General features: G+C 44.9%; 6 protein-coding genes and 2 pseudogenes across 17 annotated transcripts; 5 read left to right on the top strand and 3 right to left on the bottom strand.

Annotated features, from left to right (window-relative positions):
* Positions 1-45,981: 45,981 nt before the first annotated feature.
* On the top strand, positions 45,982-46,839 carry LOC150003360 (hepatitis A virus cellular receptor 1 homolog; annotated as a pseudogene).
* A 14,918-nt stretch (positions 46,840-61,757) lies between these two features.
* Positions 61,758-65,001, bottom strand: LOC150003359 (uncharacterized; annotated as a pseudogene).
* An 18,445-nt stretch (positions 65,002-83,446) lies between these two features.
* PSMF1 (proteasome inhibitor subunit 1) lies at positions 83,447-118,371 on the top strand. Its single transcript, XM_090286165.1, has 7 exons — positions 83,447-83,744; positions 90,008-90,160; positions 91,849-91,931; positions 103,808-104,002; positions 116,096-116,149; positions 117,250-117,408; positions 117,955-118,371. Exons 1-7 carry the CDS (start codon positions 83,616-83,618, stop codon positions 118,004-118,006), a joined length of 825 nt encoding a protein of 274 aa, XP_090142291.1. The 5' UTR covers positions 83,447-83,615; the 3' UTR covers positions 118,007-118,371.
* Positions 118,372-132,633: 14,262 nt separating this feature from the next.
* TMEM74B (transmembrane protein 74B) lies at positions 132,634-137,682 on the bottom strand. 5 transcript variants are annotated; one of them, XM_090286161.1, is made up of 2 exons: positions 137,548-137,682; positions 132,634-133,606 (listed from the first exon to the last, which is right to left on the bottom strand). In XM_090286161.1, the coding sequence occupies exon 2, from the start codon at positions 133,563-133,565 to the stop codon at positions 132,870-132,872; it is 696 nt and encodes a 231-aa protein (XP_090142287.1). In that variant the 5' UTR covers positions 133,566-133,606; positions 137,548-137,682; the 3' UTR covers positions 132,634-132,869. The 5 variants fall into 5 exon arrangements, with proteins under 5 accessions (XP_090142287.1, XP_090142288.1, XP_090142286.1 ...); XM_090286162.1 differs by lacking the exon at positions 137,548-137,682 and adding an exon at positions 137,327-137,424; XM_090286160.1 differs by lacking the exon at positions 137,548-137,682 and adding an exon at positions 137,312-137,372.
* On the top strand, positions 137,408-162,669 carry CUNH20orf202 (chromosome unknown C20orf202 homolog). Of its 4 annotated transcripts, none has more exons than XR_016512762.1 (4): positions 137,408-137,691; positions 137,779-137,980; positions 138,261-138,409; positions 161,767-161,826. XR_016512762.1 is itself a non-coding variant. In XM_090286163.1 (2 exons), exons 1-2 carry the CDS (start codon positions 156,648-156,650, stop codon positions 161,998-162,000), a joined length of 300 nt encoding a protein of 99 aa, XP_090142289.1. In that variant the 5' UTR covers positions 156,574-156,647; the 3' UTR covers positions 162,001-162,669. The 4 variants fall into 4 exon arrangements, 1 of the variants encoding a protein (XP_090142289.1); XR_016512760.1 differs by having other exon boundaries at positions 137,779-138,145; XR_016512761.1 differs by lacking the exon at positions 161,767-161,826 and adding an exon at positions 149,509-150,782 and having other exon boundaries at positions 137,779-138,145.
* Positions 162,670-173,586: 10,917 nt separating this feature from the next.
* On the top strand, positions 173,587-199,897 carry RAD21L1 (RAD21 cohesin complex component like 1). Of its 3 annotated transcripts, none has more exons than XM_090285247.1 (13): positions 173,587-173,730; positions 175,432-175,561; positions 176,890-176,983; positions 178,112-178,215; positions 179,955-180,125; positions 181,216-181,311; positions 182,270-182,377; positions 184,162-184,388; positions 184,623-184,722; positions 185,564-185,688; positions 187,661-187,747; positions 194,423-194,500; positions 199,569-199,897. In XM_090285247.1, exons 1-13 carry the CDS (start codon positions 173,587-173,589, stop codon positions 199,755-199,757), a joined length of 1,653 nt encoding a protein of 550 aa, XP_090141373.1. In that variant the 3' UTR covers positions 199,758-199,897. The 3 variants fall into 3 exon arrangements, with proteins under 3 accessions (XP_090141373.1, XP_090141372.1, XP_090141371.1); XM_090285246.1 differs by having other exon boundaries at positions 182,267-182,377; positions 187,664-187,747; XM_090285245.1 differs by having other exon boundaries at positions 182,267-182,377.
* A 9,635-nt stretch (positions 199,898-209,532) lies between these two features.
* Positions 209,533-247,843, top strand: SNPH (syntaphilin). 3 transcript variants are annotated; one of them, XM_090286155.1, is made up of 7 exons: positions 209,533-209,627; positions 209,883-209,994; positions 237,424-237,451; positions 238,256-238,856; positions 239,555-239,662; positions 242,695-242,844; positions 245,908-247,843. In XM_090286155.1, the coding sequence occupies exons 4-7, from the start codon at positions 238,675-238,677 to the stop codon at positions 247,085-247,087; spliced, it is 1,620 nt and encodes a 539-aa protein (XP_090142281.1). In that variant the 5' UTR covers positions 209,533-209,627; positions 209,883-209,994; positions 237,424-237,451; positions 238,256-238,674; the 3' UTR covers positions 247,088-247,843. The 3 variants fall into 3 exon arrangements, with proteins under 3 accessions (XP_090142281.1, XP_090142283.1, XP_090142282.1); XM_090286157.1 differs by lacking the exon at positions 237,424-237,451 and having other exon boundaries at positions 238,760-238,856; XM_090286156.1 differs by lacking the exons at positions 209,533-209,627; positions 209,883-209,994; positions 237,424-237,451 and having other exon boundaries at positions 238,178-238,856.
* A 2,901-nt stretch (positions 247,844-250,744) lies between these two features.
* On the bottom strand, positions 250,745-259,739 carry SDCBP2 (syndecan binding protein 2). Its single transcript, XM_090285244.1, has 8 exons — positions 259,624-259,739; positions 258,917-258,986; positions 258,145-258,245; positions 254,260-254,418; positions 253,458-253,633; positions 253,208-253,379; positions 251,539-251,630; positions 250,745-251,290 (listed from the first exon to the last, which is right to left on the bottom strand). Exons 1-8 carry the CDS (start codon positions 259,705-259,707, stop codon positions 251,236-251,238), a joined length of 909 nt encoding a protein of 302 aa, XP_090141370.1. The 5' UTR covers positions 259,708-259,739; the 3' UTR covers positions 250,745-251,235.
* Between the last annotated feature and the right edge of the window lie 2,214 nt (positions 259,740-261,953).

The following is a 261,953-nucleotide window of genomic DNA, read 5'->3' as shown; positions in this document are numbered from 1 at the left end:
CACTGAAACTTGACCCTGATCTGGGACCAAATCACAATCCTGGTCCCAGGTGGGTCTCTGACCCCATTCTTAACTGTAGACTGAGCCTCAGACAAAGCCACCATCTTGGTTTTGATCAGAACCCTGAATGTTTTTTCATACCAGGCCCTGACTCCAATCTCAGACTGAGCCCTGACCCTGACCTTAGACTCAACCCTGACCCTGTGGCAGATTGAACCCTGATCCTTGTTATAGAGTCTGAATCCTAGTCCCATACTGACTCATGATTCTGGTTTGACTTTAAGCCTTAGCTCTGGCCTCAGATAGAGCCTGCAATGGGGCCTCTAACCTGTAACTTCACCTGTAGACCCATTGGGGATCTGCTGTATGAACCCAATTGCCCATCTTCCCCAGGCTTCAGTCTATCACCCAGGAAACAGTGGAAAAGAAAACTTCTCTCAGTGCCCTTTGAAGAAAGCCCAGGCATCAGAGGAGGATTTACAACCCCTTATAGGGACAAAGACCCCACCTCCTCCCCTGTGCTTGTGTACCTCCCAGCCCCACCCCGGGGCAGCCTCAAAGATCCAAGTCCTCTTGATGCCAGAGCTCTGAGGAATTCTGTTGTTTGGGTGCTTTTCAGTTCTGATTATCTCATAGAATTGTTTCTGGTTTTACATTTGCAGCCCTGGTCAGCTGGGGTAGGGTTTTTCTTCCCTCTGTGGTTGAAGTTATAACACTCTTTCAAACAAAGGAAATTTTTTTTAAAGAAGCAGTAAAAAGCCCTGGCTGGTGTGGCTCAGTGGCTTGAGTGCCAGCCTGTGAACCAAAGGGTGGCAAGTTTGAATCCCAGTCAGGGCACATGCCAGGGTTGCAGGCGAGGTCCCCAGCTGGGGGCATGCAAAAGGCAACCACACACTGATATTTCATTCCCTCTCTTTCTCCCTCCCTTCCCCTCTCTCTAAAGATAAATAAATAAAATCTTTAAAGAATAAAAATAAAAATAAAGCAGTAACATATTTCCAAAATATGTTCATAATCCCATTGATGCCTGTAATTGGCTGGAAGAGAGAAGGCAAGGACAAAGAGAGGTTTCCACAGTGAGGGGATGGCAGGTCTCTGGTGGGCTGGGGGGAGTGTGGGGGCCAGCCTGGGCTCTGGGTCTACACCAGGGAGGGCCATGGAGGTGGGAAGATGGAGGGAATTAAGGGCAGGAAGGTGGAGAAGAGAAGCCCAGGTTCAGGTCTCTGCAGGGTTCCACTCTGGAAGGAGCTGAGACCAGGAGCCTCTTACCTGCTGCGTGTCCTTAACTCTGAGCTTCGCTTTTCTCATCTATCAAACGGAGACAATTATACCTGTCTAAGGAGGACTCTGTTGATCAAAAAGACAAGGGGGCTGCAAAGCACCCAGCACAAGGCCTGACACTGAGCAGGTGCACGGAGTAGCAGCTGCTGCCGTTGTTATTACCTGCATCCGTGTTTGTCAGCTGAGAGGCAGTGGAGTTGCTGGCGTATGGAGGCCACTGTCAGACTGCCTGGGTTCATCCCTGGTTCTACCACTTACAACCTTTGTGACCTCAGGCAAGTCGCTAACCCCTCTGAGCCTCAGTTTTCTCATCTGTAAAATAGGAATGATAATTGAGTTATTGTGAAGATTGAATGAATTAATACATGTAAAGCATTTAGAACTGTGCCTGACACATAGTAAGTGCCTAGTAATCTTAGCTATTATTATTTATTAAAAAAATGCTTTTTTGCATCCCAGCTATGTGCAGGTTGCGGATAGGAAAAGCACTAGACATGAAGTGCAGTTAAGGAATTTGAGGCCCCCAAATTTTCTTGCGTCATATCCCTCATCCTGATTCTTCAGTTAATTAACTAATTGATTCATTGATTCATTCACTACCAATCACCAGCTGTGTGCTGGGGCGTGGTGAGAGTTAAAGAAACAAGGCCCTCGTGGCCCAGTGAGGAGACAGAAGGAAAGCAGGAGGTCACAACAAAGTCGGATAAATTCTACAACTCAGGCTCATAGGTGGGTTTGTGGGAGCCAAGGGGAGGTGCTGGAGAGAGGCCTGCAGGAGCTGATGTCTGAGCTGAGTCCTGAAGGGCTCACAGGAGTTGAACATTCATTCATTCAATAGATATTTACTGAGCACCGGTCCACACGTGGAAGACTCAACCAACAACACAACAGGCTCAGTTCTGGTCCTCCTGAAGCTTACGGTCCAGCGGGGACACAAGGAACTACAGAGAAACACGTACACGTAGGATATGGTGTTCCTGAGGTGAGCGCTATGAAGAAAGCTAGAGTTGGGTGAGGGGACAGGGAACGATGAGGGTGGTCAGTGAAGGCTTCTGCGAAAGCTACCTGAGCAGAGACCTGAGGGAGTGAGTGATGTGGAGATTAGGGAAGGGCATGTAAGGCCGAGGGAACAACAGATGCATAGGCATGACAATAGTAATGAACTTGGGATCACGGCAAGGGAGGTAGAGTGGCTAGAGTGGAGGGAGTGAGGAGGGTTATGGGAAGGGGGGGCAGAGCAGTACCAGGGGTCATGAGGTTGGGGCGCACATGGCATTCATTGTCTGAGTGTATTCCCCAGTAGGTTGGAAGGAGTCAGAGGCAAGTGTTTGGAGGGATACCGGGCTAATTAATGCCTGAGAGCTGGGCCAGAACAGATGAGTAGGACACCTGCTTGCTTGAGGGAAGGTGGGAGGTGTCCCAGACTGTCCCCATCACACCCATACTCTAGCCAGTGGGATTGGTCAGCAAGGGAGGCTGAGAAACGAAATATAGTATTTGGCGGGGCAGCCATGCATTCAGCTAAAAGTCAGGGGAAATAGTATCCAAGAGAAAAAGAGATTGGATATGGGGGGTTCCCGGTGGTCCTTGCCTTAGGTGCCAGCATAAACTATTGGCCCTCCTTTTCCTGTTTTCTGCATGTTCGTTTTTGGTCCTTCTTTGTGTCAGGTGGAGGGATGACTGCTCACAGTCCTGAGTGAGACTAAATGCCACCTCTGGGGTCCCACACCCACTGTTGTGCCCTCCTTCCCTCTGTCCCTTCTCAGGTGTCCAGCCAGATCTTCCCTGTCTCCTCCCTTCATCTGCCTAGTCTTTCTCCCTCTCATTTCTCCTTTGCTCCCATCCTCAGTCCATGTCTCCCTCTCATCGTAAAACATCTTAGGAGTTCTGCCTACATGTATGGCTGCTTTCTCACTCCCTTCTCTTTCTTCTCCCTTAGAGACCTGGTCTCCCCATTCCCTGCTCTTAGTGTAGTTTACTCAGCAGGGGCAAGTCCCTCTCTGTCATGAGACCCACTTTTTCTCTGCAACCTCCCTGTGGCCCTCTGCCCTGCTGGACATCCCTCCTGACATTCTGTGTGACACTTCACCACCCACTGGAAACAGAGAATATGGGCTTTGCAGTCAGGCTAAATGGGAGCGAGGTTGCTTCACCGCTCTGAGCCTCAGTGACCTCATCTGTAAAATGAGCTTAAAAACATCCATTAACTTATTAAATACATTTTTATTTGTAGTAACAATATATTGGATATTTAAATAAACCCGTATAAGTGCATTTGAAAGGCTGATAACAAAGGCCGCAGTGTCTTCATTGTCTCTCGGTCACAGAATTTTATGAAAGTCACAACCTCTCTCTTGAGAGCTCATCTGTGAAGCCCCTTTGCCTCTCTTTGAGAAGCTCTTGTTTCCAAGATGATGTCTAAGCCCCTTACCTGGCATTCAAGTGCCTCAACACATTGACTCCATCACCACGTAGCTGTCCTTCCACACTTTGCTCATTGCTGTTCCCTCTGGTCTGATGATTGTCCTTTTGCTTAATGCTCATCTGAATTACACTTACCTTTCAAGATTCAGCTCAAGTTCATTTGCTCCAGGAAGCTTTTCAGGCCACATTAATCCTTAGAGTGTTCTCACAGGCCTAAGAATATGCTCCCCACTGGGGGCACAAATAGTATCTTGAGTTTTCCTTGGTTTATTCCTCTGGCACATAGTTAGGTTAGCATTTTCTCTGTGCATGGCTCTGAGAGCTGGGAGGGCTAAGGCATGGAGGTGCAAACACAGACCCTACCTTAGTTTTGAGCAATTCAATGGGGAAGATGCACAAGAGATGAGGTTAGCATTCCAGGCAAGACCATCAACTCCATGAAGAAAAAGATAATTTTTGTATACTTTAAGAAATGCATAAATCATTTATTTTAGTGACTTAAAACAGGGTTGGCAAACTATGGGCCAGAGACCAAATCAGGCCTGTCATTTGCTTTTATACATAAAAGTTTCACTGGAACATGGCCACCCTTCTTATGTATTGTCTTTGGCCAATTTGCACTACAATGGCAGAACAATTGTGACAAAGACCATGTGACCTGCAAGGACTATAATGTTTACTACCTGAACTTTTACAGAAAAGGTTCACTGACCTCAGGCTAAAAACACCAATAATTATTTATCATTTCTCACAGTTTCTGAGGGCCAGGTATTTGGGAACGACATAGTTAGGTGATTCTGACTTACACATGAGGCTTGGGGTCTCTCAGGACATTGCAGTACAGATGTCAGCTGTCAGGGACTGTACCCAGCCAAAGGTTTGCTGAGACTGGAGGATATACCTCCAAGGTTGCTCACTCACATGGCCAGCAAGTTGGTGCTGGCTGAGGGCTGGGGATCTCAGTTCCTTTCCACATGGGCCTTTCCACTGGGCTGCTTGAGTCTCCTCACAACATGGCAGCTGGTTTCCTCTGTAAGAGTACCATGCTAATCACATTATACAGAGCCTCATGTAATCCTTACAACACCGTTAAGTGACAGAAATGATTATTATAATAACTACACTCCTTAGCTGAGGAAACCAGAATTCAGAGAGAGATGAAGCAACATGACCAAGTCAGGGACAGTGCTAGGGCTTGACCTCTGGTCCATCTGGAAAAAACCTAGGTCTGTCTGATTCTAAATCCAGTGCTCTTTCTACTCTTCCCATTGACCTATCAACCCATTGGACACATCCTCCCATCTGTCCATTGACTCATTAACCCATCCTCCCACCCAACCACCATCTTCCCATCCATCATCTTTCCATCTACCATCCATCCATCAAGCCATTGACCCATCCTCCCATCCAACTATCCATTCATCCACTGACCTATCTATTTATTCAATAGTTACTGAGAGCCTAACATCTACCAATTACTCTTCCGGGGACTGAGATGTGACTTTGAGTTGGACGAAGTTCTGCCCTCACAGAGCTCATATTCTGGTTGTAGGAAACAGGCAAAAGACAAGTAAATATACACTGTACATGAGGTGTAAATGCTGCAAAGAAAAATAAAGCAGGAGAGTAATGCCAGAAGTAACTAAGGCAAGGTAATAGGGAAGTCCTTTTTGACAAGGTTACACTTGAGCAGAACCCTAAAGGAAGGAAGGAAGCCCTGTGACAGTGTGGGAAAAGAGTATTCCATGCAGAGGAAACAGCTATGCAAAGGCCCAGAGAATCAGCAAGAAGGCTGGTGTGGATGAAGCAGAATGAGGGAAGGAGCAATAGAAGATAAAGAGGCCAGCTAGGGCTAGATGGGATCAGGTCTTGTTGGTCACTGTAACTGGATTTTATTTCAAGTCAGCCGGTTGAACAGTCTCCTGAATAGTAGAGTGATCTCTCATCTGCCAGGGAAGGAGCCACCGAGCTCTGGGCATCAGAACTTCCTGATCTCTCCCTTTTCAGCCACTCAGCCCAGTGGCTTTCACAATTGCAATTGAAGCTGATGCCAGAGATGGGGGCTTTGGACGCTGAGATCTATCCATTGGTTTCCATGGGAAATGAGTCTGTCATTTGCTAGGTAAAGAAGGGGAGGGACCAGCCATTACCAAGCACTGTTCACATACCTTAGCCCATTCCATCTTCACCATGTTCTAAAGCTGGCATCATCAGCTCCATTTTGCAGAAAAGGAAGTTGACGCTTAGAAAGATCATGAGGTGGCACCAATTCCGCCCATATTCTATCTTTTCACTCTACTCAATTAAATCTCTCAAAAAATTGTTTTGTTTTATTTTTGTTTGTTTTGTTTTTTTTCCTACTGGGTGCTTGACTCAGCATGAGAGACACACAGAGACTCATGGCCAATTCTGGAGAGACCTTTGAAATCACATCGCACAATCCATCATTCTACTGGTGGGTAAACAGAGACTCGGAGAAGTTTGTCGTCAGGTCACACAGCTTGGAGGGTATCCAGCTGGGATATTCAGGCCCAGCTTCTTTTATTCCAACTCTACATGGTCGGAGAGGGAAAGAGCCCATATTTTTCTTCACAATTTTAGTGGCTTGACTTAGAGCTCAACAACAGATGTGTTCTCAGGCTGTTGGCTGTAAAACAAACCAACTTTCTCCACTGATTGTCACTGTATTTTGGGGGAGGGAGCCTAAGACTTCACTGAGTCCACTTTGGGTCAGTAACTGCCCCAAAGAAGCATATCTGGTAAAAGTGGAAATTTATTAATTCATCAATAGGTTTTTTACTTTATCAATTGATTTCTATGACCATATTGTACCAAGGGTTTGAGGCAGCCTAGGAAAGAAGTGAAGGGTAGAAACTTGTCTTTGCTTCTTACATTCTGCTCATCAGGAACATCAAAAAATGAAAGAAAAAAAACAAACCAAAACACCAAACAAACAAATAAACAAACAAAACCCCAGCTGCTACATAGCTGGGGAACAAATTCTTGGTATGGAAGTAATTCTTCTAAGGCTAGTCTCCCCAGAGTTCATTCCAAATGCTTTTCTTATTTTCAAATTTAATTAGGAGACCATTTTGTGGTATGAGTCATCATTTAATAATTGGGGGCATTTATTAGGGAATGAGTAGAGGGAACAGGACAGGACAGTTGGGCAATTCGCATCTGAGTTCAAGTCATTCCCTGGCTGCATGATCTTGGGTGAGGCACCTTACCTCTGAGCACCCGTTTCCTTGTCTGTAAGTTCACATTTACCTGGCAGAGATCTGGGGAGATCTAAACTAGATCATGTACGTAAAAAAATCACATAGTCACTGCCTTCTCCCCCCATTTCTCTTCTTACTTAGTCTCCTAAACAACCTCAGGGACCATGGTAGGAGTGTTGTTTGCTTTCTCCAGCATGAACGATGGCTTTCCAGAGACCAGCCACCCCTCTGAAATGGCATTTCAGGTCAAATCTGAGGCACTTTCTTACCCTCGCCTCTCTTTGTCTCTCCCCGACTGAACTAAGTATAGGATCATTGCTGTAAAAAATGTCTTTGGATGGGGTGGGAAGTTCAGAGGAGGAAGCTGTCTCCTGGGCTGGGGTCTTCAAGGCAGGATCCCTAGAAAAGAAGCACTAGGATTTGGTTAGGTGGTAAAAAGGGGGCACTCAGGAGGTGGAAACAGCAAAAGCCAGTGTGTGCAGTGAGGACTGACCTGGAAGATGCTGTGCTTGGGGGTAATGGTGGTAGATCAGCCCCCAAAGCCACAAGGGCTCAAGAGCAAGAGGGGGAGAATGAGTTTCCATTAAAGAAGAACAAAGTCACTCATTGGATAATTTGTTCTTGGGGTGAGCATCTCTTCCCCTCCCCCCCGCCCTACTGGGGAGATCTCTGTTTCCCTGGGCAATTGGCATTGGTCAGTACAGAGTTTGTTTGCCCACCACACTTTCTTTTTCCCTTTCCTCTGTCTTTGGAGAACTCCACCCTGATTCCAGGAGCCCAGACGGAGCTGTAGGCAAGACGCCTGTTACTCCCACTACAAGAGGTAGGCTTTCTAGGTGGGGCCTCTCTTTCCTTTCTATTGGGGCTGTGGAGGAGGGTCTCCCTCTTCAGGCTATCAGGATGTAGTCTCGGAACTGCTGGTGCCATATTTATGCCACATGGAGTGAAGTTGTCTAAAGCAGGAAAAAATGATGCTACCAAGCAGAGAGACGAAGAGAAACAAAGCTGAGTGTGGAGAGAAGCCTGGATCCAGCCATACTGTCAGCCCATTGGGTTTGCCCTTTATGTGAATCAATAAATTCCCTTTGCTTGTTTAACAGGATTTTTGTCATAGGCAACTGAAAGAATTATGATTAATATAGTCAGCAAATTAGAGACAGCTTCCTTTTTAGAAACAGACAGAGCAGAAAAGGAGCACAGCAGACATGAACTGGCTGAGTATGAGTCTGGTCTTCTCTGCTGACTCACTCACTGCAGCCCTGGCTCAGATTATTTCCCCTCTGTGGGCCTCAGTTTCATCATCTGTGAAATGGGCTGCTATGAGCAGGAAATAAAGTCATTTATGCAGCCCACATTATTGCAAAAATATGGTTTTAGGCAGGTTACAGATGTTATAAAACCAGAGAATAAGAAAAGAAATGGACAATGAAATTGTGAAAAAGGAAAAGGATGTGAACTCAAGGATGAGGATCAAGTTACTAGATGACTTCTTGGAGGTTCTGGACCATTGCTAGAAGTGAATAGAAAAGTTTGTTCTGAGCTTCCTTACAGCCAAAGCAAGAAAAGAGAATACATTACATGCATTCATAGGCGGTAAAAACCCCGAACTAGTTTCTGAGAAGAAGCCCAACTTTTTCTGGAATAAGAGTCTGAAATAAATCTCCTGTGGTTCTCCATCACCGGACCTTGTGAAATACCATGAGTAAAGAGAGTAGACAAGTTAACGGGCTCGAGAAAATAGTTGCAACATATGTAAGTCAGAGGATTAAAATCCATAATAAATCAAGAGCCCATACTAGTCAACAAGGGAAAAACACTCCATGAGAAAATGGACAATGGGGAATAAAGATAGAATGCACACTAGAATTCACAACAGAAGAAATGGCTATAATATCAGAAAGAAAAAAAGAAAGAATGGGTAATACCAGTGATGGTGAAGCTATAGAGACTAAGCATGCTCAGACCCCTTTATTCTTTTTTGGCACTTCTCATCACCTGACATAGTATATCTACGTGGGTTTATTTGGGGGGGGGGGGCTGTTCTTATGCCCAGACTGTGAGTTCCATGAGGATAAGGACTATCTGCTGCCCACTGTTGAATCCCCAGCACCTAAAACAGTGCTCTCAGCACAGAGTAGGTGCTTGATAAATATTCATGAAGTGCCTGAGTGAGTGCATGAATGAATGGGCAGCATGGAAATCGGTGGAGCATTTTCTGGTAGGTGATTTGGCAACATCCATTAGCATTTTAAATGCACATTCGCTGATTCAGAAATTCCTCCTTTAGCTATCTGCTCAATAGGACCAAATTCTCAAAGAAATGGGTAGAAGAATATTCCTTGCGCCTTGTTTAAATGGCAGAGGTTGGAAATAACCTAAAAGCCCAACAGCACTGCACCGATTAAGTAAGTTATGGTATATCTTTGCTATGGAATACTGCCTGCATACTTCTTGAAAAGAACAAGAACAGACCTATGATACTGATGTGGTTCCATCTGTAAAACATATTGTAAAAGAAGATAGCCAGTCGTAGAGCAACAGTATGTATTTAAAATGCACACAGAGAGGTGTCAAAATGGATACATTTATACAAACTGTACGTACTCCTGTAACTGGTATTCGGGTGGAGAAAGAGAATGTCAGCAGGCTCATTAGCGCCTCAAGGGTACTTCACGCTGTCCTCCTCCCACTTTTATCAGCTAAGATTCGTTTTGCCAGTTTTCAAACTTTATGTAAATGGAATCGTAAGATGGATATGAATTTCGTGTTTGGCTGTTTTTGTGCAACATTCTGTTTATGTCTCATTATTTTTACTTTTTAATTGATGCATGCCTGAACATTTCAACTACCTTAGAAGAGAAGGTGTTACTTCTATTCCGCATATGTGACTTGGATATTTACAATTTATTAAAACAAATGAACACAGTGCGTGTGGACCAATCATTTGCCTTCACAAGGTAAGAGGAGAGAATGGGGATTGCTGAGCAGGTTGCAGGCTGCTGTTTCACACCCCTCATCCCGGAGCAGGCGGCTGGAGTCCTGGGACCTCTTTTATGGGGTTTCTTCGCTCTTTGGCTGAGTCTTTTATGAGAGTTGGGGGTTTGGCACTCGGTGCTCATTTTCCATGATAACACAGCTTCTATGGTGTGAGTCCCCCTTGCCAAGCATTTGCAGGCATCAGCTTAGGCTTGTACAACCCAGAGAGGAGACGTGATTTGGTGCAGGGGTTGCTGATCTCAGGTCTGTCTGGCTTCGGAATCTGAAACAGTGTTTTACAGTTTGGTGATGAAATGGGCAGCCAAGAAGATGATGAACAGGCGCTAACCAACACACACGTGGCTGCACAAAAATCCACACCCAGAAGGCAAGAGTGGGTGTGATGTGGGAGAGAATAAGATGGCGGGGTAGTGGTGACTCTGGTGGGTGGCAGAGTGTCAAAAGGTGCTCCTCTCAAACCTTCCGGGCCTTCTCTGCATCCTCTTCTAGGGGGGAAGGGGCTCAGTCTCCACCTTTGGTCAGTAGAAGACATATTGAACAGCCCCCTTTCATCTGACATCTATGATTCTTTTTATGCATTCCCAACAGTGTGCCGGGACAGCAGGTATAAGCCAACAATAATTTTAAAATATTTTTGGAAGAATTATTTTTTTCTACCTCCCTCTATCTTTCCCTCCCTCTCTTCCTCTTTCTTTTTCTCTCTCCCTCCCTCTCTCTCTTCCTTCTCCTCTTCCTCCCCTTCTTACTTCTTCCTCCTTTTCCTCCTCCTCCTCTTTCTCTTTTCTTTCTTCTTCTTGGAATAGGTAATAAATATGAGTTGTACAAACACAAACAGTAGAGACATGTGTACTGGGGAAAGTCATTCTCTCTTCCACTTGTCCCCCAGCCACCCACTTTCCCTTCCAGGAAGCAGCAACTGGGTTTGGTTTCTTGCCCATGTTCTCACTCAGAAGGGTTTATGCATTTATAAGCATATGCACATGCTTTCTTTCTTCCTCTGTTTTCTTTACCAAATGATAGCTCAGCACACCATGTTCTGCTCTCCACTTTTGCAACACAACTTGCATGTCCTCCTTCACCGGTACTTGGGAGCTGCCTCTTTTTTTTTTTTTTTTTTTTTTTACAGCTACAGACATTCCATGATTTAGGTGTGCCTGGCTTACCTAATCGGTGCCCTATCGAGGGATGTTTAGGTTGTTTCCTGCCTTCTGCTATCACTGCGAGGCTGCAATGCCTGTCCTCACGCAGATGTTATTTTGCAAATATGTGTATGTACAGAATAAACTCCTGGAAGTGGGAACAGCAGGCAGAGGGGATGGGTGTTTGTAACCTGGTGGATGTTGCCAAGTGGTCTGTCACTCTGACCGCTGCAACAGAATGCCACTCAGGACTTGTCATCTAATGCAGTCTGTATTCCAGTTTTTCAACTCTTCCCGTAATGTCCTTTATAGAATTATTTTTCCAGTGCAGGATGCAGTCCAGGATCACGTTGCACTAGGTGTTGTGTCTCTTTAGTCTCCTTTAATCTGGAACAGTTCCTGACCTTTCTTTTTCTTTCACGACACTGGCATTGTTTAAGAGCATAAATATGTTGTTGTATAAAATGTGAGGTCCTTCAGCCTGGGTCTGTGCAATGTCCCTCGTGATTAGACTCAGGTTATACCTTTTTGGCAAGATGTCTTAGAGCGATGCTGTGTCCTTTCCAATGATGCCAGTTTGTCCCTTTACTAGTATTAACTTTGGTCACTTGGTTAAAGTGGTGTCCAGTTTCTCCACTATAAAGTTACCACTTTTCCTGTTGTATTTAATTTTTAAGCATATACTTTAATATATGTATCTGTTAATTATTGTCCTTGACAAACTCATTGTACATCTAAAATTTCTTGGTTGGGCGTAATGGGAAGTGTTTACTCCCGTGTTTAAGGGCCATTGTGTTTTTTTTTTAACTGAATTTTGATTATTTTCTTTTCTTAAGTTTGGAAGTTTATTTTTTAAAACAACTGAATGATTTAAGCTTAGCCCTATAGCTCTTAATCCATGGTGATAAAAATGATATTTTAAAAATTCTCATTTCTCAATAAAAATAAAGAAAAAAGCCAAAAACAATTCTCATTTCTCTAGCACCTCCAAGTAGGATTGCTTTCCAAAGCTCGTCTGGGTCTTGAGCTCAGGGATGCACCTGGTCTGCAGTACCTGATGGCGGCCGGAGGCCTCCCCCCACCCCCACTCTGCTGCAGGAGAGGGCAGAGAAATGCCTCCTGCTGCTCCTAGGGAACTGTAGCTGTTGTCATAAGCTGCAGGAGGTGGCCCAGGTCAAGATTGCAGCTGCCTTGGGAGCTGGTCCTCATCCTACAGCTATCACCTCTGAACTATCCCTGCATCCCCAGCCCAGAGCAGCCCCCTTGGCCCATTGCAACTGCTGGATTCTAAAGCTTGCTCCAGAACCAGGTACCATCCCCCCAGAAATGTTGGCCTCAGGCTCCCATTGCGTCCTCTGTCACTCTAGACTGTCCCATACCATTTCCACCGCCCCCAACCCTACAATCTTGATGCATGGGGTGACCCCGGGAGAGGGAAGGTTACAAAGTGTTTTAGCCACAGATCTCTGCTCAAAGAAAATCCTACTCAGAACTGCAGCCCATTCAGCAGCCCACGGTGGAGTTGAAAACCCTTCTTGGGGTCTATATTATTTACTTTGCAAGCATTCCTAGGGATGTGTGCCAGTTATCTAAATGTCTTGACAACTGTTACTTAAATAAACTACTCATAGTCAATACTTACAAAAGGTTAAAATTCTGAACTCTTTCAAATAATTTTATAACTAAAATATATTTATTGTGGGTACATTTAAAAATATTTGATATAGCCCTGGCTGGTGTGGCTCAATGGATTGAGTCTCGACCTCCAAACCAAAGGTCACTGGTTCAATTCCCAGTCAGGGCACATGCCTGGGTGGTGGGCCAGGTGCCCAGTTTGGGGTGTGCAAGAGGCAACCACACACTGATATTTCTCTCTCTCTCTTTCACCCTCCCTTCCCCTTTCTCTAAAAATAAACAAATAATTTTTTTTCAATGAAAATATTTGATATAATTTTACTTTTAAAAAGGGTGTCAGCGGCCCATAGTGAGACACCCTCTCCAACCTCCCCAAATAAATCAGGATCACCTCGTTTTGTCCGTCTCTACACTGTTCCTTTTCGTGTCCTCACAATCAATTGCATATTACCGATGGGATTAATTATTTAAGTTCTCTCCCTCTTGACCATCAGCTCTGTGGGGCGGCCTGGTCTACGTTGTTTCCTCAGCTCTGAGAACAGGGTGCTGTCATAAAAGATTGATACACTGGGCTACAGTAAAATTAAGAGACTCCTTGAGATGAGGTGCTCAAAAAATAGCTGTTGGATAGATGAAGGAATGAATGAATGAATGAGTGAATGAATGGGTGAAGCCATGCCAGTTCCTTGTGATGTCTGAGGGTGATGCCCCCACATCTGCGTGGTGATTGCAGAGGGCTGTCAGGGTTTGGATTTTGCGGGGGTGGGGTAGGGGGTTGCTGGCCTCTGCCCCTACTTCACAGACCCTGGGACTTCCATGAGACTGTGGGCCCCCTGAAGCTACCTCAGTTCTCCCTGGGGGATGATTATTTTGATGCTTTCTGGCAAAATGACTGGTCACTTCAACCCCTCTGCTGGGCCCTAAGGGACTTCCCTACTAGCATGTGTGCTCTCTGTCTCTTTCCGGAAACTTCAAACCTGCCATGTTTCTGAGAGGGGGAGGAGGAGTTCCTGTTTCCAAGGTGGTTAAATTGGTCTCTGGGATGGGGATGGGGCAGGGCCACTCTGTGGCCAGCCAGTGTTTAATGGGAAGGTCCTGGGTTGACATCTGGACATCAGCCCCTATGTCCTCTAATGTGCTCCTGCTGGGGGACGCTGCAGAGCTCTTGGAGGTATTTGCCATGAGGAAACCTGACCTCTTCTTCCAAGCTCTAGAGCGACCTTGGCCCTGGCTGGAGGCGAGCAACTGGAGGGAAGCAGAGCTGAGATGAAATGCTCCACTGGTACTTAGTAGCCATGTGATCTTAATCAGGTGACTCATCATCTCTGGATGGGTCTCAGTTTCTTCCTTGATAAAACAATCACCCTTGCTACCCTGCACCCACATAATGCCATTGTGAAGGTCAAAAAAGAGTGGGTGTGAGCCCTGGCTGGTGTGTCTCAGTGAATTGAGCGTCAGCCTGCGAACCAAAGGGTCACGGGCTCCATTCCCAGCACATGCCTGGGTTATGGGCCAGGTCCTCAGTTGGGGACACATGAGAGGCAACCACACATTGATGTTTCTCTCCCTCTCTTTCACCATCCCTTCTCCTCCCTCTAAAAATATATAAATAAAATCTTCAAAATAAAAGAGTGGGTGTGAAAGAGCTTTGCAGGAAGCCCCGCACACATGGTGTGGCTGTTCTTTCTAAGGGGGAAATAAATTTTTATTAAGGGGAAAATAAAATTCACAGGAAGGAACTGCCCAGCATCGTTAAGAGGACCAGAGTGAGGACAGCCCGCATGCCTGGGATGGCCTCTCCATTCCTCTGCTACCCGGCAGGATCCTGTGCACCCTGAGGGGGCAGTGCCTCCCCCAGAAAACCCTGCCAGACTCTGCTGTCCTCCCGTCATGCCTCCATCAACACAGCCCCAATTTGTGACTTTATTTGATAGTCCCTCCCACTGGCTTGGCAGTTACTCTGGGCAGAAACTCTGTCTGATCCATCTCAAAATTGCCAGCACTTAGCACAGAGCCTGGAGTATCATAGGCACTCAGAAACGTTCTTAGCCAGAGTGACTGGCTAGAGTGGAATGTCAGGGCCTAGAGACTAAGGTTGGGGGAAATTTAAAGCGGGCAAGCTTCAGACCCTTCCTAGCACCTCATCTGAATGCCTCTCTCCATCCCAGTTTGAGAAAAGGTCTAGTCTACCTCTGACTTCAGGCAGGGTGACCAATGTGTCCCAGCCTGCCCAGGACTTTCTTGGTTTTAGCTCTAGAAGTCCCATTTCCAGGACAAACCAGGGCAACTGGTCACCCTACTTTGAGTGAAAAATCTGCATTGTTTGCCACTGATTCTCTGTGGCAGATATTGTAATGGCTCATCAGTCAGACCTTATTCTTCTCCTCTCTCCCCTTTTTCCATGTGGGCAGAGCTTATCCTTCATGATAGAGGCACACACTTTCTAGCCTCCTTGTGGTAAGGAATGGTCATGTGACCCAGTTTGGGCCAATGAGACAGAAGGACGAGTCAAGCTGAGAAGGTTCTCTCCTCTATCTACTCCTATCTCCCTCACTCCCCTTCTTCCTACTTTTGGATATTGTCATATGAGGATGTGATGCTTGGAGCTATGGCAGCCATATTGTGACCACAAGAGAACATCCTCACCACACACCGAGGGTGATAAAGTGAAGGATTAAGGAACTGAGACCTCAGTGATAATATTGACCCTCTGAGCTAACCCTGGGACCACAGGTTTCTTATTATGTGCAGTAATAATAAATCTTAGGGCTAATGAACCTTTTGTAGAAGAAAATATTTTAATAATTGTGGAAACTGTGATATATCTTACACAGAACACAAAAAGCACAATCATGAAAGAAAAATTGATAGATTAGATTACATTAAAATGAAGAATTCTGTTTCTCAAAGGACATCGTTAAAGGAACAAAAATGCAAATCATGTGCTGGGAGAAGGTATTGGAAATAGCCCTCTGATGAAGAACTCATAAATAAAATATATCAGTGATAGATGAAAAACCCAAATTTAAAAAATTGGGGCAAAACTTGAACAAGAACCCTCAAAATAATTAGTAACTTTTAAAATATCATCTTAATAATTTTAAAATTTTGTGTATATGATATAATATAATGATATGTTGGCACAGTGATCTACATTTTTACTTTATTAATATATAAAATATATTGGGGGTGAATGTTCACCGATAAGATTAAGAGACCAAGACCTTCGAAGATCTACTGAGTCACCTGATCACATGATCCCATTTAAACCTCACAATAACACAAAGAGGTTAGGCATTCCAAGGCCACACAACCAAATAAGTAGCAAAGCAGGTACTAGAACTCAAGAGTGATGGGCCCAGTAGTCCTCTTGGCCAGCTGTTCCCGACCAGGGCCTCACTGTCTCTTTGATCAAATCCCTTCTCAGAGCTTCAGTCCCTTGTGTAGAATTGAGGGGTAGACTAGATTCAACTCAGCTTAGGTGGATCTCAAACTATAGTGATGAAGATGTAATTGTCCTTCAGAAAACCCACGTGGCAGGCATTGGGAACCAAAGGGATATTCCTAACCCTGTGGGTTTGGGGAGGTCAGAGAAGTTCCTCTCAGCACATGCCCTTCTGCACAAGGTGACACAGTCAGGAGTCTGGCATCTTTAGTGCCTTTGAGTGATGTTGTGAAATTCTAAGTTTACCTCCCTATTTGGGGGGAATGTAACCATTACTTCACCTGATCCAAAATGTATTTTAATATTATTTAGCTGTGTATTTTGGTATTGACCTCCATATTTCTAAATCTTACAGCTGTCTCTTGATGTATCCCTTTTAGACATTATATGTTAGCTGCTTGTTATAAAAGAGGAGGAGTTTTAGCTTAATTAAACCCATTTCTCCTCTCTCCTCCTCCCACAATAATATCCATTTTTGTTAATCTCATGTCAGTGTTTTCATTATTATGACTATTGTTCCTTTCTGAGTACTACTGTATTGTAATGACAGTTCTTTCCTCTTAAACTCCCAGCACTTTTGCTTTGAATTAATAATTGCCTATTTTTAAGTGTTTACTTTTTTTTGAGCATTTGACCCAAGCCTTTGCATATCCTGAAAATAGCTCTGTAAAATGCCTCTCAATGTTATTTCTGCACTGACAAAGCTCTTGGACAATGTAATGCTGCCATCTTTTTTTCTGGTCTCTCTGACCTTTGGTGTCCACCAAAACTTGTTTTGTTCTGGGCCTGGGGTGCAGGTACCACGAGGAATTCATTTGCCTCTCTCCACTATCTCCTAAGAGATTTATCAAATACTAAAGCCCACAGTGTCCTCCTGTTCTGAGACTTTGTCCAAGCCCCTCCCACACTGATGCTGGGCACAGTCATGTGACTTGCTTTGACCAATAGGATTATAGCAAGTATGACACAGGCAGAAGATTGCAAAACACTTGTGCATTTGGGGCTTTGCTCTCTGCAGCTCTGGAGAACCTTGCAAGCAGCACCAGCTGGTGGTGGACTCAGACTGGTTTACTGGAGTTAAGAGACTTGTGGCCAAATCATCTCCATTACCCAAGGAGATGACAGCTGATTTTAACCACCAGACACATGAGTACAGACACATGAGGGGACCCAGCATGTACTGCTGAACCATGGGTTGACAGGCAAATCAATAGTGGCTGTTTTAAGCCACTAAGTTTTGAGGCAGTTTGTTACTCAGGAAGAGCTAATTGATATGCATTTTCCTCTTTTTTGGTTGAATGCCGCACCCCCCCCTTTTTTTTGATGGAGCATATCCTCTAGCAACATGGCAGTTTTATAACAAATTCTTTGACAGTTATACCATCAGGATATGGGGTTTGTGATATAGACTCCTGCCCCTACTTGAGTCTAGACCAGCCTTAGTAATGCCACCAAAGTGATGCCATATAACCTTTGATGTAGGTCAGAAAAGGGCATGTAGTCTCCACCTGGTTCTGTTGGGATGTTCACTCTGGGAGAAGCCAGCCATCACAAGAGGTCTGACTACCTCAGACCGAATGCTGGAAAGGCCATATGTAGTCAGTCAACAGTGCCAGCTGAGCTCAGCCCTCCAGCCATCCCTGCCAAAGATACCAGAGGTGAGTGCCACCATCTTGCCCATCACCAGCTGAAAACCACTGAGTGACCTCCATCAACACCAGATGGAGCAGAATAATCACCCAGCCCAACTCTCCCTGAGTTTTTAACCCACAAAATTAGCCCACTAACATTGGGGATAGTTTGTTACACAGCAATAGATAAGCAGACTCCATCTCCTAAGGGACAAATGGGTAGGTGCTCTGGGATGGAAGGAACTTGGGCCATTTGTGCAACCTACCACATATATTTCTAATTCTACTTTCTTATTCTCTACTCCTTTTTAGTAGCTTCCAGTTCCTATTGTATGGGTGCAATATCTTGATTTCTCAAAGGATATTAATTGTTAAGATTTATTTTTAAGTTTTCTCCTCTGCATCCTCTCCTTCTCTTTTTTCTCCACCCCTGACATTTGATCTCTCTTTCACATTGGAAATTCTTTTAAATGTATGGTAATCCTTGGCTGTCCATTTATACTAAAAATCTGATTGGAAGCTTTGGGTGGGGATGATGGACTGGTGGTCTTCTGTGTGGGTTGGGTCATCAAGTGACTGCAAGTGGTTGCTAGTTAGCTTATTCTGTGGAGCAGTCTCCCTCTCCCCTAAATGGTCCTATCTGTAGGCCTTTGTCTTAGAAGTGGTTCTCTAGATAATTTTCTGCCTTGGGGTGTGGGGAGGGCATAAGCTTACCCAGTGACATTCTGGAACTAGATAGATAAATGAACTGAGGATCTCATTTTCTCTTGGCCAGGTTCTGCTTTTAGAGCACTTCGGTTTCCTTTCTCTGTCTCTTAGATTTTATTTTATTTTTTTTAAAAGGGGGAAGAAAGAGAAAAAGAGAGGAATAGAAATATTGATGTGGGAGAGAAATATCAATTGATTGCTTCTCACATGCCCCCAACTGGGTACCTGGCCCGAAACGCAGGCATATGCACTGACTGGGAATCGACCTGGCAACCTTTCAGTTTGTGGAATGATGCCCAACCCATTGAGCCACACCAATCAATTCCCCTCCTCCAAATAATAATCACCCTTTGTTGGCCTGGATAGGATAGGGGCTATTGGTTGGCTGAGAAGGGTTGGGGTCAGAGACCCAGGGGTTCAGTACTCCTTGTACAGACTTACAAACCATCCTTTGGCTTTCAATCAGTGTCTCTCTGGCACCTTCTGTGATACCTGGCATCTCCAATTTTTGTGCCTTTAAGGAAAATCAACTTGTTTCTTTTTGCAGCAATCCACCCACATAGAGACCACACACTCCAAGCATTTAGGTTTGACTTTATTCCTCTCTACTAAGTCACTGGCCATTTTTTTACTCAGTTCTCATCCTTGTATATTATGGTTCAGGGTTTCAACATCTCTCAAGTTTACTCAAAGACAGAGTTTGTGTTTCTGTTTCTTGTTTGTGGAGATTTTTTAATAAGAGAAGGGGAGTAGAAATGTCTGTAGTCTGCCATCCTAAAAATACCATTTGTTAGAGTTTTAAGTGGTAAAAGCACCATTATATTGAGCAGAAGTGAGTTGGCAATGTGGGTTTCATATCTCATCAGACAGCCTGTATTCTAACCCAGACGGCTTTGTGTTCTGCTTTTACAAATGCAGTTGGCACAGTCAATAACATAGCAAATTATATATTAAGGAAAATCCTGATCAGTCATTGCTTTCCAGGAAGAACAGAGAGAAGGGCAGTCTAGGAAGCACTGGCAGAAGCCCAGAGGTGGAAAAGAGAGGAGGAGGTTTGGGGCCAGTCTGTCCTTACTATGGCAGAAGTGCCACTGTCTTCACAGCTCGACCCTCCTTACCTGTAGGTTTCTGCTCAGATGCCACCTCCTCAGAGAAAACTCCTGCCCACCCACCACTTCCTACCTACTACCTATGCTTCATTTACCTTCACCTGACTGCCTGGCAATGGGTCACATATTGACTTATTCATCTTTAGTGTCTGTCTACCCACTAGAATGTGATGGGAGGGAGTTATTTCTTTTTCACTTCTGTATGCCCAGTGCTTAGCACAATGCCTGGTCTAGTAGATGCTCTATGAACAGGTGTCAAAGGAACAAGTGAAGGAATGAATGATAGCATGAACCCAATGGTTTCTATGAGAAAGCAGAAGCTCTGAGGACACAGATAGAGGCCAGAGGGCAGTAAGAGAATCTTGCTGATCCAGGTAGTGGGTCTTGAGCTGCCTATTATGGCTGTCCCTTCTTTTGGGGAACCGCAGCTCTTTCCCCTCTAATAACTACCTCCTTGGAGGCTATGGAGCTATGAGAAAAGGAGAGAACACAAAGTCCCTTTATTTGGGGGAGTGGATTCCATCTCAGGACAAATTGTTACCTTTGAGGCCACCAGCCACCCAATCACCATGGCCTCCCTCTAAAGGATGTGGGCACAGGCCCGGCTGGAGCTGAAAATGCCCTGGAAACCAGTCTCCCCTTTAATTAACAGGGAGAGTGACCAAGCCTGTTAACAGGATGGGGTATGGAGTGGGGGTAGGGTAAATTTCATAAAGTCCCAAAACGATCAAGGCCTCCTTGTTTATTTTCCCGAAAATGTTCCCCTTTACCCAGAATAGGGTGGGGACCCAGTGGGCCGCAGGCAGGGAAAAAGCTTTAACCTTCAGTCTTCTCAATTCAGCATGTCACAATTTAACTTGCATTTTTTAAATAATTGCAAACTTAATGAAAAAATAACCTAACCCCAAGAAACAGCAGGGACTCATGGACAGCAGCTGGCAGGAGGCTCTGGCAGCTATGAGGACAAGGCACAGAGGGCATAGAGACAGAGGAGCCACTGGGAGACAGAGGATGCTCTTCATCCAGAGAGTCCCTCTCTCCAGAGCCAGCCTTGGCTCCCTATTGCCTTTTGTATCCTTTCTAAAGGTCTCAGCTCATGTTTTAGAGCTGATTTTCCTCGGGTCCCACGGGGTGGTCACTGAGACCCAGAGGGGAAAGGAACTTGTCAGATTGTGCGCCATGTGGGAACTGGTGTAGGCAGTGAGGTTGGTTAGGACGAGTTCTCAGAGAGAGCTGGTGGGAAGTGAGAATATGTTCTTGTTACAATCTGAGCCCAGCAGGGTATGACCAACATGCCAGGCAGCTAGCCCTGGGAAGCAGGCCTGTCTGGCTTCTCACCCACACATTAAGTGCTCCGAAGGCAGCTGGAGGTAGAAATCAAGTTACAACAACAATAACAATAGCGGCTCGCATGGATTGCAGACTTGCTCTGTGCCAGGCGCTATGCTGAGTTCTTCACCATCACTCCCTCTTTTAATCTTCACAGTAACCCTATATGGTAGGTGTGTTATTGGCCCATTTTACAAATGAGGCACAGAGCATTGGTCCGAAGTTCCCCAGTCAGGAAACGGCGTGTGCTCCGACCCTCTGAGCATATGCTTTCCAGGGAGTGGGGCCTGAAATGAGTTTTGTGAGCTCTCAAGAGCAGAGACCTTGTCTGCCTGATTCACTTTTGTGTCCCTGGAGCCTAGGACAGAACTTAGCATATAGCAGATGTTTAATAAATATCTGTGGAGTAAAGAAATGGACAAAGGTATGTGGACCTACAAGTAACTTTCAAAGGAACCATCCCAATTCTCCCCTCCCAATTCCAGATGACCTCAACTTTTCTTGAAGTGGACAAGGTATAAAGGGGATACCAAAGCCAGGCTGAGAAATAAGACTTAATTTTAAGGACAGTAGGGGGCCACAGGAGGATCTTGAGAAAGGGGTAACTGTCTTCCTGTGTCTCCATGGGTTCCAGGAATTAGTCAAAATTAGTAACTTTTGGCCAGAAAGTCAAATTATCTCCTGGTGCACGTGTATGTTGAGGGCAGAGAAGGGCACGTTTCAGAGGCTGGGAGTTCCAACCTTGTCATGCTCTTTGGGTTGGTGGTTGAGAGTGCCAGGCTACTCAGCTTGCCCTGGCAAGTTCCCTTCATCCTTGGACAGGTACACCAAAACACATATGTCCACAGCTAGTTTCCAAAATCAGTGCATCATGGAATCTCTGAACAATGGATTTTTTGAAATTTTTAACCCTGGAGTCTTGGAGGTCTAGAAACACCCATCACAGGCTCTGAGGCTATAGGAAGTTTTCAATCTAAAATAAAGGCAGGAGCAAAACAGCTGAGTACTTACAATGCTCCAGGCATTGTTTACAAATATTAATTTATATAGTCCTCACAGCCATTCCATGAGATAGCAACTGTCACGCTTCTTAATTTACAGAAGTGGAAATCGAGGCACCAGAAGGCCATATAATTCGCTCAAGGTCACCCAGTTAGTGGGGATGGGGCTGGATGGAGGTAGATGAACCCGGGCCATCTGGCTTTAGGGCACAACGCACTGTCTGTGACACTTAAAAATAATTGAGACTCAGAATTTCAGAATCATAGAAAGTTTCATGGCAGACTCCTAGAGCCACTGAATCTTAAAATCAAGCACTTTAGAGCTCACCATCATTGACTTGTCAAATTCTGCAGTCATAAAATCTGGGCATTTTACAGTCCTGGAATTCTAGGCTCGTGGAAGCTTCAAACCAGAGAAGTTTGTATTCTGGGGTAGTAGACCAAGAGAAAGGACCTTAGGGAGCAGGCCCTTGTTCAGTCTTCTCATATGGCAGTCAGGGAAACTGAGGCCCACAGAGGGGAAAGGAGGTGTCCAAAAAAGGCAGAGCCTGGAAGATTATGGTGTTGGTGTTGGTGAGAGAGATTCTGGTGAACAAAGAAAGGCAGGAATCTGTTTGTGATTAGTGGCGGGTTTTAATGCTGCCTGGGAATGTGGCCACGCTACTGTTACCCCTGCAGGTTGCTGCCTCCTTTCTTCCCCTCAGATGCTCTCCTCTGAGCCTGCCCTTGCAAGCTCGATATCCTGTTTATATTGCCAACAAATTGAATTTTCAGGAGTTGGCCTCCTAGAAGCCAGCTTAATACATTGGAGGTTTTCTGTGCCTGCAGGCTCTTTCTTGGTGAGAAGCTGGTTCTCCCGTACCCCAGAGGAAGCCCAGAGAGGTTCTGAACACTCCAATCAGCAGCCTAGGAGGGAGGAGGGCAGGACCTGTGGGGCATGTGGCAGAGGCATAGAACAGAGATGGAGTGACCCAAGGGGGGAGGTGATAAGCCCACAGGGGCTTCATGCTGCTCATGCTACCTGGGAATGCAGGTCCTATCTGGGGGCTCTTAACCTTTCAGAGACATCAACCAAGTGGGTCTTGTCCAGAGGAGAAATAGGATAGAGGTGGATGGGAATCCTGGGCACTGTGAGGTCTTTAACCTGGAGCAGATGGTAAGGAAGGATGAATTCTGAATCTTAGCATCTTAGGTGCTCAGCTCCTTGAAGGCAGCAGGAAGACAGGTGGAGTCCTTAGGGGCAGACCTAAGACAGAAGGGTGAAATCTCCCTGGAGAAGATTTTGGTCCCATTAGAAGCAATGCTCCTCTCATAGATAGATAACAATATGGTGATTACCAGAGGGGAATGGGGAGAAAGGGAGGTAGAAGACGATGTTGGGGGGATAAATGGTGATGGAAGGAGACTTGACCTAGGGTGGTGAACACACAATACAATATACAGATGATGTATTATAGAATTGTACACCGAAACCTATGTAATTTTATTAAGCGTTAAGTATTGCATTAAAAGCAATGGTTCTCAAGGTACAGTCTGAAATCCCTGGGGATGTGGGTTCACATGGTCAAAACTACTTTCATAATAACACTAGGACATCATTTATTTGCCCTTTGCAAAGTTGATATATGTGGTTGCACCATTGCTCTAAAACAATGAAAAAATAATAATGCAAAAAATGACATAATGAACAAAATAACAAAAATTTAAAATAAAGACAAGATCAACGTTGTTGACTTTTCCTTTTGCCTCAGGTTCCAATATGGATTTGCAAAATATCACATTAAAATGTTTATGTTGATTACTGAGATTTTGGGCACCCCTTAAATTTTATGTTCTTTTACCTCATCCCAGTCCTGGCTTTGGAGATAATCCACATGAACAAAAACTCTTTGGGGTCCTCAGTAATTTTTAAGAGTGTAAAGAGGTCCTGAGACCAAAATGTTTGGGAATCACTGACCAAAGGGATCATGTTCCTTCTGCTCAAACTACCCGACAATGGAAGGGATTATATTCCAAGGTAGAGTCCCCATCACAAGGCGTGTGCAAACAGAGGAATGAAAGAAATCACGACTGGGGAAAGGGGACAAATGTTCAGCATCTCTTGTCCAGATGCCTACAGCAACTGCCCCTCTGACCTCCTGTTGCCCCACTGCTCCTATCAGCTGAGGGATCTTCCCATTTTCCCACTTGAAACTTCTCAATGGTTTCCCATCACCGAGCTCTTTTCCATGGTCTACAAGGCCCTGAGTGCTGAGCCCTGTCTTCTGTTTCTAGCCACTACCTTGCTTCACTCTTACCCTGCCGGCTGCTTTCCAGTTACTCCAATGCTGAATTATTTCCCACCCCAGGGCTTTTGCACGTCATGTTCCTTCAGCCTGGACTATCCTTTTCTTCACTCTTTTGATGGTTGTTCCTTTCATTCTCTTCCACTTGACTGTTATCTCTTCTGAGGACCTTGCCTACCCACCCCATAGAAAGCAAGATTTCTCTGACCTCATCTCTGAACCTCTTGTTTGCTTCCTTCGCAGACTTCATCACCATCTATTTTATCTTTATTTGTTGGCCAGATGGTTCTCATCCGTTCTCCCCATGACAGCATGAGCTCCTCCAGGACAGGTAGCCTGACTGTCTTGATGTTGGGTCCTAGCATCTTATAGAGCACCTGGCATGGAAGAGGGCCTTGAGAAATGTTTGTTGAGCAAATTAACAAATTCATTATGAGTGAATGAGTAAGTAAATGAATAAATGATTAAACCAGTTATGTACTGATGTTCAGGCACTCATCAGGAAGCCCAAGGCAACATATTGCTGGAAGTGTCAGTAAGCAACCCTGGATGGTGTGTGAAGACATATTAAGCATTAAATGTTTGCCCCACTACCTATTAGTATTAATCAAGTGGCCTGAGAAATCAGCTAGTACTTGGATGAGTTAGGGGCTTGAATACAAACCTCTAGGACTTTGCTAAGGCAGTTGCCCCTGCCTGGAATGCCTTTCTACCTTTCTTTGACAATTCATATTTTACTCACTGTGAGGGCTCAGCTCAAATAGCCCTGCCTCCTAGAGCCCTTCCCGGACTCTCCTTGGGTCAAAATGAATCACTTCTTGCTCTGTGTGTTCTTTTATTAGGACAAAAACCGTTGTCTGCTACCTAATTTGAAGACATTAGCTTATAGAAATGTCTCAAGGGCCTAGATGTCATCATCCCATTTTAGAGATAAAAAAAGTAAAGGGCTGAGAAGAGCTTACATTCTAGTGAAAGAAACCCATCATAGGTAATATAAACATCTATATTATATCAGAGATGATAGAACTATGGTGAAAAATATTGCAGGGGAAGGGAATAGGAGAGCCCTCTCTGAGGGATCAAACAGATGTGAGTTGCAATTCCAGCTAGTACTATCAGCTGCAATTCAGTTAACTGTCATTCTAACGTTTAGTTAGCCATTAATTCCAGAACGTGTGGCCCATGGAGTCAGGGTCTGTACTGTTTGCTCACTGCTCTTCCCCCAACACCAGGAACAGTACCCAGAACATAGTAGGTGCTCAGTGTATGGAATAGTGTGAGTAAAGGGCTGTCTGTACACCAGACATCATACATGTATTATTTTATTTAATCTCAATAATCAGTGGTCAGTGAGGTAGGGGTTATTATCATCTCCACTTTATAGAAAAGAAATGGGCACAGCAAAGATGAACTTATCCAAGAAACACAGCTAGTAAGTGGTAGGGCCAGAATGGATTCTAATCCAGTCCAGTCTGTCTTGCATCTCAGCCTCTACTGCACACAGCCTTATCCCTTGTTGTGTGATCAGGGCACATTACCTGGCCTCTCTGGACTTCGGTTTATTTTTAAAATATAGTCCCCTTGTTACATGGTTACTGTAAAAGTTCAATTCCTGCAGAGCTCTTTGACCCCTGCCTGGCACACAGTAATACCTCAGTTCAGGTGGCTCATTCTTGGTTGATATTCTGTCAGCTGTCATGAAACAAAAGGGCAAAGAATAAAACTTTCCAAACCAACAAACCTCCTCTGATTTCTGGAAAGTCTTGGGAAACTTGGTAAGTTAAGGTTGCAGAGAAGATAGCCTTAGGAGTAAATGTAAATATGGTGTCCCTCTAGGATGATTTGTAAATTGCCTTCCTCATCCCTTAGGAGGGACACATATATGGGTTATCCCAGGGACCTCGGGCTCTATGGTAAGAGCTCTTCAGCACCCCTATTTGGTTCTTCCAAGCCCCATTATACAGCTGGCACCATGAAGGCCTGTAGAGGTGAAGGGACTTGCAGAAGGCCCCATAGTGGATTAGAAACAGAGTTGGGACTTGAACTCATAAGCGGGCCCCACAGCCAATGCCCCAATTTGTGACCAATCACCAAGGAATGAGGGTAGTCATGAAAACCAGGGCAGGAAGAAAGCTGGAATGTTTCAGAGACCTAGACTGGGCTGCACAGCTTTGCCCAGGCCTGTGTCCCACCCCTCCTGTTCTGGCCTTCCTTTCCCTCTTCCACCTCCCAGATTCCTGCACCATTTTCCCTGTGTAGGAGCACTAGCATTTCTGCCACGACTGTTATCTTCCATTGGTTCCTAATGTGGAGATCGGTGTACAGGGGTTCATCAGGGAGAGCTGTCAGGATGACACCTGTGAGTGAGTGCAGAAGACAGGCCTGGAAGCACAGAAAAGCTGAAACACAGTGGGGCTGCAACGAAACTCTCAGCTGATCCCAGAAGGAGCTCTGGAGCTGAGGCAGCCCTTCACAATGCCCCCAACGGAGGGGTGGAGTGAGTATTTGTATTGCACATCAACTAGGGGCTGCTCCCAGGAAAGGATGTGTCCTTGGGCAGGGAAATTCCATCAGCAGCTGATATTTTCATCAGCTGAAATGGGTGGCTGGCGGTAGGGTATCCAAGAAGAGCCCCCAGAATCTGCTCTACCTAGCAATTATGATCATGACTACAGTGGCTCCCCTGTCTATCCCTCAGGTACCTCCCTATAAGTATTATATGGATTCCCTCACTTCATTCTTGTGACAACCAGGGGAGATCATGTTATCCCCACTTTACAGATAGGTAAACTGAGACTCAGTGAGATGAAGAGCTTGCTCAGCGTTACATGGCTGGAGAATGCCACAGCTGGGATTCTAACCCAAGTAGTGGGACCTCAGAATCCTACCTCTGTTCCTGATAAGAATTTCTTTCTTTAATCCAACTCAGCACTAGGTCCCTGGATTCAAAGTTCCCATCCTCATGAACCTTAAAGTACAGTAGGGAAGTCAAGATGGCTAATGTCTTATAGTAAATGTGATGAGATGTGACCTTGAGTTGGAGGTGTGGGCATCCTGCCCAGGAAGCCAGGGAAGGGAGGCCAGGTGGGCCAGGGGGAGGGGCCCCAGACATAGGGCTCTACAGACTCAGCCCCTGCCCCTCCAGGCATATTTGCTAAGTAAATAAATGTATGCACAAATGAGTGGCTGGATGGATGGATGAATGGATGGCTGCAGGTAGAGGGTGGATTGGAAGATCCAAACAGGAGGCAGGGAGGCCAGTGAGGAGTCTAGAGCAACATTCCAGGTGAGAGAGTGATGTCTAGTTTTGCAGGAAACATGGGATTGGAGTAATAAGAGAGAGACAGAAAATGAACCCCCCAGGGTTGGGTGACCTAGACCCTCTATGGGCACCATTACTCAAAATCCCACTGATGTTGCCACCTTCATGCCCTGCACTGTGCTGTCTCCCCTTCCTTCCCCCTCAGCATCTCCAAGTCTTGCCCATTCTCAGTGGCTGCCCCAGCTCTGTTTCCTCTGGGAATTCTTACTGACACTGTAGCTCTGACTTACTATGTGCTGTCACTTCCTGTTTGCCTCACAATCGAACCTTCCATTTGGAGACCTCGAATGTTCAAATCCTCGCTCGGCAACTCTTAAGTGCCAGGCCAATCAAATGCCTCTGAGCAGAGGTATGATGGGATGAACATGGGACGCAAATCCAGCACAGGTGGGAGCCCTCTGAAGGCAGCATCTGGTAGAAATCAGGGCTTGGAGTCAGATAACTGGAATCAGGAATGTCTTCTCTGGGAATGGTCCCTAAATTCTCATGGAGCAGATGGTGCAAGTCTTCACAGAGGGACTTGCAAAGCCTCTAATTATAGGTGTCATCAAAACAAAAAATCTCTGCAGCAAAAGAGTTTGGACCCCATCGGAGCCCTGAATCCAAGGAACAGGCATGCCCCCAAACCGATGAGACTTGAAGAGGAAAAGACCCTGTTCTCAGCACACTGTCCACGTATAAGGAGCAGGCACACCATCCTTACCTCTAACATTCACTGCGTTTGTATCAGCTGACTTTTGGTTTCAGGAAAACTACTCGTGAGAAAGGGGATTTAGTGGACTGAGAAGCCTAGGATGGAGCTTCAGATGTGGCAGGGTCTAAGGGCTCAGATGTAGTCATTGGGGTGGGTTTTTCTCCGTGTTTCTGCTCAGCATCCTTCAGAGTTAGCTTCATGTCTAGGATCTCTGTGGAGGCAAGATGGCTGCCTCAGCAGCATCGGTCTGGACCACTCACTGTGGCCAAGAGGTGCAACATCCTGATTGGCTGGGACCTGATTAGACTGACCAAAGAGCAGGAAGGAAGTTGAAACAAGGGGAAATTGGAAGAAAGGGGAATGGATTCTGGGGAGGTAAGCAACCAACGTTTACCATCAGAGCCTGCTTTATGCTGGGTAACTATTGTTCACTTTGCTAATTTATAGATGAGAAAACAGCCTCAGAGATGCAAAGTCACACTCACAGTTTTGGAGGGGCAAAGGCAGGCTTTGAACTCATTTCTGTCTGGCAGCAGAGTACTTTCCAGCGACATCTGCTAGAACTCAGGCTTGGTGCCACATAGTTAAGACAAGGATGGCATTTCCAGGAGGCCTTCCCGGACACCCTCTCAGACAGCCTGACAGCTAACACTTGGGGCATTGGCCTTAAGTAAAACCACCCACACTCGGAGCAAACTTGTCTGGGATGATCTGGAGAGACAGGAGAATGGGGAGGCGGCAGCCTTGGCCGGCATGTCTGACCTCAAACTAGATAGGCCTGGAGAAAGAAAAGACTCCATGCTCACAGGGCTTTGTGGGGTTATTCTGGATAATGGTAAGTAACATTTATTGAGCATTTTATTCATGGCAGGCACAGTTCTAGGCCCTTAGCATGTCTTAACTCCCTTAATCCTTTCAGCAACCCTGTAAGGTTGGAGCTGTAATTAATTCACATTGTTGGGTTGCGGAAACTGGGGCACCATGTGGCCTGGGCTCAGAGGACGTGCTCAGAGTACGTCCTGCTGTTTATCATCATCGTCATCAGAGGAGCTTTAAGCCTTGGATTCTGTTGGTCTCTCTAGCACTCAGTAGTCCCATACACAGCTCTTGCCACCTCTCAAAGACTCAGTTTCTAGCGCACCATGAAACCAACATGTTTTATTCCATTTCTTCTCTTCTCCCCTTAATCCAATTGAAGAAACAAAGGCTAGAGTTTGGAAAAAGAGCATTCTGTACTTAAACTCATGGGCTCACACTCAAGTTACCAAAAGTCCACTTTGGTGTCAAGGGATAGCAGCATAGATCTAATTCCAATTCTGGCACTGCTACTGTGGATTATGATGTGAAAGATGCCTTCAAGAATTGTGCCGTGTGCAATTTTCACAACCTTAGGCAACAAAATGTCCACATCTGTAAAATGAGACGCAATGGAGGCTATCTCAAAGAGCTGCTGAAAGAACCGAAGAGTCAACATTTATAACGTGTTTAGCACGAGACCTGCATAGAGTAGGTGCTCAAAAATTAAGATAATATTGGCATGAAATTGACGAAGGTTACAAAGTTAATGAAGGCAGAGCTCAGATTCAAACCAAGTCTCAGAGCCAACAAAGCAATACTTTTCATTATTTCTTTTCATCCTATAACATAACAAAAGTGAAGGGAATGAAATGAATGATTTATTCGTGTCTATTTTAGTCCAAGGTACGAAACTGGTGCCTGACAGATCTTGGGTAACCCTGTATCGGAAGGACAGGTAGATGGGTGTGTGGGTGTGGGGGAAAGTGAACGTAAGAGTCAGTGAAGGGGTGAAGTGAGTAGGCAAGGGAGTGACTGGATGGTGACTGGATGGATGGGTAGGAGGAAATATGGAAGGATAGGTGGGGGGTTGTTGGATGGATGATGGATTATTAGCTGGGTGAAAGAGCGAATTGGTAGATGGTTATGTAGAAGAATGAATATATGGATAGGTGGGCAGATGCTTGAATGCTTGGGTGGGTAAGTGAATGAATAAGTGAAAGGGTAGATGGGAAGACAGACAGAATACTGTTGACAGAAGCACAGGCAAGTGTCTCTGGCCTCCTGGCTACCTCCTCCCAGCTGCCTTTTCCAGTGGAAAATTGAAAATCATGGGCCCTGGGAAGACATTTCCCTGTGTGGTCTGTTAATAGAGGCCCAGAAAGGCCAGCTGAGGCTGTCAGCTCACCCCCCACCAGGACCCTGTTATTAGCCATGCCGCCCCCCACCCCGCCCTTGGGTGGAAGTATGAGCTGATGACCACTGAGGAGCTGGGCCCATCCAGGCCCCCTCATTAAGCCTTATTAACCCACAGAGGGGGAGAAAGAAAGGGAGGGGAACTTTCTCCCAAAGGTCAGCAGTTGGAAGAAGAAGGTACAGATATACTCGGAGGTGGTCGCCTATTCTCGGGCCATGAGGAATGTGGAAGTTTGTCTGGCCCAACCTGCTCTACCCCTATCTTGCAGACTGGGAAACTGAGGCTCACACCAGAGAGACAGGGGTCACACACAGAAGTCAGGACAGAGCCAGACTGAAACCTAGGCCCCCCAACTCACACACCACAGCCTTGCCTTTCCCTGAAATCTACAACCTCCTGATTGACAACGGAGAGGGAAAAGGATTCGCGTGAATAGGATTCCTACTGTGTGCCAAGCCATTGACCAAGCATGTTCTGTTCATGAAATCACTGGTCTTCCCTGTGTCCCCACAGTCAAAGTGGAAATTATTTGTCCTTTCATTGATTCCACATTTATTTGTTAACAATCTATTAAAGGCTAAACACTGATCTAGGTGCTAGGAATATGGCACTAACTAGTTAACCAAGGTTTCCACCCTCACAGAGCTTACCTTTTAGACAGGAAAAGAGACAATTAACAAGTGGATAAATAAAATGTACTCTGAATAAAATCAAATTGGGATCCTAGATGAACAAGGATGGAAGGAACAGCCTTTGGATGAGATGGTTGAGGAGGACGTTTCTGAGAAGGTGATCATGGCCATGGCATGTCCATCAAATCCATGCTCCCCTTACATGTATGTGTTTGGAGGTGACAAGTGGCTGCCCAGGAAGTAATGAGTGTCACTTCTGAACCTAGGCTTTTAGAAGCGGGTGAACTTCCTCCATGTTCTCTTTCCTGTTCCCCTGGCTGAATGCAAGTGACAGCAAGGCCCCAGAATGGAAGAGACTGGATCCCTGCATCACCACATGGAACACAGCCACCCATTGCACTGGCACATCCATTACATAAGTGAGAAATAAACAAGTGTGCTCAAGCCATCACACATTCCAGGGCCCTTTTATTGAAGCACTTTAGCTTGACCTAAGGCATACTGTGATGTTTGAACTGAGACCTGAAAGACATACGACAAACTGGGTTTATGCATGGCAAGCAAATGAAATGGCAAGTGCAAAAGTCTCATTGTCAGACTGAGCTTGGTATGTGGGAGGAACACAAAGGATACCAGTGTGGCCAGAATGAATGGCACAAGAGGTAAGACACTCAGGCAGTGGCCTCAGTCAGGAGACCAGATTTTAGGGAAGCCACTGTGAGTGGGGCCACAAGCAGGGAGAAATTCCATCTGGTTCACATTTTGAAATGATCCCTCTTTCTGCTGTGCAGAGATGAGCTGGAGGGAGGCAAGAGTGGACATGGGACCAGAGAGAGCGGGTGTAGTATCCTGGCAAGTGACCATGGTGGCCTGGATGAGGCTGGGGACAGTAAAGAGGAAGTGAAGTAAATTAATTCAGGGTATATTTTGAAGGGCTTGATGATGGGTTGGTTGTGGAGGTCAAGGGGAACAAAATGATCCCCAAACCACTAAACAAAATCCAATGCAGTAGTCAACTGATGTTAGTAGATACTTCGGAGGTGTCTTTTTAGGTCAGAACTTTCCTTCCCTAAAAACCTTCCACCCATGCTAACTCTGTGTAGCTCACAACCTGATCCCTCCCCTGTGGCTAATTGGACCAGAGATGTACCCCCAATTGGGGCTCATCCAATCAGATCATCCTGGCTGTCAGAGGCGTGGCTGAGGTAGAAATGGAGCTAGCTCCAGCCCACCCCCCCAACCCCTGCCTTAATAATGACTTAGAGGGGAGATATGAGCCTAGAAGCTAAGAAAGAATGAGCTCTCCCAGGGCCATCCACCCACTCATCTCAAAGGAGAAGCAGCATGTAGCTGGAAATAGAGTTAACTCCCGTCCACCATAGCTACAATCACCACCAGCTGAGGCTGGAGAGGGCTCACTTTTGCAGAGCCCTGGCCTGACGGGGCAGGAGTGGGTTTCCCAGGGCAAAGGATGGGAGAGAATAGGCCAGACTTCTGGGTCCCAGGCAGGAAGCATGACCACTGGGTTCATTCATGGGAAGGAAGATGGAGCTCCATTTTCCCTACCTGTCAGGTGGCTGAGTCTGGCAGATCATATTTTCCAAAAATGGCCACAACAGTATTTCTATTCCCACATGTATTTCATGTCCCCTGGACGCTGACTGATGGTAAATAGAATGCAGCAGATGTGATACTGTGTGGCTTCCAAGGCTGGGTTAGAAAAGATTATACAACTTCTCCTTGGCTCTTTGTCTTGGGACACACCATGGGAACCCAGTTGCCATGTTATGAGGAAGCCCAGGCCCCATGGAGAAACCAGATATAGATGTTCCAGCCAACAAGCTAACTGAGGTTAAGTGTGCAGGTCTTAGAGCCTGCCTGAGTTAAAATCCATGACCCTCGATGAGTTCTTCATCTGTAAAATGAGGATGACAATAATAATAATAATACCTCCTTCCTTGTTTTGTCAGGATCACATGACTTCATCCATTTAAGCACATAGAACAGTGCCAGGCATGTAAGAGATGAGTAAGTCTGATCTAGTATTGAAGTAGGAGCAATAGCTACAGAGTCCTCGACCAACGCATGGCTTGGCACACAAGAGATGCTCAGTAAATGGCTGGGAACCTCCTTCCCTTTCTCTTACTTGTATCACCACTCCCTCAACATGGTATTTATCTCCTTGTCTAGCCATTGTCTCTGTCCTCCACCAGAAGGTGAGCAGGCATTATGTCTGTTTTATTCCCTGCTTTATCTCCAGAGTCTAGAACAGTGCCTCACACATAGTAGGTGCTCAAGGGATATTTGTTGAATGAATCCATTTCTATTCTAATTTTTAGTTCCATGCACACAGCAAGTCCTCAATCAATGTTGGTCCTCTTCACCCCTATCGGCCTCTTTATCCTGCCAGCCAGCCCCATTTCTACCTGCTCTAGGAAGCCCTCTGGGCCTCACCACATCCACTGATGGCCCTGTGGTCCCAGGGTCTAAGTCACCCAAGGCCAAGTTCTCCACTGACCTCCTCAGCCCTCCACTCACCCTGCCTGGCATGTGTGTCGTGCCAGGACTTGAGGACTAGAACCAGCTCAGAGAGGAACACAGTTCCCTGCCCACCCCCAGTCCCAGGCAAGACACACTCTTGCCTCTGGACAGACAATGGAGATTTCCCACATTGTTGAAGGCCACACAGTCAGATGCCACCAGCTCCCACCCCGCACCCCCAGCTGCAAGGGCTGCAGTCCCACCGGGACCAGAGCCATTCCCATGCGTGATTCCAACATCTGCAATGCTTTCCCCTCTCCTTGTAGACCTCCTCCTCCAAATTCCTCCTGCTTCATTATTAGTATATATAAAAAATAAGAAAATTAAGCTGTCTTAATCATTTTCCACATTAGCTGACAGCCGGCTCCCATATGCTTGGGAGTGAGACCATTTCTCCTATGCCCCCCTCCACTTTTCCAAAATAACTAACACCAAATAAGGCCCAGTTGTCAAAAACCCTCAGTCTTTGAGCTTCCACAGTCCTGTCTCCTTGGGGTCCTGTCTGGCTGCTGCAGCCTGAGTCATAAGCAAAGGATGGAGGTTCTCTTACATACCCAATAAGCACAGACATCAGGGCTGGGCTGATTAATTTCCGCATCATCACACACAAACTAGAAGTCTCCATTTTCACTTTGTTTTGCCCAGCCTATAAAGGGAAAGGGCACAAATTTTGGAGCAGACAGATATGAGTTCAAACTCCAGTTCTGCCGTTTACCAACTGTGTAACTTGGAGTAGCCTACTTAACCTCTCTGAACCTCTGATTCCTCATCTGTAAAATGGCGGAAACAATAGCAATGAATTGTCAGTGTTGTACTGAGGAGCAAAAAGACCATGATAATAACAGTAACATCCGGTGGACCTCGCTGTATGCCAGGCACTGAGCCAGGCCCCTACCTGCATACACTCATTTACTCTACACAACAACCTGCTTAACAGAGAGGGAATGGGGAGGCGGAGAGATTGGGAATCTCTCTCAAGGATGAGCAGCAGAGAGGTGGAGCATCTGGGATTTTAACCCAGGCATCCTGATCCCAGCCCTTCCATCTTCAGGACCCATCCTCGTGCTGGCCTGCTGCAGGTGCTCCACTTCTGCCCACATCCTCCCACACAGCTTCACGTTGTGGGTCTTTCCCTTTCTCTTGGCCTTGAACCTGGGGCCCAAGGATCGGCAACCTTGCTGTGTCCTGCCTCACCCAGCTACCCATCCCCACAGCTAGGCTGTGGGCATCAGGGGGTTAGGTAAGGGTCAATGGTCCATGCATGCGTGACTCAGTTGGGCCCAACTCCACCCTGGCTGTCTATCAGAATTGCCTGGGAGGTCTAAAAAGTGTAGACCTGTATCCCATTCCTTGCATTGAAGAAAGAAATCCTGTGTTGAACTTGAACTAAACATGTGAAATCCCAAGCCAGAAGAGATAAACCATTTTTTCCAGACCTCAAAGTTGGAAACTATTTTTGTTTTTCCTTAATTGTAAACTAAACTGATATCTTTACAAAAAAATGTAAGTCAGTTAATAATAGAAACCCCCAATATATCACCTAGAATTTAATCAAAGCATCCCAAATAGCATTTGCCTAGAATAGTCACCTCTTCTTAGAATATTTTTATTGACATTGACCTGTCAGAAAGACTTCTGATATTTCCTCTACACCCTTGCTCCAATCCCCGGCAGTCCTAGTTTCTCTACATTAAGTAGTCTTTCTGACCTAGGCACTTTGCATATCTAATTTCTCATCCTTTTGATACCCCTTTGAGGGAGGCATCATTTATCTCCATTTTACAGATGAGGAAGTTGAGGCCCAGGATGTTTAAATGATCTGTAAGAACCAGGACTGGATTTGAATCCAAGTCCCAGCTGCAAAGCCATGTTTTGCTAACACTGCCTCCACATGATTCTCCAGGAGGTCCCTGCCCCATAGTCCTGCCCCATAATCCATGAACCCTCCCTCACTGGGCCAGACTGGCCTCTGCCCAGAGAGGCAGCATCATGTCCAGCTGCCTGGGGTCAAATCCCAGCTCAGCCATTCTCTAACCATGACCTTTGGACAAATCCTTCACACCCTCAGCTTCTGTTTCCTCCCATGTTCAGTAGAAACACTATCCCCCGTCTTTTAGGGCTGTTCCATGGAATGAAGCAGTCATGTGCCTAAAGTGCCAGCACAGGGTGTTAGTCCACGCAGACCCAGGGAAAAGACTGAAATTCCACCTTCGTAAGGAGAGGGCAGAGAGAGACCCAAGCAAAAAGCAGGCCACTCCAGTCTGGTGACTGACATAGTTTATTAAAGGAACCTTACATATGAGATGTGTCTTGGGCAGCTGCAAGACAAAATGATTTCCACATAAAGGGGGGAATAGTCACGGGTGCTAGTACGTGAATGCTACCAGGTATGCAGATTGCTTGACATGCTTGACCAGGTCAGGACAACAACCTGTTCCAGGAACCAGCACATAGCAGGAGGCAAGGGAGGGGCGCTGAGTGACGTCAGAATGAACATCAATTACGATTAGTCTCTAAGAGGGGTTTGCAGAAAGCAGTCTCCATTCTGGCCCAGGTCACATCATGGAGTCGTCTCTCCTCCACACAGAATGGCTAGAATTCTTATTGTACTTCTAAGTCCTTAAGTGGTGGGTATACAACAGATGCTCAAGAATTCTTCATTTGTGGTAAAAGAAAAACTTGGAACAACAAAAACAAGAGACTAGAAAGAAATGTTACAAAATGTTGGCAATAGTCCCTCTGTGAATGAGATTGTGGATGACTTTGTTGTCTTGTGATTCCCCCCTACCCCGCAAACTCTCAGCTTAGAAGAATATTATGCCATGTTTCTCTAATTCTATGACACTATGAACTACGAGATGCACTGTCAGCTGCACAGCATTGTTTTAGAGGAAAGAAGGAAATCCTACCATAGGGAATTGTAGGACTTCTCCAGATTTTCTGTGGGAGAAGGTATCTTAGAAGCAATCAAATACATTTGTAATCAAGTCTGCAGAGGAAGAGGAGGATAAAATTTATTTTTAAAAGGAAAAAGAGGATACAATAAAAATTTTATAACTTTTCAGAACCCTGGAAAGTCAGCTTATTCTTGATGGCACACACCTGACTGGCCTGGGGTTCTAGGTCCTAATGCCCCAGCATCTCTGTGCTGAGACCTGGGGGGGTGTAAGCTGACAGGGCAGATCCCACTTTTTGTCTCATCTTGCAGATGAGAAATTTGAGTCCACGGAGAGGGTTCATTAAGACCCCCCCACTTGAGTGGTATGAACAGTCAATTGTTTCCTTCACCCCAAAGAGTCTTCCTCATCTGCTGCCCCAGCCCTTCTCTCCATCTTCCTCTGTCTGCCTGGAGCAGTTTCTCCCTTCTCTCCCTAAGGCAGTGTCCCCTGTTCCTCATTAAGGAGACTGTTGGCAAGTAACTTCTACTGTCGGCAAGTAACTTTAAATAGAAAAACTATACCCCAAATTAAACTGGAAAACAGAAAATAAATGGGAAAGGGGTGGGGTGAGTGTCAGCCTGCTGCTGCAGTGAAGGGGGTGGGTGCTGAGCCTCCTTTCCCACATCTCATAAATGGCGACCAGAGCCTCAGCTCCTGGGTGCCGTGAGGACTGGATGAGAAATGCATGCAACACACCCTGCACAGAGCATCTAACGGGTCATCACCGGCTGGAGTTCCTAGGCATTCGTGCTGCTTTGGATTTTGAGACAATCATGTGGAGAAAGTGTCAAGGGATCCAAAATCCTCCAGTTGACATTTCCTCACCAAAGAGCCATTTTGAAGCATGCCGTCAGGTGTCATTTTTTTAATAGGTACAACTTTAAGAGCATTCCTCCACTGCCTTCTACCCTGATCCAGCCTTCGCAGCTGAGAGTGACCTTCCCAAAGCCTCACTCGGATCTCAGGACTCTCCAGCTCCAAAACTGTGCAAATATCCTCATTGACCACAAAACAGCTCAACACAGTCACCTTCAGAGATAGAAGCTATGAATGTTTCCAATTTCAATTTCATCTTCCTCAACCTTCCTCCCACCCTCTGCCCTCTCCAGCCACACAGAGCTGCCCCCTGGACCCCCAAAGGGACATCCACGTTCTTTTCCCTCTAGATGGGAGTCACGTGCAGAGAGCCTTAGCTCCAGCCACACTTATGTTACTGGTCAGAGCGAAACCTCGCCCTTGTTTTATTATTTGTCCCTTTCATGCCCCATCCCTACTCCCATCCTTCTCCACCTCAGGACCCCCTTGGACACCTGTGGTATATGTCTTTAAACACGCACATGTCCTCGAGACTATGCAATGTTGCTTTCTCTGTGTGTGCTGTTAATAACATTGTTTCTTGTCCTTTCACTCAACACTGTTTTCAGATTTGCCTCCATGTGTGTGCAACCATTGCTCCTAACTCTTGAACAGTCTGCCACAGCGGGCGTCCTCTGCTTTACCTGCCTATTCCCCTGGCCAGGGGTCTTGGTTATCTGGAGGGCCAGGTAACCTGGAGGCCAAGGTTACTTCTAACTCCTCACAATAAACCTCTGCATCACTGGTCCTACAAGAGAACTTACCAAAAGTTTCTACTTATTGCATAAAAGCCATTTATCAATTAGTGACAAATAGCAGATGCCTAACTCAACCCAGGACAAAATGTAGATCTATGGGCCAGAAGGAAGCTTTGAAAGGAACAGTGGCATTTATGAACTCTTGTCACGTGTCTGTCTCTTTTATCAGGACACAAAATATCTTTTCCAGAACCCTCCAAGCAGCTTCAGGGGAAGATATCCCACTGGGCAGACATGAGCCACATGGCTGCTCTAGTAGGTCAGGAAAACGGGAACGCCAGTATTAGGTTTTTACTTTCAGCCTCCCTGGTGAGGGTGAGCAAAGGAGAAGGGGGTGGATTTGGCTCCTGAGTGATAAACCCAGTGTTACCTTTCTATCCCGCAGAGTTTTGGTAAAAACTTGAGTTTGCTAGTAGCACTCCTAAGGCCACAAGCATATCATGCAACCATCTTTATTGCTACTCATGACCTATTAACACGTTGCGTACTGGGGTATTTAAATGCCTCTTAATCCTCTGTTCCGGCAGGTTTTTAAGATTTAAATATGGTTATATGGCTAATATTAATGAAATGACTTCATGAAATTAACAATTAAGCTACTACTATCTTTAATAAAAAAAGCAAATGAAAAATTACTACTGGATGTCTAAATAACCTTATTGAATTGTTTAAAATTATGCGATCAAATGACGAGAATTCTCGCCAACCGAACGCAACGTATTAAGATAAAAAATATTGGAAGAGGACAATGATACTTTGCATTTGTTTAACAACAGACTTCTGAAAGACAGAGAGAAAAGGAAATACTGACGGGGCCCAGCCCAGCTCCCAACCATAGGAGCACCACCTTCTCTGGTGACTGCTCAGTCAGACTGAGAAGCCTCTGCCAGGCCACTCAGGACCACTACACTCATTTCCCTCAGCATTCATGTCATTCTATTTGACCAGGGGACTGCTCCCACCTTGCTACATGATCCTGTTTCAGCTTCCAAAATTTTGCAGCCCTGGCTGCTCCTCCTCCACCTGGTTTCTAAATGCAGACTGACTTGGGACTCACAGCTGAGCTCTTCTCCTCTCCTCCCCCCACCATGAAGCCCAGGGCTTCCCAAATCTTAGCATGTAGCAGCATCACCTTGAGGACTTGTTAATACATAGATAGTTGGGGGGGGTTTCATCCCCATAGTGTCTGATTCCATAAATCTGGGATGAATCCTGAACAGCTGTAGTTCTAACACGTTGCAGGTGGTGGTGATGATGCTGGTCCTGAGACCACACCTGCAGAGCCACTCACTGTCTCAGCCAGTGCTCAGAGCTTTGGTTCTCAACCTTGACTGCATATTGGAATCACCAGGGGAGCCTTAAAATACGGATGCCTGAGTCCCATCCCCCAGAAAGTCTGATTTTAATGATTTGCATTACTGTATATCTTGGGCACCTGGAGTTGATAAACCTCTCCAGATGATTCCACTGTGCACCCAAAGTTAAGAGCCGCTGGTTTGGCTCTCCCAACTACCTAAATGCTCATGACTCCTAGATTTATTTTCCTTTCCTAGACTGTCTCCTGAGTTTCTGCCGAGGGTGCCCAGTTATGCCCAATTATTCACTTGCTTGGATGATTTGCAAGCCCCTCAGCATTATCACATCTGAAGGGGAACATACTACTTCCAAACATGCTACTTCTTTGTCTTCCCCATCTCAGTAGGCAGAAACTACAGTATAAGTCTCACTTACCACCTGGATAGGTTTAGTGACTTTAAGGAAAACAACGTGTAACGAAACCAATTTTATCATAGGCTAATGGGTAGAAACAAGAATTAGGTTCCTATGACAACTCATCAACATTATAACAAAATGACGTTTAATGAAATGATGTTATTCAAAGACCTGCTATACATCCCTCCAGTTGTCCAGATGAAAAACCTTAATGTTATCCTTGATTTGTCTCTCCCCTTCAGATCCCACGTGCCATCCTTCATTATATCCTGTCAGTCCACCTCCAGAACATGTGCCCCAGTTCTGTTGTTCTCTCCACCTGCACTGCTAACACCTGGGGCAGGGTACCATCAGCTCTTCCCTGGGTGGTCTCTGCAGCATCCCGACCTTGTCTACTCCCACACGAATGTACCCTACAGATAGCAGCCAGAACGATCTCTGAACATCATAAACCAAACCATGGCACACTCCTGATTAAAGTTCTGTGAAACTTCTCCTCGCCCTTGGCATAAAATCTCAGCTCCTCTACCCTTCCCAGGCTGATCTATTTCACTCTCCCCCCAGCTTATGGGCTCCAACCATACCAGTCCTCCTGTCCCTTAAATACATCAGTTATTTCTTGCCTCTGCTGTTCCATTCTCTGGCTCATCTATTTCCCTGGGTCTGCGCTTGGACAGCAATGTCTCATCCTTTAGGTCTGTTTTTATGTCATCTCTTCAGAAAGAATAACCCTGACGTACCTGCTATTCTTTTTCACCACAATCTATATCCTTTTCAACACCTATGAGCCTGTGATTCTTTGATTTGTATGTTTATTGATTCATTGGCTTTCCCACTGGACTGTGAGCCCCCTGAGAACAGAAACTGTGGCTGTCTTATTCCCAGCGAGTCTGTACCTGGAGGAGTAAATGAGACAAAGTGGTGCTCAAAAGATATTTGGGGGAGGAGGAGGGGAGGGGAGAAAGAGGAGGGAAGAGAGAGAAATAGGGGAGGAAGGAGAAAGTTCTAAACTACCCACCACACCTTCTGTGCTTTCACCTAAGCAATAGTTCAGATCAGATATCAGGTCTTAAGTCTCCAGCTTGGTAGTGCAGAACTGCTGCTACTAGAGAAATGGGGATATGTCAGCTGCAGAGTCAAAATGTGAAGATGCCTGTAAGTTCTTGGAGAGCAGCAACCATGGCTTAGTTACTCTTTTAAGTCTGGTGTGTGCACAGACTTGGCCCTGAGTGGGTGCTCAATATGCTTCATGAAAGCTTTGAATAGCATTTACGTTAAGGAATGCTAAGATTGTCTTGTCTCGGTGTCCCCATTAAATGTGACAAGTTGTTCTGATATCCCCCACCACACAGCTGCTGCCAACCTAAGGAATCCATGCTGGAAGGAAGGACTGGTGGCCACATTCACTTGATGGAGATTGCTCAGCTGCTCTCACCATCTCTGCAGCCCTAAACTTCCCAGGTGACCCCCGTGGACCAGCCTGTCCTAGCAGCGGGAGCATATCCCCAGTTACGAGCACTCTGCAGCAGGATGTCTCACTGCCTTTGCTGGCACATAGTTAATCCCCCAGGGGGCTTCCTCTAATTAAACCCAAAACCACAATTATGGTTGTATCAAAGCATATGCACATGGTGCTGCTTATAAGGGACAGATTTACAAGGTGTTAACAACTCCAGAGGCAGTCCTGCCCCAGCACCAAGTGCTACAAATCACCAAAATTGGAACCAAATGAATCACTGGGGCTCCAGATATAATATCCGGGGAGGCCTGCTGGGTGGTTCTAAGAAACGTATTTGAAACACACTACATATGCTCCTGCCACAGGGCCTTTGCACTTATGATTTATACTTAAATTGCCCCATCTTTGACCAGTAGTAGCCTCTTCAAGTTGGCTCCTGAGTCCTTTTAACATGTGTCCATTAGTCTCTGATTTGAGTAAAACCATTATGTAGTGTGACAAAGTATTCCAGGCTTTCCTCCTAGGCCTTCATTTCCTGCCTCAGACCCAGAAAAGCCATTTCTCCAAGGTGTCCTTGTTCCTTTCAAATGATATTTCAGGATCCCAATCTGAATGCTAGAGATGCTCTTTGCTACTGGTCAGGTCATTATTTCTAGTCCTTGTCAGTGGACAGAGAGCTACAATATATATGCATAAAATAACTCCTGAGTTCAAACTGGTATTTTTAATTCTAACTAAGAATTTAGGTTGTTTATTAAACTTTTTTTCAATATATTTGCATTTTTTTCTTACCCATTGAGAAATCTAGTTCTTAATGGCACAGGGGTGGTAGCAATAGTCCATAATTAGTTATTTGCTTGATCCCGTGCTATGTATACAAAGTCTTAAATTAATAATACTATCACCATTAATTGTAACTACTGAGTACTGGCTAAACATTTTTTGCATAAGTTTTTAAGTCCCCATTTTTAAGTTCACACGATCAGCTAATAAAGCCTTTAATACTACACGCTCTTCCTTTGAACCATCACCTAGTCTTAGTTCTACAAGGGAGTGTATATTAATGCTCACTGCCAGCCTTTATTTTGACATCTCTTTATTCACTTTTGTCGCCTGAAGCTCATTTCAAATAGATTTTTCAGAGAAGGCTAATGAAAACAATTTCCCCTGAATTTTTGTATGTTGTTAACAGTTGGTGCCCTTTTTATTTGAAAGTCAGTTTTGATGGATACGAAATCCTTGGTTATCGTTTTCTTTCCTTGACTGTCTTAAAGATGTGGCTCTACTTTCTTCTACCATAAAGTGTTGCTTAAAAAAAAAAATCTGATGCCAACCTAATGTTCTTTCTTTATGAGAGGACATTTTTGGCCTCGTTACCCAACTTTTGTTTATTATTTTTTTAATGTAGTTATTTTACTGGAATATGTCTTGGTCAGTCAAGGTTAATATTGTCAGGTATGTAGTGTTCTCTTTCAGTATATGATTTCAGTTTTGTCTTTTTGACTCAAGAAAGCTTCCTTGAATGGTAGTGTTTAGTATTCATTCTGTTTGTTTTTTCCTTTGATTTTTCCTGTTAGGGACTCCTATTATCCACATGATGTATCTTGTTTGCCTAACAATGGGATAATTTGTCCTGAAATTTTAAATGTTTTTAAAATTTCTTTTTATTTAGAAACGTCCTCCTTTTCACCTTCTCTTTCTCATAAGTTATTATTTGTTGTGTTGATTCACTCTGTTCCTTATAGTCTAGACTTAATTTTTTTAATGGTGTTCCTTTTATTTTTAAATGTAGTTTCTGAATTTTCCCTAATATATTTTAGCTCAATTGGAAAGAGTACATTGCAGTTCTAGCTCTGGAGTGCTTTTATTATCTGTAGGGAAATTACTCTGTAGATACTTAAAAAAAATTTTTTTTGTATGGGATTTGACCTTGATACTTTTCTGAGGCTCATTTTTATGTTAAATTCATTTACCTGGACATTTTAGGTAAGCTTTTCAAAATTCTTAGAGCTCCCTTTTTTGTTGTTTTTGTATACTGTCCAAAAAATATGACGGCTTCCTTTCTGAGACATTCTGGTTCTGTTCCCCTCCCCTACTTTAATCAGGATCTCCTTTTCCCTTCATCCATATCATCTGTATCCTCTCAGTTTTGAGTACCTGTTAACATTGGGCTTCACTTTATTTTCAACATCTGTCAGACATACGCTGCTTACCTTGGCTCCTTCTGGTACAGACTTAACAGCCCACAAATTTTGATGGTTTCCCCACAGTGCGCTTATACTTAGAGTTAAAGGAAACACTTTGTTACTTGGTTTTGCTGTAATTGTTGTCCATGGGTTTTGGTTTGCTATCTGTCTGCTATGCCTGTTCTTATGTGAGGGTTTAGGAAGATCCCAAAATGGTGCTGCCATCTTCCCAGGATTTCTCAAATATTAAAAAAAAATATTTGTATTGAATCAAATTCAAATCTGAGTCTTTCACTTAAGACTATAACATAGCTCTGGCCAGGTGGTTCAATTGGCTGAAGCATTGTTTCATGTACCAAAAGGCTGTGGGTTCAATCCCCAGTCAGGGCACATACCTAGGTTGCAAGTTTGATCCCTAGTTGGGGCAAGTGCAGGAGGCTTGATGTTTCTCTCTGGAATCAATGTTTTTCTCTCTCTCTCAAATCAATAAACATATCCTCAGGTGAGGATTTAAAAAAAGGAGTATCATGTAGAAATAAAAGCAGGCCGTGGTGGTGGTAGTGGTAGTTACTGCTGCTGTTGCTGCTATTGTTTTTGAAAAGAGAATATTAAATGTTTTCAAATAGTTGTCAACATTTAACAATAGCAAGATTGCAAATATAAGTTCATATCTCTGAATCCTCTGGAAAAATGGCAAGTGCTGCTTCCACTAGGCTTACACTTCGACATGGCAATAGGGGGCTGGACTGTACAGTGTTGACTTCATACAGAGGGATGTGTGCACTCCAACTGGCCGCAGCCTCGTTCCAGCTGGCTTCACTTAATCATCTACCTGCTCGACCCTATAGGCTTTTGAGTTTATCATCCCTGAACTACGCTGTATTGATTTCCTACAACTGCTATAACAGTACCACAAACTAGGTGGGTTGAAACAAGTGAAATTTATCATGAATTGGACCATACTCCCTTCAAAGGCAGTAGGGAAAGATCTGTTCCAGCCTGTCCTAGATTCTGGTAGTCCCTTGGATTGTGGTGGCAAAGTCCAGCCTTCACATGGTGTTCTACCCGTGAGCATGTCTGTGTCCAAATTGCCCTCTCTTTATAAAGACAACAGATACTTAGATTAAGCACCCACCCCTACTCCTGTATGACCTCATTTTAACTAATTACACCTGCAATGACCCTATTTCCAAATAAGGTCACATTCTGAAGTACTTAGGGTTAGGACTTCAACACGTCAATTTGGTGGTGGTAGGGGGTAAATTAACCCTCAACACTGAATTTCTTCAGTTTCTCTTTGGGAGAGAATTCATAGGTCTCAAGGTCCCTTGAGACCCCAGAAAAATTCAAAACCAAGCCTATATCTCTCCAAGCATTTGGAGGGGAAACACGTTCCTATTGAGAGTGGTAACATATTATCTGTGTTTCTCCAAGGCAATTTTGAGGGTCCTTGATCAGCCTGTCGCTAAACCAGATGGGGACAAATCTCCAGATGAAACCGGTGAGGAAGGAAGAGTGGGCAGACCTGAGAAGCTTTCTTTTCTAATAAAGTTGGAGTCCACACAAGCTTATGCTACAAATTACTCTCACTTCCCTTACTTTTCTTAGCTACAGAGAATGGCCCATTGAGTCAAATCCAGAAAAGGCAAGAGATCCAGCCAAGGTCACACAGAAAGATGGGAAGAGCTGGACCTTCTTGGTTCCAAATCACAGTCCAAAGTCATCACATAAGATGTATCAGCCTTGAAGTGTGAATTCTACAAGGGAACTTTGGCAGGTCCATTCTAGGAAGACCCATAACCTTGGGGATGTTTATTTGAAACAATCCTCACTACCCTGAGCTCAGCACCCAGCTGAACTGCCCAGCTGTGCCCTCCCAATCCTGAGGTATTGTATCACCGTGGTATGGTTTGGCCAGATCCACCAACATCTGGTCTTTTATTGACTCCATATTTTTCTTTGGACTTTTTCTTTATGTAAATAATTATCTTAAAATATATTTACATTAAGTCCTTACTTAACATTGCTGATAGCTTCTGTGACTTTAAGTGAAATAGTATATAACAAAACCAGTTTTACCACAAGCTAATTGATAGAAACAAGAGTTGTTACTATGGCATCTCATCAATGTTATAACAAAACAGCATTGAACAAAATGACATTATTCGAAGATGTGTTATATTTAAATAGATATATTTTTAACATTTAGAAATCATGTCACAACTATAAATAAAAAAGCAATATTTCTCCTTTGTTATGACTAGAAAGTATCTATAAGAGTAAATATGCTAAAAAATAAGTGAGGTCATTAAATTCTTGCTAGATGCCCTTGCTTACTTGAAACATTTGAACCTGAGACATGATTCTTTGTTTAAAAAAAAAGTTACCTATACAACCTTTGTGGGAAGGATCAGTGACGGCGACCAGAGGAGATGGAGCCTCCTAACTCACCGACTGATACCATCATGCATCCTTGGGTAGCCTTCACAGGCCTCACGCTACTTTGGACAGATGCTGTAGTTTCTCAGGCCCGTGTTAAGGGAGTGGTGGGTCAGTCTGTCATGCTGCCCTGCACCTATTCAACAGCTCGTGAAACCACAACCGTGTGCTGGGGCCGAGGGGCATGTCCTTCATTTCAGTGCTCAGATCAGCTCATCTTGATAAATGGACATTGAGTCAGCTTTCAGAAGACAAGCGTTATAACCTAAACAGAATGATTTCAAAACGGAATGTGTCTTTAACCATAGAGAATGCATCCCAGTCTGATAGCGGCACGTATTGTTGCCATGTTGAGCACACAGGGTGGTTTAATGATTTGAAAATCAACATTATTGGATGTAAAGCCAGTTCCACCTAAGGACACCAGTGCCCCAACAACACCTAGAGTCTTCGCTTCTGTTCCTACAATGTCAGCACCCACGCAGAACCTCAAGACAGCCCTCCTCTGTCAGGGAAGCAAAGAAACTGGTGAGATAGAGGACTAGAGACAGATGCGAAGAGGCAGCACGTGAAGAAGAGATGGTGATTACAACATTGTTGGAGCTGTGACATTCCTTCTCCTGGCTGACTAGAACCAGGACTGGAACTCGGAGTTCAGGGGAGATCAGTGCCTAATTCTGCCTGGGACAGCCTCTCATTGGTTATGCACAGGCCCAGCACAAAGCTCTTGTTTCCTGCTGCTTCGTTAATCCTTGCTTTCATGTTGGTTTCTAGCTCCTCCTCAGGTCACCAAGGTTGGAACATCACCTAGGGTCTCTACCTCTGTTCCTACAACTCCAGCATCCACGCAGAAACTCAAGACAGGCAAACTGCTGTGTTCCTGAGGCCAGAGGCCTCTTCATGAGAGGATGTAGATTACCCAAGGCATTGTGGTCAGACAGAAGTCAAACTGAGGGTAAGGTTTTTTAGATGGCTTCCAAAAGAGACCTTTATCGTGTCTGTGAACCCCCATCCCACATTATGTGCACCTTTTGTATAAATATTTTCAGAATGAGGAAACGCCTTAGTTTTTCAGTCAGTTCTCAGCAGGCTACATTATTAGCCAAAGCGCTCCGGACCAATGACCTTTGGCATAGAATGAAAATGGTGTAGATTTGGCCTTGTTGAACAGAAGTTTATGAGGAAAATACAGGGTTATACAAAAGAAGAAGGATCAAGTAAATGAGATTCAGTCCTCACAAGCATCTGTGGGTTGAGATCCTTTAGTCCACTCTGAAGTTGGATCCTACCCTTGAGGATAAGATTTTAGTGAAGTGAATGTTTATTTTGTCTCTTATGTCAGGAAGTTCTGTGGAAGTGTTACATTACTTAATTTCTTAGGACAACCCCATGTACTATAGGTGTGATTAAATCCTACTTTTTAATTGTGGGTACTGTCAAATGAATACATAACCAGGTTTAATGATTGTCCATTCAATCTTTTGGAATATACGTTGTGTAAATGTATATAGTTCCACACCTACCCTTTGCCCTACCTTTGATTTTTGAAGTATATCTCTTATCATATTATAGCATAGCTTATTGAAAAATGAAAATGACCTTATTGCAATATGAAAATATTAGCATCCCAGTAACTCTTCATCCACAGGTTTTAGGAATTTCATGAAATCCAAATATCTGCGAAGTTTACATGTTTTCCTTTTTGAGGGGGACATACTAACAGCCTTATCATTTGATGAAAAAAGTAGGGGGTGATACTTCAGGATTTCCTAGTTTATGCTCTCCTTCTTAATAAATCTCCATCCACTTAAAAAAAAAAAAGATTAACAAGTGTCGGAGAGGTATTAAAGACATATCAGCATCCTTGTCAAGTTATCAGCAGGACTAATGAAGAACTGGAGGTGGACTAACACTCCCCCTGTGTGATTTAGGGCTTTTCAGAGCTCTGAGTCCTGCACAGGCGCCCTTGGGTACATCCATCGTACACCATCCTCACTTGAAGAAATATTGACACAATGGAAAGAGAACTGGAGGAAAAAATTTATTAGTGCTGCTAAGTCACTGCGCTATATAAGTCAGAAGCTGGTGTGTAACAACCACCCCAAAGCTCAGTGGCTTAAACCAACATTTATTACTGTAGCTCATGCAACTTTGGATCAGCCAGAACTCTGTTGATCTTGGCTGGGCTCCACCATGTGACTGTGGGTTGGGCGGGACTTGGCTGAAGCCTGGGCTTGGCCAGGGCACATGGACTGCGGCAGCTCTGGTCCCCATTTCTCACTTCCCTCCTGTCAAGCTCAGACACATTCTTCTCATGGTAACAGAGTAACTCAGGACAGCAGATGGAAACATGAAAAGGCTTCATAATGTGTAGGCATGCTGTCATTTCTGCCTCATTTTATTGGCCAAAACAAATCACATGGCTAAGTGCAGTCACCTCTTTTGTGGGCGAAGATTACAAAGAGTATAGATACCGGAAGAGGTGAAGAATTGAGACCAATCATCTAATCTCCCACAGTAATGCAATCTCTTGCATTTTACATAATTCCCCATTTGCAAACTAATGACTTGGGACTACATCAGAGCTTTCCAGCCCTTTCGCCTTGAGGGACTCTATTTCTCTTCTACAAGTTCCAAATTCTGAAAGGTTTTTATGTCTTAGGTAAAGACATAAAAGGTACAATAATACCTAGGTACATAATAAGGTAAAGACATTATTAAGGTACAATTTCTTTTAGGAAATAGTACTGCCTTCTGGGACTTCAATTTAGAAAGCACCAGATTAGATATCCTTTAGGTATCTAACATTCCATATTTCCAATATTCTAGAAATCTATTAAGCAGTTATTCCAACATTAGATGCTTTTAAAATACCTGTATTCAGGGACTTATGGCCAAGATGGAGGTGTAGACAGACAAGCTGCATCTCCCTCCACAACTAAGAAGAAATACAACTACCTCAAAACTAGAAAAAATACAACTACCTCAAAACTAGAAACAACCAGAAGTTCCAGAAAATAAAACTGTATGGAAGTCCAGCAAACAAAGATATAAAGAAGAAATACTCATCCAGAGAGGTAGGAGGGGCGGAGTCAGGGCGGAGAGGATGCGGTGTGGTGGCAGCAGCGGCAGGCCAGTGGAAAGCGCAGTCACACATTTTAAAGTTAGGAGGGACACCTGGGGAGCATTCCCAGCTCTTCACTGGCCCTGGCAGCTTGTAGTCCCAGCACCAGGGAAGGTCAGGCCTCATTGCTTCTGACTGCGCAGACCAGTAGGGGTTGGGGTGGAGGCAGAAACTGCTGGTCTCTCAGCAGAGTCTGCTTGTTTAAAGGGCCCTCATGGTCCTAGAGCATCTTCAGACACAGTCACTCTGGGAACGACGGCCAGGGAAGCAGCTGGAAGGGTGCCAGTTCAGTGCAAAAGTGGGAGAGGTGCCTGGAAAAGGGGCGAGTGCTGGGCAGGCGGCATTGTTCCCTCTCGGACCCCTTCCACACATACAGTACCACAACATGGTGAAATAGGTCGCCCTGTACTGACGAATCCTTAAGGCTCCACTCCTTACAGCATAACAGGAGCAACAGCTCTACCTGGGACGTGGAGGCAAACAAACACGGGAGCCTGTCAAGATGAGGAGACAGAGAAGTATGGCCCAAAAGGGGAAATGGATCAAGGTTCCAGTGGGAGAACTAAGCGACGAGGAGATAGCCAACCTAACAGATGAGAAGATAAACAACCTAACAGATACAGAATTCAAAACACTGGTGATGAAGATGCTCACGGACTTGACAGATATGCTTGAGTATGGCAAACGCATAAGAGAAGAAGTGAAGGCTATGCTAAGTGAAACGAAGGAAAACCCACAGAAAACCAGTGGTGAAGGGAAGAAAACCGGGGTTCAAATCAATGATTTGGAACATAAGGAAGAAAAAAACAGTCAACCAGTGCAGAATGAGGAAGCAAGAATTGAAAAAAAATGATGAAAAGTTCCCAAATTTTGTGAAGGAGATGGACATACAGGTCTGGAAACACGGAGGGTCCCAGGTGAGCTAGACCCAGAGGGGACCACATGAGGATGCATCATAATTGAGACACCAAAAGTGAAAGATAAAGAGAGAGTTCTGGGGGCAGCAAGAGAGATGTGGAGAGTTGCCTACATGGGGGTGCCTATAGGACTATCAGCTGATTTCTCAGAGGACACTTTGCAGGCAGGAAGGGACTGGCAAGCAGTATTCACTGTGATGAAAGGCAACCTGCAACTAGGATTACTATCCAGCAAGGCTATCATTTGGAATGGAAGGGACGATGAAGTGCTTCCCAAACAAGGTAAAGCTAAAGGAGCTCATCATCACCAACCCATTATTATATGAAATGTCAAAGGAACTTACTTAAGAAAAAGAAGATCAAAACTATGAACACTAAAATGACAACAAACTCACAACTATCAACAACTGAATCTAAAAATTAAAAACAAAATCCAACTAAGCAAACAAGAATAGGAACAGAATTATAGGGATGGGGATCATTTGGAGGGTTATCAGCTGGGAGGCGGGAGGGGAAGAAATGTGGATATGGTGCAGGGATTAAGAAGCATAATCGATTGGTACAAAATAGGCAGGGGGAAGTTAAGAATAATATAGGAAAAGGTGAAGCCAAAGAACTTATATGCACGACCCATGGACATGAAATAAGGGGGGGTGGGATTGCTGGAGGAAGGGAGGTACTGGGCAGAGGGGAGCAAAGGGAAAAAAATTGGGACTACTGTAACAATATAATCAATAAAGTATACTTTTAAAAAGTTTCTATAAAAATAAAAAATAAGGGGGCTGGGTGAAAAAAAATTAAAAAAATAAAAAATAAAAAATAAAATACCTGTATTCAGGATTCTAGTATTTTTTGTTGTATACTTTTAGAACTCAACAACTAGTCGATGTAACTACATTTCCAAAAAAAAATCTGTGTTTATAGTTCTATGATTCTCTGAATTTGTTTCCAATATTCAAAGACTGTATGTGCTAGCACATCTTGCAATACTAACAAAGGACTTTTCACTTTAGTTTTTAAACCCTTTGTCCTATTTCCTCATGCAGGATAAAGTCTGTTTTAGTGAAAGTTCTATGTGCACTTGAAAAAATGTGCATTGTACTCTTGCTAGGTAGAGTATTCTAAATATGTCAATAAGATAGTTGTTTGATGTTGTTGTTCAGTTTTATAGCCTTGCTGATTTTATGTCTACTAATTCTATTGATTACTGAGAGGGCATTAAAGACTTCAGCAATAATTGTGGATTTTTCTATTTCACCTTTCAGTTCTTTCAGTTTGCTTCCTATATTTTAAAGTTCTTTTGTTAAGGTGTACACACCAAGCTGTATTGACTCCGTCTTTCCCTTGGACCCTTCAGCTGCGAAGAGAGGGGGGGTCTGCTGCATGGGCAACAGCAGACCCTCCATATCACCCTGCCCAGGCTCTGTAGCTTCAGCGTCATTGCAAGATGTCGATTCAACATGGGAGGAGACAGATACCATGTCACTCCCGAGTCGGACTGCACAGCCATTCTCGGCGGTGCAGATAGACTCTTAAGAAGCTACACCATCGTCTCTCGAGACGGACGGCTGCCGACGACTACGACGACACACCTTAGGACCATTTTGGTTTTGTCTTCTTAGTGAATAGACCTACTTATTATTTAATGTTTCTCTTTATCCATAGCAAATTTCTTGGCCCTGAAATTCATCTTGGTATTAATATAGTCACTGATAAATGTGGCTTCCTTATGATTAGTAGTTGTGTGGTACATCATTTTTCATCCTTTCAATTTTTGAAAAAGATTTTATTTATTTTTTAGAGAGAGGGGAAGGGAGGGAGAGAGGGGAAGGGAGGGAGAAAGAGAGGGAAAGAAACTTTGATCAGCTGCCTTTCGCAAGCCCCCAGGCTAGGACCTGGCCTGCAGCCCAGGCATGTGCCCTGACCGGGAATCAAACTGGCAACCTTTAAGTTTGCAGGATGACATTCAACCCACTGAGCCACACCAGTCAGGGATCATCCTTTCAATTTTAACCTGCCTATCTCATTATATTTAAAATGAGTTTTCTGTTGACAGCATACAGTTATTTTTTTTAATTCTCTTTGGCTATTTCTGACTTTTGATCAGTATGTTTAGACCATTTACATGTAATATACATATTGATATGTTTGGATTTAAGTCTACAATTTTATTCTTTGTTTTATTTTTCTTCCCTCTATTTTTTTATTACACTGTTCTTCCTTTCCTGACTTTTTAAAAAATTTATTTGGACATGTTTCAGTGACCCATTTTAATTTATCTAGTGTGTTTTTTACTATATCTTTCTGTATAGTTATGTTTAGAAGCTGCTCTATTGATTACAGTATACATATGTGAGTCCTGAGTCAGCATGAAATCAGGAGAGAGCAGCGAGCTTGAAGCAAAGTCATTGATTTATTAGGGGACTCTCCAGCAAGAGGGAGAATTAGTCTGATCAGGACCAATTACCATCAAGCTGAGAGAGGGGGAACTAGCCAGATCAAGACCAATTCCCACACAAAAGGGGTTCAGATACTGATTTTTAAAGCAACAAACCGCACTGGGGGAAGTAAATGTTGGTTACTTTCTATATTTCAGTGAGTTGTTGTTCCCTTATTGGCTAGGGGCTTTCTCTTTGGGCACTGTAATCCCTCTCCACTTGCAGGCCTTGGGATGAATACATAGTCTCAAGGTTTTTCTTTCCCAGCTAGTGGAGATGACAACCACAGACTTTCAAGGGCTACCCCGTTCCTGCACTATCATAGTTCACTTGTGTTGTTCAGAATGCCTGCTGACCAGGCTCAGGATTATTGGGTTAGCAGGTGAGAAACGTCTTCCTTTGCATCAATCATGAGGGTCCTGCCTTTCTTTTGGGTTGTTAATTCTGTTCTTTTCTGTCCCTTCCTGTTTTTCTCTTCTGGGTTGTTGATTCTGTTACCTATCAACATACCTAACTTGTTAGAGTCCATTTAGAACCAACATTTTGCCACTGCAAGTGGAATTCAGTAACCTTACCATCGTACATGTATGTCCACCCTCCTCCTTTAAGTTACAGTTGTCTTATATATTAAATTTACATACATTAAAATTTTCAGCAGATGGTGTTCAAAGTTTCACTTTTAGTTGTCAAAATATTTTAAAGTACCCAAAAGAAAAGAAGGGTCCTTTATTTTTACGAAGATATTTACCATTTTATGATCCTTTATCACGATTGATGTTGCTCTTCTTTTATCCCTGATCTTCCAAGTTCCCTACCATTCCCTTCTGTTTGAAGAACTTCCTTTAGCAATTCTCTTAAAGCACGTTTACTGGCTATGAATTCTCTTAGTGTTCTTTCACCAAAAAATATCTTTATTTCCTGAATGTCATTTCTGCTAGGTATAGAATTCTGACTTGAAAGTCCTTTTCCCCCCCAGCACCTTAAATATGTTGTTTCACTTCCTTATTATCTCCATGGATTCTGGTGTAAAATCTCCAGCCAAAATGTAGTGGGAAAGTGTTATAAGTGATGTCATACAGTTAATAAAAAGTGTGTTATTTTCTGGATTTTATATTTTTATGGTATTTGTTAGCCTTTTAAGATTTGTGATTTATTTTCATTTTCTTCTCTCATTTTAAATAAATATTTACATTCAGACCTAAACGTATATTCACATGTTTTGTTTTTCTTCAAGAGGGTCACTCAAAATGGTGTAAGGTTTAGACCTCACACAAACTAGGTCAGCCCCTGGTTCCACTCTCCGGCTTAGCCCTTCATCCCTTCAAAGAGAAGTCAAGGTGAAGAAAAAAATATTTTGGCTGAGTCCCAGACAGATCCCTCCTTCTTGGCACAGTACATAGCTAAAAAAATTCTGTAGGAGGTGCCTGGGCAGGCAGGTAGCCTCTCATAGAATCCTGCAGGTCGGAGAATTGACGTGAGCCAGGCACCTGAAGGGGGCACAGGTAGGGCATCAAAAGCCAACAGTCCTAACTGGAAATAAGAGTCAAGTGGGCACATCAGGAGCAGCCAGCATGGCTGCAGGACTAGATGTACAACATGGAGGACTAGATGCTCCCTTCCACCCTGGGATCATGTGAGTCCTGCAGGATTTAGACATAACCCAGTAGGAAAGAAGAATATTAAACTGACTGAGATGTCAACCTTGATCTCTACCCCTCCTCCCCTCTCCCACTTCTGCCTAGCCATCCAGGTCTTTCTGCTGTTTCTCCCACAATAGGCAAAGCACACTACAGCCTGGCCTCAGGACCTTTGCACTTTCTGTTCTTTCACCCAGATGGACCCTTCTTTTCTGGGTCTTCATGGGCCTCATTCCCTCACATTTTCCAAGTATCTGCATAGAAGTTGCCTCGTGGGGCACATTCTCTGACCACCCTAGATTAAAGAACACTCCTCCTTCACTACGTATTTCTTCCCCACTGCTTGCTTTTTCTTCAGAACTCTTATAGCCACTTAAACATTCTATCATATATTTATTTATTTGTTTTAATCTGTCTCTTCCACTGGAATGCAAATTATACTCCATATTCACAAAGATTTTTATCTCACATGCCAAGGTTATGCTTCTACTCCTTAAAAAGAAAACACCTGGTACCAAAAGGCCCTTGATAAACATTTGTTGAATGAATTAACTAATTAATCAAGCTTCAGCTACCTGTATAAATGGAAGCTAATAAATAAGCTTATATAAGGAAAATTAAAGTTATATTTTCACCTGGCTCATCCATGCTTGGTGCTTAGATTGATTTTTAAGAGTCTTACTGAGTGTAAAATTCTATAATCTACCCAGTACTGGTTTCAAAGTTTCTATAATATTGTGATTTTCTGTGTCTGTGTCAAAGATCATAGACATCCCAGCTTTTGTGGCTCTGGACAGCTCACCCTGACACAGAAAGCTGGATCTTAATGACTCCAAGATGTACAGGATAAGCCGAGGGCACCCAGCTTGATTTCACACGGCAGTTCCAGCTTGGAGGGATAATTGGAAAGATTATCACCAGGAAATTGTTTACAGGAGAAGCAAGCTCCAGACACAGTCATCACCACCCCCAGCCTTGCCTGGTTTTTATTTCATATAAGCGGTTTTCTGAGCAGAGAAAATGAAAGAGCCCTGCTTAGTTTGGTGGACTTACGTAGCTTCAGGGACAACAAAGGGGGGCACCCACAGAAGGTGAGGATGTGTAGCCCATCATGAGGCATTGGGTGCTCATGAGGCTGTAGGATGGTTCTAGCTCAGCGCCAGCACACCCACATGCCCAAGGGGACCAGACAGATGACCTAAACAAGCAAAGATGGACCGATGGAGGAGAAGGCAGACAGAACATTCATATCCTTTCTCAAGTGGGCAGCTCTGACCAATTTTTGACAAACAGGGATGCCATTGTGGCCAGACTTTCTGATCTCTCATTAAAAACCAGAAATCCAAATTCGTATGCAAAATTTGCCAATTTTAAATGTTGGCAACAGAATCAAAAATTTTAAAGCACTATTTTCTCATTAATATTTCCATGTAACAAACCACTCCAAATGTAGTGACGTAAAGCAACTGTTTATTAAGCCCCCGGATTCTCTGTGTCAGAAGTCTGGATCGGGCACAGTGTGGACAGCTTGACTCTGCTCCACAGAGTCTGGGGCTTCAGCTGGGAAGACTCAAATGACTGGGGCTAGGATCATCTGGAGGCTTCTTTGCTCACACATCTGGTGCCCGGGCTGGGATGACTCAAAGGCTGGGCTCAGCTGGGACCATCCACTGGAGTGCCTACATGTGGTGTGGGCTTCTCACACCATGCGGCTGGGTTTCGAGACAGAGCACCCAGAGAGCCAGCACTGCACATCCGGAGAGGGAGCGTTGAACATCCCAAGAGGGAACACTCACGGATGGCCTTTTATGATTTGTCGTTTAATCTCGTAGTGGCACATCCACCATACTCTACTGATCAAAGAGGCCACAGACCCACCCAGAGTTAAGGGAAGGGGTACATAGACCCCACCTCTTGATGGGAGGAGAGTTAAAGAATTTACAACCTTTTATAAAAACACTCTCCACTCAGTGGCCCTGCTAAATGGGTCTGCAGTCTAGTTTTCGCCAGAATGTGACTGGCAGCCTCTCTGCAGGCCAGAAGTGAATGATGACCCAGCTCACACAGTGAAGTGAGGACTAGCACTGACATCCCCAGAGCAGAGATATGGGTGTGGAGCCAAGTGCAGCGGGGTGTATGCCTAGGAGGACTTCCTTAGAGCACACAGCCAAGTAGGACCTCTGGTCCAGATCTCAATTCACACACCATCATGGTGCCTGCTCACTGCCATCCTTTCCCCTGTCCACAGACTTACATCTATCCGAAGCCATGGCCTGACCCCAGAATACATCCTCAGTGTGACAGAGGCATCCACTTCCTCATGGACCCAGAACCCCAATCATGTTCTCTTCTTCTTCCTCTCTAGGAGAATCTTTCTTAAGTCCTTGAACATAGAAGGCTGGTCACATTCTTATTCTGCACCTTGACATAAGTGCTTCTGGTGGGCCCAAGTGCTCCTGAGAGGGAAATACCTTCCTTACTGATCACCCTCTTGAAGGCAATCCCAAGAGGACTGCACAGAAAAGGGGTGCAAGGGAGCAGCGAACACCAACCATGTGAAGGACTGTGCTCTTGGCCTCTTCATATCTGCTCTTCTATGTAACACTCACAATGACCTTGTGAAGTAATGTTTTCCATGTAAAAGTTCCATTTAAGAGTAAACTGAGTTTCACAGAAAGAACATAACTTGCCTAGGGTCGCTCAGGCAAGTGGGTGGGTTCATACCAGGGGAAACCATGGAATTGGCTCTGACCAACACACCTCTGTGGGGCAAGAGATCAGCCTGCTTAGAGTGGAGGAGGTGGGTTAGGGAGGAATGAGGTGGGCCAGTGGGGGACAGACTATGAAGAGCCTGGCAAGGCCCACAAAGAATCCTCAACTTGATGAGTCAGGCAATAGGGAGCCATTCAAGGTTCTTGAGCTGAGGGGTGACTACTAATTAAGGCCAGTGATGATGCAAGCAATTCCTTACACAATGTCTTATTTTGCAGATCTTCTTTTCCATGCATTTCCTCATTTAATTCCCACTCAATGTGATTAGTCTCTCCGTTTGCCATATAAACAAAATAAGAGTCCCAGAAATTACAATTTTCCAGAATTACTAGTGGCAAAGCCAAATAGCAATGCAGGCCTCCTGTCTCCCCCTCTCATTCAGCAGTGAAGGGCAGTGGGGACTGCCTGATACTTGACATCCCCCATTCTGGACACCTAGCATCACTGCCCCCAACCACCAATCTTTTCCTTTGAAGATCTCTCTCTCGCACCTCTAACTCCACTGTGATTCTAGTGGGGCTGTCAGCCAAGTGGTCCCAAAAGGGGTGGGCACAAGGCTAGGCTGACCAATCAGAGTCCTTCTCAGGGATTAACATGGATGCTAGAGGAGAGACAGTTCTATGTTTTTTCTAGGGCTGCCAACTGTGAGAATCATATAAACTAGGGGCTTCTGGAAACCATCTTTACTGTCATATGAGGAATGCCTGCTTGAGAATGAAGCCAGCTGAGAATAGCTGAGCTGAGAAATGGAGGAGATTTCCCCAAAGGCACCAGTGAGAGCCCCCACATTCAGCCATGTCTTGCCTCTAAATTATGAGGCCCACTCTGACTTACTTTTCTCTCACTTGCACCTGAAGCAGCCCTGACACACAGATTTAGGAGTTATTGATGCACTTCAAGTTTTAGAACCACTGGGCTAAGAGACCACATCGGTTCCTTTCCCCTTGACCAGCTATTAGCTTAGAAAGACATTGGAAAAAATTCTGGAGAGAGATGTGAAGGGAATATGTAGGGAGGGGGCTTCTGGGAAATGTCTACATTCTTAATCAGAGATGTAGGGTGAAAGGCTGTACCCATTAAGATGTTTTTGGTTACAAGCAAAAGAAAATCCAGTTAAATAAATAGCAGTTTTATTCTTCTTAAATGAATAGAAGTTTTATTCTTCTCACTTTCAAAAATTCTAGAGGTAGGCAGTGGCTAGCATTGCTTTGATGGCTCAGCAGTCTGTGACTCTCTTGGTCTTTCTTTCCCTCCAAATACAGGATGGTTAAAAGAGATCATGTGTTACAGCATATTCCAGACAGGAGGAAGAAGTGGGAAAACTGCGGCAAGCAATCTGTGTCCCTCTTACTGGAAGCTTCCACATAGGTCTCATTGGCCAGCATTGGCTACATGGGCACCTCTGGCAGCAAGGGAGGCTGCGAAAGTGGGTATTTTGTTTTCCCAACCTTTATATTGGGAGGCAGGCAAAGAAGGTTGGGGATGATGTTGGGGGAACAAATCTATAGTGTCTTCTTGCTGAATTGAGTTCTAGCTACTCACAGCTGAAAAGCTTCCTGACAGGAAGTGTTACCTGCTTCTTCCTCAGGAGTTGGAGGATTAATAAAATGGTTCAGGAGTAAGGCCCAGGGTCAGTATGCAAATCAAATGAGATTCCACCACAGCTGGTATGGATTTCTGTCCATTTCTTTTATCTTACCATCTGTTTTTCACAGAATCACTCCTCCTGGAATATCAGAAGGATGAACCCTCAGAATTTACCCCAAGATGTGAATAGGGTAGAGCAGTTAGGGTTTTGAAGTGAGAAAGACCCGGGGCTAACTGCTGGCCTGTTGCATCCATGCTGTGTGACCTTGGGCAAGTGGCTCCACCTCTCTGAGCCTCAGTTTCTTTATTTATGATATGGAGCTAATGAAAGCCCTTATCTCCCCCCCAGAGAGGTTATGAAGATGAAATGAAGTCAATCATATAAAGCAATGAGCTCAGCGCCTAATATTAAGGTAGGTGCTCAGTGAACTGGTCCTTATTAATGTCATTATTATCAACTATTTTAGCAAAAGTCTACTGTTGCGGAGTTGAGGAGGTTGCTGTTCAGATGCCAGGGCATGAAAAGTTAGTGGGCAGGGTTCTTATTACACCTGACTTAACAAAATGCAAAACTAAATTGTCATTAGCTACCACATTTGTCATTTCCATGGAAGTGAGTGGAGCCCCATCATAAGCATGAACGTGGCACCCTTGAGTTTAGGGGAAGATGCCTTTCCGCTTAGCTCCTGTATCAAAAGCTCAAGCCTAGTGGAGGAGGGTAAGTCGGTGACTGTTCCCCCTCCCAAGATGGATGGAGGTGGGAGCATTTTGAGCTGCTCTCCACACTTCCTGACATTTGTGGTTTAATCAAGTCCCATTAATCCCTCCCAGTTTCAAAGCCCGACACAGGAACCACAGACTCCCACGGCCTCTGACGGGAATCGTGTGGCTAAAGCCAAGGGGAACTCTTTGAAAGGTAATTAGTGTCCTTTGAATCTAGGGCTCTTTGATTTTGCTTCCTGGCTTTAAATGGTCACAGGAGATTTTGCGGCAGGGGAAAACATAAAGGCAGCAGCAAGAGTCCCTTACTGGGCTGTCTGCTGCCTCTCAAGTCATGCCTAAGAGAGAGCACTTGTGGATGTGCTCAAGGGTGCATGAATTGTTGAGTTGAACTGGGGGCCATTCATTCCAGGCATCAAGGCTAAGCACTGGATGTTCAGTTTTCATTGACCATTCATTCATTCAATCATTCATTCAACTCTGTGCCAGACACCGAACTAGGCCTCAGGGCTGTAAAATTATTGTTTAGTGGAAGAAGCAGGCAAAAAAAAAAAACAAAACCAAGTAAACAAATAAAAATGATTGCTGTTGAAAATAAAGCATTAACAACTAATTAAACTGGGTGTTCATCAAAGAAGAGTGGAGGGAATGTCTTTACAATGCGTAGTTAGGGAAGGCCACTCTGAGGAAAGAACAGTACCAGTGGCCACCACAATACATACAAGCCAAGTTATTTAATATAGAGTTTTTACTGTTTTCCATGGCAACCCATAGATCGTTATCAGCTCTGTTTGAGGAAACTTAAGGAAGCTTTCTTAAAGAAAAAAGTCAATAAAGGCTATGTAATGCTGTCATAACAACTCTGGTTTAAACCAAAGGTGGACTTTTGCCAACACATCTAACATATCTAACATGGCTTAGCCGGGACTCTGCTCATACCATTATCCTCACTCCAGGACTTAGATACTGTGGCAGAGGGGAGAGAGAATTCCAGAGAGCCTGAACCAGCTGTTAAATGCTCCGGCCTGAAAGAGACACGTATTGCTTATACCCACAAATCATTGACCAGATCTTGTCACATAGCCCCAACCCAAACACAAGGAGAACAGGAAGTACCATCACACGTTTTATGCCCAGGAAAACCAGATGTGTTTGGTGAACAGTGTTAAGGAAGACCTCAGTGGGTAACTGTAATAAGTCTTGCAGCAGGAAGCAGGACATGTGAATTGTAGATAGAAGAAGCAGAATGTGCAAAGGCACAGAAGACAAAAATAGTCTGGGGTGTTCAGGCAGGTAGGGTGCTAGCAGAGCTGGAAACAGAGCTGGAAAGGTAGTCACAAAACCTTCTGATAGATCCTATTATTATCTCTATCTTTAAGATGAGAAAATTGAATTCACAACTGGTATTTGAATCCATGTGGTCTGATTCCAGTGTCTACATTCTTCACCTCTGTGCCATAATGTCTTTAAGGTAGGGAAGGGCCAGATTACAAAAGATCTTCAATGTCAAACTAGGGAGGTTGGTCTCCTCTGGCCAGGCAGCAACATTTACAAGATGTGGTGGTTGCAGTTATTGAAAATATGAATACTTTATGTGCATATTAAATATACAGAAACAGTCTTCTCTCCTTGATTCTTCTTAAAATGGGAGGCCTTCTTAGTGTATCTCTTTTTTGCCCTTTTTAAATATAGATGAGGTTGTAAAGACATAGTTCTCTCCAGTAAGGAAAAAGCCCAAGGATAATAATTAATGATCAGTAAAATTCAGTTTCCCTGTCAGGGATCAATTAAAAACGGTGGGAAATGTGGTAAACTAGAAAGAATCATGTCCATGAAAAGTGGGGTGTTCACCACCATCCTGTTGTAATGAAAATGTGGGAATCATGTAAATATTTTAGGTACATTGTGAAATCTCCCAATTTGAAAACATTGACTTAAAACATGGCACAAGACTAAGAAAATACATCTATAGATCAAGATGCTCATGGGAGCATGAGTTTGCATCTTCCATATGTTAGTCAGCCTCTGAGATGGCCTCAATGAGCCCACCTCCTGATATTCTCTGTGTCATACTTTCATATATATGCTACAAAATACCTTTTATTTTTAACTTAACTTGTTAAAGGGGCAGAGACAATGACTTTGAAAATTTGGTTAGCAGCACAAAATAATGTTATCTAAATTGCATAATTTATTGCTGGTCTGAGGCTTGCCTTGTTTTACATTTAGTAGAATTTACTTTGTTTTCACAAACAGCAGAAATCAATATTTAAAGGGAATAGTAGTGGCCTAGTCAATAAGGCAATCATTTTGGTAGTAAACTTATACTGAAAACTTATAAAACTCAATCTTTATAAAATGCCAACATAATTGAAAGTGGGTTCTTCCTCGAAAGCCTGAAGTACCCAAAGCTTGAAACAGTTCATTTAAAAGTAGGCAAACGACAAAACTCCTGCAGCGGATCCTGCTGAAATACTTTAAAAAATCTAAATGAGCTTACTCTTTACAAAAGTTATTTTAGCTCAAAGCTATAAAATTAGTCATCTTAACTCCACAAAGAAGGGACATCTTCATGCCAGCACCTCTTTGGAACCTCATATTTTGTCATCATATTTGGTCACAAACCAAATTTCTGTGGGCCTTTGTTTTCAGGAGATTCCTCTTGCAGAAGAAGCCAAGTACAAATGTGGAAAGGTAACTGCCTAAGCAAGTAGGACAGTGTTGTGCAATAGCATGCAAAGAATGTAGAGTTCTGGAGTAATCTCTGCAACTCCATCTGGACTGTAACCTTGCCTTTGAACAGGATCTAGAACAGGATCTTGACATTCTTTTCAGGGGAGGGGGTACAGAATAAGCCTTTGAGGGCGGAGCAGGTAGGGGAGAATTGGGAAAGACTGGCTCCTCCATCTAGATTTTGTCTTTTATTCCCTTTTGCGTTTTCTTTAGGGGGATGGGATTGAGAATGAGACCCGCTTTGAGATTTCTCACACTCATCCTTAGACCTGTTTCCAGAATGCAAATGCAAGCCTTGATCAGGCTGGGGCTTTGGTTTGCTCTTTCACCTAGGTTTCCGGCCTTCTGACCAAGAACGTGAACGATGTGTGCTCTGAGACCCAGATCAAGGGTGACTTTCTGAGATCCTTGCCGATCTACAGACTGTGACCTTGATCTGCTTCTAAAGTAAGACCGTCTATGGCTAGTTCATGCTTTATCTTCAACGAATCTAATATGTCCGCCATTTATTTCTGTGCCACCCAGTTTATCCAAAGCATATTTCATGTCAGATTAGGCACGAAACTCAATTTTACCCCTTCGTTTGTCAGTTCTTTGTGAACATCCGCCTAAGTTACTTCACTCGTTCATCTCATGAGATTTTTTAAAGCTTGCCAACTACAATGACTAGAAAGATTTTCTACCATAAGCCTGAATTCTGTATGAACAGGTGGCCCATGTTTGTCTCTTCCAGAAGTTCTCTGATTGCTGTACCCACCTCCACGACCGTGGCTTCGGGAGATGATCATGGGCTCGCCTGCAGAGGTCCTTGCTGTTCAGCTCATATAGGGTGTCATCAGTGTCTCAGGAGTCCTTGAACTCCAAGAAACAGTACCCATTTTTGAGGTCTATCTCAAGGAGGCAGCCAAGCCACTGAAGAAGCACTGGATATCTCCCTCCTGGATGTGGTAGCTAAGGTGTCCTACGGCGACGCTGTCAAACCGTGACCGGACAGACCTACAGGACTGCAAGAGCCAGAGCACACACCTCACATGGCAGCAGCGACCAGTTCCAGGCACACAGTGGCTCCACCCTTTCCTACATTGAATCAGGGCTGGCTTGTGACATCAGTTGAATGTGGCCTAAGTGTCAGTGTATGGCTTCTGAATCTAAGTTATAAGGGCACTGAGATTCTACTTTGTTCTCTTGAGTCATTCAGTCTGGGGACAGCAGCCACCATGACATGAGGGCACTTAAGCTATCCTGTGTTGAGGTCCGTGTAAAGAGCAACTGAAGCCCCCAGCTTATAGCCAGCCTGACTGGCCAGCCATGTGAGTGAGCCTTTTTGAATGAGAATCCTTCTGCCCCAAGTCAAGCCGTCAGATGAGTGCAGTCCCAGCCAGTACCTAACTGGAACCTCATGAAAGACCCTGAGTCAGAACCACCTGGCTGGGCTGCTCTCAAATTCCTCACCCATAGAGACCATGAGCGATAATAAATCATTACTATTGTGTTAATCCAGGGGTTGACAAACATTTTATATAAAGGGCCAGATAGTAAAAATAGTTTAGTCTTTGAGGACCACATAGTCTCTGTTATGACTATTTAATGCTGCAAAAGTAGCCGTAGATCATACATAAATAGGCATGGCTGTGTTCCAATAAAACGTTATTTACAAAAACAAGCAATGGGTTAGATTTAGCCTGAGGACTATAGTTAACAAACCTCTGAGGACAATAGTTTGCAAAGCCACTTCAGTTTGTGGTTTGTTATGCAGCAAAATATAACTAATCCACTTCCTGAATTTGTGAAGTGACATAAATGAACACTTTACATTTCAGACAAAGCACACTGTTGGTGATTCGAAGGCCAGATTAGAAGCTACTGGTAGGGCAAACATCAACAGACAATGGTCCCCAGGGTGGATGAAACTGGAGAATATTATGCTAAGTGAAATAAGCCAGGCAGCAAACGACAAATAACATATGTTCTCACCTGTAAGTGGAAACTAATGAACAAAACAAACAAACGGGCAGAGTAAAACCAGAGGCATGTAAACAAGGGTCAGACTGACAGTGATGGGGAGGGAGGGTGAAGTGGGGAAAGAAGGGGAAGGGTCTAGTCAAGGAACTAGTACAAATGACCCATGGGGATAAACAATAGGGTGGGAATTCACTGTGGGAGAAAGGGTGGGAAGAATGGGGAGGGGGAGAAGCAATGAAGAAAAAAGTGGAACAACTATAATAGAAAAAACAATAAATTAAAAAAAAAAAAAAAAAAAAAAAAGGCAAGGGTCCCGGGAAGAAAAGATGAGCCAGGCTTGGATTAGGAGCTGTATGGACCCAGGTGATGGCATAGATGTCTCTTGTGCTTCCTGCCAATTAACATTACAAGAATGATATTAAAGTCATAGAATAGAAATAGAAACCTCTCCCTTGAATTCTCCCTGCACTGTTTAGTGCTGACCTTAAACTATCCCAATAATGAGCAAATGGGAGAAATAAAGAGTAATATTTTCCCTTCCCCCAGTGCTGTGCAGAGCTGGCATGGGGCAAGCTCTTAAGCCATTAACAAAGCTGCTAACACCAACTGAGCCATGAGCCTAGGCCCAACAAACACCCTGCGGAGGATTCTAGGAACACTGCCTGTCACCCAGTCTCTGCCCTTTCCGTGTGTCCTCTGCCCTTCCCATGCGTTCTCTGCAGCCTGTTCCTCACAACCACTCTGAGGACCCAGCTCCCACCCCTGCTAGGATCAAGATTGCAGCTGGGTCAGTGCCCAACCAGGGACAGACCTGAGCCTGAAATAGCTGCACATGTGGTGGGCAGAGCAGCAGAGGGAGCAAGATGCTCAGGACTGGGGGTGTTGGGGAGACAGGCAGAAGATGGAGAAATAAAGGAGAGAAGTAAGAAAACGAGGGAAGAGGGGGAAGAGAGAATCAAATAGGCTAGATACAGAGTTTAAATAATGTCATCAGAATCTGGCCTCTCTTTTGGTCTCTCTGTGGATCCCATTCTCCAGCAACCTAGGTAGCTCCAGTCTTTGATCCCAGAGCTACACGAAGTGGGGATAGTCTTCCAGAAAGATTGGCAACAGTTTGGGGATTCACTCTAATTGGCCTCAGTGCCTGCATGCCCATGCCGATCACTGTGATGAGGGAATACCTAAAACAATTGCTCCATCTCCAGCCCTCCTGAACTGAAGGAAGGAAACTAGGGCATTTTCCAGAATAAAAGGCAATGGATGCTGGGAGGATGGAATCACAAACCATAAATGTCCCCTTTAGAATTTACTGGCTGATTGAGGATTTCCTTTGCAATTCCTTGTACAAAAGGAGAGATCAGACTCAGAGAGAGGAAGGATATGCCTCTTGTCATATAGCTTGTCAGTGGTGTTATGGGCTGAATGTTTGTGTCCCTCCAAAATTGATATGTTAAAGCTCTACCTCTAGCATAATAGTATTGGGAGGTGGGGCCTTTGGGAGATGATTAAGTTTAGATGAGGTCATGAGTGTGGAGCCCCATGGTGGGATTAGTATCCTTGTAAGGAAAGGAAGAAACCAGGGTCCTCTCTCTTTTTGCCATGTGAGGACATAACAAGAAGGTAGCCATCTGCAAATCAAGAAGAGGGCCCTCACCAGACACTGAATCTGCCAGCACCTTGATCTTGGACTTCCCAGGTTCTAGAACTGTAAGACATAAATGTTTGTTGTTTAAGCCCCCAATTTATAATATATTATTATAGCAGCCCAAGGGGACTGAGACAGTGACAAAGCCCAGGGATGACTCTAGGCCCTACTCTCTGACAAATGTCTCCTCAGGGCCAAGGCCAAATGAGCCAGGTCCCTAGGGAGCCAATGGGTTCTGAGGCCACCAGGTAAGATTTCCAGGGTGGGGGCTGTGAAATCTTTGTACAAGGGCTTGAAGTATGGACAGAGTTTATATATGTGGAGAGCAGGGAGGAAGACAGGAGTTTCATTAAAGGGAGTTCTTTCTCCCTGGCTCTCTCTCCTTTGAGAACCTCTCAATCCAGTGGGAAAATAATACAGGTAGACAGCAGTTGTCAGAGTGTGACCAAGGTATTATAGGAAAAGCATTTAGAGGTGGAGTGAGGCTCTTGCCCAGCTTGGGGAGATCAAGGAGGCTTCCTGGTGGCAGTGATGTTTGAGCTGCATTTTGAAAGATGAGCACCAGTTAGTTAGGAAGAGAGAAAAGGCCTTTCCAGTAATGGGAACATCATGTACAAAGGCACAGAAGCACAGAAGCTCATGATGTGGCCGGATGTGCCAGAGAAAGGTGGGCAATGAGACTGGGGATGTCAGCAGGCCCTGATGGTACGACCTGTGCCTGAAGCTGCCCAGAGCCCTAACCCCTAGCTCTGGGTAGACAGGGAAGGGCAGATTGTAAGATGGGCAGTGACCACTTGTAAATATGCAAGTGGCTTTGATCTTGGGAGGGCTGGTAGTGGCACTGGTGTGTAAACTGGGACTCCTGGTTGTAGGAGGCAGAAGCTGGCTGACTTAAATCACTTTGGCCCATAGCACAGTTTGGGAAGGATCTTGGAATGACTTGTGTTATCAATCCAAGTTGTGTGAAACGTATGAGAGAAGGAGACTGTATAACTTGATGTTTTCTTTCTGGAAGACAGTCGGGCAGCAATGCTAAAGCCTAAAACATACATATTCTTCAACCTTCAGATTCTACTTCTAGGAATTTATCTTAAGAAAATCTGTAAAGATGAGGACAAAGATTTAGCTTCAAGGATCTTCACTGCAATGCTATAAAGGAAATAGCTGGAAACAATCTGCATGCCTAACAGCAGGAGTCTAGTCTATCTAATGCCTGGAGCTCTGACAATGAACTATCCTATACTCATTCGATCTGCTGCTGTGGTTAAGATGGACAGTTCTCAGATGTTTGTCTGTGGGCTAAGGCTGCTCAGTGAAAAGTTTTTGCTAGTCAATGGCAAAATCAGAAAAATAGAGGCAACAGCAAGATGTTCATAAAATTTTTTCTGTAATGTTATCTCTATTTTACTTCTTTGGCTTGATGATGATAACGGTTAACATTTTACTTCTTTCTAAGTTCCACCTAACAAAAAATTATTAATGCTGGCATAAGCAAATAGGGGCTTATTTTTTCACATTAAAAGAAGTTTGGAGACAGGGACCATTGCGAAAGTTTCAGTGCTCACCAATGATAGGCAGGTAGGAGTCTCTGTGATTCTTTTGCCTTTTCCCTCATGGTCCCAAGAAGATTTCCATTGCTCTTGGCATTATATTCATGTTCAAGGTAAGAAGAGGGGGAATGAGATGGTATCAATGACGTTTTTCCTTTTACAGAAAGGCAAAATTTTTCTCAGAAGTCTCCAGCAGACTTCCTCTATGTCACATTAGCTGAATTAGGTCACAGGGCCACTGTTACTGCGAGGGAGTCTAGGAAGTCAACAATCTGGAAAAAGGAAATGAGATGACCATGTTGGGCTTACTCATGATGATTAATTGCCTGGGATAGAGTGCATGGCCCCTCAAATAAAACCAAGAAAGAAAGGGGTAGAGTGATAGGAAATAGGTATTGAGAGGGCAGCTAGCCATGCCTGCCACACTCGATGAAAAGAAAATTGGCAACCCTAGATCAGTAGCCCCTAATTTTTGGAAGGTAGAATTTACTGGCCCACAAAATGCTAAAGACTAGGGACAAGTGAAATAGATGACTGGTTTTCAAACCAGATTCCTGTGTTACCCAGTTATGTAGAGGCTGTTGTTGGATGAGAAGGTGGCAAGAAGAGGTGGAGGAGCTAGCCCCCAACCTTCCTTCATCTCAAGTACGTCCACATTTATCTGAATATCATATTGAGTATCCACATAAAATTTCACTTGATGTATGTGTATATATGTGTGTTTATCTCTATACATGTGTGTATATGTGTGTTTATGTATCTTTATAGTATACATATTTATACATGTACATATATGTGTATTTTAGATACACAGACAGATAAGTACATAAGTAGATAGCTCTAGAAAGATACACAGCAGGTGTTTCGAATTGGTGACCCTTGGAGCCTAAGTCATTACTTAAAATATCTTTGACTTTTAAATGTCTATACTGGCTAACTATTACTCCACAGATTCAGTCATTTCTGCTATTTTTTAATATCACAATTCACATATTTCCATTAATTAATTCACCCTACTCACACATTTATATTAATTTTTATACCATCCAATTCATATTTACAATAACTGCCTGGATCCTGTGCATTTAGTTTATGACTTCTGAATATACCAGGCTTTAACAGTGGCTCTCTCTGGGTCATGGGTCATTTTAAATTTTTTCTTTGTCCTGGTCTGGCCTGTCTAGTTTTGCTAAAATAAACAGACGTGGCTTTTGTAATAAGGGGAAAAGACGCCATTTTAATTAAAAAGTAATAACAATGTGGCCTGTGATCCTGTAGGCTATTTGGACCACGCTCTATCGGCCCCTACTGAGCCTGGCTTTTCTGGCTGCTGCCTCCCCATCCCGCCTCAAGTGTGTCACCAAGTGAGTGACTGGGGTCTGGCCTTGCCCTATGAGTGAGGCTCTCCCCAGTGGTGTGAATGGGAGATGGGGGCTAGACAACATATGAAGAACAGGCCTTGCCTGGAAGAATCTGTAAACCCAGTTGGAGTCTGAGGCCCTTACAAACACCAAACTCAAACGTGGGGGACACGGTTCCTGCAAATGCCAACTGCTTTGCTCTGATGACTAGGACTGTTGATAGATATATTGTTTTCAGCTAATGTGGTATTATCACACCACAGTTCCACTCTCAGCTACTGCAGGTCACCAGGACAACATCTGGTTTGAATTCCTTCTCGTTAAGATCTAAAAAAAAAAAAGAAACACTGAAATCTAAGCCATCCCTTCAACACTCTGTATCTCTTCCTCCTTTCCCTTTCTCTCTCTGTCTTTCTTTCTCTCTCTCCAGAGACTTCACACCAAGCCCAGGGAAGGACAGTGATGATATCACAAATCTTCTTACTGACCTGCTAAGTAACCCGTGGCAAGCAAGGCAGGATGATGCAGACAACCCTCTCACCTCATCTCTTCTTAGGACCCCCTGCAAACAGCAGATAGGATAGTGGGCTTGAAGAGCCTGGTGATCAGTAAGGCTATTGTCACTGTCACTCAAGGGCTTCTAGTTCATTGGTGGCAGAATTAAGCCTTTCTAGTATTCAAGAATCCCCTGATTTCTAATTGTAGCATTCTCTACAATTTATTTGGGAGGAAGGACTGAGAAGACAATAATAATAATATTTTCTACCCTACAATGTGCTACATTCAATGCTTTATAAAAAGGGCAGCTTCACAGATAAAAGCAACGTTCTGCACTCAAGCTATGTCCTCGAGCAGACCCATCACTCTACTTCCGTTTCCACAGGTGAAAAATGAGGCTAATAATAGTGCCTACCTAATAAGCTTGTTATGAGGATGGACTGAGAGCCTGTGTGCATGAGTTTACAATTTTTCATGGTGAGCAGATGTGCACAAACAAGGCAGAGTCTTTGCTTTCTCCAACTGCTCTCTTTGCCTCTCTGGGTATTTGATAGCAGCCCTCCTTGCAGTACAACATGGTGTGTGTGTGTGTGTGTGTGTGTGTGTGTGTGTGTGTGTGTGTGTAAGAAGCTCCTGGGAGTCTTGCTTCCTCTTTCTACCTCTTTTCCCCTGACTTATCTCTTTTCCCTGATCTTCCTTCCTAGGTAGATGGGAAAAAAAAAGAAAAGAAAGGAACACCATATCCATTAACAGTCACTCTGCAGTCCCTCTATTCCCAGCCCCTGACAACCACTTATCTACTTTCTATTTCTAAGGATTTGACTATTCTGGACATTTCATATAAATAGAATAATACAATATATGACTTTTTCAGTATGGCTTCTTTTACATAGCATCATATTTTCAAGGTTCATTCATGTTGTAGCATCCATCAGTACGTCATTCCTTTTGATGGCTGAATCATGTTCTATTGTATGGGTATAACACATTTCACTTATCCATTTATCAGTTGTTAGACACTTGGGTTGTTCCCACTTTTTGTTTGTTATGAAAAATACTGCTATAGACATTCATGTACAAATTTATGTGAGAATATGCTTTCAGTTTTTTTGAGTATATATCTAGGATGGGAATTTTTGAGTTATATGATAATTCTACATTTAACTTTTTGAAGAATTGCCAAATCATGTTCCCATGGTGCTGTATACATTTCAACCAGCATTATATGAGAGTTCCAATTTCTTCACATTCTTACCAACAATTTTTATTGTTCATCTTTTAAAAAAAATTTTATCCATCCTAGTGAGTGTGAAGCACTATCTCACTGTGGTTTTGATTTGCATTATCCTAATGACTAATGATGTTCAGCATATTTTCATGTATTTTTTTCTTTGGAAAAAATACTTTGTGTATTTTTAAATTGGGCTATTTGTTTTATAGTTATTATTATTTAGTTGTAAAAGTCCTATATATGTTCTGGATACTGTGATTTGCAAATATTTTCTCCCATTTTGTGTGTTGTTTCTCCACTTTGTTGATAGTGTTCTTTGAATTACAAAATTGTTTAATTTTTTCTTTGTGTTTTAGGTGTTATTATCTATGAAATTTTTGCATGATTCAACTTATTATTCCTGTTTAATTCTAAGAGTTTTATAGTGCTATGTGAACGCTTAGATTTAAGTCTTTGATCCATTTTTAATGATTTATGTATATGGACTGAGATAGAAATCCACTTTAATTCTTTTGCATATGAATATTCAGCTGTCCCAATACCATCTGCTAAAAAGACTATTCTTTCCCCTATTGAGCTATCTTGGCACTTTTGTCAAAAACCAATTGTCCATAAATATATGGATTTCTGGACTCTCAATTTTGTTTCTGTGATCTATATATCTGATGCCAGTAACATACAGTTTTGATTGCTGCAATATTGTAGCAGATTTTGAAATATGGGAGAGTGGGTCCTCCAATATTGTCCTTATTTTAAGATTTTTTTAAAAACTATTTTGGGCCCCTTGCATTTCTATATGAATTTTAGGATTAGTTTATTAATATTTTCAAAATTATCGGCTAGGATTTTAATAGGGATTGCAATGAATTTATAGATCAAGTTGGGGAGTATTGGCAATATTACATCTTCCAATCCATGAAGAAAGGATGTCTTTCCACTTATTTAGATCTTTTAGAATTTCAATGATGTTTTATATTATAGTTTTCAGTGTGTTTTTTAAAGTAAAGGTTTACTACAACAAATTCAGTTTTTATTTACCTGGGAATGTATTAATTCTCTTTCATTTTTTAAAAAAATTATTTTACTGGGTCATGTAGAATTCTTGATTGACAGTCTCTTCATTTCAGTGCTTTGCATATGTCATTCCACTTCCTTCTGGCCTTTATAATTTCAAATGAGAAATCAGCTGTTAATCTTATTGAGGCACTCTGGTACCTGATGAGTAACTTCTTTCTTGCTATCACAAGATTCTTTCATTGTCTTTGACTTTCAACAGTTTGATTATGATATATCTAGGTTTGGATCTCTGAGCTTATATCCTAATCAGAGTTTGTTGAGCTGCTTGGATGTGTAGATTATTGTTTTGGTATCAAATTATTTCTTCAATATTCTGACTCTCCTTTCTTTCTTGTACTCTCACTATGCATACATGGTTATGTTTATAATATCCCACAAGGCTTTGAGGCTCTGTTCACATTTCTTTACCCTTTTATTTCTTTCTATTATTTAGACTGGGTAATATCAATTGACCTAATTTTGAGCTTGCTGGTTCTCTTCCTTCCTGCTACAATTTGCTAAGCTCCTGTCATGAATTTTTAAAAAATTTATTGTACTTTTCAACTCCTAAGTTTCTATTTGGTTCTTTTTATATAATTTCTATTTCTATTGTAATTCTCTATTTGGTGAGACATTATTTCCACTTTCCTTAACTTCTTTTAGACATGATTTCTTTTAGTTTTTTAAATGTATTTAAAATAGTATATTTAAAGTCTTTGTTTAAACAAACTGAACAAACAAGCAAAAGAGAGACAGACTCGTAGATAGAAAGCAGGATGACAGCTAAGGGAGGGAGGTTAGGGGTGAAGGGGTTGAACAAAGAAAGGAAAAAGGACTCACGGACATGGACAACAGTGTGATGATTGTGGGGGAGGGGAGCATAAGGGGACTAAATGGTAATAAAAAAATTAAAAAGATAAATAAAAACTATTAAAAAAATAAAATAAAATCTTTGTCTAGTAAGTCCAATGTCTGAGCTTCCTCAGGTATAGTTTCTATTGATTGCCTTTCTCCTGTGCAGGGACCATAATTTCTTATTTTTTTTCATGTCTCATTTTTTTGTTGTTCTTGAAAATGGACATTTTGCATAACATAATGTGGTGACTCTGGGAATCAGATTCTCCTCCATCCCCAGGGCTTGTTGTTGCTGCTGTTTATTGTTGTTATTTAATCTAATTTTTTATGAACTAATTTTGTAAAGTCGTGTGTGTGGCACTGAAATCTCTGTTCTGTTACTTCAGTGGTCAGCTAATTGTTAGAAAGATGTTTCCTTAAATGCCTCAAACTTGTAAGTTTCCCAGTCTTTGCTGAGCAGCTCTCTATGTTGGTTGGGGCACAGTCTGAATACTCAGCCAAGCAGCTGATAACTTTGCCTTAGCCTTCACTTCCTGCTTGTGCAGAGCCTGAAAGTTAGTCATAGGAGAGAACTTAGGACCTTCGCAGGTCTTTCCTGTGCATTTGCACAGCCCTAGCCATGTACACAGCCATGAACAGGCACATGGCCTTCTAGATTCCCAGAACTATTCAAAACCCCCCTGGACAGTTCATTGTCCACCTTTTCCTTTAAAACTTTTTGATTAGTCTATTGTTTTTCCCAAATGCTATCCACCACCTCAGGCAACCTCAAAGTTAAACAATTGCCTCTAAATGTTTTTAACAAGTGTCCCCAGGAATAAGTGTTTCTTTTGCATTGGGTGAGCTCCTAGCCAGGTCAGATAAAGACAGTCTTGCAAGCGGGATCTTCTAGGGAACCACCAGGCATACCAAAAATGACAGTTCTCTGGGAATGAGACTTTGAAGGGGATTTAATCCTTCCTGTCTTCTCTGGGCTGCTGGATGTCAAGTCTATGATAGAGTTGTGGGATGGACAACGGGAATAGGGCAAGTTAAAATGGCACAGGGTTGCAATTATTACCAAGATTAGCCCTTTTTCTTAAATAATTGCTCCCTTGATTGCTGCAGACTTGTAATTTCAAGAATTCTGAAAAGTTTATATTCTGAAATTTTTTGCCCATTTTGTCATAATTTTTATGGAAGGAAGAATTTTTGAAACTTCTACTTCATCACTTTTACTTTTCTAAACCTTTGACGGATATAACCTTATTTAATTTTTATCACAACCTTATGAGACAGGTATTTTTATTATATTCCCTCTATTTTATAGATGGGGAACCTGAGGCACAGAGAGGTGAAGTGACTTACTCAAGTCACATGGCCATCAACTGATGAAGAGTTTAACTCTAATTCTTGCATGTTCACTGGGCTCTTTTGTATCCATAGGATTGAGAAAGGAGAACTGGCTTTGGAGTCAGGAAATCTAATTCAAGTCCTAGCTTTGCTGCTGTTCCATCGTGTAACCCTAAGTGCTCTCATTCTTCTGCCTCAGTTTCCCCATATGTAAAATGAAGGAGTTGGCTATCTCCTATTCTCTCCCAGATGTTAGGCTCCCCCAGAGTTTAGAGTACCCACTTGACACTTTCTCTTGAAGGTATGATCCCTAAATGGGGGCCAGGCCTGAGTGCTCCTGCTACAGAGCTCATCCTTGGTGGGCAGAAGCTGTCACAGACTTCTCTGGCCCAGCCCAGTTGCCTGGGGGCTTTAGGTGACTCCAGAGGAAGCTTTTGTCTTCTGGAAATATCACTGATGACAGAATCCCTTATCAACTGTGCCATGGACCCCAGGCCATTAATTCCCCTTCTGGCTCCCAGTTTGGGCCTTCTAAGCCAAAGAAGGCCAGGCTTGGAAGGCATGATCCTTGATTTATTCTCTTCTCTCATCACTTATTCTCCCCACCTCAATCCCCTTCCCCACTGAAGCCTACAGGAACCTGACCCTTCTGTTAGGCCATGAGGTAAAGAACTTTCCCTAACATTTTTTTCCAATTCTTTTCCTAATATTTGGCTTTAAGTGAATCCTCTGACCTCCTCTCCCACATCTCTCCTCCCTCCCTGAGCTCCAGACACATGTGTCAGGCACACTCTTGCCTCAGGGCATTTGTACTTGTTCTAACTGTCTGGGGTGTCCACCTGAATCACGTTCTCATGTCCTTCAGGTCTTTGCTCAAATGTCCCTTGCCAGTGAGACCTTCCCAGGCCTCCCCAGTTAAAATATGCCTGCCTCACTTCTACTTCCTCCCCTCGTCCCCATTTCACTATTTTTCATAGGATAGACTAAACCAATAAATTGCTTCTTATGCCCAAACCAGTCAGTTGAATTTTCCTTCCTTTGCAAACCAAGAATTCCTAAACATTACAGCCCTTGATGAAGACTCGACAGCTGAACCTTTTGAAGACAAGGGCTCCTCCGTTGTCCCCACCAAAGAACTTGGCAAGAGTTGGCTGCATTAGAAGGCCTGACTCCAAGTGGGACAAACTGCCTTCCTGCTGCAGTGGGCACAGGGATGTTCTAAGATGACATCTGTGTTTAGGATGACAGCTGGGTCATAGATAAGACAAAGGAAAAACCATGAATCAGATGGAGCTGGCCTCTGCTCCATCCTTTCCATCCTCACCAACCTGGGGATTGGGAAATGTCTTTTCTTTTTTCCTTACTATAGTCCAGCCAGAGCCGGCCCTTTCTGAACAAGATGGACAACTATGAGGTTTGTGTGCCAGATGCTGGACCTGATCAAAAGTTATAACAGTTTCTCCTGTATCAGGTTGTGAGGAGGATGAAATGAGGCAACACACACTAAAACACGCCCCCCTCAGCATGTGCTGGCTCCTCCTCTAACAACAGTCTGAATCCTAAAAAGAGAGAACAGCTTGCTATATGCGAGGCTTCATTCTAAGCACTCCACAGCTCATTTCACCTTCACAGCAACCCTGGAGGCAATACAGCTAGTAACCCCATTTTACAGATGAGGAAATCAAAACCCAGAAAAGCTGAGAAGTACTGCATTTCCACAGGATGAGAAGTCTGGAAGCTCCAGGCCAGAACAGCTATAGAGAAAATTAAAGTACATCTTTCTGCTGATTCTAGCCCTGCGCATTGTCTTTGAGCTGTATTGTCCCTTTGGAAACTGCAGGTAACAGATATAGATGTGGGAACTCTGTCTTGTCTTGTCTGATACAATTGACTTCCCCTCCCTTGTGGAAAAACTAACTGCCTCCATTTAGATTCAATTCCCCTACTCCATATACATTTGTACTTTTCTTTTTTTTTCTTTTGTTTTTTGTTTCACTTTTCCTTTGAACCACCTGTCAGTTTCTTTCACTGTTTAACAAATAAAATAAAATCTTTAACACGATTATTTTTACATCAGTAAGGGAGTCATGATTTTACCTTTTAATGAAAGTTATCTTTTAATGGGAACTTAGAAATCAATGCCTGATTCTTATGTCAATAGTCCTGGAAATCAATCCTTCCATTGCCCCTTACTCATCTCTAGGGCTTAGGACTCAGCCCTTCTGTGTATATGTTCTCAATAATCCTCATACAGGTAGGAAATTAGGGCCCAAAGAGGCAAAGCAATTTTGTCAAGGTTATACAGCTAAAGCCAATGTTTTCTCTTTCTGGAGGTGTATGCGTGTGTGTGTGTGTGTGTGTGTGTGTGTGTGTGTGTGTGTGTGTGTGTTCTGCCTCCTTGACTAGATTTTAAATCTAGACTATGGTGGAGTCCAAAGAATGCATTTAGAAATGTCTGGTGTGTGATGGGAAAGCCAGGTGATGCTGTGGTTAAAGAGCAGGTTCCAGGTGCCTTGGCAGGTCACTCAATCCCAAGGGAATGAGGCCGCAGTATTATAGTTGGTGGTGTCCTTCATTCCTCCAAATCCTAAAGAACAGTCCGGGGCTATGGGGTGGCTCACCTTTTTTCTTCCTAGATATCCTCACTGAGAAACTTGCCCAAGGTCATACTATTTGTAAGTGATGGAGTCGGAACTTGAACACAGACAGTCTGACCTTGCATGCTTCAGTCTCCAAGACCTGGATTTAAACCCAAGTTTGTTCTTCCCCACTCTGTGACCTTGGCCAAGTTGCTTAACCCCTCTGAGCTACTTAATCTCTCATGAAGTAAAGAAAATTGAGTTAGATAATGAAAGCCAAGTGCCAGATGGTAAATCCTTAACAGCAGCTTCTTTCTAAGGTCTCATTATCTCAAATAATGAGCCACCACTTAGGAGACCCTGGCATGTGTTAGTCACTATGGGAGACACTTTAGTGGCATCATCTCCAGTAATCCTTCCATTAACCCCTGGGGAAATGCTATTATAATCCCTATTTGACAATTTAAGTGATTTGCCCAAAGTTGCACAGAGGGTAAGCAATGAGGCTGAGATGTAAGCCCAGATTGCCTGACTCTAAGACCTAGACACTTTTCTACTCTGTACATTAGCTACTTTACTCATTAATTCAACAAATATTTATTGGGCACCTACTATGTATGCCAGGCACTGTTCAAGGACCTAGAGGTATGTCAGTGACTCAAACAGACACAAATCTCTATGCTCACAAAGCTTGTGTTCTTGTTAGGGGAGCACCAGGCAAAACTTCTGGCCTTTAACGTAAGACTGGTTGCACATCCCACCTGCCTGACCAAGGTGGGGCAAGTACCTGATGGGGCTTAGGGGCTGGAGCTGGACATGGCTGGTGTTGGGGGGAAAGGATCAGAATCAAGTCTCTGAAAGGATGGATACAAAGCTGTTTGCTGAGGGATGTGGGGGATGTGGGAAGGAAAATTGAGCTGAGCTGATTATCTGTGCCCCCTGGGACTTGGGGTCAACAATGTCCAGAGCTAAAAGCAGGTATTTCCATGCATGAAGACTGACTGCACTGAAGACAGAGCCTGCTGTGGAGCCCCCAGTCCAGGGCTCCCTGAACCTCCTTGTAGTCAGGATAAAAGGAATGATGTACCTTACCCTGCATGGCTGTCCCCGGTGGGCATTTGGGTGGGCCTGAGCGCCCTCTTGTGGTTTCCCTTGTCTGTATGGACCCTCCATGTGTCCCTGTGGTTGGAGGGGCTTCCCTTGCTTAGATCATTTCTCTCTCCCCAGCCTGGACCCTTCTCCCTATTCCTAGCCTTTCTTGCCTCCAGCCCAAGCCTGAAAAACTCAGTCACATCTCTCTCACCTTTTCCTGAGTAGACCTAGGAACACAAAGCTTGTGCGCCTGCAAGCCCTTGGGATGCTGCCGCAGGCATGGCCACGTGGCTCTATAGTTATAGGCGCACCATCTGGTTCAAATGCTAACCGCGTCACTTAGCAGCAATTGTGCAACCTTGCTGTGCCTTACGTTTTTTATTTTTAAAATGGGGGTCTTAATTTATTTTTCTTTCAAATCTTTAATGAAACATATTGCCAAGGTGAAAGGGCAGGGCTTTGTGCAAGCTGGTTGTAGATCCATGTCCTAAATTATTTGCTGATGAACTATGATTCGCAGTTTACATTGACCCTTCTTCTGTGTTATCTTAAATCCCAGATCGTGACGCATACTCAAAGTCTGTTTTAAACACGGAATCCAATGTAGATATTAAATATTTTTAATTTTGAAGAACCTTAGTGAAAATAATACACAAAATGTTTTTTTATTTGCTTTTATATTATGTGTTATACAAGCACCTGCTTTAAAGAGTAAAATGGTTTTGTGAAAGTTTATAATAGTTTCTACCTTAAAGAGTTGTGGGAATTAAATGAGATAATACTCACTGTCCAATTTGTCTGTTAAAACCTCAGAACAGTCCCTGTCCCCCACCTGCTCACACACGTGTCTTCTATGCCTCTCCCCTGTATGACAGGACCCTGGAGCCTGACATTTTCTAGAATGACTTGTCCACAGGGTTCTGGTTAAATTCAGCCAAGAGGAGGCAGCAGAGGCACATTATTGCTTCTCCAATAGCAGTGGCAAAGTCCAGAGTTTCAGGTTTCAGTTTTGCAGCTACCTCTGCAGGGTTTGAACTCTGCCACCAGACAAGAGGGCAGCGGTGATCATTGCTGGAGCTTTCCTGCAGTCCCTGCAACTTCTAGCCTCTGAAAGCTGCCTCCAGCCTGATCTTTACATTCCAACCCACCCAATGCTTTTGTAAGCACCAAATGTTTTACATTAAATCCCTTCCCACTGGATGTGGAGCAGCCAGGGCTCTCATTCATTGCTTACAGGAGTATAAAACAGTACAACCACTTTGTAAATCCACTTGGCAATTTCTTATAAACATATGCTACCAGCAGTCCCACTATAAGAATTTACCCAAGGCGAATGAAAACATATGTCCACACCAAGACATGCACATGAATGCTTATAGCAGCATTATTCATAATCACCTCAAACTGGAAACAACCCAAATATCCATCAACAAGGGAATGGGTAAACTGGTACATCATACAGTGGAATATTACTCAGGAATAAAGAGGACGGAACTGACACAACAGCATAGATGAATCTCAGACGTAATGATGAGAGGAAAAAAGGGAACACCTGTGCAGTCTTGGTGGGGATGTAAATGGTACAGCCGCTGTGGAAAACAGTATGGAGGTTCCTCAGAAAATTAAAAACAGAATTACAATTGGTTCAGTTATTCTACTTCTGGGTATACACCTGAAAGAACTGAAATCAGGGTCTTGAACAGATATTTGTACACATATGTTCATAGCAGCATTATTCATAAACAACCAAAAGGTAGAAGCAACCCAACTGTCCATCAACAGATGATAAGTTAAGCAAAATGTGATATTCCATTGTGTATAGGTTGATGTGAATAGATATAGATACAGACAATGAAATATTATTAAGGTTTAGAAAGGAAGAAATTCTGACACATGCTACAACATAGATGAACCTTGAACACATTACTGTACATGAAACAAGTCAGTCACAAAAAAGACATATCCAGTGTGCTTCCACTTACATAAGGTACCTAGAGTAGTCAAATCCTGAGAGACAGAAAGTAAAAAGGACTGGGAGGAGGGAGGAAGGGGGAGTTGATGTTTAATGGGTACAGAGATTCAGTTTTACAAGACGAAAAGAGTTCTGAGATGGATAGTGGTGGTGACTGCATAACAGTGTGAATGTACTTAATGCTACTGAACTGTACACTTTGAAATGGTTAAGAAAGTTAAATTTCAATTATGTGTACTTTACACCAATAAAAATCTTAAAAAAACAAATAGTGATATTAAAGTTATAATGTATTTTTAAAAAATAGAGTTTTCTTCTCCAGGTGTCAGATATGCTGGGGGAATGAGAAGTCTTGGGTTCCAGTTAGTATTGAACAGTACTAATCATGGAGAGCTTCCTGGAGGAAGTGAGGTGGTGAACTGATGTGAGGCAAAAGGCACAGAAGAATTTTAGCAGTGAGTGATTCTACCTCGGTGCCCATCTGGGCCCTGCCCCTTAGCTCACCTCTCTACAGTTTCCAGGGAGACAGTTTCTAAGGAGCTTGGAACATTCACATTGCTCTCACTTGACAACCAGAAACTGGTGGCTAACCATCTGCCACACTCTTTCCATCATCCTGGGCCCATGGGCTCTGCATTGCCCAGGCAGCAGGTGCCCAGCCAGGTAGGCATCTTCCATCTGTTCCCCTTCTGAGCCACACACAGGCCTCACAGCTGAAACTCTCTTATTGATGGAGGTAAGTCCATAGAAAGTGCTGGATGGATTGGGGGCAGACATGGACAACTCCAGCCCCACAAGAACCTCCCATATGTTCACATCCAAGGAGAACCCAGGAGACCCTGGGGTCCAGGGTGGACAGGACATAGTCCTGGCCCTTGAGGGACTCACAGCCCAATGCAGTATACAGAGCTTACCTTATTCTTTCTGTGGATAGATGCTAGTGCCTACTCCATGATGGCTGCTGGGCCAGAGGCTTTCAAAGACATGGCTCCCCCTTAATGCAGGGGGTGGGGGGTATATCAAATGCCACAGTGCCCTACTCACTCCTCAGCACTCACTGCTAAGCACCAAAGGCTACTTTCTCTAAACTCTGCAATTCTCTGCCTGAGGGTTTTCTGTGTCCCCAGAAGCAGCCCTCAACATGTGACAGACAGGGAGTGAGTGAGAAAACACCCCAGTTCCTTTGTTCTCAATTGGGACAACTCATGTCCCACACTGCCTCCTAGAGGTGCGCAGCAGAACCAGAATGCAGCTCCAGGTGCCCAGAGTCAACACCTTGGCTTGATCATATAACATCTACGTCTGCCTTCCCTTCCCTGTCTCACTTCAATTATCACTATTTTCTGCGATCAGCTCCAAAATAAACCATTCAAATCCTCGTCTCATGTTGACTTCTGAGGGAACCCAAACTAACAGGCATGATGATGTCTAACAGGGAACCAAAGTTCTATGAGATTTGAGCTGTAAGTAATTATATACAAAGCAGTGGACAGACCAAGGGGAGAAGGGGAGCTGTCTACCCAAGTGCAGACAATGGGGTTGGGAACACATTGTCTTAAAAAAAACAAATCTTAAAACAATAATTAAACTGACCAACAGCCAGTCTGCTTTTTATTACCACCATGAACCAGCCATTCTAATAAACTTCGATAATAAAATTCTTCTCCTCACTGAGGCTGCTAGCTCTCTCTGTCCCATGCCCACCCTTTGGCACCCCCACTGACCAATGGCACTATGGAGAGCTTAATTAATTTGGGGCAGAGGAGATGAGGCAAAGCTTCACTCAAGAGGCAGCATCAACCCTCTAATCACACAGTACTGGCTGTATTACACACTTCAAAGTCTTTGCATATGCTGTTCCCTATTTCTGGAACACCCTTTGTTCCTCAATTCACTCCCAATCTTCCACTAAGGTTCAGGGCAGTTGGGTATCTCTTCCTTCAAGAAGCCCTCCCTGACTCCTAGCCTGAATTAGTTGCCTCCTCTGGGCTTGCACAGATCTCCAAATGCCCCTTTGTCACAACAGTTTTCCCACTGGGTTACCTTTGTCTGTAACTTTTTTTTTCTTTTCTTTTTTTAAATCACTAGACAGTAAGCTCCCTAGTGGCAGGAACTATGGCTTGTCCACCTGGGCCTGGATTACAAAGTAGACACTTAGGGATGCGGCTGCCACTGGGTGGGCACCTTTGTGCAGTGCACAGCCTGCATAACCATCCATGGCAACCCAGCCGATGGAGATTTAGTGAATGATTTAATGAAGGAATAGGTGGAATTTTACATAACTTGGGAAAAACATTGCAAACAGAAGAGACTGAGCAAGCAAAATCAGGAATACCTGAAAGTGCTGAGCTTCTTGGTGGAAAGAGCAAACAGCTTTATGCCACAGGCAGTATATCTCAGGGGTTCCACAGACCCAGCTGTAGCATCACCCAGAGTGTGGTCAACATGCCTGCGTTCCATCTCAGACCTGCTCACCTAGAATCTCTGCAGATGGGGTTCAAGAATCTGGGCATCCCAAGGGAACCTCAGGAACACAAAAGTTGGAGAGATATGGGGCTAGCTAACAAAGTGAGTGGCGGACTGCAAAGGGGTGAGTGAGACTAGCCGGGCTGGGTTGAGCCCTGGCCAACAATTCATTAATTCACTCATTCGTGCATACATTCATTCAATAAGTATATATTGAGCTGGGAAGGTACTCAGGCATACCTGTACATAAGACAAACATGACCCTTCTACCTTTCTAATAGGAAGAGAGTAATTAAGTAAACAAGCAAACAGATACCTAATATAGCATCAGGTTATGATTAATGTTTTGCAGGGAAAAAAAAGCAGGGTAAGGGGTTAAAGAGTGGAGGAGGTTGTTTTGGATGGGTGTCAGGGAAGCCCTCCACTGAGGCTAGCAGGAGGAGTCACTTAAAAGAGAGGAATGAACCACGCAGATGTTTGGGGAAAGAACAGTCCAGGCAGTGACAGAAGTACATGCAAAGGCCTGGAGAACAGAACATGTGAAGGGGAGAGACTGGGTAGGAGGCTACTGCAGTAGTTCAAGTATGAGATGCTAGGAGATGAGCCCAGGGTGAAAGCAGTGAAACTCAGAATATATTTTAAGGGTAAAGATGACTAGCTTTGCTGTTGGATTAGATGTGGGCATGAGAGAAGATGGGCGTCAAGGTTATTGCAGGCAAGAATGCAGATGATGAGGGGAGAGTTAGAGGAAATGAGTCAGAGGGAGGTAAGGGGTAAGGGTAGGGTGGGGCTTGCAGACCACATGGAGGTTCCTGCAGAACATGGGAAGGACTTCACTTTTCCTTTGAGTGTGATGGGAGCCCTGGGAGGGTTTGAGCAGAGGAGGGATACAATTGGGCATGTATTTTAAAAGAATCTATAGTTGCAGAATATAGAACAAACTTTAGGGAGGCAGAGACGGAGTAGGGCAGGTCAGAGCCTGGTGTAGGCATCAAAATGAGAGATAATGATGGATTGCAGCAGAGTGCTGATTGGGATGGGAAACTGGATTTCAAGAAACCTGTTGAGGAAATACTAGGTGGTAAAAATCATGAAGGAGACAGGCAAGTAAGCTACTGAAATTTGGTAGTGGATCAAGAACTCCAGCTCAGCAGCAGGCAGCTGTGTCTATCTGGGGGAACTGGCCTCAATTCTCTGAGCTGGTTATGTCATCTGCAAAATGAAGGTGATCATGAAACGTACCTCATAGAATTGTTGTTAAGGTGATGTCAAGATTTTGGCACAGGATCTAGCACACAATAAATATTTAATAAATGCTATCCTAGGAGCCAGACAGCCAAGTTCCAATGCCGTCTCTGCCATTCACTGTCTAGCTGTGTCGCCCGGGTCAAATTTAATACTCTGTGGTTCCTCTGTTTACCCATCTGTAAAATGGTTCCTCTGTTTACCCATCTGTAAAATGGGGCTATCATTAATAGCAACCTTATAAGGTTAGGTCATGAGGATTAAATAAATGAATACAAGTAGAAAAACATTTTGAATAATGTGGCACGGAGCAAGAAATGAGTAAGAGCCAATTATTATGAAGATATTTTAGCTATATTTCATTACATCTTCCCCCACTAGCATACGGCCACCCCATTCTTGGGATGGTAAGTCTGTGGTTCAGAACAAGGCGCCTTCTCGAAGTCGCAACACCCTCCCTGCCTACAGTGGCCCTGCCAGCAACCAGGGAAGATCGGGATTCTCTTTTGAAGGGCCGCGTCCCCAGGGGCCCCGCCCCGCCCCTCCCCTCCTGGCCCGGCCCCGCCCCTCCCCTCCCCTCCTGGCCCGGCCCCGCCCCTCCCCTCCTGGCCCGGTCCCGCCCCGCCCCACCCGCACGCTGCCTGGCGGAACCTTAACGTGTTGCGCTCTGGTTTCCAGCCCGGTCGTGCTCGCGCAACTGCTCCGCTCTTCAGAGCTACTTCCGGTGGCCGCGCCCCCTTCCCCCCGGGTGTCTCCATTTTGGCCGTGGGTGCAGAAGCTGCCAGGAGGAGCGGGTCATCGGTGCGGCGTCATCAGTGCTCGGAGGGCCGAGTGGGTTCACCGCGCTTTCTCATTTCCTTCCTTTGCCCGCAGGAGCCGGGTGCGCACATGGCGGGCTTGGAGGTACTGTTCGCGTCGGCGGCGCCGGCGATCACCTGTGCGCAGGACGCGCTGGTCTGCTTCCTGCACTGGGAGGTGGTGACGCACGGCTACTGCGGCTTGGGTGCCGGAGACCAGGTACGCCACGGAGCCGACTCGGAGCTAGGGTGGAGGGGCTAAGGTGTCATCTTCCCAAACCTATAGGACCTAACCTTCCCCCTTCCCAACTCTGGGACCTGGGGTTCATGACACCATTGATACAGTCTGCGGATTGGAGAGGTGCTCTACTGTCCCAGCTGAGCCCAAAGCCCCTCACAACACAGCTGGCACACAATTGAAAACCCACCGTCAGAAACTTGCCTTCAGCACAGCCTGTCGGCCTCCGAGGTCAGGATTCTGTGGACCTGGCACTGAGACGGGGGTAGCTCCCCCGCGCACCCCTCGCCTACCCGAAGTACCCTGTGACCTCTGTCCCGCAAAGTATTGCCCTCATACTGTCCAGGGGCCTCCACCAGATAACTGGATCCAAGCACTGAGCTCTGACCTGCTCAGCCCCAGGCACGGGCCGTTTCCTCCCTCCTCAGCGAGGGCCCAGAGAACTCCAACACCCCTCATGCTTTGCAGACCACTCCCCGCTGTCATCCCCAGTTCAGGCTCTGGAAAACAAGCACCTTGCACATGTACACACATACACCCTGGGTGTGAGGGCCAGGTAAGGTTTCCTCCCCACATCTGTCCCTATGGGACCAACCTCTCCTGCTCTCCCATCCTCAGGCTCTGACCCTGGGGGCCTGTTGTCGTCACACAGAGCCCCAGAACCTCTGGACCCAACCTGCCTCACTAATTCTTTGCTGTAGCATTCTCCCGTCTTCCCCACTGCGCTCCTGTGACTCATGCTACACCTCAGCTTCCTGTGAGAACTGGGCCTGACCCCCTTAACGGCCCCTTTATTTGCCTTCTACTCCACCAGAGGAAATACCCCCCCCCCCACGCTTCCCACATACACACACTCAGAACCCCAAGCCTGCTCCTCACTCTTACTCTCTTCTCCCTCTCAGAACCTAGACCAGCTTGGGGGTACGGGGCGCCTCACCCCCTGTGTCTAGCAGGGAGATTTTGAACCTTAGTCTCATTTCTCACTGCTTCAGATCTTAAGCTGGCTAATCCTTCTTTAGTTGCTCAGATATACATCCAGAGTCTTAAACTTTCCCTCATCTACACAGAGCTTTAGGGATCCTACCTCAAAGATGGTTTATACCTCCTGAGCACCTAGAGCCAGGTCCCTCCCCACATCCCTGTCTGCCCCATTCCTCTCTTAGAACTAGTGACCAAGACCACCACATCCCTCTCACAATTGACTCCCACCAGTAGGAATTAGAAGCACAAGAACTGTCATGGGTATCAGGGTCTTCCTTCCCATCCCCTGACTTCAAGTTTCTCACTGAGACTCCTGATAAACACTTAGCATCCTTTGTCCCCACCTCTAGGATCACACACACATCATCCTTCATGTGGACTACAGGACTCTAAAGGCTGGGAAAGAAGAGCCAGTCTTACACATGCTAAGCAGGAACCATTTCTCCCTCCCAAATGCGTCTTCCTGGCCTGTCTGTCCACTCTGCACTTCATTCCACTTACCTTGCCTTTTATCATTTTGGGCCTTGGGATAAGGTAGAGAGAGTCCCCCCTCGTGCCCAGCAGAAACCTTATGTCGCTCCACCTGCCCCACTCTGATTTTCTGATCTTTAACAACTTGCCCCAGTCATTTCATGTCAGTCTTTCCTGAGAGGTTCTCCCAGGAAGCAGGTGTGTAGGATGTGCAGGCGGACAGTGTGTGGGGGAGGGGAGTTAAGACTTGGGCCTGACCTTGGAGCTCCCCAATTGGCCCTCAGCTCCACCCACCCCTTCCTTGTCTTTCAGACCTAATGCCTGCCCTGTTCTCTTCCCCTCCTTGTCTCTCTGGCTCTCCTAATTTCCTCCTAGCTAGCTACTGCTACTCTGACACTGTCAGAACCTCTCCCCAGGAACAGGGTTTTGTTACCGAGGGCCTGTGTGACTCCCTTCTCTTCTCCCCACTCCAAAGATAATATCAACACTGCAGATCTGCTTCCACCACTGATCCCCCCTCACATCCTGTCGGCCACTTTGAGCCACTTTGACTGCTTAGGGACATTAGTTCACATAGGTTATTATTGCCTCATTCCAACCAGCATCATTGCCTTGCCTTATACTCTGGGCCCCAAAATTTCCAGGTGAAATGTGCAGAAAGAATATGATCTCATTTTAATACTGCTTTAAAGAATAGAGATCCTTAACTAATTGTCAAAGATCCATCTAATTCCACTCTGGTCGTGGTGCCATGTGTTGAGTTCATGCAGAAAACGGTGCTGGCTCCACACATCATAGGGGAGGCCAGGGAAGGTGGAAAGCATTGCCCACTGTTTGTATGGCTACCCCCATGCTAAGTTCTGCATGCCCTTTGAGGGGATGGGTATTTGTATTGCACACTAGAGTGTATTTTTGTTGCTCTTTGCCCTTTTATTTTAAGTGCCATTGGAGCTCAAGTTGCACTTGTCCTCCTGTCACTTCTGCTGAGTCTGCTTTCATTCAGAGTTGAAGCTTTTTGGAGAAGCATCTTTCCTTTTAATTTATTTAAGAGACGGTTTAATTTTCTGGCCTGGGACCAGAAGACTCAGCAGAGACCGGCAGTGTCTGCCAAGCTCAGAGGATGTGTATGTTGCCTCTCCAGCCACCTCCTGCTCCCCACCTTTCTGGAGTGATAAAAGAGAGAGCAAGGTTCCAAAAGTGTGTGTGTACTTGATTATATAATATATTGACAGTTACATAAAAAGCTGAATTGTCTGCTTTTCTCTTTGGTTTTGTCCCCTTTGGTGCCGGGGAATTGTGTACATAAAACTTGGTTAGGAAAGCAGTGCATTCATTGGCTGCAATAAAAAGCCAGTGTCTGAATTTGGATAGCTGTCTTCATGTCCGCAGAATGCCTCATAAGAGCTTTACATCTCTGTCGAGTGGTCTGGGTGGCAGGGATATAGAGATGGCCGTAGACTTAAGTGAGAGAACTTTGTTTTTTGTTGTGGGAATCTCAGGATTATGATGAAGGAGAGAAAATGTCTGAATGATCTGTTGGAGTTTCTTTGGGTGCACTCTAGCCAGAGGCACTGGAATGAACTCAAGATCACTAAGTAATGCTTCCAGCCCCAGGACTTTGCCTAAGGGGGCAACTCTGTTTACTTTCTCAGGGCCAGTCTGGTGGACCTGGCTGGGAAAAAATCTTCTCCACCCACAGCCCAGGGAACCAGAAGCTCTGAATGCTAAATCCAGCTCTGTGCCTGACTTGTGGTGACTTTGGGCAATTCTCAGTCCCTGCCAGCCCCCTTATTTAGATTTTTTTATTGGAGGGAGTTAAAATACGCAACTGCACTTTGGCTGCTTCCCAGTTGTAGCTTTCTGGGAGGCCTGATATTTGGTGTCAGGGCCTAGAGGGCAGTTCAATGCCACGTTTGCCTGATATCACCAGGGCCAGTTGCTCTCTGTCCCACCTGTTTTCCCCATATCAGGGCAGCCCTTGGGCTGGGGAACATCGGTTCCACTGCAGTGAGAGGCATCAACCTCACTTGCCCCCACGATTCTTGCTTTAGAAGCCAGAGGTTATGGGGTAGTGAGCAGACTGAATTATCTATATTCCAAGAAAAAATTCTGATGGGTTGCTGTAGATGGAGGATATAAATTCAAAGACCCCTAACAGAACAAAGAGAGGCATATTATCTAACTATTGGCTCCCAAAGTAAAGCTTAAATCCACAACACTAAACATGTTCCAGGAAATTTACCCAGTCGGGATGAAGGGAGTTTCTCTTTCTCCCTCAGCAGAGTGGTTTGATTAGTTTCACTTTTGTTTTGTGCCACTCATTTCTCTGCTTCAGGCACTGTAAGCTTCCTTGTCATTCAGCCAGGTTTCAAACCGTGCCAGCTGCAACATCTTGAATTTTATTTGGGACCTCTTCCCCCATTGGATTCCTGAATACCAGTGGTGACCAAAATTGGAGACACCCCCCTCCATCCCCCCCAGTTCTCCACTCTTGGCCTCCAGCTGTCCTTGGAGTGTTTAAGGCCTACATTGCTGGACCTTTGTCTTTTGTCCTTGTTCTTCATCTTTGGTCCCACTGTCTTCCACTCTATTCTCATGAATACAGATTCTCCCAGTCCACTTTCTCCATGTTTAGCTACATAAATATGCATCCACAAAAAAAATATAAGGTTTTTTGTGCACTTTAACAAATTTTGCATAAATTTCCCCCAGCTATAAATTTCATTTTTTTCTTAACTTTTCTTTGCCATAGATATTTTTAAACTTTTATCTGCAACGCCACAATTAGATCTAGTTTGTTCCTTCTCACTGCTGTATCATATTCCTCTGTGAGCATATTTTTCATTTCACCTCCACTCTGGTGATGAAGATTCTTGGTCACGTCGTCTGTGCCTCTGTGCACGGCTTTCTTCCAGGAGTGGAGGTTTTGGGTCACAGTGTGTCAGCTCACCCCATTACACTAAATACTGCCAGGTTGCCCTCCAAAGTGGTTGTAGGAGTTTAGGCAGCCATCAGCAAGGAGTGTCTGATTCTTCCCACACCTACACAAATACCTGGTTAAAAAAAAAAAAGGAATCTGGATAATAACCAGTTTGATGAGTGTAACCTGGTATCTCGTTATTTTAACCTGTGCTTCTCTGAGTGCTGCTAAGTTGAACAACCCCTTATACATCAGTAGCTGCTCTTGTCTTTTGCTTGTTCATATCTTTGCCAGTTTTTCAAGTGGTTCCACACTATTTTTCAAGCATTCCCTTTATGTGCTAATTATTAATTCTTCTCATTTGTAGCTATGGCAAATATCTCATCCTGGCCCATCGCTGCCTATTACTTTGTAGTGCCTGTTGTTGAAGAGAAGCTTTAAATTATGAATAATCTCAAAGACAGCGCCTTTTTTCTTTTTTCTTTTTGTCAGTCTTGTTTAAGAAATCTTTCCCCACCTGGAAATCACTATCAGTTCTTTCTATAAAAAGAGTTTGAGAACTATTTTTCAGACTTCATTGTATAAAAGGAAAGTCATAGCATTACTAAAAAAGAAAAGAAAGGAAGACATCACAATTTAGGGATGCATTCGTACACCCACCAGGTTGGCAGAAAGTTTTAAATTTTTCAATAGCAGTGTTGCCGACTGCGCGGGAAAATAGGAACTTTATTACGTTGCTTATGGAAGTGTAATTCCACACCTCTTTGGAAGACAATTTCAAAACTTTATCTTATAAATTAAAGGTTCTTCCCCCAGACATACTGTACAGAAATTTATCCACATGTGTACTAGGAAATGTACACAAGAATGTTCATAGCTGGCTTTATAGTAGCTAAACAGATAAACTGTACCCACTCCAAATATCTGCCAACAAGTGAAAGTGTAACTGCAGCACATTCATACCATGGGATGCTGTATCGCTGTGCGCGGTAGAGCAGTAGGATGCTACCTAGTGAATCAACTGTAGTTAAATGCATTGATACGGATGACTGTCAAAAAACTATCGAATGAAAAAGGCAAGTGATCAGAGTAATGCAACTTATATAAAAGTCAAAAACATTTTAAAGAGTTTACTTTTAGGTAAGGAAAAGTAAAGAAATTTTTTGAAATACAGAGTAGTACTTACCCGTGAGGGGGAGGGTAGGAGTTTCTTTGGGGCTGTACTCAAGGAGTTAGAAGTATTGGGGATATTCTGTTTCTTAAACTGGTGGTAGATACGTAGGTGCCCATTTTATAATTCTTTTTTATCTTATACCTAGGCTGCATTCCATGTGTATGTGAAAATTGTTCATAACTTTTGTTAAACCACTGTGACATTTTGGAGGCTGATGATAATCGGAACCTGTACTTTTAGTCAGCACTCTGGTGACCCTGGTGTAGATGGCCCAAGTTCCAAACTTTGAGAAACACTACCTCAGAATTTCACAGTATCCCTGGAGGGGATAGGTCTTATTCTTGGTAAGGGGATGGCGAGGAGATTACTATTGAAGGAAGGCTGTGGGTTCTTGACAGGTTCAGGGCTGTGTGACAGAGGCCGTGAGAGATGAGAGAGGAGCAGGAGCAGGAGTCCACAGACCTGGGTCCCAGACCTCTGACTTGCTGTAGGGCCTTGGACATTTTTTTTTTTTAAGTATATTTTATTGATTATATTGTTACAATAGTTCCAATTTAGGGCCTTGGACATTTTATTTCTCCTGACCTCCATGTCCTCATCTGTGAATTGAGGGATGGGATTAGATCGTCTATAAGGTCCTTTATAGCTCTGTGTTCTGAGGTTGTGACCTTCCTCCTCTCAACCCTGGTGTCTTCTCAGCCAGGTCCCAGTGACAAGAAATCAGAGCTGCTGCCTGCTGGGTGGAACAGCAACAAGGACCTGTACGTTCTCCGGTATGAGTCTAAGGATGGGACCAGAAAGCTCCTTGTGAAGGCTGTCACCGTGGAGAACAGCATGATCATCAATGTGCTGGTGAGTCTCTGAGACATGGAGGCATCCGCTGATGGGAGTGGATGTTGGGATCATGTTTTTGAAATGGGAGCAGATCTTGGGATCATGTTTGAAAACCCATTTAGCTGTGTGGGTGTAGAGCCCTGATTGTTGTGAGTGCCGCCTTTACCCAGAGACGGACTTCTAGAACTTAATCCTGAGGCAGGAACCCTAAATATAGAAAAGCTTTGTACTTGGATAGTTTCACCACCTGGTATTGTAAAGGAGGGGCTTTCCATCACAGGGGAGTGGTTAAGTAAATTAAGATAAATCCATTCAGTGTCAACATGGGAGGAAGAAACTCACCATAGCCCCAGGGGGCTACTTTTAGTTCTTTATTATTATTTTTTTTAGATTTTTATCCTTACCCAAGGACATGCTTAATGATTTTAATACGAGGGGAAGGGAGGGAGAAAGAGAGGAAGAGAAACATTAGTCCAGTTGCCTCTCATATGTTGCCTCTGGTACGTACCCTGACCAGGGACCAAACCTGGAACCCACGCATGTGCCCTGACTGGGAATCGAACCCACGACCTTTTGGTTTACCAGACACTCTCCAACCAAGTGAGCCACACCAGCCAGGGCTACTTGTAGTTCTTTAGCTATCTGCTGCCTTGGCTTGGAGTGTGCACACACACACACACTCTCTCTCTGTCTCTCTCTGTCTCTCTGTCTCTCTGTCTCTCTCTCTCTCTCTGTCTCTCTCTCCCCCTTCCTTCATCCTTCTTTAACCAGAACTGCTCCCTCATTCTTCACTTCCTCAAAAAGCTCAGTCCTGACTACCTATTCTCACCTGTCAGAAAAACCTAAATTGTTCCTGTCTCCTTCATCGTTTTATTTTCCTGCCTGGTACCACAATGTGTAATCATGTACTTGTTTATGCTTTGGGTTAACATTTGTATTCTGTCACTGGACACGCAGCACCATGAGGGCAGTGATTCTCTTTTCGTTAGGATGTGATCTGATTGCCTTTATTGCACTGCGCATGGCTGTTCTCACTCAGTATATTTTGGAAGTCTTTATGTAGAAATGCATATTGGTATACCTTATTCATTTACTATGTAGTATTCCATAATGCCGTGACTTAATTATCCCTTTCCTTTTGGAAGAACACTTAGATCTTGTATCAGACAAGGTTCTTTGTTGCAAATGACAAAATCCCCTCAGATTAGTCTAAACAGATTGGCTTTATTAAAGAGTTGGGGTAGCTGATTGAATTGTTGGAAGGGCTGGAAAACAGGTTCACATCTGGGCTCCAGGACAGTGCCCCAAACCGTGCCATGGACACCGCTGCTGGTGCCACCGCGCTGGGCTGTTAGGTACTGGCCAGTACCGCCAGCCCTGGTGCTCGTGCACGGGCCACCGGAGCTGTGAGCCCGGATTAGCACGCTGCCTGTCTCTCGTTCAGCATGCTTCCCCATGGTACCCACTCAGCGGCAGTTGTGCATACATTTGGCACCTCAGTTACATGCCTGTAGCTGAGCCTAGCAAGTAGATTTCCCAGGCCCTGTCTCAGAAAAACGATAGTCCTAAGTCAGAGAAGTCTCCAAGCATTAGAAGGGTATTTTCTATATTAGAGATAGTCCTTATATTTGTCTCTTTGTGCACATATGTATTTCTTTAGCCCAGAAATAGTCCCAGTCTCTCACTTTTTATTTTTATTTTTCTAGGAATATGGCTCAGAGCAAGTGTCAGACTTGACCATCAACTTGGATGATTATATCGATTCAGAACACCTGACTGACTTCCACAGGTACTTCTAAGTGATAGTTTTCCCTGGGAAAAAGAGAGAACCAGTGGACAGATATAAGGAACGGAGTGGAGGTAGCTAGAGAATTAAGGAAGGTTAACAGAAGGATCTTTCCCTCCTGGGCACACTCACTTCTCAGTCCTCTTTTCCTATTTGTAATTTACCTGAAGAGAAGACTCATATGGGAAATGCCACATGGAATAAAATCATGCAGCCAGGAGTCCACAAGTGCTGTAGTGGCTGTGGAGGAGATACGAGGCTGGGCAGGCAGACGACAGTCACAGTAGGCTCCTGGAAGAAAAGTGTCCCCAATCAGGTCTCCACTCTACTCCCAACTTTTTTTTTAATAGACTACTTTTTAGACCAGTTTTGGGTTGCGCAGCAAGTGTAGAATTCCCATGTACCTCCTGCCTCCCGCCCCCCACAACAGCCTCCTTCACTGTCAGCATCCCTCACTAAAATGGTGCACTTCTAGCAGTGGATGAATCTGTACTATACTGATGCACATTATCACCCAAGTTCCATGGTTTGCTTTAGGGTTCACTCTTGGTGTTGGAGCGTGTTTAGGTTTGTAAGAAACCGCCAAACTGTTTTCCAAGGTGGCTGCACGATTTTACATTCCCACCAGCAGTGAGTGCACGTTTCTGTTGCTCCACGTGCTCGTCAGCATTTGCTAGTGTTAGCCATTCAGATCTCAGCTGGCCGTTCTAACAGGTGTGTGGTGATATCTTTTGTTATTTTGATTTGCAGTTACCTAGTGGCATGTGATGCTGAGCATCTTCTCATATGCTTATTTGCCATCTGTATCTAAGAATTATTTCCAGACTTTATGAACCTTAACCCCTAAATATTTTAGCATTTATCTCCTTACAAGGACATTTTCCTTTATAATCTTAATACAGTTATCACACTCAGAAATGTAACATTGAAACATTGGTATCATTTAATGTAGCAGTGTCCTTTTTAGCTAGCTAGTCTTTTGGCTTTTGGTTTGAGGGTTTTTTTCTTTTCCAACCAAGATCACACATTGCGTTTATTTTCATGTCTCTTCAACTACCTTTCACCTAGAACAGTTTTGTAGATTTTTTTTTTAGTGGCATTGATATTTCTGAAGACTTGAGGTCAGTTGTTGTGTAGAATTATTACCAAGCAAAGGGGGGTTCTTTCACGTGGCACCTTAGTGTAAAACCCAACGATTAGTGTTGAGCAAAACAGGTCTTTATTTATAATATTCCAACCTGAGGAGGGCTGTGAGCACTCCTGCTCAGACCCTTGTTCTCCCACGGGACCCAGCACTTCCTATGTTCTATTAAAGGCCATAATCCAGAACCAAGCCCAATAGTTCCCCATCCCTCATCTGTCAGTTCTCTTCTCCAGGGCCTGGGGTCTGATGTCATCAGCCTCCGTATAATAGTCCAGGAAAGCGTGTTGCACTGGATCATGATGAAGTCCAGGTTTTAACAAAGACTTTTCTGCATGTAAAAGTTTAGAAAGTCCAAAGTCCAGGGGTGCAAGGCGGAGTCCTTGGTGGCTTGGAGTCCATGGAAGCCAGCATGATCAAAGCAGTGGCATGCGTGCTTTCTTACTAGGCCAGGCCGCATGGCCTCCCTTCCCTTCTTTCAGACTGTGTGACTCCGCGCCCTTTGAAAACCTCATGGTTTTCTCTACCTCTTTGCAAACCATGTGGCTTTCTCTCTCTTTACAAACTGCATGGCATTCCCTCTCTCTCTACCTTCTTGCAAACCACATGGCTTTTCCCTCTTTACAAACTGCATGGCGTTCCCCTCTTTCAAAACCTCATGGTTTCCCCTTCTGCTTAATGGCTGCCACCTTACTTTTAAATCCCCGACAGCCTGTGCCTCAGTGGGCAGGGCGACCAATCGTGGCCACCAGTGGAATCTCACACAGGCCGGTTAAGCTCATAAGTCACCATTCTATGGTCAAAACCCCTCCCATCTCCTTGGTGCCTTGTAAGGCCATGTGTATTTGCATAACTAAGACACTAGCTACCCGCTATGGATGTGCAAAGGCATCTCTTAAAGAAAAATGGCTGTGTTCCACTGAGCCCCATCCCCCAAATTTTGAGGATGGCCTTTTTCTTCACCCTGTAACAGAATGTTCAGATTTTTTTCTTCAAGATTGGATTTGTCAGATTGTTTCCTTATCATTTGATGTAAGTTGAACATTTTCAACAGGAATACTACATAGGTGAGGCCATGTTCTTAGTGTTTTATATCAGGCATGTGATGTCTGCCTCACAGATGATTTTGTTCAGTTTGATCACTTGGTTATGACAGTATCTGCCAGCTTTTTCTGTAGTAAAGGCATTTGCTTTCCATTGTGTTTAATAAGTGCTGTGTGGGATTATACTAGCAGATGAATAATTCCTTCCTAATGGTCTTTCACCTAGTAGTTTTAATATCTATTGATGATTCTTGCCTGAATCAATTATTATTGTGATGATTATAAAATAGTAATTTGCTATATTTATTATTATTTCTGCATTTATTAGCATTTTTAAAGAAAGATCTCCTATTCTTGTCCCCTTTATTTTTAATTTTTAAAATATCGGTATAGATTCTTAGATTCTTTTTTTATTCAGCGTTATAGTCTGCTTCTGTCATTCCTTGATGGCTCAGGTTGTTCCAGAGTTGACCATTAGGCACCCCTTTCAGCTGCCCACTTTGTCCTTTTGACATGTCCTCATCCTCTGAGACTTTTCATACTTTCTGGCACAAGAAGAGTCTAGCCTCACTCTGCATTTTCCTTGGCCCTGCCTTGAAATTAGCTATTTTTCTAAGGAAGCTAATGGTTCATAAAAAATATTTCAAAAGTAAAATCTGCCCCCTGAGTGTGTTCAGTAAGGCTAAGGATGTCACTGCTTCCAGGCCTTGTCAGGGAATAGAGCTGGGAAGCTTTTTCCTTTAAGTTTGTTTTTCTTAAATTTCAAACTGATACTTTTATTTTTTTTATCTAACCCCATAGGATTATTATTCTCTTATTCCATCCTTTTGTCTCCCTTCTGTGGTGAGAACTCTGATGTCCAACGGCATCAATATATTTACTTAGTTGTTTGATCCTAAAATACACATTAATAGTTTATAAACTGCTTCATCAGTACCTATCAAGAACAAATCTAAGTTTTAAATACTATTTCTTCCCAGGTCTTTCTGTCCTTTGAGTGTGTCCCACTGAGGATATATATAGTCAAGAGTATTGTGTTTAAAAGGTACTTAGATTAATGCTTGTTTTCCCAGTGTAATAAAATTTTCTGTGTGGTACGTAATTTGTCCCATTTATTTCCACTGTATTCCATTTTAGAGACTTTTCCCCCATCCTTGTTGATCTCCTCAGGGTTTTGCAGGAAGCCTGGCCTCACTGTAAATCTACAGTCATCGGAACTGCCTAGAAATGCTTGTTACATTTAGTTGTATCCAATCAGCAATAACCATTTTGAACCCACTACCCTCTTGTCAGATTTCCAGAGCACCAACCTCCATCTTTCCGGCCACCCCTCCGTGTCTCCTCCCCTCTTCCATGCAACCTCCATGTGAGGAGATCCCAACATCCACTGCTGCTTACCACCGGCCAGTTGATTTCCCGCACAGCAGTGAGACCAGCTTTTTTAAAACATGGATCAGATCATGGTTGGAAAACCTTTGCTTGAAATCATTTGGTGAAATCTTCCACATGTTAGCATGGCTACTATCGAAAAAAGTTTGTTTTTTTTTCAGACAGTAAATATTGGAGAGAAAGTGGAGAATTTGGAACCCTTGTACACTATTGGTGGAAATGTAAAATGATGCAGCCACTATAGTAAGTGGTTCCTCAGAAAATTAAATTATCATATGATCCCCCAGTAATTGAAGGCAGGGTGTTGAAGAGATATTTGTACATGGGCGTTCATAGAAACGTTATTCACAATAGCCAAGAGGTGGAGGCAGCATAGGCGTGCATGAACAGCTAGGAGCAGTGAATGGATGAAAAAATGTGGCATATACACGCAATGGAATATTATTCAGCTTTACAAAGGAAGGAAGGGCTTCAACATGAATCTTGCGGACTTTATGCCAAGTGAAATAAGGCAGGCACAAGCAAACAAACAGTGTGATTCCACTTACCGAGGTACCTAGAATAGTCAAAAGTCACAGAGACAGAAGATACAATGATCATTGCCAGGGGGCTGGAGAGGGGAGCAGAAGGAGTTGGTGTTTAGCGGGTACAGAGATTCGGGTTTGCAAGATGAGAAGAGTTCTGAGGTGGATGGTCGTGAAGACCGCTCAGTAATGCGAATGCATTGAATGCTACTGAACTGTATGCTTAAAGTCTTTTGTTGATACAATTTTAAACATTTTTTAAATTAAAAAATAAAACCAAATCCTTTCAGTGAATTTTCATTTCTCTGAAGATAAAGAACAAAATCCTTGATGAGGCCTCAAACCTAGAACCCAAGCCCTCTGGCCTCATCCTGGGCTGCTCAGCGGGTCTCGGCCGTGGTGCCCCCCCACCTGAGCGCTCTCCCCTCTGCCTGCCTTGCTCTCCCTGCTACCTCTCTAGCTGGCTCCTGTTCTTCCTTCAGTTTTTGTTTGAATGTTGGCTCCTCAGAGAAGCCTTCCTGTCCCCTCCATGTTTGGTGTTTTGAAACAACCTTAAGAATTTAATAAGTGGGTATTTTATGACTCACTTCTTAGAGGTGATCTCCCCTCCTAGCGTGAGGTCTCCTTGAGGGCAGGCGCTGGGTCTTTGGCACGTGGCAGACAAAGGAATCAAGGAGTGGGGTGAGGCCAGGAGTGGCCTTGGCAGAACTGCTCTTCTGGGTGCTGCCCACACCATGACCCCACCATACCCCTTAAGAAGGTAGGGGAAGGACCTTTGGAGTGTGGTTCCTCTCTTGACTTCTTCACTGTGGAATTCCACCGGGAGAGAAATCGACAAAGCTTGTGGAAGAACCCAGGCCTGAATTATGCTGTTCATGCACCTTAGAGCATTTGGGTGCCTCAGCAATACTGAGAGGGGAATGGTGGTAATGTTTCCATTTATTTTTAAAAAAAATACATTTGTTGCTGGGGTTTTGTGTGTAGGTGTTTTGTTTTGTTGATTACTGTGAAATGAGGGACACCGTAGTACTATTTCAGAGTGCTGTTCTGAGGGAAATGAGATGTCAGCACAGAATGCTTAGTGCTGCGCCCAAGCTCTTAGCAAATAGGCACAGGGAGAAAATCCAATCACCAGGAATCATCTCTATGGCAACAGGGGCTTTGAGAGCTAGGGTACGATCTGCCTCCTGATCATACCTCCCTCTTCTGCCTCAGCAGCACTGAGCTGCCTGCTTCTAGCCCCTCCCCCACGTGGCCCTCCCTATTGTCGTCATGGCCTGTCTTGTCTGTTTTAGGTAGTTACTTGTGCCCCTTGGTGAGCAGACTGCAGTTTGCCAAGGAGTGCAAACGTGTTTTCTTCTGCCATGCCCTTTCTACGTTAGACAGGACGACAAGCTGTCTTTTGCTTCTACCAAATTGCAGTTCTGCTGAGACTTAGAAATTGTGTGAGAACTTCACTCAGTAGTTTTTAAATCAGACCTGAGTTCTGCAGGTAAACATCTTACATAGGGAGATCAGAGGTCTTCCAAGTGCATCACACACAGTTTAACTGATTGGAAAAGAAAGAGGAGTTAGATTTATTTATCCCCTCCAACCAACTTGGTCAGGGAAGCAGTGAAGTCCCCAGACTTCTGTGTTCTAAGTAGAAACCTGTTCTTTGCAGGAATGAATGGACCACAGGCCCTTAGCACCTTCAAGGCATTGCAGGTATTATTACTTTCTAACCATGGGACTATTTTCTTCAAGCGCCGTATTCTCAGGATTGATACTAAACTGGTTAAAGTGGAGTTGCTCTGGTGGAAAAATTGGGAGCAGGAAATGAGAGCTCCCTGTGCCCCATCCACATGGCTTTCTCCCTTGCCCTCCTGGGCCCCCTTCTAGCTAGAGAAGAACTGAAACCACAGATCCAGTCTAGCCTCAGTTTACTTTATGGTTATATAATAAATGTATTTTTAATTAAACTTTTATTTTTAATTGTAGACTTACATGCAGTTGTAAGGAATAATACAGAGAGACTCTTTGTATCCTTTATACAGTTTACCTCAATGATAACATTGTAAAAACTATACTGGCTGTTACAGCCAGGATTTGACATAGGTACGATGATACAAAGCATTTCTGTCACCACCAGGATCCCTCGTGATGCCTTTTTATAGCCACACTCACTCTCCCTGGCAGCCATTATTTATTCATTTCTAAAATTTTGTCATTTCAAGAATGTATAAATAGAATTATACAGTATGTAAGCTTTTGGGATTGGCCTTTCTTGCTCAGCATAATATCATCTGAGTTGTTGCATGCATCTGTTCCTGTGTTGTTGAGTATTTCATGGTGTGGATGTACCAAATTTGTTTAATCATTCCTTAGTTAAAGGACATCTGAGTTATTCTCAGTTTTTTGCTAGTATGAATAAAGGTGCTATGAACATTCATGTGTAGGCTTTTGTGTGGACACAATTTTCATTTCTCTGCAATAAATGCCCGAGTACAGTGGTAATTGGCATGTTTAGTTCTTTTTAAGAAATTGCCAAACACTTTTCCAGAGTGCCATTTTACACATCCACCACCAGTGTATGAGTGATACAATGTTTCTGTATCATCATCATCATCGATATTTGGTGTTGTCACTGTTTTTCGTTTTAGTTATTCTGGTAGATGCGTAGTGATAGCTCATTGTGTTTTTAATTTGCACTTCCCTAATGGCTAATGATGCTGAGCATCTTTTCATGTGTATGTTTACCATCTTTATATCTTCTTTGGCAGTGTCTTTTCATGTCTTTTGCCCATTTTCTAATTGGCTTTTTAATTTTTTTTACTGTTGTAACTTTGGGAGTTCTTTATGTATGTTTCAGTTGTAAGGCCTTTGATAGGTGGTGGTTTAAAAATACTTTCTTTTGGCCTGTATTTTGAATTTTGATGTCTATTTAATCAATTTTTGCTTTTCGTGTCAAGCATAAGAACTCTTTGCTTAGCCCTAGATTCCCAAATATTTTCTCCTATGTTTTTTCTAAACATTTTACAGTTTATAGTTTTGTTTTACATTAAAGTCTGTGATTTGCCCTGGCTGGTGTGGCTCAGTTGCTTGGAATATTGTCTCGTGAACCAAAGGTCTTGGGTTTGATTCCTGGTCTGGGCAGGTTCAGTTTCTCTGTCACATCTATGTTTCTCTCCCTCTCTTTCCCCCTCCCGTCCCCTCTCTGTAAAAGCAGTGAAAAGGTGTCCTTGGGTGAGGATAAAAAAATAAAGTCTGTGATTTATTTTAAGTTAATTTTTATGTAAGATGTGAGGTGTAGGTAGAGGTTCATTTTCTTGCCTGTGGATGTCTAATTACTCCAACACCTTTTGTTCTTTCATTGAATTGCTTTTGCAACTTTGTCAGAAATCAGTCATTGGTACTTGTGTGGGTCTGTTTCTGGGTTCTCTGTTTTTTCCATTGATCTTTGTGTCTATACCTCTGCCACTATCATACAATATTGATTATTGCAGATATGTTGTAGACCTTAATATTGAGTAGAATGACTCCTCCCATTCACTTCTTTGTCAAAGTAGTTTTAACTATTCTAGGGACTGTGCCTTTCTGTATAAACTTTAGAATTAAAGTTTGTGTCTTAAAAAACCTGCTGAATTTTGATAGGAATTGCATTAAACCAATAGATCATTAAACTTATAATGGGGAAACTTGACACTTATATGAACATGGTATATTTTCATTTACTTAGGTCTTAATTTGGTTTCTTTCATCATCATTTTGTAATTTGAAACATAGAATCTGAGCATGTTTTTGTTATTTCTTTTGGCTGTTTAGAGGTGATTATAAATGGTGTTCTCTTCAAATGTTCATTGTTAGTATATAGAAATGCTATTTATTTTTGTGTGTTGATATCATATCCTGTCTTGTATATTGAACACTTAGTGAAATCAGTGTTGGAGTTTTCTATAGGTTCCTTGAGAATTTCAAGGTAGGTAGACTCATGTCATCTGCAAATGAGGAAGTTTTATTCCTTATCTTCTAATCTGTATGCTCTTTCTTTCCTATTCCAAGTGGCTAGAACTGCCAGTATTATGTTCAGTGAGAGAGGTGAGAGACAACGCTCTTGCCTTGTTCCCAGTCAACCTATTCGGTCTTTCATTACGAAGTAAATTGTTTGCTATAGGTTTTTTTTGTAGATGCTCTTTATCAAATTGAAGAAGTTCCCCTCTGTTCCTAGTTTGAGAGTTTTTATCATGAATGGATTTATTATGGTGGATTTTATCAAATTCTTTTTTTTTTTTTTTTGCCTCAACTTATTTATTTTTCTTAGCTTATTGATATGGTAAACATTTATGAATATTGAACCAGCCTTGCATACTTACAGTAAAACCTGTGGTGCATAATTCTTTTTATATATTTTTAATTCAATGTGTTAGTATTTTGTTGAACATTTTTGCACCCAAGTTCATAGGAAATACTGGTCTGTAGCTTTCTTTTTTTGTACTCATTATCTGGTTTTGATATCAGGATAATACTGGCCTCATAAAATGAGTTGGAAAATGAGTCCTCCTCTTGTATTTTCTGGAAGTGACTATAAATTGATGTTATTTCTATGTTAATTTTTTTGAATGTTTGGTAGGCTTCTCCATGGAAATAATCTGGACCTAGAGATTTCATTTTTGGAGTGCTTAAGTGTGAGTTTACTTACTATAATAGATCTATTAAGATTATTTCGTTTTATCTGACTTGTTACAGTTTTTGGTTTTTGAAGAATTGGTCTAAGTTGTTGGATTAAGTTGTTCATACTAGTTTCTTACTATCCTTTTATTGGCAACAGCGCTGTTGTACTACCCTGTTTCATTCTTGATATGGGTGATTCGTGTCTTCTCTCTTTTTATGTTTGCCAGTCTTACTATAAGCTTATCAATTTTATTCTCTTTTTTGGGAGAACCAGCTTTTTAATTAATTTTTTCTATTATTTTCTTGTTTTATTGATTTCTGTTCTTTATAATTTCTTCAACCTGCTTTGGGTTTAATTTGCTCTTCTTTTTCTAGTTTTTTTTTTTTTTTTATGTATTTCCTATAGTAAACTTTTATTGTTATTTTATTTTATTTTTTAATATGCTTTATTGTTTATACTATTATAGTTGTCCCAATTTCTTTTCCCTTTCTTCCCCTCCACCCAGTGACCCCCCCCCTCCAGTTGTCCCCCGCCTTAGTCCATGCCCATTGGTTGTGCATATAGTTCTTCTCAACATCTTCCTGTCTACTCCACTCCCTCCTACTATGCTTCTTAATTCCTGTACCATCTCCCTCCTTTTCCCCCCTCCTCCCTCCCCACTGACCTCCCCTCAGAATGTTCCCCATACCTATAATTCTTTTCCCACTCTCGTTGCCTACTTAGTTTGCCTTTGTTTTAATTCCCTAACTTCTGTTGTTGGTTGTTGTGATACAGTTTCCATTTTAATGTTCATGGTTTTGATCCTCTTTCTCTTAAACAAGTCCCTTTAACATCTCATATAACAGTGGTTTGGATCTGATGGACTCCTTCAGTTTTACGTGGTCCTGGAAGCACTTTCTCTGCCCTTCTATTCTGAATGACAGCTTCGCTGGATAGAGTAATCGTGGTTGTAGGTTTTTGATTTTCATTACTTTGAATATTTTTTGCCAGTCCCTTCTTGCCTGCAGTTTCTTTTGAGAAATCAGCTGACAGTCTTATTAGGACCCCTTTGTATATAATTCTCTTCTTCTCTTTTGCTGCTTTTAAGTTTCTCTCTTTATCCTTAATTTTTGACATTTTGATTATAATGTGTCTTGGTGTGGTTCTCCCTGGGTCCAGTTTATCTGGAACTCTTTGTGCTTCCTGGACATGTAAGTCTATTTCCTTCCCCAAATTTGGGAAGTTCTGCTTCATTATTTTTTCACATACTTTCTCAATTCTAGTTCTTCTTCTTCACCTTCTGGCAGCCCTATGATTCAGACTTTGGTCTGCTTATAGCTGTCTGATAAGTTTCTGAGCCTCTCCTCATTTTCCTCACTTCTCGTTTCCTCTTTCTAGACTGGTTGGCTGTTTGTTTTTTTCCTGTGTTACGATTTGTTGATTTGATCCCTGATTTTCTTGCCCTCACCACTAGTTTCTTATGTGTTTTCGTTCATTTCAGCAAGCCTAGCCTTCATTCCTTCCCTGTCTTGTTTAAGATCTGCTGTTAGGTCTGTAAGCATTTTTATAACCAAAGCTCTGAACTGAGCCTGAGAAAGATTTCCTATTTGCTGCTTTGTTAGATTAGATATTTGCTGTCTGGTCAGCTGCGTCACCGGGATCTCTATCATGATCTGTGCCATCCTGACCGTTTTGTGTTTACCTTTGCCTGGGCAGGGCTGTCACACCTCTTATGCTATAGGGGGTGGAGCCCTGTGCACTCGTCATAACCGGGCGACCCTTCTCACCCTGCTGTGGCGTTTTGTGTGGGGGTGGGGTCCAAGATGGATTCCTGCCGTTCACTCTCCACTGAGAGACTGGGAGCCTCCTCCTCCGTCCCCACCCCCTCCGGTACTCACAGTCCAAGGCAATGGAGGTCTGCCTTCCCCGGCTTTGGAATTGCGAGTTGACGGGTCTGGTCTGCAGCCAAGGGTGCCCCAGGCACTTCTCACATCTCCTAAATACAGGTATCTGTGCTTACCGCTGTCCTGCCTCCGTCGCTGCTGCCGCCGCGGACTACACAGCTTGAACTCTCCTCCCCAGCTTCGCCTCTCCTACCTGTCTGGACGAGCACCACTTCTTTATAACTTCATACGTTGGACTTCCATTTATTTTCTGGAACTTCTGGTTATTACTGGTTTTGTGTTAGTTGTATTCCTTCTCAGTTGTGGAGAGAGAAGGACCGTGTCAGTCTCGGCCTCCATCTTGGCCGGACGTCTCCTGTGTGTGTTCTCTTCTTTTTCTAGGTTCTTATGTCAGAATTTTTATTATTATTTTTTCTCTTTTCCAGTTTAAACATTTAATGCTCTGAAGTTTCCTCTCAACACTGCTTTAGGTATATCCCACATATTTTAATTTGTTGCATTTTTATTTTTATTCAGTGTTTTATATTTTGTTCAAGACTTCCTCTTTGATTCATGGATTACTTAGACTTATGTTGCTTAATTTCTGCATATTTAGAGACTTCCTTTCTGTATTTAGTATGATTCTATATGGTCATAGAACATAGATGATTTCAGTTTTTACATTTGTGAGGTTTTCCTTTTGACCCAGGATGTTGCTCACTCACTGTTACCTCAGTCTTCCTCAGTGCTTCATCTCAAGCTCACATTGCTTGTCTCTCACAGGCAGAGAAGAGAGGCCCAGAGCAGCCTTCCAAGGGCCCCTGAGTTAATGACAGGGCTACACCTTGAGCCCCCAGAGCGCTGCCTACCTGGACAGGAACCTAGTTCATTCTCCCCATGGAGCCTTTGCCTTCCATGACTCTTCCCATGACACATGATGAACACACAATTGAGGGTGGGGTGGGACAGGGTATATACAGAGGAGCAGCCAGTCCAGGCCCTGCTGTGCCCTTACTCTCTCACCTCTTTCTAATGGGGTGGTAAATGAGGAGGGGCAACTCAGATGCCTAAGAAGCTCAAGCCCAAATCTCAGACACAACGCCGGGCTGTTGCCCCCCTCACGCAGGCCCGCTGGACGGCCCGTTCCCACTCTTGCAAACGGTCTAAGCGTAAGGCCAAGAACTGTCAAGGCCACCACAGCCACCAAAATACTATATGCAGGGTTGCCAGGCAGCGGCAAGCAGTTGACACCTCATCTGCTTCCTTTAGGGCCTACAAGAACAGTGAGGAGCTTCGCTCTCGTATTGCGTCTGGAATCATCACACCTATCCATGAGCACCGGGACAAGGCTACTGTAAGCAGTCCCCGCCAGGAGTTTCCCCCTGCCACTGCCGGAGAGGTGGACCCACTCCGGATTTACCCACAGCACCCACAGCACCCACAAACTAGCCGGCAGCCTTCTTGGTGAGTACAGATCCCCCAGTGGGCAGCCTGTGCTTCTGCTGAAGGATTCTAGCCATGTCCATCCTGCTGCTTGACCCCGTCACTGGCTCCTTATGTGTCTTCAACAGAATTGTCAGTCTTGGTGTATGGAGATAGAAAACAGAGACATAAGTAGAGCAGTGAGTTCCTGCACTGCTACTGGTCACCCTAACTACCCAGCATCTTAAGGCTGTCTGCCGCCTTTCTAAGTTCACAAGGAGGCTCTGAGTGAGCCCAAGGGTTAGTGCCCATAGGGACTGTGTTCAGTACTCCTACGTGGCTGCCCAGGTGACTCAGTTATTTATTCCAGAGTTTTTTGTGTGCAGGGTCCTGCACAGGCTTTTTGGGAATGTGCAAAGACGCCGAAGTACTTTCCCAGGGAGGATGTGGTCCCGGTGTCTTGCCTATTTCATTTTATTATAGTCCCCTGACCTCTTTTGACAACTTCAGAACTTTTCCAAAATAGCATTGGGTATGAACAAATCATGCCCAAGATCTTTGCAGATGAGGATAGTAGCATTTAGGACTGGAGACTTCTGCTCTGAGGGAGGAGAGGAGGGCCAGGGAGACTTTAGTCTGGCTGAGATGACACTCCCTGATTTGGAGTTCACAACGTGGTAGTAATGGTGGGCGGGACTGGCAGAGTTGCAGGGAGGGTTCTCTTTGGGGCCATTGTAAGCTCTCAGTAAGTGTCTACTGCCACTGTTATTTTATCCTATTTGGCAATTATATACCTTTGGTTAGTTTTTAAAAGGGAAGTTGATTTAATTATTACAATAAGTAATAATTGGCGATCTCTTTGGCAGTCTTTAGAAATGTTGGGTCCTATGGGAGAGTAGAAAATAATAAAAAGTGGCTGAAAGTCTGCAACAACTTGTCTGGTCTAACATTCTTATTTTAGACAGGAACAAAAAGTCATGAGTCACCAATTAAGGGACAGAGCCAGGGCTGGGGTCCAGGTGTTCTTATACCCAGCACAATGCTCTGCTGTGATATAACCAGAATATGGGCATCAAGATTTAAGAAAAGGCCTGGACAGCAGTCAAATTAGAGAAGATGTTTAGACCTTAAGTAGATAATAACTCTCAGCTCTCTTAGACTTACTGCCCAGCTCAAAATAAATAGTCTGTGAAATGTCCTTTACTCTCTCAAAATGAAATTCATAGACTCTCACTTACTGAACGTACAGTTTCAAAAGGAGTTAGTATAAAGTCCTAACTATAATATAAATGAGAAATAAAAAGAGAGTAATTAATAATAAGATAATATGTATTCCGTTGTGTAGATATTTGAGCAAGAATTCAGTGGAAATGTAGTCATATATTTGCAGTTGTATGTGGAATTATCTTGAATTTGACAGTAGCGAAACCTGGCCATGTGCAGGTGTGTCGTATCAGCAACTAGAGCATACAAACTGTGTTGCTGTGACTAACGTGACTTTTCTGAAATAGTGAACAGCCTTTAGGAGAATGGCAAACAAAATAGTGAATGGACAGTGTTCCTTAATTACGTATAAAAATTACTATGTTCGTATATAAAATAGTCTTGAACTCAGTAATTTATATAGACTTTACATCTCTGTTAATGGCTAATAAGACTTCTGAAAGTTGTATGGAATACAGGGCATTCTTTGTTATGTGGAATTCGACCGTGAATTGTAGAGCAGGCAGCATCTGCCTGTTAATGCCAAGACGACTCTCCAGACACAGTGGCACCTGGAGGCTTTGCCATCCTAATTTTGGAATCATAGACCTGGAGTCTAGAATTGTGAAGGTAAAAACAAAAAAACCCTAGCTTTAGAGGAAGTTGACAGAATTAGAAAATCACCATGTTGTTAACTTCTACTGAAATCATATACCTGGGCACAAATTGTCAGTGGTTGCTAAACTCTTAGACAAATGGTTGGTGGGGAACTTTATAATAGGTGGATCAATCTTAACGCTGAAAGTAGGACGGCCAGACATTGTCTTCTATAGGTAAGTTGACAGCAACCTGAATCTAGATTGAACTCCCAGTTCAATCTAGAAGCATGAGGGATGGAAGAACAAGTTAAACAGACACATGAGGATACGTGTGTTCCAGCCAAAAATGGGACATGAGAAATATTTACACACTAAATTGATCTTGTTGTTTTCATCATATAAATGAATGGCATGGGGAGAAAAGGGGGAATGGCAACTGTTTTAACAGTTGCGTACAGGTGGCGAGAATTCTCGTCATTTCTAAAAGGCATTTAAATACCCCATTATGCAACGTGTTAACAAGTCATATCATCTAAATACAGTGTTGGACTTCGTTTGGATTTTGATTCATACTAATTCTAAAAATCATTTTTAAAACATTTGGAGAAATCTGAACATGGACCAGGTATTAGATAACAGGAATTACGGCTAATTTTGTTAAGTGAAGCAATTTTTGATTATGTTGAAAAAAAAAGAAGTCTTTTATCTGTTAGAGTATATATTTACATGTATATAATGAATTCTTTAAGAGTGAAATGATATGTCTGGGATGTGTTATAAAAGTAATTTAACCCAAAAGAATAGGCATTGAAAAGCAGTATAGGTAAAATAAGAATTGTAGAGTATTGATAATTATTGAAACTGAGTTGAAGAATGCAAGGGTTTCATAAATTACACTATCAGTACTATTTTGGTCCATTTGAAAATTTTCTTAATAATTTTATTTTTAAAATTAATACCAGTCTTTCACAAACTCCTTCAAAAAAATAGAAGGGACACTTTCTAACTCATTCTGTGAGGCCAATATTACCCTGATACTAAACCAAAGAATCACAGGAAAGCTATAAACCAGTATCCTTTATGAATATAGATGCAAAAATCCTCAACAAAGTACTAGCAAACAAATTCAGCAATATATATATATACCATGACCAAACACAATTTATTCCAGAATTGGTTAGCCTAACATCTAAAAGTAAGTCAGTGTAATGCACCATGTTAATAGAACAAAGGACAAAAACCACTTCTCCATCTCAATTAGAGAAAAAACATTTGCAAAGTTCAACATTAATTCATGGTAAAAAGCATTCAGCAATAGAAGGAAACTTTCTCAACCCAATAAAGAGCATCTGCAGAAAGCCCACAGCTAACACCCAACTTAATGGAGAAGGATGGGTTGCTTTCCCCCTCAGATCAGGAACAAGCAAGGGCATCTGCTTATGCTACTTTTCTACAACATGGTACTTATCGTATATCAAGTACCAGAGCAATCACTCAAGAAGTGAAAGGTATCCAGATTAGAAAGTAAGAAATAAAACAATTTCTATTGCCAATGACATCGGATCTTGTATGTAGAATATCCTAAGGACTCTTTTAAAAATACTTTTTAGAACTAATATACAAATTCAGCAGTGTGACAGGATACAAGATCAATAAACAAAAATCACTTGTATTTCTATACATTAGCAGTGAACAATCTGGAAATGAAATTAAAGAAATGATCACATTTATAGTAACCCCCAAAAGAATAAAATACTTAAAAATAAACTTAGCAAAAGGAGTATAGGATATGTATACTGAGAACTATAAGAGATTATTGAAAGAGATTAAGATCTAAATAATGGAAAGACATACTGTGTTCATGGATCATGGATAGAAAGATTTAATATTGTCAGCACTCCCCTCACTGATCTGCATATTCTATGTGATACCAATAAAAATCCTAGAGTTTTTTGTTTGTTGGTAGGATTTTGGTTTGTTTAAAAATTGCCAAGCTGATCCTAAAATTCATATGGAAATGCAAGGGAACCACAATAGCTAAAACAATTTGGAAAAAGAAAAAAATTGGAGGACTCATACTTCTCAATTTCAAAACTTACTACGAAGCTACAGTAATCAGAACAGTGTGGAACTGACATTAGGATAGACATATAAAGCATGGGAATAGACTTGAGAGTCCAGAAATAATTCATACATTCATTGGTAATTATTTTAAAATAAAAAGAATTTTAAAAATCCAGATGCTGCGTTGCCACTTAGGTTCTTAAGTCTATGGTATTTGTTGAGCTCACTATGTGAGGGACACTAGATCCAATCCTGGGTGCTTCACTAAGCCAGTGGCACTGTAATAGAACCCACGGGCTGCTCTGATTGAAACAGGACCCACGGGCTGTTTAGTTATTAGGGGCCTGATTGCCTGCCAGAAGCATAACTCTCAATACCAGAGTTTGGTGAAAAGAAAAAGAATTGTTTATTTAATGGTTATATAGCTTTAGATTATTTGCGGATTTTTGCCATTAAGTCTTATTTTCTTTAAAACACCCACAAAAACATAGTTCTACCTCACCCTACCAAACCAGGCTAGTTTTAGAAAAGTCAGAGATAGTTTTAGCTTTACCGGCAGCTCCCAATCATTCGATCCTGATTGGGGAGGTTTTGCCTGTGTTATGGTGCCCTCCAGCTTTTAATGCAGAACTGCGTGGAGTTCACATCTTCCTTGTAAACTGCATGGAGTTCTCCCTTTCTTTCCAAAACCTCAAAGGTGTTCCCCCTTTCCTTTCAAAGCCGCATGGTATTCTCTCCTAGAAATGTCTGCCGCTTGTTTTTAAATCCCTGACGGCGTCCTGTGACGCAGTGGGCATGGTAACCAGTCCTGACCATTCACAGAACCTTACACAGGCTCTCTGTGCTCTTTGTACCATTCCATGGTCCAAAGAAACCCTCCCATTTTCTTGGGGCCTTGGAAGTATCAAAGCCATTTGTGTAACAAAGACACTAGCCACTAGCCACGGACATGTGAAGGCATCTTAAAAGCTGTTTCCTTTTCCCATCCCCCAACTCTCAGGCTCTGGGGACTTTTGGACACCCCCACTCTGTAACTACACCACCTGTCCTTCTGCTCTCATTTGGTCTCATAGGGGACGAACAGCAGGGCACTTGGAGCACATAGGAACAGGAACCTGTTCAGGGAAGGCTTCCCCAAGAAGGAGCTGGCCTCTAAACAGGAACTACTAGCCAGGCAGAGAGAGAGGTTAGAAAGGGTGCTCCAACCTGAAGGCCTGTTCTTTACAGAGCCCTGGAAGAACAGGCCATGTGGTCAGAGCCTCGTGCAGGTGGAGTCAGGTGGTGGTGACGAGTGGGGTCGCTAGCCCAGGGCAGGCTTCCCCACCCAGGGAAGGAACAGGATATAATACTCCCTGTCAAGATGGAGAATTACCAAGTGAGTGGTGTGGGCCTCAGCTTAGGAACCTTTACTAGGAGAAGCCGCTAGGTCTTTGGGCTAAGAAAGGCTTTAGGGGAAATGTGGGCATTGTTCTAGGCCCCCAGTGTGGGAGAGAGGCTGGGAATGGTGTCAGTCAGAGGCCTGCTGCAGGCACAGCCAGCTCTGTGCCCTTCTTTTCTTCCCTTTGTGTTTGTTTCATTAGCCAAAACCCCTGGCCCGCTGGCCCTGAGGTTCACCCTGTCCGTGACAACACTATCACTTAGTTATTTTTGTCTAATCCCAAGATTATTGGCTTTTTCAAGTGCGGGCGTGCTTTGTTCCACTTTTTCACCTCTGTATTTCTATCACCTGGACCTATGCCCTGCACATTTTTGATGAGTTTTCTATTTCACAAATGTTTTCCTGTGGGTTAGGGATCCCTAGGGATGGATCCCTACTCTTGAGGCACATACTGTCCCTCTGGCTTGGGAAACAACTGAGTAAATTTAAGTGATAGCTGCCATTAACAGAGGAAAAGGCTTCTTCAAGGAGGTGCTGCCTGAGCTGTGTCTTCATGGGGGAGAGAAGTATTGTAAGCTTCTTTTGTTTTTTCCTTTTTATATGTCTGAATTATTTCATAACATTTCTTTCAGGGTGTAGGTTGTTCCAGGCTGAGGGAACAGTGGGCCAGATGCGTGGGACTGTCCCTGAAGTTTAGCTATAGAAAAAGAATTCGTGTCTGGAGTCTCAGGATATAACAGCACTGGAGGATGGGACTAGAATTTGAAAGTCTTCCTGATGCAAACGTGAATCTTCCCATGGGCAACTGGAAACCACTGAAGGGTTCTGATGATGGCACTGGTGCCTTTGGCCAAAGAGCCTGGTGGGTTGGAGGGGTAAGGCATACCACTCTTAGCAGGCAGGGCTTTTCCCCTTCTTTCTGCCACCCACCCAACCCCCACGTCAAGGAGGCAGTATTATGTGACAGTTAGGAACACAGGCTTTGGAGGTTAATTGACTAGGTTCAAACCCTGACCTTGTAGCTTTACCCGTCAGCAGATTCAGCCTCTCGGGGCCTTGGTTTTCTCATCTGCACTCTGGGATTGTTAGTCCTGTTTTAGGATCGAATTTGATGATGGATGTCACATGTTGAGCTCATTGCTCAGAATATAGTGAATGTTCAGTAAATACTCGGTGGGTCCCATTCAGGTAGCACCAGAGATGAGAACAAGGCCGAAGGTGTAATGAGTAGAGAGTCTCCCCAGAGAGAACCATGCTTTATGTTTTTAAATACACTGTCCTCCCCCAGAAAAGGATTTGGTGCAGTGGAGCCATAATGGTGTGAGAGTATTGACCCAGGAGGTGTGTTGGGCGACTGTGTTTAGACCCGGGCCCTTGATGGACATTGTCTTCTTATCATTAACAATGGCAGCCACTTATCAGGGATAGGAGTAACTGCCATTTCTTGGCTGTCCAAGTGCTGCCTGCTGAAAGAAGGGCTTTTATTTACGGTTGCTCATCTTTCAGACAGCCCTACAAGAAGATCAGTGGCAACCCTACTTGACAAGGGGAGGATAAAGTGGGTAGGGAAGTAGCATAACTTCCCAGAATTATCTGACTGGGAGGTGGAAGACTGGGGTTTACTCCTGTGTGGGTCCGACTCCGAAGCTTATGCTTTCCCCACTGCACCCTTCAGTTTAGTTCATGTAATCAATTTGTGTACAAGTCCAGTGTAGTGAGCATGCACTGATTATGGAGAAAAATCTGTCTCCTTTCTCCCCCTGCCACCATCAGGTTTTCTCAAGCAAGCCTGTCTCCCGGGACTGGGACACTGAACTGGATGAGAGGGTTGGAGGAGAAGGCAGGATGTTTAGGAGCTTTTTGTCAGCCACCACAGAGCTGACAGCCTGTCAGGTCTTCCTTCTGTAGCCCCCTTCTCCCTCCACCCCCACTCTTCGCCAGCCCCCTCTCTCTGCAGCACAGATGTCTGTAATGACATCGATTCTTTTATTATAGCCCCTCACCACCACCACCACTGTGTTGCTGGGCAACCAGGCACTCACACTTTTACCTTTTTGTTTTTCCCTCAAATGCCTGATTTGGGGGTGGGGCTTTAGGGCAAGAGAAGGGAAAGAAAGAGCAACACAGCAGCAGGCTCCTCTGGTACTGCAGGGTGTCAATTACCCCATCCCTGGACAGCTTGGCATGTGCTCCGGGTAGGAAACAGCAGCCTCTGCCCCTGGGTCTCACCCTATACCTTCCACACCCTCATTGTGCCTGTTCCACACCCAAAACCTCCAAATGCAAACCGACGTTGGGATGTCTGCCCTGGTGCATAAAGTGTATGGTGGGATGTGTCCAGAGCTTGTCAAAGGATACTGGGTCTGCTGGTTTGATGCTGGTAGAGATGGAGAGGGCATTCCACTGTGATGGAGAATTGAGGGTGGAAAAGTAGGTCTATCCCACCCCTGTGCTCTCTAGGGAAGAATTACTGAACACAGCCCATCTGCAAGGGAAGTTCTTTTTTTTTTTTAATATAAGCCTAACTCTTTTTGTTGTTATTAGAATTCTAACCCGTTTCCCTTTGCTCCATCTGTCCTCAGTCTGTCAGGAGACTGTCCCAAATCCTGTTCCCTCTTTTGAAAAAAAAAAAACAATTTTCCTATGCTTAACCAGCTTTGCTAAAAATAAATCCTTAGATTTAAAGCTCTTATGTCATTCAAAATTCATTTTTAATCCCAGTCTAAATCTTTACATATTTTTTGAATGTTCCCAATATTATGTATTCAACATTTGCTTTTTAAAATTTCATGATTCATTGACTAAAGCACTAAAATATGTGTTTTTTTAGTATCTGATATTATATGGTGGGCTAATTTCAAGTATGTTCAATTTTTCATTTTAAATTACACACTATGAACATCTCTGTGTCTGTATTTACTACTTTGAGTTATATTTCCTGTGCTGGCAGATCTCAAACTTTTTGGTCATAGGAGTCCTCTTGCAGTCTCCAAAATGATTGAGGACCCCAGGGAGCTCTTGTTTAAGTTATATCTATCAGTGTTTACCATATTAGAAATTACAGTCAGAATTTTTAAAGTACACATTTATTCATTAATTTTAAAATAATGCCCTGACTGGTGTGGTTCAATGGATTGAGTGCTGGCCTGCAAACCAAAGGGTCACCAGTTTGGTTCCCAGTCAGGGCACGTGCCTGGATTGCAGGCCAGGTCCCCAGCTGGGGGTGTGCAAGAGGCAACCAATCAATGTATCTCTTGCATATCGATGTTTCTCTCCCTTTCTGCAATCTCCTTCTCTTTCCCTTCCCCCTCTCTAAAAATAAATAAATCTTTTAAAAAATAATTAAATCCATTATATGTTAACGTAAATAAGAAATTTTATGAAAATAACTATTTTACAAAGAGAAAATAGTAACATTGTTTTACATTGTTCTAATTGTCTTTAATATTTGGCATAGAAGACAACTAAATTCTCATTTCTGTTTCTGCATTTAGTCTGTAAGTGATAATGTTGTTTTTGTTAGGTTGTTGGAAAAAAGGAGAAATAGTTTCACAACTTTTTCAAATTGTGACTATTCTATGCATTACTCCAAAACTTGAGTGTGATAGTTCTTTAAGGATTAGTTGTAATGTGGAATCTGAATCCGTATCAGCGAACTTTTTATACATTATTACATTAAAATCCACTGGTCTGTCATGCCTTTTGAATGGATCTTTTACCCATGCATGATATTAAAAGATCATGTATCAGTTGTTTGGAAAATATCAGTTCACTAAAATATGCAAATCTGCTGAACATCGACACATTTTATTACACAGTATCAAAAAATCACATTCATTAATATTACTGATCCTCATCAGGATCAGTATTGGGAAGCCCTCCAACTAGCATGTTTGTTCGTTCGTTTGTTTGCTGATTTTCTCCTGAAAGCTTGAATTTTATCATTGGCAACATGTACTGTCTTTTCTTCTCACTCCTCAGAGAGCTGCTGCAAATGTGAAATAAGATAATGCACAGAGGCTGGGCACACTTCTCTGTCTAACAGATAGGGAAGATACATATTTGTTCCTACAGGCAGAGTATCTTTGGAAGGACATACAGAACACTGAAGACCTGGTAGGCTGGTAGCAGTAAGGGTAAAAAGGAGGTTTTTTTACTTTTATGAGTCCACAATCTCCTAACTATAATTCTGAAATCAAGAGAGATCTGAAAACCAAGCTGTTTTCTTTTCCCCCCAAAATAAGATTGGTCCCAAACCTTGTTTGGTAGCAAAACCTGACCAGAAGTGGCATGAAGCTCCTTAAATTTTCATTTATCCCACTTGTGACTACTCATTCACTTTGCAGAAGTATTGGGGTATTGGGTGTAGCATGCTGCCTGGGAATGGCACACAATACATATTAGATGTATTCATCTGACCTTTCTAAAAAACAAACAATTCTGAATTCCAAAACACAGCTAGCCTAAGATTAAAGATCTGTGTATGCCTTTTGACTCTTGAATTTTGAAACTGGTGAATGCATTACCTATTTGGAAAATTAAATTTAAAAGTTTAATCTTTTAAAACCTAAATTTAGTACAGTGCCTGACACAGAGCATGCTCACGGTAAATAGTAGTGGCTGCTGTTGATCTGTTCTTCCAGACCTTTCTGACCTGTCATTGAATCTGTTCATGGCCAGTACTATGTTTCAACATTATAGCAGCCCCTGTGTTACTAAGGTTTACATCTTAGAAGACTGAGATGCAGAGGTTTTGTGGCAAACCCCTGCCAACCAGCTAGATAATTCCCCACCCAGAGTCTAGTGCACATCCCTTAATCCCAGTCCCGAGGCCTTTCCAGTTCACCAGAGCACCTCAGCCATTAGAATGGCGTCGACTGGAGTAGTGTGTCCAAGAGAGGAGTGTTGTTTTTATCTGAGAGGAGGGGGCGCATATAAGGAGGAAACTGTGTGATCAGGCTCACCTCAAATCCCTTAGAGGGGCTCCTTTTGGAGCTGGGATGTACTGTCCAGTGGGCCACCCAAGAAGTTGTGCCTATGGGTTCACGTACAACACTCTTGTCCCTCAGCTGGTTACCAGATGAAGTAGTAGGAGCTTGATTTCAGAGACCATGTGCAAAAATTACCTTCTTTTTTTAAACCCTAGAGTCTCATCCGGGACAGAGACTATTTTAAAATGGGTTCTGCACATGTACATAATGAGCTCACCGAAGTGAGCATGCGTTACAGTGACAGTGTGTTGAGTGTGAGCCTAAAGGCTATGTTGTGACAGTTTCAAGTGTTAGGTTTGGCCTTGCAGCTGCCTTTCTAGCCCTCTTTGTTCTCAGTTTCCTCTCCTCTCCCCTCCCCACAGTGGCCCAGGCGAGAAAAATAGAGATGGCTGCATATTTCAGGAGCCATCAAGGCTCTGCTCTCCCAGGCATTTTTATGCCACTAGAAGCCCCTCTGTGTGCTGCTCTGAAGGGGCACTTGGTGGAGACAGCTAAAATGCTTGCTGCCCATAGTACCGCCTGGTCTGTCTGCTGAGGCAGGAACTTAGGAGGCCACTGGAAACTAACTGACTGCCAGCTCCGTGAACCACGCCTTGGGAATAATAACCTTCCCTTGGAAACCTAGTCCTCCTAAATCACAGTGACCTCTTCCAGCCCATTTGGTAGAACTGACTGCAGAAGTGCCTACTTTTATATTTTTTCCCCTCGCTCTTTAACTAATGGCTTTTTACATGTAAGCTTAGATTGGGGGTGTTTGCAAGGCTCTCCTGAGGTCTGCAAGAACCTGCCATGCCCCACAACTGTCAGGTCTGGATTGCTCACTGGGGCTCCAAGCAGATTCCAAAGACCACTTTTTCAAATACTGAATCTTTTTTATTTTATTATAGCCATATCCTTTATACAAAAACAAAAACAGGAAATAGAAGAAACTCCCCACTATTTATATTTTCAGTATGCGTCTTTCCAGTTTTATTTGTCCACACACCCCACACTTGTCACAGTTGATTTCCCAGTATCAATAATCCCCTTTTCTCCCACAGTTAACACTAGAGCATAAACGTTTTCCCACATCTTTTTACAACATTCTAAGAACATTGTTTCCTTGGTTACATTTAGGGATATGCCATAATGTAAGTAACTGGTCCCAGTTTAGACCAACCCAGCTCTCTTGATTCAAGTTTTTATGGTGATACTTTAATCTGAATAATGTGTTTTTTCTTTAAGATTGATACCTAGACTTAAAATTGTTGGATCAAAGAATATGAAGAGTGCATAAGGCTTTTGAAAGAGATCTGTTTTGTGGGAATATATATTATATGATATGGGATCTCCACGGATGCCCCTAGCTCGTGCATTGCTGGGAGGGCAGTGGGAAGCCGCAGCAGTGTGTGGCCCCCCAGTGGGCGGCAGCACATAAGCAGATGTGGTGCTTGTGGCACGGCAGTTCCACGCAGGGACCAGAGTGAAAGGAAGGCTGAGAAGCGCTGTGCTAGCTGTAGGAGAGCGCCCATCTCTGTCTAGCTTGGAGCCGTTTACAACTGAGCTTCTGGTTTTGGTTTTAGAATAATATTCTGATCTAAATGATCTTGGTTCGTTATCCAAAGTTTAGGAGTATGAGAAAGGCGTGAATAAAATAAAATATATGTGGAGGTTACCATGGTTAATTTTTTTTTTCTATAGAATTGGGTTCCTCCATGTTTTGCAGCTTCGTGTTCAGCCGTTGTTAGTCTGTGCGAGGACCACTTGAAAATATCCCTTGTGTTATGGTCTCATGCAGGGTTTCCCTTGTCCCTAAGCTTGGGGGTGCATTTGTGACCTCTCTGGCGTCAGGTTCAGGCCCCTGGGAGCCCCCGGGCCGGCTGCTCTGGGACTTACAGTAATTGTCCCTTGTTTGTTTCAGGCGGGATCCCCTGGGCCCATTTGCTGTCGGGGGAGATGACCTAGACCCCTTTGGGTGAGTACTGCAGGGGAGGTGGCAGCAACACAACTTGCTCTCCTGGCTTTTCAGCGCCAGCTCATCTAATTTTAGAGCTTTTCATCAGTCTTCCTTTGGGGTGAAGGAGACAGGTTGTTGTCAGGCCTGGAGCCGTGCAGGGGAGCTCTGCGTGTGGGGGAGGGGCTCAGCAGGCCCGGCAGCAGCTCCTCTGTGGCTCCGGCCCCTCGTGTCCTGTGGAGGGCGGCAACCCTCCCTTGGGTGGCAAGGTGCCACGTGGGTTTATCACATGCCGGCTGAAGAGCACGTGGTGGGCTACAGCCCTTAGGGCAGCTCAGGGCTATTCAGTGGTCACCTCGCCTGATAGGGGGAAGTCTCTTATCCCCATGAAGCACTGGTTGGGTCTTGTCCTGCGCCCAATAAAGTCATTACAGCCTCAGCTATGCCCCGTCTTCTCTGAATGATTCAGACTAGATTTTAATATCTGCTGCAAGGGGACCCAACTTGCGCATCTGATTTTTAGGTAGTCATGAAGTCACATAAGTATGCAGCTAAGCTTGAACAGTGACCCCAAAGTTCAGGGGAACAACCGTTCATGTGTCCTAGTTTAAGCACACGAGGTGAGGTCCATGGAACTCCGTGAGAGACAAGTGCTGTCAGGAGCCAGATGGGAGACCCACAAGCAGTCCGTAGATTGCCCTGAGGTTCTTTAAGGACACAGCAGAAAGGCTGGCAGCACAAATGTGCTCAGTGCTGTTACTGGGCCTCAGACCTAAAGTGGCGCCTGCAGAGCCTTGTGATGGTTGTACATTGACCCTGGCGAGTTCCGGCAACGCTCTTGATCAGACTGTCCCTCCTGGGTGTAGGGCGTGGCAGGAATCTCAATTCTGTGGGCTCCGGGAGCCTGGGAAGTGAGAAGTCCAGACCACGCTCGCCAGGGGAGGTGTGCTCTTCGCATTCTTCCCCACTTCCTGCTGGTGCCCAGGCAGTCATCCCTGAGTGTCTGCTTGAACCTCCCAGAAGGAACATCCCAGGCTTTCTTAGTCTGTCCCCGCCTCCATCGCCTCTTCTCCAACAGCCCCCTGCCACACCTGAAGACCCATTTTTCCTTCTTACCTCAGGTGTCGGAGAGGTGGCATGATTGTGGATCCCCTGAGATCCGGCTTTCCAAGAGTATTTATTGACCCATCCGCAGGCCTCCCAAACCAGCTCCCTCCAGGCGCTGTGCCCCCAGGAGCACGCTTTGACCCCTTTGGACCCATTGGGACCAGCCCGCCTGGGTAGGTATTCACTCAGGTATGCTGAGAAGTGGGCCCTGATGACAGGACAGCCCCGCGCTGCAGGAGCAAAGGCGTCTGACACCAGGCGCAGAGCTGCCAGCAGCTCCATCCGCCACTGCCAAGAGTGGAGCCTCCTCCCGCCCCTGTCTGATGCCCCCCTGGAGCTTCCAGGAGCTCCCATTCCTCAGAGCCTTCCTCCCCCCAGCTCTCCTCAGGGAGGGCCCAGAGGAGGGGGAGCCATTCACTTACTGGAAGTTTACTATGTGTCAGGAGCTCACTGGATCCTTACATCAACACTCATGAGTAGATATTACTCTCCACCCTTTGTAGGTACAGAAATTGAATTTCTGAAAGATGAAGACTCTTACCCAAGGTAGAAAAATCAGGATTCAGTCCCAGTCTGTCCGGCTCTAGAGCTCATGCTCCTAAATTCCACGAACCACCACGTCATTCTGGAGGGCAGGCTCCCTCATCTCAGGGCCCTGTCGGCCTGTGTGCTCCTGGCCCTCCGTCGCTCCAACTCACCAGCCCCTCTTTCCGTTCCAGACCTAACCCAGACCATCTCCCCCCACCGGGCTTCGATGACATGTACCTGTGAAGGTCTCAAGAATGTAACATCCCAGCCTTCCCTCTACTCTCCTGGAGCTGCCATCTCTGGCCCCATCAGCGACCGTGTTTTGCGGGCTGGGGGCAAGGGAGTGTGCCCATGTGTTTGCAGGCTGGCTGGGATTGCCTCCCCACCCCCCGTCAGAGCCACAGTACCTGCTGCAGCTCTCCACCTGGCTGCGTGTAGGTCCCAAGGAGAAATCAGTGTGTCTCGCCACCAGGTCCTCCCCTGCTTTCCAAGGGAGACTCCAGCAACATGTACCTTCAGCCCGATGCAGCGCTATAAGAACAGAACACATTTTGGATGCTATTATTAAGAACCAAATGTCAATACAGAAGTCATGTTGCCGTCTCTCACTTTTTTTATTGCACAGTTCCTTTCAGTTATGAGGCTTTTGAGTTTGAATCTTTGTGGGGCTAAATGACTCTCTTCCTGCCCACAGCCCATTCTTACTTCTCAGCCACCTTCCCTTCATAAATTGCTGTTTGCTCCTGACATCACTAAGATGGGTCCCAGTATGGCTGCATGGATGAAAATGAGTGACTGGAAACCCCATAGGCCACAAGAATGGCTTCCACACAGGCACATTGCAGAAAGACTGCCTCCTTCTGTGAAGGGCAGAACCCTCCCATTCTGCCTCTCTGGCCCAGTGCTCCAAGTCTGTCTGTGCTGGGGCAATGGCAGCCTATAAACAGGACAGACCTGAGGGCTAATCTCATTTTTACAATGACCTTACTAAGTGACCGTAAGTCCCTTCCCCTCCCATGGTCTTTGTGCCGACCTATGGAATCTACGGTGCCCTTCCTACTCTAAAGCATTCTTATGTCTGCTTCTGTGTTTGGCGAACCCTGGGAACTGGGGCAGAAGGAAAAGGAAAGTCCAAGGCTATGTGTGGTACTCACCTACAGAGTCTGTACCTCTGCCTCTCATCCCCCGTGGGGCCCAGGTGAGCACAGGAGCATGGGCTCCATCAGAGCATGGTCTTGAACTTCAGGAGGATCAGGAGGCCAGCCTTCAAGCCAGTGGCTGGGGTGGATGGAAGAAGTAGTCAAGCACAAAATGACCCAGGAAGGCATTTCACCCACAGGGAACCCCACCTCTGGAAGCCTGTTCCCTCTGTCCAGGCCCACCTGACCTTTGGTGTTCTCCGGATCCTTTTCAGCCCGAGGCCTGACAGACGTGGTCAGTGATGAAACTTGTGCTGAAGTGGAAAGAGCACCATAGAGCATCAGGCTCAGCAGCAAGAGATCAAAGCACTAGTCACTTTGGCTTCACAACTAGCATTTCAACCATGTTTGGGTCCCCTCACTTCTCCTTGGGTTCCTTTGCCCAAATTAGGACATACTATTTGTTTGTGGACAGGGAGCTACCAGAGCCTTCCTGAGATATCTGCTGATATGCTATATCCTGTCTGCCCTGCTTAGAGTGGGTTAGGGGTAAAATAAACTGGCACATAGGCTCAGGGTCAACCTCAGATGGAGGGTGGAGAGGCTACATGAGTGGGCTCCTGGGCATTTCTGGCAGTCCCTATCTCAAGCACCGACCTAGCAGAAGACCACCTTGAGTCCTGTAGAACATGTTTGCTCTGGACAGAGACCCAGAGGTCAGGCAGAGCTACAAGCGCAATCATCAATCATAGTTTTCTTCCTCAAGGGCAGCAAATGGGTCCAATGTTTCTGTTCTGAAATCTAATCATATCTTCTGCCAAAAGGACTTGGGGCAATTTGCTCATGAAAGCACCCTTTACTATAAAAGGAAGCATTTGAAGGAATGTCAGACCAGATACCATCAGACAAGCAGGGAAGGGATAGATAACTGTTAGGACCCTGATTCAAAGAAAAGACAAGCTTGAAACAATAAAATTGCCACTTAGATTTTCTAGTAGCTAAGGTTGAAAGGCTAGTCCTATACATAATTCTGTTTCCTGAAAACAGAAACTTTAGTGATTCATCTGCAGAATCAGCCATTTTTTACATACGTGGCTCTCCTTGCATCAAGGACATCGGGAACACAGATGATGTCTTAGTTGTTACATGGGGGCTTTTAGGAACTTCCAAGTCAAGCTGTCTGTGCTTGTAATCACCGAGCAGCAAATGGGAATGGTTCGGGTGTATGTTTTTTGGAACCCAAAACCTTAGAGCCTTAATAAATACCAGCACTTAATAACCTAGTCTTTTTTAAAATAATTTTATTGAGATATAATTCACATACCCATAAAGTTCACCCTTTTTAAAGTATGGATTTAAGTGGTTTCTAGTGTATCCACAGTGTTGTGCATCCATTGCTCAATCTAATTCCTGAACATTTTCACCACCCCAAAATGAAGCCCCATATCCATTAACAGTCACTCTCCATTTCCCTCTTTCTAGCTCTAGGCAACCACTAGTCTATTTCCTGTCTCTGAAATTTTCCTCCTCTGGACAGTTCTCATAAGTGGAATCACATGATATGTGGCCTTTTGCATTTGGCTTATTTCACTTGATGTTTTTAAGTTTCATCCATGTTGTAGCATGTATCAGTACATCATTTTTTCTGGCTGAATAATATTCAATTTTATGGATATACCACATTTTCTTTATCCATTTATCAGCTGATGGACAGCTGGATTACTTTTGTGTTTTTGCTATTGTGAAGACTGTTGCTATGAACATTTGTGTACAAAGTTTTGTGTGGACATATGTTTTTAATTCTTTTGGATATATATCTAGGAATGGAATTGCTGGGTCATGGTAACTAACTTGATGTCTAACTTTGTGAGAAACTGCCAGGCTGTTTTCCAAAGTAGCTGTGCCATTTTACCCAACAGCAGGGTATGAGGGTTCCAGTTTCTCTACATCCTTGTTAATACTTGTTAGTCTTCTTGTGTATAGACCTCCTAGTTGGTGTAAAGTGGTATCTTGTGGTTTTGTCCTCTATTTTTTTAATTGTATTTTATTTTTAAAGATTTTATTTATTTATATTTAGAGAGAGGGGAAGAGAGGAAGAGAAACATCAATGTGTGGTTGCCTTTCGCATGTCTCCAACTGGGGATCTCGCCTGCAACCCAGGCATGTGCCCTGACTGGGAATTGAACCAGCGACCCTTTGGTTCACAGGCGGGTGCTCAATCTACTGAGCCATACCAGCCAGGTCTTGTCCTCTGTTCTTTTTTTTTTAAAGAATTCCGACCTAGGCCAAACAAGACAGAGACCAGAGCCAGTCACCCCTGGGGCCAGACCATGATGTTGGGAGTTACAACTTTGGGATGTCCATGGTTGGTGTGCCACAGAGGAGTTGGTTTGAATTTTGGGGGAAGGTTCTGGGCTGGATGTGAGATTGGACGGGTCCTGTCTGCAGGAAAGTTCACGTGACCTTTCCAGGTCTAGTGAATTCATGGCATCACTTTTGCTTGGTTTGAAATTTCTTTGTTTATCCAGTGGCTTGCAAGTAAAATAAAGGTCTGGTTCCAAACCCTGTCTTTTGATTAAGTGCCATAGACCACTTATACTACCATCTCTGGCAGCCCCACATCCCCACCTTCTCTTCCTTGCCTTGTCTCCCTCCCCATTTTTGAGGTGGCTGTCTCTCATTACATTTATCCACTCAGTCATGAGCTTCTGTCAACCTCTATTATGAAGTCATGAGTTTCCTGAGACCCCACCTCCAAGAATGTATTATGCTCAGCTCAGAATGGAAATTTTATATTCCTGTGCTGGATGCTCAGTACCTGTTGACACATAGTTAGAAAATGGGTAGCAAGCTCTACACAGCCTCACTCTGGAATTCACCTTCCCTGATGGCATCCCTTTCTACTGGTGTAATGGCATTCTATTACTTACCCATGCCTCTCGTCACAGAAGGAAAATTGCAGTCTATGGGACAGTCAATATCCTCTGCCACCTTATAATCTTGGCTAATTTGGTGTAGTTCCAATAAGACAGGTTCTGCCACCAAGGAGAAAAGAGTTCCCCCACATGCATATCCTCAGCTTTCTCTCTTATAAAACGTACATGCTTGTGGGCCACTGCCAACTTTTTGCACCATTGGAATACCACAAGTCACACCCGAATGACCAGTTGTGCTTGTCTCTGAATCTGACCTGGAGGGTGGATCAAAAGGCAAGAGTGGCAGGCAGCGAGGATGAGGGACAGTGATGGATGGCAAGATCCAGGTGACTAAGGACATCCTAGATTGCACAAAAAGTTTTGGGTATAAAGATCAGCATGATCATCATTGTCATGTTCTGTGTATCAGAAAACTCCAGCGCATCACAACAACTGCTTAGACCTGCAACAGAAAGTGAATGCACTTTATACTGCCACCTTGACCCCCACTCAGCTCAGTTCAAGTTCAAGGCTCTTCCCTGACCATTGTGGTTCCATTGGGCATTATCCCACAAAGTGAAGGGTTGCTAGTTTGATTCCCAATCAGGAATCATGCTGGGTTGGAGGCTCCGTCCCCAGTTGGGGCATTGTGAGAGCCAACCGGTAGATGCTTCCCTCTCCTTCCCTTCCCCTCTCTAAAAATAAATAAAATCTTTTTAAAAAATCAAGGCTCAATTGAATGCATCTGATAGCACCTACAACACCTCTCTAACCATAGCTGCAAGAGAGCCTGGGAAAACGTAATGTCTTTGTTCCCTTTTCCCACCTCTACATTCAGGAAGGCACATCGGGACAGGTCCATTGAGCTGGCCTCCTGTGTCTGCACCATAGGCCATGGAACAAATGAGTACCAGATTCATGCTTCCCCAGCTCAGCCAAGCCAAGCAGTCTGCTGTGATACTTGCTCAAAATACACTGTACATTCTGGGCAAAGCCCAGACCAGCATCCAGATCTCAAGAAAGGGCCTTGAAATCCATTTCATGAGTTCCTCAGGTGATTCATACTAGGCAAGTTTGAGAACTGAGGAGAGAAGGGAAGACTTTCTACTTTCTTGCTACTCAAACCACCACCAGCAGCAGGGAACTTGTTAGAAATGTGGAATCTCAGGCTACACCTGAGACTTATTAAGTAAGCGTCTGCATTTTAACAAATTCCTCAGATGGCTTGTGTGCATATTAAAGTTTAAGACACTTTAGTGTACAAACTAGATGCATCTTTCTTCTTCACTTGGATATCAAGTGCAAAGAATTAAGTCAGTCTTCTTGGTTCATGACACACTGATTAGTGCATGCAAGAATCCCCACATTTTGTTTTTCTACTTTTAATTCCCTTTATCCACTCAATTTCCTTCCCACTGTGAACTGAAATGTTTCATGTTTTTGAGTATGCATATACCCTTGTAAAGCAGCATTGTATCTTCATATAATAACAACCATAATGAGATACTATCCTCATTTTCTAGACCAGAACAAGACTTTGGGAAGGCCCGGTAACTTTTTCAAAGTCAAGCAGGGGTCTCAGAATCAGGCAGATGTGGGTGTGACTCCCAGTCCTACGTTCGCTGGTGTGTGGCCTTAACTGCAAAATGACCATCACCTCTACCTTCAGGATTGTTGTTGGGCGTGGCCAAATAATGTGTCTCTTTTTTAAAAAAATTATTTATTTATTTTTAGAGAGGGGAAAGGAGAAAGAGAAACATCACTGTGTGGTTGCCTCTCACTTGCGCCCCCAACTGGGACCTGACGTGCAACCTAGTCATGTGCCCTGACTGGGAATCGAACCAGCGACACTTGGCTCGCAAGCCGACACTCAGTCCACTGAGCCACAGCAGCCAGGGCTCAAATACTGTGTCTTGTAAACAGTCGGAGCTCAGTGGCTACCAGCTACTGTTATTGCTGAGGGCACATAAATAGATAAGCCTGGGGGCTTATGGACAAGAGGAAGGGAACCTTAGGCTACCCTTCTGTGCTGGAAACAAGCATTTATCTGGGACTCAGTGTGCTAGGCTTTCCCCCCTTAGTATCTTAGCCACCCCTGATATAACACTGTTAGCAGCATTGGTTGAGGTACTGGACTTGCTCTCTAGAAGTAGCAGAACCGTGATAGGAACCTGTATCAGCCTGGTTCTAAAGCCAGTGCTCTTTTTATAGAACTGCTGTACTCTGTGCAGGTGAGGATTGTGGATCCCTGGGCAAAATCCATTCCTGAAGCTGGAAAACCAAATCAGGACTTGGGTGAGACAAGAACATAACCCCAGGGTGGTAAGACTCCTCTAACTCAGTCCCATTTGTGAAGTGTATCTCATGTATAAGCCCAGGGCACCCAGGTTAGGAGCAGCTGAAACCACCCAGCACAGGACTCATTACACAGAGGAAGAAACAAGCCCATGAAGCCCTTCTGTGAGGGTGGGCTCCTGAGAGGCTTCACTGAGCTCCAGAGATGGGCTTGAGCTCAGTGCAGGGCTCTGTCACCAAATGTTGCTCACCTCTGCCTCCTGAGGTTAGTAGGATAAGAGCTACTCTCCGCATTGAACAGGTGAAAAAGCAGGCCCAGAGCCAGTTAAGTGACCTTCCTAAGGCCATGCAGACCACAGAATTCCTAGCTCCAAGGCTTTCCCACTAAAAACTGCCTGAAACAGCTTGGTCGCTGAGTGACCAAAATATGAGTCCTCTTCCCTTCCACCTCTCTCTCTCCCCTTAGCTAGTCTGAGCATTAAGAGGAAGGCACCTTATAGGTTCAGCACCCTGGCCAGCGCCCACCTTCCTTACAGCTGCCAGAGGCAGCCTTTTTAGACCAGGGTATGTCCGTCTATTGCTGTCTAATGCAGGATGGCCCAACTCCTGGGAGAGACAGGCATCCCTAAGAGAAGGGGACCTGGCTCTAGGTGTTCTCTCCCCTCCTTCAGATTAGAACCACAGGAGCACAGTTTCATCCTGTAGACTTCTTGGTTCCTAGGACATAAGAGAAGCCTGTGAAAAAAGACAGGACTGTGCAGGGGCTCTGAGCCATTGGGACCTTGGGCAAGTCCTATCCCACCCTTTGGCTTTCCCCACCCATAACATGGGGATAAAGTTGGGCCCCACTCACCAAGATCTTGCCCATCTGTGACATTCCGTGATTCTAAGTAGGCCATGAACCTGACCAAGTTTCGTGTTCCCCCACCTGCCTGCCTGCTCTCCTGCACAGAGCTTCCCAAGTAATTAAACCATGGGCATCAAAGGGGTGGTCCACAGCCCAGATCTGCTCACAAATATGCTCTGACTGGCCTGCATGTTATTAAATTTGATAAGATGCATGATGGCATATTGTTAAGTTTGAGTCTTGGACTCTGCTATTTACCAGCTTCGCCTTGTGACCCTGGGCAAGTCACTTGCTCTGCCTGTTCCTCAGCTTCCTCATCCGTAAAATGAAAGTCATGATAGCATCCACTCTACAAGGTGGTTTGAAGGTTTAAATAAGCTAATAGATGTAAAGATTTAAAAGAGTGCCTGGCACAGAGAGGACACCATTTCATTAAAAAATTTGATGATCTCCCTGGCTGCTGTGGCTCAGTGGATTGAGTGTCGGCCTGCGAGCCAAGTGTCGCTGGTTCGATTCCCAGTCAGGGCACATAACTAGGTTGCACATCAGGTCCCCAGTTGGGGGCGCAAGTGAGAAGCAACCACACAGTGATGTTTCTCTCCCTCTCTTTCTCCTTTCCCCGCTCTCTAAAAATAAAATAAATAAACAAACCAATCAATAAATTAAAAAAATATTGATGATCTAATGTGTAATGCATGACTGGTTCATTGAAATGTAGAAACATGAAGTCTTCTTGTTATCCTACTGACCTCTGTCAAATCCCCCTTTCTCATCTCAGCAGCTAGGGCCCAACTTAACTGGTCACTTTCACTTTTAAACTCAATCCAATTTAAAACTTTCCTATTCACATCCATTTCTAAGATGTATTCTCTAACCGCTTGAACCCTTTCCCCACTATGGTGGGGTGGGGAGGAGGAAGGGAGAAAGATAAATTGTCTTTTCACTGGCCATGATGATGGGGGGGGGCAGGGGGTGGAGGTGCTCTTATTCTAATTCATACTGGGTTTGTTGTGTTTTGGGTTTTTTGGTTGGTTGGTTGGTAGGGTTTTGTTTTGATGCTGGGGTCTCAGTAGACAACATCCATAATTTGGGGAAAGGTTAGAGCTTCATCCTAGACTCTCAGGAGTCTGGGTAGTCAGGGACTCTGTCCAGTCCACCAGAGGCCCAAAGTCCATCTGCTTCCGGAGGTGGTGTGCTGGGCTGCGTAGCCACCTGTGCCACCCCACAGCTCCAGCCTCCTCTCACGTCCCCACATCAGCACATGGAGCCCCAGAACCCTGGGGCCCTTCACCTCCCTCCAAGAGCCTCAGAACACTGGAAAGGGATGCAGGACTGCCCTTCTCCCTGATCGTCACACCACCATTCCTTCAAGCTGACACCGCTGTTCCTGGGGACCTCCCATATCAGAAATTCTCCAGGTCAGAAACACCTCATCTGCATCTTCATAGTCACCCCTGAGCTCCAGAAGACACCTCTCAAGCCCTATTGAGAATACTTCCCTTATGTTTTTCATTTCTTCAGGGCTATCCCTCCAAAACCAGCAGAGTTGGCACTCAGATCTTTGTTGAAGGAGTGAATGAAGGATCTTGGATGAACAGTACTCAAGTGGTCTGCTGGCCTTGCCATTCAGCAAGCCTCCAGCTGGGAGGCAGAGGCTAGTCCACTTCTTTAGGGCACCTCATTTCTATGAGTGATTTAGTAAGCCCTGGGCAGGGGGAGAAGAGTGGGTGTCTGGAACCAGCAGGTAACATCTCATCAGACATTCCCTTGCCCTCAGTTTTTGGCCTGTCAGGCAGTGGGACAAGACCCTTTTCATCCTTTTACCCACACAAAAGTCCAGATGTCCAGCTGCTTTTTAAAAAATCAGGAGCTCTGGCAACCCTGAGCCCATCCATCATAGGGCAACAGCCAGCCAGAGCTGAAGCTGGTGCTCCTTTAATCCTGCCTCTGCTTCATTGGTGAATGTCACCTACAGGCATTTGCGCTTGGGCCCCTGCTCTCATTTTCTGTGGGGGACGGTGAAGACTCTCAGGATGACAGAAGGCTATTAGTGAGTCAGCAGTAACAACTCACCTGTGGGTGCCTAACCCCTAGGAGTGGCTTCAGGAAAAGGAGATATGGACAGAGAGAGAGGAATCAGGATAGGGAAAGATTGGAGGAAGAGAAGAACTGGGAGAGGGAGAGGGAGAGGGAGATGGAAAGGGAGAGGCATGGCCTTTTCTGAATGCCCTTGACCCTACATCATTGATGACTCAGATGCCCACCACCTGGAAAGAGGGTGGCATGGCAGCTGCCTTCTTCCTCTGCCATCCCTGCTTCCCTGGGGCCAGCTTTCCTGCCAGAAGATCCTTCCACTCACTCACCTTCCCCCAGGCCCAGGAGAGCAGCTTTGGCAGCCTGGAGGCTGAGAAGGGACAGGCTGCTGAGACAGAGTCCTGGAATTTGGGGTCAGTTCTCTGGCTGCAGCTGGAGAACACAGCCCCATGGACTGGCATCCCTAGTGCCAGGGTCACCCCTACAATACATTTGGCATCAGAAGATTCTTCCTGCCACATACATCTGCAAGCAATCATAATGAATGACTGTGAAGCTCAGCACACACCAGGCCCTGTGCTATGTGCTGTACCGGCATGAACTCGAGTCCTCATAACAACCCCATGAGTTAAGGACCGTCGACCCCGTTCTATAGATGATGAAATGCAACCCCCCGTGATGATCCCCTGGCCTTTTAGCCTGCCTCATCTTACCACTCCAGCACAGAACCTGCAGGCTTCCCTCCTAGTCTGCTTCTCCCCAGTACATACCGGCGGTTTTATGCCTCTGAGCCTCTGCTTATGCTGTTCCTCTGCCTGTAATACCTTTCCTGCACCCCAGTTCCCCACATCAGATACTGCCTCACTGTAAGATTCCTGTTAGACATGAACCCTTCCACAAAAAGCCTCTTCTGATCTCAACACTCGTATTATCTTGTACCTCCTCTGTACCCCCCAACATACACTTAGCCTACCAGGCACTGCCCTGTTTCCCTCGGTGGTCTGTGACCAGCTCAGGCAGCGGCCATGGATCCCACAGTGCCTCGCCCAGGGAAAAATGCAGATTAGGTATGAATGAATGGACAAATGAATGTGAATGGCTAACATTACTGAGCGATTATGAAGTGCCAAGCACTTTACAGGTATTATAATCTCATTTACTGCTCACCACTCCTGAGGAAGGTGCTGTCATTAGCACCCCCATTTTATAGAGGAGGAAACAGAGGCTCAGGTGCATTAAGCATCAACCACGCATCCAGGTAATCAGATTCCGGAGCTGGTACCTCTGCGCTCTTATCCGATGGACGGTCCTCAGTGGACCCCTCTGTAAGGGACCCTGCTCCCGTCACTGAGATTTGAGTAGGGAGAAAGTTCAGAAGTGCCTGGCCTCCTAGGAGAAGGAAGGCGATGGCCCTGCCACCCTCTGCCCTATTCAGCTATTCTGGACCCTCCCATCTGCTTGTGGACAGTGTGACCCAGGAAGAAGGGTAATGTGGGGAAAAGGGTGTTTGGGCCAAAGACAAGAAGATACAGCATGTCCAGGGCTGCTCGGTGCTACTCTCGCTAGCCAGGCTCTGGCCACTGGGACATTGGGTTTTCTCAAAGGAGGGGAATGGAAACTTACTGAGTCTCTTGACTAAATCCTATTTGATCCCACTACACTCTATCTCTGAAGATACCCAATGCCTGACCAGCAAATGCTAACATACTTCTACTGACAAGGAGCTCCGTACCACTCCAACCCAGGCAAGATCTCAGCAAGCTTTTCCTCTCCTTAGCTGAAATTTACATCCTCAGGGACACCAAGGGGCACTCTCTATCTCCCAGAGAAACCAACAAGCTCAGCTGGAGGGCATCCCCTTGACTTTGTCAGTAGCACTGACACCCCACTTTCCTCCCAGACAGAACCCATAGACAGAAATCTACCTCCTGCGGCTGCTTCATAATGCCTCCCTTCCTCCCCCTCCTTGTGCCTCTGCAAAGCTCTCCAGATACAGTATAACATGCTCTGAACTTTGAAAAGCCCCTGCTTGCATTTTCCTGATTCCCTCAGTCCCCAGAGAAGGCAGAGTGGGCAGAACCGGGGAGATGGAATGATTTGCCCGAAGGCCCAAAGGGAATGGGATGACCTGAAGGGCCTTGCTCACCTAGTTCCCAGCCCAGAACCACATAGAATTCTGGGTGGGAAATGCTCCCTGGACATCTCTCCCCTTCCACCCAAGGGAGGGAGCAGGAAAGGGAGAGAGGTACCAGCTCAGCATGGAGAGGGGAAACTTGCTATGAGGTTAGCATCCAGGGAACTGCAAGACCTGTGGCTTCTGGAGAAAGAGAAAGTGTTATCAGTAACCCAGAGGTTGCCTGACTTGGAGCTGCTTCAAGAGTACATGCCCTTGGCTTCTGAGCTAGGTCAGAGAGCTGTGTGTGTATGCACAAGATATGTACATGTGAAGTGTATGCATGCACAGGTGTGTGCGCCTGCATGTCTATGTAGGTGTGTACATGCAAGGAAGAGGACATTTTAAAGGGAATCTCAGAGAAGGTAATGCTTATTCCCAAGGAAGGGAGCAACGGTGGTGGAATCTCAGGCAGCAGGTATTTTCAGCTGGGAGACACACAGGCTGCCCGAGGAGAGCAGATGTGGGGATGGTTCCTGGCGGTGCTAAGGTCCAGGCCTGGGCACTCAAGGGCCTTGAGTGAGGGAGAATCAGGCTGGTCTATCTCACAGGCTCCTAAACCCCCAGCTAATGGCCCCCAAGGCCAGCTGGAACCTGGCTATGTGTTGACAAGGCTGGGGGAAAGGGGGCTTCTGCCATCAGGGAGACAGACCCCTCTACCTCTGCCACATGAAGTGGCACCAAGGCCCTGAAGAAGGAATGCAAGGATGCGAGTGTGGCCGCGTGGAGTGAGCCAAGAGACAAGGGGTGGGGACTAAGGTTAGGGGGGCCCAGGGGCCATATTGCTTAGGGTTTTATAGGCCGCTGTGAGGTATGGGCCCAGGTGTGGGGGGGCCTGAAACGTATAACTTCAGGGTCCATCCATTTTTAAAACATCAAAATTACAAATAGAAACTTGATGCAGGGCCTTGGAAGGGGTCTATGCAAGTGAGAAGCCTTCACAGTAAACCCTCCTCTGGCCAGGGCAAGGAACAGAGGAATGACCTGCCCCAATTAACCTTTTAACAGGATTTGTCTGGCTGCAGAACGGAGGATGAACTGGGGGCAGAGGGCGGGCAGTGGTCAGATTTCAAAGATAGAACCAAGGTCGGATGGGTAGGATGGCAGGTGTGAGAGAAGGAAGGCAGACAGTGCACCCTGAGGCTTTAGGCTTAATCCAGTTATCCCCACCTGAGGTGGGGAAGGAGAGCTCTTGTTTTCACTAGACCTCATTCCAGGCAGGTCTCTATCTTACCTCTTACCACTGCTTTGAGCCTGAGTTTCTACTCCTCTCACTCCACAAAGAAAATGATATACTCAGAGAGGTGGAGTAACTTGCCTAATGTCACACAGCCAGTAAATAGCACACCCTGGATTGAAACCCAGGTTCTCCCAACTCCCAAATTGGTATGTTTTAATATACTAGGAAAAGCAAGATTTGGGGACCCTAGTAGCATGTCTGGTGGGAGGGGCAGTTCCTGGAGGTGAGGCACGTTCCAGTGACCACGGGGTCCTGTGGGCCCACTCCACACCTACCCCCATAGACAACCCGCAAAGAGAGTTCTCAGCACCCTGTGCCACTCTCCTCCCTGACTCCTTCCTAACCCTGTTACTCATCTATTGACTGGGACATCTCAGCTGCAATCTTGGGGAAACGCTTTTGGCATCTCTCAAGTTTTCTTAATTTACTGACAAGGTAATGACCGCCTTGATCCATTATACACATTTGCTAAAGGAGTTTGCATTAGGATGCAAAGTAGGCTTCTCTGACTGAGAGAAAACCTGAGGTTCCTGGGTTTGGTCTTCTGATTTAGCCCCTAAATATACGTAATTCATTGCATTTAAACCATAGGAACTGATGGTCCCAGGTGCATCCACTCAACAGGTTTAGTTTCCAAATGAAGCCCCCACTGTCACAGTAATCTGGATGACTTGGATTGATATTTTTATTATCCGTATGAATTTGAGGGGCCTTAGCTTATCATTTAGGATGTTCAGTTCCACTCCCATTTACCTAGAATGGCTCATGTCACTTTCTGCCTCCATTCCTCGCCTGGAGCCCGGGAGAAGGGGACACAGCAGTGCAAGCCCTGACTTGCGACTCTTCCACCATCTTGAAGCTTTGTTCTTTTCAAACCACATCCCCTTAACGCCAGGAACAGCACCTGGCAGGCCAAGTTGAACAGCCCCTCCAGCCCTCCCCCAGCCCTCTGCTTCTGGCAAAACCTGCCAGCAGGAGCAGATATTTGATCTACTGTAGAAGCTGTGATGTTACACTGCCCAGATGTTTCACTCACCAGACAGATGGCTCAGGTTACAGCTCGAATCAGGGCTGTTCTAGCCTCCAGACCCCATGCCCACCACACCCTCCCAACCCCAAGAGACAGTCAGGACCCATGGCCCACATGGCCAGTTGAGATGGAGTAAGTAGGACCTGCATGGAGTCAGGGGACTCACTGAAATGACCCTTTTAGGGTCTAGAAGGCATGTATTCTCAAAGCCTTCTATGGTCATTCAGACTGGACGATGGCTCCCCCAGTCCTCAGATACCTGTATCTCTTTGCCCCCTAGAACCCACCTCCTTTCCTTATCAGTAGTTTAAAAAGAGTCTGGATGGAGCCTGGAAACACTCCACAAGGGAAACAGAACAAATGGTGACCAATGTGGCTGGAGTTTCCAGGCCACCTGCGTGTGCCTGATTTCTCCCCAGATATTTTGGAAATGCATTTTGCTGCTAAGAAGCAGGGAGAGAGGAAGATTACAAATTCAGAACTAAAAAAAAAAAAGAAAAAAAGTATTTTTCTGCTGTCAGTGTAAAGTCAGGCCCAAGAGACATACTATGGAGGAGGGGAGGTGATGTAGGCCCACATAGTGTCCATAGAAACACAACAAAGCCCTCACCCTTTCTGGTATGAAAGACCCCTCTTATTTAGGGAGTTGGTGAAAACTGTGCACTTGACTTTGTGAAATGTGCGCTAAGATCTAGTCACTGCAGAAAATTTAATCCCAAGACCAAAACCAGGCCATAGAGAATTTTGGATTTAACCCAGCACCGCCGGGAGACTTAGGAAACTCTAGCAAGAGTGAGAGCTGCTGGCTGTCTGACAGTGGTGGCCACGGAGAATGGTCAGCTCCTGCCAAACACCCTCATCCCCCTGAAGGAGTGGCCAGAGGCAGATACTGGGCACCCATTCCTAGGGCAGCCCTGGAGGGGCCCGAGGGATCTGACCCTCACTTTTACAGTCAGGGGGACTGGCCTGGAGAGGGAGGGTCAACACAGTGCTGACTTCTCCCTTCATTGTGAAGCTGTCTCCAAGCTTAGAAGGTCAGAGCTGAAAGGGATCCCTCCAAAGTCACCCAACACCCGTACTTTGCTAATGAGGACTACAGAGATCCTGGAATTCCCCAAGGCATGGAGAAGAGGATGGGCAGCCTTTCAAACTGCTCTCAATTGTCAGAAACGCCAAGAAACCTCATCCTCCAAGGGCAGCAGTTTCCAAACTTCTATATTTTTAGCAGCAGAAATCACCCTCCAAACAAAATCTTATGCAAAACCTCAAGCTACAAAACAGATCAAGGGGCCACCCTCCATGGTGGAGCCTGAGCCAGGCCCCTGACTCCCCTTCCAGCACCCAGGGCCCTGTGTGAAACTCAGTCTAAAACCCAAGGCCTTGGGGGGCTTATAGTCCTGGAGCTGAAGCAGCCAGATCAGGCAGGCTCTTACTTAAGACCCCTGGAGGGTGTGGCTGGTCTCTGAGACCTGGACAACTTCGTTCTCCACCAGGCCCTGACCCCCGTCCCCATAGAGCTGTCTCATGCGCAGGTTAATGGAGCCGTAGGTCTTCCTGGAGCCCCTGCCGGGGACAAAGGTCGGCCGGCGGTAGAGCTCGCCCTTGCACAGGGAGATCATCAACAGCACCGACAAGAGCATGCCGCCCACCGTGAGCAGCCCCAGGCCTGCGATGATGCACTTGTCCAGGTGGGATCCCAGGCGGGCGTAGTACATCTCTAGTCGTTCCATCTCTCGCGCTGTCACTGAGTCTGGGTTGACGCGGGCCTCACGGGGAATGGCATATGCTGTCACCACCAGGAGGATCCCACTCACCAGGAAAACCAGAGCAGAAACAAAGCCATAATCCACCGGGCGGCTCACGGGCTCCAGGCCTGGCCCTTCTTCTGAATGCAGGGATAGATCATCCCGCTGGGATCGGGGCCTTGAGGGGACACCCCCAGGGGGGCTGGGGGAGCTGCCCAGTCTGATGTCCCCAGGGTTCTGGAAATGGGTCTCATGCTCCTCCAAGAAGCAGGCATTCTCCACACCCTCCCTGGATGGGGCCACCAGGCCTAGAGGAGCTGGTCTCCTTGGAGTCTGAGGACCATTGCTCAGTGTCTTCAGTTCCAGCCCAGGGGGAGATGCCATTGGGAAGGAGGGCCCCAGCTCATCCCTTGGCCCCTTGGCAGCTGGAAGACAAAAGAGAAAGTCAGTCAAATTTAGCAAACCTCTACCAAGGTCCTGCTGGTGTTGGACAGCACACTGTGCCTGGAGCGATGAACAGATGAGTCAGGTTTTGTTCCCACCTGGGGGACCCTGCCAGCTAGAGGGGGAGGTGGGAAATAAGACAAAGACAGCAGTGTGATCCAATCTGTGCTAGGATCCTCCTCCACCACCAGCTGGCATGCGGCTTTGGGCAATTCACATATCCTCTCTGGGCCTCAGTTTCCCCATCTATTAAGTAACATTACTATTACCACTCCCTACATAATGGGGCTGATGTAGAGACCAAGATAATCCATATGAAGCACTCATAACAATAAGTGCTAAGTATCAGCGATGAGTTATTATGATGGAGGGAACTTAAAACACGATAGACACCAGGTTTAAATCCCAGCTTCACCACTTGAGCTTGGGCAAGTGACGTGACCTTTCCACGCTATTTTCTTATCTGTTAAATGGGGATAAGCAAAATGCCTTCCCCATCGGGATGATACGAGGATTTCATAAAATAATGCATATCAGGTCCCAGCCAGTTCAATTAATGTGCACTGTTGGGATGAAGTGAGGATGACTATGAGTGGGGGAGGGGTGAGATGACGGAGGTGGTGTGGGAACAAAGAGGAGAAAGTCAGGGAAGATGCTGGGAGTTGGTGGCATTTGAGCCACACCAAAGAGGATGAGTGGGACCTCAGCATTAAGAGTGGATGCGGGCATTCTGGGCAGGGGGACAGGGTACTCTCAGAGGTCACCTGGGACCCACTCTCAAAGGACTTGAGAGCCAGGGAGGTGAGGTGTTGGGGCAGGGAGTGTTAACCTCTGCCTAGTCTTAGAAAGCTCTCCCTGGCTGCTGTGTGGAGGCCGGGAGTCCAGGGAGGAATCTGATGTGATCAGGGGAGACATGGATGGAGACTGAGGGGAAGGAGCATATTTGAGAGCTGTGACTGAAGTCAAAGCCAAATGCCTTCATGTAAGTAGAAGACGGGGCAGTGGGGGGCAGACCTGGATGAAGACTACAGAGGATAGATGGGGAGGGTCAAGGGAGCATTCCGCTCAAAGAGGAGATAGCCCACCCAATACCTGAACACACTTCCACACAGGCAGGCAGGAAGCGCACCTGCATTCCTGGCAAAGGATACTAATCTATAGCCCCCGGGGCACCTTTGGCTCACATTTTGTTTGTTTCTGATCTGTTCGTTTGTTTTTTGCTGAAATATTTGCCAATATATAAAAAGCAAAATATTTTACATTTTAAGCTTTAGATTCCTAACTTCTCTCACAAAATGGAGGAATCTTGCCACCGCAGGTCCCCATTCCTTCACAACAATACTCAACTGAACTTGATGGTGGAGTCCTGCCATGGGCAGGTCCAGTGCTGTCCCCCACAGGTCCCATTCAGCCCCTTTCCCTACCTGGAACGTAAGTTCCTAGTCCCACAGCAGGACTCTTCCGTTCTCTGTACACACCAATGTCCCAGGGGTACAAATAGCCAGGGCCCCAGGCACACAGGCCCAAGGCACCAACCACTCTGTGCAGAGACCCCCACTTGCAGAGTGGCTCACACGCTCTGGTGTGTCTGCACACACACACACACACACACACACACAAAACAATTCTAGATATTTACACTCTCGTGCCTGAGTTTATTTTCCAGTGCATTGTAGTTCTGTGTAGTGTGTGTGTGTGAGAGAGAGAGAGAAAGAGAGAATATGAGTAAATTAATGAAGTGAAAAATGAATGAAATGAATGAATGAGTGAAACTCAAAGAGCCTCGATGCAGGAAGACGTGGTTTTTGATCTCTCTCATCTTTTTTCCAACATGGACTTGCACTGGACACCTCCTCTCGGCACACACTGGGTCTTTCATCTGAGTACAAAGCCTGTTCCCACTTACAACCCATTTCTATCACCACATCCGTCTTTCCTGAGTTCCAATTTAATACATGTTTACTGAGCACCTACACTCCCTGTTGCACCCTAGAGTGGGCACTTCCCTCGGGAGTATCTCACATAACCCTCACCAGCCCAGAGAGCAGGAATTACTATCTCCCCTCGACAACACCACAAAACGTGGCTAAGATCTCATGGCGTGCATGTGGGTACCCGAAGGTGAACGCAAGTTTCCCAAGGATTGTCATCACCCACAAACCTACAAATGCACACACTCCTGCACCAGTGACATCATTCCAGCCTCCCTCCCTGGTTCTTCCAGCCCCCCCTCACTACACTCTATCCCACTATTTAACAGTCACTATGAGCAGCTTGAGGGCAGGGATATGTGTGAATTCCACCTGGGTCCCCAGCCCCCTGCACAGGGCTTAGAAAACCGGCAGCCCCCAGGAATGGCTTGGCAACTTGCTGGGGCAGAAAATCACTCCTACACAAGGGGTGGGGGCAGCTGACTCAAGACCAGGCCCTGCCCAGACTCCTCCCACTCCCAGTAAACCAAAAGGAGAGGTATGTTGTTTGATTTTTCTGCTCCTGGCACCAAAAGCATCTTCCTGAGTGCGCAACCACTAACAGGGACTGGCAGTGACAGCTCCTGCCCAGTGGGTGTCCAGGTTTGCCCACCCCACCCCCAGGTTTTCAGCACTCTCCAGAGAACTCAGCTCCTGAAGTGGCCCAGGAGCCACCTCCCCAGTTCAGCACATTGACCTCGGTATTCCAAAGGAAACCAGGGTACCCAAATTCTGGCAGCAGGGCCCTCTTTCAGCAGCAGGACCCAAAACTTTTTCCTTAGGGTGCCAGAGTAAGGAAGCGGGCAGAGAAAAAAGGAGACTCCCACTCATCCAAGGTTACCATGTCTCACACACAGGTTCAGGGATACGCACAGTTACACAAGGCATGCCCAGTCACTTATCCAAAACATAAGGAGAAACAAAGTGATAAAGATGCTGGAGTCCTCTGCTCAACACCCCCAAACTGTACCAGTGACACTCCTATTTCACCTGCAGTTCAACAGGACCTGAAAGGCACACTCTAGTTCTCCATACACACCCCCAGGGGCCGTTTCCACACGCAGTGCCCACAGACACAGGAAACCACACAGTGTGACCCACAGATTAGCGGCCACACCAGTCCCCACACCTGAAAGGGATAGAGCTGCTTAAACACACACACACACTCTCTCTTAACTAACCCCAGGACTGCTGAGATGTAAGGCAGACCAACCAAGACCCACTAGGTCCAGCACCTCACCCACCCGCGCTCACTAACACGCGGAAAGACAGACGCACAGCAGGCGTGGGTGAAGCCTCACAAAACCCAACCGGTTGATACACGTAAGAGTTGTACACAAAGCCTTGGTGCGCGCACACACTCACACGCAGGTCCACGCTGTTATACCCAAAGTTCCGCGCAGGAAGCGCCAAAACACCCGGCTGCCCGCCGCACCCGCGCGCCAGCCTGCCCCGCTGCTCACACCCCCTGGTTCTGCCCTTGACCACAAACGCGGCCGGGCTGGGTCAGGCTGGACCGGGTCGGGCGACGCCAGTAGCAGGGTGACCAGGCGGCCCTGAGAGGCCAGGCTCTGCGAGGACCGGCGCGCGCCCGGGTCCCCTCGCCGCATGTCCTTCGGCCGGGCCGCGAGGTCAGGCTAGCTCTCCGCCGTAGCCCCTCCCCGCCCCGGGCCTCCGCCTCCCGCCACCCCCGCAGTCCTCCTTCCTCGTGCGTACCTGTGCCCGGCCTACCTCCTGGCCTCCGCACGCGGGCAGCTCCGCGCCGGGAGGCTGGCGGGCGAAGGCGCGTCCTCGCCGGCGCCCACCCGCCTCCCCGCAGCAGGAGCCCGCCCGCCGGTGTCTCAGCTGCAGCGCAACCCGAGAGGGCGCGGGCCCGGCCGCCACCGCCTCTCCCTCCCCAGCTCCCGCCCCCTTCACGGCCGATCGCGGAGCAGCTGCTGAAGCGCACGTACCTGCTCGTGCCGCGCGGGGCTGCACGGCGCCGGCCGCCGCAGCTGGGGGCTCCGGGAAGGAGGGACAAGGGAAGGGGCGGGAGCCGGGGATCGCCGAGCGCAATGGATCGAGCTCCGCCCGCAGCCGGCGAGGGCGCCCGGCGGGTTAGCGTGGGGAGGGACTGGGAGGCGGGTAACAGACTGGGGCAAGGGTGGGGGGACATCGCTCCATCCTTCTCTCCATCCCCTTAGGTTTATCTGCGGGCTAGGGAAACTGAAGCTTCCAGCGCGAGCTGCCCGGGCGCAAGGGCGAGGTGTGGGGAGGGGAGGTTGCTGAAGAAGACGCCCTACCCTGCTGCTTGCTAGTCCCACGGCTGGAGAGCCCCGACTGCGCCAAGCTCTGACGCTGCCTTGCCTTCCCTCCCCTCTCTCGCACAACACACACGGCCCCCAGGTAGGTCCCAGGTCCAAAGGTCCGGACAGTCTTCACACTCTTGAGGCTCCGTGGCTCAAGGGCGCCATCTGAAGGCTGAAAGAAAGCCTTTGACAAACGTCCTCCCAATTCCCGACTCCGCTCCTCCCCACACCGCCTTTCCCCTGCTCTTCTTTCAGTGGGACAGTGAGTACACAACCCCAGAGAGGTGCTCTCTTGGTCACCTGGAGCCCATCGCGGTGGGTGTGGGTGAACAGGTGGTGAGTAGCAGTGACTTTCACTCTGTTTCTTTCCTTTACAGGGCCCAGATTAAGGTGAATCAAGTGAGGTGCCCAGAGCACAAGAGTTAAAGAGACACTCCTTTTGGGGCCCCAGCCACGTCTGAAGAGAAGTTTGATCTGAAGATCATGGGTTCCTGGGAAGTCTCCATGGCCCCTAGAGTGGCCTCAGGTAAGTCCTCTTGCTTCTGTGAGCTTCTGTGAGCCAGTGTGTTTGCCCCTGCTGATGGGCTCATGAAAATGCAGGCTCCTCGGGCTTTGAGAGGGTTAGCAGAGGTCAGCCATCTGGAAGCATAAGCAGAGGAGAGGTCCTGTCCTGCCTCCTCAAACTGCCTTATTGGACCTGTCCTGCTCCAAAGGCCTGTGCAGTCCTCAAAAACCAGGAGAGCTGAGGTCAGTCTGGAAGCCACAGGCTGGTCCTTTGAGGAGCTGAGACCCCAGCAGGACCTCCAGGGTTGGAAAGGCCTCAGTCTCTTCTTGCCTTGCAGAGGCCTGGCCTGTTGTTAGGGACTTCCAAGGGAAGCTAGCTGTGGCACCAGGCTCGGGAGCGAGGCCCAGCTCTACCACTCACAGCTGTGTGGCCATGTGCAAGAGGCTCCCCTCTCAAAGCTCAGTTTCCCCATCTATGAAGTGGACTTAGTAAGGGTTATGGGGATTAGATGAGATCCTCCCTATAAAGCCGTTACAGTTCCCTCAAGCATGCACAGTCGTGCCTCAGAGCCATTGCCTTTGCTGTTCCTTCTGCCTGGGCTGCTCCTCTTCCTGATATCCCCAGAGCTCACGCTTTTTCTCCCTTCAGCTCCTTGCTCAAATGCATCTTTTCAGAGACACCTTCCCAGACCATCCTTTTAAAAATAAGAGTGCCCCAGCACCCTTTACTCCTTAATTCTGAATTTTTCTCCATAGCATCGATCAACTTCTGACATTAGCTAATCTTTGTTTATTGTTACTCCTATTAAAAATAATTGCAGGGAGGCAGAGGCTTTACCTGTGTCCCTCCCTGCTGTATCCCTGGAGTCTAGAAAAGGAGCCAATACATAGGGGGCCCTTGATAACTATTTATGGAATGGAGAATGGAGAAAATAAGCAAATATTTATCAAGCACCTATTTTTTTCCCCTTTAAATCAGAGTCACCCATAGGCTGTTTTCACATACAGCATCAATCAAGGGAATACATAAGAATTATAGGTCCACATTCTTTTATTAGAGATGGTATGGTATGTATACTGCAACTTATAGAACATTCCAATAGGTCTAGGGTAGCACCCCAAAATGAATGGATAGTCACACTAAGTGGGCTAGAGAAAGACTATAACTAGCCTTTTATCAGCTCAGGAAAGGTATTGCCACAAAATGAGCTGGGAAAGAACTTAAAGTTTTCAGAGCTTTGGAGGTTGGGGGTTGTGGATGGGGAGTTGTAGACATGTGGAAGAACAGAGCACCTCAGGCTGCCTGAGGTACCTACCACCAAAGCCTCTCTTGATATGCATTTGACATGTTCGTTATTGACATTATTTTCTCCTAAGAAAAGCTAGTCCAAAATGAATTACTAGTAACAATTTGAGCTTAAAAAGAAGACATTTAAAAAGTAGTTTTTAATTTCAAGTGTGTGTGGGTTGTCTAGTAAACGCCCCTTGGTTGGTCTATCTGAGCAAATGAAAAGTCAGATTTAGGCAAGGCTGCCCACCCATTTCCTCACTCATCATTCCTCTGTTTTTGTTTACCATCATTTCCCCCCTCCTTTGCCCTGCTTGAAAAAATATGCCCCAGAATAAATTATACCTTTCCTAACATCTCAGCTCCAGGTGTCTTCAACCACACTGATCTTCCCTTCCCTGACTGCCTATTTTACCTAAAAATCCTACTGTGCTATGTAACATGTCGATCATTTTTTATGCACATTTATTTAGTAAGCGTTGCTTCCCTAACAAGACTATGTCCTCCTTGAAGGAAAGACAAGAACTACATTGTATACTTCATTGGCATCATCCGCTGTATCTTTCATCCACAGTGTTTCTGTGACTTCCATAAATAGAGAGAAGAACTTTGTGAAACATGAGTTTTGGGGTCAAGTGAATCTGAGAAATGCTGAATAATTTGTTCCCCTGTTGGAGATTTGCAAGGCATATTGATCTTAAAGGTTCTGAGGCATATTCCTATGAAGAAACCTATTTTAGCCTTATCAGCTATGCATTTCCCATTCATAGTTGACCTCAAAACTCTCCTTTGCACTAGGAATATCCTGCCAAACTTTATTTTTTTGCTTTGTTTTGTGTTTCTCAATGTATTTAAACTAAAAAAAAAAAACAAAAAAAAAACCCAAAACAAAACAGTTCACCTCATTTCTGCCCCACCCCCACCTCTGGGAACCACCAATGTGCTCTCTATATCTATGAACTTGGATTTTTATTTATTTATTTATTCATTCGTTGATTCATTCATAGAGTTCACATATAGGAAAGATTATATAGTATTTGTATTTCTCAATCTGACTTATTTTACTTAGCACAGTACTCTTGAAGTCCATACATGTTGTCACATATGAGAAGATTTTATTCTTTTCATGGTTAAATAATAGTCCATTATATACAACATATATAAAATATGTATGTGCCACAATTTCTTTATCCATTCATCCTTTGATGGACACTTAGGTTGTTTGCATGTCTTGGCAATTAAAAATAATGCTCCAATAAACCATAGGGGTGCAGCTCTCTTCCAGTTAGTTTTGTTTTCTTCAGATACATACCCAGAAGTGGAATTGCTGGATCATATGGTAGTTCTATTTTTAATTTTTTGAGAAATATCCATACTGTTTTCCATAGCGTCAGCATCAACTTACATTCCCACAGACAGTGCACAAGAGTTCCCTTTTCTGTACATCCTTACCAACACTTGTTATTTCTTGTCTTTTTTATTATAGCCATTTAAACAGTTATGAGGTGATATCTCAGTGTGCTTTTGATTTATTCCAATCTTCTGCCCATTTTCAAGTCAGAATGTTTTTTGCTATTGAGTTGTATGAGTTTTTTATATGTATATATATTTTGAACATTAGCCTCTTGTCAGATATATAAATTTGCAATTACTTTCTCCCATTCAGTAAGTTTGTTTTTCATTTTATTGATGGTTTCTGTCACTGTGCAGAAGCTGTTTAGCTTTATATAGACCCACTTATTAATTTTTGCTTTTGTTGCTTTTGCTTTTGGTATCAGAGTTTTTAAAAATCATTGCCAAGGCCTATGTCAAGGAGCTTACTGCCTATATTTTCTTACGGGAGTTTTATGGTTTAAGTCTATGTCCAAGTCTTTAATCCATTTTGAGTTAACTTTCATGTGTGATGTAAGAGAGTGGTCCTGTTTCATTACTTTGCATGTGGCTGCCCAATTTTTTTTTAACACCATTCATTGAAGAAACTGCCCTTTCCCCATTGTATATTCTTGGCTCCTTCAATGTAAATTAATTTATCTTATAGGTGTGAGTTTATTTCTGGGCTCTCTATTCTATTTCATTGATCTATGTATCTGTTTTTATACCAATACCATACTCCTTTAAATTATATAACTTTGTAATATAGTTTGAAATCAGAGAGTGTAATGCCACCAGTGTTCTTTCTTAAGAGTCTTTTGGCTACTTGGGATCTCTTATGATTCCATACAAATTTTAGGATTGTTTTTTCTAGTTCTATGAAAAATATCATTGGAATTTGATAGTGATTGCATTAAATCTGTACGTTGTTTTGGGTAGCGGGGACATTATAAAAATATTGATTTTTCCACCCTGACTGGTGTGGCTCAGTTGGTTGGGTGTCATCCTGTGAGAAACGCTCACAATAAAAACTGAGACACGGGACTTGAGCAGTAAAGCGAGGCCTTTATTCACGAGTCTGCAGAGCCGGGCGCACCCTCACAGCCAGGAGAATGTGCGCGCCAAGTAGACAAAGGAAACTGGTTTTATAGTCTTAGCTTCCCTACCCTGAAATTGCCACCCTAAAGTGATTATCTTCTCCACCCTAAAATTGCCACCCTAAAGTGATTATCTTCTCCACCCTAAAGTGATTAGTTTCCCCGCCCTAAAGTGAGAGGGATTAGCTTCCCCTCCCTAACGCAATTAGCTCCCCCTCCCCTCTCCTTCTTCCCCGTTTCCCCATTACTGGTTACTCCGGAGTTACAATCTAACACGGTTATCTAAATGCCCCTTTTGTGATTTGTAGATATGCCAGTGCTGTCAACTCCCTTCTCAGAGATCCTTTAATTACATTTGCCCTTTGTTACTAATGACTTTCTACTGGTTTGGGAGTCACTATGTCCTTGTTTCTTACAATCCTGCAAAGCAAAAGGTCACTGGTTCAATTTCCAGTCAAGGCACATGCCTGAGTTATGGGTTCAGTCCCCAGTCAGGGCACGTACGAGAGGCAACCGATTGATGTTTTTCTCTTACATCGATGTTTCTCTCCCTCTCATTCTCCCTCCCTTCCCCTCTCTCTAAAAACACAAATAAATAAATATAAAATAATTCCAATCCACATTTTAGTTATAATGTGTCTTGGTGTGGGTCTCTTTGGGTTCCTCTGAAATGGAACTCTCTGGGTTTCCTGGTTTGGCACATGTTTAGTGGGCTACAGAGCTCCTTTCAAGGAATGTAGGCTGTGGATGCCCTCTTGGCATTCGCCCTCTGCCTTGCTGCAGCCTGCCAGTATCCCCCAGGAAAGAGCTTATGCACTCATCTTGTTACAGAACGCCTGGGCTGCTCCAGTTGAAAACAAACCCACGGGCTCTTTAGTTAGGGGCCCAATTGCCTGCCGCCAAAATTATAACTCTCAATACCAGAGTTTGGTGAAAAGAAAAAGAATTGTTTATTTAACAGTTATATAGATTTAGTTATTTGTGGATTTCTGTTATTAAGTCTTATGCTCTTTAAAACACCCACAAACACATTTCCTTGCCTCCCCCCCTTCCAAACCAGGCTAGTTTTAGGAAAGTCAGAGAAACCGTTTCCCTACTTTCCAAACACAGTTCAGCTTTACCAGCTGCTGCCAATCATTCAATCTGATTGGGGAGGTCCTTTCTGTGCTGTGGTGCCCTCCAGCTCTCAATGCAGAACCACCTGGATTCTCAGCCTCCTTGCAAACTGCCTTCTTCCTGCAAACCGCGTGGATCTTCTCTCCTTCTCAAAACTGCATGGCGAGAGCCTCTTAAAGCAGCCTGGAGACCCCTTCTTCAAGCCACATGGAGAAGGCCCCTTCACCAAGCCACGTGGAGGGAGCACACGAGAGAGCGAGAGCCCGAGAGCGAGTGCGAGAGCCAGAGCGCCAGTGAGAGCCAGAGCCCGAACGAAAGCTTGAGAGAGTCCGAGCTAAAATGTCCGCAGCTGCTTATATATCCCTGACTGCGTCCTCTGACGCAGTGGGCATTGCAAACAGTTCTGACCATTCACAGAACCTCACGCAGGCTCTGTGTGCTTTCCATACCGTCCCCTGGTTCAAGACTCCTCCCATCTACCTGAGGCTTTGGATGCATTAAAGCCATTTTGCATAAGAAAGACATTGGCCACCAGCCTCAGGGATGTGGAGGCATTCTAAAAGCTGCTTCCTTCTCCCCATCCCCCAGCAGCAAACTCTGGGGATTTTTGGACTCCCCTGTTTCTGTAACAATCTGGATCCCTAATTTTTTAAAAATGATTTTATTTGTAGAGAGAGAGAGAGAGGAAAGGATGGAGAAAGAGAAGGTGAGAAACATCAATGTGAGAAACACTGATTGGTTGCCTCTCGCACACACCTTGACGGGGATAAAGCCGCAACCCAGCCATGTGCCCTGATGGGGAATTGAACTGGCAACCTTTCACTTTGCAGGACAACACCCAACCAACTGAATCAGGGCTGGAGCCCTGATTTTTGCAACTGCCACCTAGTTCGTACCTCCATATCACCTGGCTCTTGTGGCCAGCAGGACTTAATGCTTTCAGTCCCACAGATGGGTTATATTTGCATACTTTTAAAAGCTGATGCCGGAAGATCTGGCATCCATTCAGCCTATATTTAGGTGCTGAGATTCTCCCCTTTAGGACGCTGGCAGGTCTTGGCAAATCCTCAACTACTGGGAGCTATTAAGAATATAAGTGGCTGTTTTTCAGCAAGAACCCTTATCTTCCAGTAATTTGCCAAAATGACTAACACAAAGGAAAAGAGAAGAAGCACCCGCTATATGTTCTCTAGGCCTTTTAAGAATATAATAGGGTGCTTGGACAAGTACAACAGTTTGAGAGAACCAAGAGCTGAAGCAGAGCTGAATAACAAAGGTTCATTTCTTACACAAGACCACTCCTTTAAGACTAGAAGATGTGGCTGTTTCATCCACTGTATAGAAACCAACACAGAGAGTCAAGAAAAATGAAGAAACACAGGAATATGTTCCAAATGAAAGAACAAGATAAAAAACCTCAGGAAAAAAAAAATAAAAACCTTAATGAAACGGAGATAAATAATTTACCTGATAAAGACTTCAAAGTAATGGTCACAGAGATGCTCACTGAACTGGGGAGAAGAATGGATGAACACAGTGAGAATTTTAATAGAATATGAGCACCTATTATATGCTGGTTAACTAGATAGACTTCATTCCTACCCTCAGGAGTCTTGTATTCTAGTGGAAGAAAAGGCAAAGTTAATGTAATACTGCTACTGCAGTAAGTGTTACAAGCAGAGGTGCATAGGCTATGTGAGCCCAAAACAAAGGGCTGACCTAGGCTGAGAGATGGGGATGAAGGTTGAGCTGAGATCGGAAAGATGAATAGGAGGCAGCCAGGTAAAGAGGGCAAGGAAAAGAGGCCCAGCAGAGGGACTGGCGTGGGCAAGGGCCCTAAGAGAGTAGGGAGTATGATGACTGTGAGACTTGAAGGAAACTAGAGTGGTTGCCCTGGGGGGCTCAAAAAGGAACGTGGGAGGAGAAAAGGCTGGACTGTCAGCAGGCCAGGTCACTGCAGAACCTTGCAGGCCAAAGTGTTAGTTCTTTATCCCCAGAGCAGTGAGTAGCCACTGATAGTGAGAGTAAAGGGTTAAAATCTTCTCATCTTTTGCATGAGAATTATACCTTTAGTTAACTGTCTAGCACTGTTTCCTTGGAAACACATAAACATATGTCCACTGTGTTACTAGGCAACATTGCTGTGGTAAAAATGACCCCTGAGGAGAAGGCTACAATGATCCATGTAGTAATGGATTAGAATTGGAGATACTAGTATAAACTCATGCTTAGCTTAATATAGATGCAGATGATTCCGTATAGAAAAACATATAGATATGTACATACACCCAGGTTAGTATACATGCATAGATTTCCTTTCTCTGTCAGCCAGGAGGTCCTAGAAGCAATGATACTGCATAACAATGAGCACACCCAGTGCCCAGATCTTGGTTTCTAATACCATTCTGCAATAAAAGGAACCACAGAGAAATGGCTAAGTCTAGGACTGGGGCAGGAAATATACAGGATGAGCCTGGAGCATCATATAGTGCCAGAAAGTAAGGAAGTGCTCAAATAAACCACACACACACACACACACACACACACACAGGTTGAGGAATGTCAAAGGATATAGGGGCCAACTGAAAGAGCTCCGAATGGCCAAACCTGGAAAAGTTTGATAAAATAAATAAAGGAATATTTGATCATAACCTATAAAGTATGCTAAATGAAAAAATGGGGAGAAAAGATAACTCCCATGCAGAATTCCAAATATGTAGATACTCCATCCTCAAGGAGAGGGAATATAACTCACCAGTTTTTAAGTGTGGGCTGAGTATAGTGCCCTTCAGCGAGTATAGTATGAAAGTGAGTCGGGGGTGGGGGTAGAGTAACTTTACAGGGGAGAAACCTGACAAAACTGTTTACCTTAGGTAGGTGATCAAGGTCAACATCAACAGTCAAATCATGTTGATAGTATATACCCTTGATGTGATGTGATGAGAATAGCACTTTACCCTTGTGGTCTTCCTCCCCAAACCCATATCCCTAGTCTAACCATGAGATAAGCATAAGACAAATTCCAACTGAGGGACATTTTAAAAAAACACCTGAGCAATACTCCTCAAAACTATCAAGGTCATCAAAAACAAGGCAATTCTGAGAAACTGTCAGCTTAGTGGAGCCTGAAGAGACATGATGACTAAATGCAGTATGTTGTCCTCAGTGTAATCCTGGAAAGAAAAAAGACATTAGGTCAACACTAAAGGAATCTGAATAAAGGACTTTAGCCAATAATGTATCGATATTAGTTTATTAATTGTAACACATGTATCATGCTCATGTAAGGTATTAGTAATAGAAGAAATTGAATGTGGGGTATATGGGAACTCTTTGTATTATCTTCCCAACTTTTCTGTAACCTAAAATCGTTCTGAAACATGAAGTTACTCTTTTTAAAAAGACCTCTGATTGGTAAATTACACCTGGGCTGGGAGGAATTATAAACACATGGCAGGAAATCATACTTTGGGCCTCATGAGCATGGTGACTTATATAACTGGGCAGCTCCATAGATACTGGCTCTGTGAGACATGAAGCTTTTAAGCCAGGACAGATCCTGTACCCGCTGGATGGGGATTTCATTGCCTTGCACCTGCTCTGTTCTGCTCTGCTGATGGCAGCAAGGACTGCTGCAGAGAGTGGAGTGCCTGATGGCTCCTGTCCTATGTCCTGCAGAGCAGCTCAATGTGAAGTGTGGCGTAGGATCATCTGTTGAGTGTGAGGGTGTAGGTGAACCTAAGAAGACCCTTTGTGGACATTGTAGTGGATGAGGAGCAGGAGAGATGTGGTGAGGAGAGAGATTTGCATTTTGAAAACATTCTCCCTCTGGCTACTCCCAGGTACAAGGGGACAAGGGCGAAACAGAGACCATTTGGGAAGTTATTGTGGTCATGTTGGCATGTGATAAGTCCTCAGGTGATTCACTACAGTTATGTACCTATGAAACGTGTGGGTCTGTGAGAGAGAGAACGGAGACCTCTTATAGAACATTAGAACATCACTTAATCCACAATTTTCTGAAGGGTAGTGGTATGTAACACGATTTTAGGTGTTATATAGATAAATGTATTTTGGTTATCTATTGCTGCATAACAAATGACCCCTAAAACTTAGCAGCTAAAAAGAAAATAATTATTTATTTGCTCACTTGTTCAGTTTGGGCTGGATCTGGAGGGAGGGGGCGACAGCTTAATTCTGCTCTCCTTGGTGTCAACTGGGGTGGTACAAACACCGAGGAGCTGACTGGAAAAGCTCAGACTTGGCCATGTATCTGGGGACTGTTGTCACTGTCAGCAGGGTTTTTCTCTTCTCTTCCACACCATCTCTCCAAGTGGTTAGCTTGGGCTTCCTCACACAATGGTGGTCTCAAGGTCATCCGAGTTTTGTATGGGACTCAACTTCCCCAAAAATACAAAAGAAGAAGCTATTAGAGCTTCTTAAAGCTAAGGCTGAGAACAGAGACAGGTCACTATTGCTGCTTTCTGTTGGTTTAGTGCAGGTCGGAAGCCAGCCTAGATTCAAGGGAAAGGGTCTACATAAGGGTATGAAGCGTGGGTCATTGGGGGCATAACAGTCTACCACTGTCTACAGTATATCTATATCTCCACACACTCATATGTATATGTGTATCCATTTTAATGGCTAGGCATTTTAATGTGTTTTAGAAAAAGATATAACTAGCTCATGAAACTAAAGCTATCACAGATAATACTACTTAGAGGGAGGGCAGAAAAATAAGTCTACATAAAATTGGGACAACATATAATATGCTGGTTTCCCCCAATATCCACTCTCCCTTTCTTTCACTGGGATATGATCCTTGATCAGTGCTAGCACAGTGCACTCAAAGTAAGAATTCCACTTCCCAGCCCTCCTTGCAGTTAGGTGGGACCAAGTGGACAACAAGCTGTTAGAATATCAGAGAAGGTGGGGTGCGGGAAAAATGTTATTTAGTGTTCTTAAAGGAAGGGATACGCCCTCCCGCTTCCCCTTGAGTCATTCCTGCTGCCAGCATGCAGTCCTGGTGGTGGAAGCTGAAGCAGCTGCATTGGACTATGAGGTGAGAGGATGTTAAATGGGAAGCAACATGGAAACACCACCCCGGGAGAGTTTCCCATACTTCTGTCTGTTAGAGAAATAAACTCCTGTCTTGTGTAAGCTACTATTCAAATTTTCTGTCACTCAGTAAAAAATTATTACTCTCTAACATGGTCAGTTTAAAGACAAATATCAGTAAAGCAAAGCAGGTTTGGTAGGCAAAAAACTGAGGAGGGGGTATGTGAGTAGCTGAAGTTTGAAAAACGTAGATCAAATCTGACCCCTCTGTGTTCCAGGTGAGAAAACTCTGAAGAGAGCCTGCAGTGTGCCCAGGAGGGTGATATAAAAGAATAGCCTTGGCAAGATTGAGATTTCTCTAGGTGAAGGAAGGGGGAGAAAGGAAAAGTATTCCTGGAAGAGGGAACAACACTTAGCAGTCTCAGATGAAACAATAGTAACAAATTACTTGTGTGTTTAGTTGGCAATCGCTTATATAGGCCTCCCTGTATGCCAGGCACTGTTTTAACTGCTTTATAAATATTAACTGAATCATTTAACCACCTTATCATGTAGATGCTGTTATTATCCCCATTTTATAATGAGAAAACAGAGACACAGAGTGGTTAGTAACTTGCCCAAGGTCACACAGCTGTTATACCGCAGATCCAGGATCCAAATCCAGACCCCAGTTCAGTGCCCGTAGCCACTCTGCTGGGTGCCATCATGCTTTTCAAAGCACATGCAAAATTTCTACTTGTTAATACTATCTCCAATTTCACATTTGGGAAAATTGAGTGACAAGAGAGAAGAAACTGTCCTATGACCACACTGAGGGTTAGTAGAAGTATGAGCAGAACCAAGGGCTCCTGACTTCCAGATTGATTTGGAGACTCAGACATACCTAGAGTCCCAGGGCTGACCTGCTACGTGCCTCCTCTCCCCACCCCATTCAGGTTCATCTGTCCCTGAGCATCTTGCTGAATCTGGGGTCTGGGTTTGTTTACTTGTTTTATACTCATCCTCTGGCACCAGCCTGGCTTATCTGGCTTTCCCAGAGCTCTGAAGCTTTTATGGAGTGGCTCCGATATCATGGTAATAGGACATGAAGTGGTGGCCATGGCCAGGCCCTGAAGGGAGTGACCACACACATGCCCACATGCATGCACATCTTTAGCCAGCTTGGTTGACATTCCCTTCCTCTCCACCCAGTCTGTCTGAAGCTCCTGACCTTGGGGAATGAAAAGCCTGGGTGCTGAGTCCTCTCCCTGCCCTGCAAAGAGAAAGAAGAGAAATCGAGGTCCACATCCCCAGCCTCTGGAAGAACAAGTGCCTCGTCCTGGCAGTTCCATGAAGACAGGAACCCTGTCTCCTCTCATTCACGTGTCCTGCTCCGCAGGCCAGCACAGAGCCTGGTACACGGGAGGTGCTGGATTCGCTGGATTTCAAGCCATCCTCTTAGGAGAAGATGAGCCCAGGGAGAGAGGAGGAGGGGCTTTGATGGAGCCCCTCTCCAGGTCTGGTCCCTTGCAGGGCTTCACATGTGTTATCTCACCTGGTTCCCCCACCCCAGCTCTGACAGCTCGCTAACTTGGAGTTCACCTGGGGAGGGAATTGTCGCTCAAATCAATCACGAAGCCTGCCAAGGGACACTCTTCCCACTTCCCCATTCTGCTTCACCAGGGTCCCCACCACCTCGTCAGGTTCAGAGGCTGTCCTTCCCTGACTTAAGGACGTAAGACTGTATACTGAATGCTTGGGCGTGGGACAGGTGTGCGTGGGACACACATTCACAGGGCACCTGTGTACAGGACGCTAATGTCCAGCACAGGTGTGCTCTAAAAGAGGTGCCCCGGGCTCATGTGTACAGGGCACATGTGGTTAGGATGCGTCATAGGTTGAATTCCCCCAGAATTAGATCTGAGGCAAGAATTTGAGGGCAAGTGGTTGATTTGGGATGTGGTCCCAGGAAGCACAGGAGTGGAGTGGAGAAGTGAGACGGGAAGGGGAAGGTTCCCACGCACTGCAGGTGTGTTGATAAGCACATGACCACAGTGGGCAACTGGAGCTCCATCCTGCTGGACTGAGAATTGTCCTACCGAGAAGCTGAAGGAAGGGAGGTGTTTACCCACCAACACCTAATTGTCCCAGGCTGTTCCCAGCATTTCCAGCCTGCCCTCCGCCCAGAGTCAGGTGTGCTTTGCAGCGGGAAGCCTTGGGCACGTATGGAGAAGGTGAGCGTTGGGGAGAACAAGTGGGACCCTGGCAGCGTTTCCTAGAGAACACAGGAGTATTGAGCATGTGCTCAGGACCCATGAGTACACAGGTATGGGACACAAGCAGAAGACAAATGACTGGCTTACTGGCCTTGCTTGTCTAGGCCAAAAGGGGAGCCTGCTGGAAGGGGGTTAACCGCTGTAGAAGGAGAGGCAATGTTGGGACCCCCAAGTCAACATCACTCCATCCCCATGCTCCCTTGGTTTGCAGGCTGGCGTGTGCTCACGTGGGAGGACGGGAGGGTGGGAGGGTTTGAAGGCTCTAACATGTGGAAGCTTCTCTTTGCTAAATGTCTATCTCCTTCGTATTTTACTAAGTAGGGGTGAGGACTGAGGTGCCTAGGATAGGAGAGGCGACAGCCCTAAGGGCGGGTAGGACCTTAGATTGGGAGTCAGAAATGCAGGCAGAGCTAAATGACATCTCTGAGTCACTTGCACCATTCAAGAGGTGTGCCTCAGGGCAGGTCACCTACAACTCTTGCATCTTGGTTTCCTGTCTGCCCTGTGAGCATCATGGAAGTCCTCTGTCTGCTCTGAACTTTGCAGAGCTGTTATGAGGAGCAGATCAGGTCATGAACAAGAAAACACTTGGAAGGAAATAAAATGTAGGGGTGGAGGGAGTATAGAAAGGGCCTGAGTAGGGGAAACCAAGGACCCTAACTGCTGTTGCTATGTTTTGGGTACATTGGTTTGACTCCTCTATTGAAGGGAAGATGAAAATAGTGGGTTTTTTGTTTTTTTTTTTAAGATTTTATTTATTTATTTTTAGAGAGGGTGAAGGGAAGGAGAAAGAGAGGGCGAAAAACATTGATGTGTGGTTGCCTCTCACGCACCCCCAACTGGGGACCTGGCCCGCAACCCAGGCATGTGTCCTGACTAAGAATTGAACCTGCAACCCTTTGGTTCTCAGGCCAGCGCTCAATCCACTGAGCCACACCAGCCAGGGCTAAAATAGAGTTCTTAATAAAACAGAACTTAATTCTCTCTTGTGTAAGACTATATCTGGCAGTTAAGTCTGGCACGGTGGCTTCACCAGTCACAAGGGACCTGGATTCCTTCTGTCTTATTGCTCTGCCACCCTCTGCTTTGTGGTCCAAGATGGCTGAACCCCCACCAGCCCTTACGGCCACATTTCTGTCAGCAGGAGGATGAGGGAAGAGTCAGGAACCGTCCTCCTTCCTTTTAAGGGCACAGCCCAGAATTTGCACAAATCACTTGCATTCATATCTCATTGGCTAGGATTTAATCGCATGGCCACACTTACCTGCCAGAGAGTCTGGGAATGTAGTCTTCTGCTATGTGTGACTAGGAGAAGAGAGATGGAAGGACAACCTATTTTTGTCACAGCTGCTGAATTGCTTGGGAAACTCATACCTCCACTTGAGCCATAGTTTCTTCATTTGCACATTCATTCATTCCTTCCTTCATGTATTCATTCTAATATGTGCCAGACTTGTGGTATAAAGTACAATTTTTGAACCACCTGACTGCTAATGGGTCCTCTTAGGTATAAGGTATAAGGTCTTCCTTGCTCACCGCTACACTCCCAGCAGCCAGGGCAGGGTCTGATGCATGGAAGCCGTGTTATTAGCTGCCCATGGATGATGAGTGGATATGATTCTGGTTTTTGTATTTGGCGAAGACATTTATCCTTACTCAGAGTTTAAGTTCCTGCCCTTTCCAGGCCTTCCCTTATCCCCACGTGCCAAGCCTTTCTGAGCCTATGAAATAAAATGTGCTTTGAGCCAGAATCCTAAGAGTGGGATTAAAAATAAATGAAAGTGTATCAAAACAAGTTAATGAGGAGAAATGACTTTCCAGGGTAACTAGGTGTCAGCGCTTGAGGCCAAGGACAGAGCGCCAGACTGATTGCCACGCACTCCTATCAAGCCCGCTGCTGTGTTGGGCAGAGCAGCCACCAGGCCTGCCCAGGAGGGCCCAGCTTGGGCCCCTGCTTGGCTCTCCAGCACTTCAACACAACAGACAAGACCTTCCACACATGCCTGGGGGAACAGATTTTAATTCCAACCCTGTTGCTTACCTGCCAGGGGATCCTAGGAAAATCCGCACCTCTTTTGAGTGGCAGTTTCCTTATCTGAACAAAGGTGCTACTAATAGGATCTATCTGTAATCAGCTGTAAAATGCAAATAACAGTGGTAGCTTCCTCATAGCCAAAGGGCCCTAAACTTTCTCAGTTCACAGCACCCTTAGCATCTCAGTAATTTTTTTCACAGTGCACCAGGCCCAGAGAAATACCTAACAATTGTTTATCAAGCAATTAGTTTGAAACACCTTAATAATTATAGTTTGCACAGTGCTCAACAGATGTTATTGTGTTTCCCTTGAAATTTTAAAATATTTTGCAATGCCTCTGTGAGATTTCTGCCATGCCTCAGGGTGCCTTGGCGCATGGTTGGAGAATTGTAGCCATACAGTGTTGAAGAGGAAATGAAGTTATGTATGGCAAGGGCTTAGCATGATAATCTGGTCTGGAGTGGGAGATAAATAAATGCTGGTTGTCCTACATTATCCTTCAAGTGTCTGGTTCTTTCTGGGTGTCCTGCCACTGCCACCCAGTCACACTTCCTGTCTCCAGCTCCCGCCACCTTCCCTCTGGCACCTCCAGGCCTGTGGCCCCACTTCTGAACTAGCTTCCTTTCTGGTGCAGAATTGTTGGTTCACTTCTTCACCCCTCCCCAACTCCACACACTGGATGTGACCACTTCCTAAGTGAAGTGTACATCCCTGCCCCTTAACTTGGGGCTTGGCCATGTGACTCACTTCGTCCAATGGTGTGTGTGTGAGAGTGACAGTGTGACAGTTCTGAGCTTAGTCCTTAAAGAGGCCTCAACTAGTTCCATTTGCTCTCTTGTCCTTCACCATTGCAAAGGGAAGAACATGCCCCAGTGGCCCAGTGAAGCAACCTCAAATCTGTAGATCTGAAGTCTAACATAGACCATCCCAGCCAACCCACAAACTCAAAACCGAAAATAAACAATTGTTTGAAAGTGTGGAGTTTTGGAGAGGTTTGTTCTTAGTGTGTCCTTCTTACAATCCAAACTTTGTATCTGTGGCAAATTCACATTCTCCAAGACAAGGTCTGATTGGATCATTTGATCAGCACCCAGAACACAGTTCCTTTCACACCAGTCACTGACCAGCCGAGCATCTCCTTCCTGCCAGTCTGTAGATGACTCAGACGACAGCCTTGGGCAGGGGCACCCATCTCAAATCCAGGTAGTTGCCCCAAAATGACAAGGTCACATGATGCAAAGCCTGGTAACCTGCCGAGAAGAAATCATTTCTGGCTCCTGCGTTCTGAAGGGGTGTGAATGTGGCAGGCCCAAGTTTCTCAGATCCTCTTTGGTTCTAAAGGGTGACAGCTGGTTCTGGCTGGTGAGACCCAGTTGGTTGGAGTATCATCCCATAGACCAAAAGGTTGTGAGTTCAATTCCAGGTCAGGGCACATACCCAGGTTGCAGGTTCAATCCCTGGTCAGGGTGCCTATGAAAAGGCAACCAATCGATGTTTCTCTCTCACATCTCTCTCTCTCTCTCTCTCTCTCTTTCTCTCTCTGTCTCTGTTTGTCTCTCTCTCTCCATTCCCTCCATTTCTGTTTTAAAAAGCAATTTAAAAAATATCCTCAGGTGAGGATAAAAAGAAAGAAAAAGAAATTTTGAACAAAAATGTGACAGCTGGACAAGGAGAAATTATATATAAAGTTTTCTCTCATGTGGCTGTCAGAATGCATCTCAGGCTGTAAAACCTCTTTCTTACAATTCAATTTAGTAACTCTTTAGAGCCTCATTATACCAAAGGCAGAAAGGACGAGGGCTAAGTTCACATAGAAAGTTTGGTAGAGCTGGGTTAGAACCCAGGTGTCCTGGCTTCCTGTCCGACTCCCCTTCACCCCCGTCCATTTCCTACTCGGAAGGAGCCCCAGGTCCCACTGCTGAGCAGTGAAGCCCCTTCTCCAGCCTCCCTGATCATCTGGGCTGTTCTTCCATACTCCACTGAGTGCCCACTGCTGGGAAGAATTCCAAGCAGCTCTTTCCTCCCACTGAGTCCCAATCTGCCTCCCCATGTCCTGTACCTACCGCCCTAGCTCTCAATTCCAGAGCTACACTAAATGTGCTCTTTTTTCCTTTAATTCATAAACGTTTGCTATGATTTTTATGTCTATAAATTCTATTTGTTTCTTTTTCAAATCTGCCTTTTTATAGAGGTATAATTGATATACAACAACATATTAGTTTCATGTGTAACAACCTGATGGTTTGATATTTGTTTGTATTACAAAATGATCACCACAATAAGTCTAGTTAACATCCATCAACATACATAGTTACAGAATATTTATTTCTTGTGAGGAGAACTTTTCAGACTTACTCACTTAGCAACTTCAAATATGCAACACGGTATTGTTAACTATAGTCACCGTGCTGTATAGTACATCCCCATTACTTATTTATTTTATTACTAAGTTTGTACTTTTTGACTCCCTTCACCCATTTTGTACACACACACACACCTATGCCCACATCTGGCAACCACCAATCTCTCAAACCTGCCTTTTTAAAATAGTGTCTTTATTCTTATGTTTTTGATTCCTTCTTGTATGGCTTTACTTCTTTTCAAAAATACATTTTTATCTTCATCTGAAGTTCTTAGGGGAGGAGGGGTCTGATTCCGCTGTTGAATGTGTCTGCTGACTCCCCCTTATGGTGGATTGCTTCCCTGTGTGTTTTGTAATTTCGGATTATGAGTTCATCTTCAGGGGAGTTTTATCTGTGGACGGCTTGTGTTGCCTGGGTTGAGGGAAGTCCTTCCAAAATGGTTTGAATTTGTTTCGCTAGTCACCTCAGCTCTTTATCTGGGATCATTATGTTAATTCTTAGTTTGGGGTTCCTAGCTCATGTGGATAGTATAAAAAGTTGTCAGAAACCTACATGAGAATAGGTCCTACTTATTTTCATCATAATATTAATTTGATTATTGTTTGGTTTTGTCCACTCTGATGCCAACTCAGGAAAGCAGAGCCTTAGTCTCTCTGATTTTGAGCTATATCCCCAGTGCCTGCAGCAGAACTTGGCACATAGTAGGTCCTCATTAAGTGTTTGTTGAAAGAGAATTAAAGGATATCCACTTCATAGTGTGTTGTGAAGAATAGACGGTGTGTCAGGACTATGTTTGTCCAATTAAAAATGAGGTTTATTGTCTCACAAAACAGGCAGATGCTTCAGGTGATTCTGTGACGCAGTGATTTCAAATGCCTGTGCGATTTTCTTGGCCTTTGTCTTAAGGTTGCAAGGTAGTTGCTGCAACTCCAGGCATCACCTCCGCATTCAAGGCAGAAGGATGGGGAAGAAAGTAGGAATAAAGGGGGAGCATACTGACATTTTTCCCTTTATCAACTAGGTAAAAGTTTTCCTAGAAGTCTAACAGTAAATTTTTGTTTTGATCTCATTTGCTAGAAATGGGACACCTGGGCTTTCCAGAAGCAAGGGGACTTGGAGAGTGAATGTTTCCCTTTATCTAGAGTCTATGGATAGGTGAGGAAGGGAGGGAGGGGATTGAGATGGGGTATTTGCCCCAAATTTATATATATATATAAAATATAGTTATATATAATATATAACAAATGAGGTTTTATATATAAATAATAGAGATATTTTATAGAGAGGTTATAGATATATATATCTTAGAGCCTTCAGAAGGGGACACCAATTCTTATAACAATTACCATTTTATCATATACTGTAAAGCTTTACAGTCTCTGTGATCCTATTAACATCAGATCTTGGATTCTGGAACTCGCGGGCACTGAGGCGCCGATATCCCAATGGTCTCCCTCCCACCCTCCCTCCTTTTTCTCTTCAGAGCACTGACGTCCTTTAAAAAAAAAAAAAAACCTACATTTTCCAGTGTGAGCCACTTCCTGATCTCATTAACTTCATCCCGGTGACTTGGCCAGACCCTGCTTCCAGCCTGGAGCAGGCAGGAGAGTGTGTAAGTCAAAGGTCTCTCAGGCCCGTCACCAGCTCCGCGTCCAGGCCCCTCCCAAGGACACTGAGATGAAAACAGAAGGAGAGCCAGCCCGGAACCTTGGGCAGACCCTGGAGTGGCTGAGAAAGGAGCTGGTAAGGCTTCTCATTTCTTTTTACCTGATGCCTCCACCCCAAATATTCCAAGGTTTGCAGACGCCCCTGTCCCAGGTGCCCCATTGGCTGGGACAGAGGCTGCAGGCTGGGGTGCAGGCCCTGCGGGCACCCCTCTGGGACCTGCCATGCAGTGCATAATTGCCATCTCAGGGACAGGGATAAGTAGGTCATGGCCTACATAGGAGGCCCTGGGGGCAGTGCTTGCCAGACTGGTTTTAGAATTATACTGAGTCCTGGGTATGTGCCCACCTCTGCTTCTCTGTGGCTGCTGGCCAAGTGGCTCTCCCTCTTTGAGCCTCAGTTTCCTTATCGTAAGACGGGGATAACAGTAGTACCAACACTGCAGGGGTTACTGTAAGAATTTGGTGAGGCTGTGGTGTAATTCACTCAGTGTCTGCTTGGCACATCTACGTTGGCTATTACTGTCCTGACCCCGGTACACGTGGAGTGCACTCACTGTCCTAGCCTGGGTATACGCCACACCCACTGGGTCAGGATTGTTATAAAGCAGAGGCTCGCACAAAGATTGGAGTACTAACGATTTATTTGGAGGTGCAAGCTCAGAGCATTGAGAGTGAGGGAAATAGGGGGTGGAGGCAAAAGCCAAGGCTATGGGAAGCCAGATGATGCCTTGTGTTACCAAGCTGACTGCCACCTGAGCAGGAGTCTTAGGGACCCAGCGGATCCCTCCACAGCTGGTTTATCTGGTTGCAGGATTTCTCTGCAGGGGTTGAAGGAGGAGCTGCACCCTGGAAGAAAGAGAAAGAAAAGGAAATGTATCTGCCCAGCTCACTCCTGTCTCCCATTGTCTGACCGGGAAGGTCCACCCAGGGGGTACTAACTCTCCTGAACTGAAACAACTCTCCTGAGTTCTGTTTCTTGATCTCTCAATGGCTGCTCAGGTGCTAGGCCTTATGCCTCTCCCTGTGGTGTTTTCCCCAAGTTCAAAATTAGAAGGGTTCCCCAAACTGTGTGGGGATATCCGCTAAGAGCAAGAGGGAGGCGATTCAGGGAAGCTCAGAAGGCACACAGAGGTTATATCCCAATACACCAGATTCTCCTTCTCAGGAAGAACAGGCAGGATTGTCCAAAAGTGAACTTTCTGGATTGCTATGCAACAGATCAACTGGGATCCCAACCCCATCCTCAGCCCCAGCTAGGTGGGGCTGACCCAGTAGGGCTTCTCTTGGGACCAGGGGACTCCAGCACCAGGAGCTGCAGCCCGTTAGAGTCCTCAGGCTCCCAGAGGCTGGCCAGCAGGACTTCCTCATGCTCCCCTAAACATTGGGTGCCCATGCTAAGACTGCTTGGTGCCTGCACCCAAAGTGCCAGCTTCCAACTGATAAATTCCTCTCTCCCACCCTGTAGAAAGGGGGAACAACGCCTCCCAGGCCCAGACACCTTCCTGCATGTGATGCTGAAAGATGGGAGCCTTGAGTCTTCTCTTGCTAACTCCTGACTTGTGAAGTTCTCAATCAAGCCTGTTTTTACCTCTTATCACATAACTCCATAAGGTCACCTCTGGAGCCCAGCCAAAAAGCTTCTCTTGACTGTCAGGGAAGAACCAGCACTAGACAGTCACTTTTTGAGGCAGAAGAAAACAATAACACCAAAGACTACTATGGACCAAAGTCCAGTGCTCTCCCTCCTTCCTTGGGATCATTTAAGCCCCGAAGTCCTGGTGGGATCTAAAAGTGGGGAGAGACCCAGTGACCTCACTTCTGGGAATATATCATAAAAAACCAAAACATTAATTTGAGAGGATATATATGCACCCCCGTGTTCATTGCAGTGTTATTTACAATAGCCAAGATCTGGAAACAGCCCAAGTGCCCATCAGTAGATGAGTGGATTAAAAAAATAACAACTGTGGTACATTTACACAATGGAATACTACTCAGCCATAAAAAAGAAGGAAATCTTACCTTTTGTGACAGAATGGATAGACCTGGAGAACATTGTGCTAAGTGAAGTAAGCCAGTCAGAGAAAGACAAGTACCATATGATCTCACTTATATGTAGAATCTAATAAACAAAATAAACTGATAAACAAAATAGAAAAACAGTCATGGATACATGGACAGATTGACAGCTGTCAGGGGGGAGGGAGGAGGGGAGCTGGATGAAAGAAGGTGAAGGGATTAACCAAGAAACATGATCTGTATAGACACAGACAACGGTGTGGTGATAGCCAGAGGGAAAGGGGGGTGGGGTAGGTGGAAGAGGGCAGAGAGGGAAATAGGGATGGAAAGAAACTTTGCTTAGGACGATGGGCGCACAATGCAGTGTGCAGGTGATGTTTTGTTGAGTTGTACACTTGAAACCTGTATGGTTTTGGAAGCCAGTGTCACTCTAATAAATTCAATTTAAAAATAAATAAAGTAAAAGAGGGGAGAGAGCTGCAGGCGTTTGTGACAAGGCACACCAGCTGCGTAGCTAAGTGGCATTCATTCAGAAGGACAGAGCTACACACTGCAGAGCTCGAGCAAACTGAGCCCAAAGCCTGCCCTTGTACAGCACCTCTCGCCTTGTGAGACAGGACACTTCCCTAGTGTTGAGGCCAGTTTAGCCTGGGTTTTCAGCACTCAAAGCCAAGGACAGGGACTCCACCAGCCTCTTCACACTGCTTCCGGGCCCCATTGTGTCCTCATGAACATGTACCCAGACCTGGTGCTAAAGGCTGGACGGAAAGAAAAGAAAAAAAAAAATTGTTGGAGAAAAACCCTAAAATTGAAAAAACTCAGACTTAACATCTTCCCAGTAATTAGGAAGGGATGACCCTGCTACCACCAGAGGTGCAGCTGGAGGAATCTGTGTTCTCGGGAGTGGTCACCTTCAAGTGTCCTATTTCTAGCCATCTACTCTCTTGGTGGCATTACTACTGCTGGAGTGGAGGAAATGGGCTTTGTCTTCTTATTTGTGAAGTAATTAGTTTGCCATGAAAGTAGAAATAAAAATACTATTTTTAATGGTGAAATAATTATGTTTTAGAGAGAGAGAGAGAGAGAGAGACAGAGAGACAGGCTGAGGATGTGGGGACCCTATCAGCTGTGCCTCAGGCAGCCTCAGGAGGGAAACCTATTCCCGTGGTCACCTCTGCGGGAGGACCCTGAGCTGTCACATAGCGTGGGGTGAGGTGGGGGCAACTTTACACGAGATGCCCCATTGCAGCTTTTACATTTTATATCATGAGTAAGAACTACCTAGTGAGAAAAAATAATTTTAACATCTTACATGAGGAAGCATAAGGGAGAAAACATCTAGGGGAAAACACCCCTAGGGAAAAACGAGAGGAGTGGAGATGGTGAGGGAAGATTGTAGAGTCTTGAAGCAGCAGTTCTCAAAGTGTTTGGTCTTAGAGCCCTTCACATTCTTAAAACTGGTTAAGGACACCAAAAAGCTCTGTTGACATGAGTTATAGCTATCAACATTGATTAGATACAAAAATTGAGAAATTTTTAGCACTTGTTTATTCATGCATTTCAAAATAGCAATAGTAAACTCTTTACATGTTAATAAAATATTTTACTTAAAATAACTACATTTTTTGCCCGGGCCAGGTAGCTCAGTTGGTTGGAGCATTGTTCTGTGTACCAAAAGGTTGCTGGTTCAGTTCCCAGTCAGAGCACACGCCTAGGTTACAGGTTCGATCCCTGACTGGGGCACGTATGGGAAGCAACTGATCAATGATGTGTCTCTCTCACATCGATGTTTCTTTCTCTCTGTCTCCATTTCTACCTCTGAAATCAATAAACATATCCTCAGATAAGGATTAAAAAATAGTAACAACAACTATATTTTTCAAAGAAAATATCTAATGAGAAGAGTGTCACTGTTTCAGAATGTTGCAAATCTCTTTAATGTCTCCCTTAATAGAACACAGCTGGATTCTGTCTGCTTCTGCCTTCAATCTGATGCCACATCATATCCATGGCTTCTGGAAAACTTCACTGTATGTTCATAAAATGAAAGTGAAAGGGCAATACTGTTTTAGTATTGTAAGGAAAGTAGCTTTGACCTTGCTGACTCCCTGAAAGGGTTTTTGGGATCCAAGGATTCCCCGGCCCTCATACTGAGAATCAGTGCTCTAAAGGGCTCCTGCCTGCCTGCAGGGTGAACTTCACTTTTCCTGTGAAGTCACTACCACCTTAATAGCTATAAAATGATTTGTTACAGAGAAGATTATAGCACGTAAGTGGGTCTGTAAATAAGAAGAAGAATATTTAATATTGACGATGATGATGAAGATAATCACAGACCTTGGTAGTACAGCATGTCATATTTTAGATCAGGAACCAATTCATTCAATCCTCATAATGTTACTGGACCAAAGTCTGTGTGCCCAGTGTTTCAAAAGGCCAAAACTCAAAATGCCAAGGTTTGGAGTAAGGAAAGGTGTAATGATCAAGAAGACATCAACCAAGAAGGTGGGAGACCTGGGAGCAGGGGGTGTGGCTCAAATCCATCTTGCTTGCTGGACTGGGTTAAGGGTTTTTAAGGGATTAAAGGAACATGCATGCCAAAGTGCTGGTGGGGCAAGTTTTAATTGGAGGACCTTGGTACTTGGCCATTTATGGTAAAGGGGCATCAACATTGGGTCTTCCTGGACAACAGTCACCTGACTTCTGAAAAGGTTCCAGTTTTCAAGTTCTAGTTATGTCCTGGTCCTTTGGTTCCATGGGGGGTGAGGTAGGGTGGAGTGAGACTTTGGTTCTTGATACAGCTGGAGGCCAGAGTTCTCTCCTCTGTGCCATGCCCCAGCTGCATGATTGTGGTCTTGGTCTGTTATCTTTGAAAAGCAACTCAATATCTTGTTCAACAGTGTAGGACCACTTTGAGCTAGTTACAATAAGACCTTTGAAAGGTGAAGTAATTTGCTTTCCACTTTCCAGAAGAAGAAACGGAGGCTTTGGTGGAACCAGCTTCTGCGAGGTGGTGGACTGATCTCTAATGGGGCAGTGACGGGAACGAGCTTCCTGGGGGAATGTCCAGTACTCTGTCTGCTCCCTCAGAGATTTGTTTTCTCTCCTAGGCTGAGATGCAGATCCAAGACCAGAAGCTCCTGCTCACACTGAGGCATCTCCACAGTGTCCTGGAGGAGCTGCGCTCTGAGAGTGCCCAGTGGGAGGATGCCAGGTCCAGTGGAGGGACATCACCCATCAGAGGTCGAGCAGACTCCGAAGGAAGGGGTCACCATCCCATGTCATCCAGGCGGCTGGCCCAGCTCCTCCAGGGGGTAGACAGCAGACGAAGCTCTCTCCCTTAACTGGCTAGAGGTGACCATGGGCTTGAACTCTCCCACCACTAGTCTAAGTTTTGTGATGTGGGGGGAGAGCCCTGGAATGGGAGTCAGGAAGTCCCTAGGTTCACCTCTGACGTCATCCAATAAGTGTCCCTGGACCCATCACTCAGCTTCTCTATGTCACTAGATCCTTTCTGGCATTTATCAGCATTTTTGGTGATATACAAAATTGGATGTGAACATGCTTTGGAAAACATGTTTTACGTGAAATAGTCCTATCCTTAGGCATTTCTCAAAAAATGATTGTTAAAACAAAGAGCTTCATATGTGAGGATATTCATCTAGCTTTGCCATCATGAAAAACAGAACGCTGTGAAATGACATAATGGTTGTTTGCTGTTTTCCCAGCAGGCCTTCTCTTGCCCCTTTATCTGAAAGCAACAGAACCTGTCACCCTCTGGCCATAGGGATGGACATGTGATCACGTCTGCCCAATTATAATGCACGGTCACCCTAACAACATGATTGGCCCAGTGTGTTGGCATGTGATTCAACACAACTAATCACAGCCCTTCTCTGGGATTTCTAGCTGGATACTTGCTCTACTGAGTTGCAAAGCTGGGGCTGCCAGTGGCCATGTTCCCTGCCAGGTGAGGAAGACCTGTCTGTGCTAGGAAAGAAAACAACTAATCTTAGAAGTAGAGACAGAGCCACACATAAGATGGTCTTGCTCATTTTAGTCCCTGGTTTCAGGTCCTAGTTCTATGAGTTACTCCTACATTCTTTCTAGCGACTGAAACCAGTAAATTCCACCACCGTGCATGCACCAATTTGTTTTTGCTTACGCTTACTTGACTAGGGTTTCCCTCATTTGCAACCCAAAACAGTCCTGAGGAATACAATGCAGATGGTCAAAGAAACAAAGGAGGGAAATGATGAAGAAAACAGCATCTCACGCGTTCAGAGCTGGCAATAAAAACCCTGTAACAGCAGACAACAAGGTTTATGATGAGGCAGAACACTGAGCTGTATAGGGTGCTGGAGTTATAACTTTGAAAAATTATATCTGCCTATAAGAAAGAGTTTAAAATTGAAGAGGTGAAAATAAAAAGCCCTGTTGTTAAGATGGTCTGATTATTGGTAGGCCTTTTTATTTTTTATCAACTTGCATGTTGTTAGAATACTGTTTTTATGGCTTTGAAAAAGTAAACCTATTGCATATAGAAGCAAAGTGAGGGGTGTTGAATAATATGTACAATGTTTATAGTCAGACTAACCTGGGATTTTTTTATATCATATTTGATAATATAAAAATACTACTCTGACCCTGGCTGGATAGCTTAGTTGGTTGGCCAAGGTTATGTGTTCAATCCCCCACCAGGGCACCACACAAGAATCAACCAATGAATGCATAAATAAGTGGAACAACAAATCAGTGTTTCTCTCTCTCCCTCTCTCCCTGTCTCTCCTCTCTCTCTCCCTTATCTCTCTTTAAAATCAATAAATAAAAATTAAAAATAAGTACTTCCCTGTCTATTGACAGCTGAATGGATAAACAAAATGATATATACATAAAATGAAATTTCATTCAGCCTTAAAAAAGAAGGAAGTTCTGGCACATGGTACAACATGGATGAACTTTGAAGACATTATGCTAAGTGAAATAAGCCAGTCATTCACAAAAGGACAAATACATGATTCTGTTTATATAAGATGCCTAGAGTAGTCAAATCCATAAAGACACAAAGAAGAATGGTGGCCACCAGGAGTTTGGGGAGTGGGGAGTGAAAAGTTGTTTAATGGGCATAGAGTTTCAGTTTTGCAAGATGAAAAATCTCCTGGAGATGGTGATGGTGATGGTGGCATAACAATGTACATGTAATTGATGCCACTGAACTATACACTTAAAATGTTAAATGGGACTTCCAGCCAAGATGGAGGCATAGACAGACACGCTGTGTCTCCCTCCACAACTAAGAAGGAATACAACTACCTCAAAACTAGAAACAACCAGAAGTTCCAGAAAATAAAACTGCATGGAAGTCCAGCAAACAAAGATATAAAGAAGAAATAATCATCCAGACAGGTAGGAGGGGCAGAGCCAAGGAGGAGAGGACATGGTGTGGTGGCGGCAGCAGCAGAGGCAGTGTCAGGCTGGTGGAAAGCACCGTCACATATTTTAAAAAGTCAGGAGGGACACCTGGAGAGCATTCCCAGCTCCTCACTGGACCTCACAGCTCATGGTCCCAGCACTGGGGAAAATCAAGCCTCATTGCTTCTGACTGTGCAGACCAGTGGGGGTTGGGATGGAGAAAGAAACTGCCAGTCTCTCAGCAGAGTCCCCTTGTTTAAAGGGCCTTCATGGTCCTAGAACATCTGCAGACCCACCCACTCTGGGAACGACAGCCAGGGCAGCAGCTAGAGGGGCGCCAGTCTGGTGCAGAAGTAGGAGGGGTGCCTGGAAAAGGGGCAAGTGCTGGGCAGGCAGCGTTGTTCTCTCTCGGACCCCTCCCCCACAAACAGCGCCACAATGTGGTGAAACAAGTCGCCCTGTACTGACAAATCCCTAAGGCTCTGTCCCTAACAATGTAACAGGAGCGACAGCTCTACCTGGGACACAGAGGCAAAAAAAAAAACACAGGAGCCTATCAGAATGAGGAGACAGAGAAGTATGGCCCAAAAGGGGAAACGGATCAAGGTTCCGGTGGGAGAACTAAGTGAAGAAGAGATAGCCAACCTAACAGATTAGGAGATAGACAACCTAACAGACGCAAATTCAAAACAAACACTGGTGATAAAGATGCTCACAGAGTTGACAGATATGCTTGAGTACGGCAAATGCATAAGAGAAGAAGTGAAGGCTATGCTAAGTGAAATGAAGGAAAATCCACACAAAACCAATGGTGAAGGGAAGGAAACCTGGATTTAAATCAATGATTTGGAACATAAGGAAGAAAAAGAAACAAAAAACAATCAACCAGTGCAGAATGAGGAAGCAAGAATTGAAAAAAGTGAGAAAAACTTCCCAAATTTTGCGAAGGAGATGGACATACAGGTCCGGGAAGCATGGAGGGTTCTGGGCGAGCTGGACCCAGAGGGGACCACACCAGGACACATCATGTTTGAGATGCCAAAGGTGAAAGAGAGTCCTGGGGACAGCAAGAGAAAGGAGGAGAGTTGCCTACAGGGGTGTGCCTATAGGACTATCAGCTGATTTCTCAGTGGACACTTTGCAGGCAGGAAAGGACTGGCAAGCAGTATTCAATGTGATGAAAGGCAACCTGCAACCAGGATTACTCTAACCAGCAAAGCTATCATTTGAAATGGAAGGGCAGATGAAGAGCTTCCCACACAAGGTAGCACTAAAGGAGTTCATCATCATCAAGCCATTATTATATGAAATGTCAAATAGGTTTACTTAAGAAAAAGAAGATCAAAACTATGAACACTAAAATGACAACAAACACACAAGTTTCAACAACTGAATCTAAAAAAATAAAAACAAAATTTATCTAAGCAAACCAGAATAGAAACAGAATCATAGATATGGGAATCATTTGGCGGGTTATCAGCTGGGAGGGGGGAAGGGGAGAAATGGGGAAATGGTGCAGGGATTAAGAAGCATAATCGATTGGTACAAAATAGGCAGAGGGAAGTTAAGAATAATATAGGAAAGGGTGAAGCCAAAGAACTTATATGCACGACCCATGGACATGAACTAAGGGGGTGGGACTGCTGGAGGGAAGGAGGGTACTGGGCAGAGGGGAGCAAAGGGGAAAAAATTGGAACTACTATAACAACATAATAAAATATACTTAAAAATGTTAAATGGTAGCATTTATGTTATATTTTATCACAATGAAAAATAAATATTGATAAAAAGCAACCACCTATACTGAGATGCTGGGACTGGAGCCCCATGAACCACATTTCTATGTTACCAGTGCTCCAGGTTAGAGTTTGTTAGACTTTGCCGATAATCAGGGCAAGGCTAGAGGGACACCCCAGGGCTGGAGGAGGGAGGAAAACTTGATTCTTCATCCTTGTTCTGTGTAGCTTCCTGTTCCTGTGAGCACCACCCAGCAATGCCTCTTCATCTCACAGCAGCATTCTTCCTCACAGCACCAGCCAGCACCTCTTCTCAAGCCTCCAGGTCCCAGATCCCGTGGACATTCACCAGATGCCACAGCAAGGAAGATACACTTGGGGATTCACACACAGGCTCTTTCACACTTTAGTCAGGACGTAATATATGTTTCTTCCTCCCACAGCCCATTGGCTAGAATAAGTCATGTGGTCTGTCTCAGGAGGCGGCTGGGATATGTGGGGAAAGAGGGAGAGTCTGGTGAGTACCAGGGTGTCAGACACATGCTCCATTCTCCCGCAACAGACCAGCTTCCTCATCCTGACAGAGCACTAGGAGCATCCCTTGTTCCAATATTCGTCTTTGACCCTGACATGGAGCTCCTAAAACTCTTGTAAGTTACTAAGAGGCATTGACTCTAGGTGGGCTCCTGGGTGGCTCCTGGATTAGGGGATGGTCACTGGAAAGACCAAGTCATAATTAGAAGCTTGGGTTTTTCAGCCCCATTCTCCAGAGGGGAGAGAGCGGCTGGAAATGGAGATGATAATTGTTCATAGCTACTGAGGAAGTCTTCATAAAATCCCTAGAGTAGGGAATACAGGGAGCTTCCAGTCTGGGAAACATATCCACATACCAGGAGGGCGTGGATGTTTTTCTGCACTAGGAACCCCTCCCAGACCTTGTCTTACGTATCTCCTTTTCTTACTGTCTGTATCCTTTAATAAACTGGTAAAGGTAAGTAAGGGTTTCCCTGAGTTCTGTGAGCCATTTTAGCAAATTAATTGAACCAAAGAGGGGATCATGGGAACTTCTGATTTGTAGCCAAGTTGGACAGAAGTTTTAGGTAACTTGGGGACCTACTATTTTTGATTGGCAACTAAAGTGGGGTGGAAGCAGTCTTGTGGGACTGAACCCTTAAACTGTGGATCTCCAGGTAGATAGTGTCAGAATTGTGTTGAATTGTAGGACAGCCAGCTGTTGTTGTGGAGAACTGCTTAGTGTGGGGAAAAACACCCACACATTTGGTGACCGGAAGTGTCTCAAGTGTTCTATGTAAAAGTAGAGGAGAAACACACAGGAGATGGAGACCTGTGTGTTTCCTAATCAGGAGGGAAAGACTAGGTTTTCCTATTCGTGCCTAAAAAGCACTGACCAAGGAAGCAAAAGCAGGACAGTCGAGAACAAATTAAACTGGTGGTTCAAAGTTTGTATTTTGACAAGTATATTTGTGTTCCTTAACCAAGTGCTATCAAAGTAGGGTAACTACTCTGTAGATGGGCGCCACCTACTGTCAATACACAGTAATTCTCCCAGCAATCTGCCTGCTCCGGGTTGTAGGACGGACTGGGCTCCTTCATCATCTGCTTTCTTAATGTGGGACATCTTATTGGGAGGATGAAGAACTATAAGGCTTTCTGGCCCTTGAGATTTGGGTTTGAATTTCAGCTCTGCCCCTGAGTGACCAGGGGCAAGTTTATGTGTGCCATGTGATGAAAAAGGTTGAAAGTCATTGAATTAGATTATCTAACCATCCAAGTTTATTTATAACTTTGATTTGAAAGTTATGAGTCTGATCTGCAGGGCATTCCATCTGTAAGCACCAGACATCACTAGGGCAGAAATGATAAGTAAGAATGACCCAACAGAATGAGGTCATAAAACAGCAACTTCCCACTAGCTGTTTATTTATAGTACTGTCACATATTTGCCACATGGCCTACAAACACAGGACTCTGATTTTTCTAGTTTGTGCAATTCCTACTACAAAGGAAAAAAAAATGTGCAGGGCACGTTTAATTGTATATGCTGCGCTGCCAAATATGTTTCTGATAGGGAAGTACTTCTGTTTTAACTAAGTTTTACTGAAAAACAAATTCTCTGCTTATTGTTTAATATGTTTGATGATTGGGAGAATTTTCCAAAGACTAGATTCTGGCTCTACATATTTCTTTTTTTTTCTTTTTTAATTTTTTTCCCCTTTTATTTCTTTTTTTTTTATTGATTATATTGTTACAACAGTTCCAATTTTCTCCCCCTTGCTCCCCTCCACCCAGCACCCCCCTCCCCCAGCAATCCCCCCCAAGTCCATACCTCTGGTTCATAAAAATTAACTATCCCCCCCCCCTCAAATATTAGGACCCTTTGTAATCTTGTAAAGGACAATGGGTGAAGGTCTCAAGCTCCTCTAGCTGCTTCAAGCTGGACATGGTCGTCGTCCTACCTACCCTTGGGTCCAGAAAACCCTAATAAGAGTGGGAGTGTGGAGGGGAGGGTGGCCTTCCCACATGGGGAAGGATCGTACAGACTCCAGGTCAGTTGGCTGTCTCCAGTCAACGGCGTGCTTGGTTTAACAGGCTGGTGTCCTTGTGTTCTGGGGGCAACAGATTTGGCGAAAAGTGTTAAAAGACATCATTCACTCCATAACTACTAGATGACAAAAGGCAGGGGTTAATTTTTCAATGTTCCATATTAGGAAAAAAAAAAAAAAAAAAAAAGGGCTTCTTTGTAAGAAGGTGTGCTAGGCACATCTCACCTGTCCAAAACCCTTTTGCCCATTATACTTAGTTTGGGCTGAGGTAAATAGTTTAGGTTTTCCCCCTCTCAGACCTCTGGGCCTTTTCTGTCCAAGCCATTAGGATAGAAAAGAGAAACCAGTTTTAAAGTGAAGCCCACAGACCACCCCATTCTTCACCAACCCAGCCATTTAGTTCAGCCAAACCGTTGAGTCTCAGGAGGCAGCGCTGCAGAGAGGATTAAGTGAGGCTTATGCGTACAGACAATCACTCAGGTAATGCGATCATAGGCTTATGTCCTTTGAAAACAGAAAACACGTGTTAATTTATGTAACATAACCCACAAACAAGTCTCTAAATCTGTAAGACTGTCTTATTGGGAAGACATCCAGTTGCAAGGCACTTGAAATTCTATTTGCCTGCAACTTGAATATCTTTGATGATATCACAGACATGGTTTAATTTTCAAGTGAAACCATATTTTAAATGAGAAGAAACTTTTAAGACGGTTAGTTGCCCTATTTTATAGTCTACTACTGATCATTGTGATTTTCCTTGAATAATAATTTTTCTCCCTAAGGTTACCCTCCTTGTCTTTAAAGGGACTACATTAAGTCCATTTTTAATTTATCCTGTTCATTTGCATAAACATAACAAGAGCAGCAAATGATCACTTATGATCTTTAGTTCTGCTTTGCTGGAATGTACCCAAGGAATATTTGGGGTGACCCTCAGTCTGTTCTTCAGGGCACAGAAGCTGAGCCACATACTGGCTCTACATATTTCAAATCTTGTTTCCAACCCACTATGTACATACTCCTGATGCTAAGCACTCATACAAAGTATGGCCCTGCACCTCCATGTCATAGTTCAGGGTGAGATGACACTGTGGACAGTAATTCCTACACTGAGATGCACAGCAATTATTACAGATAAAAGTGGCTGTGAACCATATAAGTGGATCCCTCTTGTCTTTGTCTTTTGGGCTGCTATAGCAAACTACCCTAGACTAGGTGGCTTGAACAACAAACATTTCTTTCTCACAGTTCTGAGGCTGGGAAGTCCAAGATCAAGGTGCTAGCATACTCAGTGTCTGGTGAGAACCTGCTTTCTGGTTCACAGGTGGCTCTTTCCTGCTGTGTCCTCATGGGATGGAAGCAGCAAAGAAGCTCTCAAGGGTCTCTTTTATAAGGGCACTAATCCCATTCATGAGGGCTCCGCTCTGATCAACTAATCATCTTGCAATGGCCACCTTCTGATTCCATCACACTAGGGGGTTAGAATTTCAACATATGAGGTTTTTTTGGGGGGGGGACATAAATATTCAGTCCAAAACATATCTGAACCTAAATTAAATGTATAACTAACTCAGTTCTGCCTTAGCTGCATCCTTAGGTCTTCCTTTACCACCACCAACATAGCCTGATAGAGGGAGAGGTGGAGTGGAAAGAGATGCTGATCTTAAAGGATTACGGTTAAATATCTTACTTCTGCCATGTTTACAAAAACATATGCCCAAGTGACATAGGCTATGTTTTCTCCAGGGCCTCAGAGGGGCCAATGCAAGCAAGGGCCCTGAAACTGAAGACTCATTGTTGTCACGGTAAATCCACCCATCTGAAATGAAGCTAGAATAATAAGTATGGGATAGACCATGCAAAGCCCCATAGTTGTTAGAAGGCAGTTTGGGTTTTATTCTAAGAGCAACGGGAAAACTGGAAAGTCTCTAAAGGGGGAGCTCAGGGGGTAATATGATTTGATTTATGGTTTTTCAAAGACCCTTCTGGTTTCAGTGTGGACAGTGGGCAGGGAGGCAAGTGACGTGAAAGGATACTGCTAAGGAAGCTGTTGGAGCTTTTTCAGGAGATCGATGGCTTAGACAAGGGTTGAGTGGGCGGAGACAGCAAGAAGTGAACAAAGTCATATTTGAAGGTGGACTGATGGGCTTGCTGATGGGTTGACATTAAGGTAGAAACAAGGTTGGCATCAAGGGTGTCTCTCAGATACCTGCTCAGGTGGTTGCTACAACACTGTTCCCTGAGGTGGGGAACTGGGAAATGGGAGCTAACCCTGAGTTTGAGTCCTGTCTACCATTCCCAACTGTGTATCCCTGCACAGGTTGCTTCTCCCCTCTGGGCCATGTCCTCATTGCAGAAGGGGCATTACCTTGTGAGGGTATTTGAAGAGTGAACAACGCAATCTATCAGCAAGGAGCCTGAGACCTTATCGATAACCAATATAATAGATGCCATTGCTGTTCCAAGATTTATTAGTATTTACTGTGAAGCTCCAGGGAGGAAGCCAATCTTGGATCGTTATTCTCTAGTATGATATTTCTTACATTCTAGCAATTGGCTTTAGCTATTGAAAGCTGTAATATTCCAGGCAGAAATACATTTTCTCTCCCCAGAGGGTGAGTTGATTTGAATGATCTTTTTAATAACAGCAGTAATATTACTGCTAGGCTCTTTATGCTTCAACTCACTTACTTTTACACGTATGGCACAGATACTTTTATTATCATCATTTCTAGTTTTCAGGTGAGGAAAACTGAGGTTCAAGGGATTAAATAACTTCTCCAGGGACTCCCTTAGTTAGTAAGTGGAAGAGGTGTGACTCCCATCCTACGGATGTTCGAGACCAGGGAGAAGGGTCAGACATTCCCACCTTTCGCAATTGTTCTTTAGGGTTCAGGCCCCACCCTTGTCATCCCCCTGCACGTGTGAGGTCCAAGGTCCTCGTGCCTCACCTCCGCCCCGTCCTTGCCTTATTCCCTTGCTCCGCCCCTCTCCTCGCTTCCTCACCTGCCCGCCCTGCCTCGTCCTTTGCCCACCCAACTCCTGAAGCCCCGCCTCACGCCTGAAGCCCCGCCTCTAGCCCTGAGCTGCCCGTGCCCCGCCTCTCTCCCAGTCTTCGCCCCGCCCACACCCGGCCACTCCGCCCACTCGTCCCGCCCTGGTCCTTGTTCGCCCCGCCTCTCACCCCGCCCCGCACTAGCTGACGCCCGGGAGCTTTGGGAGCTAAGCGCCTGAGAGCCACCGGCTGACGCGGTTGGTCCTCCTTGCACCCTACCTCGGGTGCACGTCTCCTCAGATCCAGTGCCAAAAGTAGAGCTCAACCTGAGGGACCGGTCGGGACCTGGTGGCTGAAAGCCGGCTGAGAGATAGGTGCCGCGGCACCTCACATCCCTGCACGCGCCTGCCTGTCTCCTCACCGGTGCGAGCCCCGAGGTCTCTGCCTGAGGGAGAAACTCCCAGGGGCTGGAGGCGCGGCCGGGTTCTCCCCTCCACTAGGGTTGGGTGGGGAGGGGGTAGACAGGCGCCAGCCGTCGCCCCTCTGAGAGCACCCGGCCTTGAACCACAAGGAAGCGTCTGTGGGAGGAGCTCCGGGCGTCCGTGCACGGGGCGCTCGCCGTCTTCTCACAGCGCTGAACAGCACCTGCCCCGGGACCTTCTTTTCCTCGCCCCTCGCCCCCTGCGTGCTCCCCTGTGGAAGCGCCCCCTCCTCGGCTTCCTCCACCAGCACCTCCGCCTGGGCGGCCCTGCCTCACGTCTTCCGTTCCCTTTCGCCAGCCCACCGCGCGCCCCTCCTTCCCTGGGCCGGTCTAGAACGAGCCCATCCCCGGGCTCCTAGGCCCACGCATTAGCGTTAGCTTTACTTTCCACAGAGCCAATTCAATCTCGGAATCGCCTTCGGGACGTGTGGAGGTTCTGCGGGGAATTTTGTATTGTGGGAGGGGTGTGTGAGCAAGAAAAATCAATGTCTCAGGAATATTAAATCACAGAGGTTTTTTTTTTTCTTTCTTAAAGTACATTAATAAGCATACACTTGGGAGCAATTTAAAAAGGTGAACTGGAGTTTATTCTGAAATACAAAACACAGAGACTAGAAAGAAGGAAAGTGGAACCAAGGCAGACAGAGGCCATAAACATTAAAAGCTCCAGCTGCCCCATCGGGGAATGTGGTTTGGTGGGTTGCACGACCTTTCTTTAGAGCCTGGTGATTTGATTCTTGGTGTGGAAATGGGCATTGATCAAAGCTCAGCTAAATTTTTAATTCTGCACTGATTTTGTTTTTGTGTTCATTTTGGCTCCGTTTGCTCTTTTCTCAGAACTTCAGTAGAAAAGGAGCAAAAAAAGAAGCTTTTAAAATGGCAGCTTAAGACTACTTATATGTGGGAAATAATTTGATTCTCCTCTAGAAGTCAGCCAAAATTATTGTAACATCCCTTAATAATGGAGCCTTATTATGTTATTGAGAATAGTACAACTTGTAGAAATATGCATAAATTCTTTGTCTTTTTTTAAAGTGGTTTACTTTTACCACTCATCTCAAAACACTTTAATATGATTCTTGTTTCCTTTCTTGCCTTCTTATTCTTTTCTTATAGTTTCTTGTTTTCTTATTTTTTCCACTTTATGGTCCTTTGGAGTTTCATTATTTTAATTTCAAAAATTAATATATTATTGAATAAACCAGAGCATCTTGAAGAGAACAAAGAAATTCAGCTCCTAGGTATAAATCAATCATCCAACACTTCTCAAGTTCTTAAGTTTTAGGGGAAAAAAATGCCCTGGGTTCTTTTTTCTTAGTTTGGTCCACCTTTTCCAATTCATTTTTTTTTTTTCCTGTTTCCATCTCCTATTTTTCCTAGGATTTCTCCTCTATTTATCTGACCATATTAATAAGAGAACTCAAACCCCTTATAGGATAAAATAAGTAAAATGTAAAAAGTGATCGATGATCAAGATACATTTAAACCAAGTGTGAATCACAACCTAATAGAGCTCTGTAATTAATCATTTTGTATTTTAAATGTTTTCTTCTTTACAAAAAATAATTTGATTTGAATAATACATTGAACTAGAAGATAATCTGAGTGTTATTTTATAGAATTAATGAGAAGTGTTTTTGCTTGCTGTAAATTAGCACTAAAAATTTTCGTAATCAAATTTTAAATATCTTTTGATGTTCTCTCTAGTTCATTAACTACGACTAAGGAATATAGGCAATATGTTCTACACACATGTGCTTATGAGCAAGAGAGGGCCATTGGCCAAAATCTGGCTTGCAGCCCACTGGGAGAGGAAACTCACGAAGGCCCATGTATCTGAATGTAATCTAGAGATAACCATCGAAAAAATTATTTCACCTAAGGTATGCTATTGATTGAATTGTAGTATGTGTTTGCCGTGACTCATGGAAAGGAAAGGGATTAAAATACATTATATCATGAAATACATTTCCAAGGAGGTTTTGCTTCTCAAATGGTCTTCATTCTTTTAGTTCCTATAGCATTTATTGTCTGAACATATACATATATTGTTTCTGTTAATAATTAACTTTCATGTTTTTCATAAATAGATTGGACCCTGAAGGATAAAGGCCATGTTTTACATGTATTTTGTAATCCTTGCTTATTCCATATCAAATTATTATATACATAGTAGTACCAAGTAAGTATTTATTAGAAAAAAAATGAGTGAATAAATAGGGAGAGTAGAAAAAAAGGAGGATTGTACATAATTGAAACTATATATGAAAACATTCATAAACAATAAAGTGTTATGTTCATTATTAAAAACATAAGCTATTAGAAGTTATCTTAAATATTTTAATATTTTATAGGTTAAGTATTTTTCTGCTTGAGAGAAGGATGAATTATAATTGAAAACCAACCATATGTAAAGCACAAGAGTAGACTTTATGTTCATAAGTTTTTTTTTAACCTTCACAATAATCCTATGTGATGCGCTTCTTTTGCCTCAGTGAAGCCTGGTAGTTAAGAGGATGAACTTCTGAGTTCGTCCAGTTTCAATTAAATTTCTGTTCCATCACTTGATAGTTGTATTACTTTGGGTATCCTACTTAACATATCTGAGTCTCAGTTTTTCTTCTGTAAATAAATGTTGTCAAAATTAAATAACTTGATGAATCAAAAGCCCTTAGGACAATGTCTGGCACAGAATCAGTAAATAATAAATTGTAGCCATTATTAAATTGAAGTTTAGGAATGTTAAGTGACCCAGCCTCGGCAACTGAGCCAAGGCTTGAACCCTAGTCTGCTTGATTGTGGACTTTTATTCTTCCCATAAAGCCAATAATAGCATACTTCACTTAGATGCCACATTAAATTATCTTCATTGAAGAAAAAATGTTAACTATTGGGTTGGCCAAAAAGTCCTTTTAGCTTTTTCTGTAAAATAAAAGACACATTTTTTATTTTCACTAATAACTTCATGGATTTGGATATTTTGAGTATGTTGTCTATCTCCTGCTATTGGCTTCTCATGGGTAGAGGCCACTAGAAGATGCTAAACATCTTCCAATGCGGAAAATAGCCCCACAGCAAAGAATTATTCGGCCAAAATATAAATAGTTCCAAGAAACTTTGCAAACCACTTTTGACACATTTGATCAGTCGCAGCACCTTCTCCATACACTGCACAAAATATTTTTTTGCGTTTCAGTTGTCTTTTTAGCTTTCTTGAAAATGTTGTGTATTTTCTTCCATTTTCAATATTAAAATGGCTGCACAAAAATTCAATTTTGATAAGATTTTTTAAAAATGCATCTTGATATGACAGCTGTCACAGTACAATCTAACAAAATGGTTTCGAATGAATGTTCAAGACAACTAAATACTATTAGAGCCATTGTATGACAAAAAGTAAATGAACTATTTGGCCAATCCAATAGTTTTACAAGGTGAGGTGAAAGTTAAGTGATTCACTTTGAATAAGAATACAAAATATCTGCTTTTTAAGGAGGAGAAATCCTTATGATTTTGTAATTTTCAAAGAACAGGGTTTATGAATCTAATTTTTAATATACTAATACTTTAAAAATTGTTGAAAGGTGAAAATTGCACTTCGAACTTCAGGACACCTTCTTTTGGGAGTTGTTCGAATCTATGATAGAAAAGCAAAATATCTTTTGGCAGATTGCAGTGAAGCATTGATTAAAATGAAGATGACATTTCGCCCAGGTATATGTGCAATATTGGTTTGTCTCACTCATCTTGGCTCCCTTTTGCATTTTTTTTTACTTTGGGTGGGCTCTTTTAATTAATGGCACTCCATAATTCAAGGATGAGTAAAGTGAAACTTATCTTTCTTTTGACTGAATCTAAGGTAAATTCTTCTCTTTTTTCCTGTGTTTGCAGGAAAAGATTCTGCTTTCAAAAACTTATAATATTTCTGCATATTTATCTAAGAAATATACTTAAAGCTACTGCACTTGTGCAACAAACTCTGTTATTCAGTTTTAATGTGTTATGTTATTTGCAATGTCTGTTTTTGCCTTTTGAGATAAGTTAGAAATAACATGAATGCCAAAACCTAGATATCAATAATTGTCATTGTTTTCAGAATTCTCAAGATTCCTTAAGTAGCATGTTTGTTATAAAATAGTAAAAAACCTCTAGCTTTCTCAGTGCCTTGCACATAATATTCCCTCAAATAATATTTGTTCACTCAGAATTGACAGGGTTTTTTCTTTATTTAAAATATTTGTATAATCTCTATGTAGATTTATAATGATATCAAATATGGTTCATTTGTTCATTATTTCACTTATCTATTCCACAAATGTTTATTGACCTCATACTTTATGTGAGACACAATGCTAGACTCTGGGATATAAGAATAAACAAGACAAATAAGGTTCTTTTTGATCTGGTGAGAAAATCAGATAATGAAAAAGTTTTTCTTTTTTAAGTATTAGAGTAATTATAGATTGTGATTATGCTATGAAGAAATATAAAAAGAATAGTACAACAGAAAATAACATCAAATTTAATTTTGTTAGTCGAGTTGAGAAAAAACTTTTTGAGAGAATAGAATTCAGCTCAAACTTGAAGAAAGAGAAATATCCTGAGGGAATAGCATTCTGGGCAGAGGGAACTGCAAGAGCAAAGGTCTTGAGGTGGAAAAGTGCTTAACTTGTTCAGGGAACAAAAAGACCAGTATGGTTGGAGTATAGTGAGTGAGGAAAAGTGTCCTTAGATAATGCTGATAGGTTTGTAGGGCTGCAGAGGCCCTGATTAGAAATTGGGATTTTATTTAAATGCACCAGGGAAGTCACTGAATCGTTTTAAGCGTGGGAGTGATCTGATCTGATTCAGTAGTTAAAATATCTGGCTGCTTTGTAGAGAATGGACTGAAGAGAGGCAGGAGTGGATACAGGGAAACCAGTTAGAGACTAAGCAGTAGTCCAGTGAGAGAGAGTCTCATTTAAATAAAAGAGATATATTTGGGAGTTTCTTATTTTACAGAGCACCATTGCTTATTAAATGTGATTTTTTATTCTTTTCAGGACTAGTTGACCTTCCAAAAGAGAATTTTGAAGCAACTTACAGTGCTATCACACTGCCAGAAGAATTTCATGATTTTGAAATCCAGAATGTGAAGTAAATTATTTTATTTATTTTCCTGAAATTTCTTTCTTGATATTGTATTTCATCTTCAGATTTCATGAATGCAGTTGGAATGTAGTTAACAACTGAAGTAATCGTGCAATTGACAGAAACTTAAATTTAGTGTGAAATTTCAAAGTACACCAAAATGTATCATTATATTTGCTAAATGTAGTTTGCAATATGGACAGTATATTCATCCATTCATTCAGTAAATATTTGTTGGGTGCCTTCCATGTGCCAGACACTGTTCTAGCCATTGAAGAGATAGCAGTGAATAACACACAGCTTCTGGCGACATGAATCTTACATTTTAGTTGGAGTAGACAGATGATATGGCTTTAATTTAAGAGAAAGAAGTGAAGGATGACTATATGATTTCTGGTATAAGAATGGAGTCACCACTTAATGATGTTAAGATAACTATGAAATGGCAGGTTTAGGATGGGCAGGGTGAAGGAATTAAATTAGGTTTTGGACATAAGTTCTGTGGTGACTGTTATACATCCAAGGGGAGTAGGTAGGTAGTTGAATACCTGCATGTAAGATTCAGGAAGGACGTCTGGATGGGAGATATAAATTTGGGAGTTGTGAGGTATGGCTGGAACTTCAGCCATGAATCATAGGACATCCCCAAGGTAGTAAGTGCAGATTTTAAAAGGTAGAGAGGGAGTAAGGGAGAGAATGAGATTGAAATCTGGGGACTGAGTGTTGGACCATTCCTAATAGTTAATAGTCTGGGAAATAAGGAAGAACTAATAGAGGAGATGGAAAAGGAGCCGCCAATGAGGTAGAAAGAAAGTCAAGAGAGAGTTTGTATTCCAGAGGGCAAAAGTAGAAAGTGTTCCATAAGGAAGGAGGGAGGTTAACATCTATTTCAAATGCTATTGGTTAGGGTAAGATAGGACTGAGAGTTGACCATTGGATTTGGCAACCTGTAGACCATATGCATATAGAAGAAACTAGTATTTATAAAGAATGCTATTGAGAAAATTAAAATCTCCTTTATGTTTATAATAAAACATTTTTGTTGTTGTTTTAGGGGTTTTTGTTGTTGTTTTGCAGTATACTACAAAACATGTTGTGTTCATATGTTTTCCTCAATCTTACTTTTCTCTATAGTACTATTGATGTTTTAGAAAAATTTGCTCAGAACCAAAGCAGACGAGAAGAAATCACACTTAAAGATTATCAGAATGATCTACTTTTCCAAGCTGGGAGCTTTGGTGAGAATATTTGGAAATCAAAATTATATCATCATTAGTTATATTTTCATTTTTATATTGAAATTGAAAAATGCCAATAGAAATAGCTATTTCTATGCCAGTAGAAATATCTTTAAAATGAAATTTTTGATGTATAAATGTAACCCCCCCCCCAATTATTTTATCTTTGCCTTTTTCTAGTGTATGTGGGAAGAACATGTCATTAGTAGACCAACAGACCTTGGTTTGAATCTGGGCTTCCTCTGTTTACTTGCTGTGTGATATTGGATTAATTACCTAACTTCTCTGAGCCTTACTGCCCTATTCCTTACTGTTTACTCCCCTAAATTGGGGGGCTACTAGCAACATCACAGGGTTATTTTCTTATATCCTCCTTTAATCCTTTCCACCAATGCATAGTTTTTCTCTTCAAAAATTAACCCAAACCTAATGTCCTCCAAGAACTGTTTAACATGAATCCATCCTATTCTGGATAACAGTATAAGATTGAAGGCAATGATTATGTCATTATTTATTTTGTGTAATATCAGGTTTTTGTGATGCTCAGTGCTAAAAATATAGTGTCTCTTCATAAATTTTATCTTATTGACCAAGAATGATTTTTCTTTTGGGAGCTATCAAGCTGTACCTGGAACACGTGAACATATTTTTAGTTCTTATTGTAAAGTCATTCTTTTCTTTTGAGCAAATCTTTAGTCCAGCACAATGAAGGTTGCCTTTTTAAACTCTTACTTTCTAGATGGTGTTGCCTGTACAAGAACTTTCAATATGAGTGATACTTCATTATTTTCTTTACTGAATAGCAATTATATGGGTTGTTAGAGCGTGGGCAGGAAAGACCAAACTCTGACCCTCTGCGATTTTTGAGTCCTGGACCTAGAGATTGAAACCCAAGGAAGGGAAAGAATATATGCTCTGAGCTGATCTGGAAGCAGGCCAGCTTGAAACAGCGTGTTTATTTTATCCGCAGCTGTATCTTAGGAGTTTTCTGTTATAAATCTCCATTTGGCAAAATAGTTTACCAGTTACAGTTCTAACACTGATGTCTCTGCTGGGTTCAGATCCTGGCTTTGTAGTGTGACTGTGTGCACATTGCAACTTTTCATTGTATGTGTTTACAGGTCTGTACACTGAGGATAATAACATCTTCTGTCGCATAATATAATGCATATAGTAAGCACTTAATGTTAGCTGACTAGTTCTTGTCTTTTTTATGCTGTATCTCCAATCCCTAGCATACTACCTAATACCCAGTAATTCGGTGATTATTTATTGAATGAATGTTGTAAGCCCATTCTTAAACATTTATCCACCTTTCCATTCCTAAGAAGGCAGATATGTTCCTTATTTTCCAAACCCCCATTATGGATAAACAACACAAGCACTTACCTCTGAAATAATATGAATACTTGTTTCAAGCAGAACATGATCTACCTAAAGTAGAAGAACCATTTCACTGCCAATAATAACCTGGGAAATTATTAAACTGTACAACAATTAAAAACTATTCTTATGTTTGTTTGTTTTATTCTTACTGTGTTGGAAAAGTGTTAGACTAGAAATCCGGTATCCACTGATTACCTGAGTGACTTTAGTTTAATAATTCAAATTAGTTTTTTAGCTTTCATTTTCCTTATCTGTAAAAAGAGGGGGGCTATAAAAGATGCTATATGAATTTCCTTCTAACCCTAAAATTCTGTGTTATTCTAACTCACTATTTATTATATATATTTATTTAGTGGAGGAATCTGAAATTCTCAGAAGCTGTAGCTTCTTTAATGACAACATATTGCTGAATTCCAGTGGTGCTATAGTTGAACATAGTTCTGGAAGCCTCAATGGAGAAAAATCTCTGCGCTATGATAGTGGAGATGGATTTGGTGATGAAGGGGCTGCAGGAGAAATGATTGGTATGCTATCTGATTCCATAGAAATAGGATATTTATTCCTATGAAACTACTATAGTGTATTAGTAGATATATTAGATCAAACTAAATCATCAGGTATGCTTCTATGTCATATAAATCAACACACTGTTTACACAAGTTTTCAAAGTGTGTAGTATATTTAAACATTTAGGCTAGGTCTAAGTAAATAGCCATCTGTTTAAACACATTTTTATATAAATTGTGAAATACTGCTTTGTCTTAATTTTTTAAATTTCTAATTTTCAGAAGGGAAAAATGAGGTTAGTATATGCCTCATAAAATATACTAGATTATATAGCCCCCCAAAACCACATTATTTTCTTTAACAGAAATTGTGGGAGAGCTGTTCTAAAGGATCTTTCCAATATTTTAGATTATTATTTTATTTTTATAATATGTTAATCACAGAATAGTGTAAGCAAAAGTTAGGAAATCCAAATGCACATATTTTAAAGATACTGACTGTTACACATCAAATCTTTTTCTAATTATCTAGTTTACATTCAAAGGCTGGTTGCCCTGGCCAGGTAGTTCAGTTGGTTAGAGTGTTGTCCTGATATGCCAGGGTGTAGGTTCTATCCCTAGTAAGGGCACATGCAAGAATCAACCAGTGAATGCATAAATAAGTGCAGCAATAAAATCAATGTCCCCTGCCCACACACACCTCTTTCTCTCAAATTGATCAGTTTTTTTAAAAAGTCTGGTTATGGCAAACTTCTGGAATTTTGAAAATATGAAAAAACAGTGGCTCTACCTTAGATCTCTACCAAAGGAATTTGAACACTTTTACTTTGTAACAAGGCTACTATCCTGGTATTATTTTAGTAAATATTTCCTGAAATTAAACATCTAAAAATAGATTTTTAATAAAGGAAAGAAAATTAGGTATATAAATTATGTCATTCTGCATGAAATGTGATAGTCTGTGTATCCAATCAAATCTAATTAAGTAGGGTTAATTTATTTTTTTATCCTTTTGCAATTCCTTGCATACAATAATATCAATCAAAGTTTACTGAGCAAATGATAGATTCAGTTCTGTATGACAGAAGTATTTATTGTGTTTTTCAAGACAATCTATTGCAAGATGATGAGAATATCCTGTTAGAAGACATGCATTTGAACAGAGAAATTCCTCTGCCTCCTGAGCCTCCCCATAATGGAGTGGGTATGTTGAAATTTTCCTTTGTGTAGAAAGTGAAGAGTTGCTAGTATTCAAATTAAGTCTCAGAACTTCTGAGTCTATGTAGCATATAGTATAATAAAAAATGTCCCTCAAACTCTTAGTCTGACTTAGGACCATGTAGAATAAAAAACTGGGTTCTGAGAAAGGTACAATAATGGTTATTTAACCAGGACTGGGTTTATTTAATGTGAGAACACATTTAAATACCCTCCCAAAATATTGTGCTTTTGAATAATTAAAATAACATATGTTACATGGTAAAAACATCATTAATGTTTGATATAAAATGGTTATTAATTATATTAATGTCATATTAATATGGCTTGACAATCTATATACAATTGGAACTTACAAATGGGGGGTATTTTCTACTTGAAATTTATGTGAAGGTACCTCAAATGATTTGAGTTCTTTTAGTCTGACTTTTTCTAAGAATTAAAAGTTCAATTAGCTTCATTTTGATTTTTTACACTTTTTGATGTTAAAATTGCTCTCTAACACAATAGTAGGAATTTAAAATGTGAAAAGAGATAGACAATTAAAATTTAGTTATGGTTTTTAATGGGTAAGTTAATAATTAAATGATTTAACAGAATACAAAATTTTTAGCAGACCTATAATCAGATTTAAGTCAGTCATCTATTATGGTTTGTACCATGTTTTCACTTTAACTGTGACTATAGCCACAGTCATATCTAAATTCAGCCTTAGATGTCACATGTGCAAAAAAGGGTAATGACACTTGACTCACCTAGATGCTGTGGGTCCCAGACCATATAATAGCTGAGACTCCTCAACTCTATTAAATACATGATTGTAAGAATCTGAATGTAGCTCTAGTTAGCAATAGAAATCTTCAATTAGTTTATATTTCACTTTAATTATTATATAGTCCTCTAGTTATTATTTTTACAATTTTTATGGTAATGTTGATTAGTAGAACCAGATAATCCAGAATGTATACATCTACCAGATAATGAAAAAATGTATGAAACCACATTATCAAATGAAGAGGAAGGATTTATCCTTGATCCAATTGATGCTTCAGGTAAGAGTCATTCATGTTTTTATTTTTATTTTTGACACCTACTATCTTATTTACTGTTAGATATTTGAATAACCTATGAAATATTATAAAAGGTAGTCAGTCAAGTAATAACATTTGTAATACAATAGGGGAAGAGTGTGAAGGAAATTTGAGATGATCTTTTCATTCTATTCAGTTCTGGTCAAACCATATTTCCAGTTTGGGAAACTGGAAAATTTTAAACTGAGTTCAGTAGTTATTGAGCCATTACTCTGTACTGGGCACAAATGAGGAAGACATAGTTCCTACTTTTATATATGTATACAAGCAACGGCAATATGGTGATAGCCAGAGGGAAAGGGGGTGGTGAGGGGATGTGGATGAGGGCAAAGTGGATATAAGTGGGAACAGAAACAGACTTAACTTTGATGTTTTGTTGAGTTGTATTCTTGAAACCTGTATGGTTTTGTTAGCCAATGTCACTTCAATAAATTCAACTAAAAAAAAAAAAAAGAAAACTTAAAATTTGATCAGGAAATAAACATGTAAATGAATATAAAATAAGGCAGAATAAAAGAATCAGAAGAGACACTATCTCTTCTAACATTTAACTTGAAGCATGTTTTTAGAAATAAACAATAAATATGAATCTAATATATAACTAGACTTTTGAAAGACTGCACTAGTTTTAAGTCATATAATTGACATGGATTTCAGTTATAAACTCAGGCGTGCAAAGAATAAGGCATTCAATTTTTTAAAAAATATTTTATTTTATTTTTTTATAGATGGGGAAGGGAGGGAAAAAGAGAGGGAGAGAAACACCTATGTGTGAGAGACATCTATTGGTTGACTCTCGCATGCCCCCAACTGGGGACCTGGCCCGCAATTCAGGCATGTGCCCTGACTGGGAATTGAACTGGCAAGTGGTGACCTTTAGGTTCACAGGCCGACACGCAATCCCCTGAGCCACACCAGCGAGAGCCAAGGTTTTTTTTTCTTTACCGAATTCAACCTTGAGGCTCTATTCCACAGGGATGGCAAGAACTTCAGTCTGCATAGCTCCATTATTCTGCCCTAATCTATGCAGTATCAAAATTTGGGGGAAGTTTGTGGCAAGTAGAAGGGAACCTCTGGTCATTAGCCACACCAGTTTGTAGTGCCCACTGTCCCAGCCTACATACACAGTCAGCCCCTCCCTCTAGTATCTTATGTTCCCAGGATTTTACCAAGACACATCATCAAGCTGGTGCCTGTTCCTTCTGGCTCCATCTGATCTGAGTTCTTCACCCATTCTTGGAAATTTAACCCACCCTCCTCCTTTGCCTCTTTACTAAGGAAGAAACAACTTCTGCTTCCTACCTAGAAAAATTACCTATAAGCATGAAATCCCATCGGCTACCCACTTGGACTTTGTATATGAATTTCAGTGAGGGAGGGAAAAATACACTGGACAAACACAAATTATTGTTTCAAAAAGTTATTCTGTCATGTAGCTATTTTAAGGAACCTCAGAATTGATTACTTTCCTATCAATATACCCTCTGTTCCCCATTTCCTCCGTTGTCTACTATGTAGGTCAACAGAGTCCCTCTTCAGAAACTTCGAGCAACACCTTACAAGACGTGTGAACTCTAGTTGGGCAAAAACTTCGTAAAACATAATTTTCAGTAGAGAGAAGGGGATTTTCTTCTCTGGGCAACCCTGTTGAATTGTGGCAGACATTTCTTTGATATGCCGTACCTAGAGTATCATGTTACAAAGTTGTACAGTTGATCACATTTGTGCCTATTTCTTGTATTTAGACATTGCTTGGAAAAGGAAATGCAAAAAGAGGAAATTGCTTATAGATCCAGTCAAGGAGATCAGTAGCAAAATTATGCACAAACAGCTTAATTTCTTTGCTGATACTCTCATGGTTTTGGAACTTGCACCTCCTACCCAAAGATTGATGATGTGGAAAAAGAGGGGAGGAGTGGATACACTTCTGTCAACTGCTACCCAGGATCTAACTCATACTGAACTGAAAATGGTAAGTTTCCATACATTTACATTTGTGCAATGTTTGGTTATAAATAAATAAAGAAATGCATATTTACACTCATACTCAAGAATTTAAACTTGTGAAAAATACTCCTTATTTTGAATTAATTTGCTGAATATGTGTGCATGAATTATAATTTTGACTTTTTAGCATAAGTGCTTATATTTTATTGAATTGCTTTATTTGTGCAAAAACTAGAAACAAAAATGTGTATTTTTACAGTTGTTTACAAAATGCTTTCTGTCCTCGGGCTCTAAACTTGGAAGAAAATTGATACAGAAGGAATCAATAAGGAAAGAAATGAGAGGTGTAAACATAGTAGGTAAGACATCCTAATTTTGTTGATGTTGAGGAATGTTGTAGAAACAAAAAAATTTCATTTTGCATCACAAAATGAGGATGGGATCCATTTTTATATTCCCAACTATAAATGCTATCTCTAGAAGAGTATTTGAATTTAAAATAAATGTTATATCAGCATGGTATTTTTCTGCTTTGCAGGTTAATTTTTGTCCACAAAGCTACATTTAAAAAATGAAGTTTATATACAATGTCTACTATACTTAATTTCATGCTTTCCCACCTCCCACACCCCAAAGAGTACTCACAAACCTTCAACAAAGAACATTTTTATATCTAGTAAGATAATATTTCACTTTAAAACAACTAACATGAAAAGTCACCTAGTGAATAAGAATAGCATTGAAACAATGCAGTTAACCTGAGACAGATATTTCCATACACCCAGAGGATACATGGAGTATTAATAATTGCTAATTATTATTGTGACTATTATGAAGGAATAATAAAACCAACTTACGTGGTGAGTGAGCCTCTGCTTCCTGATCACCCTTCCTGAAATCATTAAAACCTGCTGAATGATATACCAGGGTGGGCTTGAACTATCAATGTTGTCTTGTGAGTAAATGTAAGGGTGTGAGTGCTGAGGAGAGAGGTGGTAGAGGATGGGGAGCGTAGGTGATAGAGGCACGGATGTGGGAAGTGGAAAGATAAATATGTGAAACTTGGGAGCCATAGAGAGTTACTACACCCTTTGCTTAAATGGATTCCAGTGTCAGAAGTTTTCTTTTGTAACAATCATTTTCAAAAATAAGTCAAGAAGATATTTTGGTGAAATCTTCTTTACTTCCTTAATAATTCAGAGACCTCTATGATGGAAAATCCAAATTCCCATCAAGACTTAATTCAACCCAAAACTTGGAAGGATGTAATTAATGGATCAAATTGTAGCTCTCATGAAGATACCAATAAAAATATTAATTCTCAGGTAAGTTAACCAAAAACACACAGCTATATTGAAGGAATGTTGAGACTCTGATTAGTATTATCTTACATTTATATTTTATATTTCATCTCATTATCCTATAATTTCCTTATTAAGTAGCAGTACTACAAGATAAAACATGATTTTCATCTGTAGAACAGTGTTTTCTGGAACTTTAGGATAGTAAATCACAAGATAAGTAGTTTCATACTGAAATAGTATTTTGCATAGTGCATTAAATAAGTGATTGTACTCGAATCTGGTTATATGCTGAGAACACTACTAGCCCCCACATTCAATATGTCATGGAATATTTTAGGAATCTAGACAATACACCTATGTTTTGATTTTGATTATAAATTCACCTTTCCCAGCTCTAAGAATAATATGTTTTAGACCTACCAGTTACCTTAGCCTTGAATCTAAAAGACTATCTAAAGATCCATGATCAAAATAAAAAATTTTAAATAATTTTTATTTGAAGACGTAACTTCTATTTGAAAAATATAGTTATTTGAAAACATACTTGGAAACAATTTACTTTAAAATATTGTCTCAGTTGTCACTTTATTGATTGTACAAATGTAAATATTATAGCCATACCAGATAAAAATAAACCAGTGCTTTTCTAGTCTGTTTCATCATCACTGTACTTCGATAACCACTCAGGGAATTCAAAGTCAATCCACATTGAAACTGAATGCCCTTGGAAGGAAAGACAATTTTATAATGCATTAAAAGAGAATGTGTTTTACTAAATATTTTATAACACATTAGATACTGAGGTACTGGGTTGCTCGTACTACTCTCTTCTTTATTTGGGCTCGGGATTTCTTAGAGTACAACTACTGAAAGTTATGATTAAGCAAGCTTGTTTAGTTTATGACTTTTTAACATATTAACAAAATTGGATTTTCCCAAGTGCTTGAAGTGAAAGAGATTGATGCACTGGTTCTTTTAAACCTTTTACTCCTTTATCCTATGCTTACACTTTAAGCTTCAATTCCATTCTTATTCTGCTTCCAAATTTAGTGAACAGATGTGAAATATAGTCCAGAATGGGAACACAATAGTTTGAAGGCACAGGAAATATTTATTCTGATTAATCATTTTCAAATATGCATAAAGCAGAATTTTTATGTAAAGTGACTGCAAAATTGAGCGTCTCTGAAATGTAGAATATTCATAGAAATTAAGAGAAAAACATGTTTCCACAAATATGGATATTAAGGGATAAAATGCAACTCCTTGTAGTCACTAAAATTTTAAAAAGCTGAAGTGAAAAATCAAGTACTGTTGTAGGAAGCTCCTAACTTAATCAAGATCATAGATGACAGCTGGGAAATGAAGCTTGGAGGCAGGGTGAAGATAAAAAAGGGGATGACAGCTTCTGTAGCAATGAAAAAGGGAGAGGATGGGGAATGGAGAATTCCTGGCTCTCTCTTTTTCCTTCCTCATGTCTTTGCTCCCCTTCCAGATACAGTTTTTCTTCCCTTTTGCCAGTGACAGCTCCAGCAGTGGTGGCAAGAATCCTGTCATGGCCATAGGAAGGGATATTAATATCCCTTCCCTTGTCTCACTCCCTCTGTTTGCAGGTCTCCTTCTTCTGCCACCTGGGACTGGCATGAGAATAGAGGTAGGGAATTGGGGCTAGATAAATGCTTCAAAGGAAAGTGGCCTCAGCCACACAGCAGCAGAGACTTTTGATATGAGAGCTGCAGTGGCAAGAGAAATAGGAGTGACGAGCATAGGAAGCAAGGGGGGAAGGGGCATGCAAGTTCCTCATTTGTAGGACATGTGGAAAACAGGAATATTGAAGTCAATATTCCAGAAGCTGCCTACCTGGGATATAATTTTTTAAATTAGTTTTATAAATGAGCATTCATATGATTAAAACATTTCACAAAATGGGATTGTTCCTGTGATGACTGCTACTACTGTGATAACTTCGCTCTTTTTTTCTAATTTGCTTTAGCAGGATATTGTTTCTTTGGCTGCTGAGGAATCCTCTTTAGTGAATGTCATCTTGGCACAAGAAATTGAAAATTTCCCAGTTGAATTGGTAAATATATGTATAACCTTGGAACTGTTCTTAAAAACTTTGTTTCTAAATGTTTAACACCTTCTTTACCTAAAAATTGATTTTTAGAGTTGTCATGTTACTTTATAAAATTATAATTTATGTTAGTGATCTCAACAAAGATGTATGTGAGTGAAACATTTGATAATAATACTCAGGTTTTCTTTGACTTTTTATTTTTAAACTTCAAATAATTTTAAAGGAAAGTAAGAGATTTTTATGTTTATCAAAAGTAGTCACAGATTTAAAATGTTGAGAATTACTGTTTTAAGTTACTCTTAACAACATCTCTAGAGAAACAGAGCTATATTAGGTGTATGACCTACGGCACTTGAAATTTTACTTTAGAGGACTTCCAGTCAAGGTGGCAGTGTAGGTAAACACAGTACTCACATCCTCCCACAACCACATCAAAATTACAACTAGACTACAGAACAACCATTGTTCAGAACTGCCTGAAATCTGGCTGAATGGAAGTCCTACAACTAGGGAATGAAAGAAGCCACATCAAGACAGGTAGGAGGGGCAGAGATGCGAAACAGGCTGGCTTCACACCCACGGGTGGTGGGTAAAAATCAGGAAGGCAATCTTGGCTGCACAGGTGCCCCCTGAGGAGCAAGGGGTCCCAGCTCCACACCAGGTCCCAAGGCCAGGGTTTCAGTGCCAGGAAGAGAAGTCCCCACAACTTCTGGCTGTAAAAACCAGCGGGGATTGAGGCTGAGTAAGACAGAGGCTTCTAGAGTCCCAGACAGTTCCTGTTAAAGGACCTGTGCACGGATTTACTCAGACTCACTTATCTGAGTTCCAGCACTGGGGCAGCAGCTTAAAAGGAACCATAGACCTGTGGGAAGGAACTGAATTGTCCAGCAACAGGGTAAGAGCTGGATGGGCAGCTTTCTCCCAGACAGAAGTGCTGGCAGAGGCCATTTTTCCTTTGATGAGCCCTCCCTTCACAGGGCTGGCAGGCAAGCACCATATCTGAGACTCTATCAACTTGGCTCACACAGTTTGCCACCCTAGTGATTCTCTGAGTCACTGCCCCATCCAAACTTCAGGCCCACCCAAGCTGTTTCCAGTGGCTTTTTCATACAAGTGGCCTGTCTTGGCTTGTGCTTCAGGTTTTCTTAAAATCTTTCAAATAAGCAGGATCTTGCCTCAGCATGCCCCATACCTATTGCTAAGTGGCCTCGGGCCTGGAACCAGCAGCAACTAGCCTTGATTTGCAGCATGGTCTTGCCTGGGCATCCAGACCCAGTATGAGTAATAGCCACCTGAAGATTGCTTTGTAGCTTATGCTTTGTAGCTTATACCAGGGGGCCCTGGGAAGTACACAGGTGACAGCTGACCTTGGTCTGTACCTCCTGGGAGGCCCTAGAGCCAGAGCATCCAATGGACAGCTCCATACCACATTGAAGCACCACTACCCAACCACCTCTGCAAGTGACACACTCAAGGGGTAGACTCAGTGGGCATGAGAGCCCCACTGAAGTAAGTCCTGCTCTGTGGGGTATGCCCCTGCACAGCTGATCCTCTAGAGTGGTCAGTGCTCATAGTCAGTCCTTCCAGCTGATCAGCCTGGGGGTAAATCCCTCTCATCGATGTGCCAACAGCAAAATGACTCAACTACAACAGGAGGGTATACACAGCCCACATGTGGGATGCACCTGGAGTACCCAGCTTGGGTGATTAGGGAGGCTGTGCCACTGGACCCTACAGGACACCTACCACATTAAGCCACTCTACAAAGCCCAGGAGACATAGCAGCTTACCTAGTATATAGAAACAAATACAGAGAAGCAGCCAAAATGAGGAGCCAAAGAAATATGTCCTAAATAAAATAACAGAACTAAACTCCAGAAAAAGCTAAACAAAATGGAGACAAGCAATCTACCAGATTCAGAGTTCAAAACACTGGTTATAAGTATGCTCAGGGAACTTAGGGGAAGAGTAGATGAACTTAGTGAGAACTTTAACAAAGAGATAGGAAACATAAAAAATGGATAGAAAACATAAAAAAGAACCAGTCAGAAATGAAGAATACATTAGTTGAAATGAATAATATATTACAGAGAATCAACAGTAGAGTAGATAAAGCTGAAAATCAAATCAGTGATTTGGAATATAAGGAAGCAAAAAAAAACACCCAATCAGAACAGTAAAAAAGAAAAAAAAATCCAGAAAATGAGGATAGTGTAAGAAGCCTCTGGGACAACTTCAATTGTACGAACATTTGCATCAAAGGGGTGCCAAAAGGAGAAGGAAGAGAGCAAGAAATTGAAAATGTATTTGAAAAATAATGACAGAAGACTTTCCTAACTTGGTATAGGAAACAGACATACAAGTCCAGAAAGCACAGAGAGTCCCAAACAAGATGAACCCAAAGAGACCCACACCAAGACAGATCATAATTAAAATGCAAATGGTTAAAGACAAAGAGAGACTCTTTTTAAAGAAGATTTTGTATATTTATTTTTAGAGAGAGGGGAAGGAGAAAGAGAAGGAGAGAAACATTCATGTGAGAAAGAGACATTGATTGGTTGCCTCTTGTATGTGTCCTGACTGGGGACTGAACCTGCAACCCAGGCATGTGCCCTAACCAGGAGTTGAACTGGCAACCTTTCACTTTGTGGAATAATGCCCAACCAACTGAGTCACACTGGTCTGGACCAAAGAGATAATCTTAAAAGCAGTAAGAGAAAAGCAGTTAGTTACCTACAAGAAAGTTCCCATAAGACTGTTAGCTGATTTCTCAGCAAAAACTTTATAGGCCAATAGGGATTGGCACAAAATATTCAAAGTAATGAAAAGTAAGGACCTACAATCAAGGTTACTCTACCAAGCAAAGCTATCATTTAGAATTGAAGGACAAATGAAGAACTTCACAGACAAGAGAAAGGTAAAGGAGTTCATCACCACCAAACCACTATTGTGTGAAATATTAAAGGGTCTTCTTGAAGAAGAGGACAAGGAGAAGAGAAAGATAAAAAAATGTGAACAATAAAATGACAATAACTACATATCTACCAACAATTAAATCTAAACAAAATAAACAAATAAACAGAACAGAAACAGACTCATAGATACAGAGAATATTTTGACAATTGCCAGACGAGATGGGGGTTTGGAGGATGGGTGAAAAAAGGTGAAGGCATTAAGAAGTACAAATTGGCAATGGAATTCTACTCAGCTATAAAAAAGAAGAAAAGTTTACCCTTTACAACAGAGTGAATGGACCTGGAGAACATTATGCTAAGTGAAATAAGCCAATCAAGAAAGACAAGTACCATATGATTTCACTCACATGTGGAATCTAATGAACAAACTCAACTAAGAACCAAAACAGAGACAAAATCATAGATGGAGAGCAGGTGGAAGCTTGCTGGAGGCAGGGGGTTAAGGGCTAGAGGGATTGAGCAAATAGGAAAAAGGATTCATGGACATGGACAACAGTGTGGTGATTGCTGGGGGGAGGGGGTATAAAGAGACTAAATGGTAATGGGAAAAAATACAATAAAGATTAAACTTAAAAAAATTTTTTAAAGAAGTACAAATTGGGTGTTACAGCATAGTCATGAGATATAAAGTACAGCATAGGGAATATAGTCAGTAATAGTCTAATAACTACATGTGGTCAGATGGGTGTGAGATTTATTGGAATGAGCTCTTAGTAAGTGATGCAATGTCTAATCACTGAAGTGTACACCTGAAACTAATATAATAATCTATGTCAACTGTGATTGAAAAATTAAAAAATGATTAAAAAAGAAATTTTACTTTATTTACCTATATATATATATATACATATATATATATATATATATGTATATATTTATATATTTACTTTGCCCTGGCCAGGTAGATCAGTAGGTTACAGCATCATCCTGATATGCCAAGGTTGTGGGTTCGATCCCCCAGTTAGAGCATGTACTAGAAGCAACCAATGAATGCATGGATGGTTGGAACAACAAAATCAATGTTTCTCTGTATGTGTGTGTGTTTCTCTTCTTCTCTCTCTCTAAAATCAATCAATACATTTTAAAAATTTAACCAAAAAATGCATTTACTTTATTTACAAAAAAAGTATTTTTCCCAGAACATTATATGGCTCATGGCCTATATATCTACATATATGAATTCTAGAGATCAGAAAAAAAAGAGTCTGCTCAAAGGGCCACAAGTCAATAGCAAAGCTAGAAGTAACATCTGACCCGCCTAACTCCATATATATTATTGTTTCATGTCTCTAGTTTTTGTCCCAGAAGGCTAAAGGCATTTTAAGATAGTAATGAATTTTAGCGGAAGTTTTTTAGTAAATGTCTAAACATTTAACACCTGATATTAATTTTGCTTTTAAATAAATTATCATTATGATGAATACCAAGACTATTAGATTATTTTTTCATATGTGGAAAACAGACTGAATTCTCTGGATAATCGAGGACAGAATAAATACCTGAACTTTTTACCTGAAACATTTAAACAGCTGAGCCAGAAGTAGGCTGATTCATTTTTGCCTCTCTATTTGCCTCTATAGACACAGGTTATTTTCATACAGGGTCAAACAAAGCACAACACCGCACAAGTTCATCTGTTTTAATAATCCACTGGGCTTTCCACACAATGGATTCAGCTATAGGGTTTCCAGATAGATCAAGTGGACAGGCTTTAGCAAAGCATGCAGATTATTTATTCTGAGCCTTTTCCTGGTTAGTTTAGTTGTGCAATATAAGTGAAGCTTCAGTCTCGTAAATCTTTAATGAAGAGTTGGACCATTGCTTCTTACATTTGAAAAATAGCATTTTGTATATTTAACAATAAAAATCAACATTAGTAAGGAATAAAGAAAGGAATAAACATCTATTGTAGTTGAAGGGATGTGGAAAACTCTTCAGAATAAAGTGACCATATTTTCAAATAGTCTCTTTAGAATGTAAGAAAGGATACAGCACAGGTAGGACCAGGAGGCCAGTATAGCTGGTGGGAATGGGGACTCATCAGTACCCTTAGCCTCAAATAATTTAAAATGTCATACAGAATATTCTGGGGCTTCTGAAAGCATCTTTGAGTCCCTGAAATTGAAGTACTTTTAGGAAGTGTCTGGACTCCTGAGGTATTCATGAAAGCTGGACAATGAACCTGTGATAAAGATGAAACAGATGATGTTTGGTTGTATGGTCAAAGTTAGCCCAGGAAAAATTATAAAGTAGGTCAGATTTGTGCCACTTTCCTTCCCCCAGCCCTTTGTAGATCTGCTCTTTTATCAGACTCATCAGCACCTTTCCTATGCCCAGTTCTGTTCTCAACTCATAAGGTGTGAGTTGTTAAGGGTTTGGAGTGAATTCCTATAAAGGGATTTCAACTTTACAATTTTTCAATATTGAAGTGTTTCTGAAGATTTAAAGACTGAAAAGAATGGATCTATTCAGATAATATGACAGGCAATTGGTTGATCTTTTTTGAACAAGGCACCCTCACAATCCGAAAGATTTCTAACCCAATTGTACACAAAATACTAAATATCAGTTATTGTTAGAGCTTCTGTATCATGAAGTAAGTTCAGATAAAGACTTTTACAAGGCAGTTTTGTTTTGTTTTTTATAGCCTTATGGTTACTTCTGTTAACTGAGTTCAGGTTGACCAGAGCTGGGATAAGTTCTAGCCAAAAGTGGTGGTCTTTGCTGACTACTTTTCAAAGGAAGGGCCTGATGCCCTGGGATGTATTACCAGTAAAGACTGTAGAATCTCCTACACTGGTGCACCTTATCAGAAGATATCCTGGGTAGATGGCATGCCACTGTATATAGAGAACCCTAAATATTTCACACACAAAAAAAAACCTGCTAGAACTGATAAAGGAATTCAGTAAAGTAGCAGGATACAAAATAAATACCCAGAAACCAGTTGCATTTATATACACCAACAATTAACTACCAGAAAGGGAAAATAAGCAAACAATCCCACTTACAATTGCACCAATGAAGTAAAATAAAAAATACCTAGGAATAAATTTAACCGAGGATATAAAAGACCTGTACTTGGAAAATTATAAGACACTGAAGAAAAAAACTGAAGAAGATACAAATAAGTGGAACCATATACTGCATTTATGGATAGGAAGAATTAACATCATTAAAATGTCCATACTACACAAAGCAACCTATAGATTCAATGCAATTCCTAATTATGATACCCATGGCATATTTCACAGAACTGGAACAAACAGTCCAAAAATGTATAAAGAACCACCAAAGACCCTGAATAGCCACAGCACTCTTGAGAAAGAAGAATAAAGTTGGAGGAATCAAGCTATTCTACAAGGCCATAGTAATCAAAACAGCATGGTACTGCCATAAAAACAGACATATAGATCAATGGAACAGAATAGAGAGCCCAGAAATAAACCTATGCCTTTATGGTTAATTAATATTTGATATGGGGGCAATAATCTAACCTGGAGAGTACAGATGTAATCCTGCAAAGGCTTATCTACACCTGTATGCTACTTTTATTCTCTCTATTATCAGATTATAAACTCTTTATTTGGCAGGACCCAGTGTTATAACTGTGTTTCTTGTAGCAACTAACACTATGCCTGACAAATAGTAAACATTCACTAAAATTTGCTTAAGTGAAATATTTTCTCAATCATTCAAACAGGAGTCTTTGGGAAATGAACAAAATATTGAGGGAGAGAAATGGAATCAAAGAATACATCACATGTTAAATGCTTTGCGGGTAAGATAGTAGGGTTTGTTAACCCTATTTTTATTTTTTTTTAAGTAAAATGTTGATTTTAGTTTTCTAGATATTAATAAAAATTAAACCATTTTAATATATTTTTGTTGAGGCCAAATTCTACTAGAGATGATTTTGAGCAGTATATGCAAGACTAAATATGGAGTTTGTTTTTGGTGTCGACATCAAAACAGTTTTAATTATAAGTTCTAATTGATGTCTTACCCATACTTTTGCCGCTAGACATCTATTTTATGTTTCATTCTTATTTTCAGCAGACTATTAACAATATTCAATGTGGAACTTGGTTTAAAAGTGAAACATAAGTTTTAAATTTAACTAGTATTTTTTATTGAAATAATACATGTATATAATTTTAAAAGTTTAATAGTACTGTGCTGAAAAGGGAACACAGAAGTCCTTTGCCCTACTACCCCTTCTTATTGCTAAGTCCTGCTCACCAAAAGCAACTATATTAAGGCATTTCTTTTAGTGTTTATATACGTATTTCTAATGACTTGTTTTACTGCTCTTTCTTGATACTTTAGATTTAAATTTTACTTACTACTCCTTTCAACAGAAAATGGAAATTTAGCTTAATTACATCTCACCCACTCCTCAGTATATTTTAGCCAGTATTCAGTGCTTACAATGTTATAATTGTAATAGTTAGGAAGCAGGTTTAATTGTGACAGACAGCCAATATATCAGTGGCTTAAAAAGATGGAAGTTAGTCTCTCCCTCACGTAAAAGTACAATCTGGTATGGCAGCTATGCTCATGAAGTTGTTAGAAACCCACTTTCCTTTCATCTCATTTTCATTCTTTTCAGGATCCAAAATGGCTAACTACCCACCGTGCCTCCATCCCAATCAGCAGCAAAGCTTCTTTTAAAGGCACAGCCTAGTTATTGTGTGTATCATTTTTCTCATTCCATTGATTAGCCCTTAGTCACTTTGCCACATCTAGCTGGGAAATGTAATCCTTATCTGACCACCTTGGGCTCAGGTAATAACAAGGGACAACAAGCAGTTGCTGGCAGAAAGACTATGTAAAAATTAGTTCACATTGAAACTTCATAGTGTAATTTCATTTATTTTCTTGTCAACTTAATGGGGATTGGGAGCAGGGGAAAGTTAATCATTACTTCATTTTTTCATTAGCCTAGTGTCTATATGCCCATCCTTAATTGTTTTTCCAAACTCTCTGGCACCATAATAAAACCCCTTTTAGTACAGGCAAATACATCAATTAATTTATCGATTCCACTTTCTTTTTCTTGAAGATATCCCTCCTGGAGCTCATCATCCTCTTGTTCTAATCTGAATTAGTTGTTCTCTAGATCTGCTCCACAGTTTTTGTCTTGGGTCATTCCTTTACCATAACATGGAATTTCTTTGCCTTTTTCCTGTATCAGTTCCTCTGTTTCCTGGTACTTCAAGCTTCCTTTGGGTTAACATCCTCTGCTAATTTCCTTAGATAAAGGCTGCATAAGAACCATGGCCAGGTGGGTGGCTCAGTTGGTTGAAGCATCCTCCCACCAAAAAAGAAAAAAAAAAAAAGTTTCAGGTTCAATCCCCCATCAGGGCACACAGGGAGGCAACCAATTGATGTTTCTCTTTCTTATCGATGATTCTTTCTCTCTCTTCCTTCCTCTCTCTAAAATCGACAAATATATCTTTGAGCGAGGGAAAAAAGAGTGCACAGGAGACCCTACATACAAGTCTGAAAATTTCTTTGTTTTACCTTTAACTTGTTTGGTTGTTTCTGAACAGAGTTTGAAAATATTATCTCTCAAATGTTGAAGGCTTTGTAACATTTCTGGGCTTCTTGGTTGTTAGTGAAAAATCAGATGCTGCTTAATTGGTGATCCTTTGTAAGTGAACTTTATTTTCACTCTGAAAGCTTTTAGATCTTTTCTTTATTCCTAGTGTTCTGAAATTTCATGATGATGTGCTTTGGTATGGGTCTTTTTTTATTTATTGTGCTGAGCATATAACAGGTTTTTTTTTTTAAAGTATATTTTATTGATTATGTTGTTACAGTAGTTCCAATTTTTTTCCCTTTGCTCCCCTCTGCCCAGTACTACCCCTCCCTCCAGCAATCCCACCCCCCTTAGTTCATGTCCGTGGGTCATGCATATAAGTGCTTTGGCTTCACCCTTTCCTACACTATCCTTAACTTCCCCCTGTCTATTTTGTACTATAACAGGTTCTTTATTCTGAAAGTTCATGTCCTTGAGTTCTAGAGAATTTTTTGTATTTCTTGGATATTTTCCTTGTTCTTAATCTATTCTCTTTCTGGACTGCTTGATGGGACCATATGGGTCAGATGTTGGATCTCCTGAATTGCACCTTTAATTTTAAAAAAAATCTTGTATCTCCCATTTTAATTTCCTTTTTTGTTTTTTTTCTACTGTCTACGAGATTTATTCAACTTTATCTTCCAGTCTATTGAATTTTATTTCTGCTTTTAGTTTTTATGTTTTCCAAGGGTTTTTTCTTAAGGTTAGTTATTCTTTTGTTTTATAGCATCCTAATCTTTTTATTTAGTTAGTTTTAACAGCTTTATTGAGGTATCATTAATATACAATAACCCATACCTATTTAAAGTGTATCATTAGATAAGTTTTGACATATGTAATATCTGTGAAACTATCACAGTCAAGATAGTGAATATACACACAATCCCAAGAAGTTTCCTTGTGCCTCTTGGTAGTCCCTTGTCCCAACTCTCCCATCCCCGCGCGAGCAAACCACTGCTCTGCTCTTTCCCTCGCTCTCCCCCTAATCACTTTTTACGGTTGTAGTATCTTTTCTTAACTTTTAGACGTAATAGTTTTCTTGGGCTCCCTGCATTATTTCCATTTCCTTAACAATTCTTTTGAATTCATTCTTTTTTGCTCTTGAATGTTAGAAACTTTTCTAGAATGTCTGGTAGACCTTTGGTTACCTGTTTTTATTTATGAGTGAGACACCAAAACTCTGATTGGAAGTTATATAAGCACGAGTGTGGCTTGTAGATTTGTGGTCTTCATTGTGAAGTAATTAGGTGCCCCTGTCCTTTCCAAAAGGTGTCATTATCTATAGGCTTTTTTTTTTCCCTCAAAATGAACAGTTTTCCAAGCTTAATCTTCACATCTACTGCCTAGGAGATATAAGCATGATGTCCATGGTTTGAAAACCAAAAGTGGGTCAGGGAGCGGCTGGCTCTCTCATTGTTCAGAGTGTAGAATTTCACCTAATCCCCTAGTTTCTGGTATGACACTTCCCTACCATCCACAGTGCCTGGTGTCCGAAGGCTAGAGTCTTGCTGACTGCTACCTCTAGAAAAGCACCTTTCTGCCTCCTTCATTTTAGAGGAGTTTCTGTAGGAAACCGAATAAGCCCATGTGTTCAATCTTGCACATTGGTCCCCTTGGAGTATTTTTCAAAAGGATTCTTGAAATTAACAAGACTGTGCCTGCTCTCCCAGGGGAAATAGCCTGCTAGGGTACGGAAGTAGCTGGGTCTTGGTTCAGTGAAATGTGGAGGGGACCTGAGGGTCTAACTGCTTGCAGGTAGACTTTCAAGAAATTCTCCTGTTTTCTGCTTCACCCATATCTCCAGCTTATCATAGACTGTTACCTCTAATTTCTGAGCTTTCCAAAGGTTCTGTAGCTCAAATTGGCTTGCTTTTCGTTGGCTTTCCTCCTTGTTGGCACTAAGGTTTCAGCTTTGTCCACTCTAAGTTAGTTCATCTTCCACTTTCTTTGTCTTTATCTCCTTCCTTTGCCACCTTTTATTTCTTTGCCTTTATTTTAGAGGGAACAGAATAAGCACATGTGTTCAGTCTTGCATATTTATCTGCTCAGAGTGTTTTTTAACAGAATTCTTGAAATTAAAAGGGCTGTCCCTCAATAAAAGTAAATTAAAATAAAAAATTAATAAATAAAAAGGGCTGTCCCTGCTCCCTCCCAGGGGAAAAAGCCACCCAGCCCACATCTGTTGGGGGAGGCATCATATTTCCTCAACAGTGGCAATCAATGAAGGTTTGTCACCCCACCTCTGAATGGCTAGCAGGACCACACCACTCCTTTGGTTGAGATAAAGTATGTAAGTTATTAATTTGTTAAATATTATTAACTGGCAAAAACAAAAGAACCTTGTATATGGTATTTGTAAAAGTGCTTCACAACTTTTCATGGAGTACACTACTCACAGGGATACTGACTAATATTCATCACAGTATTTTAAGTAAAAAACGATACTTCTGATTCCAAGTATTAGTCTTCATTAAAGAAGTTATCTTCATCCATAATTAAACAAAGAAGTGCAAAGAAACTGAGAAATGTTTATAAAGTCATATTGCGCTGTCAGTGAGATGTACAAATATAATTCTGTATTTAACACTAGAGTTTCATAGTCCCCTCCACCCCACAGCACCCTTAAGGAAAAGAAACCGGTCAGGCTCATATTCGTCCTTGTATGTTAGTCCTGTGGATTTTTTCTCCCTACAGGTCTAAACTAGTTGAACTTTCCACAGGAGCCATTTTATGTTAACATCAATTTTTTAAATTTATTTTTTAAAATAAAATTTTATTAGCATAGCTTTAGACTTACAGAAACATCGTGAAGACAGTGGAGTGAATTCTCATATACCCCATAGCCAATTTCCCACATTAGTCACATCTTGCATTCATATGGTACATTTGTCGCAATTAATGAACCAACATGGAAACATTATCATTAACTAAAGTTCGTACTTTGGACAGATTTCTTAATGTTTAAAAAAAATTTTTTTTGTACTGGATTCCATTGAGGCTACCACATTACATTTAGTTTAATATCAGTTTTTTTTAAAGACCTAACATTTGTATAACACATTAAAATTTTTCATTACACATTAGAGTTATTTTGCGTGCATCTTCTCTATGAACCAAGCTTATGCTCATTGACCTAAATGGTTTCATTTGCATTTCTCCATTTAAGGATTTCACAGTCACTTATCAATATTTTGTTGTTCATTATGCATCTGCTTTTAATGATGTTGTTTCCTTTTCCTTTCCTCTTTCCTAATTATTTTCCCAGGAATTCCACAAGACAGGAGTGGAACACTTTAGTCTGATGACCCTCTGCAGAAATAGTGACCGAAAACAAACTGCTGCCAGATTTTATAGCTTTCTCGTCCTGAAAAAACAACGGGCTATTGAGCTGAGCCAGAGTGCCCCCTATGCAGATATTATAGCTACAGTGGGACCAATGTTCCATAAAATATGAAGGAAATCCAGAACATGCAGATTTATGTCATCATTGGAAGTTCTGCATAGATTGTTCAGTTTAATGCAGCCACTGTCTGGATGCAGCTGAAGGTCTGATCCACTTCATAAGCAGGTTAACCTCCCATTTCTTCTTTGTAAATTCACGATAATCATAAGCAGAACTGGAAACTTATGTGCTTACAAAAATACTGACTTATAGCTAAGGAATATTTTTTTATCTTTACCCAAGGACATGCTTATTGATATAGAGAGAGAGGAAGGGAGAGGGAGGGGGAGAGAAACACTAATATGAGGGGGAAACATCAATCAGTTGCCTCTCACATGCACCCTGACTGGGACTGAACCCACAACTCAGGCATGTGCCCTGACTGGGAATTGAACCCAAGACCTTTCAGTGTACAGGACAACACCCCAACCAACGGAGCGACTCTGGCCAGGGCTAGCTAAGTAATATTTTTAACTTAGCTGACTTAAACATATAACATTTATCATTTCCCTGACTTGAGTGTTGCATTTAGAATACAGTTTTTAAATACTATATGACTTCAAGAAACATTCAAGGATGCTATTAAAAGGCTATTTTACATTAGATTATTTATTTAAAACTGATGGGATTAGTTAATAATTAACACTTTCTTATTTCCCCACTGGCAATAATTTATTTAATTCAAATGCATATCATCCTTGATTTGACCTAGTGCCATGGTTTTAATTTAATATCTTAATTGAAGAGTTATAAAATTCATCTTTGTTTTGAATTATCTGAGTGACTTCTAGTCTACTTATAGATCATTTAACCTTTTTATTCATTGTTTAATGATTATTATAACCACCAATCATATGTCAGCAAAACTAAGTATGTTTCTTATGTTAAAAAATTAGCATATTGCCTGCAGCTGGAATTCAAGTAAATGTCACTAAAATAAATGTTCTTTTACTTGGTGTTTACTGAGCATTTTTTTTACATTAAAACTATTGTTTTTCTTTTTTCTTATTTGAAGTTTGTTAGGAAATTTTCATATAATGCTGTGTGAGCTCCACAGTATACTATAAAATGAAGCCTGTGTTACTCTCTAAAATACTGCTGTGTTACAGACTAAATTCTAAATGATCTCTTTGAATGTATTAACTATAGGATTTAAATGTCAAATTGCCTCTTTAAAAGTTTCTTTTATTTTTTAAAATTAATTTACAGAAAAATGGACTCTTTCATTTTGGTGCACAGTTCTGTCAGTTTTAACACATATGTAGATTCCTGTAACCACCACCACAAGCAGGACACCAACAGTACCGTCACCCAAAAAGCCTGCCTTGTGGTCTCCCTTTGGAGTCACACCCTTCTCCCATTCTAACTCCTGGCAACCACTCTTCTACATGAATATAAGTTTTATTTTTTAATTTTTCCTTTTTCATGTGAAATGAAGTCATGTAGTATGTAGCCTTTTGTAGACTGGCTTATTTCACTCAATGTAATGTATCAGCGATTCTATCTTTTTTATTGCTGAGTATTATTCTGTTGTCTGGATTGAGCGTCGGCCTGCGAGCTAAGTGTCGCTGGTTTGATCTTCCAGTCAGGGCACATCAGAGAAGGAAAACTCTGACTCCAAAAAACCTCTGCTGCCTTGCGGCATACCTCTTCAGGGGAAAGGCTAAGGGAGTAAACCCCGACAGAAAATCCGGAGCCGGAGTCCCTAAGGCGGTTTGACGTTGTAGTCAACACCGGCAACTCCTGCGGCGCACCTGAAGCCAAGCTGTATTGACTCCGTCTTTCCCTTGGATCCTTCAGCTGCGAAGAGAGGGGGGGTCTGCTGCATGGGCAACAGCAGACCCTCCATATCACCCTGCCCAGGCTCTGTAGCTTCAGCTTCACTGGAGAGGACACTCCAGCGTCATCGTAAGATGTCGATTCAACACGGGAGGAGACAGATACCGTGTCACTCCCGAGTCGGACTGCACAACCATTCTCGGCGGTGCAGATAGACTCTTAAGAAGCTACACCATCGTCTCTCGAGACGGACGGCTGCCGACGATTCTGTTGTCTGGGTATACCATAGTTTATTTATCCATTTATCCTCTGAAGAACATCTAAGTTGTTCCCAGTTTTTGACAATTATGAACAAAGTTGCTGCATACACTTGTGTCAATTATTGTATGAATATAAGTTTTTTATTTCTCTAGGGTAAATATCCTAGATAGTTTGCTGGGTCCTATGGTAGGTGCATGTTCTTCACCTTTATAAGAAATTACCAAATTATTTTCCAGGGTGGATGTACCTTTTTGCACTTGCACTAGCAATGTATGAGGGTTTCCATTTGACTTTTTTGTTTACTTTTTATTTTGAGGTAATTATAGGCTCACATGAAGTTGTAAAAAATATATAGTGAGATCCTGTGTGCCCTTCACCCAGTTTCCCCCAAAGGTAACATCTTGCATAATTATAATATGGTATCACTGGAAATTGATATTGATACACTAACCTTATTCATATCTCACCAGTTTTACATGCACTTATTTGTTTGTGTGCATTTAGTTCTATGCAACTTTATTATACATGTTGCTTCATGTGACAAACACCAGTTGAGAAACAACAAACAGTTCCGTCAGAAGGATCACTTGTTCTGCCCTTTTGTATTCACAGCCCCCTCCCTATCCCCTTCCCTAGCCCCTGACAACCACTAATCTGTTCCCCATCTCTATAATTTTGTCATTAATACAATTGACCTTTGTAGGTTAATTTTGTATTCTGAGACCTTGCTAATCTCTCAAGTTTATTCTAGGAATTTGTTTTTCTGTAGATTCTTTAGGATTTTCTACCCAATCGTGTTGTCTGCAGATAGGAACAGTTTCATTTCTTTCTTTGTAGTCTGTCCCCATTTCAAGGAGGAAAGCATTCACTCTGACCATGAAGTATGATATTAGTTACAGCTGTTTTTCTGTGGTGCGTGTGTGTGTGTGTGTGTGTGTGTGTGTGTGTGTGTGTGTGTAGGTAGTTTTTTTTTTTTATCAGGTTGGGAATATTCTTTTCTATTCCTGGTTTGCTAAGAGGTTTGTGGATTTTTTAAATCATAAATGTATGTTGAATTTTCACTGCTTTTTATGAACTGATTGGATCATGAGGTTTTCTTCATTAGATTGTAGTTTTTATATTTTTAGATTGTAAATATGGTTGGTTACACCAACTGACTTTTGAATTTTTAACCAGCTTTGCATTCCCAGGATAAACTTTACTTTGTTATGGTGTACTATTCCTTTCATGTATCACTGGCTTCAGTTTGCTGATATATTTCAACAGCTTTATTGAGATATAATTCATATAGTATAAAATTCACTCTTTTCAAAGTGTTCAGTTTATGGTTTTTAGTATATTTACGGTGTTATGCAACCATAACCATTATCTAATTTTAGAATATTTTTATCATTCAAAGAGAAACCTCATACTCACTAGTAATCACTCCCCATTCCCTCCCTCTCTACAACTCCTGGCAACCACTAGTTCACTTCCTGTCTCTGCCCTTTTGTATCTGGCTTTCTTTTTTTTTAAGACTTTACTTATTTTAGAGAGAGCTGAAGGAAGGGAGAAAGAGAGGGAGAGAAACATTGATATGCGAGAAAAACATAGATTGGTTGCCTCTCGCATGTCTCTAACTGGGGACCTGGCTCACAACCCAGGTATGTGCCCTGGCTGGGAATTGAACCAGTGGCCCTTCAGTTTGCAGGCCGTTGCTCAATCTATTGAGCCACACCAGCCAGGGCTGGTTTTTTTCACTTAGCATAATGTTGTTAAGGTTTATCCATGTTGTAGAATGTATCTGTACCTTTTTTTATTGGCCAGATTAATATTATATTATGTGGGTATACATTTTGTTTATCCATTCATCAGTTGGTAGATATGTGGGGTTGTTTTCTACTTTCTGACAATTATTAATAATGCTGTTATGAATATTAGTGTATAAGTTTTTGTATATACATGTTTTTATCTTTCTGGGATATATACCTAGGAGTGCAGTTGCTGATTTACCATATGATACCCTATCTCTATCATAGAGATTTCATATGATAGCTCTATGTTTAACTTTTGAGGAAAATTAAGCTGCATCATTTTTACATTTCCACCTATAATATAGGAGAGTTCCAATTTCTCTATACCCTTGCCAACATGTTTGTTATTTTCCCTTTTTTTTTAATTATAGAAATCCTAGTAAGTGTGAGGTGATATCTCATGGTTTTGATTTGCATTTTCCTAATAACTAATGATGTTAAGCATGGATTTGCTAATATTTTGTTTAGGATTTTTGCATCTGTGTTCATGAAGAATATTGGTCTGTATTTGCCTTTTCTTATACTGTCTTTTTCTGGTTTTCGTATCAGTAAAACAGAAATAACTTGGAAAGTCTTTCCTCCCATTTTACTTTTTTGGGAAGAGGCTGTGTAGAAGTGGTGTTATTTCTTCTTTAAAAGTTTGGTAGAATTCACACATGAAACCATCTGGATCCGGAGATTTATATTTTGGAAGATTTTAAACTATGAATTTGATTTTTAAATAGTTGTAGGGCTCTTCAGTTGCCTATTTAATTTGGTGCAAATTTTGGTAATTGTTGTTTGAAAGGAATTATTCCATTTCATCTAACTTGGTGATTACGTGTGTAGAGTTGTTTGGAGTATTCTCTTATTATTTTTTCATAGTAATAACCCTTCTTTTATTCTAGATACTATTAATTTATTTCTTCTGGTTTTTTTCTTTTCAGTAGTATTAGAGGTTTACTAATTTTATTGGTCTGTTCAAAGAACCAACTTTCAATTTCATTGATTTTCTCTTTTGATTTTCCACTTCACTGATTTCTGCTTTGGTATTTATTTTCTTCCTTTGGCTTGCTTTGGATTTATTTTGCTTTTGTTTTTCTGGTTTTATTAAGGTGGAAGCTTAATTGATATAAGACCTTTCTTCCTTTCTTATATAAATGCTGAAATAGTATATATTTTTCTTCAAAAACTGCTTTAGCTGCATTGCACAAATTTTGATATGTTGTATTTTCGCTTTTGTTCAGTTCAAAATATTTTCTAATTTTCCTTGAGACTTCCTTTTTGACCCATGGAGGGATTATTTTGAAGTATGTTGTTTAATTCCCAGGGGAGATTTTCCTGTTCTCTTTCTGTAATTCATTTCTAGTTTATGTCATTAAAGAACATACTTTAAATTATTTTGATTCTTTTAAATTTACTTAAGGTTTGTCTTATGACCTAGTATAGAATCTTACTTAGTAGGTGGAGTGTTCTATAAATGTCATTTGGACCTAGTTGGTTGATAGTGCTGCTCAGTTCCTCTGTATCTTTGCTTATTTTCTGTCTACCAGGTCTGTTTATTACTGAGAAAGGAGTGTCTATGTCTGCAGCAATAACTGTGAATCTATTTTTCCTTTCATATCTGACAGTTTTTGCCTGATGTATTTTGAAGATCTTTTATTAGGAGTATTTACATTTACAATTATTATGTCTACCTGGTGAAGTGACCCTTTTATTTCTGTATAATGGTTCTCTTTATCTGTAGTAATTTTCTTTGCTCTGAAGTCTTTTTCTTTTCATTTTTTTAAAACTAAAATATAATTGACACACAATATACTGCTATTTTCAGGTGTGCATAATCATGATTTGATATTTATATACATTACAAAATGATCACCACAATAACTTACCATCTGTCACCGAAGTTATTACAATATTATTGACTGTATTCTCCATGTTGTACATCACATCCCTATGACTTCTTTATTTTATAACTGGGATTTGTACCTCTTAATCCCCTTCACCTATTTCACTCACTCCCCAAACCCTCCCCCCTCTGATAACCACCAATTTGTTTCCTGTATCTATGAGTCTGTTTCTGTTTTGGTTTGCTTGTTTTATTTTTTAGATTACACATATAAGTGAAATCATATGGTATTTGTCGTTTTCTATCTGTGAAGTCTTTTTCTCATATTAAGCCATCCAGGTTTCCTTTGATTAGTATTTGCATGGTATATCTTTTTCCATCTTTTACTTTTAGTCTACCTATATCATTATATTTAAACTGAGTTTCTTGTAGATAGTTATCTAATTCAGTCATTTTTTATCCGTCCTGATAATCTCTATTGTAATTGATGTGTTTAAACCATTCATGTATAATGTAAATATTGATATGCTTGGATTTAGATCTACCATTTTATTTTTTGTTTACTGTTTGTTCCCTCTATTTTTAATTCTTGTATGCCCCCCCGCCCCCTTTTCTGCCTTATTTTGGAATAGTTGAACATTTTTTAGAATTCCATTTTAATTTATCTGTTAATTTTTACTATATATTTTGTCATATTTTTAAATGGGTGCTATAAGAATTACAAAACACATGCTTAACTTTTCACATTCTACTTAGAATTAATATTTTAATACTTCAAATGGAGTGTAGAACCTTGTACCATATAAGTTCCTTTACACTCCCTCCTTTATATTGCTGTTGTCTTATGTTTTACACTTATATATTGAAAACCCATCAGAAAACGTTGCAATTTTTTCTTTCAACAGTCAAACATATTTTAAAGAAGTCAAGAGGAGAATAGGCTATTAAACGTACTCAGATTTGTCATTTTGATTGTTCTTCTTTCTTTCCTTCCTGATCTTCCAAGTTTCCTTTTAATATAATATCCTTTCTAACTAAAGAATTTTCTTCAGCAGTTCTTTTAGAACAGGTCTCCTGGCAATGAATTCTCTTAGTTTTCCTTTATCTGAGAATATCTTTATATCATCTTTCTTTCTGAAGGATATTTTTCTAGGTATACAATTTTCCAGTTGACTACTCTTTCCTCTCATCAATTTATATTTTTTCCCCTGTTTTACTGCTGTCCTTCATGGTTCCAGGTGAGAAATCCAGTTATTCAAATCATTATTCCTGTATAATAAACACATTGTTTTCCTCTGATCGCTTTCAATATTTTTCTTTGTTTCTAGTTTTCAATAGTAACTAAACGTTATTTTTCTATTGTATTATTATTATTTGGTTTTTCCTCTTTGGGGTTTACCAGAAAGCTGGAGCGTGGAGCTTTATTACTCTGCTCTCTTTTGCTGCCTTTTTCCCCACAATTGAACCTGCATCTGGAGCCAAATGGTGGGAGAATAGAAAGAGACAAAAAAACAGCAGAGGCTTATCCTCTCTCAGGACCACAGCTACTCTGGAGAAGTGTCTCTTCCCTCAGAGTTCTAGGTCCCTCTGGGTCCCCATTGTCACAGCCACTGCTGCAGGATTGCCTGGAGGCTGGGTCATAAGACAATGGAGAAAAAACTGAAAAAGAAAAGAAAAATTATTTCTCCCACTCACCCTAAGCATTAGCGACCTCCTTTCCTGATCCTCAAGTCAGAACTAGGGGGATTCTCTGAGAGCTCTCTGTGTGTTGATTATCCAATTCCAGACTTTGGTTGCCTTGAAACCAGGCCAGGGGATACCAGAGAACACAAAAACGGTAAGTTCACTAGTACAGTCATAAGTCAAATTCTGGCCTTCCCCAATTTGCCTGCTAATATTTTCTCTTTAGAGTCCTCAAGTAGTTTCTCTATGCATTTTGTTCAGGTGTTATTACAGCATTCAGTGGGAGGAATGTGCTTAGCCAAACCTGGAATCAAAATTGCTTTGAAACTCAACAAATTTAAGTATTTCCCAATTAGTACAAAACAAAACTACTAATTTTGTTTTATGCTTAAAATTCTCATTCTTTGCAATTTACATTATAACTAAACACCAGTTCTCTTTTCAGTCACATGCTTTATGATGCTGAGGAGAGTTCTTTATTAGCATTTCAGATGGGAGTATTGTGGGTGGGTGGAGGTGTTGCCTAACTTTAGGGAAGTTCATTGTGGAGATTCCTGGGAAATATAGTCTTCTAAATATCAAGAAAAAAAAAAAAAAAAAGAGACCATGGAAGAGAGACAAAAAAGTATATTTTTAATGAGAATCTTGGAATTTATCTCCTGCTAAATAAACAGTAGTTACACAGCTTTCTTTGGTTTTACTTTAAGTGTGAGAAAAAGTCACTTATATAATTTAGGCAGGCCTTAGGGCAGATAAACATTTTATCAATTAACTTGTTAATAGAGCATTAGGGTGTTTTTTGTTTTGTTTTGTTCTGTTTTGTTTTTAGATAGCAGGCCTTATTTCACATGGCTTTTACAACTAGGGTTTCCTATTCCTGCTACAATTGCTCTACATGTTTTCCCTGAAAGCATAATGCAATGATGGTCATTGATCATCTGATAAAAGAATTCAACTTAATTGATTAGAGGGAAAAATATAACCAATGATGTATAGGCCTTTGTTGCAAAATTAGAGGCATTGTTATAGTGATTTACCACAAATCAGAGCTACAGAAAAAGGTTTAACTTTGAAAAGTAACAGTTAATTGAATATTTACTTTACTTAATTATTAATTATTTCTTCATGTACATTAGAAATAGTAACCAGACCAGTATTGCAATCACCATATAGTCCCTGAAGTCACTTCACAAATTCTTCTCCTGGAAAAGTCTGCTTAGTGTAGAGAGTAGAGGGTCCCAAGTTCAGCCTTGCCACAAAGCAGACAGAGACTTAAGGACTTAGTGTTCTTATAGAAGGCCAGGGCCTGGCACAATGCATGCATGCTCTCTGATTCACTTAGTATTTATTGAACACCTAACATGTGTTAGGCACTATTCTAGGCACTGAGGACGTAGTAGGGGACAGAACAAAGTTCCTTCCCTCACAGAGTGTACCTTCTAGTGGGGGTGATAATGAAGACTAACAAATAGTAAATACACAGCACATCAGCTGGTGGTGAAATACGCAAAACTAGGGCAGAGGGAGTGGGGAAGAGGGATGGTAAAGGAAAGCCTCCCTGAAACAGTGATACATGGCAGAGATCCGGAACAAGGGAGGGATGGTTTTGAGCAAAGGAATCACTGATCAGATAGAGCTGGTTCAGAAGGAGGTAGCCCCTTCCCACTGCTCCCCACTTCCCACCCATGGACCACATAAGAAACCAGGCCCAAAGAGTGACTTAGCATCTCTCGTGCAGATATCTCTCATTGCATAGCTAGAAGTGGATGGGTGAGGCAGAGAACACAGCTTTCTGGACTTTTCCCCCGTGTTTTCCCCCTTGTTTCTCCTGTGATAGTAATGGAAGAGAGAGGGAAAAAGTGTTTCATGAATATTTACTTTAGATTGTGATTGTTTATATTTCCATCTTTCCAATGATTCACCATCTTAACTTCAAAGGAAAACATTTTCGTTTTCAGATATCATTTTTCTTAGTAGTCCAAGTGCAGTTTTCATTAAATAACCCCAGTACCCAGAGGTACTCGGTTTGGCGAGTGAAAAATGTTCCTAAAGAAAATCAGATCAAATTACTATTTCACGTAAGCGGACTATGAGCCCGGAAGCGAGATTGGTATCATCGTCCCACTTTACAGGCCAGAAAGCTGAGGCCCAGAGAGGTTAAGGGACTCGCCCAGGGTCACACAGCCTTTCAGTGAACCAACACACTTTCTGCGATGCCCCACGGCCCAGCTCTAAGCACAGGCTGGTGTGTAGGTGAGAGAGGACGCACGCTGCATGCTCGCGTCTCCACTCCCACGCTCTTTGGAGCAAGGTGCCAACTATCTCTTTAAGAAGGAAAGTGAAGACCAGCCGCTTACGCAGCTGCCGGCGAGCCACCGACTGGCTCATCCCTTCCAACCACCTCACCCTCCCCTCCCCTCCGCTCCCTCCCGGCAGCCCCAGCCCCGGCGCGCACCCAGTTAGCCGCTTCCAGCAGGGGCTCCGGAGAGCAGTTCGGCGGCCCTGGCGGGGCAGCCGAAACCATGGAAGCCTTCGCAGGTGATGACGGGGACCCCGGGGACCTCCGGGGCCACCCCCCGGCTGCGCCCGCCGCAGCCCAGAGTGCCAAGTGCGGGGTGGGGGGAGGGGAGACGCGGACCGCACCGGGAGCGGAGCGAACGCCGGGCAGACAGCCTGCCCTCCCAGCTCCCCGGCTGCGGCGGCCCAGCTGTCAGCGGCCGGGGGCTCCGCTACCCGGGTGTTCCCGCCCGCGTTGACCCGCACCTGTCCTGTCTTTTTTCCCCACCGCCGCAGGTTGCTGATCAGGGCCAGGCAGCTGCAGCAGGGACTGCAGAGGCGCTGCGCCAAGCCGGGCCGGAGTGGTGCGAGCCGGCGGGGCTGCAAAGGGCGAGTGGACAGGACTCAGGTGAGGAGGCCGCGGGGAGCCGGGAGGGACCCCTGCACTACCCCGTGGTGGGTGGCGGGCGGGGGCCGCTCGCTGCGGTAGAATTCTCAGAGGGCACCGGCCGGGGAGGGGTTAACCGTGACTCATTCTTACCCTCCCTTCATTCTCCTACATCCTTATAATTGCACCCCACCGCCCTGAAATTCACAACTAGAGGATGCTGATTTCACGGGGAAGATGCCCAAGGTGGATGATTAGGAATATGTTAGGGACTCCCCTATTCCTGTTTGTTTTCCTCTTCCAACATTTGGCAAACATTTAAGCCTCTTTCCTCTTGGAGGAGGAGAAAGGGTACCTGGGGGTGGGAGAAGGATGGAACCCCACACCCAACCCAAGGTCAAGTGCCAGTGACTACCTCTTTCCCATATGCACCCCCCCACCCCCCTGCCAAGCATCAGGGCTTTGCGGTAGATCTGGAAAAATTGCCCGTGACTTCTAAAGTGGGAGGTCTCGGCCTCAATCTCCCTGGAGCTTCCGTGGGGTGTGATGCTTTCTCCTGCCACACGTCAGCAGGGACCTGGGCTGTTTGGAACACCTACTGGCCTGGGAAGCCCCATATTCGTTCCCTTCCTCAGCCCTGCAGATGAGGAGAGGCCTGGTTATGCACCGCTGGTTTCCTCCGCCTTCTCTGCCTGTCTGGTGGTGTGGGATGGGCTGGAGTTGCTTCCCAGAAAAAAAGGGATCTCTGCAGACTGGGTGGTGTAGGGGAAGTGCCGGAGATTGGGGTTCTAGTCCCTTTTCTTGCTAGTAGGCCACTAGTAGCCATTTTAAAATTCTTCCAGCATGGGTGTCTGTTTGTCTGCTCTTCTGTTCAATGCAGGAGTTGGATTAGATGGTCCCTACGATTCTAATGTGCCACTCAAGCAGCTCTAACACATCAGGGGGACCCCTCTCTTAAAGCAACCGTGGGTTTTAACTTGAGCATATGAAATAGTTGGGGTTTTCTTTGTTGATCTCTTTCAACTCTGGACTACTCAAGTGAAACATTGACCTTGTGGGTCTCAGGGAACGGAAGGCGAAAGACAGTCCTACACTGGCATCCCTGTGCCCTCACTAGGGTAACCTTTGTCAGGTTCCTTCACTTCCCAAGCTTCAGTTTCCTCATCTGTAAATCTGGAAGGAGGATATATGTCCCAAAGGGTTAATGTTAGGATTAAAGGAAACATAGAAAGTTGTGCCTGGCACATAGTAGGTTTTCAGTCTCTTCTACATCCCTGTGGATGGTGTCCCTGCCAGGGGATAATAAATGCTGGAGTGTCTTGGGCTGCTGGGCTGAGGGCCTAGGAAGCAACCAGGAGATACAAATGTTTCCGCTGCAAAGGCTGTGGCATCATTTGAGCAAATGATGGTCCCAAGGAAGGATGTAGAGCCCAGCACTGGGTTTAAAAAATCTTGGCATCTGAGAGCAGAGGCTCTAAGAGAACAGAAGCATCAGAATCTTGTGTGCCAGCAGAGGGGAAGGGACAAGGCTTCCTGCTTTTAAATGGACCCTGCTGCCTCTTCCTTCCCTTCCCCGGAGTCTCGCTAGAATCTCCCTGAGATGAGGCAGTTAAGTTTTTGGTGTCCATATTTTCTATTCTTTCTCTTCCCTCCTGCTGTCAATTTCAGCCTCACATTCATTCTTTCTTGCTTTGGCTTATTCCACAGAAACATTCTGTCTCTTCACAGCATGAAAAAGACAGTTCCCCATAGTACTGGGCAGAACATTTTGCCACTGTACCATTTGGGCCAAAAGAAGTTGTGATGTCCCCACCTGCCCTAAATCCTCCAGACAGAGGCCCCTTTTCCTCTCTATGTCTTCAACCTCTAGTCTGTGACTAGGCACAAAGTAGGTCTTCAGTAAGTTTGAGGAAATTATGGCCGTAAGCCAAGTAGGTTGGGGAGAAATTGCCAGAATGTGTTAATGGTATGTGGGAAATCACTTTTAAGTATAGGGCATTGTGCAGGTTGTTGGTTGTCATTTCTATTACTAATATTTTTATTATCACTATTGCCAGTGGCCACCAGTAGTTTTACCCTCTCCTCAAGTCAGGCTTAAAGGGGCTAGATGTGCCTGGGAGAGGGGCGTCGTTGATATACAGGTGGTGCTAAGAGGACCGTGAAGGGAAGAGGATTGGGAAGAGAGTGATTCCAGCCACTTGCTGTGTTTGGGGTTGGGGGATGGCAGATAAGAAGAATCAAGTTGGCCAGAATGGACACACAGTAGAAAATCAGGAGACCCAGGTCCCAAGTCTCATTCCACCACCTCATTGTGTAACCTTGTGCCAATCATACCTCCTCTTAAGACCTCTGGGTCTCCAGCTTTGACATGAGAGGATTGGACCACATGACCCCTAAGGTCCATTCTTGTTCTGACATTTTTTTCACGTGGATTTTGCTAAATAAAAATGAGACCATTATTACTCTCGGTATCCTTGATGGAGTACCAGACCATTACCTATCTCAGGTAATCCTTATGACAAATTATACCTAATTGAGAGACGGTGAGACTGAGGCTTAGAGAGACTGACTTGCCCAAGACTGCACAGCTAGAAGTGGCAGAACTGTTAACTGACACCAGGTCTATCTGACTTGAAAGAGCATGCTCTTGCGAAAGTTTCGTGACCTCCCCATCAGACCTTGCTGTCATTGCTGTGAGTTGTGTGTACACTGCATGTTGTACGTAGGGGTTTGAGAAGGGAAAGCCATTTCCCCAAAGTGATTACTGCAGAGGACTTGCTGGGTTGAAGAGTGCGTGAGTCAGTGCTGAAGAGTCTTCCTTTCACTGTGAGCTCTGCTGTGCTGGTGGGTGGTGGGTGCCCCTTTACCAAGGAGAATGGCTAGGAATGAATGACAGTCATGACAGGCTCACTTTTTGAGCGCTTGCTATGCGCTGTGCTGTTTTCCACAGGTTCACTTTTTTATTGCTCAGACAATCCCTTTATGTGGGCACTATAATTTTACCCATTTTACAAGTGAGAAAGCCAGGGCAGAGAGAAACAAGGGGTCTTGCCCAGAGCTACACAGCTAATTTGTTGTGAAACCTGAGAAGGTTTTGCTAGAAATGCACTGTACTGGGAGTCAAAGAGTGGCTTTCAGTCTGAGCCCTCTCATTGACTGAGCAGCTTTGGGTAGGCCAGTGTCCCTCTGAATGTCAGTGTTCCCATCCCCCAAATGGACTGGATGCATCTACTGGCTCTAAAAGACCTAAACGCCACCTGTCCCAGAATACGAGTGGAGAGGATTCCTTCTCTAGCTGAACATTCGTCAGCATTCGTTTGTTTATTAGCCATGCCCTGGGATGAGTGCACAGGATAGAGGAGAGAGTAAGGGTTGATCTTCAGTTTTAAGAAGCTCAGAGCTGACAGAAGGAGACAAATATTTAAACTGTCTAGGAACTGTGCTAACACTGATATGGGGTGTGATGGGACCAGGAGAGGGGGATGGTCTTTCTTACTCAGTGGTCAGGAAAGCTTTAGAGAGATGATACCATTGTCATCTCCTGATTTTTGGCATTGAGTTTGTGTGATGATGATGATGATGATGATGATAAATGTTCTACCCAATTTCGGATATTTCCAAACAGTTTTAAACACTTATTGGTTTTTGAACCCAGCAACCCCCAAAGTGGCCACAGACATCTGAGGGACAACTCCAGCTCACTCTGTAGCACAGTTCCAGTGGAACTACCCCTTTTTCCCAGGTAGGCCCAAACCTTTCCTGTCCTTAGGTGCTTATAGAGACAGGACTCTGAAATTCCTCTAGGGAAGCCTGTCAGATGCCTACAACCACACAACAGACTTGGGGACTTCTTCCTCACATCTGTCCTCAGCATTCCTCCTGTCTGAAGTCCCTAACACCTGGAGAGGTAAAGGCATTTGCCCAAGATTACTCAGCAAGGCTGGGCGTATAACTCTGGCCCAATGGCTGCATGTAGTTGTTCTGCATCCAGCTCACCAGAGGCCTGAGGGGCCATTGCTGCCTTGGATGGGAAGCTCACACTGAGTGACGGTTTGATACAGGTGATGTGAAGCTGGAGCTGAGGGCCCTGGGCAGGGACAGGCCTGTGTTCCGTAGGCTGCTTTGCACCTCTTAATAAACAGATATTTATGAAGTGTTTATCACATGCTCAGCAACGTTCTCTGAATTGAGGTGCTGAGCCATCAGAAGAGGGTGTCTGGGAAGCAGCCTGGTGCAGTGGAAAGAGCCAGCACTGAGGAGTTGGGAGACTCACCTCGGCTCTGCTGTGGTCTCCCTGGGTGGCCCAAGGCAGGGCCCTTTCTCTTCCACACCTGCAACATGAGAGTCAAAGGTGCTCTCTGAGGGCCTTTCAAGCCCTGGCTGGCTAACAATTCAGCAGCTCTTTCCTCTGTTCTGTAACCACGTTAGGGGGTACAAGAGTGGATAGGACACAGAGAAGTGTAACTGGAGGAAGAATGAGATAACACAACATGGGCACAAACAAGTGCCCCGTGGCTTTGCCAGAGGGAGAGGGCTTGGGAAAGGCACAGTTCAAAAGCCAGCTGTTCCGTGTTAGGGCGAGATGCAGATCGAGGTGGTTTGCTTTTTATTTTTTATTTTTTGAACCAGGAGGAGTAGCAGAAGCATGCTGTCATTCTGGGACAGGAAGGCAGAGCTGTGGTCCCCAGACTTAGATTTCAAGTATCAGTACATTTGGGGATCTCTCCTAGCTTAGCTGACCTTTAATTTTGCCACATAAGGACATTCAAATGACATTTATTAGCACCACGCCCTAACCAACAGGGCTGACTGGCCATCCTCAGATGACATTTAGAGTTCTGTTTATGATCACTGTCATAGACTGAAAGAGCATTTTAACACCTGTATCCCCAGAGAGAAGGCTGTATAATACCAGGCAAGAAAAAGGTACTTCTTCAAATTGAATCCATTTTGCTTTATTAAACACTCACTGCATTGTCCATATTTTGCTCATTTTACTACAGACTAGTGTCCTTGTGTTTGACTTTGGATTCAGGCTACTTGGGTTTGAATCCTGGCCAAGTTACTTTTTCTCTCAGAGCCTCTGATTCCTCATCTGAAAAAGGGGAAAATGATGATTCCTACCCCATAAGGTCATTGGGAGGTCCATGTGCCATAAGTAAGCATGTCAAACAAGGGACCTCAAACCCAGGTGTCTACAGACGCAAAACAGGGTGGGCTGTCTGGGGATTATAGCAAATTGAAAAGTGCTTGCTTGAAAGAGGCAGCTGCTAGCCGGCTCTTGGGATCTTCTGATTTATAAGACAGAAATCTGGATGTTTGGTTGTGACGTCTCTTGATTTTTAAAATGTGGTCAACTAGGCAACCTATTAAAATGCGTCTGTGGCAGGTGATCAGTCTGTGTCCTGCGGTGTAAAGTTCCAGATGCTGGACACGTAGTGCTTAGCGGATCAGCTGAGCAGGAGGGTGGAGAAGCGAAACAAGGCTGTAGAGGTGGGCCCGGGCCAGGGCATGCCTTGTCTGGGAGGCTAGGCAACACGTTTCCTTGGCAGCCTGTGATCATCTGCTTCTGGGCCTCCAGCCTCAAAGGCCCCGTTTGTGTCCCTTTCAGCAGCACTGTCGGGATCGAGTCTCTAGGGACTGAGGCCTCCAGACACCTCTGTGCCCCCTTGAAGTTGGCAATAGCTGGGCTTCCCTAGCACAGGGTCTTTGGAGGCTTGGTCGGCAGCCTCAGAAGAGGGAACTTGGCTGATGGCCTGTGCGGCCTGGCACAGAAGCCACCTTGAGAGACGGGCGTGGAGAAAGGCACTGGCAGCCCCTCAGTGGGAGGGGCAGCTCCTGTTCTTTGGAAGCCACGCTGGCCTGGTTGCCGAGGTCCTGCCCCCCTCTGCTTGGGCTCTGCTGAGGTCTGGACAGTAAGCAGTCTCTCCACATACAGCTTTGCCACATGACCGCCACTGAGGAAATGTCGGGATCTGGTTGTGGAGGAAGCCTAGAGCATTCTTGGAGAAAGACCTCCAGGAGTTCCTGATTAGCCGAGGAGCCCCACTGACATGGTCTCAGGGCATCCTGGGATTCAGATCAGAGCCTCTAATGACAGTGTATATTTTGTGGCTCCAGTTAATCAAATATTCATCAAGCACCTACCATGGGAAGGCTTTATCCCGGCCACTGTGGGGAAATGCAAAGAAGTGTTTACATTCCTTCGTTCTACCAATATGTGTGGAATGTCCAGGCACCATGATGTGGTCTCTACCCTCAGGGAGCTTTTTAGCCTGATTGAGATACACAAAGGGTGCACAGGGCCTGACTCACCGAAATATTAATCACAGCTGCCATTTGATGGTATGTCTTCTGAATATTAGGCACTAGCCACACGGTACCTGTTTCAGAGGGTGGATATGGGGATTGAGTGAAGGACACAGCACGGTGCCCACCACACAGTGCTGCTCAGTGAAAGGGTAGCTAGCTGCATTAGTGTTTACCTGGAAAACAGCAGTTCCAGAAGAAAGGTCAAGACGCATATGGGTCAGAGGAACAAGAAGAAACAAAACAATTCAGGCCCACTGAGCATATATTAGCCTCGTTTTATAGATGAGTAAGTAAGTAAGTGATTAGTGAACAAAATAATGGAACTAGCACTGAAGCACAGTTCCACTGGTGAGATAGGGAGTGTCTATAGTTAAGAAAACTGGGACTATCAGAAAGAAGAAACTGGCCAGAGTTATATAATAATGAAGTGGTGGGCTCAGGACGCTAACCCACGTATTTTGGGCATGGCTTCCCTATTGGGACAGAATAGTTTTCAGGGGTTAAAGATAATTGTCTATAGATACTCGAAGTACAGTCACAGGAGAGAACCTGGGCTGAGCTGGACATTCCCAAAGGAATTCTTGCAATGGGGATGGAGTTTGGAACGGCTGTACTTGACAGTCTTGCAATACAGAGAATCTGGAATTCTAGTAGGACCATTCACAGGTGCTACAAGTGGTGGGTGTCACTGGTGTTCTCAGGAGAAAGAATAATTGTAGGCTGGGGCTATCTAGAAAGACTTCCTGGAGGAGGAGGAAGAACTAGTGCAGGATCTAAAGGTCCGGCCGAGTAAGGGCTGGGGAAAGGGAGAGGAGAGGGACTGTGCAAGGTGAGCAAATCCTAGGGGAGTGAGTGCACCAGTCTGGCTGGACCATAGGGCTGGTGCCCCTCAGCAAAGGGCATCCTCCTGTTCTCTAGACCTTTTTAAATGGTGGAAATGGAGGCATAGTGAATCCTGGGTCTTTCCCAAAGCCTCATTAGGAGGCCAGTTTGGCGCTATTTCCACCTCTTACCTCTTTCATTGTACCGCTCACCTCTGTCCCGTCCTCCCTTTCAGAAGTGGCAGACTTTGGACATTGAGTTCAACTGGAGAAAGTCATGCCAGACTTCACCTCTGCGGTGAAGGCTGTGGGACAATCTAAGGCATCCAACCAAGGCCATCTTCTTCACATTTGGGGCACAGAGCCAAGTGGGGGAGCCTTGGCTCCTTCCACTGAAGCAGCCCTGGGCCTCCTAGAAGCTACTTGCTGCTCAGGGTGAGCACTGGCTACAGAGTCAGGCCTGGCTCATCTCCACTTCTGCTGCTTGTCAGGCAGATTTCTTACCCCTGGGGTCATGTTCTCATCCACCAAAGAGGGGCCTGCTGAGGTCCTCTGTGTGGAGGGGCCTGGTATACAGCAGCCGTGCCCTGTCTGTGGGCCTCAGCTGCTTCTCTGCCCCTCTGCAACTCAGCTCTTATCCAGGTTAATGGTAACAGCTATACTTTATAGCAGGCGCAGGGCCCTGTAACCTTACAGCATTGCCCTACAGCTATGGAGGAAAGTATTATTATAGAAGGAGAAATGGAGTCACAGGGAACGTAAGCAACCCATCCAGGGTCCCACAGCGATGATGTATGGCTGAGCTACCAAATCTCTGCCTCAGGGCCTGCATTCACCACCAGCAGCACCCTTTTTCTTCCTTTGTGTTCTTGCTCTTCCTCTCCCTCTTTCTGTTCTTAGGCCTGTGAATATCCATCCATTTCTCCTTCCTCGGCCCTTAGCTGGGCTCTCAAGAGCAATTCTACCAGCCCTGGGCCTGACTGGAGGGAGCCTGAATAAGACTAGAGAAGGGCATTTTGAAGTTTTGTTACTTCAGAAATGTCCCCAAGGGACTCTGGGACACATTCTACCCCAGGCCATCAGTACCCTCTCCGCAGGCCATTTCTTTCCACCTCAGTTACGTTTACTCACCCCAGTTCCCTCTGCCTAAAATGTTCTTCCTGCCACGACTGCTGTCTCTCATGTTCCTGTCTGTCTCAAGGCCCAGGCTCTTAGGCACCATGCCATGCTTTGTGCTGTCAGAGGATGGAGAGCACCTGATCCCTCCATGCCCACCCCCCCACCTCCCTTCGCCAAAGAGACTAGCTGTGTTGGTTGGTGCCTGGGGCCCAGCTTGGAGCTGGAGAACAACTGGAGCGGACTCCCTGTTTTGTGGCATCCTCTGGAAGGCCGCTCTCCGCCCCCACAGGAGGGGGCTTCTCACCCTGAGGGTTCTGTGTTTGGAAGATGAAGAATCTCAGAGTTTGGTAGGACTGGCCAGAGATTGTCATTGTAAAGAATCCCAGAGGCCAGCATTCAGATGAAGGAAACCAGGACCCAAACCTAGACGGGGGCAGACCCTTTGCCCTGAGTGGTCAAAAACAGAAAGCATGGACTTTGGCGTGGGACACACTTGGCTGACATCGTGGTCTCTACCGTGGACTTCCTTGGTGACTGTGGGCAAGTCACTTGATTTCTCTGACCCTTTGTTTCCTCAGTAGTAAAAACAAGCATCATAATCAGAACCCCAGCCTCTTATGAGCAAAGCTGGCATGAAATTAAACTAGATTAGAAGTCCCTTGTGTGTAAGGCACCCTGCACAGGGTTTAGCACACAGTAGGTGCTTAATAAATGGCATACCCTTCCATCCACAGTTAGAAAGAGAGAACTTTATAACTCCTCTAATTTTCCAAAGACCCAATGCATCTTCAGTTGGTAGTGAGCTCCCCTCTCACGGGAGGTATTTGAACTGGGATTAAGAAATGTTATTCAGAGAAACGGAGTTTCACACAGATAGGTATTGGGCTTTGAAACCTTCAATCTTCCCTGCCCTGAATTCCTGTGATTCTGTGAAGACTTGACTCGGATCTCATTAGTCAATTATTAGAAATCATTTGAGGTTTGGCTTGGATGTCTGTTCAGTCCAGATAAAAGACAGAATTCTGCCAGAGTTGCATGCTAATTGAAGGCTTTCTCCCAAGAGGTGGCCAGGCTCAAAACAAAACCAGGTCCAAGAAGAGCTCTAGCAGCTCCTGTGAAGGGAACCTGACTGGGGTGACTGGGGCATGTGGCTAAATGTTCAAGTTGAATTTTGGGAGGGCTATGCCATGACTGATAGAACAAACTGCCTAAGGCAAGGACTGTGTTTGATTTACTTCTGAGTCTCCAGAGCCCAGCTCAAGCCAGGCACACAGGAAGTACTCTGGAAAAAAAAAATGAGCAAATGCAAAGTAGTCTTGGTGTCCATAGCAGATGGAATCCTGGCTTGAGAGGTTCATAGAGTAACCCGAGAGGCCAAGTGGCAGTGTCATACTCCACGCACATGTGTGCACATCTGTGTGTGTGTGCCTGGCTTCCTGCTTGCTGCTGCTCCTTCTCCTTCTCTTGCCCCTCCCCCTCCTTTTCCGTGTTCCAGCTTTACTGAACTATGATCAACACACGACAAGGTGCACATATTTAAAGTGTGCAATTTGGTTAGTTTTTACATAGTATCTAACCCACAGAACCATCACCACAATTAATAGTGAACGCATCCATTGCCCCCAAAAGTTTCCTCTTGCCCCTTTGTAGTCCCTCCCTCTTGTGCCTTTCCCGCCCCCTGACCCTCAGGCAACCACTGATCTGCTCTTACTACAGATTACTTTGCATTTTCTAGAATTTTATATAAATGGAATCATACAGTATGCACTCTTCTTCTGGTCTGGCACCTTTCACTCGGCATAATTATTTTGAGATTCATGTTGTTGTATATATCAAGAGTTTATTCCTTTTGATTGCTGATAGTATTCCATTGCATGGGAGGATAAGCCATGATTCGTTTCTCTCTTCATTTGTTGGACATTTGGGTTGTTTTGGTTTTTTCTTTTAGAAATAAAGCTGCAGGAGTGTTTGTATATAAGTTCTTTTTGTAGACATATACTTCCCTGTTCTCATAGGTGAATACCTAGGAGTGGAATGGCTGTATTATTTGGTAAATATATATTTAACTTTTTAAGAATCTGTCCAAGTATTTCCAATGTTGTTGTATCATATGTGTACAAGAACTCCAGCTCCTCCACATCCTCACCAGCAGATTTTAATTTTAACCATTCTAACAGGTGTGTAGTCATCTCTCCTGTGGCTTTAATTTGCATTTTTCAGTGTGTTGTGATGCTGCGCACCTTTTGTGTGCTTACTTGCCATCCATGTGTCTTCTTCGGTGAAGCGTCTGTTTAAACATTTTGCCCACTTAGAAATCTTTAAGCATTTGGTTATTGGTTGTCTTATTGCATTGTAACAGTTCTTTATATATTCCAGATAGAAGTTCTTTGCCAAGTATATATATATATATATGGCAAATATTTCCTCCCAGTCTGTGTCTTGCCTTAGAGGGCCCTGTGGGAGCATCAGACTCTGCATACATGTGAGTGCGTAGGTGTGAGAGAGACACAGAGAGACTGGCTTCCTGAGAGACCCCTGCTTCTGAGTCAGTCTTCCCCACCAACGTCTAGAATCATGGAAAGACAGTGCCCACAGGTACTTAAAGTGCACGCATCTCAACAGCTTCATTTTGCAAACAGGGAGCCTGCGTCCCTGAGATCCCACGGGGTGCAGCGTCAGGGCTCCCACAGACCTCTGACATCTAGAAGAAGCAGGTCCAGGGCTGGATGCCGTGGTTTCTTTTATTCCTGTGACCTAGGTGAGTTGGGTAACTGTTCTGAGCTCCTCTCGGCTTGCCTATAAGACGGCACAGCAGTGCCTTCCTCTGGATGAAAGACCGGAGCCGACCTTCTAGCTGACCATCCCGACTTCACGCACCATCCACTGCCATCAAAAGGCCTTTGGGAGGCAGAGGAGGAGGAGCCACACTGGGTCCAGTTGGGGTGTGCCGGCTGGAGCAGTGCTGGAGAGCCTTGCCGGCTTTGCCTTGGGCTGTAGAGCCTGGCGGAGGGCATCTTCACCTCTTCTGCCTCGGCCCTGCACTGCTCACCAGGAGCACACAGGCTTAAGCCAAATGCCTCTGTGTGTGTGTGCATGCACGTGAGTGTGTGTGCGCACAAGTGTGTGAGTGTGTGCAGTGTGCGCATGCACACAAGTGTGAGTGTGCAGTGTGTGCGCGCACAAGTGTGAGTGTGCAGTGTGCGCGCACAAGTGTGTGAGTGTGTGCAGTGTGTGCGCGCACACAAGTGTGTGAGTGTGTGCAGTGTGTGCGCGCATGCAAGTGTGTGAGTGTGTGCAGTGTGTGCGTGCACGCAAGTGTGTGTGCAGTGTGTGCGCGCACACAAGTGTGTGAGTGTGTGCACAGGAATGTGTGAGAGTTTGTGTGTGCACGAGCATGCATGTGTGTGCAGGCTTAGAAACTCTCCAAGAAGGTCCCCAGGCGGAGATGTGTGTAGCCAGCCTGTGTGCTGTTGGTGTGAGGTGTGCTCCAAACGGAGCGCGTGTGGGTCCTCCACGGAGGCAGCCATGGATGCCGTCTCCTGGGACGCTGTGCCCAGGCGTCCGCACTGGAATCAGGCTTTGGAAGATAAGTAGGTGTGACAGGAGGAGCGTGGAAGGGTTTTCTAGGCAGGGGACCCCACAGAGGCAAAAGCATGGGGAATCCACAAAGCGAGGTCAGAAAAAAATGTGATGGGGGACCCAGCTGACAGGGACGGCAGTGGTCAGGTTGTCACAACAGCTCTGTGATGTAGGGGGTGCTATCTCCATTTTCTAAATGGGACCCTGAGGCACCGAGAGGGTGTGTCCTTAAGCCTGTGAGTCAGTGGCAGAGCTGGGTGTTGTGACCCTCACAGCTGTGTTCTGTCCGCTGTGTCCTGGGGGAGAGGGACGGTGGCACTCTCTCATGGCCCCTTGTCCTGGTCCCTGGCTAGTGCGTGGGGTTCTCAGGACTCCAGGCCGGCCACCTGGTTAGTTGCCTGACTTCCTTCAGTAGCTGTTTGCTAGGCCTTGATTCTCAGCGCAGCCCTTTCTGGGCACCTGGGAAGACTCCCAGCTGCTGAAGGCACGATGCCCACTTCTCTCAGGGCTCCCGCAGGCCAAACGACAGCTAGCCAGATTCTCAAGCCCAGGCGTCGCTGCTTACAGTGCCCAGAACTGCCACTGTCACTCTGGGTACTTGTGTGTTTTAAGCTGGCTTTATTGCCATCCTGGAGCAAAAATGGGGTTCTGTTGTTAAGGGAGAGGGGGCACTGAATGTTCAGGGGGCAGGGATTAGCCTCCATCACCCCCAACCTCTCCAGAGGCCTGGGCATCATCACAATTCTTCCCTCACCCACGTTCCCCACAGCCCAGCTTGCTGGGACCCTAACGAGCCTACCTCCTAAATTTCTCTTGAATCCACCTTTGCTTCTCTCCCTTCCTCTTCTCCACTCCCATTTCAGCTCTCCTGGTGCCTCTCATCAGAGCTGGTACGGGGTTGTCCTCTGTAATGTAAACCTGACCTCGTCATTCCTCTGCCCAAAACTTTTTTTCTGTGGGCTCAGATGGCCCTCCCAGCCTTCTTCCCACTCCCCTCCTGCCCTCCACACTCTCTGGTCTACACGCGGCCCCTGGTGTCCTACTCCTTCATGCTCGGCAGGATTAACGCCTGCCCCCTGCTTTGAATCTGGGGTGCGCCTACGCAGACAGCTGTGCACCCATCCTCAGAGCCCTGCTCAAGGGCTCCTCCTCCTGAGTTCTGCACAGAGACTCCCTCCCCCCTCTGCCCCACCCCCCTTGCCTGACCCATGCTTCAATACTGGGACTGCCAGAGGGGCCACCCAGCACAACAGACACATGGCAGATGTTGACTGAAATGGCCCCCCCAGAGCTGCCACACGGAGAAGTGCTGCCATCATGAGAGGGGAGAAGCTTGGGGGGTGGGGGGGTGCTTGCTTTCCATCTGGGAGCTAGGCCACTTCTGAGCCAGGTCCCTCCTGGAGGCCTCAGTTTTCCCCTCAGCCACAAGGCAGAGAGACAGAAAATGAGCATCTGGGATAATTCTTGTGCTTGAACTTGAACTCCTTGCCTTTTAGTGGGTAAGGCTAAGTGCCAGCGGTATTGTCCAGTGGAAAATAAGCTGATGTGCATGTGTTATGGTGGAGAGTCGACCGGCAACTCGGCCCTTTAGGAAAGCAGTTTGGCAGCATCTTCATGCTTTTTGACCTTACAAATCTACTGGGGGTCCATCCTGAGGAAATAAAGCTAAATACAGAAACATAATTATGCACAAAGATATCTGTTACAACATTCTTTTTGATAGGGAAAAGTCTAAATGGTCAACAAAGGGGCAATGTTAACTATGATGGACCCATGAAGTAAAATATTATGCAGCCTATAAAATACTTCTTTTAAAGCATATGTCATATTATGGGCAATTCTTAAACCATGTTAATTTTTTTAAAGATACAAAGGTTCATACATACCATGCTTATAACTGTATGAAACTAATATCCCCCCAAAAGTATTTTTTCTGTTCCTGGAAAAAAACTAGAAGAGGCAGCAATAAAATTAATCAGTGACTTATCTTTGAGTAGCAACACTGGAGATCTTTTTAAGGTATATGCTACTCTCAGACTATAATAACTATTTTCATAAATATACTTAACATTTAAAAATACCCAGTCAGAGCTAAGGGAGCACGTTTTAATTCATGACCTTCTTGGGATAAATTATTCACTTGTTTCTGGGCCTTGGTTTATAAAATAAAGGAAAGAAGCTAGTGTTCATTGGGGAGTGTGTGCCAGGCTCTTCACATGCATTATCTAACTAAATCTTCACCACTGAAGCCCTGTTTTTCAGATGAGGAAGCTAGAGTTCATGGTCAGTCTGCTTAGAAGTAAGTTTCCAGTGGGATCCTGCCCTTTGACAAAGCCCCTGCTCTGCACACCCCACCCCCAGCGGTCCCTGTGACTAGGAAGGTCTCTGTCTGCTCAGGGGGTGAGGCAAGTGGGAGGGACACCTGCGAGCCTGTGCAGGAGTTTCTCTCACAGGGTGGGGAGGTGGGTGTTTGCCAGCAGGTGGGAAGAGGTGTGTGTTTTGCTGACTGCAGCCAGAGCTGGTGCTCTCTGCTCTACCTCTAACCCAGTAGCCTTTTCCTGAACAGGGTGCCCCTCTCAGCCCAAGTCCCCTGTTCTGTGTTCCCAGCCTCCTTGTGTGTCCTAGCACCCTGAATTCAGAGCTGCAAGCCTAGGGCTCGAGTCCCAGTTCTGCCACTGATTTACCTGCTGACACCCAACCCCGACCGCATACCCTCTACCTATCAAATGGGACTGACTAGATAAGAGATTCCAAACCCCAATGCTAGGCAGCTACCACAACAGTCCAGGGGTGAGCGCAAGAGCTCTGATAACAACGCTGGCCCGTCTCCGGCACGCTGCAATGAGGCATGAAGGCAGCAGGATCTTTGGGGTTAAGACAGGTTAGAAATCTGGACCTATTAAAATATGAAAGCTCTCAATGTATAAACGTTGACTAAAATTAAAATACATATACATATACGGAAAGTCATCTGTAGGCACAATGGGCACTAGGGGCTGCCAGCTGGGGACTTCTGGAGTCGCCTGACTCTGAGCACCTTCAGGCTTTGACCCTCCGGTTCCTGGATTCCTGCTCTACAAACCCTGCTGGAATTAGCGCTGGGCAGAATGAGACCCAGGCCTGCGAGAACAGGAAGGCCAGTCTGCTGAGGAGGATAGGCCTTAAGTTTGGCTCTCCGGGGCCCCAGTACACGCCTGAGGCAAACATGTAGGCCTTAAAAGGGTCTGTCCTGCTGCCTGCCGGAAACTGCAGCCCAGCTGTGGCTTGCGGGTTGTTGTGTGAGAGACTCTGTGCTTGGCAGCTTGACCTCCCTTTATGGTCATAACAATGATTAACCTCACATGCAGATAAGGAAATTGGTCCTGAGTGGAACTGGCCTGAAGGCATATAACTCCCAGCTGAATCCAGGCATGTCTGACACCCCCTGAGGTCATGCGTGATCATCATCACGCCTTCGGTGGGGACGCTGGTGCTGGAGCTAATGGCAGTGTTTAGTAGAGAGAGCAGAGAACACAGACATGGGAATGATTACTTGTGCACACTTGTGCATAAAAACAACTAGACCTAATGTGTGCAAATCTGTGTACTGGATACGTATGCTTAGCACAGTCAGTTCTCATTGTTTGTAATAGTTGTGTTCTATAAAGCCACTGCAAACCCTGAATTAGTGAGTACTGGACCACTGCTTCTGGGGGAAAATACAGGGCTAGAAACCAAAGATGACCCCAAATAGCATCAGCAATCTTGAGAAAGAAGAACAAAGTAGGAGGGATCACAATACAGACACATAGATCAATGGAACAGAATAGAGAGCCCAGAAATAAACCCATGTCTGTACAGCCAATTAATATTCGATTCAGGGGGCAGGAACATAAAATAGAGTGAAAATAGCCTCTTAAATACATGGCGTTGGGAGGTCTGGACTGGTACATGCAAAAAAATGAAACTAGACCACCAACTCACATCGTACACCTGAATAAACTCAAGATGGAGAAAAGACTTAAATATAAGTCGTGACACCATGAAAGTCTTAGAGGAAAATATAGGCAGTACAATCTCAGATATCCCACACAGCAATATTTTCGCCAATATATCTCCTAGGGCAAGGGAAATAAAGGAAAGAATAAACAAATAAATAAATGGGACTATATCAAATTAAAAAGCTTCTGCACAGCTAAAGAAAACATCATTAAAATGAAAAGGGATCCAACTGTATGAGAAAACATACTTGCTAGTGATACCTTGGACAAGGGTTTGATCTCCAAAATATATAAAGAACTCATGTGACTCAACACTAGGAAGACAAACAATCCAATTAAAAAATTGGCAAAGGACCTGAATAGACACTTCTCCATAGAGGGCCCATAAGCATATGAAAGAATGTTCAATGTCACGAGCAGTCAGAGAGATGCAAATAAAAACCACAATGAGATACCACCTCACACCGGTCAGAATGGCCATCATTAACAAATCAACAAACAAGTGCTGGTGAGGATGTGGAGAAAAGGGAACCCTGGTGCACTGTTGGTGGGAATGCAGACTGGTGCAGCCACTGTGGAAAACAGTATGGAATTTCCTCAAAAAACTAAAAATGGAACTCCCTTTTGACCCAGTGATTCCACTGCTGGGATTAAACCCTAAAAATCCTGAAACACCAATTCAAAAGAACCTACGCACCCCTATGTTCATAACAGTGCTATTTACAATAGCCAAGTGCTGGAAACAGCCTAAGTGCCCATCAATAAATGAGTGGATCAAAAAATAGCAGTACATTTACACTATGGAATACTATGCAGCAGAAAGAAGGAACTCCTACCTTTCGTGACAACATGGATGGAACTGGAGGATATTATGCTAAGTGAAATAAGCCAGGCAGTGAAAGACAACTAACATATAATCTTACCTATTAGAGGAACCTAATGGACAAAACAAACAAATGAGTAAAGTAGAACCAGAGGCGTGGAAGCAAGGAGGAGACTGACAGTGACCAGAGGGGAGAGGGAGGGGGGATATAGGTGAAAAGAAAGGGAAAGGTCTAGTCAAGAAACATGTAGAAATGACCCATGGACATGGGCAGTAGGGTGGGCACTGACTGTGGGAGCAGGGAGGGGAGGGGGCAGAGGAGAGCAAAGGGGGGAAATTGGGACAACTGTAATAGAACAACAATAAAATATTTAATTTAAAAAATGTACGGAAATACCCAATACCAGGTAGGTAATAATAAGTGCCAGACTTAAAAAGAAAAGGATAAGAAAAGAAAAAACAGGGCTAGGTTCCTGTGAGCCTTTGGTCACAAGTTTCATCAACTGATCAATACATAAACTTGTTTTATGTGTATTTCTGTTTAAAGGCAACTTCCTTAATATAGATTGTTGATTCATTCATATTGAACTCATGCCAACAGCCCTATAACTACACCTGAATGGGGTGTACCTGACACACGTATTTTCTCAGTCAGGCATATCACGGTGACACTAGACAGGACTTCAGCACTACACTTGCAGGCCACATAAAACAGCAAAATCAACAAAAAGCACATGGCACTGATAGACCACAAAAAGGAAACTCGTTGAAAGGTTGAGAGATGAAACAAGAAGGTTGCCTTGTTCCACCTCAGCAGAAAATGTGGCATCAGGCAACTCAGATGTTTCTACTGCTCGGGACATGTCCAAGAATGACACGCAAGAACCATGAGTATCGACTTGAGGGTTACAAATAAATTGTAGGGAGTGGGTGAATTCACAAATTCGGAATCTGCAAGTCAGGAGGATCAGCTGTGTATCTTTCATCTTTTTCTGGGGCTGCTGTCAGGATTTGGAGTTGTTGGAAAAACTAATTGGATTTGCTGAGTGCAGATGTCATTTGGAGGGGCAGCTGGCATCGGTTCTGAGTCCCACTCTCTGGGAGGGGTGAAATGGAGAGAACACCCTCTAGCTGGGGGTGAGGGGTGACAGAAGGGGGAACTGAGAGAATAAATGTGGAGCACACAAGATGGTGCCTGGCAAGATGCTGATGAAATGGTAGCTTGAACACTATGCTGCTTGAATTCATGCTTTCCTGTAAGATGCAGTTATTAGGAGTTCAGCACTCAAGACCCTGCTAGATGCTGAAGATTCAGAGCTGACTGAAACCCTTCTGGCTCATAATCTAGTAGGAGAAACAAGCCACGTAAATTGGTACTATGTGTCAAGACAAAAACTATAATACTATGAACAAAATGTCACAGAGCTTTTTTTGTCCCTTTCTTGATTTACTAAGAAGCTCGCCCTTACTTGGGTGGTGACATCAGTGAGTGTAGACCTATGTGTTTACTCAACAAATATTTATTAAAGATCTGTGGTGTACTAGGTACTGGGAATTAAATAAAGAACAAAATGGGCAAATATTCTCACCTCTCTGGAGCTTATATTCTAGAGACAATAAGAAAAATAAATGCATAGGTATATTAGCTATTGCTAAGAACTGTGAAGAAAATAAAGCATGGGAAGAAAGAGAGGGAGTGCTGGGGGAGTGAGGGCTGTAATTTAAATAAAGTGGTTAAGGAAGGTTCACTGAGAAGGTGACATTGGAGCAAAGACCTGAAGGGGGAGAGGGAATGCACTGGGCAGAGGGAACAGCATGTGCAAAGGCCCCGAGTGGGAGCAGGCACGGAGGCAGAGAGGCTAGAGCAGCATGAATGAGGGGGAGTGGTAGGCAAGGTCAGAGACACAAGGAGTGGGGGACAGGATGCGGGGCTTTACATTAGCCACAGTAAGGAGTTTGGCTTCTATTCCAATCCAGGAGCTCGCGCTCTCCCTTAACCATGAGAACAAGATGGGAGCACTGGGCAGTTTTTGAGCAGAGGTGGGACATGATCTAATTCATATTCTAAAAGGATCCCTCTGGCTACTGTGTCAAGGTTGCAGGGGTGAGACCACTGCCATCGTCCAGGAGAGAGATGGTGGCTTGGACCAGGGAGGGAGCATGAGGTGTTGAGTGGCATCACATAAGGATCAGGAGTTCATATTTTGGACATATTCACTTTAAGATGCTGTGTTAGATCAAACTGGCAATGTCCTGGAATTTTCTTGTTTAGTAGACAACGATTGGTTAGTGATTTTTTTTTCTCTACTGCTCAGCACACATCCAGGAATGACATGCAAGAACCATGAGTATTGATTTGAAGATTACAAATAAATTGTAGGAAGTGGATGAATTCACAAATACATAATATGCAAATCAGAAGGGTCAGCTGTGTATCTTTCATCTTTTTCTGGGGCTGCTGTCAGGATTTGGAGTTGTTGACTAATTGGATTTGCTGAGTGCAGATGTCATTTGGAGGGGCAGCTGGCATCGGTTCTGAGTCCCACTCTCAGCGTTGCCACCTACTTGCCATGCGCCATCAAGCAAGTTCACTGGTCTCTGCAACCAGTAGACCTAAGTAGGGTGTGAGTGATTCTGTAGTCAAGGATCCTGAGATACAAAACATTATACATGTTCAGATTAAGATTTTGGAGCGGGATAAAGATGTAATATATATGAAGAACATTAAGAATAAGATATATTTAAGTGGCCCTGGCTGAGTAGCTCCGTTGATTAGTGTCATCCCATACACCAAAATGTTGCGGGTTCAATCCCCCATCAGGACACATACCGGAGGCAACCAATCGATATTTCTTTTTCTCCCTCTGCCTCTCCCTTGCCCCCCACACCTTCTCTAAAAGCAATAATCATATCCTCGGTTAAGGATTTAAAAAAATAAAAACACTATATTTAGGTGAATAAATAATCACTACTGTTCATGGAGTGTTTTCCCTGTACCAGCTCCTTGCTAGGCAGTTAGCATGTGCCCTTGCTACTCATGACTGTCCTCATGCACAGCTGTAATTGGCCCCATCTTACAGATGACACTGCAGCTTAGAGAAGTGAAGTGACATTTCTACTGTCATAAAGGTAGTGGGTGGTCGAGTTTGGAAATCAAATCCAGGCATATTTGAGCCCAAAGCCACGATTTCTTTTTAGATTAGTTGACCTCTCAGCAACAAAGGGCTTTTAAAACAGGACATAGAGACTTACAGAATCTCCCTTTTAAAACATTTTTAAATGTTCACTTTAGCTAAATTAAAGCATAGGACAGCTTCTCCAGAGAGGGAGGACTTCTCGGGAGAGGGGTTTATTATTTCCAACCCTCTTCCCGCAAACATGAGCCGTGTTGGACCTGTCAAAGGCCCTGGGTCTTAGTGAAGGAAATGCCGTCCGAAATCAGCCGGACAGGAACCAGCTGCTAGGATGGCCGAGAAGCTGGCAGCTGGAGGAGAGAGGGTGGGGGAGAGGGGATGGAGGATGCTGCCGTGGGGTCAGCATGCCTCCTGGGCTAAAACAGAAGTGGTTTGATGAGCCGGGCTAGTAACTCCAGGCACAGCCCCCGGAAACTACAAGGAGATAGATGAGACTTGGCTTTCAACAGGAGCAGCCTGCCCAGGGTGGTTGGTGGCACTGGGATCAGCTGGCTTTCAGCCTCATGTCCCTGCTCCTGGAGCTCACACTGTGGCCTTTGGCAAGTGCTCTGTTTTCTGCTTAGAAAATGTGGCAGTTGGATGAGATTGTCCTGAAATGCCAGGAGAGGAGAGAGAGGAGGAAATGAGTATGAATGAGAGAGAGAATATGAATGAGAGTGAGTTAACGTAGTTCCCAGTTGGTTTTGGATTCCCAGGAAGCTCTCTGATTTCAGGTTGAGTCAGGAACTATCTCCATGGAAAGGGGCAGTGGTCCCAGGCAGATCAGATCCACGGCCACATCCCCGTAGCCCTTTGGCGCTTGTGTTCCACGGGTGCTTCACCCTCACACTTGTGAAGCACAGCACACACAGTGTGGCTTGGATGAGCTGAGGGCATCATCTTTCCTGTTTTAGGATCCTCCTCGCAGGAGCCCAGTAAGCATCCCTCTTCCCCTACAGCAAATCCCATGCAAAAATATTGCTTTTAGGATGCCTTTGGTGGTGGTGGTGGTGGTGGGTGGGGCTTTATTTCTCCTAAAAAAATTGGTCTGCTTCCCGCTCTCTTTTAACCATGAGAACAAGAAGACTGGGCATAATTTCTCATTTTGCATCGGTGGCCAGGAAGCTCCGAGTCAAACCTGAACCTTATTATTGCTGCCGTCATGTCTGTCTTTGTGGTCAGACTGTGGGATTCCCTTCTTCTGGCCTTGGATTCCATGTGTATTTTACTACATGTCATTTGTGAGCTGCCTTAGAGTTGGTGAGACTTCTCCTCTTACCTCCAGGCTTTCCTTCCAGGACTTCTTTACTCATCAAGCTATGCTTTGCTCTTATTTTATTGCACTTTTGCCTGGATTCAGAGGCGAGGAGGGGTGGGGGCTCTGGCACAGGAGCTGCGTCACTAGTCAGGAATCAAGCTCTCACCCCACTTGCTAGGCAACCTCAGACAAATCACAGGCTCTCTCTGAGTTTCAGTTTCTCCCATAAAACGATGGGCTGTGTCAAAGTCTACCCAAGCTCCTTTCCATTCTAGAATCCTAGGGTGTGTTAGCCCTTTTTGGTACTTGGGATAAAAGCAGGGAGGGCACCTGCTCAAGGACCCAAGAACCAGGACAGAGATCTGGAAAAAAGGGAGAATCCTTAGAGATGGAGGTCCCTCTTCTCCTTCCTATGATGCTTCAGAGCTGGAGCCTCAGGAGCAGGGGCAGGTTGAGGAGCCAGGCTTTGGCTTGGCAGCTTTGTCAGCCAGGAAGCCCAGGGAAGCATATGCTGCAGCCAAGGTCACTGAAGGGCCTCCATCTGCCAGCAGCCACTTGCCAGGCAGCCACCGAGCTGGGACTAGCCCCACGGTCCCTCTGTTCCCAACACCTCCCTATGGCTGTCTGCAGAGGGGCAGCCTTAGAACACAGCTGGATGGTGGAGGGATGGAAACCAGCATTCCGCCTGCTGCTTCTCTCCATATCGGAGGCCTGCCAGACGCTGCCCTGGAGAGCCACCCACGGCAGCTGGCCTGGCAGAGGTGCCAGGAATTTCAGAGTCAGCCCCTGGCCTGGTCTGACTTGCCCTGAGGGGGTAAAGCAAAGACTCTCTGAAGAAGAAAAAAGAGATCCCCTTCAAGAAGCGGTGATAGTAATATAGTAATAACAGGAAATGTTCAGTCTTCCAGTTGCCCAAGAATGTCCCCCATCCCTCCATTCATTGCCTTGGCTGGGTCCTGAAGAGACAGACGGATCAGGAGCGAGATTCCCACTGAATATACGAGGCAGCTGAGACTGAAAGAGGTTTAGGCCCAAGGTCACCAGGAGGGACCATATGATGTGGCTCAGGGGAGCCGAGGGTCTCTCGGTGGGGGGCTAGCACAGTCCCTGGGCTAAAGGCTGGGTCACAGCAACTGTTGGAAGACCTGAGAACAGTGGTGCTCACAGCGAGGGCTTCTCCTTTGCCCACATGGCTGATTCCTGGAGGAAGAAGGGAAGGCTTACACAGTCTTCCCTGCCTGCTTGCCTCCTGTTTCCGGGACGTCTGTTTTTATGGAAGCGTGAGGAGGCCAGGAGGTAGAGATATAACCCCCTCATCTTACCATGGTCTGAGAGTCTCCTGGGAAAGGGAAGTTTTCCTCTTTCATGCAGCCAAGTGATATGTGTCCCAGATCTCTTGTATCATGAGACCTTCCAGATACAGTAGAAATGTAGGTGCTCATGTCCTGGAAGTCCAAGGCATGACCTTGAGTGATCTTACAACCTCTGCAGCTTCGGGTTTCCCATATGTCAGATGGAATAGTCTCTACCTGGCCTCCCTCCGCGGGGAATGTGTGAGGATCAGATGGAGTGTGCACCTGCAAAGCCTTCAGAAGGGGCGGTCTCAGGTGGCACCTCCTCCAGGCCGACCCAGAGTCAGGAGCACTGGGGAAGAACCGAAAGTCAGGAACGTGAAGGAGGGATGGCTTAGTTCCTGTCCTGTCGCCACTTGCTGAGCCATCCTGGGCAATTTTCTTCCCCTTCCTGGACCCTGCCTATCCTTTCACAACTGTTCATTTAAAATATATATTATATATGTTTTTAAATTTTTATTGAGATATAATTCACATACCATAAAATTCACCCTATAAAAATGTACAATTCAGGGGATTTTAGTATTTCACAAAGCTGTGTATTTATCACCACTATCTAATCTCAAAACATTTTTATCAGTCCAAAAAGAAACTCCATGCCAATTAAGTTATTTCCTGTTTCTCCTTCCCCCAGCCCTTGGCAACCACTAATCTGCTTTCTCTCTGTATGGACTTACCTGTTCTGGACAGTTCATATATATGGAATCATACAATATGTGGTCTTCATGTTTGGCTTCATTCATTTAGCCTGATGTTGTCAAGGTTTGTGCATGCAGCGGCATGTATCTGTATTTCATTCATTTTTAGGACTAAATGATATTCCATTTTATGTATATACCACATTTGTTTATCCGTTCATCCACGGATGGATACTTCGTAGTTTCCTCCTTTTGGCTGTTGTGAACAGTACTGCTATGAGCATTCCTGTACACGTTTTTGTTTGAACACCTATTTTCTATTCTTTGGGGCACGTGCCCACTGGTGGAATCACTGGATCATGTGGTAATTCTATGTTTAACCTTTGAGGGCCCGCCAGGCTGTTTTCCACCGCAGCTGCACCATTTCACATCCCAGCAGTGGTGCACAAAGCTTCCATTTTCTTCACATTCTCACCTAGACTTGCCCATCCTTTCCATTCTAGCCATCCTGGTAGATGTGAAGTAGCATCTCAATGTGGAAAATATATATGATGTAGATTTTTAGCCTGCAAGACCTTTTAAGAAAGTGATCTTACTTCGATGGTCCGTATGTAGAACACATACGAAAGGAGCCTCTTCAGGTGTGATTGGGGGGAGGCCTGAGCTCTCCCCCTCAGCAGTCCCAGAGGCCAGTGGCTTCCAGACCACTGCACCCCATGCCCTCCAGGCCCTGGAATCCGAGTCTGACTCCCAGTCTCACCCTGGTGGCCTGGGGAAGCCAACAGCATTTGGCGCTGTCGTGGGCCTGTCCTGTCATTGTGCTGGGGGTTGTCATGGTGAGAAGAAGGAGTCCATGGCTCCCATCTCTGGTGCCGGCACTGAAGGCAGCTTGGACAGGAAACGGGAAGCGAGCTGGAGAAATGCCACCCCTGCCTCCCTTCCCAAGTCCAGGAAGAAAGGTCCTGGGTCTCGCTCACAGTGTGGAGGAACGTCGTGGCGGGTGAGGCCATGAAGCCGGTGGAAGGTTTGCTGCCCTGGATGACCATCACAGCACTCATCCTCTGAGACCCCGAGTGTGGCATCTGGGAACACTCCCAGGCTAGCCCTTCATCTCCCATGGCTCTCCACATTAGCACTCTGGGAGCCCCAGGCGCTCTGCTGTCTGATGGTGGAATGTTCTGCATTCACTGTTGCCTTGGCAGCGAGAGGACCCCCACCCACCCACCTAGGTTCTATTCTGTTGGTTGTGATGCTCTGCTTTCCCCAGCTCCCCAAGGCTTGAGTCATCAGACACAGATTGTTCTGTTCCCTTGGACGGATGTCAAGATAGCTTTCTTCTTTTATTGATGGCTAACCTTTGGAAAAAAATAATTTATAGTATATTCAGGAACTTTCACTTAGCTAGAATATTAGGTTAACCCAAGGACCTGGCTTCTCCCCTGTGACTGGCTGATGGAGTAAAATGCCACAGTGTCTCTGTGAAGAATGCAGCTTCCCAATTGTACAGCTGTGGAAACTGAAACCCAGGAGCCCCAGCATCGAAGGGGAAGAAAGCATCCACCAGCCTGTCACTTCATTCACAGCCCTAGAGTTCTGTAATTCTAGACACCGAATCCTGGACCCAGAGCATCTTAGAGACCGTCTTATCCAACCCCTTGGCTTTTCAAACGTGCCTGTTTAAACTTTTGAGTTACTTACAGCTGTGTGTTGACTGTGTTTATTATTATGAAATTTCCCAGAGGGGGTTGTTTCAGCTGAGGCATGGCATGCTAAGTGGTCATGACAGTAAGTGACAGGAGAAGCCCTAGCGTGTGATGTACGCATGAGGACGTGGCAGGGACAGTGCTGCAGGTGGGCAAGTGGCCCATGCAGAGATGTGGGAGCAAATAACAGGGCTTCCCTGGCGGAGGGGGGGTCAGCAGGCAGCTGAGAGCAGGTTGGAAAGGGTACAGAGGAGAGGTCCCTAACACCAGGATCAAGAGTTTGACCCGATCTTGACTTCACAGGGGGCCTCTGATGAATTTTGAGGAAGTTTTAGGCCCTCTTCTCCGTTGCTCCTGCCACCGCCCCAACCTGGCTCCTTCTAATTTCACACCCGGGTGTTTCTGATAACCTAACTCATCTTCCTGCTGTTCTTGTCCCTTCCCAGTTCTGCTCCACAAAGGCCCCCTACCCAGGGGCTTTCTAAAATGCAGATCTGATTATGTTCCCCCATCTTTTAAGGTCCTTCCATGACTCCCTGTGGCCCACAGGACAAGCTCCTGGCTTACACAGCCCTGTGTGGTGGGGCCTCACCTTCTGCAGCCCCACCTCCCACTGTGGCATCCTAGTTTCCCGAGCAGCTGTGCTGTTGAATTGCTGCCTTTGCCCGGGCTTCCTTCTTCCTACTCACTTTCTCTGCCTGGTGAATTCCTGTGCATCCTTCAAGAACCAGTGTATATTTCTGTTCGAAGAAGCTTTCTCTGACTTTCCTGAGGCTACCATTGTGCCTTGAATGCATTTCTGTTTTGAAGTTCCCATCACATTGCAGTTATGTGCTTCCAAAATACTGGCAGCCCCCGTTTTTGAGAGCTGGCTGTGTGACGGGCGCTGGGCTAAGCCTGTGCATGCGTTGTCCCGTGTTGTCTCACAGGAACCAGATGAGGTGCACTCTCTTGCAGTCCCCCTTACAGATGAGGAAGCTCACACTTAGAGAAGCGCATAGCTTGTCCAAGGCATGCAGCTGGGGGGTGACAGAGCTGGCGTTCAAGCCCAGGTCTGTTTGACTCTATTTCTGCCTCTCCCCCGCACTGTTTCCTAGATCCTGCTCTGTCCCCTGGCCCCCTGCTGTGGGTCCTCAGGAAATGCTGGATGTGTGAGGGACTGATCAAAGGGACAGTGCAGCAAGGTGGCCATGGCGGGCACGATGGAAAATGGAGGGAGCTGGAGTGAGAAGGGGCTGGATTTACTCTGGGGTTGAGGGGATGAGAGACTATGAGCCCAGCTCCTCACAGCTAAGGTTGCCTTTCCACCCTCCATTCCAAGTGGCAGCCTCTGGCCACCTGGGGACAGACCTGTGGGACTCTAGGCTAAGCAGGCAGCACAGTGACAAATGCCATAGCAACCTGCCTCCTCTCTGGGGCCTAGAGGGGAGGGAGGAACTGAGAGAGCACAGGTCCCACACTGAGACTTCTGAGCAGGATCCCAAAGAGGTAGCTCTCTTTGGGCCTGGGTGACTTCTGCCCTCCCGTGAGGGACCCCTGCCTACAAGGTCCCATCCCAGCAGGGGAAATGCCACTTCCACCTCCGTCCTGGATGAATGGCTGGCTCTGGTCTCCCAGGAGACTGTTGGCTCCATCCAGATACAAATGCAGTCCCCTTCCTACCCCCAGCCAGAGAGGAAGGAAGAGGGAGCTCAAGAGGAGCAGGGTGGGGTTGCCAAGCAAGGTAGGGGCAGAGGCAGCTGGGACAAAGCCCTCATTGTACCATGGCCACATGCAGCTCCAAGGCAAACAAGGCATCTCACCTGCCTAGGCCTAGAATTCCACCTGGCCTTTCCTAGCTAAGCTACTTAGCAGCGCTCATCCCAGCTGGCTTGGAAGAGTGAGGCTCACCCTCAGATCTGAGTCCTGCCTCTGCTGAGAAGTCCTCCTGAAGGCACAGTCTCCTCTTCGCATCTTCCCAAAAGCCAGAGGGAAGGAATAAGGATGGGAGGATGCCCATGAAGCCAGGCTGGCTGGGGCTAGAAGCCAGGGTCTGCGGACCCGCTGCCACGTGACCTTGGTCAAAATGCAATAACAAGTCCTGCTTGCCTTGAAGGATTGACCTTTGAAGAAATGGGCTGGGGGACACAAAAGCACTCAGCGTGGTCACCTGGCCACAAAGGGTTTAGTCCATGTGCTCAGGAGGCAGGCAGCAGGCAGCCATTGGTGGCCTTCCTGACAAGTGCTGTTGCCCCAGCCCCTGTGCCATGGTCCCACCTCTGGGTGCCGCCCCTACAGTTCCAGGAGGCCCTGCTGGGTGATTGGGGCATGATGGGTGGGACGTGTCGCCAAGCAGGGGCGAGCAGCTCAGGTGACAGGCATGGTGTTGGAGGCTCCTGCGCCGGCACCCGACACCTCTGTGCAGACAATGCTGGCTGTGTCCAGGCCGTCCAGGGGAACAGGCTGCATCTGTGTCACAGCCAGGAAACAGGCCACCTGAGTAGCGCCTTTGTCTGCTCAGGAGGCAGCCTCGCCACTGGCCAGGATGACCAGGCTCCCCGGGGGCCCTGACGTGGGAAGGGGTGGGGCTGTTGGCCGGGGACTCCAGGGTGTGAGATCCAGCCCCTCCTGATCAAGAGGGTGTGACTTGGGCACACCCTTCCCTCTTGGAGTCCTCACCTGTAAAGGGACTAATCACAGCACTTCCTCATAGGGTTGTTGAGAGGACTCGATGGCGTAATGTACGTAACGTGCTTGGCCTGGGGTCTGGCTCCTAGCGGGGCTTGGTGAACGCTTGCTTTCCAGCATGGGGGAAGGTGTGAGGTAGAACATCCTCAGCCGAGTCTCTTGTAACCCAGGCTACTGTCCTCAGCCCCTGCTCTGAGCATGGAAGAAGAGACCTGGGGTCTCTGGAGCTGGCACAGGACTAGCATGTTGGCTGCAGAGAGCCCAGACCCCTCCGCCTTGGACTCCAGGAGCTGTGGGCCAAGGCCCAGTGCAGGCCTCCTCTCCGCAGCAGCTAATCCCCAGCCCAGCACGGGGCCTCCCCCTCCTTGGACTCCTGTAGGGCTGCCCTTGGAGTCCAAGCCCCTTCCCAGGAGAGGGGCCTAGTGACTCCTAGGCAGGAACCAAAGAGCCTGAGGCTCCCTACCCACTTGTCAAGAGGGCCAAGGATGGGTCTCTGCAGACACAGTCACTTTCTACTGGGTTCAGCCCACCGAGACACCCCTGCCCCCATGGGAGGGCTCCTGCTCCCATCCATCCCAGTCCTCATCTGCTTTAAACCTGTTCCCCAAAGTGCCCGGTGCATGCCAAAATCAGCATGCGCTTTTGCATGGATGGGTGCGGGCATGCGTGTGTGCTGTACGTGTGCGAGAGGGCCCCGCTGCATGTCCTGCACCGTTCATAGGTCCTCTAAGCATGTTCATCGAGACCTGTGTAGCACGTCTTGGAATGTTAGGGACATGGCACCTTTTCGTGACTGTGTGTATCGATGTCTTTCTACACGTGTGCTGGTATGTTGGTCTGTCTTGTCTCCCCTATAGACGGGAAGCCCAAAGCCACGTGCCAACGGGCACTCTGGGAAGGTGACGTCAAGACTAGCCCAGCGTAATTTGGGGTTCCTGGTCCTGCTCCAGGAGTCCTCCAGCCTGCAGCCCCCACCGAGGAGGGAGGATTGACCAGCGTAGGGGTGGGGGTCCGAGCGTCAGGGATCCAGGGGGCCTGGCTCGTAGCGTAGAGGAGTCAGCGCTGCGCTGGCAGTCAGGAGGCCCTGCCCCAATGCCTGTGTGACTTTGAGCAAGGCCTTTGCTCTCTGTGGAGCACAGCCACTCATCTGGAGAACACGCGGTTGGACTGATGATTTCTGGCTTCCCTGAGGCTCTGCCGATAATTTTAAGTCGGGTGGCAGGAGCCAGCTGAGGCCAGAGCCTGGGTGTCCTGCTGAAGGGTGAGAGGAGAAGCCATGCCAGGCAGCGGTCCCAGCGAGAGGATGACATGGCCCGGCCCGGCCCTCCCCGCGGCACCCCCAACGCGCCCTCTCTCCTCAGCCCCCGGGACACCACCCATCCCACCCCTCACCCGGACCCGCAGCCTCATGGCCATGTCCCTGCCGAGCAGTAGACGGGCCTCTGCTGGATCCCGCAGGTGAGTTTCCCCCTTGCCCGGAGCCTTGGCCTCCAAGGAAGAGGGGGGGAGCGGGGGGGGGGGGCGACACGGTCCCCACTCCACCACCAACTTGCAGTATGTCTTTGAGCAAGTCAGTTCCCTAGTTTTTCTGTCTTAAAATGGGCTTGCTAACATTTGTCTCCTCGTGGGTGTAAAGTTCTCTGAAGACTTAAACCATTCGGTTCCTGCCAACATCAGTGTCCTTTTATCTTCACAAGTGCTGGAGGGACGCTGTGCAGTCTTCCACCCAGGCTTCCTGGGCCTCCCTTGGTTTTCAGCCCCCGTGTGCTCCTCCTCCTGTCTCTGCCCCTGCCGCCTGTTCTTCCCCACCCGTGACTCAATCCACACAGGAGCCTCCTCCTCTGGGCCCAGAGGACCCTGGAAGCAGAGGCCCCTTTAAGGGCAGATGGGGCCCCACCCTTGGCCTGCAGCCCTGCCCAGCCTCCATTCTCTTCTTGGAGAGCCCAGAGGACTGGCCTCCTTCTGGTTTTCCATCTTGATTTGCACTGTCTGTTCTGTCACCCCTGTCTGTGCATCCCCACTTCCCCTCTGCTTCTCCCCCGGCCGTGACTCCGAAGTAGGGTCCCTTTGGGCCGCAGTGGCCTGGCAGTGTTCGCCCAGTGTCCGCAGCTGCCCACCAGCCAGAACGAGCACCTGCTTCTTCTTCCTGCCCCCAGGCGCACCTCTCCACCCGTGAGCGTGCGGGATGCCTATGGCACCTCTTCTCTCAGCAGCAGCAGCAACTCAGGCTCCTGCAAGGGCAGTGACAGCAGCCCCACGCCCAGGTAACCGGCCCCGTCCCACCGCCAGCCTGGCCAGCTGGCTGGGCGCCTGGGCGCCCTGGGGGAGGGGAAAGCGGGTGTCCTAACTGTCCCCAACACTCATTGGCTTGCGACCTTAAGCAAGTCACTTCCTCTCTCTGAGCCTGTTCTTGTGCTTGTAAAATGGGTGTGACGCTATCCAGAGGCACAGAACCAATGACTGTGTCTCAGACAGACTAGGAGTGATGCTTTCAACAAGGGCCAGAGCCAGGCAGTGCTCTGGAGTGTCAGGAGCCCAGTCCCCTGCCTTTCTGCTCCACCACCCTCGGTGTTCAGCTCTTGTCCTTGTGTGACAAGATGGCTCCTGCACCTCCAGGTTGATGTCCAGGAAGGAAAAAGGTAGAGAGCCCAAAGCCCCCTGCCCCCGGCACGCAGGGGCTCATGTTTTCTGACAAGGGATACCTTCCCCAAGAAGTTCTGTGGGCACCTTGCTGGCTGGAACTGGGTGGCATGACCGGCTGCAGGACCAGGTAGTAGGAGGCGTTAGCATTCTCCCTGGTACGTGAGAGGGCAGCACGCAGCTTCTGCCACCATGCTTTCCTCCGGGGCTCTCTGAGCACGAGAGAGGCAAAGTGGGTGACAGAGGCTAAGCCGCGCCCTCAGGAAAGGCGAACAGGGGCTTGCCAAGCAGGATCGGGTTGGGGAGGCCAGTAGAGGGGAGCTGTGGGCCCTCGGAGACCAGGAAGTGGAGCCGTCATGACGGCTCAGTCCTGTTTCCCCGGCATGGAGATGCTAGTAGGAGCACAGGAAAGTGGGCTTGGGATTCAGTCACTTCCCATTTCCATTCCCTTACGTGTAAAGTGGAGCTGCCCACCTGGAGGCTTCAACGGGACGCTACCTGTAGGTGGCCCTTAACTGGTACCTACTGTCATTAGGACTTGGTCCTACTTGGCAGTCGTGGGCCAGAGGACTCGGGCTGCAGCCCCTGTGGCCAGAGCACCCCTGGGAAGGCATGTCCTGCCCATCCCAGTGGAGAGGTGTTGTTTGTGTGAAGCAATGCTCAGGTCGTGCTGAGGCACCAGTTCCCAGAGTTTTGCGCCATGGCACACTGATAGGTGACACGGAGGATGGGTGACACATGTGATGGGTGACACACGCGTGCAAGCCTCGGGTCCCAGCACTCCATTTGCAACCCCACTCCAGAACAAGGGGCATGAGTAAGGTGGATGTGTATACTTACATTTTTAAAAGTACATAATTGGAAATGTTAACACTTTTCTTTCAGGAGCAGATTTTTGTAATGCATTTCATAACTGCAGCCCCAAGGGGCAGTCCCGACCCCGGGGCTGGCAGCTGCCTCTGAAAGGGTCTTCTTGCCCCCACGAGAGCTGCTGCCACTTGGGGATTAGGGCGCCAGGCTTTCCAAGTCATGAATTGCTCAGAGACAGGAATTATAATTTTCTTTATATATATAAATAATATATATTTCCCACAAAGATAGAGCTAGTGACTAAAAATGCATGAGTGTTAAATGTTATAATGGGGAAAAATATCCATGAAAGCAAATGAAAAAGTTAAAATAGTTACTTCCTCTCTAAGCCTCACCACTTACTGGCTTAACTAATCCTGGCTCCTCCACTCCTGGGCGAGGGGAGAAGACCTCTCTCTACTCACCACAGAGCTGTGCCCCTCAAACCAAAGTCCGTGTAGGGCCCCAAGTTGTGTACAGGACCAGTGGGGGTGGGGGGCTTCAGTCCATCTGGGGTCCATGGCCCTTGCTGGCTTGCTTCTCTTTTGGAAAGAGATTTCTTAGGACCCCCCAGAGGTGTGTCCCCTGAGCTCCCACCCCACGCCATTCCTCTGCCCCTTGCCACACAGAAAACAGGAGCACATGTGATTTGACTGGAGGTAAACGTAGGGATCATGTCTTCCCCTCCACTTCTGTTGCCACTTTCTCTTCAACAGTTTACAATTAACAAGAATGTTTTCCTCAGTAAACATTAGACAGCCTCTACAAAACTTGTAAAGTTGCCTCCAACTGCAGCAAATGGCCTTCACCAGGGCTTCTTTTCCAGGCCCATATATGTCATTGTCATTGTCCCTCCCTACACTTGAGAGTCCCTGTCCCCTAAAGGAACAGAGTTGGGTGGCAGCAAATCTCCTGCCAAGTTGTGTGAGAACATGTTCAAGCTTTTAAGCCAGGATCCCAGGGGGTTTCTCTATGAACAGAACAACCGGCAGGTAGGAAGCAGGGGGTTGAGGAGGTGCGGAATCGGGGTGCCCTTCCTCCTCTTCTGCACCGGTGGGACCAGGGTGTGCTCACCACATGTATCTGTGCCACTTTGTGCCGGGGAGCATGTGGCCTCTGGAGCGTTGCTGCCACCTCAGGCTCAGGATAGAATGTGTCGTTGCCCAAACAGGCAGTATCCACACGTGTGTTCACATGTGCCCCAGAGTAAAGTGGTGCATGTATTTGTGTGACTGCATGTGTGGGCTGGTGTCCTCACACGTGCGAGGGCCTGTGAGGGCAGCAGAGAGACAGCGGGGGTGCCCAGGCACGGGTATGTATTCACGGATGAGGGCGTGCAGGAAAGGGACTGGGAATCCATGTGCTCAGATGTGCACTCCAGGCGACTGTGTATGTGTGCAGATTATGAGGAGGGAGAGACCCTCCACCCCAACCTCTGGCCCCAAACTCGCTCTCTGGGCTGGGAGACTGGACAGCTGAGCTCTCCCTGGGGCTGGACTGATGGAGATGGTGTCTAGAGGGAGCCCAGCATGGTGCCAGGCTTGTGCTATGTTCTCTAGTATGCTCCCCAGCATCCCCCAACTAGAGGAGCCTGGAACTCCCCACCCTGTCGCTGTGGTCTTCACTCAGAAGAGCTTTAGTGAGACCCACCTTCCAGCAACGGGCTGGGCGTTCTCCAGCTCCCATGGGCCCCGGTTGGGGATGCCTGACCTAGAGCCCCTGTGGCCGTGGGACCAAGACGGTGAGACTGGCGTCCTGCTGCTGCTCTCTTCTCCGTCCCTCCTGGCTGACAGGCATCCCCTTGCAGGCGCTCCCTGAAGTACATGCTGTGCAGCGACAACCATGGCATCAAGCCGCCCACCCCCGAGCAGTACCTGACCCCCCTGCAGCAGAAGGAGGTGTGCATCCGGCACCTGAAGGCCCGGCTGAAGGACACGCAGGACCGGCTCCAGGACCGGTGAGCAGGTGGCCAGGGACAGCCCTCGGCAGCAGGGGGGACACGCTCCACATGCCGAGGAACCAGGGCCCTGGGGCATCTCTGGGAGGAAGGGGCGGCTAGGGGCTCCTTTCCCAGCAAAGCCCATTGGAGCCCCTTCCCAGAGCACCTGCGTATCCCCTTCCTCCCCGCAGATGCTGTCCTCGACTACTTCAGGTCGCTACTCAGGGCCAGGTCGGGAGCTGTGTCACCCATGAGGGCTTGTCAGACTCCCCACAGGCCTCTCCTGGCCTTGGCCTGGCAGCCCACCTCTCCCTGGCTCCATCGCCCCTGGGGAGGGGAAGCACGGGGCTGCCTTCCTGGCTCCCCTTCTCTGTGAGGGAGACACAACCCGTTGGCCCCGCTAGTCACCAGGGGAATCCTGACCCACCAGTTCAGGCCCCAGAAGCCTTCCTCCTCATCTGCTCATAGATGACGCAGTCAGGGGAGACCTCGTGCTGAGCTTCCACCCAGCCCAGGGGTCTCCCAGGACCCCCTTTGGGCCCCTCTGAGTGCATTCTCTGGACCTGAGGGCCGGCGCTTACCCTCCCAGCCTCTGCCTTTCAGGCTAGTGGCTTCGTCTTCCTGATGGGAGCTTCAGAGCTGCCCTCTGACCTCTTCACCACCTTGACCATCTTCTCCAGACGCCGTTGACTCCAACACACAGCTGCCCTTGAGCTGGACGAGGCACTCTGTGGGGCACTGAAGGTCAGGGCAGGCCACCACGACCACACCTTCTGTTAACAACTTAATTGAGAAATAATTCACGTACCACACAATGTGATTATTTTTATTATGTTCACAGAACTCTGCAGCCACCACCAGTATTTAATTCCAGAACCTTTTATTACCCCCCCCCAAAAGAAATTCCCCTCCCAGTGGCAATCATGCCCTATTTCTCTGTGGTCACCCCAGACCCTGGCAACCACGAATCTTCTGTCCCTACAGATTTGTCTGTCCCGGACATTGCAGATAAACAGAAGCATACAGTATGCACGGCCATGTCTTCCTTGACCAGAGCTCAGCCAATCCAGTTGGATCTGCTGTGGGTTTGAACTGTGGGAGATACACGTGGCATCGTGTGGGCCTCCCTGTCTGGATGGCTAGGACTCCTATTTTTATTTTCCTCATCTTCTCAGCGATCCCCTGGGTCCGCTTGGCTGTCTGCACTAATGGCCTCAGGAAGGAGATGGCCCATCTCGCAGCCAGCAGTGGGTCTAGGCCTGGCTGTGTGGCTCAGAGCGGCCGTCTGCTCTGTGTGGTGTAGGCAGGATGCCCTGTCACCATGTGCCTGCACCGCAGATCCCTGGCCACTGCCTGCCGGCCGCCCTTGCAAGAATCTGTGGCGGCTCTTTACCGACTTTATAGTCACACACCGCGCACTCTCCATGTGTTTGGTTCTATGCCTGCCGTTCCAGCATAGCCTACCTTCTCCCGGAAAGCCTTTACATGCTGTGCTTTCGGAGACTATGTGCCCACTCCCTGCAATGGCCTTTCCCTATCTTGCTTCCTTGGCAAACTTATCCTTCAGGACCCAGCTCAAAAAGAATATCCTAGGCAAGGCCTGGAAACCATAGCTCCCAGGGGTCCTGCTGGCTCCGAGGAGAGAGGGCAGGGACCCACAGAGCTGCGCATGCCCAGAATCGCTCTTCCTCCCTGGGCTCAGTGCCCGTGAGGAGGGTCGCCCTGGAGAGAGCCCCTGCCCCTGAGATGGGAAGAGTGAAGGGCAAGTGCCCTGTACCTGTTGGTGTGTCTGTTGTTGCCACTCTGAGCAGCTCTGGTTCCCGCTACTGTCACCGAGTTGTGTCCTGTAAATGGTCTGTCCCCTTCCGGGTGACGCCATCGATGACCTTGTGGCCACTGCAGCCCCTCACCCAGGCCCTTCAGCAACGGTGGCATGAGATTCCTGGGCCCATCCCCTGAACTGAATTTCCGGTGTCATGCTGAAAATACATGCTTGATCTGGGACCGTCACTCTAATGGGCTCTCCTAAACCCCAGGGTGGCGCTGTGCCCTCGGAGGATTTTAGTCCCAGGAGTGCAGGGTCGGCCACGCGGCCGCATGTGGCTGTCACTGAGGGGTCTGCTGCAGGGGGACCACCCAGGCAGGGCTCCCAGGCCCACTCCTCTCTCACTGCTTTTGGTCCGTCCTGGTCCTACCTCTGGACTTGACGGCAACTTTGTCTAACTCGCTCCCATCCCCCTGCCCCCCAATCATCGGTGACTCAGAGGTTTAAAAAGTCCTCAAGTTTCTGGACAGGAGTCTGCTGACTGGTTTGCCCGGCACTTGCCTCTTCTCTCAGGAGTAGCCGTGTGCCGTTTTCACCGCCTCGCTGCCCCCCCCCCTTTTATCTTGGCTTTCCTCCTTACAGTGGGTACAAAAAATAAACGCCTACCCCGGATAACAGAGCACCACCCTGTTTTCATCATTGTCCTCTGATTCAGCCCCGTCTCTGGCCACTTGAGGGAAGGCGGTAATTTCTCTCATGAAAACCAAAGTCGTCCACTGGCCTCTCCCTGGAGCCTCTGGCCAAATACCCCTTCATTTAAAACTTCCACAGCTGCTTCAATAGGAGGCCATGTCCCTTTTCTTTCCATAGAGCAGAGCTTTCAGGTTTCATTGTGTTGTTTTATGTTAAGATTTTTAAGACTGTATTAGGTTTTTATAGCAGTGACATTTTAACGTTTTTAAATTGAGAACCTTTGTTGTCTGGTCTCTTCAGTAGGTCATAGATTTTCATGTGGACAGTGAGCTGCATTTCGGCCTCTGCTGTGGGAATGCCTAGCGTCTCTCATTGCCATTTCTTCTTCCCCCACCCAGGAGGAGGCCTGTCCTGTCTTCACCACCTGACCCCTCTCCCGCGCCCACTCACTCCCCACAGGGAGTGAAGACAAGAAGGAAGGAGGCATGGATTAGCTCCTTCTGTTGGCAGCTCTCTGGGACAGCAGCACAGGCCCTCAGTCCTTGGTGACAGCCCTCTCCTTGCCTGTCCTTGGTGGCGGTGCCAGGCCAGGCAGTGAGCATGTGTGTCTCATCTGCCCACAGGGACACAGAGATCGATGACCTGAAGACGCAGCTGTCGCGCATGCAGGAGGACTGGATCGAGGAGGAGTGCCACCGCGTGGAAGCCCAGCTGGCCTTGAAGGAAGCCCGCAAGGAGATCAAGCAGCTCAAGCAGGTCATTGACACTGTCAAGAACAACCTGATCGACAAGGACAAGGGGCTGCAGAAGTACTTCGTGGACATCAACATCCAGAACAAGAAGCTGGAGACGCTGCTGCACAGCATGGAGGTGGCCCAGAATGGCACGGCCAAGGAGGATGGCACCGGGGAATCCGCTGGCGGCTCTCCCGCCCGCTCCCTCACCCGCAGCTCCACCTACACCAAGCTGAGCGACCCAGCTGTCTGCGGGGACCGGCCCCCTGGGGACCACTCTGGCTCCTACACTGAGGACGGGGCTGATAGTGGCTTCGTGGCAAATGATGACACAATGAGCCGGACGGACGCGCTGGAGGCCAGCAGCTTGCTGTCGTCGGGGGTGGACTGTGGCCCCGAGGAGGGCTCGCCCAACAGCGCCTTCAGTCTGGCTCCTCGCTTCCCTGCCAACAACGCCTACGCGAAGCTGCTGTGTGGCACGGAGGCTGGCGTGCAGGCCAGCTGCATGCAGGAGCGTGCCATCCAGACAGACTTCGTGCAGTACCAGCCTGACCTAGACACCATCCTGGAGAAGGTGACCAAGGCCCAGGTCTGTGGGACAGGTCCTGAGTCAGGGGACAGGTGCCCGGAACCGGATCCCCACCCCCCAGGGCCCAGAGACCCAAACTCAGCAGTAGTGGTGACGGTGGGCGATGAGCTTGAGATCCCTGAGCCCATCACTCGTGGGCCGACCCCACACCGGCCTGGCGCCAACCCCGACTCCCGCCTGTCAGTGAGCGTCGCATGCCCCGTGGAAGAGGAAGAGGAGGCTGCGTCAGCTGAGAAGGAGCCCAAGAGCTACTGGAGCCGCCACTACATTGTGGATCTGTTGGCTGTGGTGGTACCGGCTGTGCCCACCGTGGCCTGGCTCTGCCGCTCCCAGCGGCGCCAGGGCCAGCCCATATACAACATCAGCTCCCTGCTGCGGGGCTGCTGCACCGTGGCCTTGCACTCCATCCGCAGGATCAGCTGCCGATCGCTGGGCCAGCAGGGCCCCAGCCCGGCAGGTGGTGGTGGCTCCCAGCTCTGAGGGGGCCATCCCAGCCAGCAGCAGCACGGTGGGCTGACCACTGATTGTAGGGGTGCCGCCCTCCCTCTCACACACTCCCATGGGGCATCATCGTATTTATTTAGTTTTTTATTTGGAAGTGTTTCTTTCAAGATGTTAACAGTGTCGGGGGTGGGAGCCAGGGTTTTGGGGGAGGTCATCCCACAGCCTGGACAGGAGAGAAGGGAAGAGAGACCGAGGGCAGGGAGGCTCGCTGTTGGCCCAAGTGCAAAGAGGGAACGTGGTGAAGTCCTCAGCCTCGCCCCTTCCACCTGACCCTTCACAAGGGCAGCCCCTGCTCAGGAAGCCTCTGGTGTATTGATCTGGGGAGGCTGGGCCTCAGCTGCCCCATCCCCCGCCCCTCCACATCCTGTTCAGTTCCCTGATCACTCCAAGTCCACCCCTTGCCCTCAGCCAGGCTTCGGGGCCAATAGTATCCCCTCAGAAAGGCAGCTGCGACCCAAAGTACAGGCACCTGACGCAGGACTCAGAGCTGGGTCTGGAACTGCCAGGCCCGGGCTGGAGCTCCAGTCTCCTCAGTCGGCTTCCACTTGGGTGGAAAGCCAGTGATGGGCAAGAGGTAGCAGAGGGCAGTGAAGGTTCTGCGTCTGTCTGTCTGTCTGTCTGTCCCAGACCTTCCCCAAGATCCATTTCCCTCCTGGCACTCCTGGGTGTGTCTGCTAATTTTTCCTGTGAACGCTAAGCCAGGCAGGCTCAGTGCTGGGGGAGGAAGGCGCCCCCCCCCCCCCAGCGTCTGCCAGCACAGGGAGGGGAGGCAGGGCTGGCAGCTCAGGGCTCCTTCGGCCTGCGGAGGTGAGGCCCTGCGGTCTGGGAGGCCGCGCTGGACGCAGCAGTCCTCAGCTGTGAAAAGCCAGAGTCTGTGACGTCCCCTGCAGCCTGCCCGACTCTCTCCGGGGCCTCAGGCCCAGCTTCTGCTTTGCACTATATTCCCTTTGGGGCTTGCTTCCCACGCATCCCCGGATCCCCTGCAAGGTGGCTGCTTACTTTCTAGGGTGAGGGTTCCTGAATCTTAGACTTATCTGCCTCAGGGGGGTTTCTGGCAGGATGAATGGCAAGACGGGGCACCAAAGCCATGATGTCGTCCAGGCCAAAGCAGGTGCTCTGGGATGTGTCCTGGGCTGGGGTGGGGCAGGGACAATGGGAACCCTGCAGCCTCCCTGCTCCCAACCAGAGCCCAGTAGGCCTGGGATGACTCACTGTCCTCCCTCCTTCCCGGGGACCACGTTTGGGCGCCCCCTAGCCAAGCTGCTGACGTTTTATTACCATTATCACAAAGGCAGTCCATTTTTCCTGCAGCGTCTCCAGCCGTCTGGTCGTCCCACACACGCCTCAGAGCTAGGCCCCACATTTGGGGGGGGGGGACCCTGTGTCCTACTCTGCCCTCTGGCCTAGGGGCCACTCTGGTTCTCTGCCAAGGTTGCTTGCCCACCCCTGCTGCTCCAGCAGTCCATCTGACTTGGGAATCCGCCCTTCCTCTCATGCCTGCCCCTCAAGGCAGGGCACCTGCATGCACTGGGAGCAGGCGGCCACCCAGCCATCGGGGCCACAGCCCCTCTGCCACGCGCTTTGTGCCTCCAAAGCTCCCCGACCTCAGCCGGGGCCTCAGACCAGCCATCCTTTGTGGAGCACCCCTGCCCCAACCGAGCCAAACCCCAACTGCTGGGGCCTGGCCAGGACTGCCCCAAGGACACTGGGGTCGTGGTGTGGAGGAGCAGTGGGCAAACACAATCCAAAGCCAGGCTGGGACTGGCCAGGGCCCCAGCACCCTGTGCCGGTCCTCACGGAGCTGCATAGTGTCTCCTTAGAAATAGGCAAAGCTTTGCTGAGAAAATAAATGTATGACTACCCAACAACGTAAATCTATATGTTTTTCACCACTGGACTTTATCAGAGCTGCGCAGCCCCTCTGCTCCTGTCTGCGTCTTGCTGTCTGTGGCCTTCCCGTTGTGTCCTGTGTTGTGGTGGACGTGGCCAGGGCTGGGGCCACAGTCCACGCGGTCGCAGCTGCCAGAGAAGCCACTGGGGAAGGTCTGGCCTGGGTTTGGACTCAAGGCCTCCGGGTGAGGTGAGTGGGGCCAGCTGCCCCCCTCTGTGCTTGCTCTGGCTGGAGACCTGCCTGCCTGGGTCATAGAGGCCTCGCCTACAACATGGAGGGTCCTCTCTTTCGGGGGCTGGGGCCTGGTGGGGCTTTCAACAGGCATTTCTTCTTCAGGTTGGTGGAGGAGGCAGCTCACCGGCCAGCCCCGTCACGGGCTCCGGGACCATGTCGGTCAATGGCCTGCAGGGCTCCTGCGCACGCGCGCGCGTGTGTGTGTGTGTGTGTGTGTACATGTGCTCAGTGTCTGCATCTATGCAAAATGTGCAGCTCCGAGCAGCAGAGGCGCAGCGGTCTGTCCCCCGACCGTGCAGGGCACAGACCGTGTGGCTGTGGGGTGAGGCCAGGGGCCGGGCTGTTGAGCGCTCACCTCCAGACACCTGCTGAATACCTCCTCCTGTTGGGCTGCGCCCTTTCCTTCCTGCCTTGGCTTCTGGAGCAGACATCTTTGGGGCCTCCCCTTGCCCCAGCCTCTGCCAGAGCTGATTAGATCCTAAGGGACAGTGTTCCCAGGAGCCACCTTCTGGAACTGCTGGTCCCTTGGAGCCCAGCGGCCGGAAGTGGCTTCTTAGTTGTAGGATCCAGGAGCGGCCCTGCTGCTTCTCTGATCCAGGCTCAGGCAGGGTCAGAGCCGGCCAGGACTCTGCACACAGAGCTGGCCTCGCGCGGAGTTTACTCGCTATCTCCCAAGGGGATACCTTAGCTTTTCACTGTACACCCTCCCCAGTCACCACTTGCACAGGGGTATCTGACAGCACCCTGGGGAGGGGTGGGCAAATGGCAAGGTTCTGCGGCAAAGGTCTACTGAGGGGCCTCCACCCAGTGACCTCATGATCCCCTTGCTGACCTGGGGGCACAGTGCAAATGAGTCACAGTGCACTCTTACATTCAGCCATCCCTGTGACAGAGTTCAGGGGATCCGGGATGGGGAGGGAAGGAGGGGTAGTCACTTTTGTCTCCTTTGTCCTTTTGTTCAGACAGAGCTGTACCTACAGCAGACAGCTCTGAATTAAAGCATGAAAACACACAAGACCGTCAGCCTGCTTTCTTGATACAGTCTTTTTTCTGAGGCAGTAGGGGTGGTGAAGAGGGCTCAAACTGTCCCCAGCTGCGTGGGAGGCAGAACGTGCACCTGGAAGAAGCCAAGTGGCAGAGATCTTCTCCAAGGTCCAGGGATGGGACAGCTGGGTGCCGGGTCAGCTCTGCCACACAGCTGCTGTGGCAGCGGGTGCTTCTCCTCTCCAGCACCCCCTGAAGTTGTTCTCACACCTGTTCTGCACATGCAGAAGCAGCCCGCGGCCAGGGGCAGGGGTGCTCCCAAGCCGGTGCCCCTCCTCTGGAGTCCCACACTGGTGCCTCCCTCTAGCCAGCCTCCTCAGAGGGGCAGGCGGCACGGGACGTGACGGTGGCAGAGCCGGATCTCTGCCCTCGGAGGCAATGTGCAGAAAAGGCCTTGGGCTCATGCTTCCTTGCAAGGAAACCAGCCCTAGCATGTCACGGGACTGAAATTCTGGAATTTCCAATTACTTTTCAGGAAGGAATTTTATTTAAAATCAAAGCTTTATTCAAAACACACTGAAGAGTTACAACTATGTACAGTTTGTGACCAAGATCAAGTAAAGGGAAAAGAAAACATTCTCACAAAGAATATATTTCTGTTTTCTCAGTATGTGGGACTGTTTGTCTGATAGAAGAAAAATCTTGAAAGAGTCCCAGCTGCAACATCAAGAAGTGTTTAGCCAGCCTGGCTGTGTGCCTGGCATTTAAACCGGCACAGAGGACAGGCTGCCTGTGGGCCCTGCCCCTGCCCCTCCCTTGGTTCAGTCAAGAGTCCGAGGCTCCAAGGAGGCCTGTCCTATAAATGACAGGTGACATGATCTGATGTCACCCCACCTAGAACACACCCCTGTCAAGACGTCCCCGCTCCCAGGCAGCAGGCCTCGGGAACCTGCCATCCTCGAGGACTCTCCCTTTCTGCCGGAGGGTGGGAGGGCTGAGCTGCCTGCCTGTGACTTCAGACATCTGGGACAGAGTGGTCCATGCTGTGGTGGAGCAGGGTCGGGGACAACCTAAAAACAGCAACAACGACAGTGGCCCAAACAGCCAGAGCCGTCCCCTGCTACCCCACAGCCTGTGCATCCCATGTGGGCCTTCATTTTGATTTCTGAGACTTTCAAATCACCAGAAGCCACCAGCCACCATGGGAGGGTGGAGTAGGACAGGGCAGGCTGGGCTGCGCGCTGTGTGAGCCTTGAGGAAGCTGGGGCAGCGGAGAACTGGGGAGGGGAGGGGGAAGAAAGGAGAGGAGCAGCCTTACTTTTTGACCATGTGCTCGTAGATCACGGTTGGGATGATGGTCAGGGTGACGACGTCCCCGGCTGTGACCAGGATCTCTGTGACCTCTTTGTCCTAGAGAGGAGGCAAGAGAGTAGTCACTCTGGGGGCCAGGGGCAACTCTGCAGGCAACTCTGTGGAGGGGTCCACGTGGCCCCTGCTAGGGACGCCACTGACACCTGACTTCAGGGGTGGTAGGGCTGTGCCTCAGGTAGGAGTCCCAGCTGGACACCCAAGTGAGGCCCTGTCTGATCAAGAATGTGGGCCTCTTCCTGAGGATCCCCTTGGTAAAATGGGCATGCCATTGCCCGCCCTCACCTTGAGGACCAGTCACATGGGCCTGATGTGGAGCGGGGCCTCACAAACATTACTACTCTCCTTCCCTCCCCCACTTAGGCCCCAGGATCTCATGAGGTCACATCTTCTATCCCATCTCCCCGGCCCCAGTTACACTCAGTTTCTGGCCCTGAAGCAGGAAGAGACTAGTCACATAGTGGGGGACATCAGGTGTGCCCACCGCCTGCTGGGCCCTGTTGGACAGCCAGCCTGAGCTGAGCCCTCCTGGGACCTCTTCCTCTTATATCTTGTTCACCAGTAAGAAGAGAAAGACCTGCAGAAGCCATTGAGGTCTTGCAGAGCACAAGAAAAAAAAGTGTCTAAGCAAAGTATGCCAAAGAGGCCGAGTGCCAAAGTGACGGCAGCAGAAGGGCCTCTGGCCCTTTCTCAGAAGCTAGTGCCCTTGACTTTCCTCGTGTCTCTAACTTGGTTTGTGTTGTCATAGTTGCTCCACGATAAATGGGAGAAGACGTGCTAGATAGGACTAGTGTTGGCCAGAGTGAAAGTAGATAAACTCTGAAAAGATAATCTCAAGAAGCATAGCTATCTGGGGCCATTCAGAAAAGAGACAGCTCAGTCATAAGAGCCTCCCAACACTGTGGTTTGGCCAGATAACTGATAAGTCCATAATGAAGCCTGGAGCCATCAGAAAGGAGAGGACTGGCAACACGTAGAAAGACTGTTTCTCAGCATCAATGAGCTGTAGTGCTTTGAAAGGATGAATTCACTGATATCTGAAAGAGCTGGCTACTCAGAATTGGTATTAGTGTAGTCAGCATTTTAGGTATAGTGGGTTCCCTTTGAATTATCTTGCCTGATCCCTGAGGGGAGAGAGACAGGAGGAGGGACCTTGGACAGGCATTAGGAAGAACTTCCTGAACCACTGGCTCCTTATTTTTCAAAAGTCACCACGCACACCACCTCAAAAAATTAACAGAGGCCAGTAATGGATTTCTGAATAGCAATTTTTAAAAATGGTCCAATTATGTGAACCAGGATGCAAACAGAAGTACCACACAGAGTAGGGAGGTATTTATGCAGCCAGTAGCCACATGGGAACCTGTGTCCTTTCACGGGTTATCACACCCCCCTTTTCTGCCACACCTTTGGCTTCCATGTGTTAGTATCAATAGCTAATATTTATTGAGCACTTACTATGTGCCCAAAGTTTTATGTACTTGTTGTCTTATTGAATCCCTACAGCGACCTTAGGATGAAGAAACTGAGGCTTGGATGGGGACAGACATGGCCGCTCCCACCACCCAGCAGGCTTCCTGCCCCTGAAGTTCTGGGGCAGAGCCCAGCCACTGGCCTACCTTTAGCCCGATGACATTCTGCCCGTTCACTTCACACACGTAGTGGTTGGTGAGAAGCCCATTGCGGGCTGCAGAACTCCCTTTGACTATAGAGAACACCTTCCCTTTCTTGATGACAAAGCCGATGTGGCCGGTGCTGTCCTTGTGCATGGTGACAGTCCGCTGGAACGGCCTGCCAGGAAGGGACAGTGAGTTGGACCTGGGACGTGGCTGGAGGCGAACAGAGAGGCTCCTGCGACTGGCTACTCACCTGTCCCGGACAATCATGACGATCTTCTCGGCTGATGCCTTCTTCACTGCCCGGTGGGCTTTGTCTGCGCTCCACCCGGCACAGTCACGCCCATCAATCTGCAGGATCTGGTCTCCAAAGCGCAGCCCCACGAGGGATGCCGGGGTGTTGGCCTGTACCAACTGCACAAAGAGCCCCTAGGAGAGGCAGGGCCCCAGTCAGTGCTCCAAGCCCCGAGCCCAGGTCTCTCCTCCTAGCTGTTGTTTTCCTCCTGATTCTCCCAGGGCCTACAAGGTACTGGGATTACAGCTCTGCCAGCAGGTGCATTGGTTACCCCGTTTTCCTGGGGAGGAAACACTCCAGGCAACACAGCTAGGGAGCAGCTGAGTCAGAATTTCAACCTTGGCTGGAGGCTGCACCCACAACCACTAGACTGCACGGCCCCTCACAATAGCATCAAGGCCCTATAGACAGCTGCCTGGCAGCCAGACCCCTGTGAACTGGGGGATAGGGGTAGGGGACGCTCTGAGCAAAGAGAGCTGGAGAGGCAGGTGGCAGGTCTCTGCTCCAACCCAGTACCAGCCATTGGGCCTTGGGGGAGGGGTTGAGAGGAAGAGCCTGGGCTTGGGGGTTAGGTGGGTCTTGCTCTCTGCACACCTCGCATCTTCCTCGCTGTGGACGACCACCCCACCCCACTTCCACCCCCACCCCCACCCCGCGCTGCCCTCTCCGGCTTGGGTGACTCAAGCTGCTTACAGGCGCTGTCCAGCACGCGCAGGGCCATCCCTGGGGCCCCTCCCCTCCCTCCGGGCCACCAGCGCACCTTGTCGATGGCTCGCAGCCGCAGCCCAGTCTTGCCTCTCTCGTCCTTGCATAGATGGATCTCCCGCACCCCGGGCTTGATCTCCGCTCGCCGTACACCGAGGCTGTTACCGGACACCGGCGCCACCACCTGGCCCGGCAAGGGGCTCGAGACCACCGTCTGCAGACACCAGGGAAGGAGAGGGTTAGCCGGCCCCTGGGGGCTGGTAAGGATGGGCAAAGGAGGATTCAGTGGTCTCTGCGGCCCATCCCACCCGCAGATCTCACACATCTGCGGGAGCCGAGAAACATGACTCCATGAAGCCACTAGGGGGCATCAAAGTCCATGCCCTCGAGAAACAGCAGGGCAAGGGGAGGGCCCTACAAAAAGAGGCCCTCATGTCCCAAGGCTAATTGCTATCAGGAAAAGACCCCTTTAAAATTCACTTAAAAATTAAAGAAGTATTTCAAAGCAATAGTGATCAATGGGAAAAGGTGGACTAGATTTGATTTTTATCTGAAAAAAACTTAAGCTAGAAGTATAAAAATTAATAAATGCTTTCTCCCTAAGATCCAGAACAAGGAAAGATGTCCAAGCTCACCACTACTATTAAATATAGTACTGGAAGAACTAGCAGAGCAATAAGGCAAGAAAATAAAATAAAAGGCCCACAGATTGGAAAAGAAAAAGTAAAATGGTTCCTATTTGCAGATGATATTGTGACCTACCAGAAAATTTCAAGGAATCTATGAATAAACTCCCAGAACTAGTAAGTGAATTCAGCAAGGTCACACGATACAAGATCAACATACAAAAATCAAGTGTACTTCAATATACTAACAATGAGCATGTAGATTTTATGCTGAAAATTACAAAGCACTGCTAAAGATATCAAAAAAAGATCTAAATAAATGGATATGCTGGATTGAAAGAGCATAGTAAAGCTGTCAAATGTCTCAAAACTGATAATACAGATTTAATGCAATTTTTATCAAAATACCTATAAGATGTTTTCTGGATACAGGCAAGGTTAATCTGAACTTCATATGAAAAGACAAAGGAACTAGAATAGCTAAAATAATCTTGACAAAAGAATAAAATGGGAAGACATACTCAACCAAATTTCAAGACTGACTATACAGCTACAATAATCAAGACAGTGTGGTATTGGCGGGGGGTTAGACACATACAGAGCATAATAGAGAATCCAGAAACAGCCTCACCACACAAGAAGGGCCAGCTGTGTTTCACAGAGAAGCAAGAGTAGTTCAATGAAGCAAGAATGGTCTTTTTTCCACAAATGGTGCTGGAGCAATTGAACATCCATAGGCAAAAATATGAATCTTGACCTACACCTCACACCTTGTACAAAAAATTAACTTAAATTCAATCATAAACTTAAATGTAAAACGTAAAACTATAATAGCTTTAGAATAAAATAAAGGAAAAAATCTTCAGGATCTAGGGCTTAGTGAAAACTTCTCAGGACAGCAAAGCATGACCCACAAAAGAAGCCAAAGAACTTATATGCACGACCCATGGACATGAACTAAGGGGGGTGGAATTGTTGGAGGAAAGGGGGTGCTGGGCAGAAGGGAGCAAAGGGAAAAGAAATTGGGACAACTGTAACAGCATAATCAATAAAATATACTTTAAAAATAAATAAACAACTTTTGCTCTTCAAGAAACTCTTTTAATAGGATGAAAAGAGAAACTATACTCTGGGAGAAAATACTTACAAACCACATATTGTTGTGTAAAACATAGCCATGAAGGACTCCAGAATAAAGAATTCTCAAAACTGGACTTAAAAAAAAATCATACAATCCATTTAGAAAATGAATAAAAGATATGAAGAAACATTTTACCAAAAAGAATATACAGATGGCAAATAAGATCACAAAAAAGATGTTCAACATCACTAGCCCCTAGGGAAATGCAAATTAAGACCATGACAAGACATCACTACACACCCATCATAAAGGCTAAAACTAAAAACAGTGATAACACCAAATGCTGGCAAGGGTGTGAAGAAACTGGAGCTCTTGTGTGTTGCTGACAAGAAAATAAAATGATCAAGCCGCTCTGGAAATAATTTAGCTGTTTCTTTAAGAATTTAACCATTCATTTATTATACAACCTAGCAATTGCACTCCTGGGCATTTACCCCAGAAAAATGAAAACTTATGTTCATACAAAAACCCTTAATTTGTAATGGCCCCAAATTGAAAACAACTAAAATGTCACTCAACAGGTTAAACAAACCGTGGTGCGGTTCCCCACCATGGAACATGGCTCAGCAGTAAAAACGGATGAACTACTGATACACAAGACAATCTGGAAGGATCTCCAGAGCCTTATGCTGAGTGAAGAAGCCCATCTGAAAAGGCCACCCTCTATAGGATTCCACTTACGTGACATTCTGAAATGACAAGGTTATAGGGACAGAAAGCAGAGCAGTGGTTGCCTAGGGTTAGCAATAGTGAGGCGGCAAGGTAGACAATTATGAAGGGGCAGCACGTGGGGGGCCTTTGTGATGGTTAAACATCCTGATTGTGCTGGTGGTTACGTGAACCTATGCAGGTAATAAAACAACGTAGAACTCTAGACACATGCTGTGCCTATGAAAAGGCTTGCTTTAATATTATATTACTGTTATGTAAAATGTAGCCATTGGGAAGAGTGGGTGAAGGGTACAATCTTCAGTACCCTTCTCTGTACTTTGCAACTTCCTGTGAGTCTATGATTATTTAAAACTAAAAAGTTGAAATCCCTGGCTGCTGTGGCTCAGTGGATTGAGCATCGGCCTGCAAGCCAAGTGTCGCTGGTTCGATTCCTAGTCAGGGCACATTACTAGGTTGCACGTCAGGTCCCCAGTTTGGGGCACGAGTGAGAGGCAACCACACAGTGATCTTTCTCTCCTTCTCTTTGTCCTTTCCCCACTCTCTAAAAAAATAAAATTAAACAAATAAATAAATAAATATATTATAAAAAAATAAACTAAAAAGTTGAAAATAAATAAAAACTTTAAAATATTATAAAAATGCATCCAGCTGTCATATTTTTATCAAAACTTAGGTTACGTGCATTTATATCCTAATTATTGGAACAAACAGGGTTTAAGTCAATGGACTGACATTGAACTTCACGTTTATATTTCATAGCATGACTATCAAAGGGGTCACTTAGAAAAATTCCCCAGGGTGTCACTAGTTTTTCTCAGGGTCCCACATGTCCTCATCCTTGTCGATTTTCTTCTGTGTGGTCCTCATCTGTCAGAGGCTTTGAATGTGGCTGTGGCACTTCTCGTTATCACTTCCACCACCTTCATGAAATCCTCCAGACCTGGCAAGCCTCCCACTTGCATTTTGCCATTGATTTTCACGGGCTCAGGGTGAGACTGGCAGACAAGGACAAGTGCAAGCGGCCGCAGGGATTCTGGAGCTAACTGGGAGGGGTCTGAGTGGGGCCTGAGTCTTTAAGTGAACACATTTCCAAAAGTGAATGTTTCTGTGTCAGGACTTCCTTTGCTCCCTGAACCATGGAGAGCAGGAATCAAGCAATATTGTTTAACTTGGGGCCCAGAGCTAGGGGCCAAGTTCCTTCCACCTCCCCTCTGTCTATCCATACAGCTGCTCTCAAGTCACAGGCAGCCCTTCGGGAGAAGCTCCCAGACTCAGGCTGGGTTGAGTGTCCTCCCTTTTTGTTTAGCAGCATGAAGCTGGGTGACAAAGGTCAGGCAGTGGCCCTCCAACCCCAAGGACCACTGGACACCATGAAATTCCACAGCACTTATAATGAAGGCTCAAAATGAACAGTGCCATCAAGCATGTTTGATGGCAAAGCCAAGAAAGGAGGGAGACTTGGAAGATCCGTGCCCACATCAGGCAAGAGTCAGATACCTACACTGGCACTCTGCGGACTCTGAGGCAGGTTCTGTTGGACTTCTTGGCTGGAGAGGGAAAGACCCATATAATTTTCCAGATCTGCCAGGTTTGGGTACAAAACTGATGGGAAGGGAAGAAGGAAGAAGAAAGGTGTTATTCAAGCACACAGCTTAGCCACATCTGTCTGGCTCCAATGTAGTTGCTCGTTCTTAAGAATCGGGGCCTGGGAACAATGTCAGTTTCCGAGAATGCATCCCAGGAGCACGGGCGCTGTGGGAGAGGAGGCAGGGACACTCGCTGGTGATACGGTCCTCTGCTCAGAAGGTCTGAGGGGCAGCCATCTGCCTTCCCACAGGAGCCTGTGACACCAAGTTCCTCCTGTACCACTTCGGTGTTTAGCTCAGCTGACTTTACTTGGCACTGGCCCGCCATCCAACACCAAGTACATGGCTGGCAGTGGGGCCATAAGGCCCTGCTCTTAAGAAACCCACAGCCTATGGGAGACAGGCGTCTGTCCCAAGGGCAGCTCCGCAGGCAGTGTGCCCAGGGAGGAGGGGCAGAGTCAGGCCTGAGTTCAAGTTTGCTGCAACAAAACCTGAATCAAGACAACTGTAGGGGCCGCCACAAGCGTTCTGGTCGCCTCAGGCAGCGGCACAGCAGTCTCCATGTCTGTCCTGGTGAAGGTGGACCGTGCTGGAGCGCACAGCATAGTAGTGGGCAGGAGACCAACACCCGGAGACAGCCAGAAGAGGTCACTCTCCGTCAGGAGCACCCCTTCCCCGCTCACTCACCTGAAGGCTGGGGGACAGCTGTTTCTTGCGTGGGCAGGGTGGGCATCTTGGGTGTGGCTCTGGCCTGGGCCTGGGGGGAGGTAGAGGGGGCTGGTCAGCTGTGTCTGGGACACCCCCTGTCCCTGAAACCCTTGGAACCTGGGAGTCAGGGCATTATATGCTCTGGTGGGCCTGAGGGGGGATGTCCATGAACCTTTGAGGTTGTGTGTAAATGTGGTCTCTGGAGATGTCCAAATTTCCAGGGGAGGTTCATGGTCATTCTCCACAAGCCACCAAATGTCATGACCCATTTTCTCGCTGAGGCAGCCAGAACATTAAGGCCGAACTCCCAAACAAGTTCTCAGTCAAAAAGTCCCAAAGTTTCAAAATTCACTGGGGCCACAGGTGGGGATGGAAGGAAGAAGGGGCGTGTGGGGGCTGAGCAGGCCAAAAGCCTGCCCTACAGTGTGGGGCCCGAACCTGGGTGGAGAAAATGCTGGGACAGAGCAGGCACCAGAGGGGCCTACTGAAGCTGTTTGGTTTCTGCCATTCCCGCTGCAACTCCATTGCCTTGACCTCTGGGCACCTGCCCCACCCAACAGACCCTTCAGTGGTGACTGGCACGCCTGGGCCCCCCACCAACTTCTAAGACAAGTTGCCCTTAGTTACCCTGGGGTACCCTGAAGGCTCCATCAGGGGGCCCAGGCTAACATGGCCTGGTGACTTACCTGAATGGCTTGGTCCACCTTCAGGTCCTCCAGAGATGGGTACAGGGTGGACATGGCTGCTCCTTGAAACCCCCTGCAGGGCATAGGGGGTAGGGAGGGGGAGGGGTGAGAGGAGGCATGGATGTCCACCTCCTATCCACACGCCACTTAGCACTCTCAGGATAAGAAAGCTGTTTGGAAGGCATAATTATCCCCCATTTTGGAAATGGGGGAGCTGGGGTTTGCACCAAGTCTGTTTGTTTCCCAAGCTCATGGTCTCCACCCTCGCAGAATTCCATCCCACCACATTGAATTGATTCTGGGCTTTAGAACCCCAGGCCCAGGGAACTACCCAGGACATGCTGGTCAGGAAAAGCAGCACTAGGGGCCACGACCTTCCCTGCCCTGTTTAAAAGATCAGATATGCTAATGAGACCTAAATTTAACCCAGAAGGTATGTAGTGAGTACCTGCTGCATACCGGTCTATGTTGGGGGTTTGCAAAGCATTGTCCCACAACTACACAGGACTCAGTTCAGTGTCAAGTGGGTGGGGATTTAGTATTGCAAAAGAAAGGCAGCAGGCCCTTTAGAGTTGCTCCCTACTCCCCACACCCCTGTTCACCTCTGGGTATTTGAGTTCCTACTGTATAACACCCATTTCTAGCCTTGATCTTGGCCACAATGGAGTAAGACCAATAGAAATTCTTAAAAACGGGCAAACAAACTGTTCCAAAATTTCAAAACTCAACAGCACTGCTCCTAAGGGAGGAGGGAGTGGGGATTTGGGTGAGCACCATGAACATTTACTAAATACCTTCTAACTATCCCAGAGGAGAATCAGTAGGACCTTGGAGCAAGTACCCAAAGGAATTCAAAGGAATTACAAATGATGCTTTATTTCCTTCCTAGATGAAATGTGAGGAAGGAGCTACTTTCAGATCCTTAAATAGAGTTTTTTCATGTTTTCAGGCCTTTGCATGTGTTATTCCTTCTCTCTGGAATACTCCTCCACTCCTTCCACTTCCTGCTACCTGGCTAACTTCTAATTATTTTCATGGGCCACATCAAAGCACTCTTCTTTCAGGAAGCCTGCCTTGGTTTGTACTCTCTTTCCCCACCCCCTACCCCCACCCCATGTCCTTACTCTTGCTGATTATTCACTATTCCTGTAGTTGCCTCTTTACTTGTCCATCTACCTTGTTTGATTGGGAGTTCCAAAAGGTCAGGAACTGGGGCCTTCTCATTTGCTCTCAGAAACCCTAGCCCCTAGCATGGACACTAACTCAGTAATATCACCAGATAATATGAGTAATATAGTATCACATGCTGCTGGGGCTCTCACTTTTCTTCTTTGAAGCCAAGCTCTGCTGTCCTCAGAACACCCACCTTCCTAGAATGGAAACAAGGTCCAGAGGTCCCAAACGTGTTTTGTTAACCTTTCACAGTCTTTTTTTTTTTTTTTTAATCCTCACCCAAGGATATGTTTATTGATTTTAGAGAGGGAGAGAGAGAAACATCAATGTTAGAGAGAAACATCGATCAGATGCCTTCCTTATGTGCCCTGACTGGGAATCAAACCCACAACCTAGGTATGTGCCCTGACTGGGGATCAAACCTGCAGCCTTTTGGTGTACAGGACAACACTCCAATCAACTGAGCCACAGTCTTGTTAATCTGTTTCTTATTTGAATTAGTGCCAACATCTTAAAATATGGAAACATAAAATTCTTCACTTCTAATTATATTGAAAAACATAAAAATACTTGGCAATGTAAGAGCAAGTGTTATGCACAACACTGAGCCAGGGCTGAGTTGTAGCCTACCTCCTAGATGGGGCTGCACACGCTTTCCTATTTCCCCAAGTACCTACCCAGCAGATTTGCACAGCCTGCTTGGCTCCTGGAGGCAGGTAGTTCCAGATCCTTGCCCTACCCTGGCCTTTGGGGCAGAAATGACTGTCTCCTAAGGTCAGGGATTGTTCTAGGGGGAGAGGGATCCTGACTCTGACCTCCTTTAGACCAGCTGGGGCCTTCCCCCCCTTCCCCACTGTGCACATACTTGGGGCACATGCTTGAGACAGTCCTCAGCAGGTACCATCTGCCATAAACATGCCCTGTCACTGGGATCATGCATGAAAGGCAGATGTGAAAGTAAGAGGCCAACCCTGCCCTTTTTTTCCAACGCTGAAGCAGCAGAGCAGTTATATTTTTAGCAGCTGCCCTCTGGGAGAGCGGAATCAGAGATGCACTTCCTGGAAATCACTCCCCGACCAGGACTACACAACTCTTTCTCTGCTTCTGTGACCCTTTCACCACTGCCATATGTTCTGGGTCCCAACTTTTAGCAGTTC

The sequence above is a fragment of the Furipterus horrens genome, unplaced genomic scaffold (genome assembly GCF_987537825.1).
Source record: "Furipterus horrens unplaced genomic scaffold, mFurHor1.1.pri manual_scaffold_8, whole genome shotgun sequence".
NCBI lineage: Eukaryota > Metazoa > Chordata > Mammalia > Chiroptera > Furipteridae > Furipterus > Furipterus horrens.
Note: the sequence above shows the minus strand (reverse complement) of the source record. Positions and strands in the feature narration are given on the sequence as shown.

Coding starts and splice junctions, on each gene's coding strand:
- SDCBP2 (XM_090285244.1), bottom strand. CDS start 259,707: ATGCCCTGCAGGGGGTTTCAAGGAGCAGCCATGTCCACCCTGTACCCA. Junction 258,246..258,916: donor AGCTGTCCCCCAGCCTTCAG/GTGAGTGAGCGG, acceptor CCTTCCCATCAG/TTTTGTACCCAAACCTGGCA. Junction 254,419..258,144: donor AGAGTCCGCAGAGTGCCAGT/GTAGGTATCTGA, acceptor TGGTGTCTGCAG/ACGGTGGTCTCGAGCCCCTT.
- SNPH (XM_090286155.1), top strand. CDS start 238,675: ATGCCAGGCAGCGGTCCCAGCGAGAGGATGACATGGCCCGGCCCGGCC. Junction 238,857..239,554: donor GCCTCTGCTGGATCCCGCAG/GTGAGTTTCCCC, acceptor TCCTGCCCCCAG/GCGCACCTCTCCACCCGTGA. Junction 242,845..245,907: donor CAGGACCGGCTCCAGGACCG/GTGAGCAGGTGG, acceptor ATCTGCCCACAG/GGACACAGAGATCGATGACC.
- CUNH20orf202 (XM_090286163.1), top strand. CDS start 156,648: ATGAAAACAGAAGGAGAGCCAGCCCGGAACCTTGGGCAGACCCTGGAG. Junction 156,714..161,766: donor AGTGGCTGAGAAAGGAGCTG/GTAAGGCTTCTC, acceptor TTTCTCTCCTAG/GCTGAGATGCAGATCCAAGA.
- TMEM74B (XM_090286158.1), bottom strand. CDS start 137,205: ATGCGGCGAGGGGACCCGGGCGCGCGCCGGTCCTCGCAGAGCCTGGCC. Junction 133,607..136,982: donor CTTCCTGCGCGGAACTTTGG/GTATAACAGCGT, acceptor TTTGTCTTCCAG/CTGCCAAGGGGCCAAGGGAT.
- RAD21L1 (XM_090285245.1), top strand. CDS start 173,587: ATGTTCTACACACATGTGCTTATGAGCAAGAGAGGGCCATTGGCCAAA. Junction 173,731..175,431: donor AAAAAATTATTTCACCTAAG/GTATGCTATTGA, acceptor AATTGTTGAAAG/GTGAAAATTGCACTTCGAAC. Junction 187,748..194,422: donor AAAATTTCCCAGTTGAATTG/GTAAATATATGT, acceptor TCATTCAAACAG/GAGTCTTTGGGAAATGAACA.
- PSMF1 (XM_090286165.1), top strand. CDS start 83,616: ATGGCGGGCTTGGAGGTACTGTTCGCGTCGGCGGCGCCGGCGATCACC. Junction 104,003..116,095: donor ACTAGCCGGCAGCCTTCTTG/GTGAGTACAGAT, acceptor TGTTTGTTTCAG/GCGGGATCCCCTGGGCCCAT. Junction 117,409..117,954: donor ATTGGGACCAGCCCGCCTGG/GTAGGTATTCAC, acceptor TTTCCGTTCCAG/ACCTAACCCAGACCATCTCC.